The sequence below is a fragment of the Ochotona curzoniae genome, unplaced genomic scaffold (assembly GCF_017591425.1).
Source record: "Ochotona curzoniae isolate NIBS_2020 unplaced genomic scaffold, NIBS_Ocur_1.0 contig_3498, whole genome shotgun sequence".
NCBI classification, from domain to species: domain Eukaryota; kingdom Metazoa; phylum Chordata; class Mammalia; order Lagomorpha; family Ochotonidae; genus Ochotona; species Ochotona curzoniae.
The window spans coordinates 5,641,403-5,925,122 of record NW_024465885.1 but is presented as its reverse complement, the minus strand read 5'-3'; the positions used below and the strand labels follow the sequence as shown (position 1 = coordinate 5,925,122).

The window sequence follows — 283,720 nt, the reverse complement described above, 5'->3', positions numbered from 1 at the left end:
TCAGAAAATTCTCATTTATTCTTTCATTGAATGTACCTTTCAACTCAGGTCCTTTCTCACTTTCAGGAATGCACATGTTCCTAATATTCAGCTTTTTTGATGTTATCAGCTTATTTTTGTTTAGTTTTCTTAACTTGACTCAATTCCTCCTCCAACTTTCTGACTGCTTCAACATTTTTGCTTGAAGAGTCTTCTAGTTTTGAAATCAGTCCTCTGCACCACTCATTTGATTATTGAAGTTTTGCATTTACATGAATTGACATGAGTTTTTAATTTGCTGTATTGTATTCTACATTTCTAATCATTCTGTTTGATTTTATTTCAATGTTGCTATTTTCTGTGTAATATATCCTTAAATGTTTTGATCTCCTGTATGTGTTTCTCTGTTTTTAAAGAACTTTATAACAATTTTTAAAAATGTGCCTAGCAATTCCTTGAAGCTGTCATCAGTTAATTTTGACATTGAAATAGACTCTCGCTCCTTTGTGGGGGAGGCATCAATTACCTCCTACACCGTGCCTGTACCACTTCTTAGCCCTTGTTCATTGTGTGTGTGTGTGTGTGTGTGTGTGTGTGTGTTGTGTTTGGCACTTGTTAAACTTCTTAGATCGGTACGACTATGTGGACAAGCCTTGGCTGGAGTGAAACAGCCAACACCAAGAACTGGAATGGATCGAAGGCCAGCAATGAGGGCTTGCCCATGGATGCACCAGTACACACAAGACCTGGCATACGGACAGGTACTGATGGAGGAGCTAGGGAAACTCCTCTGTCAGAACACAGACCCTACAGGTGAGCACAAGAACCACGATAGGGAGCAACCCAGACCAGACCAGAGAAAGACACCCACCATCATACACATGGCATAAGTCAGGGGGGCAGACCAGGCTGAACACATTCACATCAACCGCTGGCAAATCTGAGCATCAGCATAGACTAGGTCAGGCCAATTTCAATCGCAACACATACCAGTGCACGATAAAGAATGCCAAGGTGAGGTGAGCCGTACTAGATATGGTTGCAGCACACATGAGAATCGGGTGGCAGTGGGGAGAGGAGGCAAAGCCGGCAGGGAAATGTGGGCTCCCCTGCTGAACAACCACTCCCACTGGAGAGCATGAGTTGGGATGGGGGCAGACCAGACCAGGCAGGGCTAAAACACCTGTGGGCCTCATGTGAGTTAGATTGGAGGAGGGCCAGATTGGGCTGACTGTTCTGACTGGTACTGATTGAGGGTTGGTTGGGCTTTGCCACATCATCAGATGGCAGAGGCTGGCACTGGGGGCTAATTCTGTTACGTTAAATGCCAGAACCACCTGGAAAGTGCATAATCTGGAGTGGGAGTGTCCTAGTAGGGAAATAGTGGGCACCTCCCTCTTGGATTACCACTCCCAATGGAGAGCAAGAAAACCAGGACAGTGGCCGGGGTGGCTAGACAGAAAGACCCCTGCCAGTATGTGTGTGGGCTTAATAGTAGGTTGGTTGGATTGAACTAGGCTTCAATGCCCACTGACAAGTACGAGAGCTAAAAGGAATGTGGGACAGACTGAACAAGCCTGCAGTACATACTGGCATGCATGTGAACCAGGGTAGGAAGCAGGCCTTGTGGGGGTTATGGGGAGTCACCCCAACTAGGCTGCAGCTCCCACTGGTTTGCATGAGGACTGAGTGTGAAATGGGTCAGATCAAGCTGGACTACAATGCTGATTGGTTCAAGTGAATGACAGGGCAGGAAACAGACCTGACCCAGCAATTGTTATGACCAGCATGTGCATAAGCTGATTGGCACAATGGATGGTGTCAGACCCAATACTGGCAAACTCATGCAAGAATCAGATTTGGGATCATCTTAGATAATGTTTCTTTGGAGATCCCTCCAACTGAACTGCTGATCTCAGAACCCAACTATGAAGAGACTATGTCAGTCAGTGGATTCTGAATAGGTTTCATTGTAATTGGAATGGCGAGATTGGCAGCAATTCAGACCTGTTGAACTTTCAAAACTGCTTGAGCAGGACCCTGGGAGCATGCCTCACATTGGGTACCTGGGATGGGTGAGATGCTGGGTGGGGCTTTTCCCTTTGTTTCTCCCCTAGCCCCAGATACAGGGGGAAAAATAATATTAGTGTGAAAAAATGGTATTACCTGCTTTACAGTAGCCCTTGACCTTTTGTACCCTAATCAACTAAGTAAAATTATTTCTAAAAATAAATAAATTATATAAAAAGTAAAATATGTAAAAGTGAGGTATATCAGCATTTTAATGTTACATATTGCTGTCAGTAAAACCTGTGTTTAGATCATCTGGCTACTTGTAAACACCTCCTCACATAAACAGGTCACCTTGCAGAAATAAGTCATTTCATATGCTTTTAATTTTTTTTTTAACCAATGCCATATTTTCCAGCCTTTAATTTTATATTAGCATTTATACAAAGCAAGCCTTTCTTGATGAAGGAAAGACAACAGAATAGTAAACAACATTTCAATATAAAATGAAATAGTTGATTTATTTCCCAGATGTATGCACTTTTTCCCAGACGTAATTGCCTGTCTATAATGTGTGTGTCACAGTGCTAGGCCCAATGGTAATGAATAGCAATGGACCCCGAGCCACCATCTTGGTCCTCAGAAGCTCTGCATGCAGCACAGACCCGTATACTCTGGGTACAGCCCTATCTGAGCAACAGCCTTTTTCCCCGATGCTGGTTGATGGATAACTTATGTTTAAATATTTGGGAATTTATATAGCCCTGAAGTGTTGTTAGATACAGAAAGAAGGGGGAAAGCCGAACACATGAACATGACCCCTTTCTTGGTGTTTTTGAAAATGACCCAGTTTCACTATGTCTCTGAAAGCAGATAATAGAGATCTACCTCCTAAATACTGAAATTGTGTTCTGGTGTTTAACTTGTCTGCTGCTAATCAATATTAACTGCCTAAAATGATACATGCTTCTATCTTGAAAATTTATTGGCTTCCTTTTCTTTCTAGGAAAATTAAACATGTGAAGATAATTGGACAAATAAAGATAATAAGAGCATAGTAATCGCTTGTCATTCTGTTCTCATAAGCAGCTAATTCATTTAGTTCATATGTGCTACTAAATAATCTCCGTCCTTTCAGTTTGGGTAATGTTATGTTTTAATCAGGGGAATTAAAAGCTGACTGAGTTATAAACGAATGTCCTGTAAAGTAGTATACAGAAAAAACTTAACTCTCTCTATGTATGCAATTTGCTTAAGAATACCTTATCTTTTGGAGTGACCAACTTTTGGAGATGCTCAATGAAAAGCAAATGAACGTTTGCTAAATAGTCAACTTGTCATGCTAAATAAGAAAAAGGAAATGATTTGGAAGAAAAGATGAAATGGTTATTTGTTCCATGTTTACATCATTAAATATACTTAAATTATTCCACTGGCTCTTTGGGCTTTAGTAATTTTATCATGTTAATTCATAAATGCTTTTTCCTTTCATTTCTGGATGTGACCAAAAAAAGCCCAGCAAACAATATCATAACAAATAGCTATTGACTAAGAAATGTTTTGTTGAAGCTAATAGGCTCAATATTTTTTCTAATGTTTGTGTCATAGTTTAAAAGCTATTTGTCACTGGATGACGTGCTATAATGTATTTATCACATTATATAAAAAGTGAGATAGTACACAATGAAACCAAATGTTTTCTCTTTATTAGAAAATGTTGTTTTGTAAGTAAGCTAGGAAAAGACTTTCTATCAGATATCAAAAATCCACTAGAACTCTGAACTATTCTCTTGCCTGTCACTCTGGGCATAACTCCTGACATGCTTTGATTTTATGCACTTTGAAGACAGCTCAGAAAAGCACTGTAGTGGAGCCACAAGAGCTGAGACATGGAATTCCCCAACCCTCAAGAACTCTCAAGGGTCTCATAAGGTCCCTCCAGGATATGCTTCAACATAAAGACTTTGACACTTTTCTGACAACACATTAAACCCAAGAGGACAGCCCTTCAGTTTATTCTGTGCTAAAGTTCTACTTCATATCAAAAATAATAGCTGAGTTAATCAAACTATTTATGAATGAATGCATAGATTCTTATTAGAGGAGTTACATTATTTCTTACCCAGAATGCCAAAATGGGATCTTTCCTGATAACTGTTGAGCCAAAAAATAGAAACACAGAAATTCTTTTAACTATTGTCTGAGGCATGATCTGATTAGTTTATATGCAAATGTAACAAAGAAAGGATTGGACTATTAAATTTCTTCTCTATCCCATTTGAGAGAATAGAGAGAGGAAGAGAGAGAATTTCCTAGTCACTGAAAATTTAGCACTTATGTCATTAGTATTTCCAAAGAAGCAAGGAAAGAGTAGTGAACTGGAAAAGTGCCCCAAGAAATGATGGTTAGAAACTTCCCAAATTCAGCAATAGAGATAAACCTACCTATTTAAGAAGCTGATGAAAACATAAGCAAAAGTAAATACAGATACTTAACTAATAAGTACTGAATTTTGCCAAATACCATCTCTTCACTGTCAGATAGTTTTTCTCCTTTGTTTTTTTTTGGGGTTTTTTTTGACAATCTTTACATAGTTAATTAGGGTAAAAAGGGTTAAAGGGCTACAGAAAAGTGGATAAGACTAGTATTTTATCCATATTGTTTCCTTCATGTTTAAAAGGAGGGTATTAAGGGAGAAAGCCCACCCAATTTCCCACCCTCCCCAGTTCCCGGATGTAGAGCATGCTCTGAGGTTCTTGCTCAAGTGGTTTTGGTATTTCAACAGTTACGAATTGCTGCCAATCTTGCCACTCCAAGCACTATGAGATCTTTGAAAAATCCACTGATTGACATAGTACATCATAGCTGAGATGGTTGGTTGACCTGTTCTGTCTTCTCTCTTTTCTTGGTTAGGGTTCTGAGTCCATAATTTAGATTAGGAAAATCTCCAAAGAAATTTTGTCTGATGTGTTCTCAAACCAGATTCTTATATGTGCTAGCAAGTACAAGGCCTGGCACAGTCCAGCGCCCTGAGCAGCTGGTGGTTGTAATTGCTGGGTTGGTTCTGTTTTCACTCCCAACTTCCACGGGAACCAATGGGTGTTGCAGTCCAGCCTGGTTCTGCCCAGCACATACTTGGCTCTCGCATAAACCAGTGGGAGCTGCTGCCTAGTTGGAGTGACCCGCAATAAGCCCCACCAGGCCGGCCCCCTACCCTGGTTTGCCAGTATGTGTAGCAGTAATCCAGTCTGTCCCACACCCCATTCCACTCCAGCTGCTGTCTTAGTTTTATGTCCTCCCATGGAAGTGGTAACCCAAGAGGGATGAGCCCACTATTTCCCTCCCAGGCCACTCACACTCCCAGAATATGCACTCTCCAGATAGTTCTGTGGTTTGACTTGACAGAACTAGCCCCCAGTGCCAGCTTCTGCCAGCTGATGCTGTGGCTAAGCCCAGACAACCCTCACCCACTCTAATTTTGTTTGCACCAGTAGGAATAATCAGCCTAGCCTGGCTTTTTCCTGATCTAGTCCTCATGAGGTGCACAGGTGTGGTAGCCCTGCCTAGTCTGGTCTGCCCCCATTCCAGCCTATGCTTTCCTGCGGGAGTAGCTGTCCAGCAAAGGAACCCTCCCTTATTCCCCTGCCAGCTCTGCCCCCTTTCTTCCTTGTTCTCACACTTGCTGGTTGGGCGCTGCGGTCTTTTCCAGTACAGGCAACCTCATGCTGGCATTCCGTATTGTGCACTAGTCTTTGTTGTGACCGAACCTGGCTCGACCCACACTGGTGCCTGGATTTGCCAGTGGATGACATGGACAGATTCAGCCTAGTCTTCCCCCAACCCCTGCCCATTGTATGCCAGTGGGTAACTTTCCATGGCCTGTTCTGTTCCTATCATGTTTCTTGTGCTTACCTGCCAGGTCTGTGTCCTTCCTGCCAGAGGAGTTGCCCAGGCTCCTCCATCAGGACCCCTCCCAATGCCAGGTTTCACACTTACCAGTGGGTCCATGAGCCAGCCCTACTCAGTCCACCTCCTGTCATAGCAGAAACTGTGGCTTTTCCTGACTGGCCTTCAACCCAAACTGGTTCTTGCTGTTGGATGTTTCAGCCCAGCCATGGTTTGTCCATACCCACATAGGACTCACACATGGCTCAGTAGGGGGTTGAGACCTTGCCTAGTCCATCCCATATCTGCCCTGGTCCTCCAGGACACCAAGGGGTGTTGGGGTCTGGCCCAATTCAGTGCATCCAATCCCAGTCCACACTTGTGCCAAGGGAGACTATAACCGTTTACAGATAGAATGCAGCCCCCATTCCAGGTCACACGTCCTTTGGTGGAACCTCAACCCAGCTAGGGTTGTCCCCTTAGCTCCCCCACTGGGCCTGTTCCCAGACATAGATCACTCGCATGCCAGGGGTTGCTCTGGCTCAGCTTGGCACAGCCCCTCACCTATCCCGACCTCTGCTTTAGACACTGTGGCTTAGCGTCCCTGCCTCATGGGAACCAGTAGGTACAAGAGCCTAGCTCGGCATGACCTGTGCTCCCTCCTGCTTTCTAGTTTAGCTTGTGGGCTAAAGTTTGCTCAGTCCTGTCTGATCTACTCTGTTCCATTACCAGTTGACACATTAGCCAGCTGTTGGAGCTACTTTTCCCAGCTTGTCCGACCCCCAGGTCTGGACCACATGTTCACCAGTGGAAGCTATGACTCACCAAGGGAGTCTCCCAAGTTCTTCCACTTAATCACTTAATCCACTCCCAGACCCAGTTCTCATACATGCCATTGGGTTAGGCCAGTGTCCGGTGCAGTCTGGCCTTCTATTTGGCCTTGTATGAGCTAGTGAACATTACAGCCTGGCCCACCCCACACCCTAGTCAGGATGCACAGTTGGGTGCTGCTACCCTGACTAGTCCAGACTATTGGGGGTACCTTTACCTGTGATTGATGGCAGGTTCCTAGGTCACACCAAGCTTAGTCCATCACTACCCAAACTCTTGAGATAACCAGTGGGGCTAGAATTTTCACAGAATGTGGCCCACACATCCCTCACAGAATTTACCCCTGGTCATGGTTTTTGAGTGCTAGTTAATGTAATGGCTTGGTTAATGTGACCCTTCTCCTGATCCATCATCATGTCAGGTAACATGATATATTTCTGCAGGACAAGTCCCAAGCCATAGCTTCTGCATGGGCTGGTATTTGGTGGTCAGCATTGTTCAGTGATTACAAGTTTTAGAAAGAGTTACTGCCAGTAGGAATCTTTACGAATGCTTCAGATCCTAGAAGCACAATGGGTTCAACCTGGAGCTAACTAAGCAGCGATTCAAAGAACCAAAACCCCAGAGCTCCCTGGCCAAGCAGCCAGCAGGCAGAGCCTGGCACCAAATGGCGCACTGGCTGCCCCAGAACAGCTCACCATGTGCACATGGTGGCTGTCATCTGGGATCCAGGCATGAGACACCCCATCCTGAGACCGACCAGCAGCCAGGAGGCTGCTGGAAGATTAAACTCCCAGGCCCAAGGTTGAACCCCTCCCAAATCCCATTCACCGCCCAATGAAGGTGGCAGATGGGTCCCGGACCTGCCCAGTCCCAGAGACCCCCCCCCCCTCAGTGTGTTCACCCCGAAGGGAGCAGCCCCCGGAGCCCAGGCAGGCCCAGGAACAGCTCCCCACGTGCACAAGGTGGCTGTCGTCTGGGATCCAGGCATGAGACACCCCGTCCTGAGACCCACCTGTTTTTTTTTTTTAAATAGTGGATTATATTGATTGATTCTCAAATATCCCACTAACCTGCATCTCTAAAAGAAGTAATGCTTGTTTCAACATATGGATGACTTCTGTTTGCTAATGTAAAGTTTACGCACTTATAGCCAGCAATGAAATAGAAATTTCTGAAAGATATTTTAGATATAATTTATTCTAAAATTTATATGGAATTGCAAAGTAGGCAAATACAAGTTTTACGGGCAAATAAAATGAAATTAATCAATCTAGCAAATTTAATGCTTACTGTCAAGCTAAGAAGGGATACAGCATAGCTAAATAATGAGAAGCTGCATGGCCCCAGCCACAGAAAGATACCACAATGGCAAAGGATGAACCACATTGCCAGAGTATTGATTTAGAGAAATTTTCAAAGGAGATTTGATAGAACAGAACACAGACTACCTGGAGCAGAGAGGAAAGAATACAGATGTATGCCAACAACACCTGCTGCTCCTGCATCTATATGATTGACTCCTGATTACGGAGTGTCATGTTGCCAACATAAGCTAGGGAGAATTTGTGGTGGCTCTCATCACTGGCAATCCTTGCCACAGAGTTCCACAATCCTCAGTGATGTCAGGTCGAGCTTAGGGAACTGATTCACATCTAAGAGACTCAATTGCTCCAAAATGGGAAGCCACATTGCCTACCTACCCTCTTCCCAACCCGAAATGTCAGATTCAGTTTGCTGTACTAGATTGTTGCAGTAGATTTGCTGCTGAATTCTGTTCCAACTCAGGGAACAGCAAGCAGTCCTGCTGCTACCAAATCACCAAAACCCAAGACAGGCAGTTTCCAAGATGGCAAGCAGATCCCAAACCCTGCAGCTGTAGGGTTTTGGGGATAAACTCCAGGGTTGTTGAAGGACACAGATTTGTCACATCTTTTTAACTACTCCTTGCTGATTAGGGATGCATGCCTTGCCAGTCGTGGGTTCGAAAATCTCTCCCTATTTCATGTAATGAATCTATCTCATAAACTGGAAAATTTCCAGTTGGTGTCAATGTTATGTCCCCACATTGGTCTTTATTATATTGAGTTTAAATAGGTACATTTAGCGGTAAGTATGTGTGGAATGGGAAGAAACAAATTGCAAGTTGAGTCCTCTTTAAGAAGAGGCAATTATATTTTATTATTTCTCAAATACTAGGTGTTGATGGTTTGCCCCTGTGCAGACTGTAAACCCATGTAGCTGGAGCACATACTTTTAATATCTCCCTCATGAAGATGCTACTACTAGAATGGAGGTTAGAGATTCTATTAATCATTGTACCTTTCCTTGTTCTATAAATATATATTCCAAGGTGCGTCAGGTTTCCATAACTACTATAGACAGGGTAACACAGACTTGAGTACTTGTTGTAGAAGTTGGTCTGATAAAAAGAACAAGAACAAGAAGAAGAAGAAGAAGAAAAAGAAGGCTGTTGTTGTTCTGAGGTATAAGCCAAATTATCTAAAGCAATAGTCAGGCTTTTAAAATTAGCTTCATGTGACATACTGAGATTTTCTGATGCTATGATAGAATAACTCAATAAGGAGTCCTCTTGCCAATAGCTGTTTCCAAAGTGGATCAAGGGAATAGTCAGGTAAGTCATAGCAGCTGTAAAGTGCAGCACACTTAAATGGTGGAAGCAAAGACTACACTTACACTTATCTTTTTCCCTTTTGAGGAGTTATTTAAAGCCATCACTCGATGCACTGGAGTAGGAAGGCTTATTATTTGTGCACCTGGGTATATTCTTCTCTTTGGGTCAGAAAATGGGACATTTGCAATATTTGTGCTGAAGCCAGGGCACACATCCATGGGCTCTGGTCCCTGCGATCAGGGATTTTGCTTCATCTGTAGCAAACAATACATGAACATATGGGCTGCCTGCCAACACCAAAGGCCATCGGTGGAATCAAGGGCTATTTTGATTCAGGCACGTGTTCCTGGAAGGCTCAGAGTACCAGCCGCCAGTACTGAGGGCACACAGTCAGTAACACACTGACTTTGGCCCTTCCCAGGGCCAGGTGCAGTGGATGCAGGGTGATCTCAGACCAAGTCCTCTCAAAAGAAAGACAGACAGAGAGACAGAGACGGAGAGACAGAGACACACACAGAGAGAGAAATAAAGCAGGAGTCATTGAATAAATTAAAAATGAAATCCAAATATTCTTGAAACAATGAATAAAAAATACAACATAAAAACCCATGGGATATAGCAAAAGCAGTATTAGGATGGAAGTTTCAATCATTAAGGGTTTACATTTTAAAAAATAGATTTCAAATAAATAATCTAATGATTTATGTCATATACCTAGGAAATCAAAAACAACCCCAACCCAAAGCCATCATCAGATGAGAAATAATGAGTATCAAAGCAGAAATGACATTGAAACTTAACAAATAAAACAAAAATGACCAACAAAGCAAAACATTATCTTTTAAGAAGATAAACAATATAGGCAAACCCTTAGCCAGGCTGACAAAGAAAAGAAAAGCTGCAAAAAATAAAATCAGAGATAAAAAGATATTATAAATAATATCATTGAAAGGCAAAGGATCATAAGAAATTAAGAAGCTGTATGCAAACATTTAAAAATTGTGATGAAAAGGGCAAATTCATGGGCTGCTGTGATGACTCAATTGATTAATCTTGCACCTTCAAGTGCCAGCATCTCACATGGATGCCAGTTCATATCCTGGCTGCTCCACATCCCACCCATCACCTTGTTTATGTCCTGGAAAACTGAAGAGAATGATCCAAAGCCGTGGGACCCTGCATGGGAGACACCACAGAAGTTTTTGGCCCCTGACTTCAGAGAGGTTAAGTTCTGTCTATTGCAGTCATTTGGGGAGTGAGCCAGTTGATGCAAGATCTCTGTGTCTCTTCTCTCTCTGTAGATCTTCCTTTCCAATAAAAACAAATACATATTTTTTAAATGGACAAATTCTTGGGTCCATAAGCCTACCAAAACTAAATCAAGAAGGTCTAGAAAATCAAAATTGGCTTACAATGACAAGTAATAAAATGGAAGCAGTATTCAAAAATTCCCTTCAAAAAAAAAAAAAAGAAAAGAAACTGGAGGTGTGTGGGGAATTTGGGTAGGAGAGAATATGGTTGGAGACATCATTGTGCTGCTAAATCTTTGTTGTCAAATACATGAGGTACTCATCTGACAAGAATAAAATAAAATATATTTAAAAAGGAAAGTCAAAGATCTAATTTCTTTACCACTTAATTTTATTAAACATTAAAAAAATAATTTCAATTTTTTTCAATTTGTCAAACTCTTTTTATGAGGACAGCATTATTCTGATACCAAAACCTAAACAATATATAGTATGAAAAACTACATATCAATATTCTTGATTATATAAATGCAAAAATTCTCAAAATGATACTAATAAGTTGAATCCAATATTATATCACAAAGTTCATGCAGTATCCAAGATGGCTGAATAGATTTAAGCTGCATTGACTGCAATGCAAGAGCATGTAATGAAATAAAACAAAAACAATTAAAAACAAAGGAAGAAAGGACCATGATTCCAGGAGCCTGACTGATGGGAATTTTTAGTAGAGACATAACAAAAGAGAAAAAAGACTAAAACAGTAAAGAAAGTGGACAGAGACATGCCATAGCCAGTTGCCAGCTAGGAATCACTATCTTACCAAGTTGAGATAGGAAGAAACTGACTTGCATCCTTTCACCTGCAGCATTAGCAGAGGGAGAATTCCACAATCACCCTCAGACCATAACTTCAGCCTTGGGATCTGACTGGCATCTCAGCATCAGCTAGATTCCTAGAAGGAAGGCCATATTATCTTTTTCATTTCCCCCATCTTAGCAGAGCATCAGGCTCTGCTGTAAAAGTTGTACAACTCCTATCTGCATTGCTGGTCTCAGAAATATATGAGTCAGGGCAACCTGTTAGGTAAAGGACAGACATTGCATACCATCACTGTGAGTGTTGTGGAGTACTGCTCACTTCACCTGGGCCACGAGTATCTTAACTTCTGTTACAGGCAACAGACTCTAAATCTTTTATCCTACCCTGGAAATATCTGGATAATGGGCTCATTGAACCCTGAAATAGCAAAATGTCAATCAATTCTCATTTCTTCTGTTTCACTGGAATCTACTCCCTGACATTCAGAAGGATCTACTTGCATTCCATGTCTTTTTATAACTGCCAGAGGGAAAAAAAATCCCCTGTACATCTTATAGTGACTCTGTGGGATGGAGCAGCGTTCAATTCACATTTCCCTATCACAACACTATGGTTGCCAGTGTTTTAATTTGCACTTTCCTAAGACTTAAGGAAGAACTCATCCACATCACATAGTTGAGCGTAAAAAAAAAAAAAAAAAAAACCAAAAATGATGCTGAAAGTCACATCATAACTCAGATTTGATAGTGGGAAAAGAAAACAACACCTTTGGTTCCCTCAACATCATGAAGAAAGCTCTGCCTATCACAGCCCCAATGTTACTGACTCCAAATGCTTTGTGGACAAAAGATGCACACCCTGGGATGCACTACATTAATCTCAAAGTTACACTTATAACATATGAACAACATCATAGTAGAACAGGGTTTCAGAAACATGAATGACATTGATTAAAACAAAGAACTCACTCAGGGACTACAATTCTAAGCTCATGTAGAACCATAGCAACAAGTCAAATGTTACCGCAAATTCCATCTAAACCATAACTGTTTTCAGCACAACCTACTTAATAAAGAAAAAGGGACCATTAAACCAGATTGCAGGCATCAACATAGGGACACAGGAAGTTTAAGATGCAACGTAGCAGGACACTTCCAAAAGAACACATGAATTCTTAGAATTATGTCTGAATCTGAAAGAAATATGTAAAATGCCAAAATAGGATTCAAAATAGTAATTACTAGTTAACTTCATGAGATGAAAGAGAATATAGATGGTTAGATTACAATAATGATGACATCAATGAGATTATTTCTTAAAAAGACAAAAAAAAAATAGAAATAATGAAGAAAAAGAACCAAATAGAAATTTTGGAGATACAATCTTCTATCATTGAAGTTAAAATGTGAAAATGTGATTTAATCTTTTAATAGCTATTTTATTCATATAAAGTGAAAACTGCACATATTTCACAAGATTTAAGAGCATAGTGATACTTCCCAGCCTACCCTCCCTCTTGCCTGTGATCCCTACCCAACCTTCTCCTTCCTGCCTCTTTCCTTTTTGTTTTTTTCCCCAATGGCCTTCTTTCATTTCACTTTATGATCACAGGCATAACATTCCTTTAGATAAAGATTTTAACACACAGCAATTAGAAAACAATAAAACCCTACTATTCCTTAGGAGTATAAGCAAATGCTATAAACATAATTAAGTCCCAAAATGTCAATATTACTGATGTAGATACATTTTTCATTTTATGAGTATTAGTTACCACAGATCAGGGGAAACATATGATATTTGTCTTTTGGGCACTGGTTTATTTCACTAATGGTCCTATTCTATCCACAAAACAGAATAAATCAAGTAGAGGACAATATGGGTGTCCTCGAGGACAACAATTTTGAAATAATCCAATCAGAGAAAAACAGATGAAGCTTCAAAATGAGTGAAGAAGTCAGCATGATTTGGGATACAGTTAAGTAGCCAGGTTTTCATATTATATGTTGTTTTAAAGGACAAAGACAGGGAGGGAAAATGTCGTGAGGACTTGCAAAATGAAATGAAGTTGAAATTTTTAAATTTGAAAAAGATATGGACATCTATATACAGAAATCTCAAAGGATCCCAAACAGATTCAACCAACACAAACTTTCTCCAAAGTATACTATAGTCAAATTTTGAAAAGTTAAAGACAAGGAGAGAATATTAAGGAAAGAAATAGAAAATTCTCAAGTTACGCATAAAGAAAAACCAATTAGATTAGTATCAACTCCTTGGGAGAAGAGAGTGGAATGATATACACTGGCCTTAAAGAAAAAAAAATCTCAAAAAGAGATTATACCTACCAAAGCTATCCTTTCTATTTGAAGAAAAGTTAAGGCATTTTCTAGAAAATCAAGAAGTGAAAGAACTCATCACCAAATCAGCCTTACAAGAGATTCTAAATGGAGTCCTCTGTTAGAAATAAACATGCAGGGGCCTGGCACTGTTAGCACAGGGGTTAAAGCCATCGCCTTAAATGTGCCAGGATCCCCTATGTGCTCCAACCAGCAGAGGCAGTAACATGGACATGGAGAGGGTCTGGGGACGAAGCACTGACAGGAGACCAGTGATGGTAGAAGTCTCTGCGAAATCTCTCTGTATTGCCCCTTCACCTCTCCTTAGAAACTCTTTCCCACCCCTCACATCCTCATTTAGCAGTATATTGGATACAGATGAGTCCAATTAGTCTAGGTGTTTTTAGCCACAAGCCCCATTCCTGTTCCTGCCCAGGCTAATGAGTACTAATCAACTCCTTAGCCCACAACAGGGCCCCCTTTTTTTGTTTTAAAGCAGACTTGAATGCACCTGTCTTAGGTTGTGGACTCTCAGGTTATCAGCCTTACCTGTCATCGGGAATCTCCATAGCATGACAGAGCCCCTGTCTTAGGTAGGTCAGTGCCTGGTCCATCTTACCCATCACTGGCTGCCATTCAATGTGTTGCCTGCCGCAGCTGCACAAACCATACTTGGGGAGGTAACCCTGTTCTATGGCTAGGAGTATCTTTAGCTCAGTACCAATGAGCATACATCAGTTCCCAGGCTTGGGAAACATATTGCATTTGCATAGGTGTTATATACATAAAGACATGTGATGGGAAACAAGAGGCCCTGACCATATCCCATAGCATCTGCTGTTCTTCTAACAACAAGACAACCCACTGTTAACAAGTAAACATGCCCACCTGCCCATGATCATCAATACAATTCTGTTGTTCCATAGCTCAGTCAGTTCCACAAGCTTGTTCATGGTCTCAGCAGTCGCTTTAGGGTGTCCTAAGGTCACTGCTGCTGTGGTGGTGGTGGCTGCTGACATCGGGGCAGCGCTGGCTACAATGATCAATGTTATGCCAAAGTCTCTTTTATGCCTGATAAAAGAGATTTATCAGGCATAAAAGTGGCCTCTCCATTAGCCCCGATAGGCACAGGCAGGATTCTGGGCAGCCGTATGACAACAGCAGTATCACCATTGCCATTCCAACATGCTGTTAGGGTGTAGCTGACCTTGGTACAATTCACTTCAAAGACATTTTGTCCCATCGATCTTCTGACTCAAATGCCATCACCAAGGCCAGTATCCGAGCTTTCACAAGATTCAGTGGCAGGAGCTTGCTGGACATGCCTCTCAGGAATCCACCATGAACCATTTTCATTTTTTGGGAAAACACAAACTAATCCTCTCCCTCATATGAGGATGGGATCTGGGCCTTGCCACAGTCAAGGGATCCTTCCATGTCACATGGGTTCTTCTGCTTCTGAGATGAATTCCAATGCCGATCTGCAGGTGACCATGCTTCAGTATCCAATGTTAGTAAATAGTACAAGCTTCAAATGATCTCAGGGAGTGCTATACTCCCCCTTTTTGTTTTAATAAGGTTTTCTTTAATAGTAAGGTTGGCATGTTCCACAATACCTTGTCCATGAGAAGTATAAGGAATGCCTGTAATTAATTGTTTATGGTGGGAGGCAGCAAAATCACAAAACTTACTGCTGTTATAGCAGGGGTCATTATCAGTTTTGATAACTTTGGGAGTTCCCAAGATGGAAAAGTGTGCATAGCAATGAGCTAGAGCATGCCGCATTTGTTCCCCTGTCTGACTGAAGAATCTAGAATAAATCTAGAGAAGTATCGACAGTAACATGCACATACTTTAGTGTCCCAAGCTGTGGGATGTGTGCCACGTCCATTTGGCAATAATCTTAATATAATTCAATCAACCTGATTATCTGTCTCCACAAAATGGGAGAAAAATCCGTTGGTATTCTTGAAGCCTCATAAGAATACCAAGGGAAGCCCTAGAATTTGAAATTTTTGAATTCTTGGTGCCTTTTTAAAGATGGCTAAAAACACCTGGGCTATGGAAATTTTGGGGGGTTTAATACAATTCTTGAAAAAGTTGAAATTCTGAATAATTAAACAGAGAAACAAGTTGTATTTTGTCTGGGGCTGTAGCTAATCTTGCCTCAGCTGAAGAGAGAGACGCTGAAGTTGCTCCTGTAAATCTTTCACAGCTGCACTCAGGTTCAATGGCGCTGATGGCACAGGCAGCGCAGGGGGCTCCATGCCTGGTCAAAAGAGATTTTTGCTCGGCACACGCTCTATGGGCACATGCTCAACCGGTGGAGGATCCTCGGAAGACTCACTTCCATCCTCTTCCCCTTCCTCCTCCTCAGAAGAGGACTGTGAATCTTCTTCGTGCAGTTCTTCCAGACTTTGTCTGGTCTGGGGTTCCTTTTCCTTTTTTACCCTGGTTTGGGGTTCCTTCTGTCTACTTACTCTGGTTTGTGGCTCCCTCCCCCTTCTTACAGATAGTTTTTTAAGGAAGGGTTGCATCTCCACTTGAGGGGATGACAAAGTATTTTTTACTAAGTGCCAGAGGAAAAATGTGGCTGCAAGGAGAGCAAACCGTGGGAATACATTGCAGACAGTTTCAACGAATTTCTGCGAGGCCTTAAGCTTAATGTCGGTGCCTTGTGAGTGGAGCATATCTCAGATTCTCTTAATCATCTGCACTTTAGTGAGTTCTTGCCCCATGATAAATTTTGCTTATGCCCCTGCAAAATATTTAATTCTAAGCTTTCCTCCAGATTTCTGAGGTCCCTCAGATTATCCCTCATGCCCCCGGACAAAGAGAAGGTCTGGGGGTGAAATCATTTATGCTCCTCCAGAGTTCCAGGGGTCCCTCGGATTGCCCCCTCATGCCCTAGGACAGGGAGAGGGCCTGAGGATGAAATCACTTATGCCCCTGCAAAATTTTAAAATTTTAAACTTACCTTCGTAGGTCCAGGGGTCTCTCAAATTGTCCCTCACACCGTGCCCCACATTAGGGGCCATTTGCTCTGACCAGCAGAGGCAGTAACGTGGACATGGAGAGGGTCTGGGGATGAAGCACTGACAGGAGACCAGTGATGGTGGAAGTCTCTGCGAAATCTCTCTGTATTGCCCTTTCACCTCTCTTTAGAAACTCTTTCCCACCCCTCACATCCTCATTTAGCAGTATATTGGATACAGATGAGTCCAATTAGTCTAGGTGTTTTTAGCCACAAGCCCCATTCCTGTTCCTGCCCAGGCTAACGAACACTAATCAACTCCTTAGCCCTGAAAACATATGGTTTCTGGTTCTAATCCCGGCCCACCTGCTTCTTATCCACCTCCCTGCCTGTGGCCTGCGAAGGCAGTCGAAGAAAGCCCAAAGCTTTGGGATCCTGCACACACATGGGAGACCCGGGATAAGTCCCTGGTTCCTGATTGGCTCAGTTCCAGCCATTGTTGGACAGATCTTCCTCTCTGTCTCTCCTCCTCTTTGAATATCTGCCTTTCCAAATAAAAATAAATAAATCTTTGAAAAAAAAATAAACATGCAAAGACACGGTACCACCAAATTCACATGCAGAACATGTAAACTCAGTTTAGAATTTACAAAATCACAGAGGTTAGTTCTTATCTATCAACATTAACCTTGAATGTGACTGAACCAAATTGAACAACCAAAAGAAGTCAATGGGCTGAGTGCATTCAACATCAATACCACTATATACTGCCTACATGGAATTCACTTCAAAACCAAAACCACTTTATACTCCCTACAAAAGTCTCACTTCCAAAGTGAAGACATGTATAAATTAAAAGTGAAAGGCTGTAAAAAGATACACCAGGAGAACAGACACCAAAAATGATCAGGGGTAGCCAAATTCATATCAGATAAAACAGACTTTAAATTACAACCTGTAAGAAGAAATAAGGAAGGGCATTATATTTTGATTAAAGTACCAAGAAAATGCAACAAACCTATGCACCCAGCACAATACCACATATGTACAGATAAAAATTCTATTAGACCTGAAGGGAGAGATAAACTCCAATAAAACAATAGTGGGTGATTTCAGCACCACACTGTCATAAACAGCCTGACCACACAGAAAAAAAAATCGTAAAGATACATCCTAGTTGTAACATCTTTGAGCAAATGTTCCTTATGGACATTCAGAGAATATTTCACACAACTGCTACCTCCACCAAAATAGCTATTGCTCAAAACTGAAAGAGTAACATATCCTGATGATGTGAAGAAAGTGGATGCAGCCATCCTATACAAGCACTTGTCCATGTCCTGGCATCTCTACTTTCAATTCAGCTCCCTGATAATATGCCTGGGAAAGAAACTGTAGATGGTCCAAGTGCTCAAGTTCCTCCCATACAGGTGGAAGACCTAGATGAAGCTTCAGAGTCCTAGTTTCAAGTGAGCGAGTCCCACTTGAATAAAAAAAAAATCTCTCTTTCCATCTCTCTTTCTTTCTGTCCTGCTCTGTCTGTAACTCTGACTTTTAAACAAAATAACCAAATCTGTACAAATTTTTTATCTTACACACTAAAAAAGAATAAATATTGAAAGAGCAACCAAACAAAATACCCCCAAAAGCAAGACTTAATATTTTACATTGGAAAGTCATTTATCACATTCTGTCTTGTAGAGCCAGAGCTGCCAGTCTCTTCACTCTCTTCCATGAGCTCTCATATCTGAAGACTTGCACTGAGGCTGTCAGAGCAGACCTGAGATCATGTTCACGTTTCAGGCCCAAGGCTGGATGGAGAGGGGAGAGGCAAAGGCTGTATGCTAGGGAAATGTGTTGGTGGGCCAAGTCTGAGGTCTTGTGAATGCACTTACATCCCAGGTGGGCAGAGGAGTATGATCCCAGGCCAGCATGCCAGAAAACCAGGTCTGGGGGCTCATCTATGACTTGGGTCCCTGCTGGGTGGGCAGAGCTCCAGACAAGCATGCTATCCCACCAGCAGATAAAGCTTGGGAAGACTGACTAGGGAACTGATTTGATCTAGGGCATAGGGATGCTGGATAGCTCGGGGAATGCAGTATGCGGATGTGTAGGAGGGAGGATCATGAAGGGAGTTTATAGGTTATAAATAATTTCTGGTGAACTTCTGCTGATGAGATCACTACAGTAAATGCACTTGTAGATAAGCAAGGGGCCTGAGACTAAGTGGTGTGGAGGAGGGAAGCTGGAGGACCTTTATGGGTCAGACCAATGTACCCGCCCATGTGGGAGACCTGAGCTTGGCTAGTGAGACTCAATATCACCACCAACCACCCACCCCACTGGGGCACAATAAAGCTAGAACTGGGGACCTCCCTGCAGGGCTAGATCACAGTACCTGCCAGTGAATGTTGAAACAGGGGATGGGTAATGTTAGATTGGGCATGACAGTAATCAGTGAATGAGAGAACTGAATCTGGGGGCAGAATCTATAAGAATATGTGGACTCACCCCTGTGGAATGAGCATGGATGGCAGGAATAGGGACAGACTGGGCAGAGATAGGCTGCAGCACCCACCAGCAAGAGCTAGACTGGGGGGGGGGGGAGCCAGGCTACAAACGCTCCAGCATCTAATGATAAAGTCCCAGAAGGGAATGGGTTATGCCAGTCCAGGTCAGAGTAACCATTGCCATGCTCAAGATCTGTGGCTGGGAGCAGGCCTGGTCATGGAGCTAAGGGAATGCCCAGGCTGGGTTTTGGTTCCCACTGGTGAGTATGAGAGCTGGAATGGGAACAGCAAACTAGGCTGTGCATAACTGCATTATACTTCGGCATGAGTGTCAACTGGGTCTAGCATGTGCAGTACTGGGCTAAGCTCCAGCACCTGCTGGTGCTCTCAAGAGTCAGAATAAGTGTAGGACAGGCTGTGGTAGGTCTCATCACCTACTGAACCAGGCAAGAGTTGGGTTTGTGGGTTGGCCAGATGTGTGGCTGGGCTGTAGCTCTCAACAGTAACAGAATGGGTGTGAGCCAATTGGCCAAGGCTGTTGTTCCTGCCAGTCAGTCTGGGCCAAGGGCCCACCAGTGTACATGAGATCTGTCACTGGAAAGTGCTTCATTGAGGAGCTTGGTGAACTTCAGGATGCAGTCCCTACAGGTGACAGCAAGAATCAAGACTGGGAGCAGCCCAGACCAGGCCAGGTTATTATACCCCTGGCACACATGTGGGTCAGCACTAGGGGTGAGCCAGCCTGGGCCAGTTTATAACACCCACTGGCAGATCTGAGACTGAGGATGGGTTTCAGTTCTGGCCAGATAGGGCCACAGCACCATCCAGTTCACAGTAGGCCTGACACTTGGGACTAGCTGGCTTGGGCTAGACTGTAGCACCCACCAACATGAGGAGGCCAAGCCAAGTCCAGCTGCACAATCAGTTGGTGGATGCTGAGGTGAGGCAAGCCATGACAGATTGGGCCAGAACACCCACCAGCAAGTGTTAGGTCAGAGGAGGGGGAAGGTGATTCTGGTAAGGGAGTAGCATCGGCTCTCCTGCTGGGACACTGCTCCCACTGGTAAGTATGAGAACTTGGACTTGGGGCAACTAAACTAGGTTACAACACCCTTTGGCTTGTATGTGAGCTGGGTTAGGGGCAGAACCAGGCCTGGCTAAGTGACCATATCCACTGGTGTGTGCATGGGCCAGAGGTAAGTGCAGGGTAGACAGGCTTTCCTGCAGCATCAGCTGGTAAGTGCTGGGAGTGTAGACAAGTCATATCAAGCTAGACCACAGAACCACCTGGAAAGTGCAAGATCTTAGGTGAAAAAAGCCTAGTAAGGAAATTGTGGCACCTTTCTGATGGACTGAAGCTCCCACTCATGAGCACAAGAGCCAGGGTTGAGGCAGGTCTGGTTGAAGAGGCAGTAGCACCCACTTGTGCAAGTGTGGGTTTAATAGTGGTGTTGGTTGGACTGAGTTAGCCAGTAGCACAAATTTGTGTGTACAAAAACCGAATGGGATGCAGGACAGACTGCACCAAACTGCTGCATATATCAGCATGTGCAGCAACCAAGGCTGGGTGTGGGCCTGGCAGGGGTTTTTGGGGGTTGTTCTGATCTGACTAGTCTGCAGTTCTCACTCGTATACATGAGGGTCAAGTGTATGGTGGGCAGGGATGGGTTGGGTTGCATCATCTATCAGTTTGTGTAAAAGATGGGACTGGAGACAGAACTGACCCAATAACTCCAACTCTCAGTGTGTGTGCAGGCTGATGTGGGTGGCAGGCTGAGCTGAATCCCATATAGTTGAAACACACAGGAGTCAGATCTAGAGTCACCTCTGGCAAGGTTTCTGTGGGGACTCCCCCCAAGTGGATTGCTGGACTCAGAACTCCAACTATGGGGAGAATCATAGGGTCTTTGGGCTGACTGTGGAGTGCATATATCAGAACTGGGCCTCCTCAATTGCTGAAGATGGTGCAGTGGATGGCACGCCCAGATATATGTCAGGGATATGGCAGTCTTGTGAGGCCTGCAGAGAATATCTAGTACTATAGCAGAGGATGCGGGGCAGAACAAATTGAACAGCTCTCTCAGTCAAGCATTGACAGCAAGCATCTTGACAAATGGAGACTATAAGATGGACTATGTCAGCCAATGGACCTTGGAAAAATTTTGTCATCCTTGGGGCAACAAAATTAATAGTATTTCAAAACTAATGAAACCACTTCAGTAATACCCTTGGAGCATGCTCCACATCAGGCACCCTGTGATGACATCACTTGACCATCCCCCATTTTCAGGTACTGATGCAGTTGGGATACTGGATGTGGCTTCTGCCCTTCCTTATGCTCTTCTTCCAGATAGAGAAAGAAGAAAAATACAACTGGAAATAATGGTCTTATCCACTTTCCCCTCTTCTTTAATACTTCCCACCCTAATCAGTGGTCCACATGTGCATGTGTTCTTCTTGGCTATGTAAACATCATAAAAAATAAAATTTAAAATCATAATAATAGTTTTTAAAGTATTTAATCATTAGTATGTGAACATTTACTCATTAATAGATTTTCACTTCCTTTACATACAACTAAAGTTTTTAGTGTTTCTGTGTGTGTTGATATTGTATTGTAGGAATCAAAGAGTTGACTATATGGCAACAAACAGCCTTAGATACAGCAAAAAATGTGAAAGTTATTAATATGATGTGGTAAGAAGGATGGACACATCTCAGTGGAATAGAATGGCAACCCAAAAATAGACTCAAAAAATGTGCCCAGTTGACTTTTGACCACATTACAAAAGTAACTCAATAAGAGAAAGAAAGCATTTTCACCAAGTAACTATGTTTATCTACAGCATGTATAGATGAAAAAAAATAACCCCCACCTAAATTCTATGCCTTATATAAAAACTAACCCACAACAGATGACAGATTTAAATATAAAACTATATTGTAAGAGCCCAACAACAACAGCAACAACAACAACAACAAAAACCAGGGCAGTTGTTTCTAGGAGAAACTGGAAGCAGGAAGGAAGTGAATGGGGTTATTAAAGAGCAACGTAAGAGATTCTTGTGCTGACGCTAATACTGTTTAGCTTTGACTGTTTTGACATTGACCACATTAATTGCATTATGATATTTTACTAGAATTGTGATCAATGTTATAATTATAGAAACTTGAGAGGGATCTCTGTGTTTCTATTACATTTATTACATCTACATGTGATAATTTGCACGCATCTCAAAAATCTAAAAAAAAGCTCAATTATCCAAAGCAAGTAGCACTTGAAAATCAAGCCAAAAACAAAATTAAGGTCTTAAATTTGATTCTGGGCCTGAGAAATTATAACTCAACATACTTTTTTTCTTGCTTCTAAAATTTGTTTCCTTATGAAGGCTACATCATTCTGTCCTCTCTCCTTCCCTTGTGTTTAGGCCCCAACACAAAATTTTCACAGAAAGGAGAATCGAGATGGTGGAATAGGGTGAGGACACATTTAGACAGAGAAACATTAACCAGGGTGAAGCAGAGAGGGCACATTCCAGGAAATAGGATAGGACAGAATGATAGCAGAAGAGCACCTGGAGACTGATAGACACAGCAAAGCAGCAGAAACAATGGGGTGGTGTTGCAGTGACCAGACATGCCAGCAGCATTCAGCCAGCAGTGATCTGAACTCCACCAGTACCCAGAATGCCACCAGTAACCAGGTGGAAAGGGTTGTTCATCGGAAACTCAGAAGGTGAACCCAAAGAACTGCCCATCCTGCTGATATGTTTGATTTGGCCAGAAGCAGAGGTAGAACACCAGATCCCAAACAGGTGGTCCAGGAACAGCATGGACTGCACAGCCCAAATCCCCCATAGAGTTGAATGGGTTGTCATCTTTTGTAGGGAGGTAACAGCTATGGGTCATCACTGCACCTGCACTAAGCCAGGAGTGAACTCATTTCAGGCTCAGTGAATTGGAAGGATGTGGCATCCTTCAGGTTCCCCCCAAAATAGGTCTGGGTAGCCCCCAGACATAATGGCCAACAGATCAAAAATTCCATGAGTTGCACTTGGGCACCATCTTGTACTGTGTGGCAGAGGCTTTGAGAGTGCAGGGACAACAGGGACAACAACATGAGATGCCCACGCACTGAGCTGGGAGCAAACTCACTGAGCTCAGTTCATTGCATTGTTCCCATATCAAAAAATAATACCAATTTTGGCATCTTACAACTCAAAATAGGTCCGAGTGGTCCTAAGACCCAGTGGCCAGCAGGTTTCAGTAAGATCAACACCAGCAGCAACCTAGCTATATAGGACACCTGATTTCTCCCTAATCCTGAGAACTGTGAAAATAGGAACTGAGAAACACTGTACAGACAACAGTGCAATAACAGCACTGGATCATAGGGGTAGAGTGCTGAGCTATGGAGACCATGGTGGAAGTCTAATGTAAGAACCCAGATCTGAAACTCATTGGAGTGACTGCAAACAAAGAGCCGTATACCAACCACAATAAGTAAAATCAAATTGCAGACTTGTGGGAGACACAGCTTAGAAATCTGCCCTAAGGAGAAGAATCTGCTAACCAGAAATACAATGACCAAGAGCAAAAGAAGAGACAAAGGTACAACGGATATTATTGAAGATTCCTTGACAAAGAAGCAAAAGCCTTCATCAACATCAGAGTTAACTGAGGAACACATGAAGAACCTGGGGGGATACAGAATTCAAAACACATGTTATAATGCTTCTTATCAACAATAAGAAGCACATGCAGGAATCTAAATAGGCCACACGACAAATAGTAAAACTTAAACAACATCAAACTGAATTATTGGAAATGTAAAGATGCAATAGAACAAATTAAACATTCAATGGATGTCTCAGTAATAGAATAAAGAAGGCAGAAGAAAGATTCTCAGAATTGAAATATATTTCCTGTTACCAGGGGAAAACAAACAAAAATCTGGAAGAAGAGCTGGTGTCAAGTTAAAAAATAGTATCCAAGAATTGAAAGGTATTATTAAAAGGCCAAAGTAAGAGTTATGAGAGCTGCAGAAGATGCAGAAAGGGAAGCCAGTTTTTAAAAATGCGTTTAATGAAATAATAAATGAAAATTTCCTTAATCTGGGGAAAGAATTGGGAAACAACATCCTATATGGGCACAGAACTTACAACAGGGTTGACCAAAAGCGATCTTCACCACAACACGTGATCATCAAGCTCTCCTCAGTAAAACATAAGGAAAAGATCCTTAAATGCGCTCATGAAAAAAATCAGTTGAGACAGAGAAATGGTAGCTAAATTTATAGCTCATGTCTCAGAGGAAACTCTACAAGCAAGAAGAGAATGGAGTGGCATATTCCAAATTCTAAATGCAAGAAACTGCCAGCCCAGAATAACATACCCAGGAAAGCTTTCCTTTGTTTTTGAAAATGAAATAAAATTCTTCCACAGTAAAGAAAATTTTAAAAAAATATATGCTCTTCTAAAACTTCCCTACAAATGACACTGAAAGATGTTCTCCTGACAGAAAAGAGCAATAGCACCCATCAAAACCAAAGGCAAATGTAAAGAACATCCCAGTAAAATAACAACAGAAGATTAAGTCAAGGAACAGCCCATTGCTAAATGATAGGAAAAAATTAGCACCCATTTTATATTAACCCTGAATGCAAATGGCCTAAACTCATCAATCAAACATCACAGATTAATAGATTGGATTAAAAACACAAAACCCATCTATTTATTGCCTACATCTCACCAACAAAGATGAGCAAAAATTTTATCTCACAGATCTTGACGTTTCTGTTTTTAGCTTCATTTCTTTTTTTCTCATTAAATTCTTTAATGAATTGTAGATCATACAGTAACATCATTTTCTTCAAGAAGGTTCTTGATTTCCTTTTTCATTTCTTCAGCCACATATTCATCATTCAGTAGCATGTTTTTAACTTCATGGCATTGTAACTTTCTATTTTTTCTTCCTGTTATTGATTTTGTTTTCTGGCTTTTCATTTAAAGGGATGAATAGTAGCTGTGTAATGGAGATTAACATATTCAGTAGCATGTTGTTTAACTTCATGGCATTGTAAATTTCTGTCTTTCTTCTTACTGTTGCTTTTGTTTTGTGGATTTCCACTTCGGGGGGATTTATAATGACTGTGTAATAGAGACTGACATGTGCAGCTGTGAGGATACAGTGCAGTGTGCATCTCTACTTCCAGATCGAGGTTGGATTCGCAATGAAACTGTTGGATGTGTCTTGACAATGCGATGCTGAACTGTCAGCTATTGCCCATGTCTGCAATGAAGGACTTATGACTGTTTATGAAGAACTATTCTGTTGTAATGATAGGAGACAATCAGTTTGGAGTGGTCAGGGCAGAAGGCAGGGGAAATCCCAGGGCCTATGGAACTGCATCATAAAATAATAAATATATGGTAATAAAAAAATTTAAAAATTAAAAAAATCTAATTAAGACTTGAACATTTTTTCAGAAAGAAAGAAGAGCAATTATTCTAAGACCTTAAGTTATCTCTGCAAGGTGGCTAATATCCTTTGTGGAAACCAAATTAGTCATTAAGCCACCACAGTTTGCAAAACAGGGCTGCATTAGTCTTTCTCAGTTTTGTAACCCTCCTTCGTAACTCAAATTTTATAGTCAAAGAATTACTTATTTGGTTAATAATTCCTATTAACTTGTGAACTACAAGAGGGCATGGTCCATGCCTTGTTTCCTTTTTATCTCCTTGCTGTTTATTCCAGGGCTTGTTAGATATAGTTTAGCTATAAACACTCTTTGAATTAAGGAATAAAGGAATCAACAACTCTCTCTGTCCCTGACCACTGCATTATCACCACTGTCCTCACAGAGCCTTTTAGTCTAGGGCTTAGCTCACATTCCAGATTCTATCGAGCTGAGATTGAACATGTTGGTATTTCCCATTGTGTTTCAGCACTTCACAGTAACTGTTACATTCTGATCTGCCTGGGGTTTAGGTTATCATTATTGTCTCCTGAACCTGCTTGAAGGAGTCAAAAAGAAAAATAAAAGTATGTTAAAAAGCAAAAAAAAAACTTGGTGTGCACTCAGTTGGAAATAGTGCAACATTTAACACCTTTGTACCCTACCTAAATAATTTAGATTTGGCTAAGGACTCTTTTTTCCTTTAAGTTACAGTGTCATTAGTTTGGTTTTTGTTACCACTTCTTCAGTCAAAATATTAGTCTGACAAATATAGAAAATAATTGTTCTTCTCTATAGTACCTGAATTTTAATGTTTCTTGATTCCTGGAAATTCACACATTCTATTTTCCTCACGTGACATGGCCCTCAGCATTTTCAAGTGTTACACAGTCAACATATGTCAATGCTATGATTGTGTTACATTTTGAAATGTATTTGCTAAAAGAAAGTAGTTGAAATATTGAACAATTTTCAAAATAGAATCTGAGTATATGATTTGTCCTGTGGAGGAAAAGTGTGTTTCATAATTTTGTTCGGAGCTAAGGGCATTAGAGGAAATTGCACATTTTCATTTGTGTAGACACTAATTATTTTACACTATGAACTATGTGCAATATGTTAATTATGTTAAACCTTTACTAGTAATGCACACACTTTCAACTTAGAGCTCCTATGTAACAAGCATGCTACTTAGAAACTGCCTTGACTATCATGTTCTCGCCAACCTCCCACAGTCCTGTCCCCTCTCTGGAAACCCACTCTCCCATTTCTGGGACTGACCTTGATTCACTGCCAGACAGGCCCCCAGCCCTAGCTCTTGTGTGGACTGATGTGTGGTGATCAGCAATGTTCCATTCTAACAAGCCCAGCTCAGAACTCCCATACGGGCTGGAGCATTGGTCTGACCTATAAAGATCTTCCAGTCTCTCCTCTTCAAACCACCAGGTCTCAGTTGACCTGTAAGTACAGTGGATTTGTTTTTAGAGTCCTTCAGCAGTCATTCCTTACCTACACTTATGGTGGCTTTTTTCCAGGGATGTCCCTCAGCAGTAATTCCTCACCTGAGTATGAATCCATAGGTCACTGCTCTCCCTCATCTGTGATTCTCCCAATCTCCCTGCAAACCCTGGAGCAAAAGTTTCTGGTGTGCACTGCTGCGCAGCCCAAGGGTTGCACCCAGTGCCGTTGGCACCTGGGCTGCCCATCCTGGGGCAAAGCTTGTGCCTCTACTTGGGCAGGGACTAAAGGACCCCAGAGCAGGGTGGGTGGGGCTGCCCACGGCTCCTGAGGAGCACGCAGGGTCTAAGTGGCCCCACACTAGCCCATCCAGGGGCAAGTGTTGTGCCGCCACCTTGGTGAGGGTCAGATATTTTTGCGTATTAAAAATAGGAACTACCAAAATAAAGCTCCTCCTCCAGAAAAGATTATTTGGTTTTGTAATTGAATTGTTTATGGAATCATTTTCAATATCTGTATTTTTATGTGAATTCTTGACAATACAGACTGTTATAAACAAAATATCTGTATCGGAAATAAATATATGCTTCATTTATTTGCTTTTTTAAACTATTTTTAGCTTATTTAAAATCATTTTCCTATATTTTTATCTTGTTCTTTAGGTTATCAGATTTACCTGTAGCGGTGGAAAATATTATTTGGGTTTGTTAGATTATAAACTATTCATGTCTAAACTGCAAGCATTCTGCAGTCTCAAATGCTTTGTTTTGTTTCACCCCCTTGTTATGATAAAAAACAAAGCTGTCACTTAACAATTGCTTCCAGGGCCTGAGTGTTCAGCCTAGTAGCTGATTCACCCACATGCCATGCTGGAATACTTCACTTCAGGACTCTGACTCGTGACTCTAGTTCACTGGAGTGAATGCAAGGCAGACAATAGTGATGCCCCAGGTGATTAGGTCTCTCCCTCAGAGGCAGTGTGCCTAGCTCTTGATTTTGATCCAGCCCAGCCCTGGCACTGTGGACATTAGGAGAATGAAATAGCAGAGAGGAGCTTGCTCTCTTTGTCCGCCTGCATCAAACTGTCTCTGCTTCACAAAATAAATAAATAAATATAAAATAAAATCCTAACTTAAAAAATTAAATCATGCCACTAGAATATCTAATGACACATTTCTAAAGAAAAAAGTGGTGAAAATAAATATTTGCTCTTGGTTGGTTTCTGAACATGTTGTTAAAAACAAATTACACTGAGGAAACATCACCACTTATAAAATTTAATCAAAAATTGCTTGAGTCTGCCTTAGGTGTTTCAATTAGCATATCTAATTCCCATGAAAAATGAACATCTATTTCAGCAACTTTCTGCTATCTAGTAAACTACATTTGAAGAAAGGATGTATGTCAAAGGATTTATAATGACATCTGTCCTGAAGACAAACTACATTTTAGACAGCATAAACAAAACCAGGCATTGTGACTACAAACCTAGAGAACATCCAAACAACCTGAGTAATGTTCTATATTATTTCAGAAGGTAATAAATTAAGTTTTTTTCTGATGTGTTTTTACAATGAAAATATACACTGTGAATATTACAAAACAAAATAGACTACATATATTCAAAAAACAACCTCTGTGTCATGTAAGCTTTTTCTGTTGATTTGCTTTGATTTTTCAACTTATCTGTGTAAATGTTAACCCTAATCACAAGAAGCATTTTCCTGAAAATTTGTGTTGCTCATTAAATAAGGTCTAGGTAACTGCACAGGATAATCATTATCACAACCTGCAGCTGATCTTAAGGAGGAAAAAAAGGAAGCCTACACATTTATTTACCTATTTGATTATAATGCTTGCTGAAGCAGGCACTGAAATTAAAGAGGAAAAGAAACATGCAGACATAAAACAAGGAGAGGAAACATAGGACTGTACTGAAAAAGTGGTCTCATGTCCAGCTTTACATTTAGGTATAATCTTCTGACTCCTTCACTCATTAAACACATATTTATGCAATGCCTACCTATTGCAGTTTGTCTGATAACCCTAAGGGTATAATGGAGGAAATAAAAGAACATAAATGTAAATAGATATCAAAGACTGAAAACAAAGTTTCTTGTGTAGGAACGAGGAAAAAAGTCCCCCTGTTTATTTCTTTTGACTTAAAGATACTGGACAAAGCAAAAAAGGAATACTAGTTCTGAGGATGGATACAACAAAGCAAATACCTTATGCTAAAGGAAGCATGGTGAAGAGAAATTGAAAGAGCAAGAGATCAAGGATGACGACAATACAAAAGAAGTGTACTGTGAACTAAAGCTGTAAAGGTGCAAAACCAACTATAAAAGCCTTGTAGAACCTCATACTAATGTCTCATATACTATGATCATATTGTATTACTGTACACAAACAAATGTCATTGTATTTGAAATGTGTCATTTGAACATTAGGCATATTGATTATGAGTTGGACAGTCTATACGTGATCATTGGAACTCACAAATAGGAATTTGGGTGGCAAAATAGCACCAGAAAACACCATGGTTTCAAAAAGTCAGTTTCTATTCTAGGGACTGGTGTGAAGCTTTTCTGAAGACGGGAGTAGTTAAGGTGGTGAACAGGAGAGACCATTTGAAGGGAAACCTGACGAGACACGATACTTAGCAGTGATAGAGTATTTTTACTTAAATCTCAGAGAAAGATTCTTCCTCTGTCAAAACCATTCAGACAGGTTTTAAATCACAATAATAAACACACTCTGATGGAGCACAACAAGGACGGGGTGGGCTTTCAGGGAGGAAGATGCCCCTTGTGCTTGAGCTGTGCCTACGTGGACTTGACAGGTGCCTGAGCAGATAGAGTGAATAAATACTGAAACTCGGAGCAGCCCATATATTTGTCATTCTTGGTATTCTTCATAGTCAGCAGTACCTGCTCTATTCAGTCAGCAGTACCTGTTGCCTCACCAGATATAAAATAACAAAACAGCAGGAAAACAACAGACTATCATTAGCCAAATTCTATAAGCTTTAAACAACTCAGACCATTAAAAAACTGTCCTAACAAATTTTGAAAAATATATGTGAAACCAGCTTGTACCAGTCTATAGTTCTCTCACCTAAATAAAGATTATTAGATTAGATAATAAGGAGAAAGATGAATGCAAAATAATGAATTTAGGTACTCAGACATATTTCTAAATGTTATCTGTACTCTCACGTCTTCTAGTCCTGGATTTTTGTCTATAACCAGATACAAATCCAATATAAATATTGACAAGACAAGCATAGGGAACTGAAGAACAAGGTAAGCTCCTCCAACCCCCAACACAATTCTTCGGTGGAATCTAGGAAGATACATGCCTGGTGAGATGAGCAACTGGGCTAAGAATAAATAGTTTTCATGATCAACAATGGCACAAGAGTAGCATGGTGCAATAACTGCACCTGGAAAATATTTGAATATGGCTCACTAACCTGAAGAAGTTTTCCAAAGTGTATAAAACTGTGTTATTGTAGTTTGGGTAAATCAGCATTTGGAGACCATATGGGCAGATCCCTCGTGTGTGCATGTTCACGCACCCTAATTACCTGCCTCAGTCATCTGTTCAGACCAAGTTTGCCTGTATTGCTCTGATTTTTAGGCATTATAAAAATTCATTCATGATCACAATAGAAATGAACTGCATGTATGATAACAAAGTCCAGATCCTATCACCCCATACATTGCTATGCAATTTTCCTAAACAGATGAAAAGAGAGGATAGGAAAAAAAGTATTACATTCCCACTATCCAGGAGAAAAAGAAGCACAAAATAGAATTTAAGTTGTTATAGAAAAATGATGTTACAACCCTTTACCTTTAACCGTTTGAGTTCCTAGTTATATACATTTATTTCTCAGTCTGAATTTCACCTACATTCATTGTTTGAGATACCTATAAGGTTGAAACAAGTAGTAGTATACTAGAACTTTGCTCAATGTCTGAAAACAAATATTTTTCCCTTAAGAAAGGAAAAAAGTATTTATGTAAGCAAGATAAATTCAAAATATGTAGAAGCAAGTTAAAAAAATAACACTGGTCCCAATCAAGGGAAGAATTCTGCAGGTAAATATCATCTATGTGTCAAGGTTTGGCAGGAATGTTGTTTGTCTTACACAAAGTTTCTACCGAAGTCAAAGCCTAATTCTCACAGGCATCTCAAACCTAATGAACTGCCTAGTAGAGTAGAACAACCTAAGCGCAATACTTTCCGCAATGGACTATAGTTCACTTTGAATCAATTCAGAACTTTGGCAAGCTGCCTCTGACCCTGACTGTCGGGACTGTTTCAGCTAAACCGCATCCAAGCAGGTACGCACATCTTTGTCCGCAGCTGGTTGGTCACAATCGTGTACTTCTGTGTTTTTAAGACATAAGAGAAAAAAATCATGGGAATAATTTTGTAGAAATGAAAATAAGAAGTTACTTGATGAGATTTGCATTTCAGGAATACAGGCTGGTCAGTGGTCAGGGCACAACAGGCAGTGGCATTCCTTGATGTTGCTCATCTTATGCTGTTTGCTTTCAGCTTTGGGCCACAGTGTCAGGAGACAGTTTAAAAAAGAATGTAAAGCTATTTACTTCAAGTCAAGGTTATCTCAGCTGAGTCAAATCACCACAGTTAAACAATTTTTGCAACATGGGAAACCCAGAGAGCAATTTGGGAAAGCTCAATAGAATTGAATTATCTTTCTGCCTGGTACACAGTTACTCAAAAATGCACTGAGAATAAAATAAAACAGTACATATTTCAGTCTGCTTTATATTGCTAGGAAAAAAATCTTGGATTTTCACTCATTTGATGCCTGGAAGATAAGTCAGGATCTATTTATGATCATGAAGATGGAAAAAAGTTTAAGCTAGTAGGATAGAAATACAGAAGGAGACTGGTAGATGTCTGTGGATTTGTCATGGGAGCGATGGACCAATACCTGCAAATTATGCAATGTGAGAGAAAAAAAATCCATTTGATCAAATGAGTTATCTGTCGCATGTGTGTCGGAAACAAATACTCAAATAATGCAAATATGTCACAGTTTGACTATTTCAAACTGACAATTTTTTTTTTTCAGTGTTATCTCTCACAAACAGAACTGCCATTAGCTCCCTTTTGGATGTTCCTTGGTGCACATATGGGAGATTTGGAAAGGAAACATCTGGGAAGAAAAGTTACGTACACATTTAATTGTGGTTTCAAAATGTATTTAGCCAAGGCACTAGTTAGGATCTAGATTGCTGCTTATTCATCCTGGAAAGCAGTAGATGATGGAGAGGACCCACTTTTTCAAGATAAAAGTACCTAGAAAAGCCACTCAATGAAGAATTAATACAGAAAGATATACATTATATAGTCATTTCAAAGATAGTAAGATAATAGCATCAAATTAAATGTTTAAACAAATGCTCAGTTAGACTGATGGCAGACTTCTCAGAAAAACCTTACAGCTCAGAAGAGAGTGGGGATGATATACTTAAGGTCTTAACAGAAAGAAACTTCCAGTGTAATGATTCAGTGGCTGAATCTTTGCCTTGTGCATGCAAGGATCCCATGGGGCACTGGTTTGTGTCTGGTTGCTCTACTTCACATCCAGTTCCCTGCTTGTTGCCTGGAAAAACAATCAAGAATGGCCCAAAGCCTTGAGATCCTGTACCCATGTGGGAGACCTGGAAGAAGTTCAAATTAGCTCATCTACGGTCATTGTGGCCATTTGGGGAATGAACCAACAGATAGAAGATCTTTCTCTCTGTCTCTTCTTTTCCCTGTAAATTTGCCTTTCCAATAAAAAATAAACAAAACTAACTAATTCCTTAGAAAAAAAGAAAAAACCTCCAATCAAGGTATTATTTGTAGTGAAGTTATTTTCTAGAACTGAAAGAGAAAATACCTTGTTTTCTAGATGAGCAAAATAGAGAATCTACTTCCACCAAACGAGTCTCATAAGAAATTCTGAAGAAACTCTTACATTAGCTATAACATTATGAAAATATATAAATTATATATAACTTCACTAACAGAGCCAATAAACAAAGTAATTAATTAATTCTCCAGTCAAAAGACTTAGGTTGACAGAAGTAAAAAGACACAACTGTATGTTCCCTACCAAAAAGCCTCGCTATACAAATAGTGTGAAAGTGAGCAGCAGGATATATTTGTACATATATGTGTATGTATAAATATACACACATATGCATATATTTTACACACATATTTGTGTGTGGGGGGGATATACCAGGCAAATGAAAACCAAATAGATGCAGCTATCCTGATATCATAGTTTAAATCCAATACTACAAGAAGGTACTACCAGGCACATTTTACGCTGATAAAATAACTGATTTAGCAATAAGATATAACAATCATAAATACGCATACATTCAACACAAGACCACTACCCACGTATGTACAACAAACACTATTAGACCATAAGGGATAGGCTCCAATCATGGTGAGGGAATTGATCATCCTATTCTCTTTAATGGACAGATCATCCAGACCAAAAATCAGCAAAGATAAATTAGAGTTAACAGATATTACAAGAGATTTTACCTGTTAGCACACAGTACACCTTCTTCTCACCAGCACATGGAACATTCTAAATGATATATCATATTCTGGGCAATAATTCAGTCTCAGTAAATTTAAAAGAATAAAATCATTTTCCATATGTGTGTAAAACCTACCAAGATTAAATCAAGAAGATAAGCAAAATCTAAACCGATCTATACTAACCAGTGAGACTGAAACAGATTCCAAGTATACCACCAAGGAAAAGCCTAAGACTTGATAATGTAAATTGTTGCATTCTACAAACCTTTAAAGGGTAATCAGCTGTAATAATTTCTAATTTCCAAATATTGAACAGAAGGAAACTCTGTCAAGCTCTTTTTACTAGCTAGTAAAACTCTGATGCCAAAACCAAAGACAACATTAAAACTGCAGATCTATGTTATCAGTGAGAGATGAGATGTAAAAATCATCAACTAAATACTAATAATCCAAATTCAAAACTATTAAAAAAATCACACATCATCATGAAATATTTATATCAGAGATGCAAGTGTGGTGCAATGTTTACAAATCAGCCAATGCAACAAGTGATATCACCAGAATGAAGAACAAAAGCTGTATGATCATATCAGCTGATGCAGAGAAAGTCCTTATATGATTCCACATCGTTTCCTAACAAAACTCTCTACAATTCAAGTACAAAGGAACATTCCTCAAACTTATAAGGACTATATATGAGAAACCAACAACCAGTATCATCTTGAATAGGCAAAAGCTGAAAACTTTGCCCTAAGAACTGTAGTGAGACAAAAATATCCTCTTTTAAAACTCTCACTCTTACTGATACTGGAAGTATTAGCAAGGATAATTTAGAATAAAGCAATCAAGGACATCAAAATTGGATGGAGGAAATCCAACTATTCATGTTCATGGGTGACCTGAATTTGTAAACACATCACCAAACCCATTAGCAGTGATAAAAAATTCAGCGAAGTTGCCGGTTACAAAATAAACATTCAAAAAAATGTTTGCATGTGCTAGGATAAACTTAATGAAAAATAATCATTCACAATAGTCATAGTCTATATTTCTGAAGAATCTCCATGCTCTCTTCCATAACGGTTATACTAGTTTACATTCCCACCATTAGTGGATTAGGATATGTTTTTCCCATCACCAATGTTTATTGTTCCTATCATCATCATCATCAGCAGCAGCATTATCATCATTGGGTGATAGCCATTCTAACCGGAGTGAGTTGAAGTCTCACTGTGATTTGATTTGCAGTCCCTGATGACTGGAATCCTGGGCATTTTTCCTTGTGTATGTTGTCCATTTGAATTTCCTCCTATGTTCTGTCTGCTCATGTCCTTTGCCCATTTATTAACTGGATTGTTTGTTTTGTTGTTCCTGAGTCTTTTGAGCGCTTTACAAATGCTTGATATTAACTACTTATCAGTTGAATCGTTTGTAATGTTTCCATTTGTCCTGTCAATTTACCCCTTTACTTGGTTGACAGTTGACTTCCTTTGAAGTTTAGGGGGTTTTAGCTTGATTTAATCATATTTGTCTATTTTTGCTTTTATTGTCTATTTCCATCAAGCAATTTTTCCTACCTAAATAACCATTCAATATTGTCAGTAACTCTTGGCATTCCTCGGATTTAACTCGAATTTGTGACATTGCATATTTATCACTTTCCTCTGAAACAAATTCTGAATATTCAGGAAGATATTCCCTGTCCACTCAGCTTTAAAGATTTAGATTTCTTTACCAAGCATAGAATCTTACTTGTTTTTAAATGTCATAACTTTCTATACTTCATTTTCACTGTTAAAGGTCATTCTAATATAAATGAGAAAAAGACCAGAGCAGGCACTGCTCTGTAACACCTGTATTGTATTTTTTAAAAATTCATGCATTAAACTTCCTTAGTCTCTTCCTTTGCCTCTCAATCATTTGTTATGCCAATTTTAAATGCATTCTTTCTTCAATTATTTCCTCACTATTATACCAACCAACACATTTTGGAAGGAAAAATAAAGGAAACATTTATCTCGCCTAAATCACTCTCAATTATTCTAAGAACCGAGGCTTAAATTAGGAACAATTGTCCACAGGTTACAGATCACTGACTTCGTGGGAAGGAAGGCAGATCAGTACTCGTCCTGATCCTGGGACAGTTGCTGTTTATCTTTTCCCGTCTCTCTTCCTCGAATTGTTCATATTTGGGATCAAGGGACCAGATCATTTGCTTTCTGCTGAGTCTTCAGCTGAATAAAGAGACTTGAATAACAAGATTTTGGCCTTTTTTGTTGAGGACAGCTGTTTGTTTGTTTTTAAGATCCATTCCTTTCCTTTAGAAAGGCAGATCTATGGAGAGAAGGAGAGGCAGAAAGACCCTCTGTTCACTGATTCACTCCTCAAGCTGCCACAATGGCCAGAGCTAAGCCAAGCCAAACCAGGAGCCCAGTGTCTCCTCCAGGTCTCCCATGTGGGTGCAAGGTCCCAAAGCTCTGGGCCAATCTCCACTGCCTGTGCAAGGTGGGTATCCAGCCAGTAGGCCATTGTGCTGGACCTGAGGGTGTTCTTGTCATACGGCAAAAGTTATTAGCTCCTTTTCGTTAATCCTTCTGTACTTGAAAAACAGAGTCCTTTGTTCATGAAAATATGGAGATGAGGAAAATATATTGGAAGATCTGAGTTCTCATTATATGATGCTGTAATTCTGACCAGGACATTGCTCTATGGCATATGGGAGTTGCACTCTTCCTATATCAGGCCCCACTTGTCACAGACTTCCTTACTTGAAATGGGATAATATAAGAAAAAGAAAATTCTTGGAACTCTGTTTTGATACCTTAACACTGGAAAATCTCTTAGGAGTTATTGTGCAACAAGCATTGCTGAAAGTTTGGCATCTGAAGGAAGCAGAAATGCCTTATTAAAGTACCAAACTTTGTTAGCTGGATGAGGATTGCTTTCTTGGACTCAACACCACACACTAAAATACAGAGAAATACATGGAGAAGGAACATAGTTTTCACTTGCTGGAGTAGAGAACTGTGTTTCTTCCAAGGACGATTTAGCCATTTATAACATTCATTATTCACGGATTATGCACAATGATCAACTTAGTCACCAGTGTACTATACATTTATTGAATTTCAAGTCCCATCTGCAGTTTTCTTGATGGGAAAAGACAAAATGATATCCTCACCCCTGCAAGAACAAGACTTTAAGAGATGTAGATCTGGGGGAAAAGAAAGACTTTCCACTAAATCTTTCACCATAACAACTAACCATTACCAAATCTAAATTCTTTTGTTCCTGAACTTCAGACTTACCTTACTTGGGATTCCCCTCAGTAGACAGTATTTGTAGACTTAATGTTTGGAGGGTATCCACAGACAGAGTGTCCCGTGCTATCATTTGGCATCTACCTGTTCACTCCATGCTGGTGATGATTCTCAGCTCTAAAATTGTCCTAAATTGGCTCTTCACCACCAAGCTTGGGTCCTACTGATATTTTTCCTTTTGAGAGAGGAGTTAGTGGGTAGTAGGCAGCTAGGGTATTCTGGGTCCCCGAGTAAAAGAGAATTTCCCCACCATGTCTTGAATTCACCAGGGCACGTCTCTTCCAAGGGACAGTGGTGCTATTAGCATATCAATTCCCCACCTGAAGTATCGGCCATTACCTTGGCTATTGTGGGAGGGCCTCAGGCTGATCTCTTTATCATTGAAAGAAGTGATACACATCTGCCTAAGGCCTGGAATGTCCTATGTCTGGTATCTCTGTGACCTTTTGTCCCAAGGCCAGGTACCTTGGAAACCAGGAATTTTCTTTGTTTATGGAGAAACATCTTTGAGGGAAACCTTTAAAAGGTGCATTCCCCACCATTGATACGGGTTTTTCTTCTTTGCCTCCTGCCACTATGGCAGAGGACTAGGGTTCTTTTTACTTTTCCTCCTGCCACTATGGCAGGAGGTAAGGGTTCTTTCTATCTCAAAGCCCCCTCCCGTCACTAGGACGGGAGTCTTCTCTTCTCAACTTTCCTAATAAATCTTGCGTTAAAACTAAACTGTGTCCGCATGAAAATTCTTCTTTCCTGCGAGACAAGAATTTGAGGTTGCTGCCATACTCGGAGTCAAAATTCCTGCAACAGTTTTGGTGCCGTGACTCGGATTCTACCAGCGAGACTTGAGTTCATCTTCAGCCAGCCTCCAGACATCCATCTCGTCGGATGGTGAGCAAAGCGGACTCTCTATCCTGTTTTTCGGAGACACTAGCTCTCCACAATTAGTAACTCTCGGAAAAAGAAACACCGGGTCCCTGTCAGCCAGTTAAATGCGGTTAGCGCGGCTGCCGGTCTTAAGACTCAGGGGCGAGGCTTGCTGAGTTTGGCTAAATTGATCCCCTGGAGCTGGGGTCCTTGGCTCCAGGAATGTCGGTTTTGTCCAGACTCAGTTTCCTTTCGCGGACTAAGCCCGTCGCGTGAGACTGGGAGAAGTCTTAGGGCGCCTCAGAAATTCTGGTCAGGGCCACTCCCTGATGCTTTTCGAAAGGCCTCTGGACTGTACCCCAGACTCCGACAGCCCGTCAGGGTGTCGGGCTGAAATCTGCACTCTTTCCTTCCTTCTGCGGGGACTCAGTCGTCACCACTGCGAGGCCACGAGCCCTGGGCTGTGTGCCTCAATTCCCAAATGGCCTCGGGCACTGATGAGTCCTCCGTTACCTTTCTGATATCTTCTCCAAAGGCTTTTTCTCACTAAGTCTCCTCATTCTCTATGGATTCAGTTTTTGGGTCAGTATGTGCTAAATACCAGCTGGTTTGTGATGGGGAAAATGAAAAGTCAGGCAGAGTTTCTTTCTAGGCCCCTCTAAAGACGAGATCTAAGATAAACTTAACTGGAGAGTGCTTTAATTCCTTCACAAGGCAGTCAGCAGAGACAGTTCCTCCAGGTTAGCTTTAAGGAGTGTGGTCGCTAATGTGAGCAGAAAACCAGAGTCAACACAGGTATTCCTCCAGCTCTAGTTAAGGACATTGCTATACAGGCTTATAGAATCAGGCCGAAGTTTGAGGTCAGGCTTGTCAACTTGAGGTTAGAATGAATTTCAAAAGGAGAGCATATTTTGTCCGGCAGAAGTCCCAGATGCAGCAGGGTGCAGGGGATATTTTTTGGCACATGCTGCTTCTGACTTGTATGTTCTCCAGGACATCAGAGTATTGCACCAGGCAGAGGCCTAGGTCTAGCATGGCGCAGGAAACAGGAGCGGATTGTTCACTCCTGGCACATGCTGTTCTAACCGAGACATCCCACAAGGCGTGGAAGGTCGAGCGACGTGAGTCAAGTGTGCTGACTTCACTCCCACCTTCCTCCCTTCTTCTGTGGTCTTCAGCAGCGCACACCTGGACACCACGGGCGAGCTATAGGAGTCCTAAGAGACGTCTTAGACTCAGGAGAGATAGAAACTGAGGGACGCTTCTAGTTTCTATCCTCATTTCAGTGCTCCCAGCACATGCTATTCTGACAAGTATGTCCAGGTGCAAAACCAGGATTTACTTGTACTGGCAGGAGTCCCAGAGTTAGCATGTCACAGGAATGGGGGGCTGAACGGAGATACCCCTTGGGGTGCCTCCGCAATTACAGGGATGCCACAGCCTGGCTGCCAGCTTTGAGCTTTAGAGTGGAGTTAGTCTGGATGGGTCTCTTTGCATAACTATGCTGTGCTGTGCTGGCTCCACCGCCACGTGGAGCACACAACTGGCTTTTACCTTGGACCTTCCCTGTTCTGTTTTTTTGCTTTAATTGTTTCATTTTAGGCTTAATTGTTAGAGATCTAACAGGAGGTAGAAGTTCATTTTGTCTCTCCTTGGTCACTGATCTCGGGAACCAACGGGAATATTGCTAGTTAACAATGGGCCAGACCCCAGACTCCTGCACCCCCAGGGAGAACTTAAAATTCATTAACTCTTTGTAGCCTGAGAGATTCCTTCCCTTTGCAGTTCCCTCTGACCCCAACTACTAGTATTTCATTCTGTTCATGTGCTAAATCAAAGTTTTTCTGTGTCATTGCAACTGGCTTCAGCGATGAGTTCTTAATGTTTTTGCAATATTTTCTGCTGCTTTTGTTGCTATTTGGTCTTGAAGTTTAACCATCTACTGATTTATAGTGCCATCCTAGCTCTGATCAGATCTGGCCTACAGTGTTTACACCCAGAGTAGTGCTTGCTATAAGGAGGAGCAGATTCTGTGTGTGAGCTTGTATGTTCTATTAAAGTGAATGAATACGTGCATAAATTACAAAGATTCTTGATAAAGGTTCAAAAGCTGCTAATGCATATACTGGTGGTTATGTTTATTGATCAAGTTGTCTTTTAATCGTGAAGCTGTATCAAGTTGTGGGATTATTTGTGTTCTTGCATTGTTGATTATTTATGTTCTAACTTGCAAAAAGCATCGTCTGTGAGATTTTGTCTTACAGGAAGACAGCAAGTGCTTAAAGGATGTATGGTATGATTGAATATTGTATACAACATTTTCTTAATGTTCATCTTTGGTACAGTGGAATTGAAATCTGATTCTTTGTCAAAGCAACTTTTTAAGTTCTCTTCAAGTTATTTTCATCTTATTGGTGACTAAATCTGCTAGCTAGTTCCAGTATAATGAACTATTAACCTAACAGACTTCTATTGGTACAAATGCGAAAACATCACTAAAGTCTAATAATCTTATTGCATTATTGTTTATAGCTGTTATCCTAATGAACAAGGCCTAAACAGTACAAATGTGTGTATAAGTCCTACAGGTGGTCCCACAGTGTGCTGTGTAAATAGATGTTTATATTTGTTATTATAATTCTGACAATGAATGCTTCATCTTCTAGTTCCAACAGATACTACTGCATCCATTGCAGATAGAACTAAAGCTAAGCAGTAAGCTATAGGTTCCAACTAAAAGCACCTTCAACTAGTGTTACTAAGAGCAAGATGTGGTAACTTTAAAACACTTAAAGAGATTTTTCAAAAGCTGTTACAAAAGTTTTACTTTATAATGTATGTTATCTGATATACGTGACAAGCTATGTAGTCTATTTCAATTGACTATGGACAAATGTTCATAAATGAGAATTGCTAAGCTGAATCTTATTTTGATTTAAACAAATCTGAGATTAAGAGCCACAGAGAAATCCCCCAGCTTCTTAAACTGCTTGAGGAATGACTTTAAGTATATTCCACTAGATTCTATGTAGAGAAGAATAGGTGATATAGATAACAGATTCTTAACTGCCCAGGACATTAGGATAGAACTTTAGACAAATGGGACCTGAATGTGCCCTGATATCCTCTTAAAGGGGTCACCATGGTCTTTTACCTCAGACCAGGAGGGGATCCCATGGCAAAGCAGGATGAGAGAGGTATGTGCTTCTGGTTCCAGTGAGACCCCCGGAGGCCTCCCAAGTGCTCTTCATTGCAGAAGCAATGGACACTTCGTCAGAAAGGACGCCCAGGGCCATGTCCCAACTGCCAAGGAGGTCATTGGAGATCTGACTGTCCTTGAAGGCCAAGTACTTCAGGTCAGTCATCTCCCATTGGATCTCCCACATGGGACGGAAGCAGCCCTGGAACCTGCACAGGCTCAAGGCCATCCAGAGACTTCGGTGACACCTCGGAACAGCACTCAGGAGCCCCGGGTGGATCTCACAGTGGAAAGGAAAATTTTAAGTTTCCATCTGGACACTGCCTTCTCTGTCCTAGCTAGCTTGGGCTTCTTCCCTCTCTCAGGGTGACCATCAGGGTCTCTCAGGAGTCCCAAATTAGCTTAGGTGACAGACAGATTAATCTAGAAGCTCAGAAAAGAAGTTTTTCTAGGGAAAAGTTAGTTAGCCTGTAACTGCTCAGCCTGTATCGCTGACCAGGCTCCTGACAGGGCATGTTTGCCATCACTCTTCAGTTTGTACTAGACATCACTAGGTAGAACACCCTCACCATTCTGAAGCAGGGTTCATGTCTTCCTCATCTACTAAATTATTGGGGATCTCTCTGTTCATATATTTAAGACTCTTCTGTTCTCCAACTGTCAATGTATGGCTTGTTACAACTACAGGACTAGTTCATTGCCTTTGCCCTAATGTGTGGAGTTTTGTGAATTCTTACTAGAATGCCATAAGCTGCTGGGTTATTGTAATTCACAACTAGTTTAGTCTTTTGCCATCTATGCTATGATCCAGATAAGTCTTGCAATGAAATGTTTTCAGCGCTGTGCTTTATGTTCTAGGCTCAATGTCTTCTGACACTCTTAGGGTTTCCAGCAACTGGTAAAGTACAATTGTTATTTTAAAAATCCACCATTTGTATACAAAGCAACTGTAGTATTTTCAAAAGTCAAGTAAGTTTAAATCTTAATTCAGAATCATCAATGCTAGACGAAATTACAACTCCATGGAAACTTAATGTTTACATGCCCTATATGGGTTCAAGTCCTAAAGCTACATGTTAACTTTCATTAGTTCTGTGCCTTCTAATGGACCTAGATAGCAATTTCATGTAGCTCAGAAAGTTTCATGTGTTCTATAATGTTCATTGAGTTTAATTGTTTCAAAACTTGAGCTTAAAAAGAATTATTTCAAACTGATAAATCTAGTTCATAGCCTTAAACTAAACTGCTCAAGTCCAATGTTCCACAAAATGTTTCTCATATCTAAGTTCTAAATCTCAAGTATTCAAACTAGTGTTTCCACCTATCCCATTACATACTGGGTTGGGAGATATTATAATTGTCTTTGTTTTGTCATCTAGACTTCAACAAGAAGGAACACCCAGAGTTCAAACAACCTGCCAGGCACCTCTGATGACTTCTGCCAGGCGTCTCTGATGACTTCTACGTTCCACTGGGGACCCTTAGACCGACCCCCAGAAGAATACCCAACTGCTGCCCTTGAACTACGCCCTCTGTCAGCAGGAAGCAGTTAAGAACGGTCGTCGTCCCAGTCCCCTAACAGCAGTTAGGGTCACTTCTTCTGGGGGGCGGAATGAGAGAGGAGTTAGTGGGTAGTAGGCAGCTAGGGTATTCTGGGTCCCCGAGTAAAAGAGAATTTCCCCACCATGTCTTGAATTCACCAGGGCACGTCTCTTCCAAGGGACAGTGGTGCTATTAGCATATCAATTCCCCACCTGAAGTATCGGCCATTACCTTGGCTATTGTGGGAGGGCCTCAGGCTGATCTCTTTATCATTGAAAGAAGTGATACACATCTGCCTAAGGCCTGGAATGTCCTATGTCTGGTATCTCTGTGACCTTTTGTCCCAAGGCCAGGTACCTTGGAAACCAGGAATTTTCTTTGTTTATGGAGAAACATCTTTGAGGGAAACCTTTAAAAGGTGCATTCCCCACCATTGATACGGGTTTTTCTTCTTTGCCTCCTGCCACTATGGCAGAGGACTAGGGTTCTTTTTACTTTTCCTCCTGCCACTATGGCAGGAGGTAAGGGTTCTTTCTATCTCAAAGCCCCCTCCCGTCACTAGGACGGGAGTCTTCTCTTCTCAACTTTCCTAATAAATCTTGCGTTAAAACTAAACTGTGTCCGCATGAAAATTCTTCTTTCCTGCGAGACAAGAATTTGAGGTTGCTGCCATACTCGGAGTCAAAATTCCTGCAACAGTTTGCCAGTTGTTTTCCTGTTAGGTTCAGTCCACAGTGGGTGCCAGGGAAAAACTGCTCGATAGGACAAGGAAGACCTTGTTCTTTCCTATTTTTGTTAGCCTTAACTCCACAACTGTTTGTGACATGAATAACTGATTTATTCTTCCTCTGAGATAACTGATCCTCTCAGGGGATAGGGGTGGGGGATCAGAGTGCCAACTCCCTCTTCCAAGCTTCCATCCTCTAATAACCTCACCCTCTTCCTTTTGTCCCTTTAGTCTAGTGTGGTGGTTACTTAATGCCAATACTGATTCTGTGTTCATCAGTGTCCCTCTTTGCTTTTTCAATCCCCTAATGTCTTTTTACCAATAAATTTCCTCTGTTGAAATTACTGTGTCGTATCTGTTTCTCATTGGATCCCGACTGATATTGGACTCTGACTGATATTGGACTCTGAAGAGCCAGTAAAATTGAAGGTGAGAAAAACATTGCCTTTTTTTTTGCACATGCTGAATGCCTCATTTGGACTTGTCCTGAGTAGGCTTGTGCAAATCTAACATTTAACATTTAAATTATTTAAACATTTAACATTTAAATATGTTAGCCACTGTTCTCTTCTCCCCATTTCTGGTAGCTAAGACTCAAAAAAGGTATGCCACTTTCCCAGAATCACATAGTACATGCTAAGACTGAATTCCAAGGCAGGTTCATTAGACTCCTTGGTCCTTCTCCTTAAATTCACACTTACTGCCATTCCTACTTGTATCCAAGCTTTCTTCCTTGTATTATTCTATCTGTTTCTTCTGTGTTTTCTTCCTAGGCTCTGCGGGGATGGATGCATCCTGGGGTAGAAGAAGAGAAGGGTTCTGAGTACCCATAAAACAGAGTGAAGAAAAAGATGTGGATGCTCAAAAGGAACTGTCTGTGATTTAAGGGGATCCATGGATGCAATGCTCGCAACAGGTAAAAGAGCATGGCCAGGGAAGAAAGCTCTGGTTTGAAATGCTGTAGAAGGGATATTGAAGTGGTTGGGAGGCTGGGTACAGTTTCTCTCCTTATCTCCCACATTTCCCCAGACACAGAAAAAATGAAAAGAAAAATTGGAAACAATGGCCTCAACCACTTTCCCCTAATCCTTGACCCTTCCCACCTAATCAACTATGGAAACATCAAAAATAAAATTTTTAAAAAACAAACAAAAAAAATGAAATGCTATAGAAGGTAGGCAAATTGGGGTGAACTTGAGCAGGAAAAACGACTGCTTTTAAATGGCTGCTTCTTGCCAAAGTAGATTGAGATGTCTTGAGGAAGACTAAGCCACACAACAAAGGAATTGTCTTTAACATTGTCCTGATAATTTGCGTTTGAATGGCTTTTTAATATGTGGAGCACTGTTTAACCCATTAAGTCATTTGACAACACAACAAAAATTCCTGAGTTTCATTACTTTGCAGATATTTTGGTTATTTTTTGACATTTACTGTTCCTTTCTGCGACTAGGCAGTTCAGAACCGTAGAGTCATGACTGCAATGGTTTACCTCATTTTACCTGTGACCATTTTATTTAAATGTATTTTATCTTGGGTTGTATGCAACCTTGTGAATCTCATCAAAATATTTTTTGAAAGACAAAATTCCTACACCCATCTATAACATCACCTACAGATTTGCCTATAATAACTTTTTAAAAATCTTGTTGCATGCTTCACTTTTGTTGACATTTGACCACCCTCCTGAGGGAGGGTTACTGATGGAGGGACAGAGCAATGTTGTCTTCATAGTTTGCCACTTGTGTTTGTAACGCAAATACGAATATAAAAAGTATAATTATAAGCTTTTGACATAAAGTTGTTTCACATCTGGTCTTGGGAATCTCCACTGTGTTTTCAGGAGAGAAAGTTACTCTGAAAGACATACTAACAGGCCTGTGATATAGAACCCTAACTTTAAAAAGTTCTAACCTATCAAAACCCCATTCATCATTTCATTTTTTGGAAAGGATATAAAAAATTAAATGTCAGAGCTATAATGTCAGAACTGTTTAAAATGTCAAGTGCTTGTTGTTGCATAGCTTGGCTGTCTGCTGTTCTGATCAAACCTCCAACTGGCATAATAATTACAGATGATGCATCACATTCTCATGCACAACTGGATGCAGATTTATAGAAAATCAAATGGAAATATTCTCACTCCCTGTCCTAAAGCTTTCTCCTTTTATTACATTGCTTAAGGCTTGTCCTTTAGAGCACAACATCATTACTAATTCCAGACAGCATTCAGAGTAAGGAATGAGAAACAAGTGCAGAAAAACTTTCCCAAATAGACCACAACTTAGTCATTTATAATGCAGAGATGCAACAAGAGCCACAAGACAGCAAACACTTACCAAATGCATGTTTCATCTAAGAGTGTTAAACTGTGGAGACATTTTTCAGATAAATCAGTTATATTTCAAGATGGATGTCAACTTAAATATGCAAGGCTGTATGCAGGCAGACCCACTTTTTAAATGGCACGGATGGAGGCAATCCTTCAGTTTAATCATCACATTTTAATCTGCAGAGAGAGAGAGAGAGAGACACAAAGAGAGCATTAATGTAAACAGAAAATCATCAGCGCATTAATTTAGGATCTTTGTTGAAGTTTTTGTTAAATTAAAACTAATGATATAATTCCAAACCTGTGTTGATTATAATAAAGACCTGAAATCAATAGTATGCATATGGGGAATATTTCATTTCTTCTCAACTGAAAGTTTTGCATTCTGAAAACAGTAAAAGACAATCTCACAGCTACTTCATTTTCACCTTCTCTTGACAAGCCTTAATAGGTGGTTTGAAGGTCCATCTCCTGCAACATGTTTCTCCCCATTTCAGATGGCTTTCAGCACACTGGAGTGGTCAAAGCTTTTGGAAAACATCTCTAGGAGATCCTGGTGTTTTACCATACAATCAACAATCTTTTTAAAATATAATTGTACAAGGAAACAATAAATGAACAATCAACAAGATGCTTACTCCTGAACACTTGGCACGTGCAATAAAATCGCCAATATTTTTTATTGATAATCTTTGATATTGTTTCACCTCAACCCGGAATGCAAAAGCATCCAAAGTTTTCATATGAAAAAGCATTCAATCTTGGAATTCCCTGTGTGTAGACAATGACTATTACCTACTTTTATTTTCAATTGTGGTCAGGTTGTATACCTGATAACATAGCACATGCATTTACACCTCTACGAAGTATTGGTTATCTGAGCTCTAATCTTGGAAAAAAAAATTACTAACTCACAGGAGCATGACCAATTGTAGTTTTTTAGGGGGGGAAGTACTGTTTAAAAGGTTCTTTTTTCAGTATTGTTCTTCCAAAGGAAACAAGACTTTCAAAGTTGGAAGAAAACATAAATACTTACTTGTCCACATATTATTATTGGTACCTAGTTCTGGTTTTTGATTCTGCTTTTCACTGCTTAATATTGTCAACTTGACTTAAGCCTTAGACTTGTGTTACTCATCTCACAATTGGATGTCTCGTTTTTCTGTTACCCTCACCCATAAAATGGTATTTTAGCATTTTGGGGGTAAGTAGGCTGAAATTTCTCCATTACCATGAGTGATTTTTTACTTGGAATTACGAGATCTTTGAAGTTGACAGATACAGATATAATTCCTATTCTCAATAGTTTGTGAATAGTTGGAATGCCTTCCAAAGACAAACGTTTTAGTATCCTCAGAAAGTGTACCCAAGGCAGAATGTTAGCCGGAAGTGAGAACAGCTACTATGCTAGTATCTCATCAGAAAGTTCATTACAAAATGGAATTGATAGATAAGGTTATTTTGGTGAAAAAATATTTTGAAGTTCATGAGTCTTTCATAATATATGTTTTTCATGATCTACTTTAAAACAGTTTATACTGTATCAACATTATACTTATATCCAAAGGAAGATTTATGCAAAACCTCAGGTAATAGTGATTGGGACTAGAATTCCATATGTATCACAAGAAAAACACAAAGGCAGAATGAGCCAAAGCAAAGTTAAAAAAAAAAAAACTATAAATAGAAAGAAGTGGTAAGTGTGTGGGTAAGGAGGCTCACTCGTGCAGTGTATGCAGGTGATGGGGTGAAATGTTAAACAGTCAAAGTACAACTGCCCCTTGCAAAGGGAAACTTTAGCTGGTCAATTTCCAATCCAAAAAAAAACTTCAAATTTTGAGAGACTAGATTAACAGAGAAGTCAAAGTGGAGATGGGAGAACTGTAGTCTGGATTGCTCAGGTGTAAGATGTCTTTGTTATCAGTGCTGCTTATAAAAGGAGCTTTATCATAAGGTACTGGCCCTCTCAGTTGAAAAGAAACCCAAGTAGGCCTGGAGCATAGCCTAGAGGCTAAAGTCCTCACCTCAAATACACTGGGATCCCATATGGGCACAGGTTCTAATCCTGGCAGCTCCACTTCCCATCCAGCTCCCTGCTTGTGGCCTGGGAAGGCAGTCCAGGATGGCCAAAAGCATTGGGACTCTGCACCTGTGTGGGAGACTTGGAAGAAGTTCCTGGATCCTGGCTCGGATCAGCACAATGCCGGCCATTGCACTTACTTGGGGAGTGAATCATCGGATGGAAGATCTTCCCCTCTTTCCTCCTCTTTATATATCTGCTTTTCCAATAAAAATAAATAAACCTTAAAAAAAAAAAAAAGAAAAGAAGCACAAGTGACTTGGAGATCAGAAGATGGAATTCTTCACTGCTGCTTTATTTAAACATCCTCCCTAACACCCATGAACTCTGCATATTAACTGACCGTTTTACATAGCTACTTATCATTAAAAAGAAAAATCCAGATCATCAATCTCTTCCTACAGTAACATACTGTTTATTGTATCTAAATTGCTTTTTCAAAATTTTACCCTGCAGCACATGATGTTTGCTCATTTTTCATCAAACATTTATTAAGCTGTACTTGCAATTACAATTTCTGCTATGGCAGATTGCAAATGAGAGGTGTTCACAAAGTATTAACCGACAAGCGACCTTCCTTTATCTAAAGCTCTCTAGCATGGCTTCCAAATTTTCTTGAATCTCTTTGTAGATCTTTCCCCAAACAAATGGAAATGTTTGTGAGTCTTTCTAGAGGGAATATCTGCCAACTTCCAGAAGCCTTCCACCAGCGAGTGGTGGAAAGTCCCAAGAGATGACAGAGCTAGAAATGGCAGTTCTCAAAAGACCTCAAGTGAGTACTGAGCTAGTCATTTCCTATATATTTAAAGAAACACTTTCAATAGTACAGAACACAGCCCAGAAATTGCACAATTATATGTGTAAATGCTGAAAGACATACATAAACACAACTGGTGTCTGCTGTGTTGCTGGATGCATGCTGGACTCCAGGAAACCTCCAAGGGCCATATCACAAGATCCTTTTCATCACCCATCATTCATTTCAGCAGTTTTATTTATAATAATACAGCTACCTGCAAATATCTTTTCAGACCTGACTCTATAATTTTGTTACTCTGTGGTTATTCCTGAAACATGACATTTCTTTCCACCTTAAGTTATGTTTTTTAACACATCACTCCTCCCATCCCGCCCCAAAAAGGCAAGGCTTTCATTTGCACAGTCACATTAGCAGTTTTGCTCTGAAGAAATCAGCTTGATAGCAAAAGAAATCAAACTATATAAAGTAACTATTTTTCTGATCTCATTTCTTTTCATTACAATTTCATGAAAGAATGCTTTGGGGCTAAGAAGTGAGCAAAGATGGGTAAGAGAAACCTCAGAACGGGAGAGTGTGTTTTCAAGGGAGAATTGCCTGGATGATTTCAAACAAAGCTAAGAACTTCTGCCTTTGCTAGCAAGGTGGCACCAGAGGCATTCAACAGCATTTTGCAGCGGCATTTTAGCATGCAGTGGTAGTTTCTCTTGCATGCTATAGAAAATGTGATTCCTTTTTATCTGCTGGGAGCTCCCCTTTTTTCCTATTTTGATTCCATATGATCCTTGCGGTTCTTTCTTTTGCTTTAGCTTCTTACCCTTTTCCCCTGCTGCTTATCATTGTGCGTCACTGAAGTAACCCTTTCTGCTGTGCTGTTTTGCTCCTCATGTATGTTAAACCTTCCCCAGCACTGCCTGTGCTGATGTGAAGAACATCACTAAATTTTCCCAAATTATATCAAAAATGACTTCTGACAGGAGAATGGTAGAAAGCAGATGGCTGTTCTTTCCTGGAAAGCCTGCAGAATTCCTTGCCTCATCATTTATCCCAGTTTGTTTTGCTGTTTTCTGTTTTCAGGGGCCCAAATACTTGAGCTCTCCTGCTATCGCTCAGGATACATTTGCTATATGGAAAGCAAAGTAGCTGGGATTCAGGCTGGCACTCTTATATGGGACACGGTTAATCTCTGAACCACCATGCCTTTATCTTCCTATCTGGATGTTACGTCATAGGGTAAAGTGACTTATTTTCTCTATATTAAAGGTGCTACAGCACCTCTGACATACAAATTAAAACGAAACAAACTCTTCAACAGTTCTCCTTGTATATTCCAAGCCATAAACAAGTTTGGTTTTATTAGGCCTTTGACCTCCCATTTCCATGATCCTCTTCCAATTTCTAACTTCACTTAGCCTCCTTTGTCAATTCTGAACCAATTTTTACATGAACATACTTATTTTGTTTGTTGATCTAAGCATAATAATAAATAAGTATCCAGATTTAAGATTGAAGAGGGGGCAGATGCATCGTTGAGCTGTGACATAAAGAGATGGCAGTTATCAATATATGTCCAGGTTTTTTTCCCCAGAAGATCAGTTGTTTGGCTTGTGCTTGACGGTGGCTTCATTTGAAGCTCTTAACAACATCTTCACCTTAAGATCCTGCCACAAGGAATAGCCACACATATATGGAAACAACAGTGGCTTCTGCCCTCTTGGAACCACTGGGAAAAGTGTCCTACATGGACAGGTTGATTTTGTGCAACCATTAACATGGGGTTAATGACAGTTATGACTGGAATTCCAAAGCTTATCTCTTTTTTAAACTCTTACCAATTTCTAATAGTCTTCAAAATATAAAATTTTCAATTTTGTAAACTTCATTTCCAGTTACATTGCCACAACTTCAAGTCAGTCTTTCTGATCATTTTTTTTTATTGTTGCTTACATTATATTATGTAGTACAGTTTTATAGGCGCTGGGGATCCCCCCACCCCTCCCATACCCCTCCCCCCATGGTGGATTCCTCCACCTTGTTGCATAACCATAGTTCAAGTTCAGTTGAGATTCATTGCTTGCAAACACATGCCTAGCATAAAGTTCAGCGTCTTATTGTCCAGATAAGTTCAGTGGCCTCTTGGGGAGACCTTCTATGGTCTGAAGATAGGTCTAATAGAGTAAAGATCCAGTCAGTTAAAAGCCCCAACAAGGCCTCAGTATCATTATACAACATTATGGAATTAATTGACATAGTATTGGGTAAACAATATGTTAAAAATAATGCAAGTTCCATTCTTCGAAACATCTGGGTTGAGACAGTATCAATGACAGGTTCAAAAAATAACAAACAACCAAACAAAAAATTACAGGTTAAATCAAGGCAAACATGTGGTATCTAATCTTTTGGGATTCGCTCATTTCCCTTAGCATTATAGTTTCCAGTTGTGCCCATTTAGCCACAAAGAACTGCATTTTGTTTTTTTTAATAGCTGAGTAGTATTCCATGGAGTAGATGAACCAAAGCTTTCTTATCCAATTTCTGCTGATGGGCATTTCGGTTGCTTCCATGTTTTCGCAATTACTGATTGTGCTGCAATGAACATAGGGATGCATGTTGGTTTGTCGTAAAACAGGTGTTTTGGATATATTCCTAGGAGTGCTATTGCTGGGTCATATGGTATGCAGATTTTGAGTTGTTTGAGTGTTCTCCAGACTGATTTCCATAAAGGCTGTACCAATTTGCAGCTCCACCAGCAGTGGAGTAGGGTTCCCTTTTCCCCGCATCCTCGCCAGCAAGCGTCGTTGGTGTTCTTGTTTATGTGGGCCAATCTTACTGGTGTTAGGTGGTACCTCATCGATGTTTTAATTTGGATTTCCCTTATTGCTAGGGAGCTGGAACATTTTTTCATATGTTTGTTTGCCATTTGGACTTGTTCCTTTGTGAAATGTTTGCCCATTTCCCGTGCCCATTTCTTGAGTGGCTTGTTTGTTTTGGTTTTTTGGTTGTTTTGAAGTTCTTTGTATATCCTGGAAATTAGCCCCCTATCGCCTATATCGTGTGCAAAGATCTTCTCCCACTCTGTGGGTTGCTTTTTTACTTTGTTGATTGTTTCCCTTGCTGTACAGAAGCTTCTTAGTTTGATGAGGTCCCATTTGTTTATTCTGTTCTCAACTGCTATTGCTTTTGGTGTCCTTCTTAGAAAGTCGGGACCTACTCCTAGGTCTTGCAGGGTATTTCCTACATTTTCTTGCAAGAGTTTGAAGGTTTCTGGATGTAGGTTTAGGTCTTTTATCCATGTAGATTGGATCTTAGTGTATGGTGATAGATGTGGGTCTATCTTTTTGTTTCTACAGGCTATCAGCCAGTTGTCCCAACAACGTTTACTAAAGAGTCCTTCCCACTTGCTTAAGCTGTCATTGGTCTTTTTGTCAAAGATTAATTGGCTGTATCTGTGTGGATTCCCTTTTGGTGCTTCTATTCTATTCCATTGATCTTCCTTTCTGTCTTTGTGCCAGTACCAGGCTGTTTTGATAACCACTGCTCTATAGTATGTCCAGAGGTCCGGGATTGTGATTCCCCCTGCTAATTTCTTATTTTTCAGGATGGTTCTAGCTATTCGTGGTTTTTTGTGTTTCCAGATGAACTTTTGAATCATTGTATCCAGTTCCGTGAAGAATGTTTTGGGCAATTTGATTGGAATTGCGTTGAAAATGTATATTGCTTGTGGTAGTATAGACATTTTAATGATATTGATTTTGCCTATCCAGGAGCACGGGATGTTATTCCATCTTTTGAGGTTTTGTTCAATTTCCTTTTTAAATAGTTTGTAGTTTTCTTCGAATAGGTCTCCTACACTTTTGGTTAGATTTATTCCCAAATACTTCATACTTCTCTCTGCTATTTTGAATGGTATCCTGTTGGTTAGATCTTCTTCCATCTTGGTGTTATTTGCGTACACTATGGCTGTTGATTTTCGTTCGTTAATTTTGTACCCCGCCACTCTGCCAAACTCTCGTATAAGTTCTAGCAGTTTCTGTATTGAGTCTCCTGGTTTTTCTATGTATAGGATTATGTCATCTGCATATAGTGAAAGCTTGACTTCTTCGTTTCCTATACGTATGCCTTTGATTTCTTTTTCTTGTCTTATGGCCTCTGCAAGTACCTCTAGGACTATGTTGAATAGCAGTGGTGATAGTGGGCACCCTTGTCTTGTTCCAGATCTCAGTGGGAAGGGTTCTAGCTTTTCTCCATTCAGTATGATACTGGCGTTGAAACTGGAAATCAACAACTCAAAACTCCCCAGGAAGTATAGGCACTCTTGGAAATTGAACAATATGCTATTAAACGAACAATGGGTCAGAGAAGAAATTAAAGATGAGATCAAAAAATTCATGGAAACCAATGAAAACTCTGATACTACATTCCAAAACTTGTGGGACACCGCCAAAGCAGTGCTACGAGGTAGATTCATCGCAATCGGAGCGCATGTCAAGGCCCAAGAAAGACGCCAAATACAGGAACTAACCACACACCTCCAGGATCTGGAAAAACAGCAGCAGAAGAGTCCCACGCACAATAGGAAACAAGAAATCATCAAAACAAGGGAGGAGATAAACCAAATAGAAATCAAAAAAACTATACATAAAATCAACAAATCAAAAAGTTGGTTTTTTGAGAAAATAAACAAAATAGACACTCCACTGGCCCGATTGACCAAAAAAAAAACAAGAGAAAGTGAGAATCAACAGCATTAAAGATGAAAAAGGCAACATAACAACAGACACTGCAATCATTAAGAAAATAATTAGAAATTACTACAAAGAACTGTACTCCCACAAATTTGAGGACCACCAAGAAATAGAAAAGTTCTTGGACTCCCACCATTTACCAAAACTCAGTCCGGAGGCAACTGCAGAATTAAATAAACCCATAACCGAGGTAGAGATTGAAACAGTCATCAAGGATCTCCCAACGAAAAAAAGCCCAGGCCCAGACGGCTTCACTACAGAATTCTACAAAACATTCCGAACAGAACTAACCCCAATCCTCTACAAGCTCTTCAAAACAATAGAGCAGGAAGCAACCCTCCCAAACTCATTCTATGAAGCCAACATCACCTTAATCCCAAAACCGGATAGAGAACCATCAGAGAAGGAAAACTACAGACCTATTTCTCTGATGAACATTGATGCTAAAATTCTCAACAAAATCCTAGCCAATAGAATTCAAAAAATCATCAGACAGATCATTCATCCGGATCAAGTAGGATTCATCCCTGGAATGCAGGGATGGTTCAACATTCGGAAATCCATAAATGTTATAAACCATATCCAAAAACTGCAAAACAAGAACCACATAATAGTTTCAATAGATGCAGAAAAAGCTTTCGACAAAATCCAACACCTCTTCATGCTAAAAACTCTAGCCAAAGTAGGCATAGATGGGAAAATCTGATCATTTTTTATATATTCTTTCTACCCTGCAGTCTGGGTTTTTCTTCAGCCCAGAAAAGGTGCATCCTTCCAAGACAGAGGTAAAGAGAAATACTTAGATCAGATATTTCAAGAGAAACAAGCATGGTAACACTAATCACCTTTGATCTCAGTCAACTGGGGGTGAGCAGACTGACACGTGCCAGGATCACATACGGGTGCTGATTCATGTCCTGGCTGCTCCACTTCCTATCCAGCTCCCAGCTTGTGGCTGGGAAAGCGGTCAAGGACAGTCCAAAGCCTTGGGATCCTGCTCCTGTGTAGAACTGGAAGAAGCTCCTGTCTCCTGGCTTCTGATTGGCTCAACACCTGCCATTGTAGACCCTTGGAGAGTAAATTAGTGGAGAGTAGATCTTTCTGTCTCTTCTTCTCTCTGTATATCTGACTTTCCAATAAAAATGAACAATTCTTTAAAAATAGAGAAAAGATTGTGTATTAGTTCTGAGTAATGAGGCTTGAAAATTAAACGAGAAAAGCCTGACGTTTCACTTTAGGTAGAACAAAGGAATTGATTCAACATAGTAATAAAAGATGCAGACTCATTGGAGAAAGCAATATAGGCCATCATCACATGAATTCAGGATGCGGGACACAGACACTGTTCTCAAATTTAAGAGCTTATGGATGAACACAAAAGGATCACCAGCACTCCGTGCACATCTTAGGCCTCATCTTTGGCTCCGACACTGACTCTTTGTGTCTTTTTGCAGAATGATAGACTGCGGAGGCAGATTCACAACATGCTTCAGAAGGACACTGGCTTCTCTCATATTCTGTCATCACTATTTCATCTTAAAGGTTGTCAGGATACTTGGGGCAAATGACAATTCCAGCCTTCCTGCGGGGGGTGGGGGTAATTTTCCAACCCATTCCCCAAATGTGATCAAATTATCTGACCCAGAATCAATGTAGAGGTTGATAACAAAATGAAACGCATTAGGCATTTGGGAATTTGGATGTAACTATATTGATTGAAAATAAAGGAATATTCACAAAATTACTTGCAACATATTTTAATGAGAGGGCGTAGTGTTAAATAAGACATTTCTCTCGCTACTTCCCAAACATTATGATTCACGATTTCAAGGTTAATCATCTGAAACCATGGTAAAGAATCAACGTTTATTTTACTAGGCACACCCATTCCTCACCTGTCTCAGTCATACACAGGGCAGTTCCTAAAGCAACTGCTATCTGTGTGCAGTAGCACATTAAATGAGAAAAGTTTTCTGTGTCTCTTATTGTTTTGTCTGAGAGTCCAAAACCTCCTAACATGTGGCCAGCATCCACTATTCTCACATCATTTTTTCTTTTTCAGTATTCTTACATCTTGAAGGAATATTAGATCATGTGTATAAAATAATAGTATAAAGCTGTAATATTGATTTACACGTCACCCATCTCTAGGTGAAAGAATATATGGTATATTAATTGAAAGGTTGAATAGGTTGGAGGGGCTAATATTTTTGGAGGGGATCACTAATATGCCCAGTTTCTTTTTTGTTCTTCTTAGAGAAGCATGGTAACAGGAAGGATAAGTAAGCATGTTTCTTTTTTTCTTCCAGCATTTCTCATTTATTTTCTACTCTTTGTCCCCACTTTGGTAGTAATAATATCTGAACACTCCTTGGCCGGGAGAAGGACAAAGAAGGAGAGAAAGGCAAGCAGGTGAATTCTTACTCTGGCATCTGTGTCTTGGTTTGTGATTTTCATATTGCTTGGACTGGCAGGTGCTTAACATACACGTTTTCTCTAATTTCACCTCCCCCATTCCATTTTTGAGACACTTTCCTAAACACTCCTACATATGAACCATGCATTTTGAATCCAGATGCTACTTTTCCAGATCTGAGCCCCCCAACATTTCAACAAGTTATATTTTTGGACCAGCTATCTCTTTCTTATTCACATTATTTTCTTGCGTTGTGGACTGCTTAGCAGTATCCCTAGCCTTAATCAATAGACATAAATAGCAGCAACGTAATTTTCCACTTCCCAGTGAACCACAAAGTCTCTGAATGCCAAAAAAAAAAAATGTCTCCTAGGAATGAATTATCTGGGATGACAACATCTAGCTGGCTTCAGTTTCCTTCACCTGACCCTCTAGAAGGCCCAGCTGTACAAAACAAAAAAATTCTGTGCCAGCTCCCTCTCACAGTGGTCCATAATTGCTCCATGTTAAAAAAAAAAAAAAAGCTAGGATCCTTTGTTCCAAAAAATTCTAGGATTGTAGGTACTTCCTAAACTTCATTCCTCCCTATTTGCTGACATGAACTGCTTTTTTCAGTCTTCTAGGCATGATTCTAACACTTGAACCCTAAGTTCTCCAAATTGGAAATCACATTCACATTCAATGTTTGCATTAAATCCCCATGGGATTAACTTCAGGAATACAGTTCAAGAATGTCTCCTCAAATCCTACTGTGAGGGATACACCCAAGGGCAATGAAATCCTTGTCAAAGAAACATCTGCATGTGCGTGTCTACTAAAACACTATTCACCACCATCAAGAAGTGGAAGCAACCTATGCGATCTTTCATTAATGGACAAAGAAAATGTGGAATATATTTATAATGAAATATTACTCAGTCGCGAACAACAGGCATAGAACAAGAATATGTTAAGTGAAATAAACCAAGCACGGAAAGATAAAATCCTTATTATGTCATCCACACATGAAATCTAAAAATAAGGTGATCTCACAGAAAATAGAAGTATAGTTTTAATTAAAAGTAGTTTGCCAAAGTTTGGGAGTGGGGACAACAATGAGAAAGGAGTATAAAAGTATTACTAAGTTATAGTTAGATGTAAGAACTTCTAGGATTATATTGCACAATAAGATAATGTAAATGTAGTTTATGATTCTTATTTATAAATGTAAAACTGAATGCTTCAGCTGTGAATAAATCATAAATTTTCAAGGAGATTGCTATGTTTATACTGATCGAACATTGTATCAAAACACTGATTGTATCAAAACACTGAATGATACCACATAAATGTATATAATTTTTGTGAATCAGTTAAAAATTTAATCACTTAAAAATCCTCCAGATTATTTTATACTTTTGAAATGAAATTAAGATGCAATTACCTCCTTTGTAAATTCTTCTATATTCTAATGTTTCCTGCTGATTTTTAAATGCATGACTGAATTTCATTTAAACATTTTTATTGTTTGTAGAGACCTTAGATGTTACAGTACGTATTTTCGCTTTCTGATGTTTTCACTTACCATTCCACAGAGAGTATGTTCATGGGTCACTAATTTTATTAAGTTCGTATTACATTATACTCTCTTGGTTAAAATTTTTTTGAGAAAAAAAAAAGTGAGCAGCAGAAAAGATAAGTTGCCAGAAAGAGCCACATTTTCATATGAATGAAAATTGGATTAATTATACAGTGTCCAGTAAAGAATAGTTTATTACTTCATTTACTGTTAACATGTTCAGTATTTCCTTTTTGTTAATAGAAACATTTCCAGGAGCATCATACAGCCTAAGATATCGATTTAATTGCTTCATTTTCCTCACACGTGTGGATTTACAGCAACTATAAACTCCAAAAAAATCATTAAATTCACTCTGTGGTAAGCAAAATGTAAAAGAAAAAATATTTAAGAACTATTTTTTACCTTGAACAGTTTTAATCTGTGCATACAAACTTTATAACAACTTAATATATATCACAACATTGTAACACAGACTTTTTCTGAGCTCTTCATTAAAAAATAAAGTTTATAAAAACAAGTAACTTTAATCTTACAATTAGGTGCCTTTAAAAGTAAGCATTCTATTTAGAACAGTTTTAGGTTCAATGCAAAATAAAGTAGAGGTAAAGAGGTTTCAACATTTTGCTTACATGCACTGGGTATTCTGTGATCAGCATCTGCCATTGGAGAGTATGTTAGTTACAACTTTCAAAGGTCCATGGCACATTATTGTCACTCAGAGTCCGCTCTTGGTGTTGGACATTTTATGAATTTGTATAAGGGCATATATTCTCCATTGTACAGTTACACAAAAGCTCTGTGTTTCATTTACTCAGTCTTCTTTGAACCCTGACAAAATCTGATCTTTTTATTGTGTTCCACATTGGAAGTAAACATATTGAAAAAAATACAGCATTGCCAAATTCACCAAGAGCATGTATAACTAGTATCCAATCAATAAACTGACAGTCATTAATTCTTATATATCAATACAAACCTTGAATGAAAATGGATTAAATTCTCAAAACAAAGAACTCAGGTTGACTGAATGGATAAATAATCAAGAGCCTGTTACATGTTACATACAAGAAATTCAGCACACACTCAGAAACACACACACAAGTTACACATAGACTAAAAGTTAAGTGCTAAAAAAAAGATGTATGAAGCAAATGAAAGCCAAAAAACAAGCAGGAGTAACTATCCTCACTTCAGTAAGAGAATCCAATTAAAAACTATAAAAGGAGACAAGAATGACTTTGTATTTCAATAAAGTATTTGAGTTAGCAAAAATATAGCAATCATAAATGCATATGTACCCATCACAAGACCACACAGAAATATATAGCAAATATTATTAGACCTAAAGGGAGAGACAGACTCCAATAAAATAATGATGGGTGACTTCAACACCCAACACTTGTGATAGGTCAGACAGAAAATCAACAACTCTCCATCAGATTTGAAACATGTTGTTGGGAGAGTGGACCTAGTGGACATTCACAGTACATTTCACCGGGCAGTTACAGAACATACATCCTCTTTATCAGTATGTGAAACATTTTCTAAGTTAGACTATATATTACATCACACATCTCAATACATTTAAAAATACTGAAATCATATCATACATTGTCCCAGATGATAAAGGAATAAAACTAGAAATCAAGAATAAGAGCAATAATAGAACATCCATATATAAAAACATGCTACTGAGCAATATATAAATCGTGGAAGAAATTATAAAAAATAAAAACATTTCTTGAACTAAATGAGAATAAAAATAGAACTTTTCAAGCTATGTGAGGTATCTAAAAAATTATTAAGGTAGAAGTTTACAGTATTATGTGCTTACATTATAGAAGAAATTCCAGGTGCCAGTGTCAGCTAAAGCCACCACCTGTGACCCAGGCATCCCAAATCAATACCAACTAAAATTTCAGCTGCTCAACTTCTGGTCCAGCTCCCTGTTAATGCATCCGGGAAAGATGAGAAAACTCTAAATTGTCAGGAGACCAGATGTAAATAAAGATTAGAGTAGAAGCAAGTGAAATTGAAACAGAAAAAAAGCAAAAGATGAACAACGCTTATTGAAAGTTAAACTTAATAGATGAACTATTAGTTACAAAAGGAAAAAAGAAAAGTTTCCATAAATTAGTAGTGAGGAATGAAACATTACAACTGATATCGCTGAAATGCAAAAGATTATAAGAAGCAATTGTGAAAAAATGTATGCCAATGAACTAGAAAATCTCAAAGATGTGGATAAATTATTGAACATTTAATCTACCAAGATTAAGTCAAAAGAGATAAACAATCTAAACAGACTCAAAAACAATGAGGTTAGAACAATAATTAAAAGACTTTCATCAAGGAAAAATCCAGAATCTTACAGTTTTATGCAAAACACTCAAAGAGGGTACAACTCTAATGCTTTTGAAGTTGTTGCAAAACATCGAACAGTATGCAGGTCTTACAAAATCCTTTCATGAGTCCAGAATCCGTTACCCAAAGCAAAGACAAAACCATTGAAAGTAGAAAAGTCCAGACTTACATCCTGAATGAAAATAGATGCAAACATTCTAAAAAAAATACTATCAGAGCAAACTTAAACCACATTAAAAAGCTGTGCATCTTGATCGAGTGGAGTTTATGCCAAGTGATGCAAGCGTGGTTTAGCAAATCAGTAAATGTCATAAATCACACAGCAGATTGAAGAATAAGTACCAGTCATTTCAATGGATGCAGCAAAAGCATTCAATAAGATGCAACAATCCCTCATGATAAAAAAAAACCTCCATAAATTACAGAAAAAGATGACACCTAGAAACTATAAAAGGCTATGTATGTCAAATCACCAGCCAGTGTCACATGGAATATGGAAAAACTTAAAGCATTTATCCTCAGATTTAGAACAAGACAAAGCTGTCCATGTACACCACTCTTATTAAAACATCTTACTGAAAATATTAGAAAAAAAAAGGATTGCAAATGGCATGATATTGTGCATAGATAAAACCTAAATATTTATCAAACAACTATTAAAATTGATAAACAATTTAATTAAACTTGCAGATTACAAAATAAACAAAAGCAGTAGCTTTTTTGCATTTTTAAAAATTTTATTTTGATGAAACCAATAGTATTTCAGAACTATCAAAACCATTTGAGCAATATCCTTGGAGCATGCTCCACATTGAGGACTCTGGGATGACACTGGGTGGTTGTCCTCCATCCATGGGTACTGAGGTGGTTAGGATGCTGGGTGCAGCTTCTCCCATTCTCCACATTTCCTCCAAATACAGCAAATTGGAAACAAGTGTCTCATCCACCTTGCCAAGTTCCTTGACCCTTCCCACCCTAATCAGTGGTGTACATGAGCATGCATTCTTAACTGCACATACCAGGCAGCTAAGATTTGGCCCTGCCCCGTCTGGTCCACTTCCCTGTCTCCCATCAGAACCAGTCCAAATAGTTGCTGACAGGTGCAGCAGCCTTGCCTGGCCTGATCAACAGCCACACTGACTCCATTGTTCACCAGCAGGAGCTACAGCTCACAAGAGGAAGGGACCCACATACCTTTTCTTCCTTTCTGTTGTATTTCTCTTCACCCTTCTGGTCATTTCCTTTGCTGTGCAGAAGCTTCTGAATTTGATATAAGCCGTTTGTTTAGATTTCTTTCTGTTTTCTGTGCTTTTTTGGAGGAAGGGAACAGACTTATCCAAATAGAGATCACCTATGCCAATATTTTTAAACGTTTCCTATACATATTCTTTCAGCAATTTCATAGTGAGAGATATTAAATTTATTTTTGATCCATCTTGAGTTTATAATTCTGTATACCAAGAGGTATGAGTCTAATATCATTATACTCATTGGTGTAGAATTTATTTATTTATTCATCCATTCATTTAAGTTGGAGAGGCAGATTTACATAGGAAAGATGAAGAGAAAAATCCTTCATCTGTTGATTCACTCCCCAAGTGGCCACAACTGTTGGCGCTGAGCAGATCTGAACCCAGGAGCTAGGAGCCTCTTACAGGTCTCCCAAGGTGGGTGCAGAGTCCCAAGGTTTTGAGCCATCCTTGACTTCTTTTTCAGGTCACAGGCAGGGAGTTGGAAGGGAAATGGAGCAGGTAGGACATGAATTGGCACCCATAAGGGATCCTGGCACATACAAGGCGAGGATTTAGCCACTAGGTTATATATAGCACCAGATCCAGTTTCTGGTTACATTTTCAAATAATCATTTTACTTCAATGAAGTAAGAAAGAGAAATATGTGAAACAGCTTTGGCCCTAAGTATTTAAGTCTTTGTTATAAATAGATGAAAGATTATTATATTATTGCCTTATTGTATATGCTTAAATGTTTCCTTAATAAATCTCAATTTTTTTAAATGAAATTTTGGAGGCCATCAGAGCTTCTGAAGTTTGACAATGAAAATTTGTTTTACAGACCTTCCAGCGCAGAATCCTTTTAGCAAAGAGCCTCAGGACACTCTAGCAACCACGGGCCAGTTCTGGTTTCCTTGGTGAAGTGCTCTAAGACCACTGTAACCGAAGCAAGCCCAAGAGCAGCTTCTGCAGAAGGAAGGCATTGCCATCACACCGCTGGTTTCTCCGGCATGCAAAATGCAAGTTACAGAGTCACAGCAGCTTCTTCATTTCAGGGGAAAACCTGGACTCCAGGCAGAGCTGCACCACAGGATTGGGGTTCCTGCATGGTGTCCCTGATGGGATCATATCTGGTGCAGCTGTGAAAATGGAGCTGTTTGGGGAGAACATAGAAAAACAGGGTAGCCATGTATGTGTTTTGTCTGTCTTGGAAAGCCAGACATCTGTAGGCAATGTCAGAGATTAGTTATATCAGCTGACACCATCAGCATCACAGCAACAGAGCAACCCTCACCCGGTGTGCTGCAAATGCTAAGACCTGGAGCTTTAGTATTTAGTGTTAGCATGGCTTTGGACCCATTACTGATTTCCTTTTTTTGGATTGCAGTTGCATGACTTTTGCCCATTGTCTCATTGTATCTTGAAAGCATATAATTTCCTTGTTTTTATTTTCTGGAGCACACAGCTAAAAGAATTTCTTTTGAGTTTCAAACCAAACTTTGAACTTTCCAAATAAAATCCAGTCCAAATAAAATCCATTGCTAGACTGAGTTAAGATTTTGGAAGTACTTTGAATGGCATGTATTATATTTGAGGAGGACAAGAATTTTGAGGGATAGTCTGAATGCTATAGTTTAAATATAATTTGGCTTTTATATTTGTACAGAACTTGAAAACAAAACTTGTAAATTAATGGTAATAACAGTAAGGTAGAAAGTTAATACTATTGCAGTATTTAGAGGAAGGGCCTAGAAGATCTAGGGGTCAGAAGGGCATATCATCAGAAATCAGTTCTTGCAAGGTGATGGTTCTTAAAGCCTGAGTTTGGACCCAATCACACTCTTGGCTTTCCGGATCACCATATGACTCTCATTTCCCGCTCGTCTTACTTGTCCCAGGGCCTTCACTGAAGTCTGCAACATGCCATTTAGGCTTGCAGCCTCCAAATCTCTGAAGATGTGTCTTTATTTCATCAGTAGTCTGCCTCGGGTATTTCACAGTAGTTATCAAAAGCTAACTAATACTTATTTTCTTTAATCAAGTTTAAATGAAAGCCCACCAAGACAGTGTAATGTATGCCTGAGTCCAAATAATCAAGTGCTGTACACTGATTTTCTTGTGATTATGCTCATCCTTTGTCACAAGTACCCAGCAGATAAAAACCCGCATCCCTTATTAAAGACCCCATTGGCACTGTTGTATTGCTAAACTCCAGTTAAACATCAATCCTTTAAATGCATTATTTCATATATGAAATAAAATTCACAATGTTATTTTTCTTTAAAGACATATTCCTGGGGACAGCACCATAGCATAGAAGATTAAGATTCAGCCTGTTGCACTGGTTCTTGCCCTGGCTGTTCCACTTCTGGTCCAGCTCCCTTCTTAAGGACAGGGAAAGCAGTGAAGGATGACTTAGGTCTTTGGGTCCCTGTACCCAAATGGAAGACCAGAGGATGCTCCTAGCTCCTGGCTTCAGATTGACTCAACTCCAGCCATGGCAGCCATTTGGTATGTGAAAGTTGAAAGATCTCTTACTCTGGTTCTGCTGCCCTTTATAGCTCTACTTTCAAATGAAAATAAATCTTTAAAAAGGAAAAAATTTTGTCCTATTAGTCCATCTTAAAAAAAGAATATTTGAAGTTTTCAAGCTCAGGTAGCTCCCCTTTCTGTTTTACATTGAGAAAATATTTGTCAAAATGGAAAATACCTATGTCACTCTTCAGAATCACAAGGCTGCCAGCTGTACTACTACCTTCCTATGTGAGAGTTCAAATGCCGACACCAGAAACTCCAGCACAAGGAAACACAACCTCAACTACATTCTCTCTGAAAACTTAGATAGTCAAGGCCTACTTACATAAACAGGATATGATATAAATCATCCATTGCCATTTCTAAATTAAAACAATTTAGATTTATTGGTATAGGAAATGGTTGCTTTGATTGTCAAGATTTTGCAAGCAGTTCTGTTAATAAGAAAACCAACTAGAGAACTCACCAGTAGTTCAGGGCTGGGAAGCAAATCCCACTTGTTTATCGTTAGCAAACAATGAAATATTTACAAATCACCTCACTGTATTTGGTATTTGATTTTCATGTTGTGTGTTTCACAGCTTTAACACATTTGTTCCATCAACATTATTATTTTTCATAATACATAAGACCTCTGCCAACAGATGGAATTCTAGTTGAATGGACTTCCTAAAATTTGTTCACACATAGAAAACAGGACTGCCTTTACCTATTTTCTAGCTGCCTTTTCTATGGCTTGCTACTATTTCTCCTTATTAATCCCTAGCATGGCTACAGGTTAGATAAGGAAAATGTTATTATAAAGTTGAAATGTATTTAACATGACAGCAAGATATCATATATCCAAATTTGACAGGACATGACCATTCTTTTTCAGAAACAGCACTGGAAGATGGAGGATGTAAATTGGGTAAACAGTAGTAACCATGATGACATCTGCTTCCAGACCGTCCAACCGAATCTTAAGGAATGATCCATCAATATATCCTTCTCCAGGGAAATTAATGTGCAAAGGATCTTGGAAGCTCCTGCTAAACTGAATTCTTATTAAGCTCATTCTCAAGAATTTCTGAAAAAAAATTCTTATTCAATTATGAATGCTCTGCATTGAAAGCTGTGTCTTTGGTTTGGTGTCACTTGCATGATGATTGACAACAGGGTATATTGAGCAATATTGCTTTTAGAACATATATTTTACTAGGCACTGGTGACTCTAGCACCACCAATGCAATCCAGGTTCTAAGAACTCTGGATTAGTCCTACGTGGAAAAAAAAGTGAAAACATATTCACAGGGTGATTGTTAAGCAGGCAACCCATTTAACCTACATCTATAAGCTTTTATGGACAAGTAAACCTTTCCACACTACACAGAAAAATTCAGACTTTCACATGCTTCTACAAGCAAAATATCTCCTCCTTTCATTTCAGCATTTGTTTACACAGTCAGCAAATCAAAGCCTATTATCCTCAGCCCCACTTTCTATTAAAGTTTGTAGAAGTTTCCATTGTTAAGATTCAGGTAAATGTGACTTAATATTTTGTGGCAGTTTTGGAGATAATTTTGGGCAAATGCATATTCTTTAAATCAGAAGAAAAAATCTATTACTGTGCTTGGGTAATCTAGAGATTTCAAGAGCAGGAGAGAATGATCATGGTCTTCGAGATGAGGATATATCCTTGCATGTGTGATTGGGTATAATGCAAACAAGATGTTCAAGAACATTTTCTTTGGGGCAAATCGAGGGAATGCTATTAAAGTCATTCTTCTACAGTTGAGCAACAGGAGCCCCAGGAGCACAGAGAAGTGTTAACATGCCCAACTTTTATTGGCCTGAAATCCAATAGGGTTCATAAACTCCCTGGATCAGAATCAGCTGGGCAGATAATGATATACCTAGATTTCTAGAACACCTCCTGAATAAAAAAACAAAGGCATCCATTTTTCTTATAATAGAATGCAAAGGGACGCATTTAAAAATGTTCCGGGCCCAGCACGATAGTGTAGTGGTTAAGGTCCTCCCCTTACACGCACCAGGATCCCATATGGTCGCCGGTTCTAATCCAGGCAGCACCCCTTCCCATCCAGCTCCCTGCTTGTGGCCTGGGAAAACAGTCGAGGACAACCCAAAGTTTTGGGACCCTGCACCCATGTGGGAGACCCGGAAGAGGCTCCTGGGTCAGCTCCAGCCATTGCAGTCTCTTGGGGAGTGAATCATCGAACGGAAGATCTTTCTCTCGATCTCTCCTCCTCTCTGCACATATTCCTTTCCAATAAAAATAAACAAATCTTTTTAAAAAATTGTTCCAAGAGCTACTCTTACACACAATAAGATTAGAGACCATATATCTAATCTGGCTTTCTTTTTAAACCATTATCTGCAGGCAGTTTATCATCTGACCATCTTGCCTAGTGGCTAGTGTAATTGTGACTTATTCCAATGTAAATCAATGTCATTTTACTAAGGTTATAGAAAAATGATAATACACATGGTTCAATCTCAGAATAATAATAATAATATATTCACAAGAATGAGGTTTGAGTCTCCAAAAACAATTTCAAAGTAATGAAATTTATTCACCTGCATTTTTGGAACTATGAGTTGCAAGACATCTATGGATTTCTTTGTAATAGCTCTGTTCTCTCCCTGCTACTTCTCTATAGGCACACGGTGTTCAATTCTGAGAATACTTCATTCCCTAGTATCTTCATTGGCAGGTCTAAGTCCAGAGCATTTCACCCTTTTATCTCACCAGCTTTCCTCAAAGTCTGAATCACAAAATCCTAAATAATTGGCTATGCAATGGAAGAATTCCCCCTTTGAAGTTGAAGCAGGGGAAGAACTTAAAAGCACACAAAGCCAGAACTCATTCTACCAAGCCTCAGGAAAAAAGAGTTTGGAAGCATGAACTGAAAAAAAATTTTTCATCCCAAAACATTTATAGATTTATACATCATGTTCTTATGACAAGAGTGAATTCCAAGGAGGCTAAACAGGGGGTCAGTATATGAAACTGTGACAACTTCTCAAGCCCTGAGAGATTTTGCCTTCATTTTGTAGAAGGGAGGCGGGAATAAGAATGAGAAAAACATATAAAACCTTGAAGCTTCTTAACTCTACTCTTAGTTTCTGGAACACATGGAAACTCTAAGCACACTTTTTGCATCTATAAAAAAGTATTAAAAGATTATGGAATACATGTTTAATTTTCCTAATATAATTAAAAATAAAGAAAAGAAAACCTTACAGGGCTTCTGTCTAACCGAAAATCCACATAGAGAAGGTGTGATTTCTAGGCAATGTTCAAAATATGATCAATGTCAAGGGCAGGTGGAAAGGTAAAGTGTAAAGCCTGAATGTTTATGAAAATAGTTAATTTATTATTCGCTTCTGCTTAGAAATCATTAATTTTAAAATTGTTTTTAAAGCAAAAACACCTGTGTCCCAATCAATTTGCTGCTTATTTTTTATGAATTATCTCTAATTTTAGTTACAAATTTGCAGGTCACTTTAACCTTCTGTTGAAGACAAAATTGGCTTGTTACTGGTTAAATGAATGAGTTCAAGTGAAAACGAAATGAAATTCTTCCACTGTAAAGAAAAGTTCAAAAAATATGCTTCTTCCAAACCTGCCCTACAAATGATACTTAAAGATGTTCTCTTAACAGAGAAAATAGTGCCTACCAAAACCAAAGGCAAATGAGAAGAACATCCCAGTAAAATAACAGAAGACTAAATCAATCAATAACCCATTGCTGGTCCAACTGGAAATTATAATGCTAAGGGAAATGAGCGAATCCCAAAAGGTTAGATACCACATGTTTGCCTTAATTTAACCTGTAATTTTGTTTGTTTGTTTGTTTGTTACTTTTTGAACCTGTCATTGATACTGTCTCAACCCAGGTGTTTTGAAAAATTGAACTTGCATTATTTTTAACATATTGTTTACTCAATACTATGTCAATTAATTCCATAACATTGTATATTGTTGCTGATGTTTTGTTGGGGCTTTTAACTGACCGGGACTTTTTTCTGTTAGCTCTACTTTCAGATCAGGGAAGGCCTCCCCAAGAAGCTGCTGAACTTATCTGGACAATAAGATGCTGCACTCTATGTTAGGTATATGCTTGCAATGAAGGAATCTCAACTGAACTTGAACTGTGGTTATGCAGCAAGGTGGAGGAATCCACCATAGGGGAGAGGGTTGTGGGAGGAGTGGGGGGAATCCCCCTGCCTATAAAACTGTATCACATAATACAATGTTATTAACAATAAAAAAATAACCCATTGCTAAAATGACACAACTAAATTACCAATCATTCGTATTAACCCTGAATGTAAATGACTTAAACTCATCAGTCAAATGTCATAGATCAGTAGACTGGATTAAAAAACAAAACCCATCTATTTGTTGCCTACAGGAGACACATTTCACCAACAAAGATCAGTGGAAACTATACTTCATGGATTTTGATTTTTTGTTAGTTTTATCTCTTCAAAACACTGTCTTCTAATTCTTCAATGACTTATAGATCATACAGAAGCATTTTCTTCAAGAAGGTTCTTGATCTTCTTTTCCATTTCTTCAGCTACACATTCATCATTCAGTAGCATGTAACTTAACTTCATGGCATTGTAAATTTCTATTTTTCTTCCTGTTGTTTATTTTGTATCTTGGCTTTTCATTTAAGGAATGTATAGTAACCATGCAATGGAGACTATCATATCCAGAGGTGAGGATACAATGCAGTATGCATCTCTACTTCCAGACAAAGAAGGACCCCCACTGAAACTGTTTACTATATCTTGACAATAGGATGCTGGACTCTGCCATTGTCCATGCCTGCAAAGATGGACATATGACTGTGTGTGAACAACTATGCTATAGTAATGATATAGGGGAACTCAGTGAGGGGGTAGGGAATTGGGGAAAGGATAAAGGAAATCTCAGTGTCTATGGAACTGTATCATAAAATGATAATAAAATGAAGTAAAAAATAAATAAAAGGACATTTCTGATACAAAATGAATGAGTTCAAGTCACAAGGGTAGAATTGATTGAATGGAGGATTAAAAAACCTCTGCGCTCTAAAGCGTCCTTTGAACCACATATTTCTGTAAAAACTCGCTACAATATCTTTCTTTCTAGACAAGGTACTGCAGACTGGAGTCGACTACATCCCAGAATCCTCACATGTGAGCTGTTTAGTGGGGGGTCGGAAATGTGTGAAGAGAACTTAGAACCTTATACAACGGAATTGTATGAAGAGAACTTAGAACACTCTGCAGGTGCTACACCTTGGACCCTGTATTAAGTTTCTGAACTGGTGGAAAACCTTATAACCTGAAGGGAAATCTATTTTAGGTTCCATATGCTACTAGAGCATGATGGGACCTCTGAGCCCAGGGTGCCCTCCAGGAGGCCATTTCAGGGACAAACCTGCCTCCTGCCCCCAGTACCATCTTGCTCAGCAGGAGAAAGATATTTGCTCTCTTGTTTCCCCTGTCTTGGTTTCCCCTGCTTTCTTTAAATATCTCTTGTTTAATGTAGATGCTTGGTCTTCCTCTCCATGCCCTTGGTTTTGTTTCCTGCATCCCTAAAGACCACGGCTTTTTCTGGCCTACTCTCTCCAGGAAATAGCCCCAGATGTCCCTTCATGACCTGTTATATCCGTCTTGGCTTAGTTGCTTGCATTCATAGTTTCCACCAGCCTCTTTGGGAACCCATAGCTGTCTTTGCCTAGGCAATTAGTCTCTGCTTTGGTTCAAAACCCTCCCCACTCAGGGCCTCATCTCTGCTTCACCGTCTTGGCTAATCCATCTAATCCTTCTCCACCTCCTCTATCCTGTGAAATTACTATGTAAAATTTTATTACAGACTGCATCTTACACACCCAGTATGATCCTCAGAGTTACTGATACGTGTGTGTGTGCACGTGCATGTATACAAAGAGATTGACAGAGAAATCAACAAAGACATAACACAATAGAGAGAAAAGCAAAGGGACAGTCTATCCACTGCTTCATCTTTTACACCTTCTATGTGTCCTCAGCACCCCGGATTTTGCCATACGGAAGCCAGGAGCCAGGAACTCCATCATGGTTTTCCAGATGGGTGACAGGAACCCAAATCCTTGAGCCATTTCTCTCTCTCTCTCTCTTTTTAAAAAATACACTGTTTGGCGTCTTTAATTTCTTGAGGGTTACATGGTATGGGAGCCACACGGGGACGAGCCCCAGCCAAGGCGCAGGCTGCGGGGACCCCCTGCCAGTCCCCTGCCTGCTGTTTTTGGCCTCTGCTGTGGCCCGCTAGTGTCCAGATCGCCCAGACCCTATTTGGAGGAGGTCATGAAGGTGCAGAGGATAATGAAGGCGTTGTGGCAGCCAGCCGCAGTCTGTCCCAGAAACTGGCTGCCCAGCAGTAGGAAGCCTGGGCCGTGGCCCCTGCTGCCTCTGTCCGCCATGTGTCGCAGTAGCTCTCGGTCAGCCTGTGCCCGCTGGCGACTGAACCATGCCACATGCTCTTCTGTGGTCAGGCTGGGTGCTGCAGGACATCCCTGCCGTGGAAGGAGAAGATGCAGGACCCTGCTCTCAGCTGCCCACAGGTTCCCAAGAACAGGGCCTCTAGCTGGGGAACAGCTCCTCGTCCTTGAGGTTGAGGATGGACAGGCCTGTGAAGTCCGAGCGGCGCACGATGCAGTACAGGTCTTGCAGGCGCGAGGACAGAAAGACGTGGAAAGTGTCCGCGCCTGCTAGAAGCACTGGAAGTCCGCCCCTGGATGCGACACATGCCTCCCTCCCACCCCACCCCCACCCCCACCCCCACCCCCACCCCCGAGAGGGGACTGGTGAGCGCCACCAGGTGGAGACCGGCTGGATGTCCTGGTGGATGTGGTCAGGTGAGGCCGTGGGGCCGGCTGGCCAAGGTGTCTGTAGGAGCCTTGGTGAGGGGCTCCCGGGTAGGGCCTGGGGTCTGGCAGGTGTGGGGGGTTGCCATTAGCAGATAACAGCATTAGAAGGGTAGAGTGTGCTTCTAAATCTTCATCGTGAAATAAATATTTACTTATTTTATATAAATAAATACAATTACAAAAAGGGAAGGGCAGAATTGCTGGAATTTCCCAGGAAGTTTTAGATTGAGTTGTGGGCTCCTGGCTTTCACTTCATTCAAATTTTGTCTGTTGCATATATGGGGAGAGTGAACCAGTGGATGGAAGTTCTCTTTCTGTCTTATTTTCTAACAAAATTAAAGTAAGAAAAAAACTACTTCTTCCACAGGAGTAACTTTGTTATTTTCACAGCATCACTATCTGAAAAAGTCTTGAAATTTCTCAGTCCCTTGACCTGAAGCCATTTGGATGTTTTCTTTCTTTTACATGACACTCTCCAGTGACATTTTGCCAGCTTTAGTATCTCAGTATCAACTTCTGAATTGAAACGTGTGCTCAAAATCGTTTACTCGGGTGATTTAAAGTAAGGGAACTCAAGCAGCAAGCACATGCACGTTATATTACTAAGCAATGATTGTCAATGTCATTTAACATTTTAGAAACTTCAAAAAAGTACATTTTACAGTGTCACTCATATAGTGTTATACTAATCCCTTTTGTCAAAGTTAAAAATCTGTGTTGGAAATGTCATATTCAAGATTCATGACATAGCCCATTTTTACTGACTGAGACTAATATTAATAGCAAACATATTTTCTGTCTGACATGGGATTGCTGGAAGACACTTTGGAAAAAAAATTACTTCTGTGTGATCAGAAATATACTGCTGGCTTTGCAATTTGGTTCTATAATTTGATCTTTATGCAGATCAGACATGGTTGTTTTGTCTTGACCATGACTACAGAAAATTAGAGGGTTGTGAGGCAAAATGCTTTTCATATTTACCAAGCAAGTGCCTGAGTGTGAATAGATTTCTTGATACTGATCATCAGCCACAGGAATGCTACTGGTTCGGCAGATGTGTAGTTCCATTTGAATCAGATGTAAGCCTGAGAAATTGAGATAATCACCCTGGCTTGATAACATCTGAATGAGCAAACAATTGAAGACCTGGGACCAAAGCAGCCATAGACTCTTGTGATGAACTTCCCCATGTAGCCAACATATCTCTTAAAGTTGATAGTGCAACAGATAAAACAAAACCTACATGCACCTTAATTAAGTCAGCATATACCATAAGAGTTTCATATGCCATGCAAAGGCCTATCCTTGTTTCTTGATAAATAGAAGTAATTGGGGATGTAGAAAATGGTAGCTTTGAAGTGAACTGAACTGATACATTTCTTTTTTCCATGCAATACTTTTCACTAGCATTATAAAAAGTCAAGAGAAGCATTTGAGTTAGTTGCTTTGCCTTCATGATCTCCTTCCTGTTGCTGCAATGGTACACAGCTCTTTGGGGGCAGAAATAGCCCTTCTCTGCCCCTTGGCTTTGATCTTTGTGTGAGAATAGTGGTGCTCATATCTGGCTGTACAGCTCAATCACTTGACAGCTAAAAATGCAGAACAAATCATTGTTTTCATTCAGTTGGTCTGAAAGGGAAACTAGACATCCTTGGTGTTATTTAGCCTACATTTATTTGTTTGAGAAAGAGTGAGTAAAACAGTTCCTTTATCTACTGTGTCACTCCCAAATGTCTGGATTCAGGAACACTATCCAGACATGCAATATTGTTGGCAGAAAGCAATTACTTAAACCTTCACCACTGCCTCCCAGCGTCTACATCAGAATGAAGCAAGAATCGGAAGCTCAAGTCAGGAATCTAACCCAGGCACTCCAATGGCTGAACGTTGTACCTTAACCACTAAGATAAATACTCAGTTCACCACTGATACTTTCATAATCCCGTCAGCTGATCCTAACACATGGCCATAATTAACCATAGTTTCAACATATTTTGTTAAAATGACTATTCAAAATGTACATGGAAAATGGAGTTTAAAACTTATGCTTATTCTGGTACAAAAAATGAAATTCATACTTAATATATGAGTTACAACAGCTCATGTTTATGTTACGCCAGGTGGTGAACATGAATTTAATGAGAATCTAAGCCAAAATGTTAATAATTAAGCATATATATGAGTGTCATTTGTTCATTATACCATGCTGAACAAATGAGAAGCATTTTATCATCAACAAATTGAAACCGGAGAGTTTCATTGCTAATAATTCTGAAATGAGTAGTCATTTCCCTGAAGAAATTATAGCATAACACTTAACTACATAAATAGATAGTCATTTGTTTCTCACAATGTGTCTTAGGAATAACAACAGTAATTGCAGTCACCTTATAGGCAAGACAACACTATAGGTTTCAGAATAGCCAGGGGTTAATGACCAGCACCAATACCGAATCCAGTTAAAAGCCAAGTTGCCTGCTCCAAGTTTTATGCACTGTGGCACCAAGAGAAGCAAATGAGCCAGATAACCTAAGGTCACTTCTGAATCTCAAGTACAGCCGAGAAGCCCCCTTCCACATATTCCAGGTTAAACTGATAACCAAAATTCAAGCCTTATTTTCATTTAATGAACTTAATTCTGTGATGGGAGACCACTGAAATGGAAAAATGTTGGCCCAAATGACACAAATGAATGCCTAAAGCCCTTGGAGTCATTAAAGATAAGTGACAGGAAAGGAGCCCCTGCACCTGTAGGATTCAGAAAAGCAAACCAAACTTGGTAAGCAGTACTGCTGTCTGCATGGTCATCAAACATAAGAAGTCTGGAATCAGAGTTACTTGCATCTTACAGAAACACTACCCCCTGGTCAACTGTAAAATGTCAACATTTAAAAATGTCAACATTTTTAAAAGTGTTGTCATGTACATGATTTCATGTGAGTTCAATGAAAACATAAGAAAAATAGATCTTGTCCAAGTTTTAGAAATGAAGATTTGAAACAGAGAAGTTAATGGCCCTGTATAAAAGTACACACAGCAAGAGCCAGAGCTGGGACAAGGGCCTTAAAACCCTATCTCTTCCTGAAGTGTGGTCTGCACCGTACCCTTTTTGGGCTATGACTCACATTTTAGAGTGACTTTATAGGATTCATTTTAAAAAGCAGCAAGAACCTCTGATTAATCAAGGCTAAAATTTGGATTTATAAGCCGATTTATAGAAAAACTGCTATCACAATTGCATGAATTACATTGTCAACCTGCCACATGGTTTCATTCCTTTCTTTAATTGGCTAAACACTTGTTTTCCCCAAGTAACTCATTTGCCCCCTTTACCTAACTCTCATGGTTTGTGTGAGGTTGCTGATTTAAAACAACATTTTGAGGGCTGGATTTGGCTGTTTTTGTTTTACCTTAGTACTTGGGTACATTGCATTTATGGTTTGAGTTCCAAAGAAATGCACACACAGAAAGCACCTTCTTTCTCTAAGAACTGTGTAGTCTGCAAGAGATGCTGACTTTTTCTTTTTGGGCCAATTTCTCTCCTGAATTTCTTTTGTCATCCATAATCAGGCTTCCATCACCTCATTTTGCTCATTAGAATGGCTTTATTCCTGCGTTTGCGCATCTGACAAATGAATCTTGATCTAGTTTAAGACCTGACTCTATTTGCATAAAACTGAGATAACTTCCATTAGCTTCACATTTACTACAGGAACAACAAACATACCCAAAATTCTGACTTCTTGAGACACTCCAGGTAAATCAACAATGATGTACCAGTGATATGAGTGCCTTATTTCTTTCTCTCTTTTTTTTTAAAATTTATTTTCTTTTATGATTCCATGATACAGCTCCAGGATTGCCCTTTCTCCCTCCCCCAAACCCTGACCCCACTAATTTGCTCCATGTCATTACAATAGTATAATCCCACACAATCAGTCATAAGTTCATCATTCTGCTATTTAAGTGTATCCTGACATTGTAGCCATGGACAATGGCAGAGAGTCCAGCATCCTATTTGCCAAGACACATTCCACAGTTTTATTGGGAGTCCATTTTTCATTTGGAACTAGAAATGCATGCTGCATTTTATCTTAACATCTATATGTGATAGTCTCTACCGCACAATTACTGTATATGCCTTTAAAAGAAAAACCATAAAATAAAATCAACAGAGAGAAAAATAGAAAATTTACAGCAACATGGAGTTAAATAACCTGCTACTGAATGACCAATGTGTCACTGTAGAAATGAAAAAGAAAATGAAAGACCTTCCTGAAGAAAATGATGCCACTGTGTGACCTATGAGTCAGTGAAGAAATTAATAAGAAACCAAACACTGTTCTTGAATGAATGAAAATAAAAATAAAAATATAAGACCCCCTGAGATATTGCAAAAACAGTACTAAAGGGGCTACTGATCTCTTATTTTGCATGAAGAACATTTTTCAAAAGAACAAATTCAAATGGCTAATAGACATATGAAAAATGCTCAGGCTTCCTAGCTGTCAGGGAAATACAAATGAAAAACCACATTGAGGTTCCATCCAACCACACTGAGATTGGTTTACATAAAGAACTCTACTAATAACACCTGCTGGCAGGAATGTGGGGAAAAAGTATCTTTCTTCACTGTTAGTGGGAGCGTAGATTAGTGCAACCACTATGGAAGTCAGTACATAGAGTGATGAGAGAACTGAAAATTATCCTGCTTTAAGACCCAGCTATTTCACATTTGGGAATATATCCAAAGGAAATGAATTCTGCATATGAGAAAAGGATCTGTAATCTTACATTTGCAGCAGCAAAATCTATAATAGCCTATCAAAAGAGGAATGGATAAAGAAACTGTGGAAATCAAAATGGCAGAATAGGGTAGGGGCACGTTTAAACAGACAGAGAAATATTAGCAAGTGTGAAGCACATTCCAGGAAATAAAAGAGGACAGAACAACAGCTGAGGGGTACTTGGACTGATAGACAGAGGAAACAGCGGACACAATGATGTGGTATTGCAGTGACTGATACCTCAGCGGCATTCAGCAAATGGTGATCTGAACTCCACCGACAGATGGAACTCTACTAGCAACCAGGTGGGAAGGGATATTTACTGGGAGCTCCTGAGCTGAACCCAAAGAACTGCTTGTCCTATTGGTGTTTGATTTGACCAAGCTCAGAGATAGAGTGGTAGGTCCCAAATGGGCAGTGCGGGAACAAGGTGGATTTCACAGCCCAAACTGCCTCCTAGAGCTGAATTAGGCACTGTTTTGCTTAAAGAGGCAAGGGTTATGGAGTGGGATTGTGCATGCACTGAGCTGGGAGTGAACTCATTTCTGTCTCAGTAAACTGCAAAAACGTGGCATCATACAGGTTCCACCCAAGACAGGTCCAGGTAGCCCCCAGACCTGACAGCCAGCAGATCAAGGTCAGATGCCATTCCTTACAGTGTGGCAAATAATTTAAGACTGCAGGGGACAACAGTGAGCTGTGCATATGCTGAGCTGGGAGCAAACTCACTGAACTCAGTGCACTGCACTGCTCCCACAGTAAAATGTTACCAACTATGGCATCACACAGGTCAAAATAGCTCCATGTGGCCCTGAGACCTAACAGTCAACAGCTTCTGGCAAGATCAGCAACACGAACAGTCTAGCTATATAGGATACCTGGTGTCTCCTAAGTCCTGGGACCTACTCCAAGCAAAAGTGGGAGAAAGGTGGTACAGACAACAGTGCAGCCATAGCATGCTATCACAGGAGGAGGAGAGTGATGAGCCAGGAGCTGGGATTATGGAGACTATGGTCAAAATCTAGCGTAAGAACCCAGACTTGGAACTCGCTGGAGGGAGTGGCACAAGTGACTACGAATAAAGAGTTGTGTGCCAACTGCAATAAGTAAAATCAAACTGTAGACCTGTGGATGACACAGCTTAGAAACCTGCCCTAAGGAGAAGACTCTGCTAACCAGAAGTAAAATGACCAAGAGCAAAAAGAGACAAAGGCACAATGAATATTACTGAAGAATCACCTGCAAAAGAGCAAAACCCTTTGCCAAGCTCAAAGTCAACTGAGAAAGACATCAAGAAAATGGGGGATACAGAATTCAAAGCACTTGTTATAAAGCATCTTATCAATAATGAGAAGCACATAAAGCTGGCATTCAAGGAATTCAAGGAATATGTCACACTAGAAATGAATCAAATGAAAGCTGATACATCAGAATTGAAGAATACACTGGAGCAAACTAAAAGTATAGGAGTTTCTCCAAAATAGAATGAAGGAGACACAAGAAAGAATCTCAAAATTAGAAGATATTTCCTGTCACCACGGGGGAAACAAACAAAAAGCTGGCAGCAGAGCTGGATCAGGCCAAAAAAAAGTATTGAAGAATTGAAAGACACCATTAAGAGGCCAAATATAAGAGTTATGGGAGTCCCAGAAGGTGCAGAAAGAGAAGCTGAGTTTGCAAATGTATTTAACGAAATAATCAAGGAAAATTTCTCTAATCTGGAGAAAGAATTGGGAAACAAGATCCAGGAGGGGCACAGAACTCCCAACAGACTTAATCAAAAGCAATCTTCACCAAGACACATGATCATCAAGCTCTCTTCAATTGAACATAATGAAAAGTTCCTTAAATGTGCATGTGAAAAAAAATCAACTGACATATAAAGGAATGCCAATTAAACTCACAGGAGAACTCTCACAGAAAACTCTACAGGCAAGAAGAGAATGGAGTGACATACTCCAGATTCTAAAAGAAAAAAAATTGTCGGTCCAGGATGACGTACCTAGCAAAGCTTTCCTTTGTCTTTGAAAATGAAATAAAATTCTTCCACTGTAAAGAAAAGTTCAAAAAATATGCTTCTTCCAAACGTGCCCTGCAAATGATACTGAAAGATGTTCTCTTGACAGAGAAGAGGAATACAGCCTACCAAAACCAAAGGCAAATGAGAAAATCCAGTAAAATAACAACAGAAGACTAAATCAATCAACAACCCATTGCTGAAATGACACAACCAAATTACCACGCATTCATATTAACCCTGTATGTAAATGGCTTAAACTCATCAAACGTCACAGATTAGTACACTGGATTAAAAAACAAAACCCATCTATTTGTTGCCTACAGGAGACATATTTCACCAACAAAGATCAGTGGAAACTATACTTCATGGATTTTGATTTTTTTGTTAGTTTCATCTCTTCAAAACACTTTCTTCTGATCAAATTCTTCAATGATTCATAGAGCATACAGAAGCTTCATTTTTTTCAAGAAGGTTCTTGATCTTCTTTTCCATTTCTTCAGCCACACATTCATCATTCAGTAGCATGTAACTTCATGGCATTGTAAATTTCTATTTTTCTTCCTGTTGTTTATTTTGTATCTTGGCTTTTCATTTAAGGAATGTATAGTAACTGTGCAATGGAGGCTATCATATCCTGAGGTGAGGATACAATGCAGTATGCATCTCTACTTCCAGACAAAGAAGGACCCCCACTGAAACTGTTTACTATATCTTGACAATAGGATGCTGGACTCTGCCATTGTCCATGCCTGCAATGATGGACATATGACTGTGTATGAAGAACTATACTATAGTAATGATATAGGGAAACTCAATGATGGGGTAGGGAATTGGGGAAGGGGATAAAGGAAATCTCAGTGTCTATGGAACTGTATCATAAAATGATAACAATAAAAGAAGTTTAAAACGAGATTAAAAATAATAAAGAAACTGTGGTACATACCCTCCATGGAATACTACTCAAGCATTACAAAGAGTGAGTGCCTCATTTCTTAGCTATGATTCAAATGCTGGCTAGCATGAGGGCTCAATGCTAACCTTCTAGTTGCAACTGCTACCATCCCCTATGGGCACCAGTTAATTCCCTGGCTGTTCCACTTCTGATCCACTCCCTGATTATGACCTGGAGAAGCAGTGAAGGATGGTTCAAATCTTTGGGACACTGTACCCTTGTGGGAGACCTGGAGGAGGCCCTTGGCACCTGGCTTCAGATCAGCTCTGGGTATAGTGGCTATTTGATTAGTGAACCAACGGATAGAAAATCTTTCTGTCTCTCCTCCTATAACTTTGCTTTTCCAATAAAAATTAATCTTTTAAAACATAACATTAAAAGAATCTTCAATCATACCACAAGCTGGTTGTCTGCACTGGAACCAAAGATATAGGTAAGTTATCCAGAGGATGTGGTGCCCAGGTTTGCACTAGCCATAATATTTTGCCTTAGATTCCACACATATTCTCTCTCCCCTACTCTAACTTCTGCTATTCTCTTCATTGCAGATCCCAAATACAACACTGATTAAGGTGTTACTATAATAGTCCATCCTGCAGTACAAGTGAGGTTAACTAACTCTCTGGATCTCAAGTTCCTTATGTGTAAAACAGAAATAATAAAAACTGCTCCTGCTTTTTTTCCTGTAAGAATTCTGTGTGATACTAAGGTATTTAAAACAATGAGTGCCCAGAAATGTCGTATGTCAATCTTAGTTATAACACACATTCTTCACTTTTTTCAATATCCTAAAATGCTCCAACTTACCCACAAACTTTTTCTAACTTAATTTACTACTTAGCCAACATCACGTCTTCTGATCCCAGGAAACAGTTGTTGGAGAGCCTATGTATTTTATTATATGATATTGCCTTGTTTTAATATTTGGTTATTTAACCTTGGTGTAAGTTTTCTCCTCATCCAGACTGTAGATTGGTTGGAAGCAGAGTTAATCGTGTCATCTACCTACCAAGCAACTTCTACCTTTGGTCTCCGCAAGTTTTTGAGTGTGGTTTGTAACAGTACACACTGCCTGGATGGAACTGAAGAATTCACTCTAGTAGTCCTTCCTTGCAGGCCTGCCTGAATAGGAAGAGTGTGGACTTGTAGTCATGTTAAAGAACATTGTTAAAAATCATGAAATCAGAGAATCCATACAAATGTTTTGTTTTACCCAATCTTTGATTGTTTCTTTTTTTTTTTTTTTGAGAATGCATCATCTTCTGACAACTAGACTGCAAACTGTAACCTCTTTTACAGACAGGGACCAATTCATATTCATTTCCCTGCCTACCTGCTTCTATGACGCCTCCAGGTGCACAATAAATGTTTGTGAAGGCAGCAGGATAACACGATGTTGTGTTATTGATGTAATTTTGCTCTCGTTAATTCCTTCTATCTTCCAACTCTCTTGGCATTTTCAAAGATATTCAGTACCCTGGTCATAGTTGTAGGAAAAAAAAGAAATAAAGAGTTGCTCATCTTTCTATCATTGTCTATACCTACAATGTCATGATACACTTAAATAGAAGAATAATGGACTTGGGATTGTTGTTGAAGGACTAAAATATCATTATAAAATAGGGGAAAACAGTGAATGGGGAGGGGAGAGTGTCAAGGAAATCCATGAGCCTGAGGAACCGTACCTCAAAAAAAAATTAAGTTAAAAAAAATCAGACATGTACAGAAAGATTTTATTCTTAGCTGTTAAGATTCAGTGGTTTAAGTCTTTCAGAATTCAGAGTATAAAATTCAGATCACAGACCAAAGATTTGTAAAAGTATATAATTAGACAGTTTTCTGGTTTCCTAGCAAGTAAGTAGCTAAGAATTACATATCCTGGAGTAGTACAGAATAACGGAAGAAAGAGAGGTGCCAGGCACAGGGCATTGGGAGTGGGGAAACTTAGATGGTAGCAGCAGAGGAGCACCACTGAAAGAGTAAATCATTAGCAATCCTGGCAAATGATAGTTTCATTGATTCACCTAATGAAATCAGAGTACACAGCCTTTTCTGTTCTCCTTTGCATAATTACATATCATCTCATAGGGTCGTTTGATTGTGGACAATCTTTACACCTCCCGTTTTACAACCTTGTTTTCTGTAGAGATCCCCACAGCTTTTGTGTCATTTGCGATTACTGCTGAGCTGTCTTGCTTTCTAAGCAAACAAAACCTCTGTAACAAATCATGAATACCAGCAGAAATCTTAAGCCACTTCAGCTCCTGATACAAACCCTGGTGTTCCTGAAACAAGCAATGCAAGGGCTCTCACACCAATAGCAAGCCTACACCTTCACCCCATCCATGATGACTGTTTAGCCATTGTCTACCCTTGGCCTGCTCGACAACTGGCTTCATTTTGATAGGAGATGCTAATTCCACCTATCCTTCTTTGTTCATGCCCATGAATCACTGATAGGGACAGTGCATTCACAAACACTGGGTTAAAGACAAAACTGCTGGCGTGGGAGAGTACCTACAGATCTCAATGAAAGATCATCTTAGAATCCCAGAAGTTTTGTGGAAGCTGGGGTAGCCACTCTCAGAGTAGCAACCATGGGTCCAGAAAGTGGGCTGCATGCAGCCAGCACAGTAACCACACAGTCGCCAAGGCAGAGAGAATGACAGAGAGAAACAATACTGAGAGCCAGCAGATGCATCCATAGACAGAGGCAGACAGAGACAACAGCCAATACATTAACAGTACCTGGGATATATTTCAAGTTTCAGAACAAAGCAGAATCGGCCCCATGTTCCCACTGGTCGGCCAGATCCTTGCAGGCAGAGCTCCTTTACTTGTACCCACACTAAGTCAAATTTGTGAGGATGAAAACACTGTCATGCTAAACAGGCAATGCTTAACACATGTTTGGTAAGAAAACACAAAAAATAATGATGTCCTAAAGGAAGTCTGTTTCTGGCACTGCTGCTATTAATTTTGCATAGGTTTAATTTTCCTATTTCCTGGCTGTGGCCTTCTTTGAAGTTGCCTGTTTTGGCTTTTGTATGTTTTAGCTCAGAACTGTGCTAGATTTCACATGTCCTAATGACTGCCACTTGCTTTTAATTTTATTGAATTGATTGTCTCTTCTTTTTCCTATGTTATCTTTTTCACAGCCTTCCAAAAGTCATCTATTTTGCAATGAGGCATATTTCTCCCTTTTTCTCTATTTTAGTCAGCAATGATGCATTTTGAAATATACATATCTATTGGTAAAAATAAAAAATAAGGAAAGATATGAGCCTATATTTTACATGGTTTATTTTTTCCTTACTTTTTCTGTTCTCCATATAGTTTTTCTCATTTATCCTCTCTCTCTCTCCTTTTTTTTTTTCCAAAATAAAAGTAAACATGTTGTAGTGCCTGGGTGATTACCAATCAGTAAAGTTTAGGGTAACGGTTGAATTACAATTTTTTAAAATATGTATTTATTTATTTGAAAGAGTTACACAAAGAAAGCATGATAAAGACAGAAACCTTCCATCCTGTGATTCACTCCTCAGATGCCCTAAATGCTGAAAGCGGTAGAGTGTTGGAGCCAAGATCCAGGAGCTCTTTCCATGTCTCCCCAAAGGGTGTAGGGACCCAAGCACTCAGCTCACCCTCTCCTACTTTCCCAGGGAGATTAGCAGGGAGCTGAATCACAAGAGCAACAGCCAGGACACAAACTGGCACCCACATGGGAATGCTGGCATTGTAGATGGAGGCTTAGTCTGCTATGCTACAATGCCAGCACCAAAGAAACATTATTTAAAAACTAAAATGTATCTGAACTTAAAACCCTAAATTCGTTTGATTTTCTCCAAACTGAATTGGTTAAACGTGGAGCAAAAAGGAATAAGGCATTCTAACTTTTGATTTGAATCAGACAATATGTTGGCTATTTTACACTGATTTTATCTGCCAATCTAGAAGCAATCACACTTTTAGAAGCAGATTCCGATAATTTGTCTTTGTATAAAATGTCACCAATGCATTAAATACTTTGGAAACAGCCTTTGTAAATCAATCTGCACTTATTACATTTATTTAAATGCTAGCATTAGAATTCCATGCTGAGATTTAATTTGGATTTAAAATAACTCCCTCCATGCTGAACATTTCCAGGGGTGGAGAGGCTCATTCCCAATTATTTTCCCGCTGTCAGTAGCACACGTGTTTAAGGACTCACTTACCTTCTAGCTGTGGGTTGTCTGAAGTCTTCTCTTTCAGTGTACGGACATGTTTTTCCTGAGGCTATTTAATAGAAAAAAAAAGGAAGTATGTAGAACCATGACGAATGAAAAGTGAAATCTTTTATTGTTCATGTCAAAGGTAGTATATATAAACTTGATCTAAATATTGATTGACTTTTTGGGTCAGACATGTAGACACAGAAGTCCCCCAAATTCACCCAGAGTTTGCAGGCTGGAGGGATATTCCACTGTATTCTGTACCACACGTTGGTTTCTAGAGCAGAGCTGATATCTGATCATCAGATATAATCAGTGTTCACCATGATGAATCACAGGGCACAATCTCTGCTGCATGTCTTCATATAAATTTTTTCTGAATTTAGTCTTTTTAACTTCACTAAAAACCTATGCTAACATGTATCCTTGAAAAACTATTCTAAACCTCTTAAAGCTACATGCTAAATAAGAATAGAAACACAGTGACATTCTTGTGCAGTTTCAAGACTGAGACCACCTGCCACTAACTGATGGTGCTTATGGCAATTCAGTTACGCAGTTCTCCATCAACAGAAGCAGTATTTTGGAGCAGGTAACCATTGTGCTACCATTGGCCCTATGTTATGTCTGTATTATTGAGTAGCACAGCGAATCTAGTGGAAAAAATTGGGAGCTACAATCAGGGATCCTGGATTCCAGGATGCATTCCATCACGACATCAAGACATTACCTTTGATTTTCAAGTTTCAGTTTCTGCATCTGCAAAACAGTGATGAGCAACTGTGTTTTCAAACCTGAATACAGTAAATTTATGACTAACACATCTCAATGAAAAAGTTATAGTTCAGCATAATGACAAAACAACACAAAAAGAGAAGAAAATGGGCAGAAATAATAACATGATAAGCAGAAGATTGAGGCCAGTACAAGCGCTCAACTTGCTATTCTTCCTGCTACTGTAAGTGCCAGCATCCCATATGGGTGATGGTTTGTGTCCTAGCTGCTTACTTCTGACCCAGCTCCCTTTATGCCTGGGAAAACAGTTGAGAAAGGCCCAAAACCTTGGCCCCCCCTCACCCATGTGGGAGACCAGGAAGAAGCTCCTGGCTCCTGGCTTCAGATCAGCTCTGCTCTGGCCATTGTGGCCACTTAAGGAATAAATCAGTATTTATTTGAAAAGCAGAATTACAGACACACACTCACTCACACACACATACACCTGAAGAGAGAGAAAGAGACAGAAAGACAGAGAGAAAGAGACAGACAGAGAGAGAGCTTTCACCAGCTGGTTCACTCCCCAAATGGCTGCAAAGATCAGGCCTGGGCCAGGTTTTGACCAGGACGCAGTAATCCCATCTCGGTCTCTTGCATGACTGACAGGAACCCAAGCATTTGGGTCATCTTCTGCCATCTCCACAGGTACATTGTCTGGGAACTGGATCTTAAGTGGAGCAGGTAGAATTCATTGATGTAAGTATGAGATGGCAGTATCCAGTTGAAAACTTAACCGGCTATCCCAAAGGGTGAACACTTTCTCGAACGTTCATGTCATTCAAGCCATCCACTTAATATTTATACTTTCCTATCTTGTCCTAGCAAACCCCCAGTTACTTAGGAACTTGCAAACTGAGTCCACGAAATTGTCTCCATGGTCTGGTAAAGGAAATGAATTGCTCTGTGTGGTCTTCAAACTATCTTGTTTTTAGAAGTAGATGCTCCTAGGTTGGATGCTATAATTTTACTAATCCTGAATTCTAGGTCTGTTTTCCTAACTTCACTTTCTTTTTTCACCAATTCCCATTTTGCCTCAATTCATGTTTGGTTTCTGCCTTAGAACCTGTTCCTCAGTCTTAGCTGATCACCTATTTAAAATCTCAGGTTCCCAAGAATTGAAGTCATCAGAGCTTGAATACACTGCCTGAAAGCAAATGGATATATTCATGTTGAATATGATTAATTTTTTTCAAACCTAAACATGCAGAATCTCAGTATGTCACTTTTGTTTCAAAAGTCATAGATTCCAGTAAGTTCATGCAACTTCAAACTTGTCCTTTTGGAAACATTATTTGACATCACTAATGTTTGCTTGTGCAGAGTCAAAGGAACAAAGATGATATATTGCAGAATCAGCCACTGGGACTGTTCAGTTAGGAGCTGTGAGAAACTTCCTGCCACAATCTCCAAAAGCATTCTCTGGGGAAAGTCCCTCTTAACATCTTTGTAACTGCTAAAAAGATGTTCAGAGAAGTTGATCACATATAATTTATTTATATAATTATCAATTTAAAAGCCTGTATCTGCTTATCTTATTTATTTGAAAGGTGAAGATCTCTTATCTACTGGTTCACTCCATAAATGATCACAACAGCTGAGGCTGGGAGAAATTGAAGCCAGTAACCAGTAACTCAACCTAGGTCTCTCCTCTGGGTGGCAAGTACAAAAGAACTTGACCTATCACCTGCATCACCTAGGATGCTCATTACTAGGAAGCTAGAAATGGAAGCACAGAGCTGGAACTTGAATTCAGGCACTTGAATATGGAATGTAGACATATCAAGTGTCTTCCTAGTCACTATACCCAGAACCTGCCCATCCTGAAATTTTAGATTAAAGGAACAGTATATACTGACGCTGAAACAGGAACTGATTGAACTTTCCTGACCATCAGACCCCCGCGACCACTGAATGGTGAGGCAGACAGTGTTCAAACAGCAAGAACCACTGGAGACAGTCTAATCGAGCATGTCTATTTGTTGTAAAGCAATCACAAACTTATCCAGACTAAAGAAGGGGGAAGGCAGAAAGGCGTCTCCTAACAGTCTTCCCACTCTAACAACTACACTGTAATTGGCTAGAAGGCATGTCTATCTCTCTGAACGCTCCAATCATGTCACAGGTCACATACAACACGCACAGCTGTCAGGCATGCCACAGGTTACGTTTACCACACGTGGCTGGCAGGCAGGCTGTGGTTCAACACATAGGCTGGCAGGTAACGTGGACCACACCGGGCTTTTCAGAGTTGCTTATCAAGGAAGTCCCAGCACAGCTCCAGCAAGGAGAAGTGCAACTGGGGTGCAGCCACCACTCTCTCCTGTACGGCCAGTGATGGAGCCAGTTTGAGGTGTTGGTACACCAAGATCATTGCCGGGGGGTTCCCCCAGGAACATGGAGTGCCGCATCCTCATGACCCTCCATAGGCCAAGAGATCCCAGGGCGATCCCCCACAAAACATTCTCAACAGGACAATTTGAATGGATGAAGAACACGCGACTTGAGATTCGAATTTTGTGCATCTTCAACTGAATTATAAATGTGGTATTTATGTGACGCATAAATTTACTAATGTAAGGATTATTTGCTGATACATAAAATGACTGTGAAACTATTTTTGACATGAAATTGTCTTTTTAATACATTACAGATATTTAAGAAATCATGAGTCTTGCCATTTAAAACATTACCTTGCAAAAGAGAATGGGGAAAAGCATTCATATATGACAGGCCAAAAAATAAAATAAACTTGATTATAACAAATATAACTAGAAATATAGAGGGTGCATAAATGTTGAAGAAAAATTTTAAACGGTACTATAAGGTACCAATGAAAACTTCAACATGTAGCAAGGCATATCTTGGTCTAACATAGAAAACCTTATATAAAAATGCCAATTCTCTGTATAGAGATTAATATCTTTACTACCCTCACAAACCTAAAAAAAATTTTAATAACATTTTTGGGGTAGGATAGCATTTATGGGGTAGTGGTGACTAAAATACTCAATCTTAAATTTGAATTAAAATTAAATATGTGAAGATACACAGAAAAAAGCCTGAAAAAATCAAATTACCAACTAATCTAAACAAAACAACATTCATCAGGTAGAAGAAGAGATGGAACAATTTTTTAAAAACCATGAAATTTTGTTTGGTTTTGAAAACTAGGCTCCATCCAAAATAGAAATTTAATATACAATGAAGGTGGCCTTGCAGATCAGCAGGGAAAGGATTCAACGAATAATTCTAGAATAAGCTGTGCTACCTGGAAACACACACACACACTCACACACACACACACACACACACACACACACACACACACACACACACACACAGAGCTACATTTCTAATGCACTTAGTTTTTAAAGCATTGTTAACTGAATGAGTTACTCCTGAAGAGCAAGTTCTCTCTAACTGGTTTACTCTCCTGTGAGCACAACTGCCACACCCGGGCCAGGCTGAAGCTAGGAGCCAAAAACTACTTTTAGGCTTCTCATGTGGGTAGCAGAATTCCAAGTAGGGGGACCATCTTCTGTTGCCTTCTTAGGCATGTTAGCCGTGGGCTAGATACAAAGTGGAGCAGCCAGGACTCGCTGGTGAAATGAGACGCTAGCATGGAAGCCTGTGGCTTAACTCACTGCTCCACTCCTTGGACCATTCTTATTTACTCGTAAAGCAGAATAAATATTAGATAGGTCAAAAATGTTTAACTGTAATTGTCAATGCATTATAAGAAAGCAAAGTAAAGTTGCTTTGGATTTTTGCATGGGAAAATTTTCTACATGTGTAATTGCAAAGGATGGCACACGGATATCAAAATAAACTTTACCCCATCAAAAAAAAAACCCTACAAACATGACTCAAAATATCCTGAAATGTAAATAAAGGAAAACAATTATGAGAATATACTGAAATACACATTAAATAAAAAATATAATTTCACTCATTTAAAAATAGCTCATGGGCCCAGTGCAGTAGCCCAGTGGCTAAAGTCCTCACCTTGCACATTCCAGAATCCCAAATGGGCACTGATTCTGATCCTGGCGGCCCCACTTTCCATCCAGCTCCCAGCTCATGGCCTGTGAAAGAAGTCAAGGACAGCCCAAAGCCTTGGGACCCTGCACCTGTGTGGGAGACCCGGAAAAGGATCCCCTGCTCCTGGCCTTAGATTGGTTCAGCTCCAGCTGTTGCAGTCACTTGGGGAATGAGTCAGCAGACAGATCTTCATCTCTGTCTTCCCAACTTTCCAATAAAAATAAATTAAATCTTTTTTTAGAAGCTCATATTAATCAGTAACAAATATACCTGCCACCAAATAGAAGATCACACAATGCTCAAACTGAAAAATTCAAATAACTTTTTAAAATTAGATACTCATTGGTATTCATGATATAAAAAAGGTACACTACGAACCAGCATGATGGTGGAGGATAAGCCTTGGCACGTGGCATCTGAGTTCTGGCTGCTCCGTTTCTGATCCAGCTCCCTGCTACCAGCCTGGGAAAGCAGCAGAAAGCATGGTCCAAGTGCCTCCTTCCCTACGCCCACGTGGGAAACCCGGAGGACGAGAGCGGCTCCTGCTTCAGAACAGCCTGTCTCTGACCACTGCAGGTTCTCTCTGCGGACCGAGCTCACTCTTTCCTTCTCCTACCGCAGTAGCTCTTCCTTAAGAAATGAAATACTTCCAAAACTGCTTTCAAAATGTTTCACAAAGTATTTAAGAAAATAAATATGCACATAATATTAACACTTTTTACCTACTCGACCTACTAAAAGAATGCTGGATAATTGACTGTGTAGGTAAAGTACAAGAAAACAAGCACTTGAATTCAGGCATCTGAATATGGGATGTGGACATAACACACTGCTAGAGCAGTGTAAGTTAATAAGTTTATTATGAAGTGCTGTTAGGCAACATCTACTAATAATATCCCGTGAGCCAGCAACTCATCCCTTGTGACTTATTTGACATGTATAATTATACATGTGTGCAATGAACATGTTTACAATGACTTTCAATATTATGTGCATGTCAATCCTGAAAGACAGAACAAAATCTAAATGTCCACCAAGAAGGAAATGGTTGAAGGCAAGTATTGTGGTTAATCCATTGCTTTGGATATTGATCCCATACAGGAGCGCAGGTCTAAGATCGGACTATACCACTTTTAATCCATTTCCCTGCAGATGTGCTTGGGAAGAAGCAGATGATGGGTCAGGCGCTTGAATTCCAGTCACCCGCATGGGAGACCCAGGTGGATTTCACAGATTCCCTGGCTTCAGCTGACTACGTCTCTACCTTTTGCTGCCTTTGGGGGAATGAATCAGTGCATGGGAAAATGATTCACTTTCTGCCTGTCTCTCGATCTCTTTCAAATAAATAAGAAAATAAATTTTTTTCTTTTAATTAAAAAAAAAAGGACAGGTGAATGGTTAAATAGACTTTGAAATTTCCACAAATAGGACAAGCAGGAGCAATGAAGGACAATGAATGCACTTGTTGCTTTGGTAATGGTAATTAAGTGGTTGAACAAAACCACTCTCTGCGTTAAAGACTTTTAACTTTATCAGGTTTCACATGTTCCAAGTTTGGCACAGTGTATATTATATGAAGTAAAATTCCACAATTCCACAAGTGAACTTTAAGTTTTTATTATTTTGCCACAAATTATAGCCAGTTCTAAACAAACAGTTCCTAAGGAAAGCATAAAACACAACATATGTGTATAACAGAACTCTTAGATATATGTGATTTGTAGATATAGAATGTTGACGGAGTTTACTCTATTCCTGTAATAAAAGAAGTGTAATCTAAAGGATATCTAGTGTAGGGAGAATTTGAATCCTGTCTCACTGGTTGCTCCCAGCACTGGGGAAAGGACGTGGTAGACCCTCTTTTTCAACATATCTTTAAGAGGAAGAGATTCTATATCCCTTTATTTACTTATTTGGGAAACCACTGAGTTCAAGTTTCTATCACATGGAAAAATTAAATCGGAGCTTAAACTTTCATTTTTCTTTATGGCTGACATGGGGATTATATAATTTTAGAAAAGCTTTTTAGTAGAACAAGAAGAGATAGGAAATAAGCTCTCTCTCTATATATGTGTGTATATATATAAAATTGTGATATATATGTGTATGTGTGTGTGTATATATATATATATAAAATTGTAAACAAGGCATCACTTTTGAAGTAAAAAACTTCCTGATGTTCAATAGGATAAATTGTATAATAAATGAAGACAAGGTTAATTTTGAAAAGAATATTTCAATTTCTCCATAGCTTTTTACAAGTGACTGTCTTATCTCACTGTTGGGAAATCCTTTCATTTCATTCCAAAGAGGAACTACGTCCCTTATCTACGGCAACTTCATTTGAAGTGCTATGGGAAAGGAAAACATCTTCTTTAAGTAATGCTTCTAGGTAAGTGTCAATCTGCTCCGGATCACCTACTGGACAACCCTGGAAAAGAGAAGCAATAGTCACCTCGGAGGAAGAAACTACAGCGCCCACGGCTGTATTCTGTGCAAGCTCCAGAGTCCTCACCACACTGGCCTTGCACTTGCTCTCAATTCACCTCTCATTTTAAAGTGCATTTATTTTTTAGCCTTTTAGACAAAACAGAGATAATTTTGACTGCTTCATTTTTCATCTTTCCACTCTCACATCTTTTCCCACAACCTCTGGCTTACACTATTGTCCTGGGCTCCTCGGTCCATGGACAGATCTGTGGAACAGATGCTGCCTCTTAATTTACTTACATCTTATTCCCTAAAGGCCCAATTTGGAGATTATCCAGCTCTGTAAGTCACAGGACAGAGTAAGACAATTTTCAGAAAAGTTTTTCAGAAACAATGCCAGCTTTAATACTGCTCCCACTAAGTGCTGAGCACCACCATCTTTCTAGTCAGTCTTTGCTTCCTTTAAGCAGCATGAATTGAATTGAGTCCTGGTTTTGTGGCCCTGGATCCTGTTCCTGCAGGTGAGTCACAACACTGATATTTAACTAGATGTCCAAACATCACTGACCTTGATAGGGGTTCTCCCATGACCCTTCCTGACACTAAGATCTTCTTGGCCTATTAGGTACAATCCAATCTCATGGCTACGATTACCTACCTAGCTGACCGAACTTCCTCAGCACTTTAGGTGAGTTCTATTGCCAGCTTCTTCATCTGCCTTTCCTATTCCATCTGTTGTGGATCTACTTCATCTTGAAGCTATTTCATCTAGAAGCTCTGTTCCACTGTAGTGGCTCTCAATGAGACACAGTAAAAATAGAGATTTCAAGTAAGGTGGTGAGAGTAGTATATGTGAATGGGAGCCCTTTGAGTACTGTTCCAATGACACTAGGTAAAACATTGCATGCTCATGCCCTGCTGGCCAAAGCCCTTCACTTCTCTACCCAACACTCTGAATACGGTGAATTAAATTAGTGTAATTATTCTGGATATTCAGGAGAAACACTTATAAAGCAAACAATTAATGAACTTAGTAAATAATTATTTCAATACTATAGCTTTTTAATTATTGTTTAGATGATCATGCACTAAACATAAAGCAAAAATATTCTTTGAATTTCCTAATGTAATTAAGGAGAAGATTTCCTAGTAAATGAAAAGATATATAATTGTTTTGATGGGTAAATGGACTTCCACCTTAAATTGTTGACAGAAACTGAAGCAATCTAGTTTCAAAGCTTAATGCTTGTTACTTTCTACACTAATAGATGGTTAGGTTCCTAAACTGATTCCAAACCCCTTTAGGAACAAGGGGGCCCATGGCTCAGTCCTCCAGGCCCTCTGCAGGAGTCTCAGGCTCCATGCATGCATGGCCCAATGAAGTTCTGTCTTCCCTCTTAACTCTAGGCGTCCAAGTTAAGGAACGTCATGTACTCTGTGGACTTACTGTTCTGGCTTAGACTTCTCTCCATTTGTTTTTAGCATCCACAAAGTTTTCAGACTTGCTGTATTTCATTCAGTATTTCTATGTACTATCACAGAAGATGAGCCATTCCTCATTGCCTTAATCTATTGAAGAAGCTCAATTCTTCATGTTTTAAAATACATAGATGAGGATGATGGCAATCTATACTTACACATTACATACTGATCTCTCCAACTTTGCCTCAAACCTTAAACACACATATATTTTTATGTAAATTAAAATATTGTCTGAAAAAAGAATTCCCACTATACTCATTCTACTGAGGACGCTCTGAAGGTGAACATCCTACAGCATCCACAAAGATTTTGATTTAAACATAAAAAAAGAAGAGAAGTTTCTAAATTTTTCTAATATGTATCTTGCAAGTTCACTTCTGTTTCCCCTATCATTATACAGAGAGTAAGAGCTGGGGTAAGTGACCTCTCTGCAGCTAGAAAGTGAATGCAAATATTAGGGAAGGAAGTATCTTAGTGCTCTTTTAACAGAATATAATCTTATTCCCCAACAAAATGTCACACTCACCAGCTGAAATTTATGTAGCAATGCTGCCACTTGCACACGGAGCTTCTCCAGTTTACCCTCGGCAATTGTTCTTTTTTTTTCACATTGTCCCAGAGAGATTTCATTAAGTACCCCTCTTCTGTTTGCTTCATAGATAATGGATTGCACTTTTTTCTTTACTTTTTTTTCATATTGAACCATATAAACATTCTGGATCTGGGAATATTTTTACAAAAAAAAAAACCTTTCAGTTTTTTAAAATAGTACTTTTCGTCTTAACATCACAGGAAATTTAATATTCCAACTCTGCAATTATGTACCAAGTGATGATTCCGTAAGTGCCATTGGAAATCTAAACTCTCCTTATAATACTCTAGCGTGATTGAGGAATTCAACCATGAGCTCAGAGACGTTGGCTTTGTAGTGTAGGAGAAACCTCACAAGGGCTGAATTTGTTCTTTCACTTGTGGTATCAACTCATTCAAGGGAAAAGGGAAGCAGGTATACGTGACTCCACAGTAGCAGTAACTCATAGGAAATGACAGAATGGCCAGTCTCCTGGGAGCTGTCTTGGCAGGAAGTGTAGTATTATTAGAACTCAAGTCTGTGGTATCTCTAATGTGCATACACTGTATAAAAAAAGAGGAATTTTTGCTCCTGTTGCTGTCCTTATTTTGACGAATATAGTAATGCATATGACTCTTGCTTGCTCATTAGTTTTGGCTGTTGTCTGAGGATACATGGTATGCCAGAGGCACTCATGAAGTAGGAGGAGGTAATGGAAAGAGAAAATGATTCCATTTCAGGTTGATATTAACTACTTGTATCACATTTTGAGAACGTCTGGAGACATTCTGACATAACAGATGTTTGGTAAATTCCATTTGGACAAATATTAGAATGGTTTGCACTAACGAGATTCCTATGCTCTACCACGGATAGCGCTTGCGTTCAAGGTCTGTTGGCCCTCTCTCTACCACGTTTACTACTGTTTTTAGACCTTTCTCAGACACTGTGCCAATCTAGTCTAGTAGCCACTCTTGTTCCCATGAGATTCTCTTACTTCCATAACATCTTTATACAAATAACCAAAACCCCTCAATGTTGAATTTCTATTCAATAATAATAACATTCCCCAAAATAAAGGCACTGAATTTAGTTATCAGCGATTCAAAGATATTTAAATACTTTACCTTCAAGAGCATGCTAGCCTACAGTTCATAACACACATGTGCAGAGGAGAAAGAACCTTTTGTCCCTGAGTAAAGCTCAGCTACTATTAGAGTTGAGAGATGGTATGAATGATCCATTAGATGAAAGAGTTTTAAAATCCTGACTTACAGGATCTGACAGACTTACATCAATAACTTACTCTGATTACTTGCAATTTTCAAATATGTTTCCTTGAAAGGAGTACTTTGGAATTTTATGAGTGCTGAGGATATTTTCTGTAAAAGGTGTCAATTTTGGCAATTTTAAAAGTTCAATGTGAAAAGACATCTAACTGTATTAACATTTTAATTAAGCTGAGAACTATAACAGGCTGAGAGACTTAGTTCTGCTAGCTCACCTGACTTTTGTAGAGGTATTTATCGTGGAACAAAAATGGAATTCTTTCCAAATTCCATTCATCCAGAACAGAATTAGAACTTGAAAGAAAGGCTATTCAACGGAAATTCAAATTTTCTGCCTTGAATTCGAAAAGTGAGTTTTAGCAGTTTTGCAGCTTTAGAAGCTTAACAAGTTTGGGTAAAATAAGGAAGTTACACACAAGGTATGTATTTATGCCATACAAATAAGCATATGCATGTGCTTCTGTAGGTAGGCAGGATAACAGAAAGAGTCAACTTCAATAAAACTCAAATATAAATATTTGGCTGCATCCAAAGTTATTGACTGACACTGAGATAAAGAGCTTGAGAAGAGAGGAGTACTAATTTCAAGGATTCTAAAACCTAGATAAGAACATAAAATATAAAAAGCTAATACAGGGCAGAAAATTTAATTAGGAGCATCACAATTTGAAAGTTCTTTTAGTACACAGAGATGAAGCTTAATTTCAAAGAGAGAGACTAGGTCAGACTTCATGTAAAAGATGCTTTGACCAAGCTCTAGAGAGAAGGCAAAGAAATTCAAGGCTCCCACTAAGGACTTGGAAAATGGTTAGGTGTTTATGAGGACTCCATGGAAAAAGACTCAGGGCAGATCAATATAAGAGATTTAGAGAAACTCATGGCTTTGGGTGGAACAGCTATCCTATGAGAATATATATATGAACAGCTGGACTCAGACGGAGCACAACCATGCCATCAGTACCATTACAGTAGTTATGAAAACCACTAAAACCACTGACACAGGGTGAGATGAACAGAGATTTGTGACTTACATAACTCCCCCGTCTTTCATGTATACATTAGTCAGATTCTCATTGCAATCATGAAATATGTGAGATAAGCTATTTTTGAAGGAAACGGAGCTTTATTTTTTCCATTATTTTGGAAGTTCAAATCCTAGTTGGATAACTCTATTGATGTGGTCTCTAAGGATGGCAAGGAAATTACCGAGGCAAGATGCGTGCAGGAAAAATCGCATGAGGAGTCAGGAAGCAGAGGACACGCTGGGCTGAACTCAGAGTTCTATACCGACTTTCTCCTGTCAGAACTTCCTTGAAAGTCTATGTTGCCAGCAACGTAAGGACCTCCCACTAGACTCACCCCCTAAACATCACAGCTAATTAACTTTGCACTTTCCCAGCATCATTAAAAGCTAAAGTTCAAAGTTCTGCAGGAGTTTTTGGAGCTGGTTCACTCCCCTAATGCGCTCATGGTCACAGCAAGACCAGACTAAAGTGGCAAGTTGGGATCTTGATTCATATCTCTCACAGAGGTGGCTGGGGCCCAAGCACTTGGGCCATCACCTGCTGCCTCTCAAGGTGCCAGAATCAACACCTGAGGCTGGATTCAAACCCAGGCAATGTGCTGCAGACTTCCAATGTCCCATGGAACGTTTAATGCCAAACACGAGACCCCAGAATAACTTTTATATCTACTTAAAGTTACTGATCATTGGCCAAATCCTTAAGATTAAGAAGTTTTATTATGAGGAAAATCATGATTTTAATTGCACAGTTTTTGCTTGTTTGTTTATCACATCTGACTCAACAGAAATTCTTGAACTCCTGGTTCTTATACTGGCGTCACTCCTAGAATCCAGCACTTTGAAACAGGCATGGTAAAGCAGCCCTTTAGGTTATTACTTGCAATGCTTGCATCACTTCTTAGAGTGCTGGTTTGGTTCCTAGCTACTGAGCTTCTGATCCAATTACCTGCTGTTGTGCTTAGGATGCCATGGATGATGGGTGAAGTGCATGGGTTCCTGCCACCCATGTGTGAGACCTCTGGCATTGGCCTAGACCCTAGCTTTTGTAAACATTTGAGCAGTGAACTAGTGGGAGGAAGATGTTTTTCTCTCTCTCCCTCTCTTTAACTCTGCCCTTCAATTGATAAGTTTTTTTAACCATGAAAAAACACTATTTGAAAAATATAATATAAAATATAATAGTAAAGTATAAATGGAATGCAAATTTTGCATTTTCTTTTAGGGCACAGAATATTTACAAGGAAGTCTTCACACTGCAACATTTACACTTTTCAACAAAGCATTATTCAGAAAATAAATTCATTTTTCCACTGAGCAGTAATGAGAAACAGAAATACAATCCCTGCCCTCTTTCTTCAACAGAAACATTAGAGCCATAAGTATCAATAAAGATTGCTAATTTTAGGGTACCTCCTAAAATTTGAGTATATTGTAAGTACTTTGTAAAGTGTCATAAGAAGGAATTCGATTTTAGCTTCAGTTTTCATTTCAAGTTTTCATAGTCATATATCTTTGGGGACTTTATATCACAATTCCTTCTCATTTCTGCATCAGGAATATTCAGATGTATTCCATGACTTACAAAACAGATGAGTTGCCTCTTAGAGTTGTACTTTGTCCACCTCCAGGGGTCCCAGTGACTTCCTTGTTTGTAGAATTGCATGTTCTGAGATTGTTTTTTGGAAGCTGGCTCTAAGCATCAACACACAGAGCAAGACTGCACGTGCTGTGGGGACACAGCTGCAGAACAGTGTGGGGAAACAGAAGTGCTCAAGAAGACCCAACACTTCCATCTTGTTCCAAGCGCCTTGAGAACTTCTAGGCTTATGACATCTAAGATGCAACTGCATGCCTCAGTGGCCATCTCGGCTCCACTTTAACCTCCTTGTCTGCTGGTCAAGTTCACAGCTTGCAGTTCCCTTGAGTGTAAAACCAGAGAGTTGAGACTACAGGAATTTTTGAGGTATTTCTGTTGCAGAAATGGAAGATACTTAACTTCAAATTCCCTCACAAAGTCTTAAAGGAATAAAGGGAATAAGATACATAGCATTATTTATTGAAAAACTCAATATGCCAAAACATGTACAATTTAATATACAAAAATATGTCAGCAATTTTGGAATGGTTTGAGAAAAGTGATGAAGCTCTTTAAATTCTTTTTACTTGTATTAGCATTAATTATAACTATTTGTATAATAATGGAAAAATCATAAAATTGCTAGGGATTAATGCTGAGGCACAGTGGGTTAAACTACAATGCATAATGATGGCAGCTATGCAGACACCAGTTTGAGTCCTAACTTCTCCACTTCCTAACCAGCTTTTTGCTAATATGCTTAAAAAGCAGTGGAAGATGGGCTACAGCATGCATATGTGAGACCCAGATGAAGACCTTGGCTCCTGACTTTGGACTGGCCCAGCATAATAAAACAAGATATTAACTCTTACAGAACAAGCTGTCTGGCCCAGCCCCAGCCCCATTGTGGTCATCTGGAGAGTAAATTAGCAGATGGAAGATTCTCTTTCTCTAAGTCTGCCTTTCAAGTATAACATAAATCTTCAAAAAAAAAAAAAACTACTAAGATACTTTAAAAATAAAGGGTATCAAACTGTCTGAAGTAATTTAAAACTTGAACCTACATATACTTTCTGCCCTAATCTATTTTAAAGTTTCCATGAAAATATTTGATAAAGATGAAAAATATTCTGCTTCTTGTACAAATACAGTCCTGGAGCAAGTGTTTTGCATAGTATTAAAAATGCTACTTGAGACACTGCATTCTGTGTTTGAGTATCCACATTCAAGTCCTGGCCCGACTTCTGATTCCACCTTATTTTTTTCATACATCCTGGGAGGCACAAGATGATGGCTTTGGCACTTTGGTTTCTGTCGTTCACATGGCAGAAGGCACCTGAGTTGCTTGGCTCAAGGCTTGAACCTGGCCCAGCACCTCTATTGAAATTATTTGGTGAATAATCCAAGAGTGGATGATCTTTATATATTTGTGCCCACCCTATTCTCAAAGTAAATTAAAACTACAAATTTGCTCTAAGCTCTTCATAAGTTGTTGTAGAAATATTTACATTTTCAAATTCAAAAAAGACACGGTTTTATGACATCCTATATTCCCTGCATTAATATAAGTCTTCGTAAGTAAATGAAAACTTAATTTCTTTCCAAACCTAAGATTTGGCAGTGTATATTGTTTCTCCTTTGATACACAGGGTCATTTAGAATTTAAATGGCTGCATTGAAAGGAAGCTTACCTGGTCGAAACACATTTGCAGCTTTTGGTTTGTCTGCTCTGGCCATTGCTGCAGCTGTTTTCAGAAATAATAATAGAATCAGATATTAACTTTTACAAAACAAGCTGTCTGCAGCAGAGTTATAACATACAAGTATCCAGTATAAAAAGCCATGAATGACTCAAACTAACAGTGGCCCTCTGGATATTTTAAATCTGGGCCCAATTAAATTAATTAACTAAATTACACCTTACTTCAGTCCATCAAGGAATTAAGGCAGCTTACACAAATAAATACAGTGTTTTGTTAAATGCAGATTTTAAAAACCAAGCTGGAGGAAATAATAAGCATTCAGAGACATGACAGGAAGGCAACTGCAGTATGGATTTCTTGATAGGTAATTCCAGAGAAACAGACTGAGAAGCCTCGAGCACATGGGAGAGCACACAGTCAGAGATGAGCTGAAGTCACCTCGAAGTTCACTTCTTGAACAGTGAGAAGCAGGTCAGCCCCTGGACACGCCAGGACTAGGAAAATGTAGCAAAGACGTTGCCATAAAGAAAATGGGAGAGAGGGGAGCAAGGAAATGAAAATTATGTTGTCATGGATGTCACAACGGAACTGCTACAGGAGAACGGGGCATTTGGGTTGAATGCCTCAGAGAAGTAACTTAAGAAATAATAATGGTCAGGCTCAGGGTCATGGCTCAGTGGCTAAATCCTCAGTTTTTATGCTTGAGGATCCCAAGTGGGTTTGTGTCCCAGCTGTTCCACTTCCCATCCAGCTCCCTTCTTGTGGCCTGGGAAAGCAGTTGAGGATGGTCCAAAGCCTTGGATCCCTGAACCCACATGGGAGACCTAGAAGAAGTTACTGGCTCCTAGCTTCAGGTTGGCGCAAATTTAGCTGCTGGAGCTACTTAGGGAGTGAACCAGCAGGTGGAAGATCTTTCTGTCTCTCCTTCTCTCTGTAAATCTGCCTTTCCAATAAAAATAAAGAAATCTTAAAAAAAAAATGATGGTCACCAATGGTATTGACTAGCGTGGTTACAGTTTACTTGTGGAGTCAGCAGCCCTGTGGTAAAGGGTAAGGCAAGAATAAAAGATAAACAAGCTAACAAAATTACAGAGGAAATACTGGGACTTAATGCAGGGTCAGACTAAGGTATATGGCAACTCTGTCAGATTAAAAATTCACGTCTCTGTACATAGTGTCATGCAGCCAACATCTCTGCCAGCAGCTGCCTCCTTCACTGCCCTGGTCCTTCCCCACTACTTTCAGAGCAGCTCTTTTTGACCCCTGGCACAACTTCATCACGGCCCTGTGGGGACTATGTATTGACGTGTGATCAATGTGAAGTTTTCCTTCCGATTGCATATTGCACTTTCTCAAGGAGATTTACAAGACTCAGTATTGTTTATGTTTCCTAGTAATGTCTTAGTGGCTTTGGTTAAGATGATTCTTTGGGCACTAACAGGGCTACTGAATCTCCACCTCAGCTCCTCACAACAGACAGTGCAGGTACCTAAGGAATGGGCACTCTTTTTCTCTGCCACTACCTGTCTTGGTCTCCTTATTTTACCCACGGCCACAATGACTTCATCCATGATTTTAATTCTGAGTCAGCCATTTGATGTAAGGTTTCCCATCTTGATCTGCTTAAACCATTCTACATCCTCTTAATGGTAACACTTGCTGTTTTACTTCATTGATGATTAACTTTAGGCCATTCTGTCACAGAGTTCTAAAACCACCAACTTACCTCTGAATTTGCTGTAAGTTCCTCCACAGAGATGTAGTCCAGTTCTGCTGGTAGCTGATACTCAGGGAAGAAATAGAGAAGCAATTCCCTAGGAACATAAGCATAGCAGAAATGGGAGATGCCAGGGCAGAAAATGAGCACTTACCCGTACGAGCTGGGTTACTCTCCCAGCTGCTAAACATCCTGGCAAGGATAAACATTAATTCCACTTAAATGCTTCACCACTGCCTTAAAGTCTCTGGAGAAGGTCATGGATGTGATTATAAAACAGCAATAGCAGGGAATCCTGTGTGAGGGGATTGCTCTGTGCCTTAATTATCAGTGTTAGTCCCCTGATTATGACACCGTTCTGTAGTTTTGCAAGATATTACAACCGGTAGGAACTGGGCAAAGTGCTCAAGGGAACACTGCATTGCTTTTTTGCAGCTGGATATAAATCTACATTTATCTCAAATTTGTGGAGTGAAGAGAAGGTAGAAGAAAAAGAAAAGGGAGGATGGGTGGGAGAAAGGAAAGATAAAGAGAGGTGGGGAGAGAAGTGAGGAAGCAGATGGAAAGGGAAGCAGATGACAATCTTACAGTGCCTAGCAATGAATGAGTCAGGAAAACCCTGCATTGTTTCAGTGCTCTGCAGAGAACTCAGAATCCCAAAACTCCTGGGAGAAAAGTGGTCACCTACAGGTTTTCTTCTTCCTAGGAAAACCAAGTGATTCAACTCTCAGGAATAATACCCTTCATCGGGGCCTCCAGGATGCCTAAACACTATTCCTTCCAAATAGGGAAGGGGTTCTTAGTCCACCTGATGGCAAGTGCAGGCAGACACAGGGACAACAGATCTTTTACACAAACCTCCTGTGCTTTTCCCCAAATCCAATTTCCCTTCCTGACCAAAGGTAGAAACTTTTTTTTAGTGTTGGTCCTTTTGCTGGTGAATGTAAATTCTTTCGTTTAGAGTTATAACAAATCAGTTATTGCTGATTATTACACACACAATTATTATCATTATTAGGTAAGTATTATATTAGATAATACTATTAAATGTTACTTAATAATAATACTTATTAAATAAGCAATAGATGTTGACGATATTTGTTGGGGAGTGGGAGAAGCTTAAGAGTCAGGTTGGAGAATTTAAGATTCATTCTTAATTTTTTTCTTAATCTGTGGGAGTCAGAATCTACACCATAGATCATCTGTAGTCTAAACAATACCTTATGCATGCATCATCATTTACATAAATGGATGGATGTTATTTTAAAATCAAACATAATTTCATGTAAAGGCTGTACCATACTAGCTTTTTACTTTATATTTTCTGAAGTTCTTCAATTCTACAGACATATTTTGCACTCCTATCAACACGTAGCCTTTGTTCCATAGCACTTTCCACTGTCTTCCACTGTCTACATAGCACCTAGCATCATCTCCCATGCTAGCAGCCCATTGTGTTTTGGTGGTACTGATTCAACCTCCTAGGGTCTACAGACAAATAAGATGACTAATTCAACGAAGTGTGATAAATGCACAGAGCAGAATGAGAAGGAAACACCATGTGCACTGAGAGGAGGATCCCTAATTCATACACAGAAAGATCCAAAATAAGAGCATCAACTACACATCTAAGTGTGGGGAGAGGAGGCACAAGAAGGCAGCATTCCAGAACACCTGCACTATCTGTTGGGAGATTACTTCCTTCAACCCACTTCTTCTTTCTCCCTCCAAAACTCTCCAGCATACAGCCTTGAAATATTTTCAATGTAGGGTTGCTGTTAACTTTTCCCATGGAAATTCTATCCCACAAGCCTCACTAGAGACAATGACAAATTACACCAACTTCTGGTTCTAAACAGAAACATCTGTATATTTTCCTGTAAAACTAATAAAGGAAAACTAATAGATATCACTTTAAAACCCTGTAATTACCTAAGTCACATATGTAGTACCTTATTGCAGATGCTTAAAAACTGTCTTGGAGTTCCTTTCTTCAATGGCATATGTTATCTAACATTGCTCTGCTGTTGAACTGTAAATTTCTTTTTGGATACTGACAGTGATTCTTAATTCATTATAGACCCTTCAAGGAGATGAGCCAAGAGGCTCACAGCACAAGACTACAGGGATAGGGGCCACCAAGATGGCCTAGCATGCAAATCTTCAGCCTGGTGGCACCTGCATGCCATATGAGCACTGCTGGAACCCCAGCACCTGCACTTCTGACCCAGCTTCCTGCTAAAGTACCTGGGAAAGCAGCAGAGGATTGTCCAGCTTCTTGGGCCCCTGTACCCATGAAGGAAATCTGGAGAAAGCTCCTGATTCCTTCTTTTGAACCAGCCTAGCTCTGGCTGTGACAGCCATCTGGGGAGAAGCAGCAGATGGGAGATCTCTCTTTCTCTGTACAACTATTCCAAGTAAAACAAATTAATTTTAAAAAAAGACTACAGGAATAAATCCGTGTTCATTCATTTCTATCTGTGAGTTAAACAGATGCTATGCATTTGGGGAATTTCCAGAAACAAGCTATCATTTCAATAAGACTCTTATCCTACCTAGCAACAGTTATCCCTTGACACATATACTTAAAATTTTCTTCTCAGACACAACTACAAAACTAGGCATTTGACTTTGACATTGTCTCTCTGAAACTTCAAAATTAAATATTCTGGAGATCTCTTCCCCAGTGTTTACTCGGCTCCCTGGCATTAGCTATGATGCACATTTCAGACAAATATTTGTAAAATCCATATTCACACCTGCAGGTTGAAATCAAAAGTGTCTTTTAGTATTTATTTATTTATTGAGTTATTTGTGAGGCAGACAGACACAGATAAAAGCTCCTATTCAATGGTTACACCTCCAATGCTCACAACAGTTGAGACTGGGCCAGGGTTGGAGCTGAGCTGGAGCTGGACCACAACCTACATCTTCCACGTTAGTGGCAGGAACCCGATTACTTGAGCCATCACTTCTGCCTACTGGGCAGAACAGGACTTGGACAATCAAGCCCCTCCTGAACTGACATGTGGCCATTTCCTAACCATGTACCCATGCAGCTCCAAACCGAAGTGTGAGTGTTCACATTTTAACTGTAAAAAGAGACCTCCACAGATCCAATAGGGACTGCCCCAGGTAGTGTACATGCCCAGAATAGTGTAAATAAGAATGATACACAAACCTTGCTGGGAAGCTGGCAATGAACAGCACTACCATTTCATGTATGTTTCAAGCCAAACAAAGAGGCCTGTGCAGAACAGCAAGCCAGTGCACAACAAGACACTTTGTGCCAGGTGGGAGCCAGCAGACTTCACCCCCAGCTGAAAACAACCTGCCAGTTCCTCTCAGTAAGCCTCAGCAGAGCCTCTTCATATTATACTCTCCTGGGTTTGAGCACAAGTCCTGGTAAACTTGGCTTGAGTTGCATGTAGCCACTTACTAGTTTCTAATACAAGAGTCAGCGAACCTTGGATTTGAATCACCAGCTTCTGCACTAGCAGGAAGCGGTGGTCAGAAGCTGCAGCTCGGAATTGAATCCAAGTTTTTAATACAATTTAAGTAAAAACATACTCAGTTACCTTAGTCTCACCAAAGAGAAAAAGCCTTCTATGGGAGGTTGACTAAAACCCAAATTTTAAGTCTAGTAAAAGATTAGTGTGAAACAGAAATAGAATGACTATTTTCTCTTTGAGGTTTGTTATTCTTATTTGAAAATAAAAACACAATAACACAATTAGAGAGAGAAGGAGAGACAGGTAAATATTCTATCTACTGGTTTGCTTCCCAAATAACTGCAATGGCAGGAGCTGAGCTGATCTGAAACCACAAGACTCTTCTGAGTCTCTCACATGAGTTTAGGGTCCCAAGAATTTGGCCAATCTTCTGTTACTTTCCCAGATCAAAAGTAGGGAGCTGGATCAGAAGTGGAGCAGCCGGAACTGGAATTGGTGCTCACATGGGATTTCAGCACCATGAGTGGAGACTTAATCTACTATATCATGGTGCCAATCCCAGTGACTCTATTTTCTAATAGAAAAAATAAAGCAAAAAAACCAGAAAGCTAAATGTGATTATGTGATTTTTTACAGAAATCATATGCTTGAGTATCTGCGAGGTCTGTTGTTTTTTCTTTAGCAACTGGCAACAATCTGTAAAAAGTGATTTCTTTTGAAAATTTATTTTTGCATTTTTAAAATTTAATAGGGATCAGTTGTGGCACAGCATGTTAAGCTGCTTCTTGGAATATGTTGAGCCCATATCTGAATGTTGTTTCAAGCTCCAGCTACAAGGCTCAACCACTTTCTAACTATATTCCTGCCAGTGCAGATTCTGAGAAGCATCAAATGATGGCTCAATTACTTGGGTCTCCAACTTGGACACCTGGATGGAGTTCTGGGCTCAGGGCTTCAGGTTGGCTCACTCTTTTGAGAGAGCTGCAGGTACTTGTACTATGAATTAATGAAGGAAAATCTTTCTCTTATGCACTCTCACTACCCCTTTTTTTGCAATTCCTTCAAATGAATAAATAAATCTTTATAAACTAATTTTACAAAACAAAATAAATAAAATGTATGAGAATACAAAGCAATCATATGCCTCTATAGAACTGAAATAAAGGAAGTCGGCTTTATCATCACATAAACTGAAGCAAGGCATTACAATTTAACAGTTAAGAGCAAGAACTACAGGGGTAGAATGCCAGGACTGTCAGACCGCATACAGGAGTTATATAAGGCTCGGCACCTTACTTGAATTTTATATAAGCCATTTTTCTGTATCAACCTATAAAATGGACACAGTAAATGTATCAGATTTTAGGACTGTTGAAAGTTTTAATGTGGTAGTTAATGCAAGGATGCTGTAACAGTGTCTGGCATACAGTATGTGTATAACAAACAGTTACTGTTAATTATTATTATTACTGATACTCAGAATGGTTTGAAATGTAATATTACTATAATGTTTACAAACACATGATGTGTCTGAATAGTCTGGATTCTGGTTCACCTCATTTAGCTCCATCTTAACACTACTGAGTTTCACTCTATTATCTGAAAAATGTTTAAGTGTCTAGCAATACTATGCATTCATTTTCAAATTAATTTATTTTAATTAACTTAAAAATAGTCTTTTGGGGTGGACATTTGGTGCTGTAGCTGTTTCCTTCTAGGATGTCCACACTCCATCATAAAAGGCCTACTCTGAGTACTGGCTTTGATCCTGCTTCACTTTCCTACTGAAGCACTCACTGGAAAGCATCAGAGATGGCTCAGCGACTTCAGGGCCTAGGACCCACAGGAGCAGGTCTGAACCATCTTTGGGTTCTTGGATTCAGCCTGGCCTTGACCTCGCTGCTGGGGGCAATTAGGAAATGAACCAGAAAAATGGAATTTCTCTCTCAAATAAAATAAAAACAAAAATATTTAAAGAATTAAACGTATTATTTGAAGATGTACTAGTATATGTTACATATAATGTAGGAAATTCAGTATTGTAATATTCTAACTTATAATGATCCAATCTGTTTTCAAAATTACTCTATTTGAGGATTATAAACAATAATACATACAAAATGTATGACAGAGAAAGTTAAACTGAACAAAATAAATACTATAAATGGACTGTTTAATTTATTCAGTTGGCATTAAACAAAAGAGGTGGTTGAGCAAATTTTGACAGTATAGAAATGGGTGAGGTAAATGCCACATCCAAACTGAACCAAGTTAGGTATCTATGCACCTCCAGGTCTCAGACCACACTTTTTAAAGCATGGTTATGTGAGGAGCAAGGTAAATATAGCATACATATAAAATAAATATGGGATAATTTATAGAATAAATACAGAGTAAATACAGAATACAGAACAAAAGCAGCATCATAGCCACAACACCACACACAATCTGTGTATCATGAGGAATTTGAAGTTCAGTTAACTAGAGGAATGTCATATGGATTTGATATAAAGTACTGCAGTTCTCAAACACAGCAAAAGACACCCCACAAACAAGACAGGGGATCTGGTTTCTTGAGTGAAATGGGAGAAAACAAACTGCATGTTGCCAGCGGCATAAGAGAAAGCTAGTCAAATGGAAAGCTCTTTCTGTTCCATCTATAAGTGTGCACATAATTTTTTTTCTGCAGAATATTCTTTATAAAACAGTCACCACAAAAAATTATGCTATACAGGACTCAGCTGATAAATCCATTTGGCTTTCAAAGTGCTCAGCTGATAATAATATAATGATTCTAAGCACTGAGGGTCTATTAGGAAGATGAGCTTTGGGACATATTAATGTTCTAGTGATGATGAATGATCAAAATGGATGCACTTTAAGGTCTCAGAATACTAAATCAGATTATCCCTTTTGAGATTGCAATTACTCATTAAAATAAACAGAAATACTACACTTAGACAAACAACAAACTTCAGCCAAGCAAAATATAAGGAAAATGATCAATCAGAAAGTTTATGTAACTGTAAAAGAAAGTCAAGCATTTGCACAAACTGCTGTAACACACTTAAGACAGGTCTCTACGGTTCATAATTGTGCAGAGGGAGGAAAGGTGTGTATATAGAAAATGGTGACTGAGAGCGGGTGGTCCGGGTTTAAACCCAAAGCCTTTCCATGGTTGCTGTATAATTATCCATGCAAATTTTGATGTGTTAATTATCTATAACCTACAGTTTTCTGATCCATTCACAACACATAAAAGTAATATTGGGTTTATAAGTCTATGGAAATAAGGAATCCATTTACTAAGAAAAAAAATCCTAGAGAGGGGTTAACATTGTGGCATTACAGGTAAAGCCAGAGCCTGTAATTTCAGCATCCCATATGTTTACCAATTCACATCTTGCCGCTCCAGTTCTGAACCAGACCCCTAACAATGGCCTATGTAAAGCAATGGGAGATGTCTCGAGTGTGTGGACCCCCAGATGAGACTCCTGGCTCTAAATTTAAGCCTGACACAGCCAGGGCGTTTGGGCCATCTAGGTATCATGAAACAAGTAAATGGAATGTCTCTCTCTCTCTCATTCTCTGCAATTCTGAGTTCAATGTAAGTAAGTATTTTTTTTAAATACTTGAATGAGCTTCAAAACTATGATACAGTTTTACAAATGATAGATATTTTAGCAAAGAAAAAATGGTTGACTTGCATCAATGCCCCAATCATTTGGATACGTGATTACATTCATATATTTTGGTGATATTCACACGTATACTCAAACATATGGAGGTTCATTCCTATATAATTTATTGCATACACCCATGATTTGATGAACTTTTTTTCTTTTTTAAAGTTCTTATTAGAATGAAAAGAGACTTTCTGTATTTCATAGGTATAATTCTAAGAAGACGTTATAGTTTGCTCCCTTCCTCTTCCTCTTTTGATCTCCCTCCTTCCAACCGATGTGCCTGAATTTGAGAATCGGTAAATAGTAAAGCACACTTCCAATGTATTGCTAGCCAAACCGAGAGCAGAAGAACTTAGACACTACTCCAGGAAATACATCCCTGAGAGAGGGACAGAAGTAGTCAGAGAGCCATCCATTGGAGATCACACCGCAGGCCAGAGGCAGTATGATACTGGCAAGTGACTTTTGGCAAACTCATAAAGTCCTAAGAATTTTATTCCATTTCTGGGTTAGAGTAGACTTGCCTACCCAAGCACTAAAGCAAACTGGATGGGTCAGACCTTCATAAAAAACAAACAAACAAACAACAACATATCCTAGTGTCATTCACCAAAATGGACCCTTTTACAAAGTCTACGGTGAATCATCTTCACGCAAGTATGACTGAATGCCTCGCTTGCTCTCTCCTAGGGAAGAACCAGTATTAGGCATGAGTCCTAAAGGATGACAAGTGGAGCCTTCATTACTATATAAATGCAGCCCCATGGCCTGGATGCTGCCACACAGGCTTCTGTAAACTCCAGGACAGTTACTGGATGAAGGTCGTGTCTGCAGCTGGTAACAGTCTTCTTCAGGACTACAGCCGGGTACTCAAGCAGAAGCCATGGTTTCCTATATACATGGCCACTCCCACTTTTCTTACTTCCCTTACCTGACTTAACTCTAGGACTCTCACCTTGGGGAAGATTTTGGTCAGTCACTGATGAAAAAATTGAGGTGACTGTCCAAAGGAAAAGAACCATTTCATCTAGGGCATATTTATGTACTTTCTTTGGCCCAGAGATTCCCACCCCACAAAGACTCCTCAAAGCCAACAAAAGTATGATCTCCACATGAAATCAGTGAGCTACACTCACTTAGTGGTGACATGGCTTACACCTTCTCATGGAAATAGAAAAACACTGAATCCTTGACTTAATCCCCTCCTAGAAGGAATGTGAGAATTTGGAGAACTAAGATCCAGACATCTAAATTCCTCAGATAATCAAGGTCAAACATGTTGACCTCTATTGGCAAAAAGCAGAAATCTGTTTCCCTTGAAAAGTTTAGTATCTGAAACTACAAAAATAGGCTTTTGTAAATGGCATGTTAACATCAGGAAAGTCATTGTAAAAGAAAAATAAGCGAAAGATTCTGTACAAAATCTCGTAATACTTTAAAAAAAAAAGGCATGATCAACCATAAGGATGGACCACATAAATTAGGCAGTTAGTGACTCCTATTTTCATATATATAACATTCATAAAAGAATACATATATGTATATACATACATAAAAGAAAACATATATTTGTATCAATTTTCATGATATTGTTGCACAGGCACAGCGATTGCCCCTTCCACCATTCCCCACTGTTTCCCCCACATTATTGCACTACAGTCCTTCAGCAATGGTCCAAGTCCAACATTCTGCCATCAAAGTATATCATGGCGTTGTAGATGTACACAATAGTAGAAAGGCTGGTAGCCTATTGTCAAGACATAGTTAACAGTTTTATTATCAGCCCTCCTTTTATTTGGGAATCGAGATGCATAGTGTAACATATCTTCACTTCCTGAGGTCCCTGTCTCCATTACACATTATTCATCTATGAGAATAGATGTATATTCATGTTTACTTGCATATTTATCTAACTTGTACTTTTCATGAAGGTTGCCTAATACATAATGGTCTCTAGTTTAGCCATGGCATATCTAAATCAGCATAGCTTAGAGGAAAATCATAAAATCATTCTAGGGAATTGATTTAATAACACTGTTATTCAGCAGGGAGGGAAAAAGCCAGTTGTTACTGCTTAGAAAATTCAGTATAGCATGTGCAAGTACATTAGTGAATATATTTACCTTAAACTAGACATCAGCTTTCTCACTGTTTCTTTGACAAATGTGCTTTGAGAAGATGTTTCCAGTGAAGATGCAGCTTCACAGCCATCATTCACAGAAACTTTATCTTTGTGTCCAGATCTTGGACTGAAGTCCCCTGTTGACACACTGAACAAGCTAAGAGTTACAGTTTGAAAAGCCACAAATAGACAACTGTCAGTTCAGAAACAATATTTCATAATAATGCACAAAAACAAGGACATAAATGCAATGTTGAAAACCCTCACATATGCTGTTGTATAATCAATTCTTAATTAGAAGAATTACTATATGTTACTATCATGTCTCGTGCCAATATTTGGGAATGGCCACAATTAAATTTAATGGGTGATAATTTATTCTTAACAGTGGTCATATGTCACTTGTTTCTATTTGCTGAAAGACACTTTTAATCTAATGTTCTGTTTTAGTCTAGAAGAAAAGCACAGAAATTCAAAAAGAGAGAGATGGAATCAGTTGAAAAAAACTGGAGGAAGAGGAGTATTAAAACTGTGATCATCTCAGGCTACAAAAGAGTAGAGCTTCTCAGTGAAGAGTGAAAAAGTCAGAATTGTTGGGGTAGGGTATGCAGGAAGTCTGTGGTGCACAAAGTCACGTGGAGGGATCACAGAGCTTCACACTCAAGAGAGACCACTGGAGTGTCTTCAGTTCAGAATGGACCTTGTCATTTCATGTTTTCATGCATGGAAGCAAAGAGATCTGATACGAGTATTAAAAGGCTATGCAGCTCTACCACATAAAATAACTCACAGTAAGAATGCAATGTTTTCATTTTGTGGGAACAAAATGCACAAGGGGATTGCAAATTATATAAAATGGGAGACTAAATTGGGACAAGGGGAGAGCTTTATTGGTTAAATAACAAGGATATTTTTGTAATGCTTACATGGTGACATCCATAAATCATATTACAGCTATAGAGAATTTGTATTCTTGTATTGTGAAGGTCCTTCCTTAAAAACAGGATGGCAGGTTATAGCAAATGTAATTTGCCCCTACTCTCAGTAGTTCTTTGGTATTTATTATACTAATTCCAGATGATCTGCTAAAGATTAAGAACATTATATAAACTGTACCTCACTTGTCTGTTAAAGAATACTGAAACAGTATTTAGTTGTTCCGTAATTATAATCTCATGTCATTCTAGTCATTGAGAGATATTGGAAACTCCTGCTGGTATTGGGGGTAGGCGACAAAATGCACCTCTAATTCTTGTCTCGAATGACAAATAATTAGGGGGTCTACCTCACACACTTTCACTAAGGAATGAACAAGATACACAAAGAATTTAATTCAACTCATATTAGGAGATCAATAAACAGTGCCTAACAATTATTGCTATGATTAACTTTATCATCACAATCATTATTTATTTCCATTAGGAATATTTTAGTTGGATCACAGTATTAAGTTGGATGACACTATTGTATGTATGAGGCAATCACTAGTGATAAAAAAGAAACTCCACAGTCTCATAAAAACCTGAGAATAATATATGAGAATGTTTAAGTTGTTGTACAGACATCAATGTTTAATTTTTAATAACTAATGCTAGGTTAAGCACTGGCCATGAGAAGTAAGAGCACTGGGGAAAATCACATCACTTTCCAATCAACTAGTATCACTGAATGCTGTTCTGTGTGCTAGGTCCCACACGTGAGCAGGGCAGTCCCTGCTGTCATGAGATGAGTTAGCTTCTAGTGGTAGAACAGAGTGATAAAAGAGACAGTTGGATAAATGAGATACTTTAAGATAGCAATAAATGCTTGAAAAACAAAAGAAGATGATGTGATAGTAGGAGTATGACTTGTAAGAACTAGGTGGATTATTTTAGGTGATATTGTCAAGGATGACCTTTCAGAGGTTGTTACAAAGACAAATCCAGGCTTCTGTCTTAGGGATGTATGTGTGATTATAAGAGATTCAAATACACAATTCCACTTGGCTGGAAATTGTCCATTTTCCTTGTTTATTGAACACAACTGATATTCATATAATTATTAAAGTTGAGCAATTAAAAGAAAGTCTGATCCCTGCAATAGTGGTTCTGTGAATGCATCTGTCCCTGGACAGTCAGGGATCCTTGAATGCACGGGTAGTGGATACTGATGCACTAGTTGCCGGCAACATAGAAAGGAGCACAGACAGAGAAAAGAAAAGATAAAAAACAGGACTGTAAGTAATTTAGAACGTTCTTAAAAGAAAGGCAGAAATGATGGGGATTGTGTCAAATTAAAGAGTTAGTAATTTGACTTGGAAGAGTGAAGTGATGACATTTAACTATTGAAGTAACTACTCCACCAACAAGTTCAGAGAAACAAACGTGCTCGCGTTCTCTCTCTCTCTCTCCCTCCCTCTCTCTCTCTCTCTCTCTCTCTCTCTCTCTCTCTCTCTCTCTCTCTCTCTCTCTCTCTCCTTACCCTAATACAATGTGCTCCTACACAGAAACCAGAGAAATGGGGTCTGAATTTCTGGAAAGAAGCCTAAGTAATGACTGAAAACCATTCTTTTGATTCTACTGAATAGCCAAACAAACTTAGCTGATTTCATTTTTAAAGTAGAAAAATTCTCAAGTCAAGAAAACTGTAGCAATAACGAGACCAATAGGGGAAAAAGACAGTTCATGATTTCACAGTCATAGTTTATGTGGTGACATTTTTAGTTTACTGAACTTGGAGTAGGTAGGAAGTTAATCCTGTTCCATTTAATTATTAACAACTTTGCACAAAGAAATGAAGTTCACAGAAAAGATGCATTTCTAGTCTTTCTTGTATGTTTTAAAACTTGGTTCCATTCTTCACAGCCTTTGTTGCTACTATTTTCTTTTTCTTGTACTTAAACATTGACAATTATTTTTCAACAGTATAATTGCACTCCTTTTAGATTGTGTAATTATAGTACACTCACCTTTGCTGGTTAGATAATGAAGAGGTTCCATTTATGGCTGGAGTATCATTATGCAGCTCTTGTTTTTCTTCAAAGGAACACACAGAAAATGAAGACAAACATATTTTGATAGTCACATAATAAATTGCACTAGAAGAAATATTAGCAGTTTATTGGCTACCTGTATAATATGGAATTGTATTCAAAACTTCATTTGCAAAACTGAACCCATTTTAAGGCAATTTGCAATATATTCTAAATGTAACAATTTTCCATCAAGTGTATATAGTGTATATAACAATCCAAGAGCCTTTGTAGTGTGGTTTTATTTCTGAAATGTAGTTAGCTGGCATTTATTGCCAGTGCAATGCCAGTCAGGACTGTGCAGATTTCCTCTCTCTCACCAGTCTCTGCCAAGATAATCAACTGTTTGCCCTCTAATATCTCACTGTCAACATTTTACATTAAGATTCAAAGACATTCTGACAGATCCCAATAAAAAATACGTCACAAGTAGAGAGATGAACTTTAGGGCAGAAAGAGTCCTGAGTCATTTAATTGATCTTCTCTCTCGGGAACTTCAGAATTATAATAATTACTCAGAGACATTACTGATTTGCTTTTCAGTCCGCAGTGAAATAGCAACCTTGTGATCTCCATGAATTCATTGTTTTTCAGTACTTTGGGAACAGTACAAAGCATCATAAATAAATCATCATATGTCTGCACCTATTGGCCCACAGAATTCTTTGTTATAACTGCCCCGAATAGCTTGTTTTACTAAGCAAACCTTTCCCAACAAGCTGAAAACCAAGTATGACAAGATGGCAATAAAAAAAGTTTTAAATAAGGGTAAATGGCTCAGGATGTACCTGATTCCTGTAAGCAAAGTAAAAGAGAATGAATGGATCGTGCCAAGCACACTGTAGGCACCATCCGTTTTACTCACTGACTTCAGTACCAAATCAAGGTGTTAATCCAATAGCCCACTAATCCGTAATCACAGTTATTTAAAAAATATTTCGCAATTTGTTCCTGGAAAATCCTATAAGTATACCTGAAATCAAGCATTAATTTTAGGATAAAACTATATTGAAAAATTTTCGACTGCATTTGGAAATTAAAAAGGTCTGTACTTGGAGGCACAATAGTTTGAAATGTCTATGAAAGCTCGGCTTTAAAATTAAAAGACTCATTAAAAAAAGTCTTGTTGGTGCAACAACAAATTAATCAGTATGAAAAAGTAAAAGTGTGATTTCTTAGGGACATCAATAATAGGTTCAAACATACAGAATGGATTAACAGCTGATTAGGTTACCTGAGCAACAAAGCATGAAGGAAGGAAGAATTACACCCAAAAGTGAAGATAAAATGATGACATGGATTGATACATTACAAAGGACTGAGCAAGAGAGAGACAAGCTGAAATCTACTAGGAAACTCAGAAGAGTTTTACCGCTTATTTTACAATAAGACAGTGCCAATGGAAATAATGGATGTGCTGCTCAGGCTCAGTGTGGAAAGGTATAAAAATCATGATATTGTAAAATAAACATAATCATAGTATTCTAAAAATAAGGTAATAACAGCAAATAGACAAAGAAAACAAAAATTTTCACATCCGGCTTGTTTCCGACTTCCTGATTCAGAGAAATTATTGTTGAGGTGATTATAAGATGGCATAGGTTGACATGTGGCATAGCAGATAAAAGTCGTTGCAATGCCAGCCTCCCATAGGAGCATCAGTCCATGCCCCAACTTATCCACTTCCAATTCAGCTGCCTGATAATGCCCTGTGGAAACCAGCAGGGGATGCCCAGGAAGCTGGGCTTCTGGTACCTACACAGAGAACCAGAAGCTCCTGGCTGCAGGCTTCAACCTGACCCAGCACTAGTTAATGCAGCCACCTGGGGGGGGTCGGGGGGTTGGTAAACCAGCCTATCAGCATTCTATCTCTCTCCTTCTCCCTCCCTCTCCCTCACTTCTCTCCATCTCTGGAACAATACATTTTTGTTTCGTTTTTTTTTTTTTTAAAAGATTTATTTTTATTATTTTTTTATTGGAAAGGCGGATATACAGAGAGGAGAGACAGAGAGGAAGATCTTCCGTCCGATGATTCACTCCCCAAGTGAGCGCAACGGGCCAATACTATGCCGATCCGAAGCCAGGAGCCTCTTCCGGGTCTTCCACGCGGGTGCAGAGTCCCAAAGCTTTGGGCCGTCCTCGACTGCTTTTCCAGGCCACAGGCAGGGAGCTGGAAGGGAAGCGGGGCTGCCGGGATTAGAACCGGCGCCCATATGGGATCCCGGGCGTGCAAGGCGAGGACCTTTAACCACTTGCGCCACCGCGCCGGGCCCTCGTTTTGTTTTGTTTTGTTTTAAAGACTTATTTATTTTTATTACAAAGTCAGATATACAAGAGAGGAGGAGCAACAGAGAGAAAGATCTTCTGTCCGATGATTCGCTCCCCAAGTGACCACAATGGCCGGTGCTATGCCAATCTGAAGCTGGATACCAGGAACTTCTTTCCAGGATGCCCACACGGGTGGAGGGTCCCAAAGCATTGGGCCGTCCTCTCCTCGACTGCTTTCCCAGGCCACAAGCAGGGAGCTGGATGGGAAGTGGAGCTGCCGGGTTTAGAACCAGTGCCTATATAGGATCCCAGCACGTTCAAGGTGAGGACTTTAGCCACCAGAACACACCGCCGGGCCCATGAACAACACATTTTTAAAGGTAAAAAGAAAAAAAACCCAGATTGTTGACACACTTCTTATCTATATCTCAGGCTCTCACATACTCATCCTAAAAATCCTCAAACACTAGCTAATATATGTAACTTAAATGCTTTGTTTACCTTTGTTTATAAGAACTTCCTTTTTTTCTTGTTTCAGTAAAACATCACTGTCACTTCCATTTAGAACCTGAAAAACAAGATATTTCTTTAAAACTGTGCAAAGCATGGGACCCATTATAAAGCTGAGAAAAGCCTGCATCAGAGGAAACAGATCACTGCATTACTAGTGGTGATAAAAGGAAAGATGGGGACGCTGTATAAATGATACAGGCATACATCTCAGGCATGACTGCATTATCACTGACATGTTTATTTGTATCTTAAAGGAGTTTTTACATTTCTACCACTATTTGTACAAATATATATATTTTTAATTGGTATTCTTGCATGGACATGACAATGTCTAATGAGTCAAGTACTGTGTTCCCCAGGAGCAGCCACGGGGTCTCTAGTGCCTTCAGCAGGCTTGCCACCCTTGGCCATCGTAAATGGACACAGTGTGGGAGCTAATATCAGTGCAATGAGGACTTTGGGGAGTCTGAGTCTAGACTGAATGGAGAAGGATGAGGAGTTCACTTGGAGTATGGGAGAATGGTTTGTATCTACCTATATGATCCTAGGGATATACCTAAAAGGGGCTGTAGAGCTTAACGTGTGGAGTGTAGAAGCTAGGAATGTTAGAGGCACCTGCAGCAAGGAAATGTGCATCCATGATGTAGGGCACATGATAGATAGATAGATAGATAGATAGATAGATAGATAGATAGATAGATAGATAGATAGATAGATAGAGAGGAAGGAGTGGGGTGTGGTAGGGAGTGTTACTCCTGTTTGCTGTTGCTTGGAATTCTTGAAATACTCATTTTACAAAGTCCTACAAAGAAAGTAGGAAACATATTTCTTTAGATGAGAGAGGGGGAGGGAAGGGAAGGGAAAGGGAAGAAAGGGGAGGAGACAGGATGGTAGAAGAGAAGAGGGAAAGGAAGGGAAGGGAAGGGAAGGGAAGGGAAGGGAAGGGAAGGGAAGGGAAGGGAAGGGAAGGGAAGGGAAGGGAAGGGAAGGGAAGGGAAGAGGGAAGAGGGAAGAGGGAAGAGGGAAGAGGGAAGAGGGAAGAGGGAAGAGGGAAGAGGGAAGGGAAGGGGAAGAGACTGAGAGATTGGTTCTGCCTTTCAGGAAAGATTGCTCCACTGATGTATCATGTGAACTGGTGAGAAGGTAGAGAAATAAGCAGTAAGAAAGAAAATGGGAAAAGCCGCTGCTAAAGCAAAAGCTCCTGTTTGCTGCCTGATCCAAAGAACTGTGAACACATGCTCAGACAGAATCACGCCCCCATCTCTGTTCTCTGATGTAGTGTGCAGCTGTCACATTTTTTAAAGTGTGCTCACATGTATTTATCCTTCACCTTTCAAGTTACCTGCTAAACAAACATGGTATGGATAGGATGCCAGCCCTCTTTTGTATCCCTCCCAGAAAATAAAGGCATCTTTTTACATAGCATTGTAGAAACTGTGCTCTAGCAGGCTGCAGGTTAAATGGGCACGCATGTAGCTTAGCAACAGAATAACTGTGAAGCTATCTATCATTGCCATTTTCTATTTTATCCAAATCAAGAGAAAGAAAAAGCCTTGTAGGTAAGAAAAAATAAAACTGCCTGTAAACTAGCTTTGTCTATTTCAAAATATTTTATATTGTAAACACAAACTCCAGGGAGCAATCAAAATTTGTGTGCTATAGAGTTTAAAATTTTCTCATGGTCTGACACACAGGGAATCCAAATGATACTGACTCCAGTTCTGTCCTTAATTGTTTTTAAAGACTTAACTTATTTTTATTGGAAAGTTAGATATACAGAGAGGAGGAAGACAAAGAGGAAGCTCTTCCATTGTTGATTCACTTCCCAAGTGGCAGCAACTGCCAGAGGTGAGCTGAGCTGAAGTTAGGAGTCAGGAGCTTCCTCTAAGTCTCCAATGTGAGTACAGGGTCCCAAGGCTTTGGGCCATCCTCGCCTACTTTCTCTGGTCACAAGCAAGAAGCTGGATGGCAAGCGAGGTTGCCAGGACATGAACTAGCTCCCATATGAGATCATGGTGCATGCAAGGCTTCCACAGGGTACCACTAGGCTACTGTGCCAGGCCTTGTCCTTAATATTTTGAGCAACTAATAAGCAGCACAGATTATTTTCCACTTGACTTACAGCAATCACAAAATACACTTACAAAATGAACTACTTACTGCCTTTAGTTAGTCCATGATGATACTATGCATGATGCATTAATTTTATTTGATAACTTCTTCATAGGATGAAATAAAAAAGATGAAAATACCCAAGAATAACAAATGAGATGGCACTCCAAGCCACAAGCTTTGGTTGTCAGTATTATTAACAGAATCTCATGAAACTTTTTCTGTATTTTATTATTTAGTTTTTTGCTTTGTGTTCTGCCTTACAGTTCTTTCTATTACTATAAGATAAAGTCGTTCATGCTCAAAGCTGTATAAAACTTTACCATCTCAATTGCAAGAGGTATTTCATTTTTTTTCTTTTTTTATATTTTCTTTTTTGGGTTGAAGACATAGATGTGTTTAAATGCATTTTTGATAAGCAGTTTGCAGTCTGCAGTGTTTCCTTTTAAACGTTGTGTAAATATCTGATTTCATAACACGTGCCCCTCCAGCTCAATGAAGTTGTAGGTTTTAGGACCTGAATTTTCACTGGCATTGTCGTATTCTGACCTTACCAACAAGGCTCTCTCACATGCACTAATTCATTTTATTATGGAATTGTCCTTCAGCTAAGGCCCAACTGTGTTTCAGATTCTGCAACCTGGGGATATCTCTTTTCCAAGATTTTTATTTAAATCATGAAACTGACAGAACCTTCCTCATGGTAAATAAGATTATAGTTTAGTCTTAACATGAGCTTTAAGATGCTTCAATTAAAATTATGTTAGCAATGAGCAGAGTGGGATTTGTCAGTTCTCCAAAGGGATGCATGCAAAGGATTAGTATAATACTGCATGTTTAATTTGCAAAGTGTCTATTTAAGAAGATAAATAAATTACAAGTAAGTCGGGGGAGAAAGAATCATAGGGAGGGTTATAATAACCATCTCATTCAATACTTGCTAAGGAAATTAAAAGGTACCGCTTTATCTGATCTCTTTCTTGCTACATCTTTGCCTTGCAGTTGGTATCAAGGACACATAAAGGCAAACAGCAAAATGCCTTTCTGCAAAATTCAAGACACTTTCTGTTTTCAACCTTCCATAGTTAGCACTGTTTTCGAAGCCATTCTCCTTGAGTCATTAACTTATTCATGACACCTGCTTTTCCTATTCATCTTTTCTATTGGCTGAATCTCCAGAAGACTGGAAGCTCCACGGGGCAGGCACATTATTGGCTTTATTCTCCCTTGTTGACTATTCTACATCTAGGAATATAAATTGACAATAGTCTCATAGGACAACACAAAGTTAAAAAGCAACTTGTGAAAATGCACATGTGTTTTTCACAATGGAGGTGGAAATAGTGTGGGGAATTGAGTCCAAGGAGGAAAACACTTAGGTTTATATGTCTCTGTCTCATTCTTTCTCTCTCTCGCGCATCTGTGGTATTTTTCATCACAGAACTAACATTGCCTGATACATAGGGTAAGTGGTCCTAATCCAAAATTCAGGGTCCAAAAGTGTTTCAGACTTCCAACTTTTGCAGATCTTAGAATATTGCACATATATAATCTTGAGAGGATATTCTAACGAAAACATGGAACTCAATCATTATATATTATATAAAAACACACATAATAGATAGTATATTTTACATATTACCAGAGCTAATAATATATAATACTCTCAAGACTTTGTAGTAAAAAAATTGCATACATTAAACTGTCAGACAATGTGGCACTGTGCATTTCAGATTCAGAGTTGCCAGATAAAGGATGCAATATTCTGCACTATCTTTTTCTCAGTTACGTCAGAGTGCTCAGTGTGGATGAGAGAAGGAAGGAGTAGTAGAAGTCAAGGCCTCAGAAACTGTGGAGACTTAACCTCCAGACGCTGGACGTTATCCAGGGCCTGGAGGATCATCAAAAGGACACTGAATTCTGCTGTAAGTATGAGCACAAGTCATTGGAAGCTTCGCAGCAGGAGAACAATTTAATCCAAGCCATATTTTACATGTACTATTCATAGTTGTAGACCATGGTGATTAAGAGAAACAGTATGATCATTCAGAAGGCTCCGGTTACAGTGTTGTTAGGAACAACTGGCAAGGTGGTCTGAGTGGAAAGTGCAGAAGTAGCAAGATAAGCTCCATGCATAAAGACTAATTCACCAAAGTTGCCTTGTAGGTTGAACGTAAATATGAAAGGAGAGAAATTCAGGTGATCCTCAGGTTTTGCTTGAGGAACTGTAAAAGGTGCCATCTTCTAAGCATTCATTAAGAGTAACTATTCAAGTCTCTTTAAATTCTTTCCTTTCTTAATTTCTACAGCCTTCTATGCCTCCATTTTGCCTAAGCAATGTATTCATTTTTCTGTCTTCCTCACTACCCCAGTGAAACAATTAAAATGTCAAAGAGGTAAGCTACCTCTCTGGATTGATCAATGTCATCAAGTCTTGGCTCCAGTCCCTTTCAAGTGACCTCTTGACACAAATATTCTACTGAAGCTTTAAATCCACATTCCTACCCTTGCTCACTTAGCCAGATTCTTCTGGTCAATTCTCCTTTTCCTGTTGATAGCACCATCTTTCTTCTTGCTTGCTATCTTGATATTTCCATTATTTAGTCTTTTACAGTTCCTACCAACTTTGTTATTTTTTTCTTCCAGATTTCTTGTTTCCCTCATCTTCTTGTGCTACAACTTTAAGACAAAAATGTACTATTTGTTTTCTTTTTCGTTGTTTTGGTCTTTAATTTCCTTTCTACTATAAATGATTCATAACTGACTATTGTAAACATAATCCACATTATTAAACATCCTTTCTCAAAACCTTGCTAAAGATCCTTTCTGTTTTGTCTCAAGCACAAACTCTTTCTCAAAAGATATATTATCAGCATTCCTTAAGAATCATCCTCTAGGGGCCCGGCAAGATGGCGCAGTGGTTAAGGTCCTCTCCTTGCACGTCCGGGATCCCATATGGGCGCCAGTTCTATCCCGGCAGCACTGCTTCCCATCCAGCTCCCTGCCTGTGGCCCGGGAAAGCAGTCGAGGATGGCCCAAAGCTTTGGGACCCTGCACCCGCGTGGGAGACCCAGAAGAGGCTCCTGCTTTCGGATTGGCTCAGCTCCAACCGTTGCAGCCACCTGGGGAATGAATCATCGGAGGGAAGATCTTCCTCTCTGTCTCTCCTCTCTGTATATCTGCCTTTGCAATAAAGATAAAATAAATCTTTAAAAAAAAAAAAAAAAAAGAATCATCCTCTAGGGCCTGGTGCCATGGCCTAGCAGCTAAAGTCCTTGCCTTGAACCCTTGAACGTGTCGGGATCTCAGATGAGCACCGGTTCTAAACCCAGCATCTGCACTTCCGATGAAGTTCTCTGCTTGTGGCCTAGGAAAGCAGTCGAGGACAGCCCAAAGCCTTGTGACTCTGCACCTGTATGGGAGACCTGGAAGAAGTTCCTGAATCCTGGCTTCAGATCGGCATAGCACTGGTCGTTGCAGTCACTTGGGGAGTGAATCATCAGACGGAAGATCTTTCTCTCTGTCTCCCCTCCTCTCTGTATATCTAACTTTCCAATAAAAATAAAAATAAATCTTTAAAAAAAAGAATCATCCTCTATTTATACTCAAAAGATTCTCTCCAGAATTATCTACAGGAACCACAGAAACTCTTGCTTAGATACTTCTTCCCATGTGAAGAATCTAAGTAGGACACCCTTTCTTCTTCATTTTTTTCTTACAAGTTTCACCACACTTTAACACAAGTATAAATCCTATTCCCTCCAATATATCTGATTTTCCTATAGCACATGTTTATTTATTGCTACTAATTATTAAAAATTTTTAATGTATTATTTTTACTATTTTTAAATGTGTGCATGCATGCATTTATGTACTTATTTTCATTTTTATATGAAAAGCAGAAAGAGAAAAAGACAGAGACAGAAGTATGACATCTATTCTTTTACTACCCTGATGCTCTTCAATGTCTTCAGCGTGTCAAGCTGAACCCGAGTGTGGAGCTCCACTTAAGTCTCTTCATTTAAGGAAGCAGAGGCAGGAATGCAATATTCAGGCCTTCTAATATGGGTTGTTAACAACCTAAACGGTGTTTTGACCACTGCACCAAATGCCTGCCCCCATTATTAATATTCTTCATTAAATTATTACTCATAATAGCCAAGTATCTTATCTACGTAACACAAATATGACTAATCCTATAGCAGTTTTGATTCTTTCCACATTATTTCAGAGCAAAATTCAAAACCTGGTCTCATCTTCCCAAATTCTACCAAGCATTAATTTTAGCAGTTTTGAATATACAGATTTTAATGTCAAGAAAGGATAGAAATGTTTAACTCTACCATTGTTTAGCAATGCCAAACTTAAAATACTTCTGCCAGTGGTGACGTGACCATGTATGTACACATGTAGACAAATTGGGAAAATGACCAAAAAAAGCCATCTACTATTCTGTTCTTTAGGCAAGATGTAAGTCTAGGTAAATAAATAAGTAAACAAGAATCAAATGGCTATAAAGGTCAATGAGGTTAAAGCCAGTTTAATCAAAAAGATTCCACAGGCCCTTGTTATTGAACAAGGAGATCTACTATAGCCATAAGGAACCACACCAAAAATATGCTTTTATGTTTTAGAAATCTGAGTTTGCTTCTGGTACTGAGAATAGAACCCCCCAAAATACTGTTTTCAACTATTAAACACAACAATGATTAGTATTTATGAAAAAAATAGTGGCTTCATTTTCCAATCAGAAAAACTACAGGTTCAATTTGCAGCATCTGTTCCTCCACCAAAGTGAGTAAAAGCAAGCATATTTGCAGTAAAAGCACACTTGCATCACTGTCTTGGAACTCAGCAAACTATTCCTGCTCAACTTCTCAAAGTCAATTTCCTTCAAAATATCATTTGCTTTACCATTCATCTGTCACGTAAGGGCAACTAAATATTCTCGGTTGTTTTTCAGAACAGATCCCTTAGGCTGGTTTGTCTGCACAGTTGGTTCATATTTCTTGTCTGGTGATATAACTAGAATGTATTGCCTTCCTCTTTGGTGGGATGGCTGGCAATTTAGTCCTGCTTCATTTTCATTTTTATTGCTTCTATTAGGCATGGTACACTAACAACTGATCAGATTATATCACTTTGGAAGAGTATAGATAATTCTAGGACCATTCACAATTCTGGGATGGTATGCAGCTCATATGGCAAATTTTTATCTGAAGTAAAGCTGTGTTTTCAATTTATCACACAGCAGTGCAGAGGAGTTTTAACTGAACTTCGAGAAACTCTTAATTATAACAGTTCTATAGGGACTCCAGTAACAGCAGAACCACAGCAACATTTACCCAGGCATTGATCCTTCCGACAAGGGCAGGAAGATCTATAAGAGAAGCTACAGAAGAATTTCCACTTCACTGCCATCTGGGATTAATGAAGACAAATCTGAACTTTATCACAGATTTGGAAATGCTTGAGACAGAAAACGGTGCAGAATATCAAGGATTCATAGCAAGAGAAGGCAAGGTATCTGTTGTGAGCATGTACAATAGGATCCATTTCTGAAGGCCAAAGCTAAATAACATCAGCTTACACAAGTGGTTGCTGGAAATATTATGACCACAATAATCACATTACTAGAGTGATGATCTCACACAAAGAAAAGACTTTACTTAACAGAAGGCAGGAACTAGTAAATACCAGGGTAAGATAATCCTGATGATTATAACAAATCCAGTCAAGTCCTGAACAGAAGAGAAACACACTGTAGGGTTAAGATTTACCATAGATGACAGCAGCCCATGGCACAGCAGAACTGCTGTGTTCGCTACCCACATCCCACAGAGGAGTGCTGAATCAAGTCCTGGCTGCTTTGCTTCTAATCCATCTCCTTGCTAAGGAGCTTTGGGCAGCAGCAGGTGAGATTCAAGAATCTGAGTCCCTGCCACCCACATGGGAGACCTGGATTGAGTCCCATGCTTTAGCATCTACCTGGCCCAGCCCTGCACAATGCCAACATTTCAGGAGCAAATCAATGTCTGCATGATTTGTGTATGAGGAAGGGGTAAGAGCTGCTTGTGCATGCACATATGTGTAGACCTTGCAAATAAAGTGGAAATAAATGAAAAGGTTTTAAATTTATGGTGGATATCAGAAGGTGAAAGAAAAAGTTAGTTTAATCTGAACAGGAAATAGTCAATGCATTAATATTTTTAAATTGATATAAGGCTTTGACTAGAAATGCCCTTCTATGGAACTCTGCACCATGGCTAAATCAGAACATGAAAGGCCAGTTAATGTAATATGGCAGCACTAAAAAGGCTTTTGGAAACTGAGATTAAGTTATAAGGCTACTTTGGTTCAAACATTTTTGGAACCCATGATTATCTTTTCACAATATACATTCTAATAAACTTTATCAAGACCCTTTGTATATGTGTTCATCTTGAAAAGCTCATGCTTGAGAAAATCACATTTGTGCATATCACATGATCTGTGTGGAAAAGGCTGGCTGAACTGTAGGGGATGGTTGAAAGATAGAATATGAAAGAAGTCATAGTGAGGAGTGGTTAAGAAAGTTGGAGCTTAAGAACCTAGGATTCACAGTAACGTAACAATATCACTCAATAAGCTGTACTTTCCTCAACTGTCAAACAGGGAAGGAAAGAGGGCACCTGACTGCTCAGGTTTTGAGAGCACTGGGTGAGACGATATGTGGAAAACACAGTCCCTGAAGGCCACTTGGAAAGAGGAAAGACTAACTGCATGAAAAGCACACCTGTCTGACCCTCCTAACATACATGTGAATTTCAGGGCAATTCAGTTTTACAAGGTCAGAGATAATAAATTTGGATCATACCGGATACTTTGACATGGCAGCAAGAAATGTTACTATGCTAACAAGATCGTGAAAAATAATGAGAGAAATTTGCTGTAGCGCAGACCAACAATCCCATACCAGATGTCTCCAAAGGTCTGACTGAGAAGCTATCCAGGGCATTTTGAAAAGGATTAAGATGTCTTTAAAAAAAAAAGCTCCTCATTATTTTCATGACAATTTTTAATCTCTAGAAAATGCCTGAAGCTTCAACTGAATCCCAGTTGGAAACTTTTACATCTTTAAATCATCTACAGAATCTTAGCAAGAACACTCTACTCGTTGCATGGTCTGAAAATTAGTGATCTGCACAGGCTAAAAGGCCAAGTATAAACTAATATCAAACGGGAAAAATGCCATGGAAGCGAAACCAATAATGGATATGACCAGAAGCAAATGAAGAAGCAATCCAAGCCTAATATCACATGAATGGCCTGGAAGCACATTAAATGTAATGTATTGTATAGAACAAGGAGATGGACGCTAAAAATAATGAGAAAATAAAGATTGTCTCATTGGGAAAAGAAGGAAGAGAAGAAAACGGCTTTTGAAAACAGTTGCAACAGATCACCGGCTTTCGTGTAAAAGTAATAGGCAGATCATCCAATCAGAAATTTGGGGAGATAGGAGGAAGAAGACAGAAGAACATGCCAAACTGTTACAACATGGTGCAGGCCACATGGGGACGACTGACCTCGGAGTACGAGCAGTCCTTTAACTGAAACAGCAACGGCAACATTAAATGGAAATCTGAAAACTAATCAACACTATTATTTCACTTGAAACCACACGACTGTCGACACAAATGCCAAAACGAAGGGTTGCTGAAAACTGAAAAATAAACTATCCTCATGTAAAAAACCAATTCTCTCAATAGACAAGCTGACATTATTAGCACAGCAAAAGAAAACAATGTTCTCATCAGAAAAGAATTGTTCTGACAAAAATGAGAAAGCACAGCTACAGGACAGGTTTCCCTAAGACACTGCCCTGTTAGCATTACAGTTCAGTGGGTAACCTTCTTGTCCTCCCTTTCAGGCAGCTAAGTACAGCAGTCCATCTTAGTGGAAAGCCTTTTATGCATTCAAGCACCTAGATCACCAGCAGGTACTGGGGTTGGTAATTTGTTATTCCAAACAGCAGACAGAAATTAAGAGAATGTATAACTTCACGTGTGCCTTCCAGTTTAACTGATGTTGGGCTTATCTTTTAAATGATTAAGCTGTCAATATGCTATTAAGCAATGGTGTTGTGAATTTGTACAAGGAGAAACCATTCCCATGAAATAGACTATCTTCTGTGTTCTGAACATAACACATTTCATTGCACTCAAAAGTAAGACCCTGAGTCCAACATTGAGTAAATTCACCAAAATAGCAAATGCCATTTGTGGGCTATAGTAGAAGGTGCCCTGTAGCTAACTGTTCTCACTTGCACTGAGTTGTTGCCTTCCTTTGAATTAACAGCCAGCCAGTCAAAATGCAAGCCTCTTTGCATGCACATGGGAGCTCAAGTGCACTCAGATGTTGTAAATAGAAGGTAATGAAGAAGGAGAATAGGAGTGAAGTAGAATCTTGTTTCAATTTTCAGTTCAGGAGAGTGAAGACAGACGAGCATTCAGAAGCAATTATCTCCTACCTGAATTATTGCAACTACAGTCCAATAGAGAAACTAATGTACATCTCTGGATAATACATATTTATTCCAATTAATTAGACACCCTAAGTTTGAAAACAGATATCCCACTATGTTCACAGAGACACAAATGAATCATAACATACACATCTACAAGTAAAAGAACTTGAAAATTATTACATAAAAAGATAACAACATTTTAAATAGAATTGTTATTCCTAATGCATGAAAAAGCATTTGCTAAAAGCCCTATGCAATGCTTGGAGATGCCACAAAGTAACAGTTACATGAAAAACAGACAAAGACTTTGAAGAGTCTGCAAAGCAAATGGTGATATAAATATTACTTTATTTACAGGTATACCAAACATTGCTTCAAAGAGTATGAGGGGGTGTTATCTGCAACGCTGGTTGCAGTTCTTTCTTTCTTTCTAGCCTCTGATTAAATGCTGACCCCTTTCCTTTTGAAAATACATCTACGTTCATTTTCTTTGCACCCTGGATTATGACCTTTTTTCTTCTTCTATTTACAAAATCATCCTGTATCCTTTCAACATGCATTTGAATGACTTTTAAAAACAATTATACTTCATGGATAACACAAGACGATGCCTGAAAGTAATGGCGGTAGGGAAGGGATACGAATAAAAAATGACTGACCCATGGGTCCTTAACTATTGGAGTTGGGAAAAAGGCACAAAGAAGCTGATTTAGTATGTTTGAAAATTTCCCATATAAAAATAAAAGCATCATTATGGTCACACCATAAATTCTGTGACAACAATTTTCTGTTAATGAGCACATAAATAAAGTTAAAGTTAAATGAAATTATATTCTCCTACTTGGCTAACATGTGACTTAAACCCAGTCCATTATTTTAAATAGCACTTTCAGGTACCTCACTTAGGTTATCAAGTCAAAAACAGCAATCTGTTTCTAGATTACTGTAATTACTCTAATGTATAGTAAAATAACTATAAATTCACTGCAAGCAGAGACTTAAAATGAATAACAAAACCCATACTGTAATAAAAGAAATCACCCTGACATTAAGTTCCATGATCTAACCACGCTTTTAATATTTTTTTCCAAATATAACACAAAGAACATGAGTAATAAAATGGATAATGTCTTTAACACAACTTAACAAAAGAAGCGCTGTGAATATGGTCAGTCCCTTGAATCTGTCCTTGGTAAATATCAAAGACTTGTATTGGCCTGATGAAGACAAAGGGACATCACCTGTCAGGTTAAAATCACCGGTAACTTTGTGTGTAACTGGAAAGTGTATCTTCATTTCTCGAATAGATTTTTCCCAACTTGACTTTGCAGTAGCTTGCTATGCATTGACTCAGCATTACATTTTCTTGTGTGTATCTTTATTATAAATTACAGCAACGTTAAGATGATTCATATTTAGACATGAGGTTTCTTGGGCTGCTTAAATTTACATGTATACATGTACATATATACATATACACATATGTGTAAATATGCATATATATACATATATGTTATATATGTGCATGTCTAAATTTAAATATTTGCATGTGTATGAAAGCTTTTTACTCTGATAACCAACATGGAAAGGGCTCATGTAAATATATATTTACATGAATATTAAAGCTTTCTTACTCTGATAAGTAACACGGGAAGGGCAAAAGTACTAGGAATCACAGAGTTTAAATTCCAGTCTATCTGTATCAGTTTAGGTTATTTAGCTAAAGTTTCAGTTACTTAGAGGCACTGTGTATTCCTATAATCTTCATGAATGTAACATAATAAATCTCAAGGAATCATTTAGTCTGAAGAGCTTATCTCACCAAGATTACTTCTGGATCGCTGTCGCTGGTTTCAGTGTCCATCAGTACCTGACATTTCTTTACAAAGTCTGGTCGCTGCTTTCTTTTCATTTCTGAAGAAGAGATCTACAACATGGTATTAACAATAAAGATTCAAGGTAAGTAGCAATCAACAGTCCACATGAAACCACACTTACGCTTTATCTCCTTCAGCCTCTACTCACTGCCCTTACTAAGCACATACCTTAGATAAGCACATGGAAGATTAACCACTTACAGCAATAAAAAGAAACGTTGCTTTTTTATACTAATAAAATGTACATTAAAGGAAAATAATAAATGGGCAAGTAAATATTTTCAAATAAAAGAATACTTAAAGGGAAAAGTACATTATAAAGCAAATTAGGTATAGATGAGTGATAGAAGCTGTGGTGCTCAGAACTATATCATGAAAAATTCAAGTTTAAAAAAAGTGAATCAGAGGGCTTGCAGAACAGTGGTCCCTTCCCTTCCCTGTTCTACTCTCTACAGTCTGTTACCCACAAGCCAAAAATATTAACAGAAAACTTTTGAAGTAAGCAAGTCTAATTACCAAACCGAGTGCCTTTCTGAGTACTGTAATATCCACCACCATCACTTTAGACCACACTACCATGATTTCTCCATTAGAACACTGCTGTGCTGTCGAACTAGTCTGCCCACATCCACTTTCATGATGTATAACTGCTAAAAAAAATAACCAGACTCTAGACATCAATTATTAATCCCAAGGAGAGACTTTAAATACTTCTATTAAGATATCTTCATATTAGTATTGTCCAAAAAAAATACTATAATGAGGGCCCAGCACAATAGCCTAGCGGCTAAAGTCCTTGCCTTGAATACGCCGGGATCCCATATGGGCACCAGTTCTAATCCCGGCGGCCCTGCTTCCCATCCAGCTCCCTGCTTGTGGCCTGGGAAAGCAGTCAAAAATAGCCCATTCATGTTCTCATTCACATGAAGAGTAAATAGTGTTGAATCTCATAAGAATAAAGAGTAGCTCATTTGGTGGGTGCCATGGGACACACATATTTAAGCAGAACATTCAGTCTGAAATAGACAATAATGTTCCCACACAAGGCAATAAGCCCAGCACAGGCCCTGTGGGCTGTTCACCTTTTACAAGGGAATATCCCAGGCAAAGGGTTCATCCTAATGTGACCAAGCAGGAGTTAAAAGACGACGTGCAACAAAGCAATCTTGCTCTGTGCTAACCTTCCATACTTGGTCAGAGCAATTGTTTCTAAAAGAAAGAGTGGTCCTATCACTCTCCTTCTTGGAACTACTTTGTTTTTAAGACTGATACTTCAGATTGTAGGTCCTTATGAAGCACAGCACTATAATGTATCCAGTACAATGTGTATACACTGGCCAAATCAGAATTATCATTTCTTTCACTGCAAACATGTATTATCATTTTGACATTCCTCTGTAACAGTGTTTGGAATGTACAATAATTTATTTGTTAATGTTGTATAAAATTGCACATATATAGGAATTCTAATGCTGTATAGTATAGTAGGGTGACTGCAACAATAAATTATTATTCATCTCAAACCACATCCCCTTCCCATTTTTCTGTCCATACAATACAAGCTATCACCACCTTCCCTCCTAAACAAATGTACACTTTTCATGAACCAGAACTTCTCCTCCTATCCTCTCACAATCTATTTGGAACTGAGTCCTAAGAAGCTAGTCACTATTTTTTTCTAGAAAGACTTCCCTGTCCTACGAGAAAGGATTAAATCCTCTATCGTAAGCACTCATACTAACTGAAATCTGCCATGGTGTCATGAAAACTGCCACGGTGCTGGTTGCCATCTGTTGGTACAATTTCTGTACAGTCTGTGTCTATCACAAGAATTACAAGTCGATGGGGCAACAACCATAAATAGTTCTAGTCAAGGTTGAGTCTTAAAATGTGTGCAAAGTGACATATTTTAAGAAGATAAACTAATATACATACCTACACAGGTACACACACACAGGTACACAAAAGGTTTTCAAAATATTAGCAAAAGAATGCCCATTATGAAAAAATCTATAAATTTCAAAAAACATTTTGTAATAAAATAAACATTCCTTTAATTCAATTTTTCTTACAAACTGCTGTAAATACTTATGTATTATGAAATGGATATATCCTAATTATTACCTCAAAAGTCCACAGAAAAGATACATTGTCTGTTTGAAAAATGTATTGATTTATTTGAGAAGTAGAGAGATATCTCCCATTCACTGACAATTCCTCCCAGATCTCCCTTGGGGATGACAGAGATGGCCAGGTACCAGAATCATCATCTCCTTGCCTCCAAACATCTACGCTCCATTAGCAGGAAGCTGAAAGCAGGATCACACCCAAGACCTGAACTCCAGTGTGAAATGCAGGCACATCAATTGCTAAACTAGCAACTATGCTAAATGCCTTCCCATGGTACGCTTTAATCTCATTAGTCCATAAACCTTATTTGTGCTGTTTTCCAGATATTTATACATGGACAAATACATACTTATATATATACACATATAGTCACAATGCTACTGTAAAATAAGTCTTATAAATGTCGAAAATGTCTTGTACCATTTGGACAGACCCTTGATTTCTGACTTATATATGTTTTTTAATGATTTATCTATTTTTATTGCAAAGTCAGATATACTGAGAGGAGGAGAGACAGCGAGCAAGATCCATCCAATGATTCACTCCCCAAGTGACCCCAACAGCCGGTGCTGCACTGATCCAAAGCCAGGAGCCAGGAACTTCCTCCAGTTCTCCTATGTGGGTGCAGGATCCCAAGGTTGTGGGCCATCCTCGACTGCCTTCCCAGGCCACAAGCAGGGGCCACCATGCCGGGCCTGACTTACATGTTTTTGAAGCATGTAAGATATCTACAAATAAATGTAAAAATTCCTAATCTTAAAATTGCACAGCAGGGCCGGGCGGCGTGGCCTAGCAGCTAAAGTCCTCGCCTTGAATGTGCCGGAAACCCATATGGGCACCGGTTCTAAACCCAGCAGCTCCACTTTCCATCCAGCTCCCTGCTTGTGGCCTGGGAAGGCAGTCAAGAACGATCCAAAGCCTTGGGACCCTGCACTCATGTGGGAGACCTGGAGGAAGTTCCTGGCTCCTGGCTGTGGATCAGCACAGTACTGACCATTGCGCTTACTTGGGGAGTGAATCATCAGATGGAAGATCTTTCTCTCTGTCTCTCCTTCTCTGTATATCTGACTTTGTAATAAAAATAAAATAAATCTTTAAAAAAAATTGCACAGCTAATGAGTTTTTGAGGAAATCAGGAGATATGACTAAAAAAGTGATACATCTACTTTGTTTTACAAACATACATTACTTCAATGACAGCAAGGGTAGAATAAATATTTCCAGAATACACAAGTCTGTAGATTTAGCTGTGAGATATAATAGAAGGCAAAAATCAAAATTCTACAGATTGTACACAGATTCACATGGCTCACGTGCCAAGAAAATATTTCAGGCAAAAATTTGAAATCACAGAGAAACAGATTTCAAAAATTTTAAAAGCCACCCAAAAGACTGACTTACAAATTAAACCTTTACACTAAAGATTTTCAGGAAGAGTCTGTACACCATTTATTAAAATAAATGCAATGCAACTGTTGCTCAAAATCCTTCTGAAAAAAATTATCCTAAGCAATCTTGTGACCATGATGCTAACACAGTGTTTCACTTATGGCAGAAGTGAAGCGGACGATGCTCTTCAGATGAGTGTAGCCTTTGGAACCTCTTCTGAATGCATGTTGTTAATTTTCTGTGTTTATTTGAAAGAGCGCCCCCACACACACACACACAGAGGAAAGAGAGAGAGAGATCATGCATTCTGTGGTTCACTCCCCAAATATCCACTACACTCAAAGCTGGGCCCAGCTTAACACCAGCGCCTGAAACCCAATTCAAGACCACCACTTGAGTAGCAGCCTCTCAAGTACTTGAACCATCACCTGCTATCCCTCAGGGTGCGTATCAGCAGACACTGGATCAACGCAGAACAGCTGGAATTCCAATCAGGCTCTTTGGTTTGCAACGCAGGCATCCCAAGGCTGCCGCTTGAATGCTTTCAACAGTGGTCCATATTCTCCCCCAACAGTGAATTCAATTTGCAAAAAGACATTAAGCATCAAATTTTATGAATAAATGAGGCCCTTTGGGGAGTGAGCCAGAAACTGGAAGATCACTCTCTTTCTCTCTGTTTCCTTCATTCTGCAGAATTGCCTCTTACATAAAAAATGGAAAAACCTTTAAAAATGTTTGTAATTAATGGTTTATCTATCTGAATATTTCTCTCTTGTTGCACTTGATCTTAGCCAAAGGCTAAGACGCAATGAATACTTTTCTCTTAAATGAACATTTAAAATTGCTTTCTTATTCAGGCATCCTTCAACTGGTGAGCTCTTCCGACAGTGTGCTGATGCTAGCAATCTAACTTTTCTTCCAAAATACAGTATGAAGGAAAAAAAATAATAGAAACCGGGTCCCTGTCCGGGAAACAGATAGCACTGTGCATTCTATAATTAGAGTGCTTTAACATGTGGAGATGAAGAAAACCTTTACCAAATGCTGCTTCTGGAGCAAGTGAATTATCACATACCTTGTAAGAATTAAAACAATACCTTGGATTTCTCAGCGAGGCTGACAGTTTCAGACGTGGCTGCTGTGTGTCTCATTCTCTTCTGTGCTGATTTTTTTCTAATATTAATCTCTGAAACAAACTCTACATCACAATCTGTCTCTTGTGGAAGGTTTTTGGGGCCACTCTTCTGCATTGATGTTTTCCTAATGCTAGTCTCTGAAACATACTCTACATCAGAATATTCCTCCTCTGGCAGTCTCTTTTGGCTTCTGTGGCTGTCCGAAAGCTCCAAGGATGAAAGAGAATCATGCTTCAAGCTGTCACCTGAAGGCCTGATTTTCCGGGTTACGCCTTTTTCCTTAAATCAGAAAGTATTTTTGTTAACCATCTTCTTTTTAATTACTTACCATTTCCTTATCATCTTGCCACACTGCTTGACACCTTTTACTACCAGCAAAAAGTGTGTGCATCAGAAGTTTAGAAAATCAGCTTTGCAAGTGTACCCTGCTATAGTGTCAGATTAATCATTTGATTCAGCAATTAAAATTCTCCCAAGACAGTTCGCTTGCCCTTAGCTCCCTGGTACACACAGGTCAGTCCCCGCCCTTACCCTCAGCCCACATCCTGCTTCCTGCCCCCTGTTTGTTGCCACTTCTTCATCCACTGAGGACACACTTGCTCAGAGACCTAGAATATGTGTGCCTCTTTGTTAGAGCCCACTCAGAACTGTATGAAACAAAACAGAGTGAGAGTCATTGTGGAAAAGCACAAGTGACACCTGTGTTCCTGCGGATATTATTACGTATTACAGTCCTAACAGCCACTGGTCTGGCTCTCTCTCCTCCTGACTGGTGAGGATGCAAAGAGACAATGTGGCTTCAATTTTTCTCTCATAAATGAGCATCATTTTGCAACTGAATATACCAATTTTTACATATCTAAATGAAATCTTTAAGGCATAATATTGTTGCTACAGTTTAAAAAAAAAAACTTCTTAAAATTGTAAAGTCAGATACACAGAGAGGAAGAAAGGCAGAGAGCAAGATCTTCCATTCATTGATTCACTCCCCAAGCAGCCACAATGGCCAGAGCTGCACCGATCTGAAGCCAGGAGCCTGGAGCCTCTTCCAAATCTCCTGAGAGGGTACAGGGGCCCAAGGCCTGTTTTCCCAGGCCACAAGCAGGGGGAGCTAGATGGGAAGCAAGGCCACCAGGATTAGAACCAGGACCCATATGGGATCCCACACATGCAAGGAGAGGATCCTAGCTGGTAAGCTACCACACCGGGCCCTGTTGCTACAGTTTTGTTATAGGCATTACAACAACACATGTACCATCTGTTTCCTAGCACAAGTCACTTGCAAACAATTGTTACTGCTCTTTATTGACACAGCTGGTAACTTACGACAGGTGAACTGGGGAGACTCTGAGCATGAGTGTCCAATTCAGATATTCAGTGATCTCTGATAAATTACTATGAAAGGCTGGATTTAGGTGACCAAGCTAGAGCAGTTTCAGATTATTTTGAGGTCCGTGGTCCCTGACACCTTGATTTAGTAGTAACAAGTAAAAATAAAATGATGCTCTGGAAAGAAAAGTTCCTTATTAAACACGAATTAGAGTGCTTTATTTTTGGTGAGAAAATGCCAGATACTCACTATATGTGGTATATCTATGAACTGTTTGCTTAATGATTGGTTGGCATTTACCAATCCCATCAGATCCTGCTAAAAGAACAATTAAAATGATAGCTTCACATGTTTGTGTGTGACTGAAATAACTGAGAAGTTCAAAATGTTTACAAATGTTAATTTTTAAGGAAACCTGAACAGTTTAAACTCTTCCCCTCTAGGTTCTAAACTTCAGAAAACAAACATCATGTGATATAATGCAAATACAAGACATAATATTTATATTATATTATTATATATTTTGAATATTATATATTTTGAACAAATAATTTCTGCATTACTTTCTTCTATTTGCTTAAAAGAAATATATTAAGTTGTCTTACATGTTCATTGTGTCCAAGCAATAAGATCATGTATACTTTAGATTTATATTTTATTTTCGATATTTTCCCTGAGACACAGATATATCGCCCTATTCAGAAACCAAAACTGATAGTTAAAATCTGTTAGTGTTCACTTTCTGAACTCTGTTCTCTATTCGGCCCTTATATGGCCCATTCTTCAGATGAGAAACATGACACAAATGGCTCAATCCTACTTACTCACCGTAGGTGCTGAAGTGAGGCACTCGGAAGTAAGCTCAGAGATCTTGCTTGTTGGTATAAACTGAAGCTTTTGTGAGGAAAAGAAATAATTAAGTAGAGTGTAAGTAAAAATAGCATAATTCAGACACCTTCGCTTCTTAAAGAAGTCAGGACAGCACATTCTCACATATATTTGCTTTAAAGGTTCTTTTAGTTTAGCCATGCTGAGTGATATTTGGCTAACAATGAGTGGATGCTGCAAGAGAACCCAAAGGGTTGCTGAAGTATTGCAGGCCAAGCATCTTTTGAGGACCTCAGGTGCCACCTCTTCAAACCCTGTCAGGGTCTCAGGCTGCACAGTTCTATCTCCCTCCCTGACCAGACCCTCCATTTCCCACTTGCAGGGCCCAGGGTCTCCTATGATCCTGATCTTTGGAAACAGAAACAGTTTTCTCAAGCCTTGGGCTTGAGTTTCAGGGGAACGGTGAGTGCAAATTAGACCCTATTCTGTCCATAAAACCTGAGTTGAAGCCTTATCACAAACATCCAGCTGCTCCTGGATTGTACTGAGGGGTGCAGCAAGGGTTAGGGGAGCAATTGCTCCAAAAAGCAATTGAAGCTAGTATTCTGATATGAACAGATGTTAAAAAGATCGGATGTTGATGCAGAACTCCGATGAATATGGAAGGGAAGTGCAGACCCTGCACTCTGAGCTCAGGCATCCTCATAATTGTTCCCCTGTGGAACTCGCGCGCGCGCACACACACACACACCCTTTGCCACAGCCCTATCATGCCAGGTGGTAGAAGGTAAGCTTGACCTTGCTCTTCTCGTGTTCTACCCTATAAACTGGAGTCCTGGCATCTGTTAAGTTTGGGTCTAGTCTTTGCTGAAATATTATCTGATGTGGAAGGCCATTCAGTGCAGGTTTTAAAATAGTCTTTTCTCCGCTGAGATCCAAATGTCCCTTACTGATATTTTATCAGCTGTAGGTACCTTCACTGCAACTCTTCAAAATCAAATCCATCATTTCACCTCTGCCTCTGGACCTGCCCTAACTAGTACTTCCCAGTGTGTTTCCTCTCTTCATGAATGACGTCATCAAATATCCAAACTTTTAAACCAGAAGCTTCAGTTATACTTGGCTCACCAATAAGCTCAGCCCCACATATCTAACCAGTGGTCAAGTCATGTGCATTTCTGAAATGAAAATCTTATAAATTCACAATGCTTTCCTTCATAATTTTCATCATCTTTTTGTTCACTGCTCTTTTTAACAGCCTGTATAATTTCTTGCTTGAAATACTTTCAATTATCTCCTTTCTTGGTTTTAGTCCAGCAGTTTTTTTACAGCTATGCCACAAACACTTTCTATACCATATTATTATTATTGATAAAGTAAGATGGAGGAATGAAGAAGAAAGTAGTAAAGTGGATATTAATTTTTACATGTGGATGTTAACAACCCTTTTAGAAACTATTAACATGAAGTCTGTAATTGAAATTTGATCGTGTGAAATAGAATTTGGCATCAGTATTTCTGATGTTTGCCAAGTGTTTTCAATACACAGGATTGACAACCACTAGCCTAGAAGGATGAGTTTCCTTTATGCGGCACCAAGAACAAGAAATGTCATGTAGGTATTCTATTTTTATTGAATGGAGCATACTAGAACTTAACATGACACACAGCCGGTTTCCAAAGGAAGCATCTAGCTTTCTAAATGTCTTTTCAGGCCTATTTCCTATCCTTCTTCCATCACCTTTTCCATGCTCTCATTTATCTCAATGCCCAACTGTGTTTACTACTCCTCAAATTGACGTGTGGCTTACTATTCTTTCCTTTCATTCAATTCTTGTCCTGGAATGACCTTTCCAATCTGCCAAATCAAACAAACTCCACTCATTCTTTACTTCTCAGTTTAAATACTGTCCACTCCAACTGTCTCCTCCAGTTCCCCACAGGAGAGCTGACTTTTATCTTCTATTTCCTGTGGCATCTATATTAATATAGGTAGCAACTTCACAAGGAAAAACATACATTTTTAAAGAATATCAAAAAGAATTCTCCTTATTACCACATTCTCAATTTGCTCAGTTTATATTCTACTAGTAAGTAACTACTTCTACACTTTCTTGTTGATCTTTTAAGATATTTTTTACTTTAAATGCAAGTGCCAAGAACCCAACCACAAGAGCCATCCCTGTGGCCTCCCAATATATAACTTGTGCTAAAAGTGGAAACTGACCCTAGAATATAATTATTCTTGTAAACAATCTAAGATAATTTGAAAAGAAATATAATTCACTACTGCTGAGTGTATAAGGTTAGATACACATCTAACAATTGTATATGATTACTGATGGTTTAAGTATTCTCAGTCGGAGAACAAAAAATTTCTTATCTTTGGTGTGTTTGGATCTTTTGCCATTCATCATGTGGATTTTGTTTAACGGAACTTGACATTACAGAACAGATATGAAATATCTGCACTTGATAATTTGTATCATGAATTGAAGCTTTCAGCCTAACAAAGTGCCCATGTTTGCTCTATTTAATGTTTTTTCCCTCAGTTTTCATTTTTCTATTAGACCGGACTTGTATTTTCTTCATGCGTATTGTCTGAAATAATATTTAAACCTTTCAAAATGAACACTTACATATGTATGTGACTTGCAGAAACTACAGACTTTGGTCTTCACTTTGTGGTAAGATTTGAAGTTCTTTATTCTTTACTGGAGTTAAGTTCAACTCATTCATCTTACCATAAGATACCACATATGTGAACGTGTGTTTATAAACAATATTAGTTCATTCCTGCTACTTTCTCTTGCATTTTATTATCCTTTCAAGCATTTAAAATGTTTTGTTTGTTTTTATTATTTTATTTTATTTTTCCCTTCTATTTTATTTTTAATTTTATGATACAATTCCATAGGGTCTGGGATTTTCCTTACCTTCTCCCGAAATTCCCTCCCCCCACAATATTACAATAGTATAGTCCTTCATAAGTAATCATAAGTCTATCAATCTGCTAGTCAAGTGTGTCCTGACATTGCCAGTATGGAAAACAGCAGATAGTCCAGCATCCTATTGTCAAGCTACTTCCAGGAGTCTCACTGGGAGTCCTTGGATTTGGAAGCAGAATGCATTCTGCACTGCATTTTCACATCTGGATATACAAGTCTCTATTATGCCGTTGCTATATATTTCCTTAAATGAACAGCCATAAAACAAAATCAATAACAGAAATGAAGTTTAAAAAAATTACAGCACCATGGAGTCTTATAACATGCTACAGAATGACCAATGTGTCGATGAAGAAATAAAACAGAATACAAAAACCTTCTTGGAGAAAATGGTGCTACTGTATGATCTATTTTATTTTAAAGGTTTATTTGATTGAAGGCAGAATTATAGATAAAGAGACAGAGAGAGAAGGAGAGACTGAGAGACTGAAAGAAAGGTCTTCCATCCTCTGTCTCTCTCTCTCCAAATGCTGAAGTGGCTAGGGTTGGGACAGGTGAAGCCAGGAGCTTCTTCTGGGTCTCTAATGAAGGCAAAGGGGCCCAAGTACTTGGACTATCTTCTATGGCTTATCCAGTCACATTAGCAGGAAGTTAGATTGGAAGTAAAGCAACCAGGACCTGAAACATCGCCCATATTGGACCCCTGCGCTGCAAGGAGATGGCTTAATGTGCTACACCAGAGTGCTGATCCTTTTTTGATTATTATCATTATCTTTAACAAATGTATTATCAGCATAGATTTTCAGTGTCACAGAAAATGCACTGTAATTATTCCATTACAATTCTTTCGTTAATGTATGTAAATATGAAGAAAACACACTACGTATGTAATGTTCTCTCCCATGTATTCACAAGGCATTTCATTTCTTTTTTTGTTCATAACATCCATGGCACTAACTTTCCAAAATACTCTTACATCTTTGGATAGAATCTATCTCTGTGAGCACTGTCAACATTTGTTTTGCCCATTTCTTGCATCGCCTGATGCCTGGCACTCGCACGATGTTCCTCAACATCTAAGGTGGAACTTTCACACCTGCACATGTCTCGGTCCCCTCTAACACTCAGGAGAAGCAAACATTAAACTATTGGCTCTTTGGCCTTTGACTTCCTTGTTTTGTAACTGAATTATCCCTACATTGTCAGGGCACAGGCAGCCTAATGTTGCATGTTTTAATTTCATTTCTAAAATTGAAAACAATTAATAACTATTTCAGGTCCTCTTTTGTAGAATTTTCCGACATTGTTGCAGGATTAATGTTTGATCTCTAGTGTTTTCCTCAAGAAAAAATCATGAGAGTATTTCCTGAATTTTCTAGATTTTAAAACTATTTGTAAGCTTTTGGTAAAAGAAAAACAAATATAGACATCTTGGTTTGCACTTCATTTCCTTGAGTAGTTCTTATTTTGCTGTCACCTGGAGTTGGATTTTTTGCAGAGAAGTTTAACGTCAAACTGGATTGTTTTGTACCTACAACTGGCTTGGTTTCAATGACTGCTGGACAAAGAGATCTGCATTTTACTTTGCAATTTCTCTCTATGGTTTTACTAGGTTCTGTGTTACTGTTGAGTATTTCTAATATGTTTGTTCCTACATGAAGCTTCATATCTGTAATTTGTTACTTCAAACATCACCTTTTTCATGAAAAAAAAAATTTTACTTAAGAAAAATGCATCTGTGGCCAGTACCATGTCTTAGGCTAAATTACTCCTATGGTGCCAACAGCCCATATGGGATCCATTTCGGGTTATGATTGGCTCATTTCCAATCCAGCTCCATGCTTACAGCCTGGGAAGGCAGTGGGAAACTGCTCAAGTCCTTGGGCCTCCACACACATGTAGGAAACCCAAAGAATCTTCCTGGCTCCTGGCTCCTGGCTCCTGGCTTTGGATCACTTCAGCTCTGACCCTTGTAAGCATTTGGGGAGAAAACCAGCAGAAGGAAGATCTCTGGCACTCTTTCTGTAACTCAAGTAAAAATAAAATAAATCTTTGCATTATAGGCATAGACAATGCTATTTTCTAGCATCTATTGCCATACTATATTTAACAGTTTCTTTGTGAATCCTTTTTTTGGGGGGGTGAATAAAGATGTATATATTACAACAACCCTTCCCTTCTCAGTATGCTAGTCTCCATTAGTTCCTCTAGGTGAATATATGTCTATACCTGCAATGCCTTGGTGCACATAGATAGCAGAAGGTTGAAGTTGTAAGTAGTAAGATTGAGGAGAACAGTGGGAGGGGAAGAAATGGGGGGAATCTCTGTACCTACAAAACTATGTCATAGAAAATAATAAAAGATATTTTAAAAATAAATAACAAATAAAAATAAAATAAATCTTTAAAAGATTCATTCTACTCATGATTCCTTTACACATTCTTACTTCTGGCTAACCAGTCTCCACCTCCTGTGCTACCACGCTGAGGCTGCACTGTTGTCTGTACAACATTTCTTTCGGTTGGAGCAGGTTCCAGGATTAGGAAGAAACCAGGTGTCCTATATATCTAGGATGGATTTTTGTTATCCATTTCCCTCAGTGTTTTTAGAAGACTTTCAGAAAAACGATGGAAGTCTATATAACCATGTCTCTACCTCAAGTTTCTGAAAACACTAACTTGCCCTCATAATTGTGTGTACATTGCTGCCTTATGATTGCAGGATTAGTTTTGTGTCTTGGAATAATGAACTTCCAAAGTGATTTTAAAAATCTGAGGTACCTAGCACAATATATACAGTATAATACATGCCAATAAAATGCTTATGGCTGACAAGATAAGAAGATGCTCTTGAGTCTATTGCCCATCACTTCTTCAATTGAATGACTGCCACACGTCTATTCTCCATCCATAACATTACTTCTCCACTATCTGTTGAATGTTATGACAGCATTCAGATGCTTTATATTAATTGATAATGTATATTTTTTCCCAGTGTCTGCTTAACCCTGGTATGTACTGTTTCTCAGTCAGCAAAATGGATTGAGCCTAGGTTGGTAATTATACATAATTCACTTAGTTATTAGTTAATAATTCAGATCTTAAGATTTGTAGCATAGTTTTTTTGCTGGCTTGAAAGGAAATAAAATTTTGCTACACAGTTTTATTGTGATGGATTGTGACCGAAACTTCCAACTATATCACTAAAGTGGACTGTGAGCAAATATTTAGCAGTTTTAGTAAATGTCCTTCTTTCATTTTAATTTCAGAATTGTTTCTACAAAACAACTGAGATATTATAGAAAAATAGCTCATATTTCTAACTACATTTTGAACCAATAATTATGGGGGTCAAATGATGCATTTTAAAATCACACATATGGCTGGTGCTGCAGTGCAAATGGTTAAATTGCTGCCTGTGACCTTGAGAAACCAAATAAGCAATGTTAGAGTTCTGGCTGTTCCACTTCCTAACCAGCTTCCTATTCATGTGCCTGGGAAAGCAGCAGAGGATGGCTCAAGGACTTAGGCTTCTGCTATTCGTGTGGGACACTCAGAGTGTCTACCTGTTGCAATAATTTGGTGAACCAGTAGATGGAACATACCCCTCTTTTTCTCTCTCAACCTCTCACTCTCTCTCTTTCTTCATTCCCTCTCTTTCTGTAACTCTTTTTTTAAAAGATTTATTTATTTGTAATGCAAAGTCAGATATACAGAGAGGAGGAGAGACAGAGAGGAAGATCTACCATGATCACAATGGCCAGTGTTGTGTCAATCTGAAGCCAGGAGCCAGGAACTTCCCCCAGGTCTCCCATGCAGGTGCAGGATCCCAAGGCTTTGGGCCATCCATGACTGATTTCTCAGGTCACAAGCAGGAAGATGGATGGGGTTAGAATAGGCGCCCACAAGGGATTCCAGAAAGTTCAAGGCAAGGACTTTAGCCACTAGGCCATGCCGCCAGGCCCTGTAACTCTAACTTTAAAACAAAAATAAATTTGAGGGACTGGTGTGGTAGCCTAGCAGCTAAAGTCCTTGCCTTGCACACACCAGGATATCATATGGTCTCTAGTTCTAATCCCAGAGGCCCCGCTTCCCATCCAGCTCCTTACCCTTGTCCTGGGAAAGCAGTTTAGGATGGCCCAAAGTCTTGGGAACCTGCACCCAAATGGCAGACCCGAAAGAGGCTCTTGGCTCCTAGCTTCTGATCAGCTCACACTCGGCTGTTGCGGCCTCTTGGCGAGTAAATCACTAGATAGAAGATCTTCCTCTCTGTCTTTCCTCTTCTCTGTACATCTAACTTTCACAATAAAATTTTTTTTAATTAACGAATAAATAAATCTTTAAAAATTCAAGTTGGAAAAATTACTCACAACTGGAAAACAGAAAATAGAGAAGAAACACTGAAAAACAACTGGACTGAATACTTTATTCTCTCTTAGTTTTAATATCAGAAGTGTTTTAACTAGTTAATGAATGCTTACAATTTCATTACAACTTTAGAAAATGTGCATTATATCTTTTTTTAAGATTTATTTATTTTTATTGGAAAGTCAAATTACAGAGAGGAGGAGAGACAGAGGAAGATCTTCTGTCCAATGGTTCACTCCCCAAGTGGCCGCAACAGCTGGAGCTGAGCCAATGCGAAGCTAGGAGCCAGGAACTTTTTCCGGGTCTCCCACCTGAGTGCAGGGTCCCAAAGCTTTGGGCCATCCTCGACTGCTTTCCCAGGCCACTAGCAGGGAGCTGGATGGGAAGCAGGGCCGGTGGGATTAGAACCAATGAACATTTGGGATCCCGGCGTGTTGAAGGCAAGGATCTTAACCACTACACTACTGCAGAGGCCCCGTGCATCATATCTTTAGGAATACTAAATACCATTGCTCTCACTTACCCAAGTTCTGTTCATCTTCCTTAATTTTGCCTCTATCTTTGCAGTATATGTGAACAATGCATATTAGACAGTAAAAAATCTCTTAAACAAAAGGCATGAAGATCACTAGAATCCATATGTAGAATTAAACTTGATTCCTATGTATCTTACTATACCAAAAATTAGCACAAAACAGACCAACAACTTAAATGTAAGGTTCAAAGCTATGAAAATACTGTATGAAACTAGAGGCGAACACTTTAGGACATTTTTCTGGTCAAAGGTTTTTTGGATAGATTCCATAAGTATAGACAATAAAAGAAAAAAATATTAAAGAAGTCAAACTAAAAACAGTTTGCACCATAAAGGAAGTAATCAACAGAATGAAAAGACAACCTACAGAATGAGGAAAATATTTGCAACTGATACTGGGTTAACACACACAATTTATGAGGCACTCAAGAAAAAGAGAGAAGAAAGAAAGAAAAAAGGAAGGAAAAAAGAAAAGGAATGAGAAATAAAAACAGAGAGGGAAGGAAGGAAAGTAGGAAGCAAGGAAAGAGAGAGAGAAAGGAAGGACAGAAGAAGGAAAAAAGAAAAGCCTTAATAGTAAAAAAAAAAATAACAGTTTAAAATAGGCAAATGATTTGACATCTCTTAAAAAAAGATATATACAAATGGCTAGGAATTATATGAAAAGACGCTCAACATCATTAATCATTACAGAAATGCAAGTCAAACCTATAATGAGCTACTAAATCATACCAGTTAGAACAGATATTATCAAAAACAGAAAAACAAGAAATGCTAGTAGGAATACAAGTAAATGGAAACTCTCACGAAGTGTTAGTTTGAACATCAAAGCAGGCATTATGGAAAAGACTATGACGTTTCCTGCAAATGGAGAAGCAGACCTACCACAGGACAACCTGCAAGGCCATTACATGGCATCAATACAAAAGTAATAAAACCAATAAGTTAAAGAAACATATACCTTCCACTTTTACCGCAACTAATAATAGCCAAGATATGGAATCAATGCAAATGGTGATCACCACAGAATATGTGGCATGAACGCACAAAGAAATTGTATTTGATCAAAAACAGAACAAAACCCTGTCATTTGTGGTTATTATGGTAAGTAAGTCAGGTAGAGAAATACCATATGGTCTTACTCATATGCACAAGTTAAGAAAACGGATGCCAGGGACCAGCGCAATAGTGTAGTAGTTAAAGCCCTTGCTTTGCACAAGCTGGGATCCCATATGAGCACCGGTTCTAATGCCACCAGCCCTGCTTCCCATCCAGCTTCCTGCTTGTGGCCTGAGACAGCAGTTGAGGACGGCCCAAAGCTTTGGGATCCTGCACCCGTGTGGGAAACCCGGAAGAGCTCCTGGCTCCTGGCTTCACATTGGGTCAGCTCGAGACGTTGAGGCCGCTTGGAGAGTGACTCATTGGACAGAAGATCTTCCTCTCTGTCTCTCCTCCTCTCTGTATATCTGCCTTTCTAATAAAAATAAATAAATCTTTTTAAAAAATGGATGCCATAAAGCCACTGGTCAGCAGTGCTTAAGCAGTCTGAGACGTGTGGGGAAAAGGGAAAGGGATAAAAGAATGGGTAAAGAATAGAAAGATGTAAGAACAAAAGAAATAACTTCCAGTGCTCTTCAGGACGGAAGGACAGCTGCGGTGAACACTGAAAGTGACATAAAAGAAATTTATGCTTTCTCTGCTATGTGGCAGTTAGTGTAGGATACAAAGAATGTATAGGAATGAAAACAGTTTGTGATGTGATTGTTTTTCGCCCTTATTTATTCTCTTGTGGAAGTGTGGTCTCCCTACTTTTAACTTGCTGAATATTATGGTTATGGTGAATTAATCCTGTGAATGTAGAGTGGATTAAAATCACATCTTTGCAAAAACTGAAGAAAGGGGAGGGAGGGAGGCAGATTGAGGAAAGTGTAGGAGGTCTTCTTGTAATTGTATCTACGAATACATGAAATCTGCTCTCTTTATCATAATAATAATAATTAATTGTGCAAGTCAAAACAAAGCAGATCCTGAACATTCCAAACACAAAGAAATAATAAATGTTTTGGGTAATTAATATATCAATTCTCCTAACCTCCTTATTTCACATTATTCAAGGTAACTTAATAACATTTACAGAAATGCAATTTAAAGATACCTGGATGAAATGAATATTATTTATTTTCAAAAAGTTCACAGGTAGTGCTGTGGTACTGCCAATAAAGCTACCCCAGTGGGCATACGATACGGACTCCGGCTTGTGGTTTGTGTCCCAGTTGTTCCACTTCTGATCAGGCTCCTGATTATGTGCCTGCGAGAATAGTGGAAGATGGCCTGAAGCTTGGAGATCCAGAAGAATCTTCTGGCTCCTAGTTTTGGGCCGGCCAAATCTAGCCATTGTAGCCATCTGTGGAATCAGTCAGTAGATGGAAGATCTCTCTCTCTTCCTTTCTCTTTCTCTCTCTCTCTCTCCCCCCTCTCTCAAACCCTTTCTCTCTCTCTCTGTCTCTTCCTTTCTCTCATTCTCTCTCTCTCTATAATTGAGACTTTCAAATAAATGACTCACTAAAAAACGCTCACACGCAACGCATATCAGGAAGCTTAGATGGAAAAGCCATATGTAAACTTCAAAATTCTCTTTCAGTAAACTAAATTTAGCTTTTAATTACAGTTTTCCATAAACTTCATGAAGTTCCCTCAAATTTATTGAAATACCACACTGTATTACATAAACATGTAAAACTATGATATATCAATCAAAATTTTACTCCAAAACTGAAACAGATGCTAATGACAACAGCAACAAAATTGTTATGAGGGCAAATATTCAAAAGGAAAGTAGTCTGCCTCTGAAATACTTTTATTTTTCTTGTAATTTACAACTCTGCTGCTTTGTACAGGACTATGAAATCTCTCAGATCCACTGAACCTCTTCCCTCAGCTCCTTCCTCTCCGTGTATCATACACTCTCCCTGCCTGCCTGCCTGCCTGCCTGCCTTTCCATCCTCAGTTTTGTATGGGACAGTCCATTCCACCAGCTCTGCCATACCCATCCTGAGAAGGTGCAGCCTTGGAATGCATCATCATTGATCATTTTCCACCTTTGCTGAGAAACTGTGGGTCCTAACATCTGTATGAGCAATGAATTCCCATCATGAAAAATATCTACTGTTCTTACCTTTTTCAAGACAATCCTTTATACCTGTCCCATATCAGCACGGTTCCAAACCCATACAAGTGAGTGGGAATCTTCATTCTGCTCTCTATACAAAGCCTACCTCTTTCACTATCAACAGACAGGTTTGCTACATCTTTACAGAAGAAAACAAAACCAGTAATTATTATGGGTCTGAGAATGTCCTAACTTCTTTCCCATAGTCTCAGAAGGGGAAAAAAGTTTCTACCACTACCTTAACTGAAGTACTCTATATAGGCTTTAGTGATCATCTTTGCTGGGCTCTAGCGCTATCACTCAGTTCACAGCTCTTCCGTGTTACATTTCTACAACTTTACTGGCTCTGTGTCCTCAGGCCAGAAACAACTATGAAATCTTGCCAACCACAAATTTGCTTCAATCCTACTTAACCTATTTACATCTTTGTTTTTCTCCAATATTTCAGTATAAAACATAGTTTATTACTCATGACACTCATTTCATTCTTTTTCAGTAGCCATTTTCCCTCAACCCAACTTCCTTTCTTCTGAAATTTAAGTTTGTGATTATGTTTAAGTTGCACAACTCAATGAACTTAGTACTTCACCCAGATCATACTAGATACCAAAGAAATACCTGCATATTTAATTTATTGATCCAGCAAAATTGCTGAGAAAAGAACATGAGAAAAATACCGCAAGTAATTTAGGGAAATATTTTCGAAAACATGGTATTTCAAATTTTCTATTGCATCATCTTCTGCAGCAACAGATATAAATATAATTAGTGCATCCAAATAAATTTGCATATGTTAAATGCTGCTAACCTTAAAGTTGAGTAGTTTCCCCCAAGTTTTCCTTCTAATTCTGAGAAGAGACAGAGATTGCCACGCATCAATACAACCCTGCTAATAGAATTTTAGCATCGGCTTGGATTGCAATTGTTAAAACATTTTCTTTAAATGAAGTACAAGCCTTTTTGAAATCTGAGGATCATATTTATACATCCTTGATTGCATTTTTTATAAAACAAAAATCTAACACTGGAAGTCTTGCGATTCTACCTCTATTATTTAGTGCTTTCACTAATGAAAGCTATTTTTATCATCATCTTTGTAGATTTCAAAGAGGACTGATTATCCTAGAAATAAAAGATGTCAGTCTTTATTTTTTAAATGACACTCATAGACTCTTCCAGCAAGACTATTACATTTCATTATTTCATAAAGCCCTACATATGGCCGAGTAAAATCAGTGAGTGCTACATAGATGATCTACCTCTGAGAACAAAACACAGAACTGGAAAATCTGTAAGAAAGTCTCACAGGGGCAACTAACTACAGGACACGAGACGCTTCTGGACAACAAGGCAGAGACTCAGACCCCAGGATTACACCTGCTATAGATCGCAGGGATCTATATTTCCTCCATCATATTAAGTTCTTATTCAGCATATCAAACAATCTCAGACACATAGCTTTAAAGTAGAGCTTTGTGGGATTAAAGAGAAAAGGGTCTTTTTAAATGTTTTTGTACAGTTAGGAATTTCTAGTGTAGTGTTAAACCTGCATGAAAGAATGGATCTCGGAAAATACACTGAACAATCATTCAGGTACACACTAGTACACATTTTAAGAGAGGGATGAGACCTCAGACCACAAGGAAACACTCAAGTTATAAAGCAACAGAAGCACGTTTCATATCCCCCCCTTGCAGAATTGTTTATATTCCCATACAGTAAGAACACAGAATTCTTTCGTAAGAGTGAGAAAGAGTATGGGGAAGGTGGTTACCATACTCCCCAATTAATGTCAAGGCTTATCTATTTATTTTAATTTGTTCCCTGTGGTGCAAACTTCAGCAAATGGAAGATCACATCTACATCCCAACTATTGCCCAGGGATAAGAACTGGAGCAAAGGAAAGTCAAAATGATTATTTAAATAGATAACAACATGCTCTGCTTTAGAAGCCACATGTTCACAACCAAAACCATATGAATAAATACAGCTATTTGACACCTAATCATTTGTAATAGAACACGGGTAACTAATCCTCATAGGATCTAAAATCCAAATAGTTCTTTACACAAATCTAGCTTAATCCCCTTCTTTTGACAATGCAGGGTTTCTAGGTTTCAGGATTATAGATTTTAGAAGGCCTTCAGGTCACTAGTTTCATAAAGAAATCTTAGGGTTCCAAGTACCATGAGTCAACAGCTAACTCTTTACCATGTAAGCATCAGGACATTATTTGGATGCTAATTCATGTCCCTGCTATTCCACTTCTAATCCAACTCCCTGCTTCTGGCTAGAGAAACAATAGAGGATGGCTTAAAGCCTTGGGACCATGTAAGTGCATGGGAGACTCCTTCGGAAAACATTCCTAGCTCCTGGCTTTGCATTGGTTCAGCTGCAGCCATTGTGGCCATTTGGGGAATAGACAAAGTATATGGAAAATTCTTCTGTCTGCCTCTCCTTCTCTCCGCAATCTTATCTGCCTTTCCAATAAAAATAGATAAATGTTAAAAAATTTTCAGATTTTTTTTTAATGCAAACTGCTTAAAGCCCTCCAATCAGAGTTCCAAATACCAGGCCACTGCAGTCACCACCTTTGGCTACTTCTGTTTCCTTCTTCAAACTGCCCCTAAGAGTCTCTCCTTCCACCATCTTTCCAAATAGATCATTGTACCTTCCACAGCAGGCCTCTAAAAGACAAATACTGGTTACTATCATCCTTTATTTTCAAACGTCTCTGCTACTTAGGACAACTGAAGATATAAACTAAAAACAGGAAAGCAGATGAGTTCAAACAAGTTTGACTAAAGGACAAATCTTGCATTTTGGTCCTACTTTTATTTTTATGTTGCTCAGGTGATCTCAATCAGAAGAACAATTAGACTTTAGTAACAAGGGAGGCAGGGTGGAGTCTGAGGCCAGACATTTTTAATTCTATCTTTGAAAAATCACCTCTCTGTGCCTTACTATCCTTATCTAATATAGGGATCACAGCAATCCTGAAACTGTGAGGAGTTACAAGTGCCAATATGTTCAGAGCACCTTGAACAAGAGCACTTTCTAGGTGTGTTTACCATGGACTGTCCAATCACTCTTGTTTTTATGTTTTCCTCTTTGCAGCATGAGCTTCGGGCAGCTCAGGGGATGTGTGTATGGTGAAAATACTATGTGTAGATTTCAAAATTTTGTACCTAAATAAATTTAACTTTTAATTCAATTTTTCACAAACTTTATTCTTACGTGTACTGATCATGATTCAGCAGGTTTCACAATACACCAAGTACACAATTATGTAAGTTTCAGGAAAGAAATTGCATAGGTTAAAGGAGATGGAGATATTTTTAAAAAATAATTATCTTCCACCACAAAAAAATTTCTGTGGCAAGCAAACAGTATACCACATTCAGAAACAAATGACAAGTGAATAATGAAACAAGTGGATACTATACCTCAAGATTCTCCCTGAAAATAAGACTTCTATAATCTTACACTAGCCTCGTAATTAATATTTTGTGTTTTTATTTCTTTAAAAGATCCCCCAAACTACATAAACTTTTTTACAATATAGGCTTTACATCAAATGTAGTTGTTTTCAAATGTATGCATCATCACTGGTGGTCTTGGCTTCTATTTGGGAGACATTTTCAGGTTCCACTAAATAAAGCTAAGAGAATAGTGTCAGCTAGTAACGAGGAACGGATTAGAACTTGTGATGCAGAAGACCATTAACGAGAAGACCAGGACTATTCAGGGAAAACTTGTAATAAATGAGAGCATTGCCATATATACTGGAATGGTACAAGTGAAAACAGGATTCAAAAGAAATTCAGTTTAAGTTTTACTCGATCCTACAAGGAGCTGAGACAGTGGAAGAAATCTAATCAAGAATATGATCGAGAAACAAAGATTTTAACAAGGCTAAATCAAGAGCATCAGAAACAAGGTTTGAGTTCAAAGTCAAAATAACTGATGTCAAATTCTCTGACCTGGATTCAAAGTGTAAAGTGAAATGTTTTGTAAAAGTAGATTGGCTCAAACAAGATGAGAAATGGGGCTCAGATTCAAAGGGGAGAACATAGCTGTGCCAGCGCCCAGAGGTACAGGCTTTCTTTCAAAGAACAGTGGAGAGCATAATTCAGAAAGAAACGAAATACTTGAGGCTTATCCAGAAGTTAGGAAACAAGCCTTAAGGAAAACCTGTGGTAATAGGCAGCCTATGATAGTTCCTGCTTAGCATTCATTCCAATTGAGAATTGGTAGTACATACCGTTCTGAAGCGGGGTTAAGTGTTTGTGGAGCAAAGATCAAATGGGTATTTTTGCATTAAAATTAGTACCCAAATTAGTATTTTTCCCCCTTAAAAATCGCTCCAGGAAACACACCTGAATCTCTACTTCTCTCTTCAATTCTGTCGTTATGAATAGGAATGATTGATTGGCACGCAAAGAAAGAAATGTAAGGTGGCAAGATTTCCTGTCACTGTCAAAGCTATTTCTCTCATTTTCAGAAAAAAAAAAAAAGATGCGTTCCTTTAAACTCAAAAATGCAAAAATGTTTTTAGTCTTCAACAGCATTGTTTGGTCACATCTCTGCAACCCAGGAACAGAAGACAATGCGTAATATCCTTTGGTCCCAATCTCTAGGCAAAACATGGTGACTTGGAAGGCAGTTGCTGGGAACGTTCTGGGTTCTCCACACCACACTGTGTTAGTGAAGTCAGGTATCCTTTAAATCCTTCATGTTGTCCTAATTTGCCTAATAACTAAGAATGCTATTTTTTCAGAAAAGAGGACTTCAATTGCTGCACAAAAAAAATGAATAAGAAAATAATTTGGACAAGCCATTCAAGTTAACAAGTTCAACGTCTTTTATTAGACATCTACTGTGTCAACATTGAGCCAGGTGTGATGTTAGGAATTGTCCAGAAGAAAAAGATTACATGATTCCTCCCTTCAAGGGACTTTCAGGTTGGTGAACAATACATGATTTAACATCTCATTTGGTAAGCTGTGCACATAGGGCCCAAAGCGTGAACAGATTATGCATTAACCCACTGGGCGAAGCCATGCATCACTGGAGAGAAACGAGATCCCAGTACTAAGAGTAATAGAGTAAAATATATCAACTGCAATAAGTATAATGACCTCTTGCTAGACAAGAGTCTTTAGGTATCATAAATTTTAGATTGTGGCAGTATATGTAAAGAGGCTGGAAAGTACTTGAATCAATATATTTTCTGTGATATCTGTCACTGTAGTTATACAGATTTGAAATCTGAGCGTCCTACACACTAAAGATTAAATTCTAAGTGGGAAAATGTGTTCACATTCTTCACTACAAAGTTTTACTCATATACTCCTTTTCAACTTGAAAAACACATCTGCAAGTTTACCAAGCCTTCTTTGCTCTACTTTTTCTGCTTAAACAGCCACTGCGGGAATTGTCAGATAATACAATTTCATTTGTATGTGTGTGTTTATGTGAATACTGCAAAAGAATAGAATGTTACTGCTGGCATTTCTTTTCAACAGGCATAGAATTTTATAAAGGCTATTCATTTGATGGGTGGGCTATAACTGTGACAAGTGAAATTCGAATTGAGTCCCAGTACTCTCATCCAACATATCATTTTATTCTGACCAGATGTAAGAGTATTTTGGTCTTGTATAAGACATGCAGAGTTTGATATGTCTCATCTATACAGTCAATTCAATCAAACAATATTTTCATTTCTGTGCAGAATTTTGCTTAAATTGGTTACTTCCATGTTTCACTGTAGTAGATAACTATTGTAATAAAGATACAGGCCTAGGTGCCACTGGGTAGGCCAAGAAGAATAACAAAACAGTCATTTCTTAAAAAAATCTTACAGTTTAACATGAGAGACAGATAAAATACATATACCATTAGCTAGGAAGTGGAACACACTCAAAAAAAAGAGAATTGGAAAGAAGCAACTATTTTTACAAGTAAGAAAATGAAAGAAGACCTCATCCAGGGATTGGCATTAGTTTGTGTTCCTGAAGGATCCACAGGCCAATGCAAACTAGAGCAATAGAGACCAAGGCCCTCCAAGCAGCGTTCAAAGAGCAGAATGTGTGACAGCATCGGGGAGACCCTCAAAGGGTGCACCATGCAGAAGGGAGGAAATTAATCCTAGAAAGGGAACTAGTGCCAGATTTCAGAAAGCCTGAAGTGTAGTAGGAGGAATTTATATAATCAAAAGAGATTAGTGTAGAAAGGGCTAGAAATTACAGAAGCAATGCATCACACAATGAACAAGCACCTCAATTATGCAAATATATGGCCAATTAACATTGTTTAGATACAAAGAGATTAATATACGATATCTTTATTTCAGGCAACAAAATTATTCTTCCAATTTAATGCATTTCAAATGCTACAAAAATGCCCTGAAAAAAAAAATGCAACTAAGACTAGTCTTCCTCATCATACAAGCTAATATGTGTGAATTAGAGTTAAGAAGGGAAAAACATAAGGACTTAGGTTGATTTTATTTTAGAAAATTACATTCTAGGTTTACTGAAAATTAAAATGCTACTCAGTCAATATCAATTAACAGGTGAACAAGGAAATGATTATGAAAATGAAAATGTTCCATCATCTGGCCAGAAGGTGGCACTTACCACTCGTTATAAAAAAACAGCAAGAAAAGAGAAATGAAGCTGAAAAGTGGAGTTAGGAACAGATTACCCATTCATCTATTCAGGAAGAAAAGGATTGGAACAGGCTGTTTCAGAAGCACGATTTATAATGAGGGTCTTGGCTTCATGACACAGCTTATCAATTACATAGAGGGCATCCCCTGCACTCCTATAAAATACACCACCGGTAATACATCTTGGATTGTGAGTCCCTTATTAAGCTTACTGGGGGCTTAGTAATTTCCCTTAACAAATGTAATTTGCAGTATATCAGTTTGTTGCCTTTATGAATGTTCTTACTACCTTTTTTGCTCCTATGAAACTGAACAAAATGGTACTGAAATAAGGCAAAAAAGAAAAGAAATTCCAACTTCATCATATAACTCAATCTAAGTTATTTAACTTTTTGTAACTTCACTTTCCTCTTCTGTTACAATGAATTTAAGTAGCTGGAATGCTGTAATTAAATAAGACACCATCTTCAGAAATGATACCTTTACACCTAACTACGTCATCTTCTCCTACACGCCCTGGTCCACTCATTAGGATACTTTTTTTTACCAGAACAATCTGATGACTCGTTGTGGTCATCTCTAAGACGGGTGTGACTGGTACTCCTAGTGATGAAGCGTTGTCCCTCCACATGCCAGGAGAATGTGGGAGGGTAAGAGTGAGACTGCAGCTGATGACAGAAATCATCCCCATTGTTATTCTGTGCTCGACTCTCAGTCACACAAAATACAGACCTACTGCATGTCAGATTCGAAAGAACTTTGACTTCCCTAGCTAACCCTTCATTTTCCAGATTATGATCCAGCTGCCATTAAAGCTGAGATGCAAGGGAGTGAACATGGGATATGTTTTGGACACCGCATTCCATTTTAGAATGCCTGGATTCAAGTTGCAGCTAATCCACTTCCAGCTTTCAGTTAGGATGCATCTTCATAAGTGGCAGGTGGAGAACCAGACTGAGTTCCACGCTCTTGGCTTTGGCCTGGACCAAGATTATTTCACAGCTTTAAAACGCAAAACTTTGGACCACGGAACCAAAGATTTCTCTGCTGATCTGCCTCTCTCTGCCTGACTCTCCACTTCTCATGTAAACAAAAATAAATACATTTTGAAGAGAGTAAGAAACAATTTCTTCAGGCTTAAATAATTTTCATATCTGCTGCTAGGTCTTGTCAAAGAGTAACTGACCACTGGTAGTGGGAAGAGAGAACATGAGGTAGGCTAACAAATCTATGTGACATATAGTACACAATTACTTGGTTCCGACAAAATGGAAAAATGGACAACAGAGTAGACATGGTGCATTATAGTATAGGTGACCCAGTACTTGATTTCCCAGAACTATCTAGACTAAAGGCATATGTCCTCACTGAACCTGAATCAAGTCAGCACCTGCTTCTGGCTTTCCCACCCCCACTCTCATATTCAAGCAAAGCCTCTTTTGAAGGGAAGCCAGGTAAGGAGCAAACACACAACAGAGTGGTGGAGCCCTCCTGGACTTGTGTGGAAGAAAGGTGAATTTCATAGCCCAGACTCCCATCAGTGCCACACTGGATGCCATTTTGACTTCTGTAACAAAGTCCCAGGGTGGACAAAAGCTACTTGCACAAGCACTGTGCCAGCAGAGAACCCATTTCCAGCACAACACATCACACTAGTCCCATCAGGAAAATAATATCAACTTGGCATCCCACAGATTCTGTCCAAAATAGGTGCAGTTGTGGCCACACCTAACAGCCAGCAGGTACCAGCAAGAAGAGGAAAGAAGAAACAATCCATTCAACAGGCATGCATGACAACCCTATGATCTAGTTTAAACAACGTGTGTCTCCCTTACCCTGGGTGCTGCTGGACTGGGGAGCAGATGAAAGGCTGAGCAGAAAAACGATGCAGTCACCAAACAGGGTCACAGTGGGCAGAGAGTGGCAACCTGGTCACCCCAGCTGCGAAGAAAGTGGTGTAAGAGTAACATAGGAGCCCAGGACTGAAACTCACTGAGGGAGTGGTACAAGTGACACAAATGGAGAACCAGGCACTGGTTGCACTTGCAGACCTGTGGACAGCACATTTAAACCTTGGCCCTACACAGAGGAATCTGCTAATGTGAGTTGCAATGGCCAAGGGCAAAAGTAAAGCCACAGCACAATGACTGAGATCAGAGACTCCATCTGGTTAAGGAGCAAAAGACTATTTCAATTTCAGAATCAACTGATGAAGGCATTGCAGAAATGCTGAATAAAGATTTTTTTAAAACTCCCTAAAAACTCCATATGAAACACATACAGGAGTTCAAAGAATTTAAGAAATATGTGACACAAAAAATACCAACATTGAAACAAAATCAAAGTGAATTATTAGAAATAAGGAATACAACAATTTAAAAATCTAATGGAAAACCTCAAAAATAGAATGAGTGAAAAAAAACTCAGAAATGAGAGAGTCTTCATCCTAAAGTGCTGTGAATCAGTCAGGATGACAGAAGAGAAACTGAGTAAAGAAGAAAATTAAGCAAGAATTATGTGATACCATCAAAAGGCCAAACATAATTATTACGGGTATTCCTGAAAGTGCAGAAAGAGAAGCTGGGTTAAAGGATGTATTCAATGAAATAATAAACGATAACTTCATCAACATGCAGAAACAAAGGAAAACCAAATTAAGAAAAGGCACAGAAGTCTGAACAGAATCGAACAGAAGCAGTCCTTACCAGGATATATCATAATCAAGCTCTCTTTGGTTGAACATAAAGATACATAAACATACACATGAGAAAGGTCAATTAACTTCTAGAGGAACCCCAAACAGACTCAGGCTGACTTGTCAGAAAAAAAAACCTATGGGCTGAAAGCGAATGGAGTGACTTATCCAGATCCTAACATGTCAGTCCAGAAAAACATACCAAGCAAAGCTTTCCCTTGCATTTGAAAAGGAAATAAAACTATTCCTAAAGCAAACAAAAAACTGAAATGTTTTGCCTCCAACAGACCTGTCCTATAAATGTTCTTTAAAGATGTGCTACAGATAGTGAAAGCAATAGCAGCTATTGAATCAAAAAAAAATTGTGGAGAACATCTCAATAAAACCACAGAAGAAATCTAAATTAGGCAATGAGAAACCCAATGCTAAAACGACAGAACCAAACCACTACCTGTTTATATCAACCCTGAACACAAACGGCTTAAACTCATCAATCAAAACACAAGGACTACAGAATACATCAAAAACCAGGAACCATCTGTCTGTTGCCTATAAGAAACATATTTCATCAACAAAGAGATACATGGAAACAAAAAGTGAAAGGATGTAAAAGAATATTCCAGGCCAATGGAAAGGAAAAAAGAGCTCGTTTAGCTATTTTTATATCAGATAACATAGATGTTGACTTGAAAAGCAGTAAAAGAGATGAAGAAGGACACAACATCATGATCAAAGAATACATTCAGCAAGAAGAAAACACAACAAATGTACATGCACCAAATGCCAGAGCATCCAAACACGAAACAAATATTAGTCCTAAAAGGAAAAATAGATTCCAATGAGAGTGGGAGACCTTAACACTCTAGTAACATCAGCGGGCACACTGCCAAAACAAACTCGGCAGGGAAACAACGGAACTCATCCAAGCAACAGAACAACTGGACTTAATTTTTATCCATAGAATCTTTCATCACATTGACACAGAACACGTGTTTTTTCATCGGGACATGGAGCCTTCTCCAGGATTGGTCATATTATAGGCAACAAAATAACATTCAGAAAATTGAAAAAATCAAATTCATACCATGCAGCTGCTCAGACTATCATGGAATGAAACTAGATATCAACAAGTCAAAATACCCAAATACCTGGAAACTAAACAAAGTGTTGCTAAATGAACAATGGGTTATAGAAGTAATCACAGAGGAAATTGAAACAAATGAAGACATCAACACAATATAGCAAAACTTGTGCAACATTGGTTATTCAGTAGCATGTTACTTAACTCCATGGTGCTGTACATTTTTTGTTTTAATTCCATTCCTGTTGTTGACTTTATTTCATACCTTCTCATTTAAGGGAATGTACAGTGATGGTGTAATAGAGATTATCACATAAAAATGTGAAGATACAATGCAGTATGCATCTCTACTTCCAAATCAAAGATGGACTTCCAGTGAGACTTTTGGATATATCTTGACAATAGGAACCTGGATGGTCTGGCGTTGTCTGTACCAGCAATGTCAGAACACACTTAAAAACTGACTGATGGACTTATGACTGCTTATGATGGTCTGTCCTACTGTAATAATATGGAGAAAATCAGTTGGGGGAAGGAAATTTAGACAGGAGGTAGGAAAAATCCCAGACTCTATGGAATTGTACCATAAAATTCAAAGTAACAATAATAATAAGAAATTAATGGCATGCAAAAAAACTTGTGGGACACAGTCAAGGCAGTACTCAGAGGAAAGTTCACTGCAGTTAGTGCTTACATAAGAAACTAGAAAGGTACCAGTTAAAAAGGCTAAACTACATCTTAAGTAGTTGGAAAAATAATGGAAAAATAAATCCTTCCTCACAGGGTCCAATGTCACCAGAACAACAGCCAGGAGCCCTGAGCATTCTGCAGAAACAGAAGAACAATAAACTACCTTTGGGACTAGGGAGAGGAGCCTTCTGTGGTCCTTGCTTAGTTCCAACTTTGGATCCTCACTCTCTCCTGCAATGACTATCAGGGTTGTCCTGAAACCCCCTGCTAAAAAGCAAAATAAAACAAAACAAACATACAAACAAAAAAATTAGATAACTCCAAGACTAACATAAGATTAAATTCCAAGATTAAATGGGAAATACACAAAATAAGGGAGGACATGAACTAAAGAGATTGAAAGAACAATATATAAGACTAACGAATCAGAGCTGGTTCTTTGAGAAAATCAACAAAACAGATTCCCTAGTACCCAAACTAATCAAAAGGAGGGAAAAAATACAAATTAAGAGGTAAATAAAAACCTAAAAGACCTGGGCCCAGAGGCATGGCCTAGCAGCTAAAGTCCTCTCCTTGAATGCCCCGGGATCCAATATGGGCATTGGTTCTAATCCTGGCAGCTCCACTTCCCATCCGGCTCCCTGCTTGTGGCCTGGGAAAGCAGTCAAGGATGGCCCAAAGCTTTGGGACCCTGCACCCGTGTGGGATACCCAGAAGAAGTTCCTGGCTCCTGGCTTCGGATTAGCATAGCATCGGTCATTGCGCTCACCTGGGGAGTGAATCATCAGATGGAAGATCTTCCTTTCTGTCTCTTCTTTCTGTATATCCGACTTGCCAATAAATAAATAAAAATCTTTAAAAAGAAAAACCTAAAAGACCTATAACCATGACTGATATTTGATCAGTAAGTAAATTCCTTCTAATCAAGAATATCCCTGCAACAGATGGGTTTACTGCTGAATTCTACAAAATGTTTCAAGAACTTACCCAATATAATAGAAAGAGAGGTATTCTGTTCATACTCCTTCTATGAAACAAACATCACCTTAATATATCACCATTAATACCTTAATGGCGAGGATGTGGGGAAAAGGGAACCCTACTCCACTGCTGGTGGAGCTGCAAGTTGGTACAGCCTTTATGGAAATCAGTCTGGAGAACACTCAACTCAAAATCTGCATACCATATGACCCAGCAATAGCACTCCTAGGAATATATCCAAAACACCTGTTTTACGACAAACCAACATGCATCCCTATGTTCATAGCAGCACAATCAGTAATTGCAAAAACATGGAAGCAACCAAAATGCCCATCAGCAGAAGATTGGATAAGAAAGCTTTGGTTCATCTACTCCATGGAATACTACTCAGCTATTAAAAAAAACAAAATGCAGTTCTTTGTGGCTAAATGGGCCCAACTGGAAACTACAATGCTAAGGGAAATGAGCGAATCCCAAAAGGTTAGATACCACATGTTTGCCTTGATTTAACCTGTAATTTTTGTTTGTTTGTTTGTTATTTTTTGAACCTGTCATTGATACTGTCTCAACCCAGATGTTTTGAAGAATTGAACTTGCATTATTTTTAACATATTGTTTACTCAATACTATGTCAATTAATTCCATAACATTGTATATTGATGCTGATGTTTTGTTGGGGATTTTAACTGACTGGAACTTTACTCTGTTAGCTCTACCTTCAGACCAGAGAAGGTCTCCCCAAGAGGCCACTGAACTTATCTGGACAATAAGATGCTGGACTTTATGCTAGGTATATGCTTGCAATGAAGGAATCTCAACTGAACTTGAACTGAGGTTATGCAGCAAGGTGGAGGAATCCACTATGGGGGAGGGGTGGGGGGAATCCCCAGTGCCTATAAAACTGTATCACATAATACAATGTTAATAACAAAAAAATTAAATAAATGATTTAAATGACAAAAAAATCCTAAACAAGATAGGCATAGAAAGAATACTCTATAACACAATCAATTAAATATATGAAAAGACCAATGCCAACATCATAGGAACCGGGAGACTCGAAGCTTTTCCACTAAGACCTTGAACTTGGCAAGTAGGTCCACTTTTCGCCACTACTATTGCAAGATGTATTGGAAGTCCTTGCCAGAACTATTAGACATAACATAAAAAGGAAATTAAAGGCATTCAAATTGGTACTGAGGCACTAAAATCACCCCTGTTTACAGATGACATCATTCTCTATATAGAAGAACCAAAAGACTCAATGAAGAGATTATTAGAACTCATGAGAGAATCTGGCAGAGTAGCAGAATATAAAATTAATGAATACAAATGGAAAACTTTATCATGTCTCAGGATCAGCAAGATCAACATCATCAAAATATCCATATTACCAAAAATAATATACAGATTCAACATGATTTCAATCAAAACCCCAACAACATTCTTTAAGATGATACAAATTTTCATCTGGGAACATTAGAAACATAAATACCGGAAGGGAAGATGGCCGACGTAGGAGAAAGGCTATGAGGGAGAGTTCAGTGAGAGAAGGTTAGAGTGCTGCAGAGGCAGCGAAGAGGAGCGGCAGGAAACCGTAGGGAGAGGTCCGTGAAACTCCCTGGGACAGTGTGGAGCCAAAAAGTTCCACACAACTCGGAAGAACAACGAGAACGGAGCAGGGCAAAGGTAGAGAAGCCGACATCCCACTCCAGACCTGCTGAGTCACCTTTGAGAGCGGCCTGACGGGAGACGCGGCCAGCTTGGAGACAGGGAAATCGGAGGGATCGTCGCCGGCGGAATTCTTCAACAACAGCAGAAGCAGACTGCAGCAGCCGGACTTTGGTGAGCTGGGGATTAACGTGGCAGCCTCCGCATTCCCCACCCCCTGCTGAGGCTCCAGCCTCTGAGAACACAAGGGGCGCAACCTGAAACTGTCAGGTCTGTGCCTTGGGAACAGCGGTGCGTGTTGGTGGCTGAAAAGGTCCCGGGAAAGCGCCTCAGATCTTCCTGCGCTAAGTGGGCCAGTGCATCTCAGCGCGCGGAGGCTGCTGGTGGGAGTCTGGAATCCCCGACACCCTGAAACCCTGTGGGTGGGCGACAGCACCAGGAGGACTCTGAGCGCCGCGCCGGGCTGGGCTAGGCGGTCCCGCCTGCAGCAGCCGCCTCCGTAGCGCAGGAGTCAGGAGGGTGCTGAACTGGGAAGTGTAGCGCTGTGTGTCCCTGACACGCAGATGCCACTCCCATAGTGTGAACTGTCCATTCCTCGCCTCCCACCCCGCAGTCCTGAGTGTAGGCGACACACCGGGAGAGCTCTGAAATCTCCTGTGCCACACTGGCACTGTGCGATCCCGCTGAGAAGTTATTTTAACAGGGCGCCTGGGTCACACCTCCTCTACGGTCCTGTGAGGAGGAGCCACACACACACCACGAGTGGTGGAATCACTGCACAAGAGCCACGCCCAGAAAGTGCCTCAACCACAGTCTTGTGTGTGGGAGACACACCAGGCGGGCTCTGAAAAACCCTGCAGTCCCTGACAAGGAGAACGCAGGGAGAAAGCACATAAAACCTTCTACGTCCTGTGGATTCCCGTGCAGGGGGCGCGCCCAGAGAGCGCCTCCATCCCTCCACGCCCTGCGGTGGCACACCTGTAGAAGAGGTGCCCAGAGTGTGCCTGGAATCCACTGGGCCCCCAAGGTGGTGCTCTACAGCCCCGGGCCCTGAGAACGCACCAACGGTGCCTTGAAAATTACCACGCCCGGCAACACCACGCTTGCAGGCTCCAATCTCTACAGGAAAGCACCTGACAGCCCCTCAACACACGGGTCCATTTGCCTTACCAGAATACACCAACGCAATGGGAAAAACCACTAGAAAGAGCTGTGCTCCAGATGAAAGAGCCAGCACCCCACCAAACATGGGCCAAAAGCCATTATCAATATCGGCGATGCGAGATGAAGACATGGACGTGTTACCAGCAAAGGAATTGATGAAAATAATGCTAAAATTTCTCAGAGACGTGGACACAAAGCTGGAAGACTACCAGAACCGCATAATCACCGAAATACAACAAATCAAAACCAAACTGGATGCCCAAGAGAATAAAATTGAAAGCCTCATCAACAGAATAAATGCGGCAGAGGAAAGGATCTCTGAAACAGAAGACACACAAAATGAAAGTGCCCAGCGAATTAAACAGCTAGAGACAAACCTCAGCAAAACTAATAAAATGATGCAAGAGATGAAGGATTACCTTAGAAAATTGAATATTCGGATCATCGGCCTCCCCGAGGGAGTAGAAAGAGAATCTGGGATGCAAGCAGTGCTTGATGAAATTATACAGGAAAACTTCCAAAACACTTGGAACACGAATCCACCCCGCATACAGGATGGACAGAGAACTCCCAACAGACATGATCCAAAGAGATCTTCACCCAGACACACGGTGCTCAAGTTCTACTCCAATGAAGACAAAGAAGGAATCCTGAGACAAGTACGAAGTAGAGAAAAGATCACATACAGGGGAAAACCCATCAGAATTACTGCTGACTTCTCCGAAGAGACCCTACAAGCAAGGAGAGAATGGACAAAGATCTTCCAAGTCCTGAAACAAAACAACTGTCAACCAAAAATAATCTACCCAGCAAAGATCTCATTTGTATTTGAGAACGAAATCAGATACTTCAATAGCAAAGAAAAACTAGAAGAATATGTCTACACAAAACCAGCCCTGCAAAGTCTCCTTAGAAATGCGCTAGTCCCGGACAAAAAGGAGGCAAATCACAAACAAAGTTGGCAAATAAGAAGGTCTCCAAACTAAAGGCCGCACAAACAAGACAACTACATAGGCAACAACACATACACAACACAAACACATGGCAGGGCAAAATTGCAACCTCTCAATTTTAACTCTCAACACAAATGGTCTAAATTCACCAATCAAAAGACAGAGATTAATAGAATGGATCATCAAACAAGACCCAACCATCTGTTGCCTACAAGAAACGCATCTAACCAGAAAGGATGCAAAGAAACTGAAAGTGAAGGGATGGAAAAAGATATTTCACGCTAATGGACGAGAAAAAAAAGCTGGGGTAGCTATCCTAATTTCAGACGAGATAGATTTCATTCTAACTAACATCAAAAGAGACAGGGAAGGCCATTTTATACTGGTGAAAGGAATGATCCATCAAGAAGCAATCACCATCATTAATGTTTATGCACCGAATCTTAATGCACCTAGTTACGTAAAGCAATTACTTACAGACTTAAGGGAAGACATAGACACCCGCACAATTCTTGTAGGCGATCTCAACACACCTCTAACAACAATGGACCGGTCTACGAAACAAAAACTCAACAAAGAAACAACAGAGCTCACACAAACAATAGAACAACTGGACTTAGTAGACATATATAGAACTTTTTATCCTAAGGCCACAGACTATACATTCTTCTCAGCGGTGCATGGCACCTTCTCCAGAATCGACCACATGATAGGACATAAAGCGAATCTAAACAACTTCCAAAACATTAGTATCATACCATGTACCCTCTCAGACCACCATGGGATGAAACTGGAAATCAACAACTCAAAACTCCCCAAGAAGTATACGCACTCTTGGAAATTGAACAATATGCTATTAAACGAACATTGGGTCAGAGAAGAAATCAAAGATGAGATCAAAAAATTTATGGAAACCAATGAAAACTCTGATACAACATTCCAAAACTTGTGGGACACCGCCAAAGCAGTGCTACGAGGTAGATTCATCGCAATCGGAGCGCATGTCAAGGCCCAAGAAAGACGCCAAATACAGGAACTAACCTCACACCTCCAGGATCTGGAAAAACAGCAGCAGAAGAGTCCCACGCACAATAGGAAACAAGAAATCATCAAAACAAGGGAGGAGATAAACCAAATAGAAATCAAAAAAACTATACATAAAATCAACAAATCAAAAAGTTGGTTTTTTGAGAAAATAAACAAAATAGACACTCCACTGGCCCGATTGACCAAAAAAAAACAAGAGAAAGTGAGAATTAATAGCATTAAAGATGAAAAAGGCAACATAACAACAGACACTGCAATCATTAAGAAAATAATTAGAAATTACTACAAAGAACTGTACTCCCACAAATTTGAGGACCACCAAGAAATAGAAAAGTTCTTGGACTCCCACCACTTACCAAAACTCAGTCCGGAGGCAACTGCAGAATTAAATAAACCCATAACCGAGGTAGAGATTGAAACAGTCATCAAGGATCTCCCAACGAAAAAAAGCCCAGGCCCAGACGGCTTCACTACAGAATTCTACAAAACATTCCGAACAGAACTAACCCCAATCCTCTACAAGCTCTTCAAAACAATAGAGGAGGAAGCAACCCTCCCAAACTCATTCTATGAAGCCAACATCACCTTAATCCCAAAACCGGACAGAGAACCATCAGAGAAGGAAAACTACAGACCTATTTCTCTGATGAACATTGATGCTAAAATTCTCAACAAAATCCTAGCCAATAGAATTCAAAAAATCATCAGACAGATCATTCATCCGGATCAAGTAGGATTCATCCCTGGGATGCAGGGATGGTTCAACATTCGGAAATCCATAAATGTTATAAACCATATCCAAAAACAGCAAAACAAGAACCACATAATAGTTTCAATAGATGCAGAAAAAGCTTTCGACAAAATCCAACACCTCTTCATGCTAAAAACTCTAGCCAAAGTAGGCATAGATGGGAAAATCCACAACATAATCAAAGCAATTTATGAAAAACCCAACGCCAGTATCATACTGAATGGAGAAAAGCTAGAACCCTTCCCACTGAGATCTGGAACAAGACAAGGGTGCCCGCTATCACCACTGCTATTCAACATAGTCCTAGAGGTACTTGCAGAGGCCATAAGACAAGAAAAAGAAATCAAAGGCATACGTATAGGAAACGAAGAAGTCAAGCTTTCACTATATGCAGATGACATAATCCTATACATAGAAAAACCAGGAGACTCAATACAGAAACTGCTAGAACTTATACGAGAGTTTGGCAGAGTGGCGGGGTACAAAATTAACGAACGAAAATCAACAGCCATAGTGTACGCAAATAACACCAAGATGGAAGAAGATCTAACCAACAGGATACCATTCAAAATAGCAGAGAGAAGTATGAAGTATTTGGGAATAAATCTAACCAAAAGCGTAGGAGACCTATTCGAAGAAAACTACAAACTATTTAAAAAGGAAATTGAACAAAACCTCAAAAGATGGAATAACATCCCGTGCTCCTGGATAGGCAAAATCAATATCATTAAAATGTCTATACTACCACAAGCAATATACATTTTCAATGCAATTCCAATCAAATTGCCCAAAACATTCTTCACGGAACTGGATACAATGATTCAAAAGTTCATCTGGAAGCACAAAAAACCACGAATAGCTAGAACCATCCTGAAAAATAAGAAGTCAGCAGGGGGAATCACAATCCCGGACCTCTGGACATACTATAGAGCAGTGGTTATCAAAACAGCCTGGTACTGGCACAAAGACAGAAAGGAAGATCAATGGAATAGAATAGAAGCACCAAAAGGGAACCCACACAAATACAGCCAATTAATCTTTGACAAAAAGACCAATGACAGCTCAAGCAAGTGGGAAGGCCTCTTTGGTAAATGTTGTTGGGACAACTGGCTGATAGCCTGTAGAAACAAAAAAATAGACCCACATCTATCACCATACACTAAGATCCAATCTACATGGATAAAAGACCTAAACCTACATCCAGAAACCTTCAAACTCTTGCAAGAAAATGTAGGAAATACCCTGCAAGACCTAGGAGTAGGTCCCGACTTTCTAAGAAGGACACCAAAAGCAATAGCAGTTGAGAACAGAATAAACAAATGGGACCTCATCAAACTAAGAAGCTTCTGTACAGCAAGGGAAACAATCAACAAAGTAAAAAAGCAACCCACAGAGTGGGAGAAGATCTTTGCACACGATATAGGCGATAGGGGGCTAATTTCCAGGATATATAAAGAACTTCAAAACAACCAAAAAACCAAAACAAACAAGCCACTCAAGAAATGGGCACGGGAAATGGGCAAACATTTCACAAAGGAACAAGTCCAAATGGCAAACAAACATATGAAAAAATGTTCCAGCTCCCTAGCAATAAGGGAAATCCAAATTAAAACATCGATGAGGTACCACCTAACACCAGTAAGATTGGCCCACATAAACAAGAACACCAACGACGCTTGCTGGCGAGGATGCGGGGAAAAGGGAACCCTACTCCACTGCTGGTGGAGCTGCAAATTGGTACAGCCTTTATGGAAATCAGTCTGGAGAACACTCAAACAACTCAAAATCTGCATACCATATGACCCAGCAATAGCACTCCTAGGAATATATCCAAAACACCTGTTTTACGACAAACCAACATGCATCCCTATGTTCATTGCAGCACAATCAGTAATTGCAAAAACATGGAAGCAACCGAAATGCCCATCAGCAGAAGATTGGATAAGAAAGCTTTGGTTCATCTACTCCATGGAATACTACTCAGCTATTAAAAAAAACAAAATGCAGTTCTTTGTGGCTAAATGGGTACAACTGGAAACTATAATGCTAAGGGAAATGAGCGAATCCCAAAAGATTAGATACCACATGTTTGCCTTGATTTAACCTGTAATTTTTTGTTTGGTTGTTTGTTATTTTTTTTTTTTTTTGAACCTGTCATTGATACTGTCTCAACCCAGATGTTTCGAAGAAGGGAACTTGCATTATTTTTAACATATTGTTTACCCAATACTATGTCAATTAATTCCATAATGTTGTATATTGATACTGTGGCCTCGTTGGGGCTTTTAACTGACTGGATCTTTACTCTGTTAGACCTATTTTCAGACCATAGAAGGTCTCCCCAAGAGGCCACTGAACTTATCTGGACAATAAGACGCTGAACTTTATGCTAGGCATGTGTCTGCAAGCAATGAATCTCAACCGAACTTGAACTATGGTTATGCAACAAGGTGGAGGAATCCACCATGGGGGGAGGGGTATGGGAGGGGTGGGGGGAATCCCCAGCGCCTATGAAACTGTACTACACAATACAATGTAAGCAACAATAATAAAAAAAAAAAAAAAAAAAAAAAAAAAGAAACATAAATACCAAAGCTATCATGAAGAATAAAAATCAAGCTGGAGGAATCACAGTTCCAAACCTTAAGATAGAGTGCAGGGCAAGGGTAATCAAAATAATCTGGTGCTGGTACAGAAACAGAGAAGATCAATGGAACAGAACAGAAAACCCATAAGAGACCACACAGCCAACTAATCTTGGACAATAGAACTGAAAACAACCCTAGGCAAAAGTTTATTGATTTCAACAAATGGTATTTGAATAGCTGTCTGTAGAGGTAAGAAGCAAAAACCACCCCCGCCACCTGTCACCTTATAAAAAAATCAGCTCTAAATGGATCAAGAACCCAAAGCTGCACTTACAAGCCATCAGACTTTAGAGGAAAGCATAGGAAGCACTTTCTCTGGATATGGAACTGGTTTAAAAAAAAAAACTCTTAGAAAAGCCACCAAAAACATAGGCAGACAACACTAAAATCAAATAAATAAAATAAATGGGGCTACCTCAAACTACGAAGCTTCTGTACACAAAGCATATGATCAACAAAGTAAAGAAGCAACCAACAGAATGGGAGAAAATCTTTGTATGCTACACAACAGGGGATTAACATGCAGGATTCACAGAGTTTCAGGAACTCAACAACAGCAAAACAACCCAATTTGTTTTGCGGGTAAAGGAAATGAAATGAGCAGGCATTTTTCAAATGAATAATTTCAAATGGCTAGTAGACATACAAAAAAATCTCAGGCCCCTAGCTATTGGAGAATTACAAATAGCAACTACATTAAGGTTTCACTTAACTCTAGTGAGATTGGCCTACATTAAGAAATCTATAAGCAAATAAATATGAAGTAAAAAGGTACTCTACTCCACTTGAGATGGAAGCATATGTTAGTGTAGCGAATGGAAGTCTGTATGGAGAGTGCTCAGACAACTGAAAATGTATGTACTATGATCCAGCTATCCTACTCGCAGTAAGTGAGATTTGCATATGAAAAAGCAACCTGCAATCCTATACTTATAAGAGCAGAATCTGCAACAGCAAAGACATGGAAACAACCCAGTTGCCCATTGAAGATGGAATGGATAAAAAAAATGGTGGTACACCTACTGCATGGAGTACTACTCAGCCATCAAAAAGAATGGACTTCCGCCATTGGCAATAAAATTATCCCAACTGGAGACCACTGTTCTCAGTAAAACGGGAAATCCCACAAGGACAAACACTATTCGGTCTCTAGGATAGAATGCAACAATCTGCATGCAAAATGCAAAACAAATAGATATATATATAAATATATTCTCATGGATTAACCGTATAATGAATACTAGCATATTGGGAAGTGAAGATACATTTCAGTATTCATCTCTATTTCTGAATAAAAAGGGGACTCCCAAAGAAACTGCTAACTATACCTTGACAATAGGATACTAGATTTTCTAACATTGCCTATACCTACAATGCCTATTACACTTAGATAGCAGTATGTTGGAGTAGTGTCTGTTACTGAAGGCCGATACTATTGTAAAAATATGGGGAAAGTGATGGCAGAGGGAGATCGAGGAGTGAGAAAGGCAAGGTGGAGGGGAAAATCCCGTACCTACAAAACCATATGGTATGATACAGTGACAATACAAAATACATATTTATGCAAACAAATTTAGAATGCATTTTAAAAACCTGGTTCTTTAAGAGGCAAATCATTGCTCAACTTGAAATCTTCCCTTATGTTGTCCTTACACTTGGGATAACCAGTCATTTGCCCTCTATTTTCCCAAAATTTATTTCAAGGCAGAAGTTTAACGCCTCTTCCCTTCACCAAATTCTTTTGACTCAAGTTTTCCTCCTTGTCAGAAACTTCTATTATAGTTTCAGTTAAGATAAGGCAGGCATTGAAGTAATATTGTTTTGCTGTCACTGTTAATTCTTAAATAGCAGTTAGACTTGATCCACAAAGAAACTATATTATCTAAAAGTGAATTTTATTTATTCACTCCATAATTAACTGCTGACTTCCTAGGATAGAGTCTAGCCACTGTTTTAGGTTATACAGAATTAACATCCAAAATCAAGACTGTCCTAGCTCTTACTGAAGTCTCAGTCTGCTGTTAGTAACTTCACATGTTCCACAAAGCCTGGTCATGGACAGACTCAAGGGCAAGTATGTGCTCAATGATCTGAAAATGGTGTTCTCAAGTGTTTCTTGATTGCCACAAAACAAGGTCAGCTACAGGCATGGAATCCTGGGCAGAATATTAAAGATATAGGATTCTGTTCACCAAAGCCTCTTGTGAAATTTCTCTTTTACAAAAGAAGAAGGGGAGATGGTAAGGAGTCTTATGTCCTTATATTAATAAACACTGATAACCTTCTTTGCTTACATTTGAAGCATACTGAATTATTTTTAATACTGGCATAATTTCCACCAGAAAAAATTAACACAACAAAGAAAGAGTAAGCATTAACTGGTGGCTTGAAATATTTTACTCCCTCTCTTTTCATCAAAATCTCTATCTCCATCATGAAACATTATGAAACATTCAGTCCTAAATAGATAAACTAATTAATTCTTCTTAATTAACACTGTTAATATCCAAGGGTCAGTTTTACTTCTACAAAGGAAATTTTTAAAAATGCAACAGCCAGAGATGATTAAAAAGAGAAAAATTCATTCAGTGTATAGTGAGTGTATGAATGCCTTCAGAAACCACAGTGCCTAAACAAAATAAAAAGCGAAACAAAATTAAGATACTCTGCAAAAGAAATATCTGAATTTGCTCCTTTGTCCAATTGTTTATTTACTAAAATAACCACAAGCCATTACAGCTTCACTTCTGACCTCTTTCACATGCAGATCAGAAGCTCTATGAATTATAAACAGGTAAGCTGCTTTTTGGAGGTGTGGAGTCCTTGAGAGAATGTGTTTCCATAGCGACTTTAGAACTTTTCCAAGAGTGACCAACACTCCATGCTAAAAGGAGAGGAACAGGCTATAATCTCAGGTGGCTACTGATCTGCACTGCACACATCCTCAACAACGTAGATGAAAGGAGATATAGCTTGGATAGAGAAGAAAATTCAGCTTCTAAGAGCTTAGGTACACACATAATAAGGTGCTCAGGCTGGGCATCTTAACACCGTCACCATCACTGATTTTTATTCTAAGGAGAGCTGTATATCCTGATGTCTATGTAAGAATCAACATATTTGGATACCTGCTACTGACTTCTATGAGTGTTATTTAAGGATGCTGACTGGCTGCACCTATTCTAAAGTGCTAAATGGGGGTGCTAAATCTATAGGTAACTAGAGTTCTTAACTTCTCATTGGCTAAGCAAATAAAACTAGATTTCTGCATGAACAATTTCCTTCCCTAGAAATTATCATGGTTACCTGCCAATGTTTATTAACAGTAATATTTTATTTATTGCATCTTTCTGGTCTTTAAATATGATTTTGACTTTCTGTACTAACATTGAGGCCTCTTTATCAATAATGTTCATTTTCAACTAAAAAAAAAACTAATGAGTTAAGAAGAACCTCATCTTCAAGTGGGGCCCTTTAGTAGATACTTGAGGACACCTGCTGACCTGTGTGGCACTCAACATGCAGCTAGAGTAGGAATACATGTTTCTACCCCTCACTGGTACTGTTGACTAGACAGACTTAGATATCACACGTAAAATACTTGAGGACTCTCCTCCTTTCCCTGGATCTACGTTACGAAACAGTCCTTACATCCAAATTTAAACGGTGACCAAAAGGGTAGATGAACGAAGCTATGCATTTTGTCTGGTAATCCACATGAGTCAATTTTCCCAGATGAAACACAGAAACCCCTCAAGAATTACAGCAGAGTTTGGAAAGAATTAACAACTCACCTGTGGGAGCTGCTCTGCCAGTTTGTTTTGATATCTTTGAATGGACTCTCTGAGTTTCTTCTCTTTCTCATTTTCTGATGATAATATTGTGCTCATGGTGCCCAGTGGGATGAATGGCAGATGTTCTACATGATGACAACTTCACAATCAATAAGTACAAGATTAATATCAGGAAGAAACAAAACAACTTACTGTCCACATAAAATAATTTCTTTCTAGAAAAGTTACACATTCATGTTGCCAAAATTCACACATAAAAGAAGTCCACAGAATTGATAACTTCGGGTAATATATAACCTTAAATCTCCAATTTGTTTTAAAACAGCTCAATAGAGAATGTAGAAGATACTTTATTTTTATGAAGATGGGAGAGAATTATTTTGCTAATGCTTCACTTAGCCTGTATGAAGTAAAGTCTTTTGCAAAAATAATTGATGCTTACATCATTACTGTGAAACAGTGTGTCCTGAAGAACTTGGATAGCAAATATACAAAATCATTCTGCTGCGAAACGCAGGCATCCTTGGCTTCATGATCAGAATCACACTGAGTGATGCAGGACTCGGTGACAGCCCTCAGATGAAGGCCAGTGACTGGTAAAGCAGACGGACAGCACTGAGGTTACCCATGATCTCTTTACTCAACTGGCCCCAAACACCATGCTGGCATTAGAGCACCTGCATTAGGCAGTTACCCTGTTCTAAGGCTTGTGGATGTGCCATTTCTGGTAACCAGGTAGATAATTATGGCACATAATCATGTGGAAGGAAGCATGCACAAAGGAACATAAGAAGGTTATGGATGAGTATTCATTAGTTACAATAAAATGCTGATGACAAGACAAGAGCTCCATTTTAGGCTTTTTAATTTTTTTTTTCCTTTCATGACTATCCTCTGGGGAGTTGTGTTACATAAACTGTTGGAAAAGATTTTATTTTATTCACTTTGGTATAAGTTCTGTTTTAGAGAAGTTCAATTCCCACTAGGCACAGCTCTGATTCAGGGCATAGCTGTGGTTGCTGTGCTAAGGGTAATATATGTTGAGGTCAGTTCCTCAAGCATGGGGGGTGGGAGGGCGGGGATTTTGCTTAGTTACCAAAAAAGATTAAAGTTTGATGAAAAATGAATGTATGTTAGGTTAGAAGGAAGAAACTGGGAGTAGAGGAAGGGCCTTGTCCCGTGTGAAACAATAAGGAAAAGTGAAGCAGTTCAAACTCACTATTGTTCTGCTTTTCAGAGTTAAACATATGTTATGTGTGCCTTCTACCAACAGATAAAAGTTAGAAACTAAAATACAACTGCAGTGGTACTGTAGAAGAACTCTTCCTTCTACTCACATACGGTGTGTGTGCTGTTGTTATTTTCAAAGGCACTAGGTAAGTAAATCCTAAGGACAACTATTGCACATGGAGCCTGATGGGAGTGCTGATTGGAATGCATCTGTGGTGTGGGACTTGTACTGGCTTCTGCTTCATTTGAAAAACAAAAAAACTTATCAAAACATTAAGGACTCATTCAAAAAACAGATCTCCAAGTATTAAAGAACAATCAATTGTACTCGTTTAAAGATTTCTGGAAGTAAATTATATTTTAATATGCATTACAAGCCATACACTTGTTTAGCAACCTTTCCAAAAGACTTTTTTTCCCTCAGCCAAGTAACAAGCCTTATTCTTGCCCTGCTGGCAATGCTTATTTTCACTGCAGACAAATATAGTGCATGAATGTAATGAAAGCATACTGATACCTACTTCTCAAGTATTGCGACAAAAATGTATTGTCTCTCTCTGTAGTTATGAGGAAAAAAAACCTTCAGTGGCTTGAGAAGGAATACCTCTAGCCTACCCTGAGTTTAAAAAGTGATGAATTTTGGGCACTAAAATGTATTTGAAAAGATGTTTTCTCAGAGTTAGCGTAAAGTCAGAAAGTTCAGGTTTATACCAGAAGGCTGGCTTGAGTTTCAGATCTAGGGAGAAATCCTGGCTAGGTCACTAAACTTATCCCTGCCTCTTCATCTTATGACAGATGTGGAAAGTTAATAGAACTTTCATAAATATTGAATAAAACATCAGTCATCGTTATAAATGAGAAAGTGATTAAGTTATTAAGTTTCTGATCTATTTCTTAAAACTTTAGTTTTTTTTTAATCAGGTTTATTTTCTTACAGACTTTAGTTAGGTTTTTTATCTAAGTTCTGTTACACAGACATTACTCATCCAAGACTGTTCATTGATTTTTAACTCTGGTTCATTATGTGTAACTAACTATGCTGGCAACAGACTATTTTCAGGAAATATGTAAAATGTCATTGCTCACTTACTATTCTGATTCCTCTGGTCACAGAATGTTATCTATAAAGTTGCTATACCTCACTTCTTGTAAGTTCAATTCGCTCACTTTATGTGACTAACCAAATTCAATGACATGTATGTCTCAGGGAATTCTTTCAAAATCTCTTCTCAAGACACGCCTGACCCACATGAATGACAGGCTGAATGAGGTCATCAGATGATTTTCGATTATTCTTTGCTGCAAATCTGTATCTAAATAAACGGTAATGGGCCTCTGTAAAGGAAGCTCCAACTCTCCATAAACTTTGCCTTGCAATCAGGAGTTTTTCTTAATTGCTGCCATAAAACTCGGTATCACTTCATGCATATTTTTGTCACAGTCTTTTCAGTGGAAATGAACAGATGGTCAATATTATGACGGTGTATTTTAAGATTCAAGAAGTTAACAAAACTGTAAATACAAGTCTTTCTGCATTTTAGACTTTTAAGATCTATCAGTTTTCTGCCAACACATCTAAATTTACCTTGCCTCTCATCACAAGTGGCACTATTTCAAAGTGTGAAAGAGATGGAATTAACGCAGTTTTGAAACTAATTTTACAATGCTCTGTGATGGCATTGCTACTCTTCAAGAGAAGTGTAAGGGAACATGCTAACTCAGGGGGCAATGATAATCTGAAGTTAAGTGTTAGGGGGCAGCCTCCCTGTTCTGTGGGTCTGATGACATATGAGACTGGTAAAGATCATTGGTAAATGGTTAGATATTACCAATGTGGCCCAAATTTGCTGTCGAAGACTCCCCAGTTACCAGAAGTTTCAGAATATTACCCAAATGAGCAACTCAGCTAGACAGAGACCAGGATATTACTAACATATCCTAGAGCTGATCTTTTGTCTTGAGTTTCACAACTACTGCAGCCAGTCAGTCTAAACCTGGAGTCTAGACACTGAAAATGATCTCAGACTGTAAGAAAACTTCTTAGGTCACAGTCAGCAATTAAAATCATGAAGTAACAGTGCATCTGGAAGACAACTAAGTCTCAAGTTAGATATGTAATCAGATTAAAAGGCACAAGGTCTCAGTCAGTGGCTCCATGACAGATTTTCTCTCCCACAAAGTGGGCTTTGCTTCTCATTTCTTTAATATGAAGAATTAATACTAGAACAGCATTATACAACCCTAAGTCCTTGAGCTCCGAGTTTTCTGAAAAGTGTAGGGAGGCAAAACAGGAAGCAGAAATCTTTGGTTCCCTAGTTTCTGGTCTAATTCAACCAGCACAGCTGTGCACTTAACTGCTTTGTATACTTTGGTTTTGTAACTAACACACTTGGACTACAAAACAGGAGGAAGGCTGAGAAACCCTGGATCATGTCAAATCCAAGCACCTTGCTACTTCTCACATTTTCCTTCAGTTTAGAAATATAATTAATCCGAGGACTGAAGGTAGAAGGGGTTTTAGCAGTACCAACCAAATATTTTCCTTGTTTAAATATGTAATTTTCACTCTTTTGTCTTCAGAACAACAGAAAAATAAAGAAATGTTATTTTCCTAACATCTATATTAGCAATGCTGATCTACTTCTCCAGCCAGAAGGGCTTAGGACTGACTACATGAAAGAGGAATGCTTGACTTAGGGCTGTCTTTAATAAACGGGAGTGTTTATTCTTTTTTTACTATAGGAAAATAATATTCACCTAAAAAGGCTTATAATAGCCTTGACATCCATCAATATTTAATCAGTCTTTTTCCTGTTTGAGTCTGAAAGTCCTCCTTCAAGAGCATAAAACAATTAACTCAATGTATGACCTAACGAGAAAAAAAGCACATGGACTAACAGTGCAAGGCACCTGGGGACAACCTGCGAATGACCTTCCTGTATGACAGAAGTGTGAAAATGAACTGAAAGATACTACTGCCAATATTCAGTCATGTTCTTGTGCCAGTGGAAGTGCAGAGCTGTGTGCTCTGATGTCTGCAAATGCTTACATTCAAATTTGTTTTGTTTTATGGAAAAGTGCACCAATGAAATGATCTTTTCACAGGTTTCAAGATCTACAGAGTTCAAAGAGACACCGACTACAAAGTGAAAATCTATTGTTAGCTGACATTTTCCACTTTCACACATATGAACATCAGAAATTAAAAATTGATAAAGAATTTCAGAAAACTGTCAAAATCTACCTGTTCTCTGAGAGGTTAGGATTATTAGCACAGATCCACATGTCAAGAAATTCTTTGTCTTCATAATTAGTAGAAGGTGGCATGACTCTCCACTTAAGGCAAAGATCTGATCATCAAAACACAGTTATACACAAAGAGATTATCTTCAGAAATGACTCCATCACACTGTCAGTTTACTTACACAAAATGAAGTGAATCCTTCATCACATACTGTAACACCTAACAGCACAATGATTCTAGAGTTTATGATACTCCCACCAAACATTAGGGTTCTTCTTTCACCTTGCTTCAGTTGATGTCTGCTTGTTTCAGTCAAAACGATGTCAAGTACTATACCCTGCACTATCTCCTCTTAAACCACACTGAGAATTCCAGTGACTTGGCTTTCCCATTTTCTCCAGTCTATTACCCATCTGCTGATTTTCTGTGTCCAGACAGGCATCTAGGACAGGATGGAAAACCGGGTCACTGGACCACTGACCCAGCTATTTATCCCACTCTCCAGCCTACACTTTCTGATCCCGTTGTCCATTTTCCCTTCAGAGTCCCTCCCTTTGGACCTGAAACACCAAGGCATGTTGCTTTATCCAAGCTACACTTAACTTTAACTCTACATTCCCTTACAACATTTTGGTAACCACTATTGGGTAAACAATCTGTCGGTGTTCATCTGAGGAAGAGATAGTTTGCACAGTGATTATGAACCTGAACAGCTCTGTTACTGCCTTTGTGATCTTAGATAAATTACTCAACTGAGCTGAAATTGTTTCAGTGTCATCATCTTTCTAAAAAAAAATGAACAGTCACCTAAAATGGTAATTGCAAATGGAAAGAAACAAAAAAATAGCATTGCTAAACACTCCCATAAGTACTTAGTAAACTATATTTAACAATTCATATTATTATCATAGCTACTCTACAACATAGCTACTAGTACTAATCTTGTTTCATGAATGAAGAAATGGAGGTTTGGAGACATTAAATAGTATGTAGAATTTCTTATAACTGTTGGGTACTGAGATTAGCTTTAATGGAACACATCAAAAACAAAATAATTACCAGCCTGTAATATCGTCTTACGGACTATCACAAACTATCATCACTTTCTCCAATGAAAAGAGACATTCTAAAAGCTTATGGAAAGGGCATAATCTAAAAACAACATGGCTTTGAAAATATTTTGTAACAAAATAAATGTATAATTCCATTTTTGCACAAACTTTCCGAAGCCCCTCCCACAAAAAAAAAACACCTTTAAAAAACTATCAAGCATAATCCTCTTAAATCTCACTTAATTCAGGCATTTAAAACTTCTCAGCAGGATCTTAAATTACAGAAGTGATGTTCACGGGTATCTGACTCCATCTTTTGTTCCAGTCCATCAAATAACTCTTTGCTGAGTTTCTAGAAAAACCTTAACCCACATTATGTCTGATTAATAAGGTCCACTCTCCTCCAAAAGGTTTGGAAGGTGTTGCCCTGGCACTCTTCAAATACTTCTGCAGAGTTTTACACACTATCATGGGTTCCTTCATTTGCATAACTTTTTAACTAAACTGTTCACAGCAGATAGTAAAGATTGTCTTTGATTCCATAATTTTTTTGTTTAGCCACTTTTTTTAAAAAAGGCACAAAGATTTGCTCAGCAATTCAATGATGCTATTTTCCCATTAAAAATTGCCAATATCACCTCATTGTTACCAAAATAAAATGCTATCCTGGAATTCAAAGCTCTCTAATATGTTTATCCAACATGATACCACGGTATTTTATTATTGAATCATTATTCATTAATTTTTATTAATATCAAATTCCTACTATGTATCAGATAGTGTTATGCATAAAAACAGGAATATGGCTTTTTCTATTACTTGCCTGCTATGTTTAGCTTAAGTGTACACCTAAAATGCTTCGTAACTTCTTAAGAAATTCTATTTTAATGTCTTTCACAAAGGCTTCCACGATCACAAAGTGTTTGATAGACTTTCCCCTCCTTTTTATAACTCTCAAATAATTATCTTCCTTTATTAAAAAAATCTACCCATTTTTTCCATTTTATTACTAAATATATACTCCTCTGAATTAAAAAAATATGCAATTATTTTAATCTCTCTTCCAAACTGTAACCTCCCAGAAAGTAAGGCTATATCTTACATCTTTTGCCTCCTTTTCTATTATTTCTTAACACTAGGATTTGTAGCTTTTAAGAAGTTAATAATAGGTCTTTGCTATTTAGAATAGAATTCAACTCTCACCACACTGTATGATGAATGGGATGACCATGGCTTGTTTTCTTTTATACTGAGCAGAAACTAAAGGTCGTTCTATATCCATGTTATTCTGATATCCAAATTCATTACAAAGTTGTGTGATATTTCGATTACCTAGAAAAAGCAAAAATAAATCAAGTAAAATTTAGCCAAAGAAAATAAAATCAATGGGCTAAACATGATTATCAAAAAATTGAATATAGACATATGTATATATGATACCAAGTATATAAAAAGTAGTAATTCAGAAATAAGAGATGAAAACATGAATCTAGGGGAAACAGTGGGGTGGAGAAGAGGGTTAAAAAGAGAGCTAGAGCAAGAAGCCCCTGTGCCTAATCATGTATCTTGAGAAATAATTTTTTTAAAAAATCATTTTAAAAATGTATCATCTTAAACTGTATGAATATGTTCTGAATATCACAATGAAATATGGTAAAAGAGAAACCAGATTGTTAAAATACCCACTTCACACACCCAAACGTCTCAAATCTACCCTTGGCTGACCTCTATAACCCCACTTTACAGGTTGTTTTTTTCTTTTATTTTTAAGACAAGATAGAGACAGATGTGTTGGTAAATGCTAGCTGTCCATATTCACATAGAAACACAGTGTAAACTCTGAACTCAATATACCAGGGAAAGAGATGGAAAGCTAGAAATCCTTGTATTATTGCCCAGGGGCCTAGCACCCACCAGCTTCCAGCTGAGTGGAGGGAGCAGACACTTTTCTATTTTCCCATACAGCATGGTGGTGTTGATTCCACACAGCTTTTGTCCAGACCAAAAAAAAAAAGTTTTATTGCTTTGTCCCATATAGCAATTGCCAACCACAAGTCCCTGTTACTCCTGAGCTCTTGAAGTATGGCAGAAGTTCCCAAAAGTGTGTTCCGAAGTATGTATCTTGTATATACATGAAATAGGACCAGATAGACGTGCAACTTTAACAAATGATTATAATCAGAGGAAAACACAAACAAATGAGCTTAAACTCTGTATTCCTATTAAAAACTTGAATTCAGAACGCTCTGTCTTTAAGACCAGCAGACGAGGAATGTGCTTTGAACCACAGACTTTCCACTTGAATTAGAGTAAGAATGGATCTCTTAATTTCCTAGACATCCTGCTCTGTATCTCCTCAAATTTTCCTTGGCATTCTGCTTTTCTGAGTGTTCAACTGGGAATCAAGGTTTCTTTGTCGGGTGCTTGATCTTTGTACATTTCACACTCCACTGCTTCTCTGGACCCCAGGTCCTGATGAACTGCCATACTAACTGAATGCTACACTGGGCTTTGCTTCTCTGAATCCCACAACTGTTTAATCTTTACTATGTCCAGGTCAGGCATACTTGAGATTCAAGTCTTGAAAAACTATAAGTCAAATAGTTGCATAAGTGTAAATAAACTGTCAAATTTTCATTTCCCAAGAGTTAGGGATTATAGTAATCTGCACTACAGAATTGCCGGAACTCCATGTGAACGTGTATTTCAAAACTGGATGGCTTTCAAGCAGTGCTAGAGCAGTAAACACAAAAAATCCATTTCACCACCTGGATGCACTGGCAGAATCTGTATAACATAGCTGTTGTGGAACTCCCAAGTCTATAGAAGGCTAGCAGCTTCCAGGAGAAAGCTTTGATGATAGATCAAAGTTAAAGTCAGTCATTTTGGCTCTTTACCGGTAGCAACTGCCCATCCATCATCTGCAATAGTCCCCTGTACTCCAGAGGAAAGAACACACAGATTGTAGAATTCAAGGTGGGGAAAAGGGTATTGTCTAAATACCAGGGATCCCTGCACTCACTGCATGATCACAGAGGCACAGGTGAAGGGATGGAGGCCCTTGCTGTCACACACCCCTCAATACCGTGGGAGCCCTCCAGCAGCAGAGGTGCTCTCCAGGGGACTTAACAGGAGGTTGCCCTCCTTCCCTTTCACCAAAGTGTGCACAGGACTGCATCTGGGATCTTGAAAAAATGACCACTGGTAAAAGAAAATCTGCTCCTGCCAAGGAGATCTGAGGCTAAAACTCCTGGGCCTGCTATGGTCTCCAAATGAAATACGTGGTCCTCACTTATTGGTACTGAATTCCAACCAACATTGTTTGTGATTGTTTTCAGTAGCCTTATGCTGCAGGTCCACCTGAGAAGCAAGCAGGCCACACTACAGTGGATTTTGGTGCTCTACTGCTGTGAAAAAAACGTGGACTCCATGTGTGATCTAGTATTGGGACAGAGATGCCACAGTAGTGCTAACTTCATTCTCCCTACCCCAGTCAAAATAACATGAAGGTAGTGATTGAAAGTAGGTGTCAAAACATTTCATACATTTCAAGGGATAAACATATTTTCCTTGGTTGAATATTTCAGCCAATTTCATGCCTGTATCTATACATCACATAATACTCCATAAATATGTACAATGTTTATGCCTGCTGGATTCTTATTTATTTGTAAAAGATTTATTTATTTACTTATTTATTTCAAAGAGTTTTGCAGACAGAAGGAAAGACAGCAGAAAAGAGAAACTTCATCCACTAGTTCACTCCCTAGGTTGGCTTAATGGCCTGGGTGGAGCCAGGGGGAAGCCAAGAGGCAGAATTTTCTGTGCCTTCCACTTCGGTCGCAGGAGCCTAGGCACTTGAGCCATCTTGCAATATTTTTCTCCAGCCACTATTAGTTAACTGGATTAGAAGCTGAGCAGCTAGGATGTGCAATGAAAGTCATATGGGATGCTGACATTACAATAGAGATTTTTTTTTTTGAAAGGAAAAGTTACAAGAGAGAGCTTGTTAGAAGAAAATCTGCACATTGAAATAACTGCTGGAGAAAGATGAAAACATCCAGGTACAGAAGACCTACAGATTCCCCAAATGATCAGAAAGTATTTTCACTGCGACACAGTATAGTTCCTCTCAAAAGTACAGTATAAAGAACACTAAGATCTGCAAAAGAAAGTCACCAGGACACTTTGAAAGAAATACACACTAAAGTGTCAGTGATTTTCATTGCTCTTAAAGAGCAATGAACAACATATTCACACCTGGGAAAAAAGCTCCCAACCAACAGTGATTTGCCTTTTATTTCATCAACCCAAACAATAACGTTTCACAAATGAGGAAAAATTAAAGTCAATGGCAATGAATAAATGGCAAACAAAAGCTGAGAAAACCCATCTGCATCAAACCACACCAGATCCACACAAAATGATCAAAAAAGTCTTACATATAAAAGGAGAAGAAAGAACCATCAGGGACACATGTGAACGTATAAAACAGAATAGCCCTTAAAAATGACAGGATTAAGTCATTAACTATCAACAATAACCTTAACAAAATGAAATCATTTCCACAATTAAAAGATACAGATTGAAGAATTAAGTTTTAAAAATAAGATCTGAAAATATGGTGCCTATAAGAATTCACTTCATTATACAGTATACCAGTGAGAATATATATTTACCTAAATATCTGTTTCATATTTTGCTTGAATGCTGCCTGGTATCAGAAAGAACATATGACATGTGTCCTTCAGGTACCGTCTAATTTCACTAAGCATAGTAGTTTTTTATTTGAGATAATTTTATTGCAATTGGTAAAATTTCACTCTTTTTAATGGCTGAGTAGTAGTCCATGGAGTAGATGTTCATTTTCTCTGGAGACTACCATATCAGGAAGTGAAAATACATTGCAGTATGCAGCTCTACTCCCAAATAAAAGGAAAACTCCCAATGACATCGCAAAATATACTTGACAATTTAATATTAGATTTTCTACCATTGCTTATACCTGAGATGAATGTTAAACTTGTAATAGTTGCTGAAGAACTATACTACTGTAATACTATGGGGAAAACAAAGAGCAAGGAGGATGAGGAGATGCAGCAGGGAATCCCTAAATCAATAAAATTATACCATGGAAAGTAATTTAAAAAAATTTTAAATGCCATTTACAATAAAGATTTTGTTTCAGAAGTTGTGATTATCATACCAACTGCCCCTCTTGCTTTGGCAGAAAAAAATAAAAGGGAAAAGAAATTCACTTCAACATTAAAGATACACACATTAAAAGTGAAAGTGAAGTGACATAAAAGCTGTGACATGGAAATCAAAAAGAGCCAGAGTAGCTGCACTTATGTTACAAAATAATAACTGTAAAAAAAAGTCAAAGAAAGAAAAAATCAATTGAACAAAAATATCTGATGTTTGTCAGTATAAACAAACCTAATGCAAGAGTACTCAATTTTATCAAACAAACATTACTAGATACACAGACAAAAAAATAAGTTCCAGTACAATGATAGTAAGGGATAATGTTAAAACCCAACATTTTGATGAATGACAGGTTATCCAGACCAAAAAAAAAAAAAATCATCAACGAACCAAGAGGATTACACTACACTGTCGACTCAATGCACCTAGCAAACTTTACAAAAACATTCCATTCAATATCTTCACAATGCACATTTTTTATCCATAAGACATGCCACATACAAGCCCACACAATAAGTCTCATCAAAGTCAAAAACATCAAAATTGTGGCATGCAAGTTTTCTGATCATAATGGAATCAAACTAGAAAGCAACAATGAAAGTAACACTGGAAATCATACAAACACATGTCTATTGAAAAATATACTACTGAAAGAACAATAGATCTTGGAAGAAATCAAGGAGAAAATGTTAAAATTCCTTCAAGCTAAAAATAGAAACGTAACATATGAAAACGTACAACATACAGCAAAAGTTGTAATAAAAAAGAGGTTGACAGTAATAAGCACCTACATTTAAAAAGCTGTCAACTAAACAATGCATCTCAACAAGCCAGATAAACAAGAAAAATACAAGTCTAAAATTAGAATAAAAGAATAAGGATCAGAGCACAGACAAATGAAATAGAAAGTAGAAAAGTGCAAATGCTAACCGACTTTTAGAAATGCATTAAAAAAATAAACCTCTACACTAAGAAAAACAGAAGATGCAATAAAATCAGAACTGAAAAAATTAATAATAATCCATAGCAGAAATAAAAAGTATCATTTGTGATTATTATAAATACCTACCAATAATCTAAAAAGCATAAAATACACAAAAAATTCTAAATCTGCATTGTTTCAAAATTTAAACATGAAGACATAGAAAGCTTGAAAAGATAAACTGTTAAAAAACAAATAAAAGGACCCGGCCTTGCATGCTTGCCTTGCATGCTCTGGGATCCCATATGGGTGCCAGCTCTAAACCCAGTGGCCCCGCTTCCCATCCAGCTCCCTGCTTGTGGCCTGGGAAAGCAGTCAAGGACGGCCCAAAGCTTTAGGACCCTGCACCTGTGTGAGAGACCCGGAACAAACTCCTGGATTTAGATCAGCTCAGCTCCAGCCCTTGTGGCCACTTGGGCAGTGAATCATGAGACGGAAGATCTTTCTTTCTGTCTCTCCTCCTCTTTGTATGTCTGATCTTCCAATAACAACAAATAAATCCTTTAAAAATACTGTGCCTGAGCCAGAAATCAGGTCTCCTAGAAATGCAAAGACCAGAGACAAATGGCTTCATTGCTAAATTCTTCTAAACTTCAGTAATACATGTAATAGCAATTTCTTGCAAGTTATTTTTAAAAATTGAAAATGATAATGAATATCTTTTCAAACTTTGAGCAACCATCACTAATTTGATTCCAACACCAGACAAGACTACCACGCCCGTGAAAAGAACTATAGGCCAATGCTCTTGATAGATATCTATGCAAAAATTCACACAAAACACTAGTAAACTGAAACCTAACAATATATCACAAATACCATTCATTATCATTACATAGGATTTATCCCAAAGATAAAATATAATTCAATATATACAAATCAATGCAAGCAACACATCACCACAACAGAATGAAAGATAAAACTGGTATGATCATCTCAATAAATGAAAAAAAGCACTCAAAATTTAATATCCATTCCTAACAAAAGAAACCTTGAGCAAACCAGTTAATAAAGGCTGTATGTGATAAACTCATATCCAGCATGACACTGAATAGACAACGCTTAAAGCACTTTCTCTGAGATCTAGGAACAGATAATAAAAATATTCACACTCATCACTCTTGTTCAAGACAGTCATGGGAATATTTGGCAAAACCCATTAGGCAAGAAAAGAATAAAATTCATTCTCAACAGAAGAGGAGGAAAGAAGGAAGTCAAACAGACCCTGATTTCAGATGGCACAATTCTTAACACAGAGAAAACTAAGAATTCCATCCAAAAAAATATATAAACTCAAAAAGAAATCTGGTAAAGTTGTATGATACAAATTAATATGCAAAAAACATTAGCACCAAAAGTAAATTCACTCAAAGAATTTATAAAATGCTTCCAAAATAACTACAAGCAATAGAAAATGCCTGTTAATAAATATAATGATGTGAGAGACCTTCATAATTAAAATCACAAAATGCACCAAAAACTGAGCATTATTTTTAAAAAGGAGGTAGTTCCCAGCTTCATGGACTGGAAGAATTAGTATAGTCAGAATGTCCTCAGAGCACACAATGATTTGCAGTTCAATACAGCCCCTGTAAAAATACCAATGACATGTTTTCACAGAGCCAAAAAAACAAACAAAAAAGAAGATTCTGTTTCACCTGGAAGCAAGAAAGACCTCTAATAGACAAAATCATCTTAAACACCATGAGAAAAGCTAAAGACAAAGAAATACTTCAGAATCATGATCATCAAAACATGAAACTGCTGCAAAAAGAGCACAATGAGACAGAATAGAGACCAGAAATGAATTTATCTCTGTCAAATGGTCTTTGACAAAAGATGGCAAACCCATTCACTGCAGAAATGACAATGTATTCACTAAATGATGCTAAGAAACTGGATATTCCCATGCAAAATAGTAAAGGTGGCATCTCTCCAACCAATATAAAAATGAATTCAAACCGGAGTTTATAACACCTGAAAATATGGAACTATTAGAAGAAAACATAAGGGAAACATTTCAAGACTTCAACATAGGCTATTTTTTAGGGTAAATCCTTAAAACAGCAAAGCAAAAAAAGAGGGGGAAAGACAAATGTGATTACACCAGAAAAGCATCTACACAGCAGAAGAAATAATGGCATCAAGAGTGATGAAATAACTCAAAGAACTGAAAAAACATTTCTAAACGATACATGTGGCAAAGGATGAATATCAAGAATATATGAACTCTGAAAACTCAACAATAAAAACATAAATAACCCAACTAAGTAATGAGCAAATGAATAGACATTTCTTCAAAAGAGAAATACAAGTGGCATGTAAAATGCTCAGTACCACCAACCATTAGGAAAATTCAAATCAAAATCACAATGATATATCATCTTATTTTAGTTGGTTAGAACTCCTATTGTTGTAAAGACTTTGGGAGGCATTTGATCTAGCTGTTAATATGCCAATGAACACTTTGGTGCAAGGCCTGGCTCTGTTCTTGGTTCCAGCTTTCTGCTAGTCAGACGTTGGGAGGCAGTAGGCCCTGATATTCAAAGGCCGGATCTCAACTGAATTCCTGGTACCTGTCTAGTGCCCTGGCCCAGACTTACATACTGCGTTTGTGAACTACACTGGCATATGGGAACACACTTTCTGCCTCTGCCTTTTTGCTTCTCAAACAATTTTTAATAGAAGACAAAAATTCACAGATACTGGCGACAATGTGGAGAAATTAGAATCGATATACACACATTGTGAGAATTTGAACTACTACATCCAGTTTAGAGAATAATTTGGAATCCTCAAAAATAAAACACTAAAAAATAGATTTATAAGACTCAGCTAATCTACTTTTAGGTATATATTTAGGCATGTGGCCAGCACATGTAAGTACAAGCATAGGCGTTCTCTCCCTCTAAACCAAAATGGAAAAATTTTGTGGTTTCATTTATTATTTACTTGAAAGACAAAGAGAAGAACACAGAGACAATGGCAGACTGATTCACTTACAAAAGCTGGAAATAACCAGGACTGGGCCAGCAGAAACCAAAAGCCAAGAACTTGCTCAGAGTTTAAGTGTATAGCAAAGATCCACCCATCTGAATCATACTGTTCTGTCTCCTGGAGTTGCCACTAGCAGGAAGTCAGAATGAGAAGCAGAGTTAGGTCTTGAAGCAGCCACTCAAGCAATGGGCTGAGGATGCAGCATGTGAGACAGTTACCGCTGCATCAAATACCCTTGGTCACCAAACTGACAGATTGCCCATCCCATTCAAAAAAGAAAATATTTTCAACAAACAATAAAAAAAATGGCTATCCACACGCAAAAGAATAAAGCTGAACATTTACCTAACTCACTCTGTATAAAAATGTAAAGAAAAATGACTCAAAATATAAATGCAAGTTCTAGGACTATAAAACACCAGGTGAGGGCCCAGCGCGGTGGCGCCGTGGTTAAGGTCCCGGCCTTGCACGCCCAGGGTCCCATATGGGTGCCGGTTCTAATCCCCACAGCCTTGCTTCCCTTCCAGCTCCCTGCCTGTGGCCCGGGAAAGCAGTCAAGGACAGCCCAAAGCTTTGGAACCCTGCACCCGTGCGGGAGACCCGGAAGAGGCTCCTGGCTTTGGATCGGCATAGTATTGGCCGTTGCACTCACTTGGGGAATGAATCATCGGACGGAAGATCTTCCTCTCTGTCTCTCTTTTCTGTATATCCACCTTTTCAATAAAAATAAAATAAATCTTGAAAAAAGAAAAAATACCAGGTGAAACATGGGGCAACAATTTCAAAAAATTATATTTAGTGATGACTTTTTAGAATGTTAGCAAAGGTAGAAGAAAAGAAAAAAATAAATTAAAAAACTGGACAAATTAAATCATGAAAAAATGTTTCAAAAGTGCATTAAAAACTCTGCCAAGGGGTATCTGGCAGGGCCCAGGTCACCCGACACAGGTCCATGGGCCTGCCTGTGGGGTGGATGCCAGGTCCACGAGCCCTCAGGGGAGAGGATCTGGTGGCAACCAGGTCACCAGGCCTGAGTCCTTGGGCCTGCCTGTCTTTGGATGCCATGAATGTGAGCCCCGTGGCATGGGGTCTGGTGGGGCCCAGCTTGCCTGCCTGGGTCTTTGGGCCCACCTGTGAGAACTGGTCCTCCTCAAAGGGAAAAGACGGAGCAGGGGATAGCTGGTACAGATCCACACAGAGAATATGGCAGTGCATTGGGGCCTGTGGAAGACATCTGGTACCATGCCAGAGGAAGAAGGGCAGAACAAACTGGATAACTACCCCAGCCAAACAATGACAGCAAATATCTGGGCAAATGGAGACTCTAAGGTCGATTATATCAGCCAATGGACATTGAAACAATTGCCTCATCTTTGGATTGGCAAGACTGACAGCATTTCAGAACTATCAAAACCACCTGCACGGAATCCTCAGTGTGCACACATTGGGACCCTGTGTTGATATAGGGAGGCCATTCACCATTCCTGGGGTACTGAGGCCGTTGGGAGGTTCAGTATGGCTTCTCCCTTTATCCCTCCCCTTCTGCCAGAAGCAGGAAAAAATATTAGAAAATTTGGAAAAAATGATCATACCCGCTTTTCCCTAATGCTTGATGCTTCTCACCCTGATCAACTCTGTAAACATCATCTAACATAAATAATAAATAAATCTCTGCCAAAATGACAACACACTGAATGCAAGAATAAGTTCTCACATATTTGATATGGAATTAACAGCCAGAATACACTCATACAAACCAAAAAACTCAGTAACAAAACAATAATAATTATAACCGAATTCAGAAAGGGTAAAGACTTAAATACACACGCACCTTTTTTTTTTAAATTGGAAAGGCGGATATACAAGAGGAGAGACAGAGAGGAAGATCTTCCGTCCAATGATTCACTCCCCAAGTGAGCCGCAACGGCCGATACTATGCCGATGCAAAGCCAGGAGCCTCTTCCGCGTCTCCCACACGGGTGCAGGTTCCCAAAGCTTTGGGCCGTCCTCGACTGCTTTCCCGGGCCACAGGCAGGGAGCTGGAAGGGAAGCGGGGCTGCCGGGATTAGAACCGGCGCCCATATGGGATCCTGGGCGTGCAAGGCGAGGACTTAACCACTTGCGCCACTGCGCCGGGCCCCACACGCACCTTTATAAAGAATATCCTCAAGTGGCCAACAAGCACATGGACAGTTGCTCAAGTCTGGTTATCACTGGGGATACCATGTCACACTCTGACACCATGTCATACTCAATGGGATGGCAATGATGAAATATAAGAAGTGTTACAGAGGATGGGGGAACCTGAAACCACTCTGCACTGCTGGTGGAAATGTACAACAGTGCAGCTACTCTAGAAAATAGCAGAGTGGTTCTTCAAAAACCTAAAAATAAAACTTCTAGGTAACCAAGAAATACTCCTTCTGGCTATATACTCAAAATAACTAACAATAAGAATTCTGTTTTCAGACAAGTCATATAAATGGCCAACAGGTTTGGGAAAAAAAATGCTCAACATTAATAATAATCAGGGGCATGACAATGAAAACCATAATGAGATGTAACTCACATCTCTTACAACAGCTATTATCAAAAAAAAAAAAAAAAAAAAAAAAGACTGGGCCCGGCGCGGTGGCGCAAGTGGTTAAAGTCCTCACCTTGCACGCCTGGGATCCCATATGGGCGCCAGTTCTAATCCCGGCAGTCCTGCTTCCCTTCCAGCTCCCTGCCTGTGACCCGGCAAAGCAGTCGAGGACGGCCCAAAGCTTTGGGAACCTGCACCCACGTGGGAGACCCGGAAGAGGCTCCTGGCTTCGGATTGGCATAGTATCGGCCGTTGCACTCACTTGGGGAATGAATCATCGGATGGAAGATCTTCCTCTCTGTCTCTCCTCTCTGTATATCCGCCTTTCCAATAAAAATAAAATAAATCTTGAAAAAAGAAAAAATACCAGGTGAAACATGGGGCAACAATTTCAAAAAATTATATTTAGTGATGACTTTTTAGAATGTTAGCAAAGGTAGAAGAAAAGAAAAAAATAAATTAAAAAACTGGACAAATTAAATCATGAAAAAATGTTTCAAAAGTGCATTAAAAACTCTGCCAAGGGGTATCTGGCAGGGCCCAGGTCACCCGACACAGGTCCATGGGCCTGCCTGTGGGGTGGATGCCAGGTCCACGAGCCCTCAGGGGAGAGGATCTGGTGGCAACCAGGTCACCAGGCCTGAGTCCTTGGGCCTGCCTGTCTTTGGATGCCATGAATGTGAGCCCCGTGGCATGGGGTCTGGTGGGGCCCAGCTTGCCTGCCTGGGTCTTTGGGCCCACCTGTGAGAACTGGTCCTCCTCAAAGGGAAAAGACGGAGCAGGGGATAGCTGGTACAGATCCACACAGAGAATATGGCAGTGCATTGGGGCCTGTGGAAGACATCTGGTACCATGCCAGAGGAAGAAGGGCAGAACAAACTGGATAACTACCCCAGCCAAACAATGACAGCAAATATCTGGGCAAATGGAGACTCTAAGGTCGATTATATCAGCCAATGGACATTGAAACAATTGCCTCATCTTTGGATTGGCAAGACTGACAGCATTTCAGAACTATCAAAACCACCTGCACGGAATCCTCAGTGTGCACACATTGGGACCCTGTGTTGATATAGGGAGGCCATTCACCATTCCTGGGGTACTGAGGCCGTTGGGAGGTGGCTACATCCTTGCATTGTACATGCTAGGATCCCATATGGGCAACAGTTCATGTCCTGGCTTCTCTACTTTCCATCCAGCTCCCTGCTTGTGGCCTGGGAAAGCAGTAGAGGACAGCCCAAAGCCTTGGGACCCTGACCCTGAAGAAGCTCTTGGAGACCCAGAAGAAGCTCTTGGTTCCTGGCTATGGATCAGTTCAGCTCTAGCCATTGAGCCACTTAAGGAGTGAACCAGGGAATGAAAGATTCTTCTCTCTGTATCTCCTTTCTGTAAATTCAACTTTCCAAAATAAATAAATAAAAAATAAATTTTTAGAAACAAAAATGTAGATAATTCAGTGCTACTGAGAAAGTGGAAGCAAGAGAAACTTTGTATAGTATAGCTCAGGAATGTGGGTCCATACATTTAGACATTGTGGAAAACAGCATGAAGGTTATTCAAAAAATTAAAGATGAAACTATCACGATTTAACAATCCCATGACTGATTATATACTTAAAAGAAATGAAGTCAGTTTTTTGGAGAGACAACTTCATACTCATGTTTACCGCAACATTATTCACAATAGCTAAAGCATGAATTGAACTTAAGTGAGCATCAATTAATGAGTTAAGAAAATGTGTATATATGTGAAATACACAACTATACAGACTTAAAAATAGAAGCTCTTATGATTGTAACAGCTTACATTAACTTGAAAAATACTATGTTTAAGTAAATAAGTCAGACCTAGAGGAAAAATACAGAAATCTTATTTTGTGTGGAATCTAGAAATGTCAAATTGTTAGAAAAAAACAGAAGTTTACTGGTTCCTAGAGGCGAGAGGTGGGAGTCTTGAGTAGTTGCTAGCTAAAGGATGAAAAATCCCCATTACACAGGAGGAATAAGCCACAGGTCTATTACACACCACTACAGCCACAGCTCATAACAACACACTACATACTTGATGATTTATTGACAAAAAGTGAGTTCTCCAAGATACATTTAAACGTTCATGTTCATAGTATTACTAACAATACGTAAATATGAAATAACCCAACTATCCATGAAAATATAAACAAAAGGTAAGTACAAACAGGTAAAAAAATTACCCTCAAAAAACAATTTGACGCAGAGTGTAACATCTAAGTGCCTTATGGACATTTACACTAAGCCAGTCACATAAAGAGAAACTCTATAGGATTCCACTTAAATGGGGCATTTAGAATAGTCAAAATCAAGGAGACTAAAAGGAGAATAAACATTGCTGGGGTGTGGGAGGAGGAACAGAACAGGGAGCTCCTGTTTCATAGATAGCAGCTCCATTTTTGCAAGACAGATAGGTCTGCAGACAGATGGTAATGTTTTTACCTTTTGTACAGACTTAGCGCTGATGAACCAGACATTTTAAAAAGCTGACACTAAATTTTATGTGTATATTCTACTAAAATTTCAAAAATGATAAAGGTTGAAGAGGTGTACTCTCTTGGCCTCTCTTACAGAGATCACACCGTCCCAGAAGAGGAACTGAGCTTTATAATGTGACATGTCCCCTCAGAGACTTCAGCATCCTGCACCTCAACAACCTGTCAACAGATGTTGCTGCCCCTGTTTCCTGAAAAATAACTCATTAAAATGTAGCTCAGAATGTAATGAAGGTGAAATAATGCTTCTCATTGTAAACATAACTAAAGCAGTTAATACAGCGCAGTTAATTTATCAGATGTGTTATCAACTGTGATCCCTAACACAAACACAGAGTGACAGCTCTACTAGGCTGTTAAATGAACAGAAGCATTCATACCTTAAGGGTAGAGAGATTCTCTCTGTGTGTGCTGTGATCACAGCATTCTCACACTCTTACACGTTATGCTGGAATTGTCTCTCTGCCTGTTTTCTTCCTTGCATACACAGATCCTTGAAGACACTACCTATTCCTAAGACTGTGTTGACAGGCCCAGGGTGGTAGCCTAGTGACTGAGTCCTTGCCTTGCACATGCCAGGATCCTATATGGACTCCAGTTCATGTTCTTAATGCTCCACTTCCCATCCAGCTCCCCACTGTGGCCAGGGAGTGCAGTGGAGGATGGCTCCAAGCCTTGAGACCCTGTACCCATATGGGAGACTTGGAGGAAGCCCTGAGCACCTGGCTTTGGATTAGCTCAGATCCAGCCACTGGGGCTATTTTGAGAGTGAGCCAATGGACATAGGATCTTTCTCTCTGTCTCTCTTTTTCTCTGTAAATTTGCCTTTCCAATAATAATAATAATAATAAAAGACAATGTTTACAGCAGTCAATACAGAGTACTAGTTTTCTTATGGAAATAATACTACTAAAGAATTACTATTAAAAACTCAAATGGGGCCTGGCGTGAGAGCATGGTGGTTAAAGTCCTTGACTTGCATGTGCCAGGATCCCATATGGTCGCCAGTTCTAATCCCGACAGTCCTGCTTCACATCCAGCTCCATGCTTGTGGACTAGGAAAGCAGTCAAGGATGGCCCAAAGCTTTGGGACACTGCACCCACATGGGAGACCAGGAAGAAGCTCCTGGCTCCTGGCTTCAGACTGGCTCGGCACCAGCCATTGCAGCCACTTGGGGAGTGATACATCAGATGGAAGAGCTTCCTCTCTGTCTCTGCTCCTCTCTGTATATCTGTCTTTCCAATAAAAATTAATAAATCTTAAAAACTAAACACACAAATGGAAAAATTACTAGCTAAAACACTTTAAAAACCAGGCCTCAAAGACATTACAATCTACAGGTCACTTTCAGGGCAAAGAAAATAAATAAGCAGGTGGTTTCTTGATAGAGAATGGAAGATAGAAACAAATGGTTTTTGTTAAGTTACAGTGAGTGGAACCTCAACTATCTGCTTCAAATAGGTCCTACCACAACATGCACAACTTGCATTTATGCTTGTCCTGTTATGAAAATAAATTTCCCATGGTGTTGATCCTGAAGAATATATAAATAATTCATCAATCTCATAAGAATGCCACAAGGATTGCGCTAGGATGAAAAACATCACCTCTGTACCTAGTTTTCCTTTCCCACATGCACTAAGTCTATAGAGATTTATACAGATGTAATTTTGTTTCCTCAAAAGTACATAAAAACCTGAGACCAACCATGGCGGTACACTAGATTAAGTCATCATCTGCAATGCCGGTATCTCATATCAGAGTCTGCGATGCTCCATTTCCAACCCAGCTTCCCATTACTGTGCTGGGAAAGCAGCTGAAGACGGACCAAGTGCTTGGATTGCTGCTGTCCACAGTCACTGTGACTGTATGCTAGTTCACTCCTACAGATGAAAGACTTGCATGTAAGTGTCTGTGTGTGAGTAATTGTTCTTTAATTTAATAAATGGATCTTCAAGAAAATCCACATATCCCAAAGGACAGAGATTTTACGAGATTTTACGAATTGTATGAGAGTACTCCATGCTGAGACTTTGCATCAATAAAAATTCTTTTCTATCCCAGGCTGGTAATAAATGGTAAAATCAATAGGAACAATAATCAGCTTTTTTAGATTGACCTCCAAACAAGGTAGTATATAACTTTAAATATAAGACTTTATTAACTGATGTCTGTATTAATGTGTCTACAGGAAGACTTTTTGAGTGCCCTTTCACCAGATATGAAAAGCAAAGAGTAAAAATTCAAAACTTAAAAAAGCTATGTTTAATATACGCATTAAATATTTTCATGCACTTATGAAAAGAATCATGCAGGAAGCCCCAAATTTGTTAAATTCAAAATGATATTATTTTCTTCTACTCAAGTTGAGTTTTCTTTAAAAATTCACTTCACTGCTATCAGAGCTAAGCCCTGGGGACCAGCACTCTGGATGGACTTGGTTCATGCACCTCACGCCCCAGCTGCTCCACTCCTTATTCACCTCCCTGCTCATGGCCTCAGAAAATCAGCAAAAGATGGTCCAAGTGTTTGGGCCCCTTCTACTCGTGTGGGAATCCTGCTGGAGCTGCTGGCTGCTGCTTCAGCCTGGCCCACTCCTGGCTGCCGTGATCATTGGGAGGAATGAACTAGCAAATAAAAGACTCCTCTTTTCAATCTCTCCTTTCTTTCTGTAACTTTCAAATAAATAAACCTTTTCTTAAAAGCCAATTATTGAAAACACACAGAATTGGAAAAAAGTACACATCTTCAGACTTTTGCTTGAAGAATCAGCAAGCCCATTAAATTAATGCCATAATCTAATATTAATGTACACAAAATTAGTCTCAATTTCTATGAAAAACATCTGAGAAAAGCTGTGGAAAGTTAATTTCCTGTGGCTATGTGTGTGATACTTTATGCAGAGCATTCTTAATGATTAAATTAATCTGATTAGTTATTTCAGGGTCTCATAAAATCAAGAAAAAAGCAACCAGAAATACTATCATTTACTAAACTTACCAAAAACAAGTAACTACAAGAGCAGTTCACAATTAGATTCTGTCACTTAAAAATCAAAAAAAAAAAAAAATCGAAAAACACAACATTCTCGTAGCTAGCAGTTTCATGTATGTCCACAGAATAGACAGTGACAATCAAGGAATCAATTAGTCAAGAAGAGAAGCAATGCAATTCAGTAATAAGGCATTAAAGCAGTGTTTAATAGTTATCGATGAAAAAGGAAGCTTATGACTCACAGGAACCAGTAAGCAAACGGAGAACATATTTAAATCAGATTTTTGCATCTAAGGAGTTCTGCACCCTATCTCAAGATAAAAATTACAAACTCATTCTCAGGAAATTATTCTTATCATCTTCCTCCTCTCCTGAGTCCTGTCTTATCTGTCATTACCCTTCACTCTAGCACGCGCACATCACCCCTTCACGCAAGGTTGTTTAAATCCAGTTGAAGTGTCAGCTTTCTCCGTTTGGTTGACATTTTTCCTATCCCCATTTCAGAGCTCACCCTCTTCCTTAAGAATAAGGACATCTGCAGGCTGTAAAATTTTTATTATTACCACCCCCTATTACATGATGACAGAAAATTCTAAATTATTAATTAAAAATACTTTAGAGAAAATTTATACTTCACTACCCATTAACTACATCTAGCAGCGCTAGATAATCTAACAAAAGTAACTACAGGGCTTAATGTCACTTTAGGCAATTACTAATAGGCACAGGAATTCAAGGACAGGAATGCAATGAATATGCCAGGCCTACTTCTGCTAGCATTATAAATGCCTGGCACGCTCTGAGGGTCCCCACAGCATCATGGTTCCTTGTTAGAACCACAAAGTCCTCTACCAGAATACAAGAAGGAAAACAATGGCAGAACTGATTATGACCAATATTCAAGAATATGGTGGAAAATTGTTTCTTCTGGTTCTTTCCTTAAGAAAAAAAAAATAACTGTTACTTTCTATTTTTTAGGTTATATTTTTAATGTAGTCAATGTCAAATTCCTTCCTCTGAGTACGTTTTCAGATTCTCTCATTCAGACATAGTAATCTAAATTATCTTCACAAAGAATTCTGTGTTTCTGTAGGTGGTAATATTTTCCTAGTGTCTGGGTTAGAACATATGATCTTTCTACCAAGATTTTGTTCTAGTATTCACATACGTGAAGCCTACTGAATGCTTTCAAAAATCTATAACTCACATTTGATCCTATTAATATAAATGCATGTATGTCCAAGAATAGTTTTCATAAATTAGAATAATATTTAAAATAAATTCTGTGTGTAATTAAATTAGTATATTAGATTATACCTATAGGTATGATATAGTGAAGCAAATTGACATATCCAATCTACCAATTAGCTATTTATTTTTCTTTTTGGCAAGAGTAGCTGAAATCCCCCCCCCTTTTTTTAAGCATGAATCTCACATGCCATACAATGTTATTACCTATACTCACCTTGTTTTATATCAGAAAACTGACTGCATTATTTTGATTATTTTAAATATATCCTACTCTTTACTACAGTCCATATAGAGAGCTTTTCTTGCTATAAGTATGGTAGGGAAAGTCAAACTTAAAGAAATGCTATTGAATTTCATTCAAAAGAATGGTAACGGCCTTTTAGTATGTTATTTGTAATATAGGAGACCTCTGAGAAATTTTAATAAGAAACCTCATTATACACGTGAAAATGTCATTATCATAGTAATACAAGTGCAGTAAGGCAGAAATATATATATAAGTGCTATCAATAGTGATACTTCCAATTATCAGATAAAAAGCAAAGTAAATGGAAAAAATCTGGCAATGCAATTTTTCTGTTTTTAACAGAGATTAAACTAATAAAACTTTGCATCATGCTGTGATTTTCTGGGAACCAACAAAAACCAATGATTTTAAACAGAGTACATATTTATGACACACAAATCAATTAAGGAAAGCATCTGTATCTTTTTTGTTTTAATTGTATCTATAACGCTTCTTACACTAAGCTTTCATTCAAAGCCATTTTTTCACAGTGGAAAGTTTTGCAGCTGTCAAGCACTGAAAACCATTAACTAATAGCGCTGGGTAACAAAATCATAGATAAAAAGAAAGTTTTCTTTACAGAACTATTAAAGCTATTTAATAAAGGAAGAAATGTGATAGAATTAAAACAGACTATCATGGAACTCTAAGGGAACTCAGCATTAATCTTTAACAGTTTTATAATAAGAGAGAAAATCAGACAACATATGGGGTGAGGAATCTCTCAGGCTTCTTTTATGGAGAAGCTAATCTAATCACAAGGACTCTGCTGACATAATCATCTCCCCAAAATGCCTCCTTCTAATAGCATCACCCTGGGGGTTAGGATTTCAACCTGTAAGTTTGAATGAATACAAATACACAGACAGTAGCATTCCAAAGATTCTAAATTCAGAGAGAGAGGGTCGAGCATGTCTGATTTGTAATTCCTAACACAGGTGAATGAAAAGAAGAACATACGAGAAATAGTTTGGGATTTAATACAAAGACATACTGTCAAACAGAACTGAACAAGGATTTGTTGTCTATGTCAGAGTTGACACTCTCCCTCCATAGCATGTCCTCAGCCAGGCTTAACAGTCAGGAGATAAAAGGAATTAGCGGTAACTGGACTATAAAATCATTAGCTTTCTTGTCAATGAAAAATTTACAATTTGATTTCTGCTGGGAACCATTATGCTTACTGCAGGATAGATTTTCTTTCAGCAGATCAGCTCACCTCTTGGCCATTGTGGAAGGGTATAGCACTACATTTTCACATAATTGCTTCTGTTCAAATCCAAATTTCATTTAACGTTTCCCCCTTCTTCTCATTTCCACCTTTTACTCTCCAGAGCTCATGATTAATATTTCCATTTTATTTTAAGGATATTTAAAGCTCCAGAAAACAGAACAGCAGTCCGTGAGGTAGAGTCAGACTCGTGGGCAAGGAACATATTTCTGAGTGTATTAGCATCAACAGTGCCAAAACTAAATGCAGATTTGATAAATGACACAAAGTCATTACCTCTCCATTTCCCTTTCTGCTGATTCGATTTTTACTAGGGCCAAATTTTCCACAGAAACAGATCAGATTTACAGCAAATATGAAGATTGCATCTTTTATTTATAAGGAAAAAATCTTCCCAAATACTTTTTCATCAAAATTATGTGAGCTGTAATACTGGCTTTCAGAGTATATGCCAAGTATCATGTAACTATGGTCATTCCTAAGGGAACTAATGAGCAAAGACCTTGAAGGGCAATCTCCTCAAAAGTTACTGAGACTATCAATTCTAAACTTGATTACTTGAGTCAATTTGTTAATGAAGTTTGAAGATGAAGCTGTGAGAAGCAGGGACAAATACATGTGCTTGCTGCCCTTCCTCCATTCTCTGTCTTCCTTGTGGAACATTTTTGTGTGAGTATCCTAAGGTATCCTACACATTTAATCAATGCATAGACAAATACAGAATTAAGAAAACAATATCACTAATGATTAATAGTAAAAATACAAATATCTTAGCTATTTTGGACTTAATCACAACTGTCAAGAAAGTTCTGGATAAAACAGAGAGTGGGTATTTAACCTAACTGATCAACACTTGTTTCCACATCAGAGTACCTGAGCTAAAACTCCACTTCCAGTACCTGATTCCACCATCTTACTAATTTGGACCCTAGGAGGCAGCGGTGACAGCTCAAGCTGGGAGCTAGGAGTTCAACAAGGAGTACATATCGAGTTTCTAGCTCCCAGCTCGGTTGAGGGCATTTGTGTAGTGAGCAAGTGCATGGCAATGTTCCAGCTTTCTCTTCCTCTTAACTAAACAGCATTTTAAAAAGAAATAACTAGGATAGGAATAGAAAATTACATAGAGTTGCAGAGGAGGCTGCCGACTCTAGATTGTTGAGTAGAACTGTTATGGTAATTGCCACACAGCAGGCTGAAGAATTCAGACTCTATCCACATAAATAGGACTAAGTACAACATCCCCAAGTATGGTCTGGAAGGAGATAATTTAACATTCACCTCTTTCTGAAGATTTAACTCCTTACACTAAGAATGAGCAAGACAAGGAAAGAATTACAAAGATAACATGAGGGAAAATGGAGTGTTGAACACAATTTCAAATCCTTAATGGTGTTCTCTTGTACAAGAATTATCACAGAATTTAAATAAGTTGGCACAACAGTTAGGATGCCGTTTAAGATACCCAAATCAGAGTATGTAGTTTGAGTCTCAGTCCCACATATCTGCTAATGTGTACCTTGAAAGGTGTAAGCTAGGGTTATGATACTTGAGTCTCTGCAGCCCAGGCTGAATTCCACTGTTCTGACTAAGGCTTGACCTAGCCCTAGTGTTGTGCCATCTGGGGAATAAACCAACAAACAGAACATCTCTGTTTCCCTTCCTTTCAAATAAAACAAAAGTGAAAAACAAAAAAGATCAGAGATACTTGATTAAACACATCCTACAAATTTAAGTACATTTTGCAAAAAAAAAAAAAATGTAATCTTTTTTTTAAATAGAAAAAAAGAAAAAAAAACTACATGCTAGAAAGTATATTCCACTGGGACCAGCATGCAGGTAGCCACCACATGTGATGCCAGCAACTCATATGGAAGCTGATTTGAGTCCCTGCTATTCCACTTCCAATCTGGTGCCCAGAAAGCAGTGGAGGATGGCCAAAGTGCCTGTGCCCTGTACCCATGTGGGAGAGCCAGACAAAGCTCCTGGCTTCCGGATTCAAAACAGTATAACAGTAGCCATTGTGGTCATTTGGGGAGTGAAACAGTAAATGAAATATCTCTCTCTCACTCTCTAATTCCTTCAAAATAATAAATAAATCTTTAAAAATAAAACAAATATTACCCAAGACACTGACATACACAATGATTATTTCTGGATAAAACCTCAAAAGAAGAGGCAATAAAAGCAAAAACAGACAAGTGGGATTATACCAATTAAGAAGCTTCTGCTCAGCAAAGGAAATTATAGAGTGAAGAAACCATCAACAGAGTGGGAGAAGATATTTGCAAACTCCGCATCTGATTAACAATTACTATCCAGGATATAAGGAGTTCAAAAAATTCAACAACAAAGCAAACAATCCAGTTGAGAAACAGGCATAATATTTGAAGATGGTTTTGTTTTTATGTATGTCCATATTTATTTACTTGAAAGACAAAATGACAGAGAAAGAAAGGGAGGGAAAAAGAGAGAAAGAGAGAATATCTTCTATTCACTGATTCATTACATAAATGCTTACAGCAGCTGGGGCTGAGCCAGCCTGAACTCAGAAGTCTAGAACTCAACCCATGCCTTCCATGATCCTCCAGGTGGCTCAACCTACAGTACCACAATATTTGTCCTATTCGGATACAATTTTCAAAGGTAAAAAGACAAATGACCAACAAACACATAAAAAAAATGCTCTGTATCACTAGTCATAAGAAATATACAAGTCAATCCACGATCATCTTCCTCCAGAAAGAATGGTTACTACCAAAAAAAAAAAAAAGTCAACAAATGAATGTTAGCAAACATACGTACAAAATGAAAGACCAAAACACTGTTACTGGAAATGAAAAGCAGTAAAGCTATTATGGAAAAAAACATAGGGAATCCTCAAGAATCTAAAAATAAATCTATCATTTGACCCTGCTGTCCCAGCTCTGGAAAGATATCAATGGAAATGCCCTCTTCATAAGAAAGAGATACATGGGGCCAGGACCATGGCATATAGCAGGCAAACGCTCTGCCTGTGGTACCAGCATCTTATATGGATGCCAGTTTGATTTCTTCCAATTCAATTCCCTGCTACTGTGCCTGGGAAGGCAGGGCAGGATGGCCCAAGTGCTTGGGTCCTGTATCCACATGAGGAATCACCCATGTAGAAAACATGGAAGAAGCTCCTGATCTCTCTCTTTCAATCCTTCTCTCAACGTAATGCTTCTTTTCAAATAAAAACAATACATCTTTTAAGAGAAAGAAACTTGAACTCCTATACTTATTGCAGCAGTATTCACAATGACAAAGCTATGGGATCAAACTAAGTGCACACCAGTTGATGACTGATCAGTGTGTGCCTATGTGTATGTGTTGGGGGGGCGTGACTTGGGAAGAGGGGAGAGAAATTCCAGAGCCTATAGAACTGTATCATAAAATAATAAAAGAAATAAATTTAAAAAATAATATATGCATACAACAAATATAACATTACTCAACCATAAAAGAACAACAACAAGACAGACTGGCATGCACCATGCCAATGGAAAAGCCAGACACAGAAAGACAAATACAGTTTGTTTTCTCTTATATGTGGAAGTTAGCTTTAAAAAAAAAAGGGAGGGAATCCATATTTCCAGTACACAGATATTTATAGAAGTTGTCTTCACTGAATTATAACTTTACATAATATATCATTCTTTCCTCTTTTTACATTTGTCATATGTATCTCTTTCCCTTTCTGTTTCTACCACCACCTTCTTCCCTCTCTCCTCCCTCCTCTTTCACAACTCCACTTTTAAGTAAATAAAAAATTTTAAATAATATACTATGACCAATGAAAACTCACTGATCCCAGTGTCCTTGCAGTACTGGACCAAATATTGTCCCATAACTTTTAATAGATGATTGTACTTCTGGACGTTGAGAAATTCCTGTTTATTGTGAGATGGCTCCAAGATGTCCAAAGGTATATTAACAACTCCAATAACCCCTGCACCAAGACTGAAGAAAATAAATGAATATTATGTATTTTGTTAAGTGTGGCTTAAGAAAGAAAAGTCAAATGTATCTTGTCATTTTAAATCACTAGTGTTTAAAAACAAACTTATTCACTTGGTGTGAACCATGTCAAACTTTAACAACTTAAATTTCATATCCAAAGTCTATAGTGATCTCAGATTAATTCTGTTGAGAAAAAAAATACAAAATTAATTTAGCATATCACTACTAAAATCCTATGCTTATTTTTCCAATCACCTTACAAAAGGGTTCAGCGCAGTGAGAAGCAGAGACTTTTTTTCAACAGGGGATGCTAACAATGGTGCCTTCCTGCAATGGACTGGCAAAATCCTCCTTCTGGCACTGGATGGAAGGACCTTTCTTTGCCTTCATCTGAGGTTGAATGGATTACTCACAAGGTAAACAGCTAAATGTTGTTAGCTTAATTAATAAACTTGATTTTTTCCAATATTTTTTTTTCAGTTGCACATGTGTGTAGCTGAATCCTTCTTGGAGATAACCCATTTTAAGGAGGAGTATCCGACACCTGACTCACTGCCCTTTGGCCAGGTGCACAAGTCATGCCTTCCCAGTTTGGGCCCACTGCCCATCATATCTTTCCCTACTTTTCTCAAGTACACTGACTTCCCTTCACTGTTCATCCTGTAAATCTAATTAGGGACATTATTTCTTCCAGGACACCTCCCACTTGGTTTCTACTGTTCCTTTTATGTATTTATTCATTTTCTTTCAAATTTAACACTGGGCTCTGTCTCAGGAATACACTGATGGACAGGAAGGACAAAGTCCAAGGTTATAAAGTTTCTTTCTACTAGCTATGACACACAAAAAGCACTAATAAACAGATAAATGCACATCATTTCAGATAATAATAAATGATATTAAGGGAAATATACCAAGTTCTATAATATGTGAAAAGCAACATATGGAAATGACTGATGGCAGGGTTCAATTCTAATTAGACAATCATGAAAGAGCTTCTTGTGGCCAGGACTTCAGAGTTCATGCCTGAATGGCATGTTAGGGCCATCAGTAAGATTCAGGGACAGGAGGATCCAGGCAGAGGGACTTGTAAATTTGAAGCCCTTGAGCAAGGATGAGACTAGGAGACACAAGGAACAGGGGATGACGAAGAGTGAAGTCCTCAAGCCAGGCAGAGAACAGATCACCAAAACCATAGGCAGCCATTGTGTTCTAAATGGACTGTGATTCTAAGCAAAAGAGTCAGTTAAGTTTTAAAAGACCATTCTTGCTGTATTCATATATTTTTATAATTTCGTTTGTAATCGTGTTCCTTTCCCTGCTTTATGTATTTCTTGGCAAGACAAAGTAGGTCTTTCTCTGCCTCATTTATGATAGCATCTTGCACATGTCACTACTATAGAAGCACCTGTTGAATGAAAATGAATAAGTTGACTGGGAGTGAGGATGAAAGCTCATAGATGCGCTCCCAACCAATGTTACTGGTCATAGTTATACTGGTGATTCTTGTCTTATCCTGTGGTTCCTTTTCAGATTCTACATACTTGATGAAAGCTGCTTGTGGGATTTGTAGGATTTCTGACCATTGGGAAAGTACCAGAATGTTTTACTCTATGCTCCAAATGAGGAAACATGTTTAGTAACACATGCTTATGCAAGTAACTGGCAAGAATTCATACATAAAATGGAAGAAAACATCCCTACAAGATTGTAGATTTTTCCTTTCTCTCCAAAGATTTGATATTGTTGCATTGCCTTTAAATCAGATAATGGTAAAACACCAAATCTGTCCAGGAAATGCACTGAAAATTTTTTGCAAAAACAAGCTTTTTTCTTTCAGCACAGATGCAGCTTCATTGATATTACAAATTAGGCAAGTCATTGTCATTGACAGGAAACGTGAAGAAAGGATGTGACACCTGCTCCCTTTATGATTAATCATCTCAGTCCACAGACAGAATCCAAATGTCATCTCTCACTTCCTGTGGGTGCATCTGAAAACAAAATCATACTTACAGGGACTTCAGTTTCAGTTGTGGACCCACTTTCTCATACATTTTGATCAAACGGTTATTACTATAAATGAACATTCCAGCTTGATTTAGGTTTTCTATATTCACTCCAAAAAACAGGGAGAGTGTTTGTGTTCTTTTTAATGCCCTAGAATTATATTTGGAAAAGTTTTTATTAAAAAAGTATATAGTTTACAAAATTGTTCATAAATAAAGCCAGAAGGTAAACATGGAAGGAATGATCTGTAATAAGATATTCAGATGTTTTGCAAAGCCCACTGTATATATTTGGCATCACTCTACAGCCTCATATTCTGTACAAGCAATAACATCAATAACTACACCAGTCAAATATGTTCACTGCTTCCAAAATATCTCTGCCAATTAAAACTTACAAGAATCAGACAATGTCAAGAGTTCTTGGATGCTAACTTATCTACAACATACACTGAAAAGTAACAAGTCGACTATTTTAAATTTTAGGTATTTCTGACTTTGGATTTCTACATTTTAGCAGGTTCTCAGGTCCCCAAACATTTGACACAACTTTGAATATGCTATAATACACTCTTTTGATCTCTCTATAAAATTTTTCAAAACAACACAGATAAAAGCCAATACATCACTTTTACAAAGCCACTGACAGTGAACACCTGGTTTTCTGACTGTCCTTCCACACCACTCTAGGTGACTTTTACTGATGAACAGTACACTGTGACAGGAACAATGATAGTAACAATAGCCTGCTGAAAAGTGCCCCAGACATGAGAGGCAGCCCTCACTTATAATACAAGCTCATCTTCTAGCAATTGTAACTATGGATGAGCTACTTAAATCTTTCTGTTGCACCTCAAACATGGGAATTCCTCCTACCTGGCCACAAGTTATCTCATGAGGACTGAAAGCAGAATGTTAACTATAATCCTGGTACAGGTTAGATTCATAACAAGTGGTATTTTCCATTCAAAATCAAGAATGGTACCCATATAAAATTCTTCCCCTGCCCTTGTCCTGACTCCCCAACCATGGTTTTACATTTCAGATCATGACCATGCGATGCAACAAACTTACTGAACTCACTACTTGCATACATCATAAAAAAGACAATGATGTTCTATTAGTCCTTCCAATTGGATACAGAGAACATGAGGTTCTCTCGGGTAGAAAATGTGGATTAATACTTGTTTATTAAATATATGCACATCTAAAGCAAAAGACATATAGATAGTACTTTTTTTTTTTTTAGAAATCTCTATTTAGTAATGAAATCCCAAATCTTCAACAATACAAAGTTCCAACTGTTTAAAACAGATCCTAGCACGGAGCACTTAAGTTATGACAACATTGTTCTGTGGTGCTGAGTGACAGCCTGACTGTCTTCAGGTTTTTTGAAGCAGAATTTTTCTATGAAAACAGGTTCAAAATAACTGGCATTATTATTATTATTAAGATACCAATGTGTCACTTTCAATACATTTCACTATGATTACAAGCAAGTCAACAGAAGGATTTTTCTTCTTAAAGAATTTAAAGAGGGATTTCTCTGTCAACTAAAACTTCTATGAATCAATGTCAATTACTTTGAAAAATGCATAAGTAAAATTACAAATTTGTTTTGAGAAAAGATATGCTTTGTGACAGGGCACAACTGACCAACAAAAAGGGGAATCCTTAAAATACTTCCTTAAGAAAGGAATTTCTCAGAGATATTACAGTTTTCAAAGTCTGATCACACTTCGATAAAATAATAATTTTAGCATTTTAGCTGGAAAAAGTAAGTCAATCAAAAAAATAGGTGGTTTTGATAACCTACCCTTGCCATTTCTATTTTGGATATATAAATGATACCCTAACTGGAACACTATTTCATATCTTAAGTTTTCAGCTACTGCACCAGGGAAGAGAACTGAAGCAACCCTCAAGTACACAGGACACACAGGGGCAGTGAAATTGTCAGCTGACTCCCGTAGTAGCTCATCTATGTATTTTCATCCAAAGGCTGAACTAGGTGTTCATTTTTTTTTCAAAAGTTTTACTAAAACTGAGACATACTTGTGCATATGCAAATGTATACTTTAAAAATATTTTCCATTTTTGTTGGGGAACCTTGGAAGTATTAACATTATAATAATGAAACATCCCAAGAAGCAAAAGAGAAATTGTCAAAGCAACTACTGCATCTGTCTTTAGAAGTTAACATTGTAGAGGATTCCTGCAAACAGAAAACCTCATGTCTTACCTCTGCTTCTCTCTAAGATTCTTACGCTTTGCCTCTACATCCTCCAAAGCTTTCTGTAATGCAAACTAGAAAAGAACATTTGTAGAGGGAGGACATTAAGCCGCTGAAGTAATGAAAAGCGAATTTCTTATTAACCCATTATCCAAATGCTTCAAGAGTAACAATGCTAGGTCACATTGTCTAATGCAATGTTGCCATGGAAGATACTCAACAAGCACTTGACAAATGACTAAGCTCCAAAAGCTAAGAAGATTAAAAAAACGCTAGCCTACAGTTTTCTTTTTTTGCACATTTCAGATATCCTCTCTGCCTTTTAGAGGAAAAAAGAATATCCCTTATATTGTCACAATGGCTTTGACACAAATTACATGAAAACCTGGGTGAGTTATGGTTGTGGTTTTTTGTCTGTGAAAATTGGAAATGCACAACTATGTGATGATTAAAACTTCGGCAGGAAGAGAAAGCAAGTAAAACCTTTATTAATAAACAAAAAAAGTCTTTTAGAACAAGTTCTGGATACCTCTCCCTTTACAAGGATAATTCATCCCTAGGGTTTTTGCCTTGAAGTGTGCACCAATACCTTTGCCAGTCATCTTCCTTATCTACTCTTTTAATAATTTGATATACAGCTAATTAATTACCCTGTCTCTAATATGTCCTCTCCAGACAGGGAGGAAGGGAACAATTCATTAATACAGTTCTCACAAATAAGCATAAGTTTTTATTGTGTTTAATTCACTTGCTATGAAACATGGGCATCTGTTTTTAGAAGCATACCACTAAACTAACAGTATTTTCATTGTCTTTCAAGGAAAAGAAAATAGAAAATGACTGGTAACTATTTTATTTCAAAATTCTACTGCACAAAAGAATTGCAGAGGTCAAAAGTTCAGTACATCCTACTTTGCCCCCTTCCCTACATTAAAGAAACCAAGATGCATCAGAACACCAAAGCCAGCTGGTCAAAGACTTCCCCACCTTCCCCTCAGTGCCCTTCACAGCACAGCAAAAAAGGGCAGCGTGATACAACCTGTTAGGACAAGAAGAAAGCGAGGTCCTGACCCAATGGGGACAATCGGTTTCAGTCATTCTCAAAGACACAAAGGAAGGTAGCTGATTTGAGACAAAGTTTTAAAAACATAAACTATAAAAATCAATAGTACACTTACTTTTATATAAAACACAATCCAAAATGTCAACAACACATGAAGAGGAAAAAAAATTAAAAGTCTTTTGAGAAAGCAATGCATAGTTGGCTTTGAGGAATTATCACGTGCTACTTTCTGATTTTATCCCCTACTAAAGACCTTAGCATATGAAAGCTGTTAGGAAACACAGCCTTGGACCTTGGAAATTTAAGAGAAAATCACTGAGGGATTCATATATTTAGTCCACAAAAGTTGATGCAAGAATGGTTAAAGAGGGCATCTTTCTCTGCATTATTCCTACTTATCCTTTTGCACTAAAAAAAAAAATGTTTTTCAATGATTCATTATGATAGAAAAATCTTTGTAGCCATATTTTTTTGGTTAAAATTTAGCAACTTTACAATGCAGGTCCTACAGTCATATTCTATTTCTCCTAGTTGCCACCAATTATAACTAATAACAATAGAATTTTATAACACCTCACTCAGGGGCATTTTGCAGGGATAGAAGAGAATGTTTATGAACTGTGCAGAGCAACTCATGAAAAAAAGAGCTTAGTAAGCTGGAAGCTTTGTTATTAATATTGATAATTACGGTACAGGATTCCTAGTTCTAAAAAGAAAGATGGCTTATTAGTCTTCTCCTTGCTTTCACATTTGTTTGGGTCCGCACGGAGCTATAATTTGAACAGACTTTTTTCAAGAAGACTTGATGAGCGAGTAGTTTTCTGCTAGCCTTTCATTATTTTATCCTTCTCTAGTATTGCTGTCTGTTTAACTGTGAGGAAATTGTGATGCTCTACCCCACTGTTCACAGGCACCCCACGTGGGATGCATCTTTGTTCTCTATTTCAGCTTTTGCTGTCTCACTCTTCCTGACTGGCTAGGTTTCTTCTCCCTTCTCAGCACTTATTTATTTTGTTAAAAATCAACTTAGTCTTCTGGGTCCATCTGTGTTTAAACGTTTAAGAGGTAAACGATCAGAGACAAGTATGCACAGCAAAAAGCAAATGACACTGTTTGCCATTTCACAAGAGTGCTCTTCTTATCTTGTACCTTGGCAGGAGACAAAGAAGTAGTGTCCGGATGGTTTACTTTGGTTTGTGCTTCTTTCAACGCAAGCTCAGCTGCGAACAGAAGAGAGTGAACTTTTATCAAGCAACCTTGAAACATGTAGCTGTGACCAGAGAAAATGACATACACATTTTCATCTTAAAAAACTCTACAGTCTCTTCACAGCTCTGCACATGTTAAGTGTTCTTTCCATTGCTTTTTTCTTTCTTATGCGTGTCAATTTACAGCACATTCATTCACAGGATTAAACTTAAAAGTCATTACTGAATCTATAACTCAGAGCCACAAAGTAAGGATATAGAACTTTTGTCAGTCCCAGAAGACTGAGGAAATGTAACTTTATTGCCACTAAAAAATGAATGAATGGGCATAATATTCTCCTTAAACTAAATGCCATGGTGTGCCCTGAAATTACCATGAAAACCAGTGCCTAATTTGTACCAATATGCACTGATATGTATCAAATTCTAAATGTGTTCAGGATCATAATGATAGCAATAATGATAATATAATTCAACAGACCCAGAGATAAAGAGTCTGTGGCCACAGTGCGTACAGGTGGGAATCATGCTGGGTTAATTGTGACAGCTCCTGTGATGCCTGCAATCATGTGCATCTCAGAATGAGTGCTCTGATAACATTTGCTGAAACAATGAACTATAACACATAGGCCATGGTTAATTACATACCAATCTTTACTTCTTCCTCCGCCTTTTTAGCTTCATTTTTAAGTGCCCCTTTAAAGGAAGATGTGACATACAGATACTTTCTGGAAGGAAAAGATAAGAATGTGATAAAGAGAGATGATCATTTAAAAATACATCATAGGAGAAAATCTTTCAATAGACTGTATACTCTAGAGACACATAATTCTTAAAAAAGATTCACTGAACAAGTTACATCCAGTTGGTAAATTATGAGTTATAGCTGAGAAGAAAGTCCTTGCCTTTTTACACTTACCAATTTTGATTTTGGTAGAGAACTTCAGGAGAGATCAGAAAAATCTTTGTCCACATAATCATTCACTTACCAATGTAAAACAGAATAAGACTCTTTAAAAAGAGTGCTTGCGAGACTGCTTTGTTAACAGTTTCTAGTTATAATACAAAATCCTCTTACTCAATCATCACTGACACTGGATAAACTGTTCCTGCCTATCTCCAAATAATTATCTGTAAATAAAATGCTCAAAACCACATTAACGTATCATCTTAAACTACTGAAAGTACACAGTCTACTTCCTTGTTTGATAAGCCTCTTTTCAAAGTTGGCCATTTTAGTGACAGCAAAGATGCTGAGAACACTCAAAGCAAAGGAAAAACTTACATAGTATATATGCACAAACTCGAAGAGAACACAGGATAGGTCAGAAAGCCTGCATACAGTAGCTCTGAATGCAGGAAAAGTATGTGTTTCTGTTACAGGAATTTCTTGGAATGAGGGTTTAAATGCTGGTTTAAACTATAGAAAGAACATCATCCCAGAAAAGTACTTGATCTGAGAATGTTAATATCCCAGTCTGATCTCTGTAAAGCTCAATTTCATTGAGGCTTTTGCCTCCAATCCTCATAGTGTCAGCAGCTCACCAGCATATTACATTTGCGATGTTTAGACAATCTATGGTTCCATTTGCCTGGCTAGGAGTGCCCAGACAGCTGATGAAGCATTATTTCTGGGTGTACCTGTGAGTCTCTTCCAGAAGTGATGGTATTTGAATCAGATTTAATAAACAAGGTCAACCCTCACAAGCATCATCCAACCCATGGAGGGTCCAAATACATCAAAAAAGGTGAGAGGAAGACTAATCTGCAAGCTCGGCATCTGATAAAGCATCCAGCTCCCCCACCACAGGACATAAGAATCCCAGCTTCTCAAGTCTTCAGTCTCATTACACCGTTGCCTGCCCTGACTCGCAGACCTTCAAATTTAGATTGTTACACCACTGACGTTCTGGGCCTTCAACTTGTAGTCAATAGATTGTCTCATGACAATTTTCACAATAAATTCCCTCTTATAGGATTCTCATTATACTTCCTAATGATTCTGTTTCTCTAGAGAACCCTAACAAAGTTTTCACATGTGTTCAGTAAGTGATCATTAAGGAACTGTAGATCATTCCTCAAAACCAAAACATTTTACAACATATAAAAAAGAGATGGTTGGGGCCCAGCGCGATGGCGCAGTGGCTAAGGTCCTTGCCTTGCACGCCTGGGATCCCATATGGGCGCCAGTTCTATCCCGGCGGCCCCACTTCCCATCCAGCTCCCTGCCTGTGGCCCGGGAAAGCAGTCGAGGACGGCCCAAAGCTTTGGGACCCTGCACCCGCGTGGGAGACCCCGGAAGAGGTTTCTGGTTTTGGATCGGCATAGTATCGGCCCGTTGCGCTCACTTGGGGAATGAATCATCGATGGAAGATCTTCCTCTCTGTCTCTCCTCTCTGTATATCTGCCTTTCCAATAAAAAAAATAATAAAAATAAATCTTTAGAAAAAAGAGAGAGATGGTTAGTCAGACAGAAGAGAAATTTTAATATGTGCAAACAAGTCTATGCCAGGCGTAGGCAAATACAACCAAACTTAGTGATTTGTCATTCTGCTACAACATGAAACTTAAGAGTGGCTCTTCCATTTGGAGAGGACTGTATAAAGAAAAGAATTGTAAAAAGCAGAAAGAATTAATTCACCTGTATCTTTACTATCAGGTCCTTTTTAGAAAAGGTTTGCCAACCTTTGAATGTACGCCCATAGTGATAGCTTTTAAATGATAACTCTGTTTAAAATTGTCATCATAAGTTCTGACTTTTAGACAATGTAAGCAGTAATACAAATTCTTCACTAGGTACTAGAAGGTCATGTATAATTTAAATGTTTCTAGTTGGAGTCTGATTGTGGCCTGCTTATTTAAAATTCCCTTCCATTACCTCAAAAGAAACAATACAGAAGTATTTAAAGCAGAATACATTTATTATTAATTAGGAGTTGAGCTGTCTGGTGTCCACCTGCTTTGGTTAAAGACCAAGGCATATTACTTACTAGTAGTATAACACTAGTCAAATTCCTTCTTATCTTGTGATTTCACTTCCTTATCTCCAAATGAGGATGGTATCTATACCCAGGGTTGGTTTTGAGAATTAACGATGATAATGTACTAAAATAATGAGAATTATGCCAGTTCATAGACTGTACAACACATTTCAATAATAAAGGCTAGGGCTTATATATCTATATAAATTTATATATAAAATACATAATTATGTATAACATACATACAGGATTCCCCCTCAGTGAGAAGTCTGAAGGGAATATGCATTCAAGATTAATGAAACGTGTAGCTAGATGGATTACTTTTAAGAACTTGAAAGACTTAACATCAAGTTATTTGCAAGAAAAGACAACTGTTTAAAAAAACCTACTGATACCTCAAAAAATTACCAATATCCTATATTACCTACTTCAGCAGTTCAATAACTAATTCAAATCACAATAACTAACTTCATACCTGATGCTCGTAGCTTTATTTGTAGGTAAATTTTACAATGAACCAAAGGAAAGAAACACCTATAAAATCTAAGTTGCAATAGTAGCTTGATATTTTTTCCCCATGATTTTCTTTTACAATGAGCATTATCCACTTAAATCAACTATAACATGGAATGTCATATTAGTCTATTTTTATTACAAAACAACAAAACTTTGGTTTTACAATAGAAAATTATTGGTCACTATATTTATAATTTTAAAATGACATATCCACCATAATATGTGATAATTCATTTTAAATAAAATTCTTTAAAAACCCAATATAAATCAAGAAGAGACTCATTAGGGACTGGCATAGTTGTATAGCCTGTTAAGCAGCTTCCTGAAATGCTGATTTTTCCATTTGGGATATAGTTTGTGTCCCAACTGTTCCAATTCCAAACCAGCTCTCTGCAAACAGCCTGGGAAAGCAGTAGGAGATGGCCTAAGTAATTGGGTTCCTGATACCCAGGTAGAGAGACCCAGGTAGAATTTCAGGATCCTGGTTTCTACCTTGACCAGAGTGGCCATTGTGGCCATTTAAGGAGTAAGCCAAGAGTGGAAAGATATTTTCTTTCTCTCCTCTCTTTCTAACATTGCCAAATACATTATTTTTATAGGTTATATGTTTAGAGTCAAAGAAAGTAAAGGTGATACAAAGAGTGCCAAAACTACATTATCGACTAATTTTTAACCACAAAGACCAAAACATGGGTTTTCTTCTATATCTGCATCAGTGTAGAAACCTGAACCCAGACGATCTGCATACTAGCTGACAATTTAAATGGGCAATTGTCCACTACAGTATTAAAAAGCTACCTAACAATTTTACACCTACACCTTTGTAAATCCAGCATAATGTGTATGTATATTCTCAAAAAAGAAGGGCATTTTAGGTAAATTTCTTCCCAGAATCAGGATCCTCCATCTGTCTGACATGTCTTTATATATTTTTTGCTACTAATGGACGTTCCATCTCTCAAACCCTTACATTTACTTTACCTCTGCAGGCAGTGCTGCTGCAACTTCCACCTTCCTATTTTCCTCTGTATTTTCTGTCTATTCCACCTTCTTCTGGCACACTTTACGCCTGCAGCCTCCATTCTTCTTCATTTTCACACATTTCAACTTCTACCTTCCTATCATTTTCCATGACCAACATTACATTAAAGCATTTTGGTGAGGTCTAATTTCTACATTAAATGATTTAATGGCTACTTTCCTTCTAAAAGAGTGAGAAAATACAAGGCTAATGTAAGTGAGAAAATACAAGGCTAGTGTAAAATACTGAGGAATATGAAATTAAAACAAGACAGAGTTTTGCTCCATCAGAATTGTATAAAGAAAAAAGAAAATACTGTCAACAATGAATGTTCATTTAGAACTAGGCAAACGGGTATTCTTACACATTGTGGGTGCAAGAATAAACTGATTTCTACCTCACAAACAAAAGGACACATTTATATGCTCTTCATATCAGAACTAGTTATTGATTTTATGACAATAAATCTATTTTTATAATAAAAATACTTATTAATGGGTAAGTCATCAAAATTAATTATATACATACATTCAAACCTACATTTTTCTATCCTCGTTTCTACAGAAATAACTCTATATCAACATAAATATGTATCTTTAGCATGCCCAGTTTAGCACTTAATAACAATGAGGGAGGAGGGGAAATCCCAGAGCTTATGGAACTATATCATTAAATAAGTAAATAAATATTTTTTAAAACAATAAGCAAAAAATCTTAAACATACATCAATAAAAGTTATACAAATAAGAGAAAACATATCAGATAATCTAACAATGACAAAAATACCACAGATCGAATTGTTAAGTTGAATGACAAAATGTAGATAGTATTATCTTTTTTAAAAGGCAAGTGTGCACATGTAAGTGCATGTAAGTGTCCAGAAAGTGACCAGGAAGGGTATGGATGGAAACTCCTGGCAGAGGGTTCCGTGTGCCTTGCTAGAGCACAGGATGAACCATGAATGGGAAAGGAAGCTTTTTGTTACCTGAGGTTTCTCCCATATCTAAATCCATATTGTTTGAATTTTTACTAATAGTGCTATCTTAACACTAGAGGAGAAACCTTCTCCTTATTCCCACAAACAGAATAAACAGATACACCTAGTGACCTTGAAGGCTTTATGCTGCGCTGTGGAAGACCAGCTGTCCTTGGTGTCATGGGAAATGGTCCCCAGAACTCCCATAGACCACAACATCCACACATGCTGAAGATCCTTAAATAAAATGAAGCACTATTTGCCTAGAACTTAAGCATACCTCCTGTGTCCTGTGCATTTTAGATCATATCTAGATTACTTACAAAATCGAATCCATCTTAATGGATTCTATATAGGATTTGGAATGTTTTCACTATTTATGGGTGCTATAAATGCTTCAAAGGATACCTTAATTTGACATAGCACAAAACGTACATGTAAAAAATCATAACGTTAAAAAAAATTAAAACAAATAACATGACACAATGTAATAAACTTTTTTCCCTGTGTTATTTAGAGATCAATGACAAAGGAAAAAAGCCTTCACATCATACAGATGCGACCATGGTAGCTCTTTTGCATGAATGAGATGCCAGGTGAGCAAGCTCAGGTGGAGCACAGACCCTTCCGAGTCTCTTCTGAAATGCTGGGAAGCTAAGCAGAGTGAGCCTGCACATCACTGCATGACACCTGCAAGGTGGCAAATTCAATTTTTGCTGTTTGAAGATTTCTGGATTATTTTTTTCTGAAGATTTCAGGCTGTGGTTAGTTGAATTCACAGATGTAGACCTTGCATACGTGGAAGGTTGGCTGGCAAAGCATTGTAAGTCAGAGAAATCACTTTCTTAACACCTTTTAAATACTTTAATCAAATAGGGCCAATCCATTCCCCACCCAGTTCTTAGCATGTTATAATGCCTTTTAGGAAAGAAAAATAATAGTCATTCCACCAGGAATAGGACAAAGCAGAGGAAACCACACATATTTCTTGCACATGATCTCATCACCAAAGAATATGGGGGAATTGTGTACAAGTAAATATAGCAAATAGGTATAGAAGAAAGCTCTGAGTAGAAAGTCAAGAAAGAATAAAGCTTCCCACACTGCAGATAGTAAATATCAGATATAATTGTTGGAGTTCCAAAGGAAACTCAGCAATAGTTCAAATGTCCTGAAATCTCCTTTAGGAAACTATAAACATATATTTGTACAATAGCTATTTCCTGATAAAAACTGTCTAAAAATGTCAATTTGCAAGATGAATTAAAACTACACTAGAATGGGAAACCACAACCATTTTTGTATAAGTAATTTAGGTATGTGAAATTCAATTTGCTAGAATTACTTCAAAAAATAGATACAACCTCACATCTTCCATCAGTACAAACCATTGTTTTTAACAAAACCAATGAAAGGAATAATTTAATTTGAAGAGACCAGCTATGTTAAATGAAACTTTGATATTTATCAAGGAACGAACAAGTAGAGAAAAAAGCCCCAGTCTCAGTAAACATGGGTTGTCACATAATCAGAACTCAAAAAGCAGAGTTTTGGAGAATTCCACCAGTGTGAGACAAACACACAATTGTTAACATTCACTCCTTAAAATAAGACATTACTAAGCTAGACCTAATCAAAGGAGAATGTAAAAGCTGGAATGGTAAAAATTTTGGTGGTTGTTCCCTTTTGACAAATTTTTATCTCTAAAATGATAAGAAAACACACAGCATTATTGCAGAAATCAAATACAATAAGTAAACAGACACATATCAGCAGTGGATGAGCATTAAATATTTCAGTAAATATTAAGGTTCTCAAATGTAGAATTGGTCCTAATTTTTATGCTTGTATCTTGTACAATCTCAGATTCACAGATGATTTTGACCAACATCTGGTATTAAACGACTCACCACTCAGAAAACACACCAAAAAAATTAAAAAGACCATTCTGATAGCATCCATGCTTGAGTTACATGGATTTAATAAAATGCAAATGCAAACTTAAAAACAGCATATACTAAAATAGAAAAACATATATGTGGACCAGATAAGTAGTTGCAAAAGCGCATATGTTCATTCTCTACATATAACAAACATGAAAATAGGGACAAACATATGTTATCAATACGAATGTAATGTGAGAAACATAGTGAAAATGCTATTATTAAAGTATCATGTGCTGACACAAATTCATATGGCTTTGATGTGACTGAATAACATAATCTCAAAAAACCACGTCTTTCCTGTGTGGTCTATTGTTGACTGAAACATAGTTATGTGATGTAGGACAGTATATGGTGTAAAAATAAGTATCATTTGATAATAATTATTACTAATTACTTATTACTAAGGATGACTGGTAATAAAATGCTTATAATTAATAAACACATTGCATCAAAGTGCATACTCATCTGAATGAACCATGACCTTGTAATGGAACATATCATAATCAAAGCACCTGGCGTGAAAAGAAAATTCTTGGTGTGATTACCTAACTTAGCACATTTACTTCAGCTTGAGGCCCAAACTGCCAACTGTTTCAGTAAACCTTCCTGGATGCTGTTTGAATTTTTTTAATATAATGTAAGAATCTTACTATCAATGTTAATGTCCTTATTGTAAAAATTTGGGGGTACACATCAATTTTATCAGTAAAAACTCTGTGAAAAGAATTGAAGGAAGGTACCTGGGTCTGTAGAGACAATAACATAGGTGCTTCGTTTGAACCTTTTTGGCTTGAATGAATATTCTCATCCAAGGGTCAAAATAGAGAACAGATGTATAGGCTCTGAATGACCATCTCTCTGGAAAACTGGAATAAAGAAACCATGCAAGTGTTGATACAGAGAAAACAGCAATGAAAAGGAGTATGCATGTGGTCCATCACTATGCTTATGCCACCTGCGTCTCACACTGGAGATGGGTTCAAGTTCTAATGTCATTTTCAACTCCAGCTTTTTGCTAATATTCTCTGTGAGAAGCAGCAGGCGAGGGCTCAGGCAGCTGATTCTCTGCCACTCACAGGAAGACCCACACTGGCATCCCAGCTCTGGCTTCAGCATGCCCCAGACCTCACTATCACAGGTTTTTGTAAAGTACATGAGAGGATGGGAGATTTTCTCTTTTCCTTCTCCCCCCTTCTCTCTTTTCTTTCTCTCTTCGTATCATATGAAAATCGGAGAAAAAAAAAAAAAGAAAAAGAAAAGAAGCTACATGGTCAGAGAGCAAGAAGCAACAAACGTATCATTTCCACAATTCTACCACAAACCAGACTGAGAAAAAGGCTTATCTAGAGAAGGTTTCCCAACACAATCACATCACCACCAGTTACTCAGTAAGAAGTGACAAAGCTCTGAAGAATTTTCAAAAGTGAGGAAGTCATAACATATCGTAGGATTTCCTGCTTGGCTACAAGTTCCTGCAACCTGAATGTAAAGTTCAATAAAAAGTCAGGAGTTCCTTTTAATTGTTTAACAGATTGCTGTAAAAGTAAGCCTTGAATCAAATGTTCCCAGTATAAATTATATAAAAAAAATCTCATAACTTAGGTGTGTCAATGTAACAAGAGATGGTGTCTAGAGGGTGCAGGCATTTGCGTGGAGCACTTCAAGAACACTGGTGCCTTCGGTATTCCAGAAACTGTCAAATTCAGTGCAACCTCAACTGTCAATAAATTAGTTTTCTTGAGATGCTTGAATGTTTGAGAGTTTGAAGACTATGATGAGAAATAACTAAAGCAAGTTTTGGGTGAACTAAGTTGGCATAACTTATACCTTTTATGTTTGTATGCTTACATATAAATGAACACTAATATTTTTATCTTTGAAAGCTGATTTCTCATTAATAAATATTTACAAGCAACTTGAGTGTGCACAGTAGAGTCCTCAAGACCTTCCTCACATTAGGAGATTCACAGAAGGAATAGTAGAGTTCAGCATGTGGTCCATTCGTGACTGAAACCTGCCCCAGCACTAGAGTAAGGACACAGGAAAGCTCACACATGGGGTCTGTCAAAATTCATTTATCGGCTTTCTTAGGTTCTCTCCTGAAATGCTACACAGGCAGTATGCTTTCACCAGCAGTGAAAATGCACTTATGTGTGTGATGCCTCTGCATAGGAATCTTAGACTCAGACCCCAAGGTTTTTTTTTTTTTAAAGATTTATTTTTATTATTTTTTATTGGAAAGGCGGATATACAGAGAGGAGAGACAGAGAGGAAGATCTTACATCCGATGATTCACTCCCCAAGTGAGCCGCAACGGGCCGATACTATGCCGATCCGAAGCCAGGAGCCTCTTCCGGGTCTCCCACGCGGGTGCAGGGTCCCAAAGCTTTGGGCCGTCCTCAACTGCTTTCCCAGGCCACAGGCAGGGAGCTGGAAGGGAAGCGGGGCTGCCGGGATTAGAACCGGCGCCCATATGGGATCCCGGGCGTGCAAGGCGAGGACTTAACCACTTGCGCCACCGCGCCGGGCCCCAGACCCCAAGGTTTTAATGGGAGCTGCCTGCTTGGACCCTTTCTGACTCACATGCATCAAGGACCCAGAGTCTCAAAAGCAAAGCAAAATTTCCAAATAAGCTATACTGTTTGCACAGTCCAGACGCTATTAGCCACTCTTATCAGTCAGGGAATGTTTTATGTCAATGTGGAGGATTGGTTATCAGTCAAGTTACCCAAGCCAGTCACAGTACAATTAACGAGGGAAATCTGCCTTCTTGGAACTATACTTACGGCATTATAAAATGTACTTTCTTTATATTAATGAAAAGAAAAACACTTGCTACATTAATACCTTCTAGTCATGTGCCTACTTAGATAAGTCCCTGTTTATATGTCACAAACAGAATGACAGAAATAAGACAACAGAGGTTAACATAAAACCTGTATATAAAAAGGAATACCCTTACAGTAAATTTCAAACTTCTTCATATCATACATGAGATCCAGCATGGTGTAAGCCCCACTTGAATCTCCAGCTTCACTCTAGCCATGTAGGACCATCATCCGTTCTCCACACACGGGAACATGTCTACCCATAAGTCTCTGAATATCCAACTCTTTGGACATTCTTGGCTAGTCCCTTTTCACTCTCCAAAATGCAACATTAATATTTCACTTTTACCCAAACTGTTCCCTCATTCTCAAGAGTGGTGAAGCCCTCTCCCTTGTCTCCCTTCCTGCTGTATCTTGCCTGTTGCAACATCTGCTACTTAATCACTCATTGTCTGCTTATTTATCTGCACGCTTATCAGGCTATAAACTACTGGGCTGGCATTATCAACAATAAACATCTGTTGAATAATAACCATTCAAGAATTTCCTAGCTTAGTTTACGACGAACAGAAGTTCTCTATACATAAAGGCCTCATTAAGAATATTCAATTATTTGAAATATAGGGCAACAGAGAGAAAGAGAGAGGAAAACGGGAGAGGAATGAGGCCTCCCAATGTTCACAACAGCCAGCACTGGGCCAGGTCAGAGTCAGGAGGCAGGAACTCTGCATGGCCCACGTGGGGAACACAGATCCAAACACCTAGCTCACAACCTGCTTTCCTCCTGTGTGCATTAGTCTGAAGCTGGAGTGGAAGCAGAGATGCAGGGACTTAACCTGACACTCTGATACAGCATGCAGGTGTCTCCAGTGGCAGCCTGATGCACTGCACCACAACACCTGCCAGTAGGACTTTTTAATAAACACTCAACTTCACTGACGATGCCATCAGCCTAGATAAAGCCAGCCATCCACTTGGGAAACTGAAATCCAGATACACAAAATCATTAGGATTCTTCAGAATATCAAAAGAAAACCCTACAATGTTCACTGTTACTAAACATTAGCCAGAAACCACTTCATATACATTCTCCGAGTGCTTTTCTTTTGTTTCCTAATGCTTTTTCTATCTTTTTACCTTTATCATGAAGTGACCATCACCTGTCTTTCTATAGCATTCTCCCTCATTTTCTGCTTAACTGACTATAATGTGAAAAAAAGAAGAAGAGGAAGAAGAAGAAGAAGAAGAAAGCTGGGGACAGAGAAGCAGCATTGCTTTATTCACAAAAATACTACATATTATGATCAAAATTGTTTTCTGAATTTATTGCTAAATTGTGTTTTTAGAAATCTGAAAACTTTTATTTAAGAATCAAAGAGACAGAAAGAAAAAGCTCCTATGCACTAATTTACTCTCCACATGCTCACACAGTCAGAGCTGCTCCAAGGACAAAGCTGAAAGTCAGGACCGCAGTCAAGGTCTCCCTCATTAATGGCAGCAACCAAGCACCTCGGCAGTCAACACTGCCTCCCAGTACCTGCTTTAACAGGAAGCCAGACTGGCAGCCTGAGGCAGGTATCAGACCCAGGCACTCCAATATGTGATACAATCATTTCTTTTTTATTTTTAAGATTCATTTATTTTTATTGGAAAGGCAGATATACAGAGAGGAGGGGAGACAGAGAGGAAGGTCCTCCTTCCAATGGTTCACTCCCCAAGTGACCGCAATGGCTAGTGCTGTGCCAATCTGTAACCAGGAGCTTCTTCCAGGTCTCCCACACGGGTGCAGGGTTCCAAGGCTTTGGGTTGTCTTCTATTGCCTTCCCCGGGAAACGGGGCCGCTGAGATTAGAACCGGCACCCATATGGGATCCTGGCACGTGCAAGGCTAGGACTTTAACCACTACGCTATGATGCCAGGGTCCAAGCATTTCAACTGCTAGGCCCAACATTCTCTCCACAGCAGCAATTCTGTGCATGTAAGAGCCACCTAAATCACGGGGTTAGAGGGGTAGTAAATTAGGCCAAAATTTCTTCTTTTTGTTTTTTAACATTTATAAGATAGATTCCACAGAGAGAGGAGAGTTAGAGAGGTCTTCTACCCTCTAGTTAGCTCACTTACCTACACAGAGTAGCCGCTGCCCAGGGAATGGTTCGGCCCAGCCCAACGCACTGCAGTTTCCCAAGCAACTGCAGACTTGCAGCCAATCTGTCTTCAGGAAGCTCAATATGACCTCTTGTTGCCTATACTGTCTTCAACCAAAAATTCATTCAGATCATCGCCCTTGTCACATGGCTCCTTGAAAGGTTCCCGAGACTGCTTTTCAAGAAGCAGTCAACATTTGAGAAAGCCATATCTTTTTTTTCTTTCTGTCCCTGCCCCTCTGCCTTTTATTATTATTATTATTATTATTATTATTATTATTATATTTTTTACAATCTTTCCATAGTTAATTAGGGTAAAAAGATTGAGTGGCTATAGGAAAGTGGGCAAGACCATCATTTACATATTGTTTCCTTCATGTTTAAAGGGGGGTATCAAGGGAGAAGGCCCACCCAATTTCCCACCCTCCCCAGGTCCCGGATGTAGGGTATGCTCCAAGGTTCCTGCTCAAGTGGTTTTGATAGTTCACTGGTTGTGAATCACTGCCAATCTTGCCACTCCAAGCACTATGAGGTCCTTGAAGAATCCACTGATTGACATAGTCCATCATAGAGTCTCTGTTTGCCCCATATTTCACTCCCAACATATAGCTGAGATGGTTGATTGACCTGTTCTGTCTTCTCTCTTTTCTTGGTTAGGGTTCTGAGTCCACCATTTCGATTGGGGAGATTTCCAAAGGAGAAAGCCATATCTAAGCCTGTGCAAAGCTTTCCTATAACACATGGGTCAGAAGATACCTGGGATTCTGTCAGCCCCTCACATCTGCCTCTCTAAATATTTGTGAGTTTCTATTTAAAAAAAAAAAAGGAACAGCATAAAAGAAATGTTTAGTATTAGTATTCAATGTTAACAAAGATAGAAGAAATGTGCCTGAGTAATAAAAAGGAAGACTAAGTTATCACTATTTGGTGATGATCACAATATATAGAAAATATATATATAAAATATAACTGAAAATAAAATAATAACTGAAATAATAAAAATATAACTGAAAATTTACTATGAAAGAGTTCGGTAAAGGTCAGGTATAAAATCAACAGCAAAGGTCAATGATTTTCTTCTCTGTATGCAAACCAATACATAATCAAAGAAGCAATGGAGAAAAGGATCTTACATGAATACCAAAAAAAATCACAAAATACGGAAGAATATACTTCATAAGAAATGTATAAAATCTACATGATGAAATACAATTACAAGGCCTAATGCAACTGCTCAATTGGCTGATCCTCCACCTCCAGGTGCCAGGATCCTATATGAGTGCTGGTCCATGTCCCAGCTGCTCCACTTCCCATGCAGTTCCCTGCTTGTGGCCTCAGAAAGCAGCAGAGAATTGCCCAAGGCTTTGAGACCCTGCACCAGCATGGGAGACCCAGAAGAAGCTCCTGGCTTTGCAAAATTGCTGGAGTGTATCAGTAAATGGAAGATCTTTTTCGGTCTCTCTCCTTCTCTCTGTAAATCTGTCTTTCCAATAAAGATAAATAAGTCTTTTTAATTTTATTATTTATTTAATTTTAATTTATTTAATTTTAATTTTAATTTATTTAATTTTATTATTTTATGATACAGTTCCACTGGCTCTGGGATTTCCCCACTCCCAAAATCCCTTCTCTCCTCCACTGATTTAAAAATAAAATAATTCCTGAATAGAGATTACAGTCTCTCTCAGTTTGTCTCTCAAATTAAAAATGTTTGATCATTGTGAAAAATAAATATTCACTATACTTAATATCCAAAGTATTAGTGGTTATATTAAACAAAGTTCCTTTGGAGGATACTTGACACAATGGTTAAACAGTTGTGTGTAATGATCACATCCCATATGAGAGTGCATGTTCTGAGACCAGCTCTGCTTTCAATTTCAGACTCTTGTTGCTACACACTTTGTAGGTAGCAGACAAGTGTCTGGTCCCCACGTAGGAGATCTGGATTGAGGACTGGGCTCCCACTTTTGATGTGATCCTGTTAGTAGCAAGTATTTAGGGAGTGAAACAAAAACAAAATGTCTGTCTCGCTGCTTTTCAAACAAAAAAGTTCCTAAAAATCAGTAAGAAAAATTATTTAATAGAAATGTGAGCAAAAACATAAGCGAAGTATGAAACAAATGTGCGTATGTGCACAACTTTCTGTATTCAGTCATCAGTAGATGAACATGCAGTTTGTTTCCATTCCATGGCTGTTGTGAACGGTGCTGCAGTAAATATGGAAGACCAGATGTCTCTTTGACAGACTGATTTGGATAAATAGTAGTAGGACTGCTATATCACATGGTGATTCTATAAAGAAATGAAAAAATGTACAAAATCACTAATCATCAGGGAAATACCAATTAGAAACACAATAAGATTTCCTCTCACGCCTGCTAGATTGGCTATTATCAAAAAGACAAAAGAGAGCAAGTGGTGGCAAGGCTGTAGGAGAAAAAGAATCCTTGCACACTGCTGGTGAGAATGTGAATTAGTACAGCCATTGTGGAAAAAGAATCCATTTGGGGAGATGGGTTATGGCATGATCCGATGAAATGAATCAGTGTTCTCTGAAGAAATGGCAAGGTTAGGGTTGGAGTACAGAAGGTGTGTCATGATGAACCTTGCACGTTTCATAGTTCCAGAAGTATAAAAACACTCCAAAACAAAACAAAAAGATGTTGATATTTCAAAATAACACAAGAATCAGTTTCAGCATACTCTGACTAAAGTTAGGAAAATTGGGGACATAAAAATAAAATAAATAATTATAAATTTTTGATAGAAAAGAATCCATGAGACCATAACATCTACAGAAGAAGAGGACAAATAATAAAACATGTGTTGTAAAATATCAAGATTTGGAGCATTTGAGCAGAAAGTGTATCAGAACTCTCCATATTATTTTTGGAAATTTTTTGAAAGCTCAAGCAATTTCAAAGCTGAAAATTAACAAGAAAATGGGGTTGACATTTGGTGCAGCTATTAAAATGCCACTTGAGCTACCCACAATCCATATCTGAGGGCTCGGGTTCAAGTCCTGGCTCTGCTATCTATTCCATCCTCCTTCTAATACTGGCATTTGGGAGACAAGGTGACATTACAAGTCTTTGGGTCCTGCAATCACATGGAAGATCCAGAGAGAGTTCTTTAGTCCTGGCTTAGGCTTGACCTTGCCCTGGATGTTAAGGACATTTGGGGATCTGGGAACTGAACCAGTAGATAAAAAAAAAATCTCTGTCTCAATCTGTGTTATATCTTAACAATAACCTTCATAATATCTTAACCCTCTTAACCCTGTCTTGAAAAGACCATCTCCTCATTAAGCTATAAATTAAAAAAAAAATCCTTCATGATCAATATTCCAAAGTGAAAGTGTGCATATCCTATGTCGGCTCATTTTCTTTATTTTGCAATCAATTGCTTAAGCATCTTGAGAAGTTTCTACCTTCATTAAGAAATAGGAAAACAGCAAAAATTTCCCAGAAAAGCTTAGCTGCCAAATTATCTTTCTAATAATGTGTTGGTTCCTTGTGCTAGTACTGAAATACCAAACTACTCTGACAGATAACTGTTTGCAAAATAGTGTCCAAAGCTTCCAAACAGTATGAAATATTGGCTTTGGAACTAAGTGTTAAGTATGAGGACAAGGCAATGAAAAGCAGATAGTAAAGGGGTACCAGCAAGGGTTCTGGGATCCCGTTTCCATCCTGGCATATTAATGTTGGCAAAAGGATCCTTAATTTGTACAACAGCGATTAGGCTAGCTTTTTTTTTTCCAAAATAAAGTTTTGTTCAAGAAAGAATTCCATGCGAAGAATTTAGCGAAGCAGCTCACATTATCCCATTATCACAGTGTCTGGGTTTTACAATAGCCTCCAGCTCCTAACACAGTTCCTGGTAACGCAGGTCATTGGAGGAAGCAGTGATGGCTCTTGCCACACACCTGGGAGACCTGAGCTGCATGCTGGCTCCCAGGCTCAGTCTGCATCAACTCTGGCCATGAAAACACTTGAGAAATGCATTAAAGGATAGGACTTCCTGGCTTTTCTCTCTCTGTGTGTGTCTCTCTCACTCTCTCGCTTTCTTCTCCCCACCTTCCTTGTATAACTACCTCCATCTACCTCTCAAATACTAAATAGTGACAGAAACTCCAAATAGTTTAATGTAAGAAATACATCAGAAAAAAAATTTGAGGAATAATACAAAAGTACTTTTTCAAGGGCCAGGAGCTGAAGCTGCTGCCTGCAGCACCGAGATCCCATATGGGCATGGGTTCCAGTCCTGGCTACTCCCTAATGTGCTGGGAAAGCAACTGGAGATGGCCCTGAGTGCTTGGGCCCCTGCACTCATTTAGGAGAACTAGAGGAAGCTTCAAAATGGCCCCGCTCTTGTCACTGAGGATGACTGCAACATGCCAGGATGAAAAAGGGATTGCAGAACTCTCACTACTGCTGTCGTTGTGGTATTATATACAAATTCTCTCTCTCCTGTTCTCTGTAACTCTTCCTTTCCAATAAATACATATTTTTAAAGTGTGTTTACAAACATTACACTATATACATAAAGAACTTCTAAATTTCACATGCGCCATGCTGTCATTCATGTCCCGGATACTTCAGTTCCAACCAATATGCCTAGGAAAGCAGCAGATGACCCAAGTTCTACGGTCCTTGCACCCATGTGGGAGACTAAGATAAAGATCCTGGTTTGGGCCTGGTTCAGCCCTGGATGTTGCAGCAGTCATTCAGGAGGTGAACCAGCAGATGGAAAATTCATTCATTCTCTCACTCTCTCTTTCTCTCCGCGCACCCCCACTGCCCCATCTCCCCCACCCTATCCTGTGCATGTGTTGTGTATATGGGTAACTCTGCCTTTCAAATGCAAAAAAGTCCTTTCAAAAAGATTGTAAAATATCTAGTTAATATTTCTGTTTTTACAACGTATGGTGGAATAGGCCAACCTAATCAGACATTAGAGTAACTGTTTTCAAGGAAGGAAGGGAAGGAGGGATGGAGTCAGGGATAAAGGGAGGAAGAAGGCAGGGAGAGAAGGGAAGGTGAGGGGACAAAAGGAGGAAGAAAAGGGCTTTCCTAACCGTTCAACTTCCAATTCACTTCTCTGTTAGCGTGCATGGGAAGGTCACTGAAGACAGGCACCCAAGGAGCAGACCTGGATGGAGTCCCAAGCACTAGTTTGGAACAGTCCTGCCAATGCAGTTATGGGAGTGAACCAGTGGATACAAGATCTCACTCTCCTTCCTTATCACTCTGCCTTTCAAATAAATATACCTTCAAAAAATGACAAAGAGGAAGGGAAAAATGAAAGAAAGAAGCAAGGTAAGGCGGGAGGGAGGAAAAGAAGGAGGAAGAGGGAAAGGGAAAAAAAAAAGCAAAAGAAGAAAGAAAAATTTGAGATTAATTAAAATTAGTTAAAATTCAAACTAATTAAAATTAGTTTCCTCTTGTACTTTTATCAACATGTCTGTCAGAAAATGCAAGATTAAACATGTCCCTCACATTTTTAGCTTTCACTGCATTTCTATTGAACATGAACCGCTATAATGAATCAGAATGGATCACATTACCTTTGGAATCCTTCCAGCTCTGACACTAAGAAACTGTAGAAACAAGCTGACAATTCTTTTATTTTATATTTTATTGCAATTCTTAAACAACATTAATTTTGGTAAGTCTAACTTTTTTTTTTTACACTTCTCCACCAAGGCCTTTTAGTGTCTCCTCATTCTATTTTCTATGTATCCTTAATAGCCAGAAAGAAAAAAAAAATTAATGCGTCAGCTTACTTACTTCTAAATTGCAAAGTGCAGTTCACTAGGTCATCATGAATAAATAATAAAACTGTCACTTTTATCACAGTCCTTTTCACTTTATACTATCCTAAAGCCTTTCCATTTTTAATAACCAATAACAAGTAACAAACACTGAGTTATTTTCAGATTTAATACTTATAAAATAGAAGTAACAGTCTTAGAAGACTTTAGATCTCCTACATCCCAGCACTTAGCAAACAATCATGAATCACCTGGGGAACACTCAAAAAAATAAAAATTAATCCTCAGTCTGAATATTTTCATATTCAGGCCCAGCCAGTCTGGATGGGATCCAACACCTGTACTTTCTAAGTTACCGTGTAGCTTAGAAAAAGTATGAGGACTACTAACTTGATGTGTCACTAGAGTGAAATGAATTATCTTGGTGCCTTAGCCCAAGGGACCCAGACCTGTGACCGGGACACAGGCTTCCAGATGGTAGCTCACAGCCATTGCCAGACATCACAGCAAACACACATATTACTCACTCCTCAAGCGCCCCAGCCATCAGTATATCTTCTTTGTCAGTTTTCACATCCAACTCTGGTTCACCACTAAGCAGGAGCTTCAAGTTATAAACAACCAGCAAAGTACCTGGTGGAGAAATAGAGATTTGATATGTCAGCTTATACACATGGACCCAGTCATTATGCTACTACCTTATCTATAGAATTGAGCCTACTACAGATCTAATTTCCTTTGTCATTAAAAATGCATTTAGATGAGTTTCTAGACATGAGCATGTCTAATAGTCAATCCCATTTTCTGCGAGTTTTGTGTTCCTATAGTATGTTGATTCTTTTTATTATTCAACTCATCATTATAAAATTTTCAATGCAGAGAAAATTGTTGCAGCCAGATCCAAGCTTGTATAATAGATAAAGCTCTCACTAGGAGAACTGAAATAAATATTTATAAGAAAGATGAATTTTAAAATCTATACAAACAGGAAAAAATTGCCATACAGTATCTGTCACAACTATCCACAATTCAACTCAGCCACAGCAGCGTAACAGCAGCCATAGAGAATAGATTTAAAAACTTATCTCTATTCCAATAAAACTTTGTTTTCCAAAATAGATATTGGTTTAAAGATGACATGATAAATTTTCTTACACATGGTCTCCTCATTAACAAATGTTCAAATTCTCCACAGAATCATTTACTATATGAAAACAAATAACATGATCACAGAAATTTAAGAAAAAAACTCATTATACTTTTTGGTGTTTCTGTAACACAAAGGAGAATGGCAGAGTAGCAAAGCCCATGCACCATGGAACTATCTATAACCCAGATCTAAGTTTACTTGTTCAGTAATCTCAAGTTAGTTGCCTAAACTCAATTTTCCAATCTGCACATAAAGCCAACAACAGTTGTTTTAAAGATTGTATGACTTAATTGTTGCAAAGCACTTGGTAAAGTATCCAGGAAAACCCTCCAATATTACTTGTGCATTTCACAATTAAAAATTAACTGAAAGATTCCATCAACTGTTTTTAAGATACATTATGTGGGGGTGCACACCATGGCTCACTAAGCCTCCACCTCTGGTGCTGGCAAACCCATGTGGTCATTGGTTCAAGTCCCATCTATTCCACTTCCTATCAGGCTCCCTGTTCTAGGACCGGGAAAGCAATGGAGGATGGCCCAAGGGATCCTATACCCACGTGGGAGACCTGAAAGAAGCTCTTGGCTCTGGCTTTGAACTAGCCTAATTCCAGCCGTTGTGACGATTTGGGAACTAAATCAGCAAATGGAAGATCTATTGCTTTTGGTATCTCCTTCTCTCTCTCTGTAATTCTGCCTTTCAATAACTAAATCTTTAGTACATATACTTAGTGTGTATATATTAGTAAATGATTATTCAATTATCATGGTTTTTTTCAATGATAAAGGCAGAGATAACTTAAAACATTATCTTTCAGCAAACTGTCACAGATTAGAGAAAAAATTAGAGATGAATTAGGTCAAATCAAAAACAAACACCTCAAAATTCTTCTATACACATTACATATCTCAAAGTATTACAGAAACCAACATGGACAGAGCTTTCTCTCAAATTAGCCAGCTTCCACATTTAGATCTTAAAAGTCCTTAACTGCAGGAAAACTAGTGAGAGAAGATGTCAGCAGACATGGCTCACTGTCCATGCCAAGCAAGAAGTGCGTGGAGGCTCAAACATGGGGCAAAACATCTGTTCACCTGGAGAAGAGTGTCTATGAAATCTTTATTCAACGTTCTGCTGCAGACTCCTAGGTTCATCAAATCTTATAAACCAGTATCAGATGGCAGGATAAACTTCTAACTATGCTCCATGGCGCAGGGACATCCCTGTGCTCATAATCTCTATCATCCTCTTCTCCAGTTCCAAAAAGCTCATGAGAGTATGGCCCTTTTTTCAGCATGAGAGATATTGCAAACTCACGTTTGGTTTCTCTTAAGATAAAATTTGTATGTATAAAATGACTGATTGCCCCCATGTGAGATCCTACATGAAATCATTAACACACAAAGGATGAATGTGTGTATGTGTATGTGTGTAACATACACATAATGTCTTTCATAAGGCACTGAAAAGAAACACTTTCATAAAAATTTCAGTTTTGATGATCTTACCACATTTTCCATAGATCACATCAAACTGCTGCATTAATTCAGCTTCAGTTTTAAATGGGGAGTATTTATAAATTATAGACAACTCCACTGAGAATTTTTGAGGATCATTTGCGATAGGTTTTCTGTTTCTTGTTAACCAAGAAGGCATTGGAACCACAACCTATGAAACAATACACATCAATGTTTCATAAAGTTCACAGGGCCATCGTCCTTTTAACCCCTATAGAAGGCTTCCCCATAAAACAGCCCAGTTAGCTTACTTCTTGCGACATTTATGACTAGCAAGCTCCATCCACATTTTCAGTCAGCATGTTATTTGACTAACCCTTAGAATACTCAAGATTAACAGCAATCAAGGAGAAACCTCTAATATAACACATATTAAACAAAAAGCAGAAATGACTTTGAGGAAACAAACCCTAAGAGAAACAGAAATATTTCAAAAGAAGAACACAACAGCAATCATCTTAACATCTTTAGCACTGCGAGAGAAAACACTGCATTTATGAAATAAAAACTAGACACCTCTGGGAAAGGACTATTGAAAGAATTTAAAAATCTTGGAAATCACAAATATGATCACAGGAAAACTTCTATAAAAAGTTTGGAAGATGCTGGAAAAATCACAAAATAAGAAAAAAACTAACGATAAAAACAAGAGAGAAACATTTAACAGAAAAACTATTGTGTTTTAGGTAAATAATTTTACTGAAGAATGTGAACAAGTTTCACATATTTCACAGTACAGATTTGGTAGCACAGTGACACCTCCTCTCCCAGCCTCTCTCCTGCCCACATTCCTCACCCACTCTCCTTCCGGATTTTTTTTCTCTTAATTTTTGCAGTGACATGCTTTCAGTCTACTTCACAATCACGTACTCATCACTCCATTAAGTAAGGAATTGAAGTAACAAGCAGGAAAAAAAAGCACACTGTTCCTCAAGAAGATAGGCAAAGTCTGCATACAACAAACACATCTCAAAGTGTTCACTTTGTTCGTATAAAATACACATTTCATATACAGAGCAATTCTCAGAACTACGAATATGAGATTCACAAAATGAGACAAAAGAGCATGTGGGTACAAAACAAAAATCACCCGATGTTCTCTCTTCCAAGAATCAAAGCATACGAGCTTCTAGACGGAGAAAGTCCAACAAGTTCCCAGAACAATGGATTTAAACAGACCACACAGAGACAGAACACTGAAATCAGATGGAACACTGCAGACTGAGACTAAGTGGCCTTCCAAGAGTAGAGGGTAAGGGAGAAGAAACCACCAACCACATTAAGACAACTTTCAGAATAATCAGTAGCACCAGAAAATGGAACAATGTTTTTGAAACATTTGGAAGAAAATGAATCTAGAAACAATTCCAGGCCAAACTTCCACTGAATGTTAGAACAGAATTAGAAATATTCTACTCCACGTGACATCCTACTATATTTTACTTCTGAAGTACCCTTGCTCAGGAAGCTATATGCTGCACCATGAAAAAGAGAAAGCTATGACAAAAGACAAAAAACTAAGAGTCCAGTATAGATGAGATGGGAAGGGAATCTTCAGGAAGGCTATAAGGACAGACCTTAGCCCTGGGATGACAGCTGCACACCAGCCAGAGAGTGCAGGCATGTGGCCTGCAACCCACGAGCAAAAGGAGCACAGGAAGAGGCTAGGTTCAATCTAGCAAAGCACAGCAAACAAAGCAAGCATCCAGGAGACAGGTACACAAAATCGAAACAGTTAGCTACTAATTTCAGGGTAAATAAGGAGTTGAATGGAAAAATAACAGATAAGATGCAAAAGGACTGAATAGTGTTTCAATATTCTAATGACAGAGCCTGGCATGGAAGCCTAGCCTAGCGGCTAAAATCCTCACCTTACATTCGCTGGGATCCCATATGGGCGCCGGTTCTAATGCCAGCAGCTCCATTTCCATCCAGCTCCCTGTTTGTGGCCTGAGAAAGCGGTCAAGGACGGCCCAAGGCCTTGGCACCCTGCACCCGCATGGGAGACCTGGAAGAGGCTCCAGGCTCCTCCTGGCTTTGGATTGACTCAGCTCCAATCATTATGGCCACCTGGGGAGTAAATCAATGGACGGAAGATCTTCCTGTCTGTCTCTCCTCCTCTCTGTATATCTGACTTGGCAATAAGAATAAATGAATCTTTTACAAAAATATTCTAATGACATAAATACTAACTACTGGCATAATCAAAATTACAGTGATGATTAAGTCCACAATTTGTGATTGGATTTCTATGTATACAATCATACCAGGAGAAGAGAAGAGAAATAAAACAATAATTTTTTTTTAGAATTGCAGTTTAATAAGTGATATCCAAAATTCAAGTAGCAAAACCACAAGCAAGCTACTTAGAGATTCACAAATAAATATCAAAAGAATCATTTTGCATTATTGTTTAAGTGGTTGCTTCTGTAAAAATGGGAATGGCATATATGGTCTTGAATTAAAATAAAGAATTATGTGGGCTATTTTAGAAAAGTTTCAAGCTTAGCTTTAGTCCAATATCTCATACTCATTGCACACACAAAATACAACATGAGTGCTCAAAGCATCGCTTCTCATCAAGTCAGACTCCTCACTCAGCCATTCCTTACCACCACACACTGCTGTTCTCAGGTGGTTCCGGCTCTCTGCTGGCAGCAACAGATCTGCATACTGACCCCCAAGCTTCATGTGAATTCCGAAATCTAGATTGGCTGTGCCATGAGACTTGTCTCCAAACACCAACTTTTCCAACCGTACCCTTTCTCAACACCTTTGTTCATGTGAATCATCATGTGTGTACAACATTTTGTGACAAGGCTGAAAACTCTTAGTCACGTGTCCTCTTCTTGGTTTCTATGCTCTACAGATTGCATGCAATGCCAGAGTGACAGCAATTCTCAGTCTGCATTTCTTACATGAAATTTTAAGGGCAGTTCATAAGAGTAAACCTCAGGTATTATGGCTTAATAAAGTGCCTGTAGATCAGCAAACAGGAGTTGAGCTATTTACCCATATCTCAAGTTTTTTACTCAAGTTTTTATACGATAATTCATTACAGCACAAGTATTGGAGATATTATTTTTATTCTTCTTCTGTAAGTCTTTTGCACCAAAACAACATTGTATTCTGGAGGATATGAGCACATGGATAATGAAAAGAATCATTTCATTAAAGGGACAACAAAATAGTCCTCCAATGACCCCCAATATGTCTTGCTTTTGCATTTCTGTTTCTCAAATATATTCCTAAACTTCCAAATCATAATTAGAAAGAACACATGACAGACTTTCTCTCTTGAGAGGGCAAAGGAAAATACCACCAGAGCCACGGGAACAGAAGGCAACCTCCAAATCTTACCTCACTAAGACCTTCTCTTTCACAGAATGTCTGAGAGAAAAACACACAGGTCATCGTTTCTTCTGTCTTTGTAAAAAGAATAAAGTCTTTTCCAATCCTCATGGATCCACTATATGAAAAAATGAAGAACATATCGGTTGATATCTCAAACACTAAAAAAGAAGAAAACGGTTAGCATGGTTCTATATGCTCTAGCAGATTGTGGCTTAAAATCACCCTATATTGTTGCTCTATCACTAAGAGGGTACAAGTACTATTTTTATTCTTAAATTGGAGCAGACAGTTTGGAATGGATCCAGCCCCACACTCCTGTTTGATATGGCTGCTGAGGAAAGGGTTTTATCCAAGGCTCAAAAGAAAACTTCTGATCCTGGAAGGAGCAACATGGGTGAGCCACAAATCTTCACTTTTCACTAAGGTAAACAAACAAAAAACTGTAGATGTATCACCAGTGCTTAAACATGCTTTGGGAAACAACAGAGCATAGAAACGTAACTACTGCAATAATCCCTAAAATCTTTTCCATCTTATTCAATATGAGAATGAATTTTAAAATGTTATAAGGACTCAAGTCAGAAACAGGTAGAAGGGGAGGAAGGGAGGAGGATGGCTGGCATTGTGGCATTGCACACAAAGCAGCTGCCTGAAAAGCAAGTATCTCATGTAGATCCTGGTTCTTGTCCAGACTGCTTAATTTGCTACCCAGCTCCCTGTTGGTGGACAGGCAAAAGCCACACAGAAAGGTCTGAGTGTTTGGGAGATATGGAGGAAATTCCTGGTTCCTGCTTTCAGTCTGGCCAACCTCACCATTGTTATCTATGGAGTGAACTAGTTGGTGGAGAGTCTTTATCTTTGTCTCTCTCTCTGTAAGTATTTCATACAAATAAATTTTGGGGGGAAGCTAAGTATGAGGAGGTTAACATACTAGTGCAAGAGGTTAAGTTGCCTCCTGTGACAAAAGAGTAACCGTTTGAGACCCAGATGCTCCATTTACCACCCAATCCCCTGGTGATGCTCCTGAGGAGTCTGGATTGAGATCCAGGACCCTGGCTTTGTCTTGGACCAGCCTCAGCCTTTGTGGCACGTGAAGCGTGGACCAGAGGACGAGAGATCTCGCTCTCCTTCTCTCTGTCACTCTGTCTTTCAAATAGATACATATTACTTAAAAATGGGTATAAGAATTCTGAAGACAAGAGAGGTCCTTTTGCCAAGTTCCTATTCTTTTTAAAGTTTTGCATGATCGCATGATTGCATCATTTTACATAATACTCCTTTGAACTAAATACTGATCGCAGTAGTGATAAGATTTTAAGAGGGAAGACACTCACCTTTTAAGACCATTGCCATATTGCCCAATGAACTTCATGGTAGACAATCGCTTCCTGGATGTTCCAAAGTATATAATATCAGAAGCGTCCTCTGTAATTGACAGACTTTCTTTTGATGTTTGCAACTTTATAAAGTTGTATTTATATAAGGTGGATAAGTTTCACGTATTTCACACTACTGATTTAGGAGCATTGTGATAGAGTGATGCTTTCCATCTTCCCCTTCCTCCTACCTGAATGTCAACTCACCCTCCTTATGGATTGCCTTCTTTATTTAAAATTTTTTAAAGTAAATTTCTCAGTTCACTTCAATCACAGGTTTAATACTCCATTAAGTAAATAATTCAAGAAATACAAAGTAGAAAAAAAAAGGCCCCTTCTCAAGAGTATACACAAAGGCTGTGAACATTAACCCAATCACAAAATGTCAGTTTCATTCACACAGGTAACATTTTGGGAGTCTCTGAGAACGCCCTGACATCCAGTTATCAAGACTTCATAGGTGTCTCTGGATATTAGGATAAGTCTACAGCTGTTACGGTAACCTAGAGGCAGACTTGCTAAGTTCTACAATCTACTGAAGAATCTCTGTAGCATTAAACTGAAGATGTTCAGAGGTCTAACACAGTGACACTGGATACAGTTAAACCTCTGAGCCTTGGGCCAGCACTGTGGCAAAGCTTCGCCCCTCAGATTCACCTTTCTACTCATGGCCTGGGAAAAGTACAAGAGGACATGCCAAATGTTTGGGACCCCGCCACCCATATGGAAGACCCAGCAGTAGCTCCCAGCTTCAGCCTGGCTATCTTGGGAGTGAACCAGTAGACTGAATATTCTGTCTCCCCACCCCTTCTCTGTAACTTTCAAAACAGCTAAATAAATCTTTTTTAAAAACAAACCAAAAAAATTCCTCTGAGCCTTCAATGACTTCCCTCTGAAAGGAAACTACTGGGAATGTCATTTATCCTAGTGGCTAGGATACTTGTATCTCAAATCAGAATGCTTGCATCAACTGCCAGTTCTGGCTTCTCCCTTCAGCAACACGGGTCTCTGGGAGCAGCAATGGCAGCTTGAGTGAACACCTCAGTTTCATTCTCAGCCCCAGTTCAATCTAGCCCCAGTCCAGCCCCAGTTTGGGGGTAGGGGGAGCCAGTGGATTCCAGTGCCCTTTTCCCTCTCCTTCTCTCCCTCGCCCTCCCCACTCTCACTCCCTGTCCCTTTCTCATTCCTTTTCCCTCTAACATATGTATGCTGATCTGTCTCTCTTCTTCTAAAATGAACAAAAAATATTAAGTTATTTTAAACCAAACATTCATACAGTATCACAGAGTTCATTATGGAAACAAATAAAACCTGTTCAATAAGACAATATATTTGTGAAACTGTACTTAGCCCTTGAAAAGCACTATTTAATGATAACTGCCACAAGTACTTTTACCACTAGTAATATTTCCATGGTCTTGGCCCTTAAACATGGTCATGCTTTGAGAACTGACAGAGCACAGAGATACAAGTCAGCTCTAAGAAAGACAGAAAGGCTTTTGAGTTCATCATTTCACTATGTCAGCCATTCTCCTACTCTACCCATTATATTCTAGAACTCTAGAGAGAAATCTTCCGGATTTCAAAATATAAAGACTTCCAGAACCAAAAACGTTATTCTTTCGAAGTACCTGAAGACGCACTTTAGAACTGTCCTAAGGACTCTTCTGTCAGTCTGGGTACAGACGTGTGACAGCTCAGTGATAACACGGTATGTAAAAGTTACCAAATACACTGCTTGTTTCTGGTTACTCACAGCTCTTTATATGTTCATACACCAGTTAGCCATCAGGTGATGGTATCCATAACAACAATATCAGATACCATTTATTGATCGTCTACTATATGCTAGGCACTGTGTTATATATAGTACATGTTCTGCCTATTTAATATTCACAGAAAGCCTACAACATATTATTATGACTTGCATATTAGAGAGAAGGAAACTTAAAGAGTTTAATTGTGTATCTAAGGTTACAGAATCGATCAATGCTACAGCCAAGATTACAAGCATGCAATATTTTGTGTCAAATCCCATGGTACTTATCACATATGGCAAGAGCTTTTACAAGCCACAAGTGCTCTAGGCACGAGAATGGAATACTGCATAGACCAGTCATGAATTCTGTGCTCAATGGTGGTGCTGTCATAGCAGAAACAAAAAAGATTATACAGTTTGTCAAAGAAACAATATTAGCTTTGATAATTACGTGTTGGAAACTGATCCAAGGAGATACAGGATGGACAGGGATATGGAAAGTCACAACTGGAAGGCTGCAATTTGAGGTAAAGCTCAAGTAATAAAAAGGCCAGCCAGTTATTGACTGGGTTCGTTATAAGAAAAAGTAAAGATACATGCAGCCAAGTCATGCAAGGTCTGAGAAGTAAATTCAGCAGAAAATGATGGGATTTACATTAAAAGAAAAACAAACTCATAAAAAATCACATGTAGGAAATGGATGATTAGAATAGAAATTTGGAAAAAGAATACTTAGAAATCATTTCAGCCACCTGGTGTAGGCCAGTCAAGATTGTTCTAGCTCAATATGGACAACAGCATCAGACAACTCTCCTTTCTAATTTCTTACTTGATTTCCAAAACGAATTGAAAACTGCTCTCACGGCCACAATGCACTTTTTTTTAATGTATACTACTATATTTACAAACTCAAGTGTGAGTTCTTTCTGAATATTCATCACTTGCCTGGGTTCTCATCTCATGACTCACACAAAAAGACTTGCTTCTTTTCACAACAAATTTCCCTAGAAAGATTGCTTGTTTTTAACCAAAGATTGCTTTGGTTTTAATAGTCTTAAGAAGATGAACTTAACTTCTAGGTTTCAAGGGAAAATTAGATATTTTTTTCAGCATGGTATTCTTTTTCTTTCTCATATTTAAGCATTAACAAATCATTAATACTTTCACACAAAATGATCTTGATAACCCAAAATTATGTAAATGTAGTGGGTGGAGAGGCAAAACATTTTCTAAATCTGTTTATTAACATTCTTCAGTGTTAGCCCTGTGGCACAACACTGAAGCTACCAGGCTGTGATGGGCTCCCTGCTGCTCCACTTTCAATCCAGCTCCCTGCTAGTGCATTCGGGAAGGTGACAGAAGATAGCCCAAGTAGTTGGCACCCAGACATACACCGGGAACCCCAGATGGAGCTCCAGGCTACTGGCTGTGGTCTGGCCCAGCTTCAGCTGTTAGGCCATTTGGGTAACTAATTAGCAGATGGAAGATCACTTGCTCTCTCTGTTTACGCCCTCCCTCTCAATCACTCTGTCACACTTATCAAAGACTAAATATTTAAAAATAAATAAATATGCTTCAACTCCTCAGGCGGAGGGTGTCCTTGAGAGCAGGGAGAAGATAGCTGGATTCTGTCTTCCCAGCTTGTATCAGCACTGCTGATCACTGCTCACCTAGTTGTAGAACACACCGGAATAGTTCAGTACCACTTCAACTCTCTCCACAATTTTTAAACCCAGCAGTTAAAACCTCTAGCTTGTAGAACATAAAGTGCTACAAGAATTTAGGAATACAATATCTAACACAACTCATAGCTCTTAACAGAGGAAATAACGTTTCAATTCCACAGCACACGGATACTGCACTTACTATGTGCTGGCTTTGTGCTAACCTTGAATGTGCAAAGATAAGTCATGCCATATATTATAGATGTAGTTTCATTATGATGAGAGCATTCATTTGAAGCAATAAGCCTTTGAATGTGCGTATGGGGGCGGGAGAGGAGTGGAAACACAAACTTCTAAAAACAAAAAGCAACCTCTGCCTCAAGTTTAAGCAGACAATTAAAAACAGCCTAAAGGCACAAGAAGCTGCCTCAGGGCTCTGGCAGGCAATACCTAAAGGAAGTGTTTGAAACCATCTTAGCTTCCCAAACTGCTATATGCTTGGCATTCATTCCCACATGCTTCCTCCTTAGAATCCGTATTATCTGCCGTGCAGTTTCTAAAACAATTTATTTATGTTCAATCTTTTTTCAGGTATAAATGGCTAGAATAAATTTACTCTGCCAGCTAAACTATCTAAACATAAACCGTTCAACAGCAAGTTAAGTCTGAATTTTATTTTCCTGAATGTTCCATACCTGTTTTCACATAGATAGCTCCATTTATTTTTATTTATTTTACAGGTTTTCAGAGCATTTTTTTAACAGCCAGTTAGGTATCTACATAATTAACTTACCAGGGCTCATACCACATCCATCATCCAGGAAGCACAGCATGAATCCACCCTGCAGTTTTCCATTATCCACTGGAAGAGAAAGCAGTCATTACTGACAAATATTGGACTTAGTTTGTTCATCAGAAAGTCATGCTGCTCACATAATTATTTGTCTTCCTCAAATGCAGCCACAGAGTAACAGGCCTACACACAATGGTGGGGCTCAGAATGCAGTCATGGCTACAGCTTCATAAACAACTGTAGAGGAAAAACAATCATGCAATAGAGAGGTTTAAATTAATGTAAAACATCTACATACAAATAAATTGCATATATAGAAATGCATGGCATGCCCTAGAACTGGACTGCTCTTTTAAATTTGAGGTATTTCCTCCTCTAAGGAAAGAAAAAGCTAACTGGTGGTGTGACCCCAGCATCCTCCTACCACACTGATTAGCCTTCATGCCCTTCTATCACAGCAGTAATTCTAAAATCCAAGCCATTCTTATTACATTCATCAGGTTCCGCTAGAGATGGTTAACCCCTGAAGGAGAAATTTATGAATACGTCATGGCAGCAAATAGTTGCCTCTTGATCATGGATTTGATTTTTTTTTAATTGTTATTTAGAACCAATTCTGATGATTAAGACATACCATCAAAATTATATAGCATAGTTTCTGATTTAACAAATGCTAGAAGTGTGACTAAAACTAACGATCAAATTTAGAGCAGTTTATAAACTGCTTCTAAGAATAGTTTCAACAACTGGATACACGAGTTGCATCACATTACTTTTTACAAATAGCAATGATATCAAGGAACGTTTAATGAATTCATGCTTAATGAATTCATGTTTATTCGTGTGAATGTTTAAAGTGTGTAATTTCATCAAAATATCCTTTATATCTCTGTATGCCATCTCCACAATCAACACACTGAACACATGCATTATCCCCAAACACTTCTCCCGACTCTGTCACCCTTCCCCTCTCCTTTCATGTTAACTTATTTCATTCACAGGCAATCACTGGCCAGCTCCATCCCTATAAATTTGTTTCTAGCACCTGTGTAAAGTAAATATCTGTTCAAAGACCACTAGAATTGACACTAAAGAAGTAAGCAATTACAAAACAATCCATATAGAAAAGAAACAACTGATCTTAAGGATTTCACAACTTTATGGTCAGGGATTCACTCCAAAAACCTCCTGATAGTTGTCCCACTGTCCTTTAGGATTGGGAACATCTGGTCCAAACCAGAATCAGCATCAGCCATCTCAGCACAGTGTTTACTGCTGATGTTGAAGTTCCTGACAGATTTATCATGGAAAGAGCATTCTGACAGAAGGCTGTTCTTAAGTGACTATCTGGGAAAGACCCAGGATACTGGTGGTACCTCCTTTTAATGTAAACCTGCGTAAAAGATGGAGGTTAAACAAGTGTAACCTCACATTTTAACATTCCCTAATATCTACCTGGAAACTTGACCTTTTCTATTTCAATTCCTTAAAACCATGGATTTCAGATGGAATATTACCATCTGTTAATTAATCGTGTAGATCCAAAATGAAACCAACATTTTTCGCTCATTGTATTTCCTCTCCCTTTTACTGCTCCCAGTTCAATAAATGGCATTAACCTGCTAGTGGTGTTTAGCTTCCCAAGACAAACCTCAGGACCCACACAAAGACAAAACTCTCATCCACTCGATTCCACCTCATTCATGTCATCACGTTTTCCTCCTCCATGCTGGGTTTGTACTGGATTACCACAACCAATTTGTAACTTCTTGTTCTTGCTAAAACAGAAGGAAACTACCAGTCTGTGTCAGTGGTGCATTCTAGCATCCTCCCCTGAAAACTCCCCTGTGGTTCACAGTGCTTGCAGGATAATATCCAAGCCTTTAGCAAATCTTACTGTGCTGCACAGCCTATTCCTCTTCGCTCTCCAAACTCACCTCCTGTCAACCTGAAACAAATACTCCACGCTGAGCTAATCTTCAACCCTTCAAACACTTTTCCTACGTTCTCTCCAAATTAAAGCCATGGCACACACAGCCTCTTCACCTTCTCCAGGCGCTATTCACCAAGAAAATTCCTGTTTTCCCTTTAGATTAGTTCATGCCACACTTCTAGAAAGGCTTCATAATCTTCCACATCACTAGGCACCCTTAACAAACAATCCTTTTACTCTTTTACCAACTTAGTAACATGTTGAAATGCCTGACCTAACTGATGTGTCTATTTCTTGTTCAATATATAATTATTACATTTTAAAAACATTTAGTTGAAAAGAATGCAGACAATTCTTATCCACTGGTTTACTCTCCAAATGCCCACAAGAGCTCCTGGCCAATTTCAAAGATGTGGGATTGAATTTAGGTGTAGGTCTCTCATGTGATGGCAAGAACCCATTCCTTGAGTTATCACCACTGCCTCCCAGGGTCCACGTTAGCAGAAGTTAGAGTCAGAAGCTTGAGGCAGATGTGAGACCCAGGCATTCCAACATGGGACCTGGACATTCTAAAAGCAATGTGACCATGCAGCCAAATGCCAGCCAACTTGATTTTTTACAACAACTAGTTCACAGATAAAACAAGTAAGTTCTCTCCCCACAGGTCCACGTTACACTTCCACAGAATTCTAAACAACGATCCAGATTCCTTAAAAATAAGTATTTAGTGTCTAGCATTTGAAAATCTATGTCTATTAATACAAATACAGCAGATATATGAAAGATCACAGTAAAATATATTTAGTCCAAGCTATGTGGCCAGAAATTATTGAAGGAAACTGAAGTTTGGGAAAGCAATTCAGAGCCTCAGTAAACAAACTGAAAATGACTCCAATCTCGGATTAACTACACATTTGCAGAACAACTCTACTTATCAGTATATAAGCACTGGCCCTCATTGTTATTCTTTTCTTCTTGAAAATATCAATGCTAGAATAATAGTGGTATAATGGTTTTCTGCAATAAAAAACTTATCATGTAAATAGGTAATTTAAAACCCAAAACAATAAGCTATGTTTTATACAAAATATGTATAACGCAGAGAAGGAAGGGGCACTTTGATCTCAAATTTGCCAAGATCCTGTTGTGCTTATGATAACACCAGCTGCCGGAAGAAGCAGTGTGAAATGAGTACTCTCATGACCCCAGGGTCACTTGCCCAGAACACAGAATCTGTATTCTGGTTACATTGGTTGTGCTCTGTGATTCTAGATGAATCTTCTCAGCTTTTCATCAACAGCACATGTGCTCTGAAGGAAATGGAGTTTCACACTTGTTCTTCCCGCTCAATTGTTGGGGCCACTGCCCTGGTTGAAATTCTTAGGAAAGCTTACTGAGTTAACTTTGAATTCACATCTTCCTGGTGTCTCTGCTTTCATACTTCTTCAGACTGTATATTACACTCTTACCAGAGAATTTTTTAAAACAGAGAAAGTCGAGGGCAAGCCTTTGTATCTCACATAGTAACGCCTGGGTGCATGGCCTCGCTTCAGTTCTACTTCCCAGCTTCCTGATAACACACACACCAGAGGGCAGCTGTGATGGCTCAAGCATTTAGGTCCCCGCCACTTTCATGAGAGACTTGATTGGGTTTCTGGCACCCAGCTTCAACCTGGCATGGCTCCACCTACTACAGGCATTTTGGGAATCAAACAATAAAGAGAAGATTTCTCTTTCCCTGTCTCCAAAATAAAACAGAAACCTGTGCAACCACAGCTTTAACAAGGAAAAATAACAGATAATACATAGACTTAGGGGATTGATGCTGCTGCAAGTTCTTCAACGGTTCAATGAAAAGCCAGAACTCACTCTCCAAGGCAGGCATCCAGGGAGCTCTCACGCTAGCTCTAGTCAATCCAGCCTCATCGCTGTTCTCTCAAACCCTCTTTCTGCTTATTTACAGGGTTCACTTTCTCACATCATCCTGATCTGTTAGTCTAGCACATAGAAAAATGTCCCAGACCACTCTATGAAAAGTTGTAGCCCTTTACCATCATTCTAGGCTGTCTAATCCATCTTTATTTCTCACCCTCCAGTATTTACTGTAACAGTACAGGATTTGCTCATTTCTTTACTGTCCATCTCTCCTCACTAAAATGCATGCTCCATTAGAACACATTTTTTTCAATGTTTGTATTCACAGCACCTATAATAGCAGACACTTAATGGCTTGTTGCTGAATAAACGAATAAACAGCTAAACTGGCCTATATCCATTCTTTTGCTCATAACAATTCTTTGGTCAAAATTTTTCTTTTCTTCCGGGGACAGCTGGCAAAAACATCACATCATTACTTCAACTTCCACATCCTTAATATGTGGCATAATTTCCCCTTTCTCTGTATTCCCACAATTCTCCGAGGCAAGACATTTTTCTTCTATTCCAGGTATACAAATGGTCCCATGCATACAATGATTCAACCATGATTTTTTTTTCTGGCTTTATGATAATGTGAAAACAGTACACATTCAGTGTATCTTGCTTCAAATTTCACATCTTTATCTTTTCCTGGAATAATGGTGTATATTACCATATTCTTTCCCTTTCTCTCTCTCAGACACACACACATACACACACACACACACACCATATTGGCAAAGTGAAAGGCAAAGTCATAGTTTCCTATTAGCTACAATATTACAAGCCTAAAAAACTAACAGTACAGGCCTGCTAGAGCCACGGGCCTAGTGGTCAAATCCTCACCTTACACGCACAGGGATCCCATATAGACGCCTGTTCTAATCCCTGCTTCCCGTCCAGCTCCCTGCTTGTGACCTGAGAAGGTGGTCAAGGATGGCCCAAGGCCTCAGGACCCTGCACTCACAAGGGAGACCTGGAAGAGGCTCGTGGGCCCTGGCCTCAGCTCAGCTCAGCTCCAGCCGCTGTGGTGGAAGATCCTCTCTGTCTCTCCTCCTATCTGTATAGAACTTTCCAATAAAAATACATAGAATGTTAAAAATAAAAAAGCCTGAGAGCACACGATGTGCTCTGCTGTTTATGTGTTCAGCATGTCAAGTGTATGAAATGCCTTTCCCACTGGGGTTATTTTCAGTTTAGAGTGTTCTCAGTTCGTGCTCAGGCTAACTCCATCACAAGTCCACAGGTATCTGTAGTGGCGCACGTAAACCAGACCACCTTTTCTCTGCCACCAGAACTCTGCTGTGTCCCTTCATTCATTTTTCCCCTGTAAAGGTAAAAAAATCATCTCACTGATAGCTTAAGGATCAATAAACACTGATGCTTCATTTTCTCTTGTCAATGAGCTGCCTGAAGACAGCACAAGTATTTTTTCCCCCCATTGGAAAGTCACATTCAGAGAGAGAAGGAAAGACAGAGAGGAAGATCTTCCATCCACTGATTCATTCCCCAAGCAGCTGCAATGGCCAGAGCTGAGCTGATCCAAAGCCAGGAATCAGAAGTTTCCTCTGACTCTCCCATAGGGGTGTAGGGTCCCAAGGCTTTGGACCATCATCTACTGCTTTTCCAGGCCACAAGTAGGGAGCTAAAGGGGAAGCAGAACAGCCAGGATATGAACCAGATCCCCATGCATGCAAAGCGTGGATTTAGCCACTAGGCTACTGCACCAGGCCCCACATCCTGAGTTTTGTCCTTTTTTCCAGAAACTTTGAAGAGGATGCTGACTCCACTGGAGTACTGGCCCGGTTCTGGGGTTTCATCAGCATGTCTGTTCCTTCTCTCCCACTAAGCTACATGCTACAATTGAACTTTCATCCATTTATCAGCGAGAAAAGCTGACACTTTTATTCCTCAAACTTTGAGAACCTGGAAAGTAGAGAAAGGAAGAACCCCACTTATTGGTTCTTCAGGTACCTCAAAACACATATCTGTCTCTTTTGTGAACCACAGGCAGTCAACATTAAGAAAACTGACACAAACTGAGGTGCTTTTTAAATACACTCAGAGGTTTTCATCATGAACCCTGTCTTCTTACCTGTGACCAACAGCATGCATTATGAAAACAGGCAGCACATTAGCCATAGGAAACAGCTACCATCATGGACATTTCACGGCAGCTAAATGAGGAGTTAAATCACAAAACCTAATTTCATTAGCATTATAGTGTATTGAAATTAACTAGCAAGTGCAATAGATGCTTGGTGACTACAAGGTAGTCAATGAGGAAAACACATTTAGTGTGAACTTTGCAGCCCTGAAGCATTCAGACTCTACACCCATTTATGCATTTTAAAACTGTGATAAGTTGAAAATGAAGTACACTTGACTATGAATAACCATTACATTAATACACCGTTAAAAATAAAAACGTTTCTTGTGGCAGACAAATTCACTGTTCCAAATCGCTCTGATGCTTTCACAAAACTCGCTAAGACCTAATTTTGTAAATGAGTCCTCTAACAAGTGAACAATTTCACTCCCAGAGAATACTTTTCTCATGACTCCCCACTGTGCCACTATACTCACAAAGCACTTAGATTACATTTTTAAAAATCTATAGAATGTGGTATGATTTCATGACATAAAATAAAAGCAAAATAACTACAGGATTTTTTCCATTAGAAGAACAAGAAAGTAAATCTACTCACCTGAAAACACATCAAGCCTTGCAGCCCCTGCATCCCTGAGAACAATATAAAAAAATCACTGCTTCAATACGGAATCACAGATGAAATTACACTCCTCTGAGCTGCTTATGTGATGCAGTGATCTACTGTCAGCTATCAAACAATACAAAAATTCACTTAAATGCTTCAAAACCAATTACTAAAATTATTCACTGTGCATTTATATAGTAATACATATGATCCCCTATAATTTCAGAATACTGCCAAGCCTAAATTCATCAATTCAAAAGAATAATGGAGCTTAGTTATACAAAAAGTTCAACAAGAATACAAATTCTGCATTTTTTAAGTGGCTGCAGAAATCTTTACAAATGACAAAAAGATTTTCATTACAGACTTCAGTCCAAAGAAAAGAAAAGAACAAGCAAACTATAGTTTCTACTGACGGACCATATTTTAAAGAAATTGTTTCAGTATGATACACACAGGCATACATGACAGGAAAGAAACCAAATGACAGTGGGTGTTTTCTATAGGTCCAAGGTCGGCAAACTGGTTTATTGACCAAATCTGTTTGACTAATTGTATTATACATAAAGTTTTATGGGACTGCAATGATACATATTTATGTATTATTCATTTACGTATTATCTATGGTTGCCTTATCATTGAAGTGGCAAGAGGGAGCAGTTTCCAGAGTGGAAATACAAATTGATACACAGAAAATATGAGCTCTCTTCTACAGAAAACCATGCTGGACTCTGCCTGATGTGGTGACTTACTGGTAAGTTATTGGGTTTTTTCTTCTTTCATTTTTTTCTTTTTGCTTATTTTATTACATACTTTTTTACATTTAAAACTATTTCTAAAAGTAACAATTTAAAACAGCAAATGGGGAGTCACAAGATCCTGGCCACAGTATTCTGGGTAAAAAGAAGACGATGATGAATGAGGCCTTAGTTAATAAGGAAAATGGTACAGTAAGGGAAGCACACATCTGAAAGACAGCTCAGGAAGAACCAGCACTGCTCTGATGGGAAGATAAGCCCCTCCACAAAGCTCCCCCAATCCCAAACCCAAGGCTACCCCACCTCATTCCCAACAGGCACATGGCACGTGCTCTTAGGCCTATAAGTATGATCCCTCCTAGTTCTTGCCAATGGCTGCATCTAAGCTCCCTCTGTGGAAATTTCGAAATTGTCACTGCTATTTCTTGAGTGTTCTGTACATGTCAAGTAAACAATTAAGCATTTTTTTGAAAATTCCCTTTTAATCCTTATCACAGTCCCAAGATGAATACATCTCAATACCTACAATATGGAGCAAAGTGAAAGGTCCAGGCTGGTCCCAAGAAAACACCTGCTACTGACCTCCTAAATGTGTCATGAAGGAATGTGACTCAGATTTTTTTTTTAATGTGGCTTCTTCTCTTTTCTTTTAAATGTTACCTAAAATTCCTTTTCTCATCCTTTTTCTTTACAAGTTCTGTGTAAATTCCCACTGTGAGCCAAACAAGTATCAGCAAGGCCAGAACTGTTCAAGGTGTTCCAATTTAAGAACGTTCCTCCTGAAACTGTTTTATTGATTGTGTTTCTTGCACTTGATTGAGTCTAAAGCAAACTGTTCTTTCACAGTCACCTAGTCACCCTCTACTACCCAAACTCTTCCCATTGTTCTATTTTTATGCATTCTGATGTTTTCCTGCCCTCTTTCTGGTATGAATTTATGAAATAACTTCAGAGGAGAAAAAGCAGCTGCCAAAACGGACAAATGTGTTCTTTTCAGAGTCACAGATGTGAAACTGCTGACAGTGGATCTCTGGGTAGGATTTAGGACCACTGGCTGCACGAGGAGCTCCGCCCTATGCTCTGTGCAGAAAGAACAATGGCAACCCTAAACCCCCGCAGACACTCCAACCGTTTTGTCTGTCCTGGCCCCATCTCGAGTTCTTCCTAAGCTGACCTCTCGGCTCTCCTGAGAAATCAACACCATCCTTTTTTCTTCTTCTCTACCTACGATTCACAAGTTGGACAGACAGAAAAGTTTCCTAAAAAAGAAGACCTGATGCCTTCCTACTTAGAACTGAGCACAATGCAGGCAAGAAGAGCTGTGGTCCTGATGGAACCACTGTGCATTACAACTTCACTTTCTGCAGAAAAGCTGGGAAAGAAACCTTTGGCTTCAGGGGACACACATATAAAACAAACCAAATGCTGTATCTAGTTTAGCTGAAGATTTCATCACTCACAAGTTCTTCCAAGCACGCTACTGAGTGTATCTTCAGTTGCTAAAAGTGATTGCTTGAACATCGATACCTTTGTCAGAGAAAGTAAAATGGAACAGCCCAATCTCACAAGGTTGAATTCTAATTCTGCCAAATATTTTGTGACCATGTGTATATCATGTAATGTCTCTACCAACTCTTACATATGTGGTTGGGGACTAGGATATTACCTGCACCTTAAAGTGTTAGCATAAGAATAATAACTAATACAGATACTGTGTTAAGATATGTGTGACACACATTAGGTGAACTGTTATTTTCTTCTTACTGTGTAACTCCCTTCAAAAAGACCTCATTAAGCGCACAAACCTAATTCTCCAAAGTGCATAGCGTAATTTGAGAAGTATTTAAATGAATATCAGCTATTATATTGCCATTAACATAAAATAGCTCCAATTTATCTGCCCTTCAAGTCAGATCACTTATACAAATGGAACAGGAATGAATAATTCCACATCTCCAGTTGTTTTTCTTACAATGCTTGGATTTGCTAACAAATCAACTCCCAAAACATCCCTGATGGGAAAATAGTAACACTATCATTCTATCTTCAAATGCAGCTGACTGGAAATATGCCATGAAATTCCCTCCTAAATTGGTTCACAGGAACGTTACCTTGCATTGTCCAGCAGTTCAGCCATCGCTCCAAAAAGGAAACTGTGAGTAGTGCTGACGAGGAAATAAAGGGAAAACACAGAGTTGAACAAAGCATGCCAAGAGGATAAACAATGCAAGACATTGCAGACAAATGCTCTCCAGTTCCAGACAGATAATCAATTAAGAAGCTATTCCAGAAACAAATAGTTCGGCATGGTCAAGCTTCTGAATTAGACGTTCTCCACTACAAATCCAGGATAAGAACAAATTTACCAAAATATCTTGCTCAATCCAAATAACATTAAGACTTTGGGGACTTCACTATCAGAATAAACCCCTACCTCTAAAAATTGCTTTATCAGTAGGATGCAGGTATTTCTTTTCAAACAGTCCCATTAAAAGTTATATCATTTAAGGCTAATTTATTTATGAAGAACACAAATCAAAATACTACAGTGCTAAATGGTACAAGATTCCATTGGCAGCCAAGTGTTTCCCAAATAAGTGGCAGAAACTCAGCCACTGAGTCATCACTTTCTGCCTCCAAGCGAGTATATCAGCAGGAAGCTACAACTGGACACAGACCTGGGACTTGAACCGAGGAATGAACCAAGATAGGAGGGACCTTTAAAGGGGGCTTGGAGAGGGAGGGGAAGTGGAGAATAACATCTCCTCAACATAGTCCATGCCCCAAATGCTCAGAACAGCCAGCACTGAGTTTGACTAAAGCCAGAACCAAGGAATTCCATTCTGTCCTCTCACAAGAGTGCCCACATAGGTCACAGGGCCATCATCTCTGTTCCCATGACTCACTGGCAGCAACCTGAATCAAAAGCGGAATAGGAGAGACGTAAACTGGCTTTACCACACAGAATTCAAGTGTCCCAAGCTTTGGCTGAATCCGCTGCCTCATTACACCCGCCTAAACCTAGAACATATCTTTCTCACTTTCTGTTTCACAAAAGGACATGCACAAATTCAGATAAATAATTATATAATTCAACAATACCAAGCTCATTGCTACTTCTCAACTGGTTATTTCGCCGTTACACAGAGACCTTCCCGCATTCCAGCCCCACAGAGTGTGTACTCACGAATTGGCGTGGATGAACTCCAGACGCAGCTGGGCCCGCTGCAGCACCGCATACTTGTCACCCATGGCCTCCAACACAACACGCACGACCCAAAGGACCACGGAGGCTGCGACTGCGCGGTGACCACGTTTCTGCGCATGTGCACGCCCACGCCCACAGGCGGAGCCAGAGCGCGGCCACAGACGCCCCCTCTGGCCACCGCAGGGCGCAGCTCGTCCGTGGCGCGCTGGACTTCTGTGCTCGGCCCTGGTTCTACCCGGGAGGATGACGTCTAGAACTCCTCTTCAGGTACGGGCGATTTGGTGACCTTCCCGGACCATTGGTCCGTCCTCTCAGTCTTTCCGTCCTTTCAGTCTCTTCCCAGCTGTAAGATGGGCCTGTTCCATGACAAATGCCTGCAAACCCCTAAAAGAAAAGGCAGACTCTGGATCGTGTGGGAGAAAAGTGTAAGGAAACTAAATAGGTGGTTTCACTTTGTGTGCTGGAGGGAAGGGTGGCTTTTGTTCGAACCCAGCCCTTGCTTTCCTGCGTCACTTGACAATCTTTTGTCCCTTTGAAGGAAAAGAGAAAAACAGAGAGGATTAAAAAAAAAACTTCAGTCAGAACAGAATGAGGACTGGACTGTAACGTGGGGCCTTGTTTCTTGGTGAGCCAAACCCACCAGGGTGGGTCACTATATTCACATGCTTGGTATGCTGGCTTGGCTCAAGGACGGAATGTTCTGTGTTCCCAAAGATTGTACTGGGCAGACAACAGGCGCAGGCAATGGGGTTAAATATTCAAAGAAAGCTGTGTAGAATACCTGTTCAAATGCTATTACCCTACTGAATTCTACGTCAGCAAATACCAAGATGACAGGATTTGTCAAGTGTGCTGTAAGGAAGGGTTCTACTTGTGATGGGAAAAACTAGTTGACCTGAAAGAAGTGGTCAAACATTAATTGAACATTTGGAGTCATTTGACTTGGAAACTAACGTGATACAGCAGTATTTAGCTGGATTTGACATGATCTTCTTAGGGTCTCCATGAACAGAGAATTTGAACAAGAGGTGTTTGTGATTTCCAAGTATTATATAGACAATAAAATTCTCAGAAAAGTTAATTTTGGAGTAGTCATTCAACTTCAGGAGAGAAATTCATCAGCTGCAACATTTATATGAATCAGGAGAGGAAGAGAGAATTTAAATGGCAACCCAAAGGAACATCATGTGCTATTTTAATTTGAAGACTGCAAGTTAACATAAACATTTTGTGTCATTTTCCTGATTGCATTTTTGTTTTAATACTGGATGATATCATGGTGTTTCAATATCAGAATTCACTTTACTAAACAATTTGTGCTATCTTTCCCATTTTTCCTTCCATAAAATTTAACAGATATTATATTTCATTTTTATTTTATGGGCAAGAAAAGTTTGATGAACCTCTCCTGGCTTTATTTTACTACCCATATTTCCAGCTGCTGTCTCAGAGTAGCTCACTATTGGAAGGTTTCAGAAACCACAAGCCTATAATTAGTAAAGGCTGTAATATCTAGTCTGTATCAGAAGAAAGAATATTATTATCACAGAAGCACACCTCCAAAAACTTGAGCAGAGTCTTTCTACTCTAAGTGGCCAGTCTCCAAAGTGCTGGACAGTGTGGGTTCACCTGAATGACTCAGAGCAGGATCTGCTCCATTAGGTTCAAAAAGAGAGTTGAGGGTCAGTGCTCACAATCCACCCAGAGCCTTTCTGTTTGTTTCAGCTTCTCTTAGCCATTCCCTCACTCACAAATACAAATCTCATTGCTCTTCAAGGTGTCTTTTGGGGGATTCTTTATTGTGTCATCTTTCTCAAATACATCTCAAGATGATCTTTAAGATTTAACAAAAATACTTGGAATGAGGCAGGGACAAGCAAAGGAAATGAACATTGCATCCACACTTTCAGGTGAGTCTTTTGGAGCTGAAAGACCATTCAGCCTCTTCCTCACTAAAGAGTTTTTCAACATTTGTGATGTAGTTACAAAAAAAAAAATGCTCAAATCTTTCAGACAATAATTTCTCGTGGCTTTAAACAGGCACTGTATGCACCAACATTCATTACGCGGGAGAGCGTGCTTAAGCGTAAAATAAAAGCCGTAAGCAAAAGAAACTGGTATTTGGGGGCCAGCACTATAGCATAGCATAACATATTAGCCCTCTACTTGCAATGCTAGCATACCATATGGATACCAGTTCAAGTCCTGGCTGCTCTACTTCTAATCTAGTTTCTTGCTAATGCACCTGGGAAAGCAACAGAAAATGAACCAAATAATTGGGCCTCTCCTCCTGTGTAGGAAAGGTGGATGAAGCCCCTGGTTTTGATCTGGCCCAGCCTTGGCCATTTCAACCATTTAGAGAGTAAACAAGCAGATGGAAAATTCTCTCTGTGTGTCTCTCCCACTCCTCTCCATGTAACTCTGCCTTTAAATAAAAAATAAATCCTTTCTCAAAAAAAAGAAAGAAAGAAAGAAACTGGTAGGGCCTGGCACTATGGCCTAGTGACTAAATCCCTGCCTTGTATGTACCAGGATTCCATATGGATGCTGGTTCATGTCCCAGCTGCTCCACTTCCCTTCCAGCTTCCTGCTTGGAAAGCAGTTGAGGATGGCCCAAGGCCTTGTGACCCTGCACCCAAGTGGTAGACCTGGAAGAAGCTCCTAGCTGCTGGAGTAGGATCTGATTAGCTCTGGTCTTTGTGGCTACTTGGGGAATGAACCAGCAGATAGAAGATTTTTCTCTGCCTCTCCTGTAAATTTACCTTTCCAATAAAAATAAAAATAAATATTTAATAACAGAAACTGATACTTTAACCAACCAGCAAATATCCATAATAGTATTCCATGTTTTAGCATCTATAATTACAAAATGACATTGACATAATAAACACAGGAAGTGGATATTATTAAATGGATGGTGTTGAAAGAAGCCAATGATGGGGGTGAGGGAGTTCGGGAGGTGGGGGGAGGAGTTGAAGTACCAGGACCTGTGGAACTGTATCACTGAATCATGGTAATAATTTCAAAAGAAGTAAAAATAAAATTAAATTAAAAAAAAAAGCCAAGGACCCTGCCCTGAGTATATTGAGAAGCTTCTGGAAGCAACTTGGCCCTTCTAACATTTTTTTTTCTTTTGAGTAAAACTGAATTTGGAGGACCCAGCCCCACAGCCTAGCAGTTAGATTCTTGGCTTACATGCACTCAGATCCCATATGGGCACTGGTTTGTATCCTGGCTGCTCTACTTCCCATCCAGCTCTCTGCTTATGGTCTGGGAAAGCAGCAGAGGATGGCCCAGAGCCTTGGGCCCTGCACCTGCGTGGGAAACCCAGAGGAAATTCCTGGCTCCTGGCTTGGGTTTGGCTCAGCTCTGGCTGTTATGGCCACTTGACGAATGAACCAGCAGCTAGAATATCTTTGTCTCTGCTCTCTATGAATCTGCCTTTCTAATAAAAAGAAAAATAAATATATTTTTAACAAACTGATTTTGGTTTGTGTGTTTTCGTTTCTTCCAATATACTTGTTCTTGGGCAATGGTGGGGTTTTCATAATATTGAGTTATGAATATATCAGTATACTGATTTGAATATATTCATTATGAATATACCAGTATATTTGTGTGTATTTGAGTATACCAGATGCTCAACACAGTAATAAATACCTCCAAAGACTACGGAAATGCCTGACACCTAGAGTTTCCCCCCAAAACTAGTCATGATATTATATAATATAGAAAATATCATAGTTATTTTGGGTTAGCTGACCTAGTAGTCACTTTCAATTCTCTTAACATCTCAAAGCTGAGACCTCGCCTTCCTGAACTCTCCTGTGTTAAGAGGCAGACATCTGATCCAGTCTTCATAAATAAGATCAAAGCAGTCATGCACTCAGTGGTCTCTACAAAGGCTTTTATCCTCCTGATAAAAGGCACAAGCAGGGCAGAATCAATCTCCCTGTTTTCATATATCTTTCTTGGACACAAACACAATACCTGGACCTTTGGCTGTCATTTTTATGGATGAGAGAAAACTTAAGAGACTCACAGAGTGGATAGCTTCCCAGGCATTCTTGGATTACCAAGCCAAAGTCACCCCCCACTAATTTCTAAATTTTTTTCTAGGTATTAATTAATTAAAATTGATTCCTTAATTGTATATATTAATCCTTAAAATTAGTTCTTAATTGTTCATGTCATGATTGTTGTCTCTTCTTTCGGTTTTAGCCAAAAAATATCCTATCAAATAAAGAGAGGTGAAATCTATGCCATAGAACACTAATTGCATACTTTCTTACCACCACTGGACAATCAGCAGAACAATCATTATTACAGAGAAAAGAGAATTAAGCTTTTACTTGCCAGAAGTGGTAGATGTGATGTGGGATAGAGGAAGGAAAAAACTTCAGATAGGAACAGCCATCAGAACAATGACACAGAGCAAGGCATTTGCATCCAAAATATAATAACCAGAAGCATTTGACTGAAGCACAGAAACAGACGAGGTTAGTTTGTGACAGCATTGGAAGAAAGATTTGTGCATTCAGGTGGAGCTAATATTCAGTTAGCTAATTAGGATACATGCATTTGATGTATCCTGTGGGGAGTAATATATAATCAGAGTCATTATTGGCTCCTCTGTGGAATCATCTGAATATTTGGTAAGAACCAGTTATATGTTATGTCCCATGAATGTAAAAATAGAAACTCCTGTTCTTGCTTTGAAAGAGTTACAGTTTATTACAGAAAAGCTGTATCAGATTACAGTGTAGCAAACAGAAATCACCATTGATGGTATTTCAAGCACAAAAAACAGATTGCAACGCAGTGGCTGTTTTGCTTGCCTGTATGCCATATGGGAATGCCTGGCATTCAGTCCCTGTGCTTTCATCCAGCTTCCAGTTGATGTGTCTGGGAGACAGCAGATAATATGCTCGCACCCATGTAGTAGACTTGGATAGCGTTCCTGGCTTCTAGCTGTGTCCAGGCACATCCCTTGCTGTTGTGGGTATTTGGGGGAGACATGTGGGGTGAGTCCAAGCTAATAAAAGATATCTCTCCTTGTCCTCCAATAAATGAATAACTTTAAAAGAAAAGAAATAAAGGGGCTGGTGCTCTGTTGTAGGGGTGTAATGCCAGCATCCCATATGGGACCCAGTAGAGCCCAGGTAGATCCACTTCTCACTCAATTCCTTGCTAATGGAAAACAGTGGAATATAGCCCAAGTAACTGGGCCTCTACCATCCCTATCAGAGATGCAGATGGTGTTCCCAGGCTCTGGGCTTTAGATTATCCCAGCTGAAGCTGTTACAGCCATCCGGGGAGTGAGCTAGAAGGCCCCACTCTCCTCTCTCCCCTCTCTCCTCCCTTCCCCACACTTTCCCTCTCCTGTCCTCCCCTTCCTTCCTTCTGTTCTCCTCTCCTCTCCTTTCCTCTGCTCTTTTCTCTCTGTAACTCTTTGAAGTTAATAAATAAATATGTTTTTTAAATTCATAGTATGCAGAGGAATGAGAATTTACAAATCTTGTGGAAAGGATACAACATCCAAATTCAAGGAGACTTCCATTGCACAACTGACTCAGGCAGAGCAGAGGCAACAGCCTGCAGCTGTGAGATCTGCAGGTGTCTCCAGGTGCCACTGAGAACAGCTTTCAGAGAATGGGTTGCTGGTGCTGGTTATTTCCTCTAAATAGTCAAATCCTATGTCCTTCCTGCTAAGATCAAGCAAAAACAGACAGGAAGAGGGGGGCACTGGAGGTGGACAAGGTGGGGTTGGGAGAAAGGAAAGGACTGAGAGAGGGAGGGTAAAGGCATCCAGCATCTCATACAGACAGACATACAAGGAATGGGCGTATCACAGTGCCGGAGTCCTGGTTAATCTCCAGTGCAGCTGTGTGCTAATCCACCTGGAAGGCAGCAGGTTGTAACTCAAGTACTTGAGTCCTTTTCACCACATTGGAGACCCAGACTGAGTTTTTGGATCCTGCTCTTAGCTTCATCCATTCCCAGGATGTAGGCAATCGCCCCTGGACCCCTGCCTGCTACCTGATGGGCGTGGCCCACTGCTTACTTACCCTTGACCTGAGGCACAGCTCCAGCCACACTCTGACATGACCAGAAGGTCAAAGGGAACAGACCTGCCTTTTAGCCAATTATAGTGTCCAGTGTCCTCATTGGACCGTGATGGGGGGGACGGGTAGGGGAGGCAGGAAGGTGGTGGGTGGAAAAGGGGAGGGGAGACTGCTGGAAGATGCCCTCCTGCCCTCCCCTTCCTTAACCTTTATAAACTTGGAACTTGTGCTGACTATATGAATGTTAACACCACCTTGTCTCTGGTGGTTCTTCAAGCGAAGAACACCATGGCCTCACCCTCGGTGACTGGGGAATGAGCTAGTGGACAGAAAATCTCTGTCACTGCCTTTCTGTCACTCTGTTTGACAAATAAATTAGTCACTTAAAAAGGAGGAGGGATGAAGAGAAAGTTAAAGAGGAGACAGTTCAGACTCTTCCACATCCAAAGCTACACTGTAATGGAATCTAAGTATGGTTTCTAGTTTCCCAATGTTCCTATTTAAAAAATTAGTTTATTTATTTGAAAGACATGTAAGGAGAGAGAAGGAAACAAGAACTTCCATCCATGGTTTCACTCTTAAAACTGTCATAACACCCAGGGTTGTGTCAGGCCAAAACCAGGAGTCTAAAGCTTTGTCTGGGTTTCCCATGTGGGTGCAGGAGCCCTAGAACTTGGGTCCATCCTTCAGTGGTTACCCCAGGCCATCACTGGGGAACTGAATTGGAAGTGGTTCGGCCAGATCTCCAACACGTACCCGTATGGGATGCAGACATTGCTATCAGTTTCTTAGCTCTACGTCACAACAATTGGTCTCCTATGTTTCTAATAAAACAGATTGGAAAGAAAGCAAATGGAAAATAAGGGAGACACTATGCCATTTCTATCATACTGATAGATTTATTTTTAATTATTGGGCAAGTTTTTTTTTGTTTGCTTGTTTTTGTTTTGTTTTTCTAATTTTAGCTATACAGAGAGGTGTCATTTGCTGGTACACTCATTGAGATGTCTGTGATGGCCAGTGCTGGGCACTGCTGAATCTGTGAACTATTTCCCACTTTGCTGGCAAGGACTCAGTTACTCAGGTTCTCACTACCTGTTGCTTCCCCGGGATCTGTATCAGCTAGAAGCAGGAGCCAGGACTGAATACTAGAGTAAAGAAGTTTAAGGAACCCAATAAAACTATTAAGTATATTTTGACAATAGGATCCTGGACTCTCTGCTATTGTCCATACCTATTCTGTCAGGATACACTTAAATAACAGAATGACGGGCTTAGGATTGTTTGTGTGTATTATAATAATACAGGCAGATTTAGACAGCAGGAATATAAATCCCAGAGCATATGGAACTGAATCATAGCATTTTTTAAAAGCCCAACTATTGTTTATGAACGGATATTATCATTTTCTCAGATATTTTATCCCACCCATTTTCATATTATTTCCTTCTTTGTATTGTCTGTGATAAATGTTAGCAGTTTCTTTGTAGTTTCTATGTATCTTAATTTTGCCTTCAATCTATATAATTCTTGATCATTTTAATTATTCTGCAAGAGTTTCTCTACAAACATTTCTCCTTACAATGTAAGCATTGATATATTTTTTCGGTTATTACAGTGATGTTGCATTTTCACTGTTTAAAAAAAAAGTTTAAGGAGTAAAGTATTTTAAAATAAGATCAAAAAAATGTAGTGAGCTCAGGAGAGAAATCCGGGTTGGAGTGACTAAATTGCGATCTGGGGTCTGGGTTAAAAGCCAATACTTGTCTCTGCATTTTAAATCCCAGGCAGACAGTATTGCTGTCAATAGTCCTGAGCAAGCCACACACAAAAAGAAGAATGTTGAGAGGTAGAGGAAAAGGAGTCCATTTTTGCCCCAGCAGCACTTACCATTTTGTAATACACTGAAGAAGAGGAAAATTTTCAGATTTCCATTAGTGGATGATAAGCAAAAGATATTATATAAACACAAAAGGGAATACTACTCAGCCATAAAAACCAATGAAATCCTATGTTTTCCAACAAAATGGATACAGCTGCAGACCATAATGCTTAGTTAAGTAAGCCAGACAAGAAAGACAAATATCCTACGCTTTCTTGATTTTTCATAGTAGAGCACAAAAAATATGGTTTAAATATGAAATTGACACCCTGAGATTTTATTAATGTTCATAACCTTTGTCTACGTTCCAGCGAAACAATGATCTGGTTGCTTTCTACTCTTTAATGATTTAGTTGAGGATTAAACCTGTGACTATAAAGCAAATAAAGTATGATTTTGCAGATATTAAAAGAAAAAAGGAAAAGAGAAAAGAAAGAGGCAAGAAGGTGGGAAGTATCATTTCTCAATTAAAATGTGTATATGTGAAATACATGAAATCTGACCTCTTTATATAAGTAGTTCTTTAAAAGAAGAACAAAAATGTCAATGCAGTTTAAATAAGAGATGTTTTCTATCTTTATTTGGAATTAGCTAACAACAGATTGTCATTTTTTCAATAAATTCTAATTTTGAGTTACAGAAAGTATTAAGAAATTAAGTGTTGTGTACATCTGAAATCAGAGGCAAAGAAGCACACAAGGTGAGTTTAGGCCAGTTAAAAACACCAGGAAGCAGAGACCACTGTAGGTTAATGGATAGGGATATGGAAATTTTGTGAATCAGTATTTTTGAAGACTGACCTCTGCTCCATGGAACCCCCACTTAGATATTGATATTCAATTTCTAAATTGAGGCTTTGTGTCAATTCAGCTGGCTTCCAGGAATTATGCCACAGCATGGACCTGAAAAAGCAAGATAGACTTTTCAGTAATTATATTTCCTAGGATTTGTCTGTGGAAAATAAAGGAAAAATAATGCATCCAAATCCCTCTCCAACTTGAATTCCCCTTCTTTCAGTAAAACCCTTTTAAGAACCTTTGCAAGTAGCCGACTTGAGTGCACTATTAGACTGTAAAGTATAAAATGGGACACATTGAACTTTGGGATATTATGCAATAAAAATCGTTGTTGAAGTTTAAAGGTGGGAAGAACCCTCACACATGTAAGTAACACTTGCCCTTTGAGCTTAGCACTTACAGACATGCAATGACTCACCAGTAATCCAAAGAAGTTAAGTGCCTTTTTTCTTTTTCCTGATGTGGCAAAAACGGCCTCTGATGCTTTCTTTCCAACTCAAATTGCATACCTTGAATCCAACTGTCTGCATGTTCCCCAACATGCAATTTTCATACTGGAAGCTTCATTAACCTACAGTCGTTTCTTCCCATCATATCATCCCACAACAATATTCAGAAATTGCCCAATACACTTAGACATTCAGATAAACCTTTGTTTCTAATTTAAATATTTGTTCATTTTATAATTTTTTAACTATTGTCATATCTCTCTCATCATATTATCATATCCACTTCTGTCATTTGAGGTAAATTTAAGAATACTGTAATAAGAGAAACTTAAAACAGATGCAGTTATGTGAGTAACAAAAGTTGTGCAACATTTTATAGTTTTTTATTTGATTTGATACATTATTGAATTTAATTTATCTTCTTTCCACTGTGAATATCATATGACAATAATGTGGTGCGAACAGTCCAACATGCAAGAGAATTAAACCTAGAAAGATGTAGCAGTGATCCTTTACTGGTAGTCCTCTTTTTATCACACCCATCTTTTTATTTGAAGCCTGAAATTTCTTCAACAAGATATAAAGCCTTTCATTCCACAGATACTGCTGAGAAAAATCACCAGGTGTGGCAGAGAATTACTGAGTGTGGTCTGAATGAGGAAGTAGTTCGTTGCAAGTCCCCAATTGGAACACTGCAAGCGACCAGTTCTTGGAGTTCAGGGTCTTTTGCAGGCTGTTCCAAGCTTCCATGACACTGTCCATGCTGGGTCCAGAATCCAGGATTTACCCTTAGGCTTCATGCTAGCATGGCAGTTTATAATGGAACATTTTCCTGTGTCTACGCAGAGATAGCACAACAGGCTTTGATAGGAAGGGCACGTGTTGTGTAAGGATTAGCGAGTCCACAGCATTTATTGGCCTTTCAAACTCCACCCCTTTTACCATAAATCATTCAGTTTTGTACAGAATAGGGAAATTGGGGACAGAGAGAAAATTGTTGGTTTATGCAGAGGTAGGCTACATCTAAGCTGTAGGCTATATAATATTAAATCGCGTAGTCTAACCCCCATCAAAGCAACTACAAGTAAGAATTTGGAATTCAATAATCCTGAAGAAGGCTAATAACTAAGTTGATAATTTTATATGACCTGCAAATAATGAAACTATCCAAATGGTCGTTGGCAGAAAAAAGTATTCCTGCCTCTACTGGAGTGAATCTTTCCCACAGTGGCTTTCTGCCAGTACAGCCTTTTGTGCAACTAGCTTCTCTTAGTCTCTTTCTTGGGAAGAAGAAAATCTGTCTCTTTCTAATCTCCCACTTGGTCCTCCCCATTGCTAGATGAAACAGAATTGGTGAATTGTGTTGCCCTTTCTATTGCCTGTGAAAGTTAATTAATTTATTCCACTACCTAAATGATTCCCACTGCTGGAGACCCGTCTACTATGAAGAGTAGTTAATTCAAACTGGAGATCACTCCACCAAAGCAGTACTTCCTTCCTTTTGTATCCAACCTCTTCAGATGAAAATCACTGTGAATCCAAAAGGTACTCAATACTCATATTATTATCCACTTTCCACTAGAAACAATTTGATTCAACAATTTGATCAAGCCCTCCATCTTTTCTTCAAGGACCCAGAAATTTTAAGCAACACGTTGAATCCTTTGCAGCTAGAATCCAGCAGTTGTTGTTGTGTACCATAGGCTGAAGCACATGCACTTACACTTTAGTCCTGAGAAAGCCATACTGCTGAGGGCTCAATTACAGGTTGTAACAGAAAAAGCATCACAAAATGATAGAACAGCTTCTACTGCGAATCTGTTCTAAAATATCAGCTTTATCTTCTGAGATTACTACAGCCGTGGGAATGGATTGCTTCCCCGTGGCACTAATACTAATGCCCAGAGAGCTACCTGCAGAGAAAAATCTGGCCTCTTTCACTTCTTCAGTGAATTTCCAGAGATGTTTTCTTTGCTTTTAGTTTAGCGAAGTGCGGACAACTTAGTAAATGACAGACAGCATTCTGACAGTGAGCCAATTGGGCAGGGCCCCATGATAGTTCTGTGATCTGTCAACTCCTGGTACATTGCTCATGCTCAATAAGCATCACTTATGTCAGCGATCAATTATTTAGTGTGTAATGAAAAAAATGCCTTGGTGGAATCATAAAGATGTGTGAGTGATTCTGTGAGACTCTTTTTTCTTTCTACTTCTTTTTAAAACTTGTTATTATCATTTTATGATACGTTTCCATAGGCTCTGGGATTTCCCTTACCGCCTGACCAAATCCCCTCTACCCACGCATATTGAGTTCATAAGCAGTCATCATTGCGGACGTGGACAATGGCAGAGGGTCCAGCATCCTATTATCAAGACATAGTTAACAGATTCACTTAAATTCTGCCTTTGACCTGGAAGTAGAGTGCATACTGCATTGTATCCTCACATCCGGATCTGATAGTCTCCATTACACAGTTACTATACATCCCCTTAAATGAAAAAGCCACAATACAAAATAAACAATGGGGAGAAAAACAGAAATTTACAATGCCATGAAGTTAAATAACATGCTACTGAATGACTAATGTATCACTGAAAAAAATGAAAAGGGAAATCAAGAACTTTCTTGAAAAAAAAGTGATGCTACTGTATGATCTATGTGTCAGTGAAGAATTTAATGAGAAAAAAACTGTTATGAAGAAATGAAAATAAAAACAAAACCATCAAAACCCATGAGATATAGTTTCTACTGATCTTTGTGAGATGTCTCCTGTAGGCAACAGATAGATAGATTTTATTTCTTTAATCCAGTCTACTAATCTATGACATTTAATTGATGAGTTTAAGCCATTTACATTCAGAGTTGAAATGAATGGGTGGTAATTTGGTTCTGTCATTTTAGGAATGGGTTGTTCATTGGTTTAGTCTTCTGTTCTCATTTTACTGGGATGTTCTTCACATTTGCCTTTAGTATTGGTGGATGCTCTTCCTCTGTCAAGAGAACATCTTTCAGTATCATTTGTAAGGCAAGTTTAGAAGAGGCATATTCTTTCGAATTTTCTTTACTGTGGAAGAATTTTATTTTATTTTATTTTCAAGGAAAAAAGAAAACTTTGATGGGTACATTATTCTGGGCCGACAATTTTTTCTTTTAGAATCTGGAATAGGTCACTCCATTCTCTTCTGGCCTGTAGAGTTTCCTGTGAGAGGTATCCTGTGAGTTTAATTGGCATTGCTTCATATCTCAGTTATTTCATGTGCACATTTGAAGATCTCTTCCTTATGTTTGATTGAAGAGAGCTTGATTATCATGTGTCTTGGTAAAGATTGCTTTTGGTCAAGCCTGTTGGGTGTTCTGTGCCACTCCTGGATGTTGTTTCCCAATTCTTTCTCTATAACAGGGAAATTTTCTCTTATTTTTTCATTAAATACATCTTGAAGTCCAGATTCTCATTCTGCACTTTCTGGGACTCCCATAACTCTTACATTTGGCCTTTTAATAGTGTCTTTCAATTCTTGAATACATTTTTTTAGCTTGACCCAGCTCTGCTTCCAGCTTTTTGTTTGTTTCCCCCTAGTGACAATAAATGTCTTCCAATTTTGAGATTCTTTCTTATGCTTCATTCCTTCTATTATGGGTTATTGATATCTGAAGATGTCAATCTGTCCCCCATATGATGTGAAACCCTCATCTTCCCAACCCAGGGGTATGGTTAGATTAGTCCAACGTTTCATCAAAGACTCTTGTATAGTCATAAGATTGAGTAGAGATGATGCATGGCCTATATTAGCCACACTTTCTGTGAGGTTCACTGGTTCAAGGAAAGGCATTGGGTCAATGGAGTCAGTGCATTCAAGCCTAGTTTAGGTTGTTTTAGGTGCTGGATTGGCAAGTAGAGTATGGATCAGATTTTTGTGAATGAGAAAGTTATTTACAGGTCATAATGGACTTTGTGGTCAGCCAATTCTGGAAAACTCTGCACCCGTATCTGTGTGTAGGGGTGGGAAAACTGCTCCGGGAGGTTGTTGGTGCTTCTCCATCATGATAGACCCCTTTCCCTAGTCGTCCCTAAAACTCTGAACTGCCTGTGTCCATAAAAAGGGGTAACTGTTACTCAAGTCGTTAAACTAGATTTCTAAATGACATCAAAGCTAAGGCATCTCTGACCGCAGAAAATGTTTAAAGCTCCATAAACTACCTTTAAAGTGAAGCAAGGGCAGAACACGTTTCTCCAAAATTTTTGCAACATTCTCCAAATTAACTCACCTCTTACTGCTTTGTTAAAGTTATATTTCAAAAGCAGAGTAAAAGATATACCATCTGCTTATTCAACTCCCCAAATTCTCACAGCCAGGGATGGGCTACATGGAAACAAGGAACCCAGAGTTCCATCTGCATCTCTGCCAGTGGGTGGCAGGTGCTTAAACACTTGAAATATAATCCATTGCCTCCCAGGATGCATTAGCTGGACATTGTTTCACAAATGGAGTAGCTGAGATTTCAACCAGCATTTCAATATGAGATGCTAGTGTTGCAAGCTGTGGCTCACACTTCTACACCACAATACTAGCCCCCCAGTTCCTGTTTTAATATTTGGTGGCATCACTATGATAGCAGCAGTGAAGTCTTGACAGACATGATGGTACTAGGGATTGCAGGGTGCTTGAATTAAGATGAAAAGTTAAAAAAATGATGTACCTTTTCTTTTTCCTTAACAAGTCTTCAATTTATTCACAGTTGAGAGCAGAATGAAACAAGAGCTCTAGCTTGCAAAACAAAACCGTATTTCACATGGAAACTCAAAAACAGCTCTATTTTAATTAAGCCAATTACCATATCTGGTACTTTTATAAAGAATTGTGTTCTGCATATTGTTGAAATTTTGTAAAACCAATATCCATTCTTGAGATGTGTTTACCATATCATTCTTGCCCTAAATGTCAATCAATAGCTTCAGGTACACTTGAAAATGGCTTTAATTCTTGGAAGGAAATGGCACCTCTAAGTAGTTTGACCTGATGATGGCATTTTGCTCAGAATCAAAATTACAGCAAACCTGTATCTGTAGTAAAACCAGCTTAAGAGCCCGGAAAGCAGTCAATGGAGGTTCAAAGCCTTGGGATCCTGACTTCAGATCAGATTAGTTCCGACCATTGTGTCCGCTTGGGGAGTGAATCAGAGGACAGAGATCTTCCTCTCTGTCTCTCCTCCTCTCTGTATATTTGCCATTCCAATAAAAGTAAATAATTTTTTTAATCAGCTTGACAATCACTCCTGGGGACAGACAGTTGCCCTAGCAGATAGGAGACTGGGTTGGATAGCCACATACTACATTAGGATGTCTGGGTTTGAACCAGGCATCATTCTTCTTTTTACTTTTCTGCTGTTTGGCATCTTGGAGCAGTTGGTGATGGCTCAATTCATTGAGTCCTTAACACTTGTATGGGAACTTGAATTAGGTGACTAGATTCAACCTGACCCTGCCTTTCTCTATTGTGGGCATTTGAGAAGAGAATCAGTAGAAGGCACTCCCTCTCACACACACATCCTCTCTCTCTCTCTCTCTCTCTCTCTCTCTCTGTTTCCCTCCATCTCTTACTCCCTCCCTTTCTCTGATACTTTGCCTCTCTATTTCTGCTTCCATCTTCCCAACTAAATAAGCGAACAAATTTTTAGGAAAAAGTTTCTACTTTACCAGGTACTCTGGGAAAATTCTGTTCTCTTGTAGCAACTCTCTAAGAATCTCAAGTAATTTCATGAAAACAAGAACTGTCACCGACTTATTTTTCAGAGGATTAATGCAGTTTAAAATTGAATACCACATTTCGTATGATATTACTATGTCCTCCCAGAGCTAACCCTGTGGAGTTGCAGTCTAAGCTTCTGTGTATGGTGCCAGCATCCCATATGAGCACCAGAGGATGTCTCAACTGTTCCATTTCCCTTCCAGCTCCCTGCTTGTGGCCTGGGAAAGCAGCAGAGAATGGCCCAAAGCCTTGGGCCCTTGAACCCATGGGTAAGACCCAGAAGAAGCTGTTAGCTTTTGATCAACTTGGCTCTGGCCATTGTGCCCATTTGGAGAGTGAGTCAGCAGATGAAAGAATTTTTTTCTCTCTCTTACTTGCCTTCTCTCTCTCTGTAACTCTACCTTTCAAATAAAAATAGAAATAAATCCTTTTAAAAAATATTTTCTTCTGCAGCCACTTTCACTGAGGTCAATGATATCTTCGACTCAGGCCCGAGTGCACCTTGTCCTTGATCACTTCTTATCAGAATCTACAAATCACCACTTTATTAGCCCTTGTTACACAGGTGGCATGACTCAGCATAAGTTGTACTAGATCCTCATTTCTTTATTTTTTTCCTCTACAAAAAAATTTGAACTATACTGAATCTAATTTCATACGTTTTTCTCCTACTGTTTACATTTCATTTATATGGAAAAGATTGTGGGAGGTTTCAAGGTCTGTATTGAGTGTAATGACTTCCAAGCATAAAGCATCATAGTTGTAAACAGACTCCACTGATGAGCTACAAAATTTCATGTCACCGAATCTTTCTGTTGTTTATAAATATTACCATTGCATTTTTTTTTAAAAATTTTATTGATTACATTGCATTATGTGACAGTTTTATAGGCACTGGGATTCCCCCCTCCTCTCCCCAAAACCCTCCCCTCCCCTGGTGGATTCTTCCACCTTGTTGCATTACCACAGTTCAAATTCAGTTGAGATTCTTTCATTGCAAGCATCTACAAAGCATAGAATCCAGCATCTTATTGTCCAGATAAGTTCAACTTACCATTGCATTTTAAAGAATGCTCCAATGCTTCTGCAATTTAGATTGCCAACTTTCATGGATTTTTTTTTATTTTTTCGGGTTTTTTTATTGTTATTATTTTCCATGATACAGTTTTATAGGTACAGGACATCCCTCATTTTTCCCCTTCTCCATTTCCCCCTGCCACTCACCATTTTACCCCATATTAATACAATATTTAGCTGCAGTCAAGCAATTCCAAAATTCTGCAGTTAATACCATATGTTCTCTCTGATATAAGGAAACCTTCATGCAAAATAGAAAGCAGATATATAGGTGAATAATTATATAAATATATTCCCAAAAAGCCAATTGGATAATGAAGACTGGAGTACTGGGAGATGAAGAAGCACTGTCATACATTTCTACTCCTGAGTACAGAAGGACTCCCAATGAAACTGTTAAACATACCTAGATAATTTGACAATAGATTTTCTTTCATTACCCATACCTACATTGTCATAAATTTCAACTTTATCCTTTCAAAGATCACAGAAAGAGACAAGTTCTTGGGAAAACCAGTTAAACCTAATTTTACCATAAAAAAATGCTATGTTGTTTTTTTTCTGCAGCTAATTGATTACAAACCTCAAGCTGATAGTGGCAGAGCAGGAAAATGCACACTGAATATAATGTAGTTCAATCCAATATGCTCAGTTGATACAATTAAATTCAGTAACATTGATTAAGGGCCAATGCATGGGAGAAACGACAGTATACAATAGGAGTAAGATGCAGAACCAGCCATATGAACTGCTCAGGAATACTAACAAGAAAGTATATAACCACTATGCAAGAAAACATGGCCTTACAACTAACAGCTTTTAGAGGTAAGAAACAGTAGCCAAATCTGATTTGGAGGATCAGGGGATCCTTCATTTTCCTGGAAAGACAACATTTTTTGGCCCATGAAGTTGTTTGTATCGGTCCATACTTCCCCGCATGAAATTGAGTTGCCAGGCAAGCCTCACCTGTGGGCCCAATTGGGGCCACCAACAATTTAGCTTACCAGCATGGGCAGCCCCTCTGTCACTGCAAAACAGTGCTCTGCAATGTTTTCTGGAAAAATTGTGAAAACTCTCTGAGTTCACATTCACTCACCTATAAAATAATAATAATACCTTCTCCATAAAATTATTGTGATCACTAAATTAAGCAAAGCGTAAAATTCACAGAATAGCTACAATTACATTGTACTTGCATTATATATTTTACTTAAACTTAATTCGCTTATGACCATTTTGTTCAGAAATGGCAGACAGGAAGTTCTCACAGACACTTCAAATTAAATAATAGAAGAGAAGAAGATAAGTTTTTCTATTGGTTCATCCACATGGCTGTCAAGAGTTTTTTCTTTCTTATTTTCCTTGGTTTTCTCTAAATGACAAATTTGTACTTTTCCACAAAATACAGAGTAAGGTGGACTTAACAAATGTATAGTGATGGTGGTTTCACCTCCAGAATCATGTTAGATGGATAAGCTTGAGGATTCAGTTGTGTTTGATTCTAGCTATGTTTTAGATGTCTTCCAATGTTTGCCTATTACTCCTATCACTAAGATGCTACAAACACTGCTATTTGCATTTTCATTTAACATAAGTTTTATTTATCTTTTAAATAGTAACTGCTGAGTTGAACAATTATTGCATGATCTGATTTTTAAGAAACTTCCAAACTGTTTCCAAAGTAATCATGCTGTTCAACTATAGCATTTCCTTACTTTTTTTTTTTTAACATTAACATGTGTTCGTCTGTTTGGAAGGTAAAAGTAGTAAATAAACAAATAGCTCATATAAGAACAACCTGTAAAAAGTCAGTTCAAAAAGTCCAAAGGGTAAAAAGGCTGGAGGTATATAAAAAACTGCCTCAAGCAAGAACCTCCCTGGCTTCACAGACCTGGCTCTCCCAGGCAGCAGCAGAGACTCCCTACAGCTATAGTGTCTGGTTCGCCCCAACGCATTGCTCAGGATAAATTAAAATAAACAATTTTGCTTTCCAAAATAGGATCATGACCTGTAAAATGCTTCAAGTAACCCTGTGCTCTACATTACTTGTGGGTAAGAGTTTATTTCTTTTTTGCTTCTTGGGTATTTTACAACTGTCAGGTTCTTATCTTCTTTTGGCTTTTTAGAGAAATGAACAAGTATGTTTTATTTGTAAACCCATTCCGGATTGTTTCAGGAAGCTAACTATTGCATCAAGTCATGATTTAGGGCATGCTGTGTGTGACCATTTTATTCCTAACCATGTATTTACATATTAACATATTACTATTGCTAAGAAGTCGATTTAATTGCTTCCACCAAAGAAATACTCTGGTTTTCTTGTACAAAGAAAATTTTTAAATTTTTTTTAGAAACTATAATACTTACATAATACCATTAAATGTACACCTCAAAATACTTGGGAGAATGAATTCATTAACCTTTAGGTCAAGCTGTAGCTCAAAGTGGTGTTTGAAAGGCAGATGAAGAGATGAAGAAATCCATCAGAGGCCAGGTGATTTGCAGTCAGATTGACCCAGTAACTCAATGGCTTATATAGTATTGAACTGAGAAGTCATTGGTTTTTATGTAGCAAAACCTGAAAATACTTACAAAGGGATAAGCATGTTCACAGTTAAAATTCTTTAGTCTATTAATATTTCTGATAAAGATGCTTAAATCAAGGTAAATTACTGCTTTTTTTAAATGCTTGAGAATCAAGCAAAAAAAAAAGGTATTTTGCTATAAGTTACCCTATAGAAGGTTGTTATGATACGTAGAAGAAAAAGAGAAATAAATGAGTGTGTGATTTGTTTTTAATACCTAAAACAGAAATAATTGTAGGCAGCTTTCACAAATGCTGTATCTTGCATTTGAGTCATAATGACTGAAAAATTTTTAGCCGAGTTGCAGGCAGTATGATCAAGGCATACAGAGTCATGTGCAGTGATAGCTCACCTCTCCAAATGAACAAAGTGAGGCCAACTAAGTTTGGTTATCTGAGAATACACTGTGAATTATAACCCTTTAGGCTAACGCTTTGTCCTGGCGGCTGTGCTGTACAGTTGACGTTAGAGGGGATGTGTTGGATTATTATGAAGTCTGAGTAATGTGTCTGGTTTACATTTATTTGTGAATGCTGCAGACAAACAAATCTTATAAAGGAAAACAATTCTGTAAAATTTGTCAAGAAACAAGATTTTCCCAAAAAAAAAAAAAGAAAAATATTTTTAAAAAGAAGCAAAGTATTTTCTTAAACAAGTTTGGAGAAACTTGAACTCCTGTTGAGACAGATATGTCTAGCAATAAAGACAACTGATTTGACTGACTTCAATTTAAAAATTTAAAGGAATTGACATGGTTTATCAGGCGTAGCTGTCACTTGTGACACTGGCATCCCATATGGACACCAGTACTTGTGCTGGTTGCTCCACTTCTGATACTGCTCCCTGTCAATGGTTTGAGAAAGCAGCAAAAACTGCCCCCAAGCAATTGGGCTTCTGCCACCCACAGGAGAGACCCAGATCAAGCTCCTGACTCCTTGCTTCAGCCTGACCCAGCCCTGACTGTGGCATATATTTAGGGAAGAAGGGGAACTATGAACCAACAAAGAGAAAATATTTTTGTCAAAAAATAAACCTTTATGCTAACTAAGAATAAAGAAAATAAAGTTATGCTGCATCTAAAATGCATGAAAGAAATGAATAGGAAACAAGAAATAAGTGACAAATAGCATTTGTACTGCTGAGTCAGTCCTTTGGGTTCTGGAAGGAAGTCTCAGGTGGCTTCAAGTCTCTAGAACCAGATGCATTCATTATGCTGAAAAGCGTCATTTTCTAGATCACACAGCTCAAGAGTAGGAAACAGCTTGAATCACCTTCTGTTGATTTCTCTTTTTCTGTTAAGAGTATAGTCTATGCACCTGTATTTCTTTGGTGCTCTTTTTATAATTACAAGAAAATAAGCATTTTGAAAAGATGTTTTAGGAGCCAGCATGGTGATATAGTAAGTAAAGCTGCCATCTATCATGCCAGCCTTCCATGAGGGCACCAGTGGGCGTCCCATTTGCTCCACTTCTGATTCAGATCCCTGCTGGTGGCCTGGGAAAAGCGGTGGCAAAAGGCCCAAGTGCCCACACTTCTGCCACTCATGTGAGAGACCCCGGTGAAGCTCCTGGTTCCTGGTTCAGACAAGCCCACATACAGTGTTTGAGGCTATCTGGAAAGTGAACCAATGAATGGAAGATCTCTCTCCCTCTCTCTCTGGAACTCTAATTTTCAAAGAGATAATTGAAAAGATTTTTAGACCAGCGGTCAAGCAAACTTCTCTAGAACTTGGTTCATGTTGGTTGGAGGAAGGTCACGAGGCATTTTCTTGGTGGGACACTGAAGTCAAAAATGATGAGAGGCTTGACTCAAGTGGTTATACTTATTAACCACATTCAAAAGTTATCCTACTGATTTCTCTTTTCAAAGTATCAATTTATACACATTAAAAATGATTCCCTGTCCAGAGAGCCAGGAATTATGGTGACATTCTTTGATTTAAAAAAAAAATAAGCCTTTCTTATATATTTAAGCTAAGGACTGCTATCTCCTGTGATAAAGTCAACAAATATTCATTCTACTACTTTAAGTCATATGAGGAAGTGAATTATTTTGGTTCAATTCTCATGACCACTCTGAAAACTGATACTATGATTTCCAGTTCATAAAGAAAAAACAGAGAGCTTAGGGAAGTGATCAGTTTCTACAGCTAATCACAGTTGGATGTTACAGTCACATCACACATCTGCGCTAGGAGTTCTAAGACAAAGTTCCTTTTCTTACCACACGAAGCATCTTCAGACCCTCACTTCCTCCTGCCCCCAACAATGCGGCTCAAAGCAAGCAGCAGAACACAAGCAAGAGCTCCCACTTCTGTGCTAGTGGAGTCAGTATTACAACCACTAAGACAGAGCAGAGCCGAGATAGAAGCAAAGGCTTTCAATGACAATCCCTGCTGGAGCAAATAGGGAAGAAGCCACACTACAGTCTACGTGATCCAGCACAACAGGGCAGTTTTGAAAATCGAACAGATTAAATTCATATAAAGAGAAAAGCTGAAAATAAATAAATACATATATTTTTAAAGATTTGTTTACTTTTATTGGAAAGGCAGATATACAGAGAGGAGGAGTGACAGAGAGGAAGATCTTCTGCCCAATGGTTCACTTCTCAAGTGGCTGCAACAGCCGGAGCTGAGCCAATCCGAAGCCAGGAGCCAGAAACTTCTTTCTGGGTATCCCACACGGGTGCAGGGTCCCAAAGCGTTGGGCCGTCCTTGACTGCTTTCCCAAGCCACAAGCAGGGAGCTGGATAGGTAGCAGGGCCCCCGGGATTAGAACTGGCATTCATATTGGATCCCAGCGCATTCAAGGCGAGGACTTCAGTTGCTAGACTATTGCACCAGACCCAGAAAATAAATATATTTGAAAGTATTTCACTAAATAAGCTAATTCTTGAACATTGAACATTCCTTTTGGTTGTGTCTAAGGTCTGCGATTTTTTTTTTAAGTTCTATTCATTTTTATTGGAAAGACAGAGTTACAGAGAAAAGGAGATAGAAAGACCTTCCATTCACTGGTTCACTCCCCACAGGCCCGCAATAGCTGGAGCTGAACTGGTCTGAAACCAGGAACCTCTTTGAGGTCTCCCACATGGAAAAGGGGTCCCAAGGCTTTAGGCTATCCTACGCTGCTTTCCCAGACCACAAGCAAGAAGCTGGATGGGAACCAAATTGGTACCGATATGAGACCCCAGTGCTTGCAGGGGGTGGGATTAGCCAATTGAACCATCGTGCCAGGCCGCTAGTATTTGTATCTTTAAAGCAGTTCTGTCTTTATCTTCTACTAAAATAAAATAATAGACTTGATTTTCCTCAACAATCATGTTCTCCTGATTTGATGTGGCAGCTGGAGTTGACTTACACTTGAAACAATTTAGTGGTTCATGCCCATGCTGTTAACCTACAGTCAAATCTGTCTGTAAAGTTCAAGTATGACTTCTGGTTTTAGACAGGGAGAAGAATAAACTGCCTTTGGCCTTTCTTTTATTGTTCCAACTCTTGTTTTTCACTCCTCACTTAGTAACCAATGCTGATTTGTCTGGAAGAATTTTTTTATTTTGCTTTGTTTTTTGACAAGAGCTTTCAAGCTCACATCTTCCAGCATGAAGCCTGTCAGTTGCTGCCACTCCCTCTCTTTTTGCCTTCTTCGCAGTTATAGGAAGAAAAATGTTTTCAATCATTCTTTTGGTCATACACTTCCTGACAGGATCTGATAGAGTTTTAGTTTATTTTATAAGATTTTATTCCAAACTTTCTCTGTTGAGCTTAGCATTGAGCTCTCAAGTAAGCACTTTGCGAGAATAAACTAAGAAATGATTTATTTATAAAAAGTCAGTGTTTATGTCTAGACTCAGGCATGCTGCACGTCATAGGAAAGCTAGATGTTTATGCTACATGCCAGCTTGGTCGAGCATTGAAAACATGAAACTCTTCTATACAATTAGGCTGTTACCCAGAAGGAGTCACTCTTGAACCATATAAAATGATGCCATGCTGCCTTTCATGAGTTGTGAGTTTATCTATCCACAGAATTAAAAAAATTAATAAAAAGCAGCCCATGTCCTAAAGCATGTCCAAGGAAATTACACAGCTTTGCGTGTCAGGATGTACGTTGTTCGTGCATTGAGATCGTATTCGCACAGTTTTCAATTCACCTGATACTAGCCCCTGCTTCCTTTTTTCAAGTACTCTGCATATCAGCAGATGTGATGTCAATCAGACACTTAGTTATGATAGCCTTCTGTAAACCAATTTTCTCTTGCAGGGATATGAGAGCATCTTGCAGCTCAGCATCTTCTCTGCTTTGCCAGTTCTCTTCCAGCCACCTCTTTGCTCTCTGTGTTTTAATAACCTCTATCTGCACTGTTGCTTTATCACATAGCTTTTTTCTAATAATCTTTGATCCTTTCTCACCTTCCTTCTTTTTCTCCTTCCATCCGTTTATTTCTTGATCCATCTCTCCCATTTCTAAATTCCTTTCTCTTCTTCACATTTTCTCTAACAACCCAACCCAATTTTCTCCTCCCCATACCATCTCTGATTCTTGTTTTATTTTTTCTCACCAAGTTTTGAACAATTAAATCAAAATGAGATAGTCCACTGTATCAAATAAAGTGCCTTTGTTTTTTGGGTTTTTTTTTTTACCATAAATGACCCTAGCTGAAAGCTGAAAAAATATTTTCTCACATATACAAAGAAAACTATTTTTTCAAGATTTTTTTTATTAATGCTTTTTTATGTTAACAGGTTCAACATAGTTCATACATACAATCTTATGAACAAAGTGGTATTGCCTTTCTCTTTCTCTCTCTTCCTCTCTCTGCCAGTCTCCCTCCCAATCCCCTTCCCTCTTCTTTTAAAGAAAATTATCAACATTAAAAAATTCCATTTTAACTAAATATTAACTTAATATTTCTCTTACAAAGACAAAAACTCTTACATTTATAGTAATTTCTGAAAATATTATCATATTTCCAAAATGTTTGCATGTTCTCTTTTCACAATCCTTTTCTCTTTAATTCTTAGTTACCACGTATGCTTCATTTCAGGCCTCAGGGTTCTATCTGCATATAATTTCCCTAGATCTTATCTCATCTTTAAAGAGAAAGAGGGGGCCTTGGTGCAATAGCCTAATAGCAAATTCCTCCCCTTGCATGTGCCAGGTTCCCATATGGGCACTGATTCATATCTCACCTGCTCAACTCTGTTCCAACTCCCTGCTTGTGTCCTGGGAAAGCAGTAGGTGGATGGCCCAAAACTCTTGACCCTGCACCTACGTGGGAGACTGAGAAGAAACTCCTGGCTCCTGACTTTGGATTGGCTTAACTGGAGCCGTTATGGCCACTTGCGGAGTGAACCACTGGATAGATCTTTCTGTCACTTCTTCTCTCTGCATATCTTTTTCCAATAAGAATAAATAAATCTTTGAGACAGACAGAGAAAGAGAGAGAGAGAAAGAGAGAGAGAAACATATTAAAGGCAAAAATGAAACAATGTAATAGAAATAGTAAATAAAAATGTTATTATTTAAATACTTAAAATGGGTGCTGAGTGCTTTGTTTCAGGCTCACATGCTTAAGTATTCTTAAACTCATGGCAGGAATTAAGTGGCCTTTTAAAATACATATTGATTTATTTTGGGCCCCGCGCGGTGGCGCAAGTGGTTAAAGGTCCTGGCCTTGCACGCCCGGGATCCCATATGGGCGCCGGTTCTAATCCCGGCAGCCCCGCTTCCCTTCCAGCTCCCTGCCTGTGGCCCGGGAAAGCAGTCGAGGACGGCCCAAAGCTTTGGGACCCTGCACCCGCGTGGGAGACCCAGAAGAGGCTCCTGGCTTCGGATCGGCATAGTATCGGCCATTTTGCTCACTTGGGGAGTGAATCATCGGACGGAAGATCTTCCTCTCTATCTCTCCTCTCTGTATATCCGCCTTTCCAATAAAAAAATAATAATAAAAATAAATCTTTTAAAAAATACTTATTGATTTATTTTTACTTGAAAGGTAGATTTACAGAAGGAGTGACATAGAGAGAAATTTCCTCCATCTGCTGGCTCATTCCCCAAAGGACCTTAACAGCCTGAGCTGAACTGATCCAAAGCCAGGAGCCAGAGCCTCCTTGGGTCTGGCATCCACCGACCTCCAGGACGATAAGCAGTGAGCTAGGTCAAAAATGGAACATCCAGTACATGAACTGGGTCCCATATTGTTCGTGTTATATTAGCCTGTTGAGCCACTATGATAGTCCCAGGACTGAAGGTCCTGTTCTTCATCTCTAGCACCAAATATCCAAGTACACCACCAGTGTTTCTATCAGATCCTTAGGCAAAAAGCTAGAAATGGATAGACTGTGAACCTGCCACTCACTTGATGGCTTCTCTTTTCACTGAATCCCATCTCATTCATCCCAAAGACATGCATACATCGAAAATTACATAATGGAGGAAATTTATGGCTGTGGCTGACCAAGGATAACAAGCTTCTGCTGGTTTGAAGGTTGTGATCCGTGTTCTTCTTCTTCCCCACCCTCCCCCTGCCCCCGTATCTCTTAGGTTCTCAGACAAGATACTTGGATTCTCTGAACCACTTCCCCAAATAGTATCCCTTTCTTGTCCTGATTTTGATCAAGTTAAGACATAAACCAAAGGTGATCACAAAAGACAAAATGTCATTATAGATTATATAGAAGATGTACCTTAATGTAGAGCTATATGATTGATGATCAGACCCAAACACTTGGCAGACTTAATCTGCAATTGCAGGTTGCAAAACCAAGTAAAATGTGTGCCCTGTTGGGGGCAACTTGAGGGAACTTGGGGGAAACAGGAGGAACTGAGATGAATGTGCAGAGTTATATTTTTGGGATTTACAAATTGAATGAGAGGGTACATTCTCTAGGGACAGAGTGCGCAATAGGACAAAAGGGGACAGGTGATTACTGTAAATGAGTTCCCTTTATATGGAATAAAACAAAAATGTGCCAGCAGACTAAGTCTTTAAGTTTCACATCAGGCTGTCTGATCATTTAGTGTACAGGTTCCTGACACAAGTGTTACTTTCCTGTGCATGTGTATAACATAGAATACACATTTTTCTGCTACAAGATTCTTTTCTCCCTTCTCTGCCTGATTATATTACAGGGAGTTTTCCTCTTTTTGATGGTGCAGTATCTGTGATTCTTATACTGCTCACTAGCCCATTTCTTTATGTATAATATGAATACATTATTATTTGCTTTGCTTTCATTATCAGATAGGCCTTTTTTGACCTCCTTTCCATTTATTTCTGTCGGTCTCATTGCTGAATTTCTCAGCCTGTAAGTTCCTTGAAGGCAATTGGAGCTGAACCCACTTAGCATACACTACATGCTTCTGATAACATAAAACCACACAGAGAAAGTTGGTTTTGGTTAATGACTTGTTTCTTATGAATACACTGCATTTCAAACAGAGTTAGAAAAGACTTAGAGGGTGTATAATGCAATCTCATTTGACAGAATAAAAGATGAAGGTGCAAAGCTAAGATACAGCTGAGTGACCTTGCTGGTCATTGGCATGACTAGGGATAAAACCTGTGTGGGGAGATCTGTGTTCCCAAAGAGCCTCAGACACAGAAGCATCTGCCTTATTTTTACTGCACAGAATTTTCTGCCAGAGGATACCTGAGAAATGTTTAGATAGAACACTGACAGATCCCATTTAAAGTGACTACAAAATAAGAAGAAAAGACAGATGCCATGCAAGCAGCTGTACAGAGAATGCTATTGTTCATAGATTATTGCCAGAAAGTTTTAAAAATTGTTAACCTGGCTAATATTGCCTGCATTAGAGCATATAGATACACAGAGAGAGAGAAAGAGAGACAGACAGGGAGAGACAGACTCATTCCAAAATCAACACAGCAATAAAGCTTGGGCTTCAGTTTCCAGTGCCAGCAATGTCATGCGGCTCACCAACTGAAAACCCTAACCTTGCTCTAACTTTCAAGGTTGATAAGTCAGAATAGAAAAGGGAGGGGAGACTTCTCAAGCAGAGAGGATAATAGCATGTCCTTCTATATTACTTGCATTTTATTTCCAGCCTTACCACTGACTTACTATGTGACCTCGAGTGAGTCATTTCATCTCTGTGTATCAATTTTTTCATTTGTAATGTAGGATAATAAATACTACTTTCTGTCTCTCTCAGGGTGATGTTATTATCACCATCAATTAATATTTATTAGGTGTCTGTTGGATCTATAATGCTAAAATATGTGCTTTGTCCTAGGGAAGTAGAAGAGACTATATCAGTAAAATAATTTCTATGGGAAAATATATAGGAGATTTTCAAAAGACAGAACTATTAGAGCTTAAAATGGCTATGATATGTATTTAGAGCATGACTTACTGTCAAGATTTATGTAACAGCCATTTTTTCTTATTATTACACAATGTGTCAGGATTATTGTGGTACTAAACATTGATTTTACTTTGGTATAATTCTACATAAGACTTTGTAAAGTAATTACTGAAAACTTTTTTCTAGCTGTGAGTTATACCATAAGCATTACTTATTTAGAAATATTTCTTATTTGTTAGCTTACTGGATCCATTTTGCATGGTAATTCTGTTTTTTAAAAAACACTTTTTAATAAGCTAATAAATAAAATTGGTAACATTTATGAGTGACACTTTTGAAAAGAATGAAGGGTAACCTGAAAAGTCACTTTATTAGCATACTTGAGCTAAAGCAGAAATTTCAAGGCTGGATTGCTCCACACTGGGCACATGGATGAGATTTCTCTTTGGTTCTGTCTCATGTGAACCTGTCTTCCTATCCTGACTGTCGTGCACCTGTTCATCCTACTTATCACCATACTTATCACCCATCTGGGTTGGTAGAAGAGCCCCATCCCTGGATCCCTCCCTTTGTTCTCATTTTTTCTATCCATCCTTTATACAATGGAGAAAAGGATATTTCAAAGTAAGCCTGTGAATGTATCTAATTGGTGTAGTACACACACACATCACGTATTCCTGAACCTTACAAGTGGAATCAAAAACTGACATATGTATCTGGGTGTACCCTAAAGATATGCTAAGTGAATAAAGAACAAATGCTGCATAATTCTGCTGCTTCAGATACTCAGAATAGTCAAACTCCTAGCGATAGATAAAACAGTGGTTCCCAGAAGCCTGGAGAGTAAGACATTTCATTTGGGAAAATTAAGTAGATTTGGAAATGGATAGTGGTAAGGGTAGCACAAGAATGTGTACGCATTTAATGCCAATGAATTGAATGCTCTAAAATGATTTGAATGATGTTTTATGTTATGTGTTTTTTATCACAGCAAAAAAAAAAATCTTTAAGAGTAAATCTGGGTGGGTCTCAGGACGGGGCGTCTCATGCCTGGATCCCGGACGGCCGCCATGGGCACATGGTGAGCCGTGTCTGGGCGGCCAGTGCGCCATTGGTGCCAGGCTCTGTTGGCTGGCCGCCCGGCTGGGGAGCTCTAGGGATTTGGTTCTTTGAGTCGCTGCTTAATTAGCTCCAGGTTGAACTCATTGTGATTCTCGGACCTGAAACAGGCAGTAACTCTTCCTTTGTAAAATTTATAATCACTAATAATGCTGGGCACCAAACACCAGTCCATGCAGAAGCCTGGGCTTGGGGCTTTTCCTGCAAAAGTAGCTCCAACGGCTGGCTAATGTGTCAACTGGTAGGGAACAGAGTAGATCTGGTACGAATGAGCAAACCTTAGCCCACAAGTAAAACTAGAAACCAGGAGGGAGCAAAGGTCATGCCAAGCTAGGCTCTTGTACCTACGGGTCTGCGGGAGCCAGGGACACAAAGCCACAGTGTCTAAGGCAGAGGTTTGGACAGGTGAGGAGCTGTGCCAAGCTGAGTCAGAGCAACCACTGGCAAGCGAGTGAGCTATGGCTGGGAACAGACCCGGTTGGGGAACAAAGGGGACAACCCTAGCTGGGCTGAGGTTCCCACAAAGAGGCGCGTGGCCTGGAAGGGGGGCTTCGTTCTGATCTGGATACAGTTGCAGTCTCCCTTGGCACAAGTGTGGACTGGGATTGAATGCACCGAACCGGGCTGGACCCCGACTCCCCCTGGTGTTCTGGAGGACCAGGGCAGATGTGTGATAGACTAGGCAAGGTCTCAAACCCCTACTGAGCTATGTGTGAGCCATACGTAGGTATGGACAAACCATGGCTGGGCTGGAACATCCAACAGCAAGAACCAGATTGGGTGGAAGGCCAGTCAGGAAAAGCCACAGTTCCTGCTATGACAGAAGGTGGACTGAGTAGGGTTGGCTCATGGACCCACTGGTAAGCGTGTAACCTGGCATTGGGAGAGGTTCTGATGGAGGAGCCTGGGCAACTCCTCTGGCAGGACACAGACCCGGCAGGTCAGCGCAAGAAACATGATAGGAAACAGCCCAGAAAAGGCCATGGAAAGCTACCCACTAGCATACACTTGGCAGACGTGGGGGCAAGACCAGGCTGAATCTGTCCACGTCATCCACTGGCAAATCCAGGCACCAGTGTGGGTCGACCCAGGTTTGGTCGCAGCAAAGACTAGTGCACAATATGGAATGCCGAGGTGAGGTTGCCTGTACCGGAGGGGACCACAGCGTCCAACCAGCCTGAGAACAAGAAAGGAAGTAGGCAGAGCCGGCAGGGGAATAAGGGAGGGTTCCTTTGCAGGATAGCTACTTCCGCAGGAGAGCATGGGCTGGGATGGGGGCAGACCAGACTAGGCAGAGTTACCACACCTGTGCGCCTCATGTGGACTAGATCAGGGAAAAGCCGGGCTCGGCGGATTATTCCTACTGGTGCAAACAGAATTAAAGTGGGCGAGGTTTGTTTGAGCAGCATCAATTGGAATCTGGGAGTGGGAGAGGCCTGGGAGGGTAACAGTGGGCTCATCCCTCTTGGGTTACCACTTCCACGGGAGGACAAAAACTAAACAGTGGCTGGGGTGGAATGGGGTGTGAGACAGACTGGATTACTGCTACACTTACTGGCAAACCAGGGTAGGGGCGGTCCTGGTGGGGGTTATTGTGGGTCGCTCCAACTAGGCTGCAGCTCCCACTGGTTTAGGTGAGGGCCAAGTATGTGCTGGGCAGAACCAGGCTGGACTGCAACACCCATTGGTTCCAGTGGAAGTCGGGAGTGAAAACAGAACCAACCCAGCAATTACAACCACCAGCTGATTGGAGCGATGGACGGTGCCAGGCCCTGTACTTGTTAGCACATACAAGAAGTTTCTTTGGAGATCTTCCTAATCTAAATGCTGGACTCAGAACCCTAACGAAGAAAAGAGAGAAGACAGAACGGGTCAACCAACCATCTCAGCTATGATGGACTATGTCAATCAGTGGATTTTTCAAAGACCTCATAGTGCTTGGAGTGGCAAGATTGACAGCGATTCATAACTGTTGCAATATCAAAACCACTTGAGCAAGAACCTCAGAGCATGCCCTACACCCGGGACTTGGGGAGGGTGGGAAATTGGGTGGGCCTTCTCCCTTAATACCCCCCTTTTAAACATGAAAGTAACAATATGGAAAACATACTAGTATTATCCACTTTCCTGTAGCCCTTGAACCTTCTTACTCTAACTAAGTATGTAAAGAATGTCAAAATAAATTTTATTAATTAAAAAAAAAAAGAGTAAATCTGGCCGTATCATTTCCTACTCAGGGATTCTCACTGATGATTTACAGAATTAAGTTGAAACTTGGTGATATGACAGTAGAGAGCCTTTTGAATTGAACTGCAGCTTGTTTTTCTAATCTTGTGTCTGGTAGTGTCTATAACACACCTCTCAATCACATGGGCAAAGTGAAAGTTGCTAAGACTGAACCTTAGTCAGCTACTTCATTTCAGCTTCTGCTTTTCTTTGGGCTTTAATTCCAGTGTGAATTTCTTAATAGCCAGCATTCTTGTTGCCTATTTTTGCAGCAGTGATTGACAAGAGTTATTCTTTATTACCTTTCCATCCAAAGATCATCATCAAAGTAAGGACTGAGTTGACAGAGGTGGGCGAATTCCAGCACTGTTTGAAGTTTTGAAAGTGAATTCCTTCTAGCATTTAATATTCCCGGAGTCTCACTAATCTCACCACCTACCAACCATTCACATTGAAAAGTACTTTTGATGCATTGTATTAGTCATCTACAATCATATAACTAAGTTCCTCCAACTGCAACAACTGAACAAGATAATCAATATTATTTCAATTGCAGTATCAGTAATTTGGGAGCAGCTTAGTTGAATAGTTCTGGCTCAGTGTTTCTTACAACAATGCAGGAGAGATGTCGATGGAGGATGCAGTTAGTTGCTGGATTAACTGGCACAAAAACATGAGGTACTCAGTTGCTCAGTGACGTGGCTGTTGGTAGGAGCCTCATCTCATGCGTTATGCCCTCTTCCTCATGGCTGCTGATGCCCAAGTGCACGGTGTTCACTAACAATACTTTCTTCTAAATCCTTTGGCACAAGAAAACTGTGCAATACCTTGTTTTGTGTTCAGCCATTGATCTTTAATTCCAACCAAACTGAAAGCACTGAAAAAGGCAGTTCCATATTTTACAGTTCACTATAACCCCAATTCATCCAGAACTTTTCTGTATTCACCCTGTTAATGATGAAGCTACAGATGCCCAACATAATGTAATTTGTAGTTAAATTTTGTAGTAAATGATCCTTTATCACAAATGGTATTAGGTTATATTGTGGCCAAAAATACAGGCTTGTCATAAATGTGTTCTTTTATATTGATTAACATTCCAGTTCTGAACACTGTTGTGCTTCTTGAAAAGTGCAAACACAACGTAGACAATTAAAAAGATTATTGATATTTAAAATATCAAGGCCTTAAAAGTGATAATTTTTTTATCACCACCTGTTCTTAATCTTAGAATTGGAGGGAGTAAAAATACAAATCAGCTCAATCTAAATGATGAATCTATTCTAATCACACATCCCAAAATGACAGAAAAGCAGTTTACCTTAAACTAAAAAACATCCTATTTTTCCAAGGTTAGAACAGCAATAATAAGAGCATGAATTCCTCAGTTTGAGTTAGACGATGATATCCATTAATTTATCTAATCCTCATTTCAATTTCATGTGTGTTATTCTTAACGTCCTTTAGATATAAGAAAAAACTGGACAAACAAGTGATTTTCCTAACAGTGTGGTAGAGTTGGAATCCCAAGTATGTAAAAGAAGGAATATTTAAATAATCTTTTTTAGTGCCAACATTGGAGTACAGTGGGTCAAGCCACTGCTTGCCAGGCTAGCACTCCACATTGGAATGTCTGCTAAAGTCTGACCATCCAATCAGGTTCCCTGCTAAGGTACATGGGAAAGCAGAATAAATTGGTCAGAGTTCTTGTCCCCTGCCTTTTATGGGCTAGATCTGGATAGAGTTTTGGGTTCCCTAGCTTCAGCAAAGCCAGTTTCTAGCTGTCACAGCAATTTGAGGAACTAACCAGTAGATGAAAACTCTCCTTCTGTCATTCAGACTTTCAAAGGAATAAAATAAAACTTTTTTAGGTATATTTATTTGAAATGGAAACAGACTAGTAAACCAAGAGCTCCCAGTTGCTGGTTCATTCTTAAATCTTCAGAAGCAATTGATACTGAACTAGCAGCCGGGAATTCAATCTAGGTGTCCAACATGGTAGTAGGACTTAACTACTTAATCGGTGGCCCCCTTGCTCCTAAATATACTAAAACTCTGACATCTTTGTCCATCCACTATATAGTATTGCTTCCTGTGCTGTATTTTATCAGTTCAGAGTGGTGGCAGCATTATAACAAAAGGTCTAAGAGCAGCCATCTCCCTCAGGGCTTAGTTTTTCCAGAGTTTCCTTCTCAGAAACTCAGACCTCCAGAGACTACAGCTTTAAAGAGGAAGTGCTGAGATGTAGGCCCTTGCCTTAACCAATAATGCTCTTGATCTGAATTGCAGGAGTACTCGGAGCACCGCTTTTATGGGAGGACTCAGCAAACCAGTTCCTGCGTCTCAAAAGACACGTATATTTGCAAGATTACTGGGACCCAGATAGTAGCCCAAATGCTTGGGGGAAAGCATTGGCTGATCAGGTACTGTTGTATTTGAGTCAAATGGTCAAGTTCAGCACTGTAACACAATGGGTTAGGCCACCATTTATAATACCGACATGTATGTGAGCATCTGTATGCGTCCTGACTACTCCAATTCTTTTTTTTTTAAGATTTATTTTATTTTTATTCGAAAAGCAGATATATAGAGAGGAGGAGAGAAAGAGAGGAAGATCTTATGTCTGATGATTCACTCCCCAAGTGAGCACAATGGCCAGTGCTGTGCCGATCCATAGCGAGGAGCCAGGAACTTCCTCCAGGTCTCCCACATGCAGGTGCAGGGTCCCAAGGCCTTGGGCCATCCTTGACTACTTTTCCAGGCCACAAGCAGGAAGCTGGATGGGAAATGGAGCTGCCGGGATTAGAACCGGTGCCCATATGGGATCCTGGCACGTTCAGGGTAAGGACTTTAGGCTGCAGGCCATGCCGCCGGGCCTGACTCTTCCAATTCTGATCTACCTTCCTGCTAAAGTATCCTGGAAAGCAGACAATTGTGGTTCAAGTACTTTGGGCACTGCTGCTCAAGTGGGAGACCCAGATGAAGTTTCAGCCTTCTGACTTTGGGCTGACCCAGCCCTAGATTTGAGGTTATTTGGGTGAATACCAGTGAATGGAAGAATTGTCTTCGTCTGTGTCTCCCTCTGTCCCTGTGACACTGACTTTCAAACAAATCTTTTTTTTTTTCTTTATTGTTGCTTACATTGTATTATGTGGTACAGTTTTATAGGCGCTGGGGATTCCCCCCACCCCTCCCATACCCCTCCTCCCATGGTGGATTCCTCCACCTTGTTGCATTACCATAGTTCAAGTTCAGTTGAGATTCATTCCTTGCAAACACATGCCTAGCATAAAGTTCAGCGTCTTATTGTCCAGATAAGTTCAGTGGCCTCTTGGGGAGACCTTCTCTGGTCTGAAGGTAGGTCTAACAGAGTAAAGATCTGGTCAGTTAAAAGCCCCAACAAGACCTCAGAATCAATATACAACATTATGGAATTAATTGACATAGTATTGGGTAAACAATATGTTAAAAATAATGCAAGTTCCATTCTTCGAAACATCTGGGTTGAGACAGTATCAATGACAGGTTCAAAAAATAACAAACAACCAAACAAAAAATTACAGGTTAAATCAAGGCAAACATGTGGTATCTAACCTTTTGGGATTCACTCATTTCCCTTAGCATTATAGTTTCCAGTTGGGCCCATTTAGCCACAAAGAACTGCATTTTGTTTTTTTTAATAGCTGAGTAGTATTCCATGGAGTAGATGAACCAAAGCTTTCTTATCCAGTCTTCTGCTGATGGGCATTTCGGTTGCTTCCATGTTTTTGCAATTACTGATTGTGCTGCAATGAACATAGGGATGCATGTTGGTTTGTCGTAAAACAGGTGTTTTGGATATATTCCTAGGAGTGCTATTGCTGGGTCATATGGTATGCAGATTTTGAGTTGTTTGAGTGTTCTCCAGACTGATTTCCATAAAGGCTGTACCAATTTGCAGCTCCACCAGCAGTGGAGTAGGGTTCCCTTTTCCCCGCATCCTCGCCAGCAAGCGTCGTTGGTGTTCTTGTTTATGTGGGCCAATCTTACTGGTGTTAGGTGGTACCTCATCGATGTTTTAATTTGGATTTCCCTTATTGCTAGGGAGCTGGAACATTTTTTCATATGTTTGTTTGCCATTTGGACTTGTTCCTTTGTGAAATGTTTGCCCATTTCCCGTGCCCATTTCTTGAGTGGCTTGTTTGTTTTGGTTTTTTGGTTGTTTTGAAGTTCTTTGTATATCCTGGAAATTAGCCCCCTATCACCTATATTGTGTGCAAAGATCTTCTCCCACTCTGTGGGTTGCTTTTTTACTTTGTTGATTGTTTCCCTTGCTGTACAGAAGCTTCTTAGTTTGATGAGGTCCCATTTGTTTATTCTGTTCTCAACTGCTATTGCTTTTGGTGTCCTTCTTAGAAAGTCGGGACCTACTCCTAGGTCTTGCAGGGTATTTCCTACATTTTCTTGCAAGAGTTTAAAGGTTTCTGGATGTAGGTTTAGGTCTTTTATCCATGTAGATTGGATCTTAGTGTATGGTGATAGATGAGCAGACAAATAAACAAACACAGAAACAGCAAAAAACCTCAGTGGTCCATCACCATTTAGCTTTTTTTAAATTGGCAAAACATCGGTGGTCATTGGCACACTATTAACCTAGTCCTACCTTATTCTCTCTAGCCGCTCTGAGCTATGCATTCCCTTTCCTCTCTATGGAACAGCTTGTGCCTGGCAAATGCCGCCTCTTTGTTAAAGTCCAAGCTCACATGGGGCCTCCCCTGTGAAGCACTTCCCTTTCCATTTCCCTTCCCTCTTGTCCTTGTGAATGCTGTTCACATCTGTACGTTCTCCTCTCGTTGGAGGTGTTTGTTTCATGTGCTCAAGATCCTTACCTAGAACTACCAAGGAAAGGTTTTATGAATAAAGGTAATTATTCTTTAAATCTAAGAAAATGATTGCTAAGTAGTCAAGGTTGAATAAATCATTATGTGTTTGGTTGGGCAGATGGATAATAGTGGTTCCATTTTAATTCCGTCTCAGCTGTTCAATATATATTTTCTTCTGTGATAATTATTCAAATCCTTTGATTTGATTACCCTTTGTACATTTTTCTATTCCTTTTCACCCCAATCCTGAAAGAAATAAAAGAGAAATTTGTATTTGACTGCTTTATTTCCTGTTCACTTTTCCTTTTTAAGAGAGATGGAAAGATAATGCTGATCAATTGGTTCACTCTCCCCAATGCCTGCTACATCTGGGATGAAGCCAGGCTGATAGAAAGAGCCAGAAACTCAGAGCAGGGTTCCCATGTGAACAGCAGGAACCTGATTGCTTGAGAGATCTGCGGCTCCCGCTCAGGGTCTGCCATAGCAGAAAGCTGAAGACTAGAGCTGGGTACTGAACCCAACTATTTTGAGATAGGTCTCTGAAAAAAACACGTTAACCACTAGCATAAACACCAACCCCTATGTTTGCTTTTCCAACTGAAGAAGATATTTTAACTCCAAGACAAATGAATTATTTAAAAATTTCAATTGTCTATTATTTCCCCTCTTTCAATTTAGCAATTCGGGAATCAAAGTTACAAAGCAAGTTTATTCATTAATTACTTGTTCACTCATCTTTTCTTCCCATATGCATCAGGCTTTCATCAACATAAGGAACGAGGGTTGTGTAAAGTGGTAGGAACTGAGTGTCCTTGCTTCACAGTGGCCTGCATGGCTGAGTCTTTATGATCTACCAGCATGAACTTGCTTCTGCTCAGCATTTGCTGATGAAAATCACCAGCTTGATTAATGTATCTTGTTTTATCCCCATTTGTCTTGAACAGGCATCATTTAGAGCTATTACAGCAAGATGTTTACTTATTTGGCAAATTAAATAACTACATGAGTTGGTGGACTGTCCCTTCTTTATGAAATGCTGACATTTCAGAGTACAAAACTGCCACTGACTGTAGACCAATTCAGGTCATGTCAGGTACATCCATGTAGAAGATTCTACCACACTGCTTCATTTCAGTGGCTCCCACAAATGGTGCAAACGCCTTGAGGGCTGATGCAAACAGACAGCCAAAAAAAATGTAAAAACAAATCACGGTTTGGAATAATTTTTTCATTATTTGTTTCTTCCGGCTCTCTAGGAGTATTTACATGATATTAGAACTGCTACACCATGCGCTTTACATGACTCGTTTCCTTTCATTTGCAGGCTCATGACACATGGCGTGCTTTGAAAACAACTGCACAGTACTATTTGGATGTGAAAACCTTCACATTTGACATATCCACTGTCCAATAAATGTGTACCACTGGTTTAAGTACAGCAAAAATGGTGGGAATCAACACAAAAAAGGTGCCAAAGCCACAGCCTTTGAAGAGCGGGGGACAAATCCATGCCATCTGCTGGGTTACTTATTATGTCTGTCTAGAAGAGTTGGTGGAAAGAGTAATGAACGTCCATGTATAGCCTTAGAATCAGAAGTTTTTGATAAAATGTAACTCTTAAAATGAAAACAACAATAAAATCTGTAATATTAATATTGATCAAAAGGGGGGCTTTTATGAGAAAAGGAAAGCAAGAAACAAAAAAAAAATAGTATCATCTAAACATTCTATTGATAGCTGTTGCTTCCTACTGCCGTTTTTAAGAGGGCTACCTCAAGGTTCTTTATTTCTAAAAAATAGGAATTTCTCAGATTGATCTGATCCCCTCTCCTTCTTTATATGTCTTAAGACTATGCTTTTGAAACTGTTTTCTTTGAACTTGTACTGCTGAAGGCAGTGAAGAAAATAATCTCAACTTGTATCAGTTTATTACTAGCAGATAGTGGCTGGGAAGCTACAAGGAATCACAGCAAGTCTGTAAATGCAAACTTCCTTAAAAGTTTTGCAGAATGAATTCAAGTTTCTCTTGTGTTCCTGTGTCCTGTATTTTTCTGACTTTGTTTTATTTTGAAGTAATCCTCATATCTTATTGTACAGGTATATTTATTAATCTTTTCATTCAATAAAATTGGAAAATTAGTTGTGGAAAAAGTTGACTACATTTATGCTTTAATTTTTCATGCATTCAAGGAATATTACTTACATCAAGTCTTACCCCAAGTCTTCACTTTAACAATTTCTTTTGGACTTGTGTAAAGTGAAACATTTTTCCCAAGATCACTATTGATCTTACCCCTATAATGATCTTAAGCACTTTTTTCGGACATCAGCAAAATCAGCAAAATTCATACCCCAAGAAGCTGCACTGTGAACACCTTGGCCCCATGTTTACCAGGCATTGACAACTGCCCATGGCCCTCATGTCTCATCCTGCTGTCTAAAGGCATCCCCAGTGACGAATTTGAGGCTAATTTGTGATTTATAATGCTAGCTGTTATCCAATTTATAAAAATATAAACATTTTTAAATCAAACTACAATGACACAGCAAAGATAAGGAAAATTAATAATTTGGGTTTGCAGTAGGAAATAAATTGGAAAGTATACACAAAAATTCCTACATTATTTCAACAATAATATCCATTTTGCTATTACGAAGTTCCATTCTTCAATTAATAAGAAATTAGGAAACTGCTTATTATTCAGGGTTCTCCAAAAAAAACCATCCATCAATATTTTTCACTCAGTTATAGATTAATATATATACAATTATTACATGTTATAGTTGTTCTTTTTAAAAAGATATTTATCTTTTGGAAAGGCAGAACCACAAGAAGAAGAGAGACAGAAAGAACTCCCATCCACTGGTTCACTTCTCAAATGGATGCAACGTCGAAACAATTGTGCTGGGCCCTATAGCTTTTCTGTCATAGCATATAGAATATGTGTTTGTGTTGTTCTTATTATAGTGTATACTGACACTATTATAAGATATTTTAAGGTTAGGATTTAATTGCAATTCATTTCGCAGCTCAAGCCACATCCAAGATAGTGTGTCAGGGCAGCAAATATCTGACGGTTCTTGCTCCAGCAGCACATATGCTAAAATTGAAATATTTAATGAATATATAAAACATTGACGAAAAGGTGCCTATCAGGAAGGTAAGTGGAATTCACAAGCTTTTATTATTACTCTTCTTATATCAGTGGCAGGACAAATAAATAAGATGTGATACAGTTTATCCAATTGCTGTCTAGTAGCTCCATGAGATCTGAATAAAAACTTGATAGCAATTTCTCACGATTTATCTTCAGTTTCCCCCATTCAGCCAACCGAGTCTCAAGAGGCATCTACTCTCCTGTGCCCAATCATTATAATTTAAATAGAAAAATTCATAGAAGGGAGCTACTGTACACATAAAACAAATTAAAAGTGAAAGTATTTATTTTTATACATTGGATTTTCCTCATTCCATTTATTTTTGTCAGATTGATCTGAAACATCTCAGGCAATTGAGCCAGGCAGAGAATACACACATCTCACACTGTTATCGTCAATGACAGCAACAATCCAAATGAATTTTATTGAAAGTAATTTAGCATTGACTGGTTGAGTGTATAAACCACCCATATGAAACAAAGAGTTACCAGACTTCCTCAAATTAAAGACAAAAAAAAAAAAATAGGTGTTTGGAGATTACATCCCAAATTGGAATTGTCTC

At 39.0% G+C, this 283,720-nt stretch overlaps 2 protein-coding genes across 2 annotated transcripts; one reads left to right on the top strand and one right to left on the bottom strand.

The window, feature by feature from the left end:
- Window positions 1-89,416: 89,416 nt before the first annotated feature.
- MORC1 (MORC family CW-type zinc finger 1) lies at window positions 89,417-244,897 on the bottom strand. Its single transcript, XM_040980917.1, is given in 30 exon segments — window positions 89,417-89,548; window positions 91,556-91,750; window positions 97,181-97,234; window positions 98,919-99,006; window positions 108,171-108,362; window positions 111,117-111,183; window positions 113,949-114,015; window positions 126,404-126,508; window positions 126,975-127,108; window positions 130,847-130,892; window positions 131,075-131,163; window positions 131,218-131,392; window positions 133,272-133,337; window positions 168,442-168,580; window positions 172,916-173,021; window positions 175,171-175,299; window positions 197,849-198,003; window positions 200,020-200,163; window positions 202,255-202,319; window positions 204,458-204,528; window positions 205,165-205,244; window positions 212,697-212,822; window positions 223,235-223,340; window positions 225,366-225,525; window positions 228,735-228,843; window positions 230,063-230,153; window positions 234,321-234,389; window positions 240,879-240,913; window positions 243,757-243,810; window positions 244,833-244,897. Coding segments are annotated over 30 exon segments (3,114 nt in total).
- A 32,235-nt stretch (window positions 244,898-277,132) lies between these two features.
- CUNH3orf85 (chromosome unknown C3orf85 homolog) lies at window positions 277,133-281,413 on the top strand. Its single transcript, XM_040980916.1, has 3 exons — window positions 277,133-277,160; window positions 277,427-277,560; window positions 281,324-281,413. The coding sequence occupies exons 1-3, from the start codon at window positions 277,133-277,135 to the stop codon at window positions 281,411-281,413; spliced, it is 252 nt and encodes an 83-aa protein (XP_040836850.1).
- The last annotated feature ends 2,307 nt before the right edge of the window (window positions 281,414-283,720 follow it).

Excerpts from the sequence above, each read along its gene's own strand:
- CUNH3orf85 (XM_040980916.1), top strand. The coding sequence starts at position 277,133 with ATGGTAGTAGGACTTAACTACTTAATCG. Across the intron at positions 277,161-277,426 it reads AGGACTTAACTACTTAATCG|GAGTACTCGGAGCACCGCTT; the intron begins GTGGCCCCCTTG and ends TCTGAATTGCAG. Across the intron at positions 277,561-281,323 it reads GGAAAGCATTGGCTGATCAG|GCTCATGACACATGGCGTGC; the intron begins GTACTGTTGTAT and ends TTTCATTTGCAG.